The following is a 266298-nucleotide window of genomic DNA, read 5'->3' as shown; positions in this document are numbered from 1 at the left end:
ATGGAAGAGAACTTAAACATGGATGAGGGATAGTTAACCCCATTGAATGCTGTTCTCTCACACTTAATAGGGTTAGGTTCTAATTTGGACGGCATTATTTAAATATAACATGGGTCTAGTTAAGTGATTGATGCTGGTTGCATAAACTCCGTTACTAGAATAGGCCTTGCACCACCGAACCGGCCATAGTGATTGACACTGGCCCATAGAGATTTCAAATTCTTAAAGATTTACCATGCAAAAAATTTTTTGGGTGAGATTATAGAGTCTACTGGCATAAGGAGAGTTCCTTTATCGAGAAGGTTGTAAGATAATTGTATAGTAGATAGTATATAAGAGGTTGTTCCAAAATGTGTTGTAATAAATCCAATGCAGGAATAGTCCTTTCCGTGAGCGCTGCAATGGAGGTGGCTGAATATGGTCTCCAGGAAGTGGCCTAAAACTCAACCTAACCCTTTCCATTTCTCACACTCGTCGGTCCAGTTGTATAATAGTACACCAAGCCTTGTGTAGCTTACAAATATAATAGATCGCATTAAACCACTGTATTTGCATATAATGACACAATGTCCTTATAGCACTCAAGTTCTGTAGTATAATTTGCCTTTTAACCATGAACATACTAAACATAAACAAAACCCTTTTTGATTGCCATCTGGAGAAAAAGGACTACACAAAGATGGCGCTGTAGGAGATTTTATATTCATTCACAATGAGAAATGTGGAAAAAGAGCTTGATGCAAATTCAACGCTATGTGGTAGAGGATAAATTGCCATTTTGAGAAAATGGAGTGTTCTAGAAGGGAAGATTATATTGCATTTGATCACTGCCTCGGGAAATTGAAGTTTCTTATTTCATTGCCTTTATGATCGCACAAATGAGTTTGTCAGTGTGCTAAGCAAATTCAGTGTCTGCATTGGTGATATTTTTTAATGGATAATTGTAATTGACTGGTAGTCCCTGTTTGTATTACATATGATTCAACTGAACATCTAATATGTCCAAAGGACCAGTAGGAATTAGGGCTAAACAAAAAACTATTGGTCTTTAGGATTTTTCATTGTTGGTAGAAGAAAAAATAACACAAAAAAAATTGGGGGTTGTTGACGGTTATCGAACAGGAATTTCTATGGATAAGAAATTAATTAAGATTTGGTCACTTTTTATTTTTCTTAGAAATAATCAAGCTTTCTAATCGCAATAAACAAATTAGCCCTTACTCATTCTATTTCCTCAAAAATAGTCCATTTGCCTTTTGATGTCCTTATGGAAAAAATCATTCCTAAAAAAACAATGAATAAGTCACCATGGAAAGCTTATCACCAATCAGTCTGCATGGTGTTGCCAATTAAAATCTGACATAGGTTATCACCCAGTGTAATTACTTGAGAATTGTCTTAAGATTTAAATACTGTAGATTTAAAAAAAAATAAAAAAAATTCAATGTATATTTTATTTTTTGTATGAAGAAAGTCAAATTGTTTAACTATATGTTAGAAGCAAATCAGTGGGACACTTTCTTTTAACATATATTATATATATGTAGTATTTTTGTAACATGTTCCTTAATTTGATGCATGGTGTTAATAAATGTGCATTTAAGAAGGTAATAAGTTCCTATTGTTTTTTTTATACTGAAATATGTTCTTTAGTGAGTCTTTGTTGTATACACACAAAGTACATATGTAGTTTATTGTATATAGTATCAGTGACATTTTTGACATATGAAATCTTAACATTCTAGAATGTTCTGGAATACACCAGACATGACTTATTAAAGCTATACCCCCTGTCTATTATATCAATAAATCACGTTTTATACTTATATGTAGTAAAGCATCTTAGATAACAATAACCTTACATAACCAATACCAAGTCCCCTCTGTGAGGCACAAATGGAAAATTGTCATCAAAATGTTTATAGTGTAAAAAAAAGCAGGAGTACCTTATTTCTGAGCGACAATATCATACTAACCCAGAAAATAATAATAGAAGATGTATATGCCAACAAGATGTTTACAAGCAAAGCACTCACTACATAGCAACAATTTATATTAAATCTAACCCAACAAGTTGTGATATAGTAGGTAATTAAAACTGTGGTTCATGCTGAGACTTCAACTTCTAACTGTACTCGATATATAGTATATTAAATTACATTGACAATATGAGGAAGTACCTGTTTAAGGACTGGCTATGAATATTAGTTGCTTATCCCATTCACTACTAGAAATTAGATAAGTATATCTTACTAATTAAACATTTAATAAACTACTGAACATTAGATAATACAGGATTCATATCATCCAATTGTGCCATGCAAACTCAACATTACGGCACTTCAAGGTTTGGTTTGCCAAATAGGTGATATTAGTGAAAACTGGTACACAGGAAACAGTTACTGTAATTCATAGCAACCAATCAGATATTTGTTTTTATTTTGTAACCTATATTAAAATAAAATACAGCTAGAACCGAATTGGCTACAACAAATGACAGAATTTACTTTTGCAGTTACCCATTTACCATTTTGCTTAAATGCAACCCATTTTAGCTGATAAGTAAAAGATCATAACATGTATATGATCTAGTAAATTTTTTTTTTCATGGGTAGAGATTTATCAAAGCTTGGAGAGAGATAAAGTGGAGATAGATAAAATACCAACCAATCAGCTCCTAACTGTCATTTTTCAAACAGTCTGTAAAATGACAGTTAGAAGCTGAATGGTTGGTACTTTGTCTCCAAGCTTTAATAAATATCCCCCTTGAACCCCATATCTTTTTATTTTTAAAGACATACCTTTAGACATCAGTAGAGCTGTTAGAATGCTATGTACAAATATCTTCCTCTTGCCAATACTCTTCCAACTGACGGTTAACGTTACGTTTGTTTTCCTCTCTATGGCCATATGGATGCTATATGTATTACCCAGTTACACTAGTTGTGCTATGTCTGTAACAATACCAATTGCTTTTGTCGGTTGCAGAAAATCTAATAAATACACTTAAAAAAAAAAAGACATACCTTCATTTTTTTTCTACATTTGTAGAGGTAGAATTAAATATGTTGTTTAGACATAAAGGATACACTCTATAATGAATTAATTAAAATTAAATACAAATTATTACAGCTAGGTAAATTAAATTTAACTCACCATATGTAAATCTAATGTGGACCTATGTGAGTAAAAAATGTACTACTTTCTGTTTGGTTGGTTGGTTTGGGGAGTAGATCTGAAGCTATGTATTATTTTAATTTGCCAAAGAGAAGATTTCTGTTATTGGAAAATATTTATTTTTTCAAATCCTACAAGAAATATTCACATACACACACACAAATACTTCTCTTTTGTGCACAAGTAGTTTAACTATTTGTATGCTATCCTACCTACACTAAAATATTTATTTGACATATATACTTTGTGAGCTGGGTTTTGCCACAGTGATTTACATCTCTGATTCTGCCTAGGTTGTGTCTAAAAAAATCCCGTGACAGACCCATTCGTGCATACTGTATTGTAATTATTTTAAGGGAAAAAAAATAATTGCATTACATCAAACATCTGCCTATTGATTTTGCCTTGAAAGATGATAGAAAACCACCTAGCCGGGCTTGTTTGTAATTTTCTCTTCCATTTTTGATTCAGTGGTTTGTATTTTTTTTTTAATACTAATCTTTCATTTGCTAATTCAGCCATTTGAAAGGCAACAGGGGGAGATAAAAAACAATCCTGTAATCAGAAACAGGATATAAAAAAACAAGGATTATATAAAGGAATCTACCATAAAAGTGTCCACAAATGACCCAGTTTCGAATATGCAGAGGTTAAATTCAGATTACTGGCAGTAGAATTGGCCCAGTAGTAATAAATGAGCAGGAACTTTTGAATGAACCGTGGTGTTTAGGAAGCAATGGGTGAAAATAAGTACAGTTAAGGATATTTTAACCTCTCGCTTTCTGACAGGGTTGGGGGAGAGCAATGTTTGGCAACTCACTAGATGTGCGAGTTTAAAAAATAATATTTACCCTCAAGGTGATAGACATTAATTTGGTCTTCTGCTGCAATCAACCAGAATCAAGTTATTTTACACAATCTTATTTCCATGTCTTAATTATTTGCAGTGGTTAGAGTGTGTGTGGTGTCAGGAAGGTGGCAACCATCATACTAAAGGGCCTGTTTCTGCACAAGAACAAACGCTGGAGTTGCAAGCATTTGGCCCAACTAAGGGCCACAAATATTAATATCGGCCTTAAACCACACAAGTCAGTGCAGTCATGACAGGAGTCTTTATTAATGGGTGATCAATTTCGGACCACGTACTGTATGAGGATATTTTGAACCAATGTGGCAGAAGTCTTTGTGAGCGTATCTATTTTTAATATACCTCCTGAACAGGAATTAGGTAATAGAGAGCTCATGTCAAATGATTCCTTTTTAAAAGCAAGCCCATGGGAGACGTTGTCTCTCTTTTGACTTTGGAACCATAAAAAGTTAAGAACGCGGAACAACTTGAATCCTTGAATGCTAGCAACAGATCGTATTTTTAGAATAGTACCAATTAATCATAGACACCAGTGAAGAGGAAGCGTTTTCATTGTCTATCCCACCACTTATTAAGGGGTTTGAAACCCAATCTGACTGAAAGTCTGCAGTTATGTAATGCTTGGAGTACTGAAAATAGCTGATTGGTAAGAAAGAAATAGTAAATAATCAATCTGTTATTTATAAGTGAACAATGAAACATTTCAGATTGCAAACAAAATAATACTTTTTGACCATCTAATGCAAATAATAGTATGGAGTACCAAACACAGAATAAATTGTAAAACATATACAGATTATTTTCTTTTTCATATTCCTGTAATACATATTATTACATTATTAGGAAACTTAATCAGTTACATAAAAATTGTATATTACAAAACATCTATCACATCACTATGGGTCTCAGACAACATATTAACAAACCATTAAATCCTATATCATTAATCATAGATACGTACAACTTGTAAATTCAATTGTCACTACAGTTACTTTTTTAAAGAAAATTATATCATTCAGATATGTATAGACAAATAAAATAATACAATTTTCACAAGACTTGAAAGGGTTTAAAAAAAAAAACAATGCTGAAGGACGGCCAATCTCATGAGACACAATCAATCATTGGCTTTTAAAGTTCAGTTCTCAGACACTGGGGTCTGCCACCTGTTCAGTGCTTTGTTCAGTGGGGTCCAAGGAAGAACTAATGGCTGGCATAAACAATGACAAAAATGTCTAACTTTACCATGCTGGAAAAATAGAATTTAGATGACATAAAAATCAACATTTTGACATGGAATGAGTTAGGAAGGACACTACACAAAGAAGGGCAGAGCCACCCTCCGCCCCCCCCCCCCCCAAAAAAAATTTGACTACTAAAATAACTGAATACATGTAAAAAGACCATTAAATAAGTAGTGTTTCTTAGACAAGCAAAACATTTATTTTATTATATACTAAGATGTTATCGGATGACTTAAAATTTCAACATAGCTATACTTGTGATATTTCTCTGGAGATCTTAATAACAAACCATTAAAAGTTCTTACTGATCTCTTAATCTTACTTGAATGTTAATGAATGAATCAAAAAAATTGTTCTTCAGTCACTAAATGTCATGCACTGTCACTGTTTTTTTCTGCCACACTTTCACAAACATGAGCTGCAATATTAATTATTTTCCTTAAGTCCTATAGAGAAGTGCCAGTGATTTTTCCTATTAATAATGTATGTCATACTGAGGGAAACAAAACAGAATATTATTGGTAATTTGAGTTGCATGATTTGAGTCATGTTATAGTCGTTTGCTGTTTGTAATTATGTATAAAACCAGGAGATTGGTTCAATATAGGCCATGTCCCTTTTACCCTTCAACTTGACTCTGTATACAACAATTTGACTGAAAGCATCACATATTAAGCAAACTTAGCCCCTATTCTTGAAACATATATAGTACTTTGTAGAAATTCTATCTGGTATGAATTGTGTTGCTTTATGTTGACTTGCGTGTCCCAGAATTCCTCTATCCTAGAGGGGTCTTCAACGTAAAGGACACTTAATGACACATTCTCTCAATGTGGGCAATCAGCAAAACGATAAAGGGGTCAATTCAATCCGCAGAAAATTCGACAGGTAAAATGAGTGTACTAACCAACAGCTATTGATTTCAAATCAGTTACTTTTATCAGGTTAAATCAATATTCCCTGACTTCCTCTGCAGGAAAGTTCTGAACTTAATGAAAAGTCACAGGAAGCAGTCATGTCAAGGCATGGTCAAGGTACCCATTGCTGTTATTTGCCTTTGTTTGTTTATAATGCTGATACATTGCAAATCACTGAATGCATGTTGCTAGTTGAATGGAATATTTTTATAAGTTTAATTGATGTGGCAACACACTATGTTGCTTATTTAACCATTCATTTTTTTAGCTACCAGCGAAATCCCAAACATAGGACTGAAGCAACAGAAGTCGGATTCTTTCATGCTGGTGAATGCCAAGTCTTGTCGGAAACAAGCCTATGTCCTGTTAACATAGACCCACCCCTACCTCCCCCTTCACTTTTGCAGATTCAGTCCCAACCCCTCTGGTGAGCTCTTAGCTCCAATAATCCCACAATAAGAGGTTTGTGCGCTTGTTATGACACCCTGCGAAAGCTGTGGAGAGCAATCTTTTCTTTCGCCTTGTCCTCCACGGCCAGCCGGTGGCCTGAATGCAAGGCTTTTTTTGTGACTGTGTGTGCCTAACTAATTGAGCTGGAGGGTTTCAGTCTGGGTGACTTTCAATAGACCTTTTGTTGGTGTTTGCTTTCCGCGGCGATGATGGTGTGCCTCATTTTCTTAACCCTCTGCCTGTAAAGAAGTCTCCAGGCAGAAGGTTAGAACAGAAATGAAAAACATACAAAACAACAACAACAGCAATTACAAATATAGACCATACACAACATCATGTAAAATGGTAAAAACACAAAACAATAAAGACCAAACAAAAAGCAAAATTCTGTAAAATTTAGAGACAGCATATTGACAACAGATGTAGGCCAACCACCAAGGATATCCATGTTAATTTCCAGGATAGATTTGGTTTGTCCTCCAACAAAGTTTTAATTATTTCACAGTTGATGTTTTACTGTAAGATCTCTATGAAGTCTTTGTGGTGTACTAAGAATTCCGTAACGCTAGAAAGAGGTCTTACACTTACGAATGTCAGAGAAGGTCTACAGATGTAACACTACACAACATGTAAGTAGAGAGAATATTTGTGAAGTGCTCCTATCTTGCAAGTTCTAATGATGCATACACACTCAGTGATATATTGTTCGTTCTATTGACACACGATATATCGCGAGTACATCAGTGGTGTGTGTACACCCGATATGTCTCTGAACGTCGTTCAGACATATCAGGTCGGCCATTCATCATAGCTCATACAGATTTATCTGAGAGATATATGGGTGCATCAGGCCGTGTGTATGAGCGACCCACCGACCGCCCGTAAAATGGCTCAGGGATAGCCAACACTGACATCAGTGGCGTAACTATAAATTTTGCTCCCCCATGCCAAAAAAGTTTCAGGCGCCCCACCCCACCCAAAGATCAAACACACCCAAAGACTACGTTTAAGATGTGTGGTTACATGATACAGCAACGTGCCTTACACATTATGACACACTAAGTAATGCCACTTATAACACAGTGTGCCACACCGGAATGCCCCTTACAACACATTATGCCACACCGGAGTGCCCCTTACAACACATTATGCCACGCAGCAATGCCCCTTACACATCCCACACAATAATACCACATATAACACAGAATGACATACAGTAAAGCACTTATAACAAATTTATGCCATGCTGTAATGCCCCTATTTCACATTATGCCACACTGTAATGCCACATACAACACATTATACCACACAGTAATGCCCCTTACACATTATGCCACACAGTAATGCCCCTAATAGCACATTGTGCACACAGTAATGCCAAATACACATTATGCCAAACAGTAATGCCCATTACATCCCACCCTGACAGATCTACTTCACCAACCCTCCTTTCTGCTCCTGCCAGTCCGTCACCTCAGCTCAAGACAGGTTGCACAGTTTTTATGTCTGTGTAGAACCAGATTATTGGGAACATAGTTTATGACCTGTAAACTGTGTATCAAATTAGTGCCCCTTAGACAGTGCCCCCTGTAGTTGTGCTCCAAAATGCAATGCCCCTATACTAGTGCCCCTTATGCAATGCCCCCTGTAGTAGTGCCCCTTATGCAATGCCCCCTGTAGTAGTGCCCCTTATGCAATGCCCCCTGTAGTAGTGCCCCTTTAGCAATGTCCCCTGTAGTAGTGCCCCTTATGCAATGTCCCCTGTAGTAGTGCCCATTATGCAATGCCCCCTGTAGAAATGCCCCTTATGCAATGCCCCCTGTAGTAGTGCCCCTTATGCAATGCCCCCTGTAGTAGTGCCCCTTATGCAGGGTCCCCTGTAGTAGTGCCCATTATGCAGGGCCCCCTGTAGTAGTGCCCATTAAAGTAGTGCCCCCTGTAGTAGTGCCCATTATGCAGGGCCCCCTGTAGTGTCCCTTCTAGTAGTTAGCCCCCTGTAGTGCCCCTTCTAGTAGTTAGCCGCCTGTAGTTAGCCCCCTGTAGTTAGCCTCCTGTAGTTAGCCGCACCCCCTGCACCCTCCGTAGTTGCTACTACTGCCCCCATCGCCCCCAAGCTACCCAGCGCCTCCAAGCCACCGCGGGGGCTGCGGGGGCAGTAGTTACGCCACTGACTGACATCTCAACTGGGCGAGCAAATAGTTGTGATGTCAGGGCAGAAATATTGAGCAGCCGATCAGTAAGTGTTCATAGCTTACCAAACGGCTGCTAGGTCGGCGGATCAGTCTGTCGACCTAGTTTGTAACCACTATAAGACTATACTGTATTTAGGAGTAATCTGCCAAAATAAAAAAAAATAACTGGAATAAATACTTCTAAACTGTCATTTGATGTTTGGAGGGAGATTTATCAAATCTGGGAGAGAGATAAAGTTGCCCATATAACCAATCAGCTTCATTTTAGGCTGTGCTAGAAAAATTACAGAAGCTGACAGTTGCCTGGAGCAACTTCTCTATTTTATCTCTTTCCAAGGGGGCAATTCAATTCAGCGCACAGTTAATAGCCCTGAGAAGGAGGGTGTGAGCAGAAAAAGTAGGCTGTGAGGCTGTTTGCAGGCTTAGCACGGTGCTAACAGCCTTGCGGCGGCACTTTAGTCGGAGAATGCCGGTTCTCCCAACCAAACACCCAGGTTAAGTCGCGAGAAACTGTATTCTCCGACTTAAGTTGTTTTAGTTAGACTAAACAGCGCGTTGAATTGAATAGCTCCGGGACCAACTTCCTGGTGCTATTCACCTCGTGTTTAATCGATTCGCTCCCCAAGAAATGATAAATCTCACCCTTAGTGTAGATAGAAACAAACATATACAAAATTTAGTTGTGACAGATCAAACACATTATCACAAATGTACACAAAAATAAACATTTTTGATAGATTGGATTGATCAAGTTCAAGTTGGACAACACAAGCAAATGTCTGATTGGTTTATATAAGTTTATTCACTTTGTTACTAAATAACATCAAATTGGCTGTACATGCCCACATAAATATGCTTTTCGATAACACAGTGCCTAAATAGAGGCTAAAAAGCACCTCAAGAAGGGTCCAATTTAATATCCCTCGCATTTCCCCAGATAACTACTATTTCTTATCAACACATATCACAGTAAAATAAATAGTTTTTCAGGGCAATTAACCACTATTCTCTATAGGTTACAATGGTACTACCATCTAAAGCTGGCATCAGCTATCAGTGCCATGTTATGAAAAGCTAGGCTTGGAGCTTGGTAAACAGTCAATTTTCGCAGTCCCCATAGAAAGATATGGGGGGACTACTTCAGGGATCACAAACAGAGGGATTGCCACATGTATCTCTGATCTGCACTGCAGTACCTTCAAAATAAATAGCCCCCATATTTAAATATTGAGCAAATTCTCCAAAATTGGCCGCAAAACACTTAATAACTAGGCCCCTAAAAGTACAGTCTGTTGTTAACATGGTTATCTCCTTCCATCAGGCATAGCTTTTTTTTGCTTCCAATAGTTACCAGCGTCCTGACATGTTCTCCCAGGTATGTACATGGATCAAGAGGGAAATTGTCAAACACCAGTGCATTAGGTCACATAAAATGAACATACAGCATTGGTGCTGCCTTTTAACAATTTTTTTGAACTCATAAATTTCCCTTAGTGTTTTTCGCAATGCTGTGAACAAGCTTAGAGATGAAAGGAACCACATCCAATTTCAGTTCCAGATAATATATTGACCAAAACCGTTCAACATAGGCAGATACTGATGTGTGGCCTAAGGCCCCAGCGAGGGTCTTCTATTCAACTTGGCTACACATAGGTGTGATACTGTATCTCAATAAGTTTTGTAGCCTGGTGTTTTCTAACATTGTTGCAGCTTGCGAAAATTAGTCTGTTCTTAATTCACACAACTTTTTTTTTTTAATAGTAACATTTACTAAAATCTAAAAACATAAGAGGTCCATCCAAATTATTATATATCCTTGACCCAATTAGAATAAACCTTTAAAAAAAACCTGTTTGCATTTGTAATCATTTTATTTATTCTTTTAAAAAAGGTGTATGGCTTATATTGGCATTGTCCAGTTTTTGCATTGTTCAGAATTTTTTCGTATTCTTGCATATACGTGTGGCCCCCAAAAAAAGAAAAACATTGAAGTATGCAATATATATCTAAAAAGTGAAGTGCAATATACTGACAGAAAGGACAAGGTGATATATTTACTAAAGCGTCTAAAAAAAATGGAAAAGTGAAGGTGTTTTCCTTAGCAACCAATCAGATTGCAGCTATTATATCCTAGACTGAACTTTAAAAAAAGATAACTATAATGTGATTGACTAGAGTTTTTGAAAAAGACAAATGGAACCAATCTACTCCATAGTGTCTGGACAAGTTGTTGTAACCTACTGAAACCAATCAGATTCAAACAATAATTTTCCATATCATTAATAAAAATGAAAGCAAACATCCGATTGCTTATGATGGATTTCATCAACACTCATCTGTATTTTTTTTAATGGAGATTAGTCATATAGAAAACATTTCCAAAGGGTGGCTGGATGAACAAAATCAATTTGTGCAGTCCAGTATTTGGCCCCATATATTTCCCTCCCCCCTCACAAAAAATATATAAACAAATATTCTGATTTGTAGTATGGGCATAATTAACCTATGGTCATCTTCCAGAAAAAATCCTTTTGTTTTATGTCTACATTTGGTTTAGTATTTATGCAGCATCCGGACTGGAGCTCGGGCAGTATGTCACATCCATCTTTTGCAGAACAAATAAGCTTTGTACAACTGGCAGATGCAGGGAGACTCGACCTTAGCATATACCGGCATTTGCTGTTTATAGACTCGTAAAAAGACCAATACATTTCCGTCTATGTGAAATAAGAACAATACAGACAGCCAAAGTGGATCTTTTATATATATTTTTTTAAAATTTAACATTGGCCTGCGTTAAGATTTATTTAAATGTAAAATATAATTGAGTAATTATTTTTGCTTTGCCATTCATGTTAGTATTATATATATGTCAATGACTGTATGTTATAATAGCTCTGGCCTGTAAATAAATTAGAAATAAACTATTGCATAATATATATTTTTATAAGAATTAGGGATTCAGAATGTAATTGTTTAACAAATTGATGAGTTTTGAGATGACAATTATTGATAGGTGTTTTCAATGTTCTAAAATAAGTGAAAAGATCAAATGCGTTATACAGTACATATACTGCAACAAGCTCCTATGAATCAGTTGGGCAGAAGTACACTTCTCACTGAAAAAAGCAGGAACATAGGTGACATTGTTAAAAATAATGAGCTTAAACAAGCCTCATTTTTAAAAATAAATAAAAATGTATTGTTACTTTATAGTTATATATATTATATAGTTTTGTAGCAAAACAGGTTATTTCGCAAAGGTGTCAGGTTCTGACAATAAAATCCTTGAATTTCGCAACCACAGACTGGACTTAGTCTTGAAACGGCTATGAAAGTAATCGTTGTCATTTTTGTTTATCCAAAAGATATTTTTTCTTTTTTTTTTATATTTAACATGGAACAAGTATAGTTGACTTAATAGTTTGAACTCCTGCAATAACGTAAGAAAATTTTCCTCAATTTCATAGGCAAATGCTGTATATCAAAGTCTAGATGGCATATCTTGGCGACCAGCGTAATTTGCCAAGCCGTGTATATTCTTAAATTTTGATTCCTAATTGAACTTCTATACTGATAACTCATTTGCAGTAATCAGTACTAAAATGTAAAAAAAATGTAAAAAAATAAAAAATACAATGAAAAATTAAAAAAAAAATGTAGAATTAAGAAGTAGTACTTTAATTGTTGGAACTATGCAGACAGTGATGGCTGCCTTTTTTAATGTGATATTTCAAGTTTTCACATGGAATACGGGTGTTATCGGGGGATGTAGCAGATTGCAGAAGAAAGACGTTGTAGTCACTTGGCAACAATTAACAACCCTACCCCCTTCTTATATAATGGGGATGGATAATTTGCATGTGAGAAAAAGGCGAACCAGAGGCACACACGCACATTCTGCGTTTTACTAGCATGCCTCTCACTGTGTTACAAAGAGTTAAACCATTAGGAAAATTGAGTCCTTCATTCAATAGTTAAATCTGATTTGCATACATCTGCATAATGAATGTAATTTGCATTACTAGAGGTTGGCTTCTTCCCTGGGAGAAGTAAAGGGGGGGGATCTTGTTTTGCAAAAGAATGCATGTGTGTCTGTGCTTCTGTCCCCAAAAAATAAAGGATACTCTTCCCTTTTATTTCCTCTTCCTTCCTATCGCACATCACAGAGGGACTAGGCAGTGTCCATCTTACAGCAATAAATGTGTCCCAGTTTTCCTCAGCCCTTCAGAATACCCCATTCCTCTGCCTCCTCATGAGAAGCTGTGCAGCACCTACGGACATTCCACCATCTTAAGCTGGTGAAACGCTACAAAATGGCAGACCTCACACAGGTGAAATCTGTTTAGCGGCATACCCCTTTCATGCCCATATCATGTTGCTAGGAAGCTGAGGTGTAGATTGGCGCAGTATTACATGGTTATCAAGCTGAATGATATCCTACCCTCTCTGGCTGATCTTGGCATCCATCCGATAATTCATTTGCATGTAACAGTCTGCAGAGAAAATTCTACAGTCTTAATTGTCAGGCATCAATTAGTTGAAAAGATTATGCATGTGTGAGATTATGATTTTTTTTCTACCACGTTCTCTTCTTTAAATAAAAAAAGCGCACAAGCAAATTAAGTCTTAGATTTATGAGGTAAACAAAAATTATAGAAGAGAGTCTTTATCTTTGATTATATTTTATGACTCGACAATAGATTATTTACAAATTTCTTATGCCTGTGTGATTTGGGAAGATTAGGACGCATGAACAGGATTTGCTTAAAGGGGAATCAGACCAAACCTTGTTTATTTATTTATATTCGTGCAAATGGGGAAAGTATTTGATCCCAATTATTAGAAGGGTTATCTGGCCAGCTACCCTGATGTTTGTGCTTTTTAAATTTTAAAGTCTTGTCAGCTTTACCCAGTTGTTCTAATGCAAATATTCATGTAGGTGAAATGCACTTTAAACTCTCTGTAGTTCTACAGAAAGTGAAAGACGACAATGGGGATCAAGAAAACATTCTCAAAGAAGATCTAAAATAAATGTATCTGGCTATAATTTGACTTCTATCAAACAAAAGAATGAAATGTGTGAAACATGTATGAAACTAAATGTATTACTTAAGAGGTTAAACAATTAACAAGTAGCACTTAGAACCTAGGCTACATTTAAAAAAGTTTGTCCAAATGACATTGACCCACAAAAAGTATTAATATCTCACTGTGATAGTTAACACTTTAGTCTCACCTCAGGGAAGCGGGTGGGAGGGGGTGGGAGTGAGACAAACTTCTTTTCTGACCCCAAAAACTTCAGTCAGACAAATTACTTGTTTCATTAATACCTATACTGACCTCGACTAATTACTGCTACAGATATAATATCTTGTGCGAATCATTGTTAAATTCTGTCAGTGAATTCGCCATCATGAACGCATGGTGTAAGCAATTCCAAGGTTCTTACAGTGGAGAACTCCTATGCTCAAGGTAAACCATAACACTTCCAGCCGATGGCACTTTTCCTCTGTGATCTTATGCTGGGTACACACTATGTGATGTTGTTAAATCAGCTGACGAACGACATGTTGCATAGTGCATTGGCGAGTGTGTACACACAATATGTCTGTAAACAATGAGGTTCAGAAACATATTGCATCGGCCCTTCAGCACAGCAAATGCCACTATATATATCAGCGCATCTGGCTGGCTGCACGGGTGACCTGCCGACCGCCCATACATTTGCTGCAGGGACCCATTGGTGACTGACATCTCAGCTAGGTCAGCAAATTTAAATGCCCACCCAGTTGTGATGTCAGTGCACACACATCAAGCGGCCGATTGGCAAGTATGTTTTGGCTTACCAATTGGTCGCTCGGTCTGCGGATTCCTGGGTTAGCAGAGAAGTCACCCAGGTGTGTACCCAGCATGAGATAAGAAAAGGTTTTTTTTAGATGTATCTCAGATATATTCGTACATATGAGTTAGGTCACATCAACTGTGCCATTTTTCCGAAGTCATCAAGCCTGAATTTTCTTTACTGTCTTTTTAACTTAACTCTTCCAGTCCCTTTATTATTTGAGAGTGCCCCACCTCTGAACTCTGTTGAGTGAAAGGATAAGCTGCATTCTATTGAATGTTGGGTGAGGGTACAAAATGGCTGCCTCCGCTGTGAGTGGGTGACAGGCACATATTCTCTCTGTTTCTTGGTAGCAAGAGCATAGAGAGAGAAAAAAATCATCAAGGGTCATCTGCTGTGTTTATAATTAGTGTGGACTAAATTTACCGTTTCCCACTTATCTCCAGCTCCAGGAACAATCTTTCTTGGTGGGTTTCACTGCACTTTGGATAGCTGTGGCTGATCTAGGATATCATAATAGCAGAATCAAGCTTTTACTTAGGGTAATAGGGATACACTGACCTCTAAATGCAGCATACATTATTTGTTAAGATTAAATTACTGAAAGAAGATAGATGGGTAAGCAGTCAGGCAATACATTGACATAAACATATTACAGAACTACGAGACAATGTAAGCTAACACCCATTATTAAAGGTCACACTTATCACTTGTAGTAGAATAAAAAAATAAAGCAAGAGTTATTCATAATGCTTTGGACATAAGCCCGATTCAGGTCTCCCCCCATGCATGTAATGAACCTAATGACATTACCTGAATATCATAACAATTTGTTAAATTGCAGAGTACTTGAAGGATTGTGGATCTCCGATCAATTTTGCCATTTTATGAGACAGAAGAGTGAAAAACATTTTAAAGGATTAAAAATAAAAAAAAGTTTTTTTATGATTTCACTTGAGAATTTCAACATTAATATGAGTATAACAGATGTGCAATTTATTTTTTTTAAAGAGACGGACAAGTTAAAAGCAGTTTCATTGATAAATCAAGGGTGCATCAATTTATTGATTAGGGAGGGGAAATTTAAATATTTTAAAAGTGGAATGGCAATAATTAAATAAAAATTCAAAATACCGAATTGCAAATTATTATTATTATTAATAATAAGATCTTGTAAAATGAATACATGATAACATAGAATATGAATATTAATACAATCCAAAATAGGATATGTAACTGCCAATGTCAGTTTCATTAATTGTTTAAGGCACATGTAAGTGAATTGGTGGCCTCTATGCATGTAGATGTGTCTACGTATGTCTTTCTGATGTGCATTTGTGCCAATGGTGGGAAAGAGACAGGGTGGAAAATGATTATCTCCCCTGATAGACAGCACCATTATTAATGAGACACAGCTGAGACAGACCTTTGCAGTGGTCTGGCAGTCTCACAAACTCCTAATTGTTTTGGTTTTTTTGACTTTCTTTCCTCTCCAGCCCTTTGTTACATACAAAGATGACCATTGTGCATTAAATTTGGTGGCAGTGGGCTTATCTGAGCTAGAGAAACAGGAGAGGGGCACAAATCTAATATTAAGAAGAAAAAACAAGGTAGAGAGATTTTTTTTTTAAACAGATTAAACTGAACGCCAATTTAACATGGCCGGATTATCCCACTGATCAGTAAATATAGGCAGCCTCTGTGGCTTTCCAGTATGTAAGACGGTCGAAGTGATCCTGTCCTTTGCTTATAGTGAGCCATTCATTCTGAACACCCGTGAAATTGTAATCCTCCTCCTGACCGATGTCTCATGCAGAGTCCCCAGGCCGATACATACAGTCTTCCCTCAATCATTGAGCACTGTAATGCAATCCACCAAAGTCAACTGGCGATAGTTAATGAACCATATATATATATATATATATATATATTATATATATATATATAGAAACATGCATAAAGATGGGCACTCTCAGTACTGAAAAAGTGAAAACGTTTTTATTGAAGCTCACATATTCTTCAAGTGATAATCAGGTCGACGTTTCGGTCCTCCTGGACCTTCGTCAAGACATAGAAAATAAAAACTGCACAAACACCACCAAAGACAGGTGGCGTCTTTGGTGGTGTTTGTGCAGTTTGGATTTTCTATGTCTTGACAAAGGTCCAGGAGGACCGAAACGTCGACCTGATTATCGCTTGAAGAATATGTGAGCTTCAATAAAAACGTTTTCACTTTTTCAGTACTGAGAGTGCCCATCTTTATGCATGTTTCTATATTTTGGGCCACTTAGCTGGCCTCTAATGGAGCACCTCATTATTATCTAATATGCTGGATGTGCTGTTTCCCATTTGGATTATATATATATATATATATATATATATATAATATGTAATGATAATAAGTTCCTACCATTGGCTTCGGAAGAGGAGGGGCAAGAGAGCGGTTAATTCCCCCCAAAATACATTTCTAATGCGCCATTGCAGCAGCGGTGATGGAGCCTATTGCTATAATGCACAGCCCCTGCACTGCACGGAGAAGGGGGAGGTGTAATGTGCGGACAATGCAGTGGCTGTGCAGCCTATTGCTATAACGCACAGCCCTTGCCTCCTTCTCCCTGGTGGTCCCACCCTCCCCTTCCTCCATGGTGCCGGCCACTTCCTCATCGGAGCTACTGACCCGTCTCCATCCAGGAACAGGTAAGTTGGAGGGAGGGGTGCCAATAATGAATTATATCTCGACCCCCCCATATAAATTCGTTCTGAAGCCCCTGGTTTCTACTATATATTAATATAGATTACATAACGTATTGCTTTATTCAACATTTTTTAAACATTCTCATTTTCTGGCAGCCTAAACTCCAAGTCATCTTCTCCCACTATGAAATAAACCGAAGAGGAAATCGCATTGTTGAAATGTAGATGTAAAGAGCAGTTGAGGTCGCATGACACTTTTATTAGGTTAGGGTTACGCAGGGCGGTACATTGATAGGGTCATGATAAAAGCAACTTGCACACAATGACATGAAACAGAAGGTACAACCCAAAACAATAATTCAAACAAAACAAGACTGGAGAATACCACCTTGCATTCTGCTAGCAAGGAGTCTATTGACCACATGCATTTCATTGTTTTTTTCAATCACAACATTAAAACATTCACTAGGCTAGATCCAACCAGTAGACCAGTGGTTTCTAAACTTTTTTGGATCAAGGCACCCTATAGTATTAACATTGTTTTCACGGTATCCCTAAGCCAAAGGTTTGTTAGTGAGAAATTCAGAGAAAAATGATTAAGTAAATTATGCTTACCTGTCATCCTTAAGTTCAGTTATGTGGTGGTGGATAGGGTTGCGCTTTTGTTTGTCCACATATTTTATGTTTTTGCCTCTTACATTGACCATAAATAGTTTGATTTGGTGCTGGACCACCAACCTGAGGTGCCCCTGAGATTGTCCCAAGGCACCCGGTTTGGGAACCACTGCAGTAGACTGACTGCTTCATCTCCCTGTAGTAAATGTAACCGACGTAAGAAGATTCACAGAGAAAGACAATGCGTAGCCAATCAGACCATTAGAATGTTCACAGAACAGATACTGTAAGTTAAATGGATTCTCACAAAATGTACCCCAGTGTGTATGTGTCTATGCGTCCATATATTTATGTGTATATAATCTATTCAATAACATTGAAAATGTCTCAATAACTTTTTATAAACTATCCAGAACTACACTGATGTTGTGCATTTATGATCTTCTTAAGCTGGTTTGATGGACACCATTGCTGATGATGGATCACTGCTAGTAGAAGCTGACCACTTTGCCACCTCTGCTGAATGGCTACGCCATATAACCACCTACTAAACCTGCTGCAATTCAGACAAAAACAGGGGTCTATTTACTAAGCAGTGTTAGGAGACATAGTGAAAAGTGATAAGTCTGTGATAAGGTGCCAGCCAATCAGCTCCTAACTGTCATATCACAGACTTTGTTTAAACGATTCCCTGAATAATGCATTTCACCGTGCCATGACACACAGCTGAGCGGCTGACCTCAGCAGCACCTGAGTCCCTTAAGCATTACATCCTTTCCGCGATGCATAAGGGAGCCAAAAGCTGCTCGGTCTGCTCTTTGCATACTGCAGAAGCAGCGTCGTCCGGACCTCAGAGGAATTCCACCTCAACAAAGTCTTGAGGAACCCACCAGGGCTCACAGGTGAGTATCAGTAGTGGGCAAAACAGGGAACACTGCAGCATATGGGGGGCACTGTGTTGAGTATGAGGGGGTACTGTGTGGCATATGGGTGAAACTGTATGGTGTAATGGGGGACACTGTCGGGCCTATGGGGAACACTGTGTGGCATAATATTGGGGTACTGTGTGGCATATATGAGGACAGTATTGCATAATAAAGGTACTGTGGCATAATAGGGGGACACAGAGTGGCATAATAGGAGAACACTGTGTGGTATAATGGGGAGTCACTGTGTGGCATAATGGGGGAAACAGTGTAGCATAGGGGACAATGTGGCATATGGGGGCACTATGTAGCATAATCTAATTTTATTGGTTGGGGCCCCCAACAAATCCTTAATTCGGCCCTGCCAGCTCATATAAGCAGGTAATTATTTTCATCCTGCACCAGTATTTATGCACTATTACCAGAAAAAAAACATGTCATATCACAGTATCAAACATCCCGCAATTTATCGCATGCACAGCGGCGTATATTAATGCCATATGCAAGAATAAAAATGCAAAGGACATCTCTATGACCCGGAAGTCCTTCTGCGCATTCACAGCCGTCGGGGAACTCTGCGTTAAGAAGCCCGTAGGCTTCTGTAGCAAAGCCTTGTATAGATGGCGTTGCCTATCAGCAGGCCCGCTGAGAGCCGCGGCGGGCCCGGGTAATAGGGGGCATGGCCTAATCGCGGGAGGCGTGACCACACCCCCTTCCTGGCAAAAAAAAGCTCTGAGCCCCCTCAGCCCTCCTCAAAGCCAGGGGGGGAGCGATCAGTGTGATCGCTCCCCCCCCCACAGGCATAGGAAACTGCTGTGTGCTGGGCTGCTGTGAGGGGGGGGGCGGACCCGGGCCCCCGCCAGGCCCCTATGGAAGCCCGGGTAATCTGTACCCGCTCCCCTCCCTCTCTGCGCCCCTGCCTATCAGGAACAAGCTCCCGAAATGCTCACTTTCCAAAGCTTGATGCATACCGGCACATCGCAGCCCCATGGCATTTTATCTCAGATATTCACTGTGAACCACATTTATGCATATGGGGTTTGCAGCAAAATTGTCGTTTTTGGAGATTTGGCTGCATTTTTAGGGTTGTTACATCCCACCCACTGGGGGATTTAAAAATAAAATATCTATCTCGCGTGGATTTACAAACCTGGTTATAGCGCAATGCTGCAATATGTTACATGTTTAAATAGATAAGCAGGACAATTGTGTAACAAGCTGCTATATACTGTATAGGTGACTACACCTATACCCATGAAGGAAAGTTAGTGACAGCAAGCGTTAGATACACTGTATTAGAGAGTGTATCTGACAAAAGAATAGACATTGGACATAGGGCCTGATTCAGAGCCGGTCGCTATTTGCGGTCGTTCGTTCCAAAAAAAGGGGCTGGCTATTCAAATGAACTGTTCGCTCTTTGCGGTCTGTTCACGCCTCTAGGTCTGAACGAGCGAACAAAACTTGCAGTCGTTTTTTTGAAAAATATGCCCCCTGGCCGCTCGCATCCTACGTCATGTCCGCTATTTATTAGATTAATCGAGTACATCGACCAGAGTATGAACTGCTCGCTATTCTTATGGTTGGTTTTTGTTACCACAATCTTGCGAGCAGTTTTGGCTATAAAATAACCCAGTGACGTGGTCAATGACGCTGCTGTTTTAAATATGCACACTCATAAAACGTCCGTTCGCCTGCGTTCGGATCTCCACTCCCCGTTTTCAAGCACCTTCCCCTGTTACCACCCACATACGCCTCTTTCTGTCACTCAAATTTTCAGGCATTCGCTATTTTGCGAGCAGATGAATTTCGACCGCACTGACTGGTTCGCGCATGCGTATAACGATCCGTACGCATGCGCAGTTGGGCAAACATCGCTCGGAGCGAACGAGCGTCCGCTTACGAGCGGCTCTGAATCAGGCCCATAGGGTGATCCTTGCAAATGATTTTTTGGGGGGCCTATTTGGCATTAAAACCCCTCGAGAAAATGTCCAATGCTTAAAGCAAACATGTGTATGATTTAAATATCAAATAGAAAATATAAATGTGTCTACTTATTTTGCTTTTTCTATGTTTGTTAAAGTAAACACATATCTATCCTGCACAGAAGAATTATTAATTTATTAATATGAACGGAAGCTGCAATTTTGTTGGCTCTGCACTTGCTACCATGGCATGGCCCCTAGTGGTACAATCGTCATGACAAAATTATGTAATGGTTATTTTGGCTTGAAAACATTTTTGGATGAGGAGCTCTCTGCCTCCATCCAGTTATATGGACCGTTGCTGCTCAGAGGGCCTGACCATCAACATGGATGTGCCCGAGACTCTCTGCGACATAAGTTCCATTAAGGCCCCCACAGTGTGCCCCCAATCTCTGTGCCACCACCACATAGCGCTAAGAAGCATAGGTGCTGTCATCACCTGGTGCACTACAACATCCAACTCAGCCTTATCGCTCCAGGCTGCATCCAGTGCAGAAACTGCCTTGTACAATACGTTTAACCCTGTGTCCAAGCCGACTGGTAATTTACTTGGTTAAAACACCTAAGACCTGGTTCAGTTGCCTCCAATGTGGACACACCTGCTGCGCAACCCAGCACGCAACACTAGTAACTCCCTAGGCCCATGGTACTATTAGGGGCAAACTTTACTAAACTCTTAACAGTTTATGGGCCCAGAGTGCTGTCCCAGCCAACTCTGCTAATATATATGACAAATGGGACTATCTATTAAGCCGTTCTGTCCTTGCAATCATGCTGAAATAGCAGTTTCCGCACAAAGGGCCTGATTCAGACCCACTCGCTAGGCTGCGGACGCACGCTATGGGCGATAGTCGCCCGTCTGCGCATGCGTATGCGGCAAAACACGCATGCGCGAACCAGTCACTGCGATCGGGAATTGTGCGCTCGTAGTACACAGACTGGACGCTGCTTTGAGTGACAGATAGTGCCGTTTGTGGGTAGTAACAGGGGGAAGGTGCTTGTGAACGGGGGAGTGGTGCTGTGAACGCAGGCGTGTCTGGCCGTCATAACAGAGTTTTATGGGTGTGCATAATTAGCAAAGATGCGTTATTGTACACGTCACTTGGTTGTATCTTACACTGAAGTGCTCGCAGTGCTTGCGGTAGGGTAGAGTCAACCACAAGTGCTGCGTTCGCTTCCGATGGTACTTGATGTACCGATGGTTGCATACACTTCCTGGAGATGATGTGCGCTAGTGGGCTTCTTAAGACAGGCTGGTGGGCGTCAACATACACAAAGCGATTGCACGGCAGATATAGTGGGCGTGCTTATGCCTTGCAGTGCAATGCCGTCATTTTGCCGAATTTGCATATGCTGGGAGCGAACGTACGCATCTAGCAAACGGGTCTGAATGAGCTCCAAAGATCAGTAAAATAAATAAAATCACTATTATCAAGCCTATAACACAGGAACTATCGCAGATATCTCCTTCATTTAAATCCATCCGCCTCCAACAGCTACCACGATGCACATCCACTGTAACGCTGTCAGGACCTGGCCCCATAGTGTAACCTCTCAGTGGCGAAGGTGTGGCTTTTAGGCTTTGATGGGACAAATGCTTACTGGAGCAGCTGCCCCAAGTCAAATGATAAATAGCCCCGAAAACCGATCGCCACAAATAGCAGCAATAAGGTGCATTTATCACAATCTGGTAGAACAATGTATCTATCAGACATGGAAGTACAATCTTCTTGCATAGTAAACGATACATAGACTTTGCACCCTCTGTCCGACCGCAGTTACCAAAGAGAGTATACCCAAGGTTGCGTAGTGAGGTCTCACTACGGGATGGGGGGGAGGGAACGGGGGGTTTGGGATGACAGAGGAAGACAGAGCTGGGCTTGTTAGCTGGCGGGCCTTAAGGTTGGAAACAGTGGGGATTTCAACAATGCAGCACCTGGGTTCCGACTTCAGAGGGCAAGACACCGTTGCCAATTTGGCAGGCCTCCCACACTGAGGTATCCTGACATTGGATAGATGCCCAGAAATGATACCCTCTCTCTGGTGTCTGACATGAGAGGAAAAAGCCATGAATACTGCATCTGCCTACAGCATGCTAGAAGGAACTGCCTGCCCTCCTTACATGATACACACCATCAATGCTTCTCTTAGCCACCTCAATATCACAGGGCAGCACCTCGGGACACATTAGTCGGAGGGGGATACGTTCAGCCAACATGAATAAAATCTATCCATTTTATAGCTGAAATAATAGTGTTGAGTTTGCAGACTATTTATTAACAGCTTACTAGGCCTCAGTAAGGTGACTAACTCCAAGTGAAGTGATAAGAAGCATTGTCACAAAATGGCTGCCTCATCTGCAGATATGCTATATACTCAGGCCTAAACCTAGAACCTCCTCACAAGTTGGGGTTGAAACATGCTCTATATTGCTTGAAAGGATTTATTTTTCCATTAGTAAGTCCCAAATCAGTGACAGACTCTTTACATTGCATACCTCCCAACTGTGCTGATTGAGACAGCACAGCTCTGTTTCTAACGAACGGAACCATCGCCCCGCCATCCCACAAGTTGGACTGTTGACAGTTATGTCCTGCTCGCTGCTCTGTTGGCATGCTCTGTAGGTGAGGCCTAGCACATCAGAATCACTAGGTGCGTTGCAGGAGTTTGGTGAACACCTACACTGTGCAGCCCACTTTTGGGTAATCAAGACAACAGGTGCTCAAAGCCGCAAATCGCAGGAAGGGGACATGGTCAAGCATCATGGAGCATGTTCAGCTATGTTCAGGCTCACTGGTTCGATTTCCCTGGGCAAATCTAATATCTCTAGGTTGGCATAATCTAGACTGGTTTTAAATACATCCCAGCTCAGATTCTCCCTTAATAACAATGTTAACTGAAAATACAGAGGTGTCCTCATACATCTAGCCTCTTTGCACATTAAACAGCCCTTCTACTCGTGCCATGGCGTGACTCGGCGGCGTCTTTTTGTGCAACTTTTTCCTTCAAATGTGTCTTATTCACACAGTGATGCGAATAGCTGGCACAAGCAGCTTCTGCTGATTAAAATGATATGCGGCATGCCTATGTTCTCTGTGCATCTGCGGGGTGTATCTGCATGCGAAACACTGTAACGTAGATACACCCGCAGATGCACAGAGAACATAGGCATGCCGCATATCATTTTAATCAGCAGAAGCTGCGTGTGCCAGCTATTCGCATCACTGTGTGAAGATGCATCTATAGGTGAAAAGTCGCACGAAAGATGTTCGGCGCTACCAAGGCACACGGAGCTCCAAATTAACTAAATTGGGAATGAGAAAGCAAGCCTCATTCTTTACCCATAGGCTGGAAATAAAACAGCGTCACATAAACAGGTTTTAGGGGCATATTTATCACGATCCTCATTTTTAATGCGGATGTGATCATTTTTGTGTAAATTCACAAAGTGAAAATTAAAATTTTCACGCAAATTTAATAACCATCTCTTGCCAGGAGACAGGCTCTGACAAGCTTGTCCTGGTATGGAGCTGGAAGCAGTGTAATAGCTTAACGCTATCACACTGCTTACTGGTACGGGACCCTGGTGCACACTACACATGTGCGGAAGTCGGTCATCTAATGCATCACCGTGGGGCGACGGAGCGGGAGCCAGAGGCAAATTAGCAGCCCATAAGCTGCTATAGGAGAACGCCATCTGGAGATGGTATTACCTACCGAGGGCCAAATTTTGTAAATCTGCCAGCTTTGCAGCCCCCATAGAAACCTGTGGGGGCTGCGGCTACTGTCGAAAATGGGGTGACCACAGCAGATATCTCTAATATCTGCTTCGGTCCCTCCATGGTTCATCCAGGGTGTCATGTTAAGGGTTTTTAGACCCGACTCAGGACCCGTGGATTGGGCTAACGGGCTATAGCAGAATAGTGGTGGTATAATCAGAAGTCCACTCATGGGTGAGACCCATGTGGTAATGCCTGGGGCCATCGGAGACGTCAGTGACACCTGCAAGGCTCCCAGTCTGCACCTGGAAACAATTGAGTGGAACTCAACTCCTCACCCTGAATATAGATAAGGGGCTGAAAACAGTGTTTGAGAACTCAGAAAGCAGTACAGCGAGTAATTCAGGTAATTGGTAGCCCGCCGGATTCTGCAGACCAATTATCAGAGCTGGGTCACTGGAGACTAAATCCTCAAAAAGGAACCTAAAGCCAGCACCCAGTCACCAACAACCAGAATGAACATTTGTTGCAGAGACTCAGCACTAACCCCAAAACTCCAGGAGAGGACCCTCAGGGCAACAACCACCATTGATAGAGGTGCCGATGGAATGGTGAGTAGTGAGTCCCAGAGTAGGTCAGAAGCTGCAATGTTGAGTAAAAGCAATATGAAGCAGGACAGGAGTGAGGTTAAAGTCCATGCGAACCTGCAATGAGATCTACTCATGGGACTTGCTAGTAGATGAGGACACTGTGGAAGAAGACTTGGCACTGGAAGCATTAGGCGAGTCTTTAGGAGACTTCAGAATAAAAGCAGTCTGGAATTGCAGAATAACTTGCAGACTTGGACAATAGATGAACTGGATAAGAACTGAAGGTTGCAGACGTGGAACCAGATGTTTGAACCGGACTGAGACCAGAGGGAACTGCAGAGTAGCTGAAGTGAACCGGATTCGGACCGGAGGTAACTGCAGAGTAGCCGGAGTGGAACTGGAGGTAATTGCAGAGTAGCCGGAGTTGAACCAGAGTCTTGAACCGGACTGGGACTACTGGTAGAGCAGCAGAGTAACTGGAGTGGATCTGTAGAGTGAGAGCAATAGTCAGCCGTGGTGGAACCGCAGGCTTGTACCAGAGTAGGACCAGAGAGAGCAGTAGCCAGTTGGTGTGGAACCGCAGGTAGCAGCCAGAGTGGGACCGCAGGCTTGGACCTGTGTGAAACCGGTGAGAGTATCAGTAGTAGAGCCAGACTGGAACCGGTACTTAAACACAGGCTGGTAGGTGCAGGCTTCGAAGCAGCATACAGAGCAGGACTGCAGAGTTATAGTAGTAACTCAGAGGCAGCAGCTTGCAGGAAGCCAGCAGCGCAGGGTCCGGCAGTGGATCGGAGGTAGCACTTACTCACTGGCGAGTGAGATCACTGGTAGGAAAAGAACCGCATTGTTACGACAAGGTGCTTGTGTCAGGTGCAGGCTTAAATGGGGTGCTGTTATCAGAGATAAGCTGAAACGGTCATGTGAGCGCAGGAGACAGGTAAAGACTGGACACTGGTGCTCGTCTGATCAGAGCCAACATGGCTGCGCCCATGAACTTCAGGAAATGGAATGACAGCACTCTAGTACAGGATAGGCCACCTTGGTAAAGCATCGCAGGGCAGGGTACAGGGCCGGCCGGCCCATTACGCCAAGTACGCAGCCGCGTACGGCGCTTAGCTGTAAGGGCGCCATCTCCCGCCGCTGTCCCCCACAGGAGCCGGCATTACAATAAGTCACAATGACTTATTATTCTGCCTGCCGACAGTGCTGCAGCCGCGGCATGAACACACAGTACAGGCACGCATGGAGAGGGAGGAGGGACTGCCCTCTTTGCTCCTCCCCTCTCCTCAGCTCTTTTACCCCAGACTGACATTACCCATCTTACTGGAGTCCGTGCCTGCAGAGGAGGAGGAGGAGGGGCTGTGCGCTTCAGCTCCTCCCCTTTCCACCTTATGTTCCCCTGCTTCCTCCCCTTTCTGATGGCTGTGCTTGGGCGCCGGGGATCTGATGTCGCGATCTCGTGACCGTACCCGGCGTTACATCCAACAAGGAGCCACGTAACTGATGACGTCAGGGCCCGCTTGGATCTAGTAACAACCTGAAGGGGCATCTAGATGCTGCTAAGGAGGCTGCCATCCACGTGCTGCACTGTAGTTGGGCACAGGTAAGATAATTGAAATACTGTATAATTGTCACCCACTGCTGTCACCCTCTCCCTGTCACCCAGTGCTGTCACCCTCTCCCTGTTGTCACCCATCTCCCTGTCACCCAGTGCTGTCGCCCTCTCCCTGTCATCACCCATCTCTCCGTCACCCACTGCTGTCACCCTCTTCCTGTCGTCACCCTCTCCGTCACCCTCTTCCTGTCATCACCCTATCCGTCACCCACTGCTGTCACCCTCTCCCTGTCACCCAGTGCTGTCACTCACTGCTGTCACCCACTGCTGTCACCCATCTCTCCGTCACCCACTGCTGTCACCCTCGCCGTCACCCAGTGCTATCACTCTCTGTCACCCACTGCAGTCACTCTGTCACCCATTGCTGTCACCCTCTTCCTGTCATCACCCTCTCTGTCACCCACTAATGTCATCCTCTCCCTGTCACTCAGTGCTGTCACCCTCTCTCTGAGTATGGATCTTTGAGTATAGCACCTAGGGTGGTCCCAATGTCCCTATAACACTTCATACATTTTCACTGGTGGGGGCCTATGTGTGTGTATTTTCTTTTCATGTGGGGGCCTATGTATGTGTGTATAATTATTTCATGTGGGGGCCTGTGTGTGTATAATTATTTTCATGTGGGGGGCCTATGTGTGCGTATAATTATTTTCATGTTCGGGGCCTATGTGTGCGTATAATTATTTTCATGTGTGTGTTGTTTTTTTCTGCAAAGCGATATGCGTTTTATTTTCACATGGAGGCTAATGCGTTTTATTTTCACATGGAGGGTAATGCGTTTTATTTTCACATGGAGGCTAATGCGTTTTATTTTTTTCATGCAGTGGCTATGGGCAAAATTTACTAGACATCGGGTTCTAAACCCCGGCGGTTTGATGGTGCGTTCTAAATGACAGCCCTGTTCTATTCTAAAATTTGTTTTGACAACGGTTTTGCAGCGGTTTCGGCCTTAGTAAATCTGTAGATAGCAAAAAAGCCACCAAACTGCCAGTGTTTAAAACCTTGTACCTGTCTGTGTGTGTGTGTTTGTTTTATCATGTTGGGCCCCCCACAGTGTCTCTTTTTTCCCCTTTTGGGGCCATTGTTATTATTACCAAGGATTCTGTATGGTCAGATGCTGGAAAAAGGCCATGTGGGGTGACAACATGAGTTACTGCACTCGGTTACACCAGGCTTGCCGACTATCTGGCTGCCTCTCCCGCAAGAGGCAGACCGCTCGACACAGCTGGAGGGCGTGTCAGTTTTGAGGGTGGGCCGGGGGGGCGTGACCTCGCGATCGCATCATTGCGACCCTGCCCCTGGCAACATAATGCCTGTAATCTCGGCATTGTGTTGCCGGGGCCACGATGACACATTTTAGCATGAATCACATCATCAAGCCCCAGCTGCAGGTATATTTTTTCTAGTATATCGGGCGGACGGGATGGAGGGAGGATTACCGGGACAAGTGCCTACTTTTCCGGGAGGTCGGGAGCGGCACCCGATTTTCGGGAGGCTCCCGGCCAAACCGGGAAAGTAGGCATGTATGGGTTACACCAACCCTAGTGACGCCACTGAGTATAGTATTGAATTATAACCATTTGTAGGTCTTTTGCGCTACAGATTAACTTTTGTAATTGTTACATCATTACAGGTACTCCTGATATTTCACACACTGATATATGAGGTTTATTTCACCAAGGGGCGCCAAAATCTATGTTTGCTTACCAAAAATTTCAGGCTTGGGCCGGCCCTGGCAGGGTGAGAGTGACTAAGACCTGGTTTTGTGACACAGGGGATACTTAATATATGTGGTTATCTCCCGAAAATGGCTGTTTTCTGGAAATATTATTTGATAAATAGGTCCCTAAGAGAAGACTTGCACCTTAATACGTTGAAATTGCACAAGCATGAAAATTCCGATGCTAAAATTCAGAATCCGATTTAATTACCAACCTTTATTATAATAACAAACATCAGAGATGATTTCTGTCTAAATATTACTCCAGCCACCATATATTAAGAGACTAATGCTCACAATCCACTCATCAATGCAGGGTACGAAATACACAGAGATAAGTTATCTTTAGTTTTGTTAGAGAGCAGTGCGTTCCGGCACTGTCCCCTCTCTCTACTATACATGCGGACTACTAGGACATACTGTTTAAGGACTATCTGTATGGCCTAACAGTTTCACATTCTGCCTGACATGTATTGTGACCACCACCCCAATAGGCTATATCAATAAAGAGAAGCAGTAGGAAACCATGGGGGGAGATGTATGAAGATGTTTTACATGCAATTTCTGTAACTGCACAAGTTATGTGCTGCAGTAACCACTTCCCTGCATGACATAACGCAGGGAAGTGATCGTATACCTAGATAGGGTGCGATATGGTTTGGCCCATTATGAACGGTCTGACAGCTGCAGCTATCTAACAGCTGTTGTCGTTGGCGCACCACAGCACTGTTCCTGGCTGTGGAACATGCAGCCAGGGACGGCACTGTACAAAAAATAAGAAAGTTTTTCTTTCAATAAAGCCGCGGGTGCCACTGGGAAGTAATGGCCAACGCACTCGCTGGTTCACTGCAAGCGCCAGTCAGATGCCGAAAGAGGGAGGGTGCCATTCGCTGGAGAGTGAGTTAACACTCTCCCTTTTCAGCCAAAGGTTTTTCGTATATGCCGCCTGTAAACTGCGTGAACATCATGACCGGGAAACTCACGCTGCTGAAACCAATGAATGGTCTTAGCACGCCCTTTTACAGAAGGAGCCTAGTCGTATCCGAATTATTTTTTTTAAATTTATGTATCTATACTTATATATATTGTGACACAGTCAGATTAGGGGTCCCTCTCCTGGGTAGAGGTCTCCTTCCTTACACACACACAGCAGCAAGAAAGCAGCACACCAGTCTGGATGCGAGTACAAGCTGGTCGGTGCCAATCTTTATTGTACAGTGTCAGAAATAACATAAAGAAAACATAAACATAAATCCTAGCCCTGTCGGGGCACTAACTTCACAGGTGGTTTCCTCACTACCAGAACCTGGCAGGGCCTAATGCCCTCACCAGCAACAAAAGCACAGCACAGTACTCACAGATAGGTTTTCAAGTGTCTCTGAGCAAACTCCCTGCCTGCTCTCCCAGGTGAGACACTCAGCCCTAAACACACTAGGCTTATATTGGCCACTCTCAGGTGGAAACCCTAACAAGCCTGTTACCAGGCTGCGAGAACCAAAACCTGGAGTGGCCGTGGGTGGAGCCCTCCCTCTCCTCTCACCCACAACCCCCAGGTCCCAAACCGGCTTTTCAAAAAGCCGAAACTCAAGCCTGCTACACTGCAGACTTTCTCCTGGGGGTTTAAAACACATAAGACAGGAATCTGGGACAAATGTACCTGCCACAGACCACTTTACCAGTGATCCTATCACAATATATATATATATATATAATATGTATATATTATATATATATATATATATATATATATATACACACACACAAACACACTGTATATATATATATATATATATATATATGCCAACCAATGGCGGCACTCCGGATAACAAACAATACGGACACTTAGCTGGTTTCAGCGACGTTTCAGCGCCTTTAATCAGCGCTTTTATCAAGCATATACAGTAATACAAATGTGAATAACAGACTTAAATAGCTCACCACCCAGCAGGCCAAACCTCCGATGTAGCACACGTGCGCTGCCAGACAGCAGTCGCACAGGACATGACGTCATGGTCAGCCGCTGGTGTAACCATAGTGATGTGAATGCACACTAATACTCACTGTGACTGCTCATCGAATGATCATAAGATAAAAGCAAACTCTGTGTCAAAACCGCTAAGCGGCCTGAAACAGAATATGCACCATTAAGTGAAAATGAATGAAAACACCAATACTCTAAAACTTACTCTCTGCAGACTGCCGTAATTATGCTAAAAGCACCATGACCACTACCTACACCTATACATACATGACCGACAACATCAACACGACGTACCTTGACATATATGACATTGCACACATAAAACGATGTCAATTTACAATGTACAACAAAATATTAATGCACACAATAAACAAACGAACAGCAACAGATATGTACCCACCTAGTATAAACCCACAAAAAACTTATTATGACTATAATCAGGCCCAAAAATTGACAAAGACTACACTAAGATGTAAAATAGTGTCCGAACATATCAAACAGCCCCCTTGGAAGCAATAATCTATTGACCGCTACGGCAAGCACCACTAACTGTTATTACGGCAGTCTGCAGAGAGTAAGTTTTTAGAGTATTGGTGTTTTCATTCATTTTCACTTAATGGTGCATATTCTGTTTCAGGCCGCTTAGCGGTTTTGACACAGAGTTTGCTTTTATCTTATGATCATTCGATGAGCAGTCACAGTGAGTATTAGTGTGCATTCACATCACTATGGTTACACCAGCGGCTGACCATGACGTCATGTCCTGTGCGACTGCTGTCTGGCAGCGCACGTGTGCTACATCGGAGGTTTGGCCTGCTGGGTGGTGAGCTATTTAAGTCTGTTATTCACATTTGTATTACTGTATATGCTTGATAAAAGCGCTGATTAAAGGCGCTGAAACGTCGCTGAAAACCAGCTAAGTGTCCGTATTGTTTGTTATCCGGAGTGCCGCCATTGGTTGGAGTATGTGTCAGTGTATCCCCGTTTGGAGGTCACAGTGAGGAGGGCACCCGGTCCAGTTATACAATATACCTTTGAGTGCCGGATCTTGGAGAGTTATATATATATATGTATATATTATTACATTTTATTTGTAGGGCGCCACAAGTGGTCCGCGGCGCCGTACATACAGTAAAGGGTACACAGAACAATACATTACAATACAGTAAATAAATTATAAACAGAACACAAATAACAGTTAGCAACACAATTCTCCATACACAATACATCTCTGAAGGTGAAGGCTGTCACAGAAGTGCTAGAGAAGAAGGCTGTGAGACAGTGGGAAGGAGGACCCTGCTCCTAGGAGCTTACAATCTATACATATATATAAAATGTAAATGTATACAGTATGTATACTTACTGTATATTTGTATACAGTGCGTGTGCGTGCAAATAAAGGATGAGAATGTCACTAGGCAACTGTAGAACATGTATTTTAATGTGGTATTTTGGGACCTTATTCAGATATACCAAATATATTGTTAATATACTGAATAATGCATTGTCATATATTTACAAGGTGGTTTTTTTTTTGTTTAAAATAAACTATTATTATTGTCAAAGCGTTTGTTTCATTTCCCAGAACCCCGCTGTGGTGTTTCTACTGTACGGTTGCTATGTGACACTCTCAGTATGCCGTCGCTATGCAGAGGGTGTGGAAATCCTGACTAGGCCCATCTGGAGCAGAGCCGTAGGGCTAGTCCCAGAAGGCTAGGCCGAACTTGGCCTCCCTGATGGAAGCAGGGCCTGGGAACCTCTCTCCCGGCTTGCTCTGGTTCACAGGCACCTGACAAAATAAAAGTCTCGGGGTATTTTACTCAATTCTCTGTTCTACCCGGAGCTTTCAGATGGGCCGGCATCCTCTCTGCATACTGATCTGCCTCCCATTCTGTGCTTGACAAGTGCACATATAAATAAATTACCCCCAACCTGCGACTCTGAAACAATCCGTCCACTAAACTCCATTCATCTCTAGACAGCCACTATTATCCCGACGATTAAAGCTTCTGGAGGAGCTTGTAAAGGATACTGTTTCTCTGTCAAACTGTAAATAAGACACTAAAAAAAAAAAAGTGGCTACCCTGGCTACAGACACCGAATGAATCGCTTATGACCGCTGTGTATAAACTCGATAAGAAAAGAGAAAGGCGTTTTTGGGACCCAGACACAAGGAAACAAGTCCGCATCTGTTTTTTTTTTTTTCTTTTTCCTGGGGTTAAATTAGTATTCAATTGAGTAGCGAGACAACAATGAAGAGGAACGTCCTTCTCACGCAGACAGGATTGTTCAAACTCAGCGCAACCGGAAACCGCGCGCTGCTGTCTCCATTTTCCCGCCTCGGAATTACTTTACATTTGTGGGCGTGTGCTTTTTTTTTTTTTTTTTTATTGCCTTCAGGGAAGAATTTAGTCATGCTCCATCAATATGTTAATTAAACCAAAAAGGAATAACAAGTGTAACGCAAAGCGACTCGAAGCTGCAGTTTTCAGCCACTGGCGAAAAATAAAAATAAGCATTCTACAGATATCGTATTTGGGAGGAATGTTTAAAATGCAAAAAGTGCACTGTTATCACGAGTATGCCATAATCGGTCTTTCAGTTCTCCAGGGTATTTTACTTTACAGACCTCTCCAGATATCCGCAGAACATTGCTCTGCACCGCCCACAGCCTTAGAAATACATAATTCAGTATTTGCAGAGAATCTTGTAATAACGCTGTTCAGTCATTTTTATCTTCCGGATTTTCTTATTTATGCTGACCTTGGATGTGACGGTATGCAGTCGGGAAGCCGACGGACTTAGGACCTCATTCAGAGTCGGTCGTTGCGGCTGCACGGTCGTAAGGTAAAGGGGGCCGGATATGCAAATGAAGCGCTCGCAAGTTGCGTCGTTAAGATGGGATCGTTAGCTGGACGAGTAAGGGGAGGATGCGGCCATAAGACTAAAAAATACGCCCCCTTCTCGTTCCCATTACACGTCATCTCCGGGCATATAAGGATTAATCGAGACCATCGGGAACCATCGGAGCTGGTCCTAGACCTTAAAGTTGACCATACCCTCTCTTAAGCACTACAATCAAGTCAGTGTAAAAACCTCCCATGTCACGTGTACCATGACACTACTTAGTTAATTATGCACTTCCATAAAACGCCATTTGCATAGTCAGGCACGCCTGCGTTCGGATCTCCACTCCCCCGTTCACAAGCACCTTCCCCTGTTACCACCCACAAACGCCTCATCCTGTCACTCAAACTAACGACCTGGCCAAGTTGAAGGAGAGCAATTTCTGATCGTAATAGCTAGTTTGCGCACGCGCATCGCGAATTTTACGCATGCGCAGTTTAGCAAACATCGGTGGCGTACGACCGTGCGGCCGCAACGACCGACTCTGAATGAGGTCCTTAATCCCGACAGCCGGCTTCCCGACTGCTTTATCCCGGCAAGGGTTAAATCTAGACGCCTGTCATTTTACAGATGCCGGGAGACCGGCGCCCGGCATCCTGATCGTAGTGATGCCGGGTGCCGAGCGCGGACAGCCGTGGGGGTTGGGGAGGGTTAGGGCTCCCGGGGGGCACTTAGGGTTAGGCACCCCCCCGGGAGGTTAGGGTTAGGCCAGGGGGAGGGAGGGTTAGGGTTATGCACCCCAGGGGGGGACTTAGGGTAAGGCATCCCCCGAGGGACTTAGGTATAGGCGGCGGGAAAGGGGGGATTAGGGTTAAACACTGGGGGGAAGGTTAGGGTTAGGCACCCCTAAGGAGGGTTAGGGTTAGTGGGGGGAGGTTAGTGAATACTTACCTGGGTACGATCGGGATTTTCACCCATGTCGGGCACCCGCTGTCGGGATTTCAACCGCCGGTAAATCATACCGATTCCGATGTGACAGATCAGCTCAGGTCTAAAGGTGCGTACACACTAGACGATGTGCTCACGATGCGATAACGTGATCTATTCCCTTTGAGCTCTCCCCGGCACTCCAGGACACGATACGGTGCTAAAAAGTCTCCAATCTGACTTAAGCTCTATCGTGCACAAAATCTTGCTTACAGTAGGCATGATCTGAAGATGCGATGTATGACCAGCGGGTAAGCGCATCGGCATCACGATTTGGACATATGTTACACGATTTGTCGTTCAGAGATGGACACTATTGCGATTCTCACGCAGATCGAGCGATTGTTTGCCATTGCGCGTGCGTATAAGCTGCACTGCGAGTGCACAGCGATCGCGGACGCACATAGAAATCCATTGCAGAGTGAGTGACAGGTTGTCAGTGTTTCGGCGGTGGTCATACGGTAGAAACCCAGGCGTGCCTGTCCATTTGAACACCGTTACATGGCCGTGCATAAATTAGCCACTGCGAGTGATTACGCAGCTCTGCGTGTCTGAAGAGCTCCCAAGGCCGCAGTGGGCGTCCTTATGCTCGGGTGACCTTTGCTAACATTAGCATATTTTCGCTGCTGAGTTGCGTGCGAAATCGCAGCTGCGAACGCATTAGCGTCCGTCTCTGAATCAGGCCCCGAATCAAAAGCAAAAATTTCTGTACAATTCAATTCTGGCGATGGGAACATCCTGAATTTTGCAGCTGGTTGGACTTCACCCGTGGATGACCATATTGGACAGATCCGAACACTTGGTGCTCAGCTCATGTGACCAGATCCATGTTCTGCTGCTAGGGCGGTTATCAAATAGCAGCTGCAGTTATTTTAGATAATTCCGATCCACATTTCAATGATTCCAGTCAGATGTTGATGGGTTATGTGTTTTCGTTTGCTGAATGAGCATGGCTGCAGAAATAAGCCACTTGTTTAAAAAACTAGGGATTTCTTTCCCCTTAAACATCAGATTGAGTCTCTAATCTGATCACATGCCTGCGATTTCAGCCTCTCCGTACCAAGCTCCCGGCGGCCCACTCCTATCCACAAGAGGGAGGGTGGTTAAAAAAAAAAAAATCCTTTGAAAAAAAGATTTAACGTGACTGGTTTGAAAATCTTCTACATGTGGCAAAGCTAACCAAGAGGTAGTAAAGGTTCGCTGTGAACGCGCCGAGGTTCCCTGCGTTATCCGAGCAAAGCTTTTATACAGACCTCACTGTGCTATGAAAACCCTCCTGCGGTCTATCAGTCCATCAGATTAACTCTTTCCTGTCCGAATGACACCTGCCCTGCAGCGATATTTACTGGTGTGTTTAGTCCCATAAACTAAAAAGAAAAAGCATATATTGTGGCAGGGAGGCAACGGTGACACAAGACAGAGGAAATACTCACCACTTGATTACCTGGTTGTAGGCTGGTTGTCAGGTCCAGTCCAGGTTTTGCAGTGTGCTGGGGTTCCCAACCAAGCAATCAGCACCACCTGTGAGCTGGGCTTAAGGCTATGCTGGAAGCAGGGCACAGGGCTCCTGACGCCGGTCAAACTGGCCAGACGATAGGCTGGGGGTGGTGGTTAGCATTAGGGTGCATGCTGTCTGTAAGCCAGAGTGGCAAACCGGTACTGTTACTGCTTCATCTTGTATGAAGAGGAACGTCCTTCTCACGCAGAGCGGTAATACAAGACTTGATGTTTGTTGTGCAGTGGCTGCGAAGCTGAAGTGAATAAATGATCCCCCGTACTGCTAACCGTGATTCTTCCCGCCTTTGTGACATTATATATATATTAAAAAAAAAATCTGTAGAAAATGATGTAATTGGTACCTTAACCAACTTTCATTAAGGTTTATGTGGATTTCTGATGTTTATGCAATTGCCCTATTTGTCTTAAGACTGGCCCTACTAAGTGGTCCCACTAGACTGCAGGCAGTGAAAGGCGCCGAGGGTGCCGGCAGGGAGCATCTGCGCATAGCGAAGGAGCTCCTGACCAACCAGGGAGGAGCATGTCCTTATGACACGCCTCCAATTTGTCACACTTGGGGCCGTGCCCAGGAATTACGGAGGTGCTGGGCTTCCCCCAAGCTCTCCCCTCATGGTGAATAGATGCTGTGCGCATGGCGTCCATTCACCCAGCGGTGATCGGTCACCGCAGCTTTTCTCATCCCTGGGACACTGCAGCCTGCGGGTGGGGATGGCTCAGTGCGGTCTGTTTTAGCGCTAAAACAGCCTAGCGGGAACACTACTTCTGAATCATGCTGGGAATAGTAGTTTAGCATTAAGAAACACTAGTGACACTGTATTCTCCAATGGAGTTCAAAGTGTTAGAACGGGTGTGTGTTATTGGCGGTGAAGTGCAGGTTATATTAGTAAACAGCGGAGTCCAGATGTCCAAGTATTTAACCAGGTTTGAGGTTTAATGAAGTGTAGTAATAGTTGCTTGTACTCACAGTTATACACTTAAGCTGGCCACACACTAGACCAACTTTCATCCAACCATCCAACTTGTTGATTGGTTGGAATGAAAATCTGGTAAGGAATGGGAGTAACTGATGATCAGCAATTTGCTCCTAAATGCCAGAAAACAGATGAAAATGGTCGTCAGACAAGTTTGTTAAATGTTTGATCTAAACCACAGGTTCTCAAACTCGATCCTCAGGACCCCAAACAGTGCATGTTTTCCAGGTCTCCTCACAGATCACAAGTGAAATAATTAGCTCCACCTGTGGATCTTTTAAAATGTATCAGTGAGTAATTAATACACCTGTGCACCTGTTGAGTAACCTGCAAAACATGAACTGTGTGGGGTCTTGAGGACCGAGTTTGAGAACCACTGATCTAAACAATTTGTCCAAACAACAGTTTTGGTCCATTTTCCAGCGATGGGAGCAAATTGCTGATTGTCATTTGCTTTCATCCCTTACCAGATTTTCATTCCAACCAATCAACTAGTTGGCTGGTTGGACAGATAATCTTTAGATGTGTGGCCAGCTTTAGGGGTCTATTTACTAAGCCTTGGATGGCGATAAAGTGGGCGGAGTTAAAGTACCAACCAACCACTCCTAACTGTAACTTTTCAAACACAGCCTGTGACATGGCAGTTAGGAGCTGATTGGCTGGTACTTTATCCCCGTTCAATTTATCTCCATCCAAGGCTTAGTAACAGACCCCTTAATCTGAACTGAACGGAGCTTGAGAACATACAGAGCACCAGCCGGTCATGTATGAAGGTGGCGGTGTAGGTGCACGCAGGGTATATGCACAATACTCAGCATGGTCTCTGGAGCTAAGTGGAACACGTCCATGTTTTACACAGTGACAAGATACACAGTGACAAGATGGCTACATGCATGCGCAGAAGACCAGACGGCAGCCATCTTGGTAATGGAGAATGCTTCATGTAAGGAGCATTCAGAGGAAGGGCAGTAGTACACTCGGCATTTCAGCACAAAGTGGGTATGATTTTTGGCCCCAGTGGGTAAGAAGTTAAAGGGGATTATTTTTTAAGCAATATCTGTGGGATATCCCCTGAAAGCACTAGTTTTCAGGGGTTACCTGCAAATATTAATTATGGATGTATCTATTGGGGCCCACAGCAGATATTGCAGATATCTGCTGCAAACCCACATTTTTGATCGCAAAAAGCAGCCCCCATAGGTTTCCATGGTGACCGTTAATTGCAGAACAGACGAACTTGGGCCCAGTAGCGGGTGCCATCTACAGATGGCGTTAGCCATTGCAGCATACGGTCTGTCTATTACCAGATCCCTCCGCGGCACCCTCGGCTCACATATGCATGGTCAGCAGACCACGCATCCGCAGAACGGTGCTGGCATCCCGAAGGAGATGTAAAGTGCTCGCATTAGTGATTATTAGTGCATCTCAGCGTTACTGTACTAAGTGGTCTGTTCAGCAAATGAATGGCTTCCCATTTCAAAATTGGCGCTGCGGCGCCATTTTTGAAATTCAAGATGTCCATGAGGAGCCAGTCACGGCTCGCCATGTCATCGCCCCACCCCCTTGTGCCAGCTAATATTAGCCAGCACGAGGCGGCGGGAGTCAGTGCGGTGGCGGAGGAGGAGCGAGGAAGAGCTCCTGGAGGGATGAAGACGCCAGGAAGCCCTGGTTGGGCGGCGGCTATGCAGAAGAGCTTAAAGGCCGTCGCCCCCCAGATGAAGGTGCAGTGAAATAAACTATTAAAATATTCAGTGCTGTGTAGTGTTTTTATTTTAATATTTATTTTACAGGGGTACTATAGGTACCAACGGGCCCTTAATGCTCCAACTGCTGGTACTTGTGGTTTTCCAAGTACCAAAATGCGGGGGAGGCTTGCTGGAACCTGTAAAAGACAATATTAGTCTCTTACTAATGGACTATCAACTCGGCACCCACAGCCCCGGGCTTCAACCCTGGCCTTGGGTGCCCTGGAGAGGGGGGACCCCCTTACTGGGAGGTCATACTTCCCCAGGAATTCCCTGCCTGAGCTGACTATTTAAGGGTGATGAATTCTTTGGTCAGAGGACCCTGTCACGTGTGTCCCCTGGCTGTAGTATTACCCTCCCCCCTTCCCCGCTAGTGGAGCCCGATGCGGTTCTGAAAATATGGGGGACCCCTACTTGTGTTTTTCCTCATACTTTTTAGAACCAGTACCAGCTCCAAGAGCCTGGTGCTGGTTCATCAAATATGGGCGACCCCTACACATTTTGTTCCCTGTATTTTTTGAACCACCAGGGCAAGCTTAAAGAGACCCCACGCTGTTGTATTTTTTTTTTTTTGGAAATCTGAAATCCTGTCTCCATCCAATAATCAGGTTATTAATTCTCAACCTCCCCCTCTTCACCATTATAATTAAATTCCTCATTAATAAATCCCCATTCCTGCGCAGCCAAACATATTTTTCAGCACACTGCTTCAGTAGACACAGATTGGAGGTCTGTTGAAAAATTGGACAAGTGAATAGGATTGGATGTAGAATCTTGTGAGCAGGTCTGCAGTAGGATTGTATAAACAGTCTGATCTGGGGTCTGGTCTGCCGTGAATTGGACAATTGTGTGAGGGCTGTATCCAACTAAACTCAAACATTATTCGGGCACTAATGGATCCCCTGGGGCTATCCAATTAACTCCGAAAGCCATCCCGACGCCGGCACTTATCTGCGATTTTTTGGGGGGGACCTGATGTGCCCCAAAAAATAATTCCCAAAAAGTGCTGAGTTTTCGCCACTGCGATGGCGAAAACATTATAGGTCAGTGAACTTATCATGGATCCGAAGTGTTTTTGGCTGAAAATTCCTATTTCTTCAGCCGAACAAATAGTATACAGGGATAAAAAAAAAATCTGCAAAAAAATGGGATCACTGATGAAAAATCCCTGTTTTTCGTCCCCGAAAATATATCGGGGCTAATCGTATACCCCTACATATCTGCATTTTCTATTACGTGAACAAGATCATTCTTAAGGGCCACATGGACCTAGGGCTAAAAATGATCAAGGGCCTATTTTGAGAAGAGAAAGTGTGGTGCTGTGCTGTGTGGATGTGGCCAGAGCCATATAGGCGTGTGGCCAGTGCCGTGTGAGTGTGACCAGTGCCGTTTGGGTGTGTACAGCCCCTACACTATTAGCCCCAAAGTCTCCACAAATATGTAAAAATAGAAAACATTGCATAATTTTGTGAGGAACATTTTTAATGCCAATCATTTATGGCCGACATTGTGGGCAGCTGGGTGGCTGGTCATCATTACGCTGTCAAGATCATGGGCCTACTATTATGTGAAGGCCTGGAGCTGTAGTCCCATCCCTCCTATTGTTAATCTGGCCCTGTTGGGCAATCACAAAGTGCTTAATCTCAGCTCACATTCCATGGACCTACTGAAAAATGCTGCCCAACAAATGACCCAATGCAGTGGTTCCCAAACTGTGTGCCGTGACATCCTGGGGTGCCTCAGGGCACTTTCAGGGGTGCCTCCGGTTAGTGGTCCAGTACCGAATAAAAATATTTTTAGTCAGTGTGATTGGCAGTCATTGGCACTTACTTTGCCTATCAAAAAATATGTGGACAAAGAGAAGCGCAGCCTGTCAACCACCATATAAGTGAACCTAAGGGTGACATATAAGCACAATTTACTTAATGAGATATTTTCTGAACTTCAAAATAAGAAACTTTTGGCCCAGGGGTGCCGTGGAAAAAATGTTGATACTCTATGGTGCTGTGATTAGAAAAAGTTTGGGAACCACTGACCCAATGAATAACTTGCAGTTTCAAAACTACTCCTTTAGTTTTTTTTCTGATACCCCAATGCATTCTTGTTGCATTCTATACCTTATAAGAGGACATCAAACGATTGATTATCAGAAGAGAATGTCCCTTGCTAAATGTCTAGGAGCTTGGAGGAGTTCTATTCACACAATGGTTCCCTTAAATTGCTGTTCCATGAACAAGAAGACAAACATCTCATCGAACGTCAAGTAGAAAATGTTGTTAGGACGTACAAGGAGACTAATTTTTAGATAATAAACACCCGTTAATTACTCCCAGGACAATGTTTTCTAAAGATGTGACACGTGACAGCACGGTTCACCGACTTCATTCTCATTGTGGAAACTGTCTTTGGACATGAGAATGAGTCAAGGGATAGACAACTGATTAGAAAACATGGCCCTAAATACTTTTGTTGCCTGTTATCATTGTCCCACTGCAAGCCTTGGAGATAACCCCTGCATTGTGAGGAGGGCCAGTACCACACAAAGTTAGCCTAGGCTTCTCAGACGCTGAGTGAGTGAGCTTATGTGGACAATAATAAAACATGTGAAAGAGGAGGTCATCTTGTTGACAGGTGTCTAGGAGACAACTAGCAGATGGACATCTATAGGAAAAGAGCCACTATGTCATATATATTATATATATATACAACCACAGCAGAAGCATTCTCTCATGTAATTACACACAGAAATCTCACAGCTTGACGCTAACACACAATGGCGACTATGACTGTCTCTCGTCCTGATGTCGACACCACTGGAAGTCCGTTTGATTGATAGCTCCTGGTGTTTGTTAACCACCCAATGTGGTAGGACAGCAGAGACAGCTCAGGAGGATATGGCTAGACATTTAAAGGGAGAAACTGCTGGTCTGGCTCTGGCCAAGTTCATGATGGAGAAGGGACACAGTAGTCTTTTTCAAAAAAACATGTGTATTGCAACGCACAGCAACCAATCAGAAATTCACTTTAATCATTCTAGCCCAAGTTAAAGTAAAGAAAACAAGTGTCTGATTGGTTGCCATGGGTATATGTTATTTAAAAGATGTATTTTCCAGGATATACAAGTATGGCTTGATCTTCATATACATATATATATTAAATATACTAAACAGCATGTATGGGTGTGCAACCTCTTATCAGGGAAAGTTGTCCAGCAAGTTTACATTTTGGTTTATTTTAGAGATTGGTCATATTAATAGACATGTGGCCAGAGTTGGGCAGAGCTCGGTTTGTGGACACAAATGGCGAGTACGCATATGCCTCACACACTATCTTAACTCACACAACTTATTGTACCCACTTCAGTACGGCTTTCGTTCCCAACACTCCACAGAGACAGCACTGACTAAGGTAGTAAATGATCTTGTCACTGCCAAGGCTAAAGGCCATTACTCACTCCTAATTCTTCTAGATCTCTCTGCTGCTTTTGACACTGTTGACCACTCTCTTCTCATACAAACACTACAGTCCCTAGGTCTTAAGGACACAGCTCTTTCTTGGTTTTCTTCCTACCTATCTGATCGCTCTTTTACTGTTCGTTTTTCTGATTCTCCTACCATCAGTTGGAGTACCGCAAGGCTCTGTCTTAGGTCCTCTGCTATTCTCAATCTATACCACCTCTCTTGGCAAACTAATCAGCTCTTTTGGATTTCAGTACCATCTGTATGCGGATGATACTCAAATCTACCTATCCTCTCCAGATTTATCTCCATCTGTATTGGTCCGTGCCACTGAATGTCTTTCTGCCATTTCATCTTGGATGTCATCTCGCCACCTGACACTTAATATTTCTAAAACAGAATGAATTATGGCCCTCATTCAGACCCACTCGCGAGCGGCTGTCCGCTCGCAAGTGGGTCGATGGTCCGCACTGCGCATGCGCACGACGGAGGGAGCTCCATAGTAATGGAGGTGGGCCCTGATTCAGAGCGAGCGCTCTGGTCAGAGCGTCCGGCTCTGAATCAGGGCCAATATTTCCACCGGCCAATAATAGTTACCAACCTGATCTCTCTATCACTGTTGATACCTCGACCATCGACCCCGCCCCACAAGCTCGCTGCCTTGGTGTCAGCTTTGACTCTGAACTGTCCTTTGTTCCCCACATTCAATCTGTCTCAAAATCATGTTACATACATTTAAAAAACATATTCAAAATTCGACCATATCTCACAAAGACACTGCAAAAACTCTAATCCATGCACTTATTATTTCCCGCCTTGACTATTGCAATAGCCTCTTCACTGGTCTTCCCAAAAACAGGCTATCACCATTACAATCCATTATGAATGCAGCTGCAAGGCTTATCTTCCTTGCGAAACGTTCATCGTCTGCTGCCCCGCTCTGTCAGTCCCTCCATTGGTTGCCGGTTTACTACCGTATTCAATACAAAATACTTTCACTTACACATAAGGCTATTAAACAAACCACACCAACATACATCTCTTCACTCATCTCAAAATATCTCCCAACCCGACCTCTCCGCTCAGCACAAGATCTGCGTCTCTCATCCCCATGCATTACTTGCTCCCATTCATGGTTCCAGGACTTTCTTCGCGCTGCACCCACTCTATGGAATGAACTACCTCACACAATAAGACTTTCCTCTAGTCTCCAATCCTTCAAGCGATCCCTGAAAACTCACCTCTGCAGGCAAGCTTATCAAATTCCAGAACCTCCCACATAACCTTCATAGCTTCCATATCTAATTACATCCCCTTTTTACAGTCCACACACAATCTCACACATCGTCTTCCTCTCACATCCTTATGACATTTGGTCGACATTCCTGTGTGACTGGATCATGCAGCCAACCAAGAAACTGTGCATTCTGGCTGGACCAAAATGCAATATATAGCACCTATCCTTGTGTATCAATGCCTATTTCCCTATAGATTGCAAGCTTGCGAGCAGGGCCTTCCTACCTATAGATCTGTCTGTTATTACCCAGTTTTGTTCTATTAATGTTTACAATTGTAAAGCGCAACGGAATATGTTGCGCTATATAAGAAACTGTTAATAAATAAATACATTTATGCATTAGCTATCCTGCGTTGGAAGGAACTGGCTGGATCATTGGACAGCAACTGGGCTATGACAGTGTCACCCTGTCATGTGAGAGTGTTATGGGGGTGCCGTAGGCAGCGGTGGCTCCTGCGATGGTCAGCTAGGGGTGTCTGTAAATGTGCGCGCGCACAGGATCACGATCAAACGCATTTGCACAAACTAACAAGTCAGTCGACTTCAATGGACTGTATCGGAATGGGATAGAAATGCCGGTGGCTGTTCAAATCCCGACAGCGGCTGCCCGACAGGATCAAGATGTCGACAGTGGCAGGTAAGTACCCTAACCTCCCCTATCCCCCCACTAACCCTCCCTTAGTGGTGCCTAACCCTAACCTCCCCCCCAGGTGCCTAACCCTAATCTATACCCGGGGGGTGCCTAGCCCTAACCCCCCCTTACCGCTCCCTAAACCTAACCCTCCCAGGGGGGTGCCTAACCCTAACTCTCCCCCCTAAGGGATGCCTAACCCTAAGCTCCTCCCCCAAAACTTAACCCCGCTAGACAACCTAATCCTAACCCTCCTCCCCGCGGCTAACGCTAAGGTCGCCCCAGACCTTCTTTCGGGATGTCTTCCTCGGCGTTGGGATTATGATAGGCATGGGTATTTTGACGCCTATCATAACTCCCTAGCCGTCATGCTGCAGTCGGGATTGTGATCAGCTGCAGCCCCTACCAGCCAGGAAGGACTGCCGCAAGAGGAGGGAATTGGCTTTCCATGGGAAGAGCCCTCTGCTGTCACTGTCTGGACAGGCAATCCCAGGGGGAGAAATCTCCAACGTTTTTAGACGGATCTTTTGCACCCAGGTATAGGGCTGTTGCAAATGTGCACTGATAGTGATGACAGCTGCTCCCACAAGCGGATGTATAGGAGCCACCTAGCCTCATAGTTTCCGCCATCTAAATAAGTGCGGAAATTTCCGCACCTATTGCGGCCACTTGTGCGCGCCTCTGAATCACTGTTTGCAGACTTTGCGCTAATAACGATAAAGCATCTCTGAGATCCTGATAAATAACTTGCTCCATGTGTGATACACACTCTGTCACCCTGGGCGCTGTGATTATCCCCAGGAAGGAGCTCCCGGAACTATGAAATTCAGTGCGCTAAGTCCAATAAGTCTGACTTAAGTCGCAGAATGGTGGTTAGCGTGACTAAAGCAGGGTGCTTAGCTGCGAGAACCGTCATTCTCCAACTAAAGTGCCGGCCACGAGGCTGTTAGTGCCGAGCTAAGCCAGAAACAGCCTCGTGGCTGGCACTTACGTGGGATTTATGCTCACCACCTCAGGACGGTGAGAAGAAATCCTTTAGTCGGCGCTGATTTGAATAGCTCTGGGGGCTCCTTCCGGTGCTGATAACAGTGCGCCGTATTGACACTACCCCCCCCCTCCCCTTGTGCTCCTCAGATGCCAATTAAACACATATGTGAGGGATTCTCTGCTCGATAATTGTGGAGAATAAGGGACACCCTGGGAGAGAATGTTTACTTGGTGTGGGAGACTAATAAAGATTCTCTTGTTCCAGAGTTTTGGGTGACAGCTGGAACAATCGAAATTAAAAAATAGTTAATGCATTAGGTGCCAAGACCATTAGGCGTGATCATGGGGAACTGAGGCACCCCCAACGTGATAGCAGGGTAAACTCTGCACGTTATTACATTACATATATGCTTATAAATGCACGGGTGTCCCATTCAGAATGTGGCAATTAAACTGATATCCGCCCCTCTTGGTTATCGTTCATTAATCGTGCAGAAAAATGTTGGCAACGACCAGCGATGCACGTTCCAGCTGGTCGCTGTCGGCATTTGTCATCGCTTGAACATCCAGGCCAACCTGTTGATATGGACAGGTTTTGCATGTTTGGGAATGAGGGAGGGTGCCTGCACTGAACGACATATCGTTCAGTGTGGGCACATTATCCACTGCACAGGATGATGAGCGGTTGCACGATTACAATGTTGTAATCGTACAGTCGTTCCACTCTCGTTTAGTGGATACGCACCTTTAGGAAATATGCAAGAACCAAATGATCTACAAGGAGAAACATGCTCCACAAGCAGAAAACATGTTCTACAAAAAGGTTTTAAAGCCTATTTATCATTGGTAGCAGTGAGGGCATCAAAAAGTATCATTCCTTATCACTGCACAGGAATTATTATTAGGAGAGCCTATTTATCAACATGTCTAAAGCCGCACGTCCACTAGGCGACTAGGTAAAGACAGTACGATTACAACATTGTAATTGTACTGTCGTTCCCCATCCCCTGCAGTGCCTACACTGAACGATTAGTCGCTCAGTGTAGGCACCCTCCCTCATCCCCGAACATCTAACGTTATCGACAGATGGACCGGCATGTTCGGGCGATGACTGATGTCGGAAACGACCAGCGGGAGCACGCATCACTGGTTGTTTCCGACATTGTAGTGCACTATAATGAGCGATGGCACGGTTACGATGTCGTAATCGTGCAATCGCTCATTAATATCGCCTAGTGGATGTGCGCCATAACTGAGACAGTGGCTCCAATAAGAGCCTGACCTAATGTAGAGTATACAGTGAAGTTCTAGCTTATGTTATCAGTTTATGGCTGAGTGCGGACCCAGCTTGCTACTGCGCATGTGCAGCAAAGAGATTGTGATACTGTAGCCTACAGCCTGTAATAGCCGACGCCATGTAAAGGGCTGATAAGTGTGATAAATAAGCCCCTTAGCATCCAGTGAAAGCTGATTTTTGTATGTGTGCTCAATATGAGGCACGGTAGTCTGACTGGCATGTTTTTAACATGTAATGGCCTGCTTCCTCTCTTATCAGAAGACGCAATCATCTGTACCCCTAGCAAATTATGCCATTTCGAAGCACAAATCTGTGTGCCTCCGTCATTTGCGCCAGGTGGGTCCCATATAAAAATATGAACCCTGATACAGAGACGTACATTAACTTGATGCACATCACCGATGGTTTGAGATCTGCGCAAGTGCAGATGCCGCGCTGTGCAGATCTCGTTCTGTCACATCGCTCGCAGTGTGCTGGACGTCTGGGAGCAGGGCGGTAGGGAGCGCGTCAATCCAGTTCTGTAGACGTGCCGAGGCCGGGGTTTTCCCATGCAGATTTCCTGGCCTATGCAGCGTGATTAGACTGGACACCCTGAGGGTTACCCGGATGTCCAATTGTCTGATGCTGCGGGTCACTTGCAGGACTTTTTACACAAGGCGCCTCTTGCGGAATCTCCATAATGTTGCGCAGCCGCTGCATACAAAGACGCAGCAGCCGTGGGAATAGCGTACAGTATATATCTCTGAATCAGGCCCTTAGTTACCACTGGACTTACAAGGTTTGAGAATCAATTCAGGCAAACACCTCTCTTTATTGTCAATGTGTATATTGCATTGTTCATGGGAACACAATTGGCTGTATTTATAGAAACGGCCCAAAAGAAAATGGTGGTGTTGGTCACAGAACCAAATCGGGTGTTTTCCTTCATTCCTTAACCTGACGAATACAAAATACAGACTATCCCTAGTTGCTATGGGCAACACCACCTATTCCTTGGTGACAGTGATAGATAGTAAATGCATAGTCTATATTTTCACACTGACTGATGCATATTAAATAATTGGGTAAGCAATTCCAGAGTGAGGTCTGACCTGCCTTAACTGTACGTATGGGCCCGATGTTACAGATTGTTTCACTATGAATATACGGATGTAAGGGGAAGTGGGCGACCTAATGTTAGGCTGAGATCGCAATGCGAATGCAAACATTTACATATCACCGCTGATATTAGCAACTGCGTTGCGTGCGTATGAGCAGAATAGCGATCCGTAGTGAATCAGGCCCATAACACCATCTTATGTCCATGTAGCGTTCCCGCTAGGCTGTTTTAGCGGGGTGCGGCGCGGCGCCCTGCCCTCCTTCTGGAAGGCACAAAGCGCCCTGCCCTCCAGAAGGAGGGCAAAAAGCGCCCTGCCCTAACAGCCTGCGGGAGCCGTCTTCACCCGCGGGTCGCAGTGTCCTGCGGGTGAAGAAATGTGCGGTGACCCGGTCACCGCCGGAGAATAGACGCCGGGCGCATGCGCCCGGCATCCATTCTCACTGTCTGCAGGGCTTGGGGGCTGCCCGGCGTTTCCGTAAGTGCCGGGCACGCCCCCAAGAGTGCCGAAAAGGGGACGCGTCTTATAGACACGCCCCCCTTTCAATGACCACGCCCCCTTCTCGGTCGTGCGCGCGCAAGATCGTGCCCTCTCTAGCTTTGGTGCCCTGCCTCGCGCTGGAGCTAGAATGAACACTATCCATGTAAGGAAGAGATATCTTTTCTTTGTCTTTTAAAATTAATAGAAAAAAAAAAGAAAAATACATTAAAAGGGGGCGGCTGTCAGTGCTGGACACCCAACGGAGCAATTCAATTATTGCTCTGTTCAGATGCGATAGCTGCTGGCGCCTGAATTTCTGCCCTCCTGAGGTGGCAAGCAGAGATGTGCGATAAGTTTGAGGTTTGGGCGCCCTAACCAGGACTTTAGACGAGTTTAGCTGTTTGACGCGGTTTAGCTCAGTCTAATTAGGCGCGACAAGCGCGATAATTAATGGGCGCCCACAAACAAATGGATTTGCAACACTGGGCGTCCATTAATTAGTGCACTTTAAAAAACAGTTGAATCACCCCCAAACAGTTTACTGGGGCAAACGATTTATTCCTAAAACAAGAACAGAAAACATCAGAGAAATATTGGATTTGCATGTCATTTTTACCTCACAAATAACATTATTACACTTCCCAAAGTGCTGAAATTCTTCCTCCGGGTATTTAATATAAAAGAGATTGCCTCTAATATGTATATCTTTGTTCTTCATCTTTTTAAGACGCCAAGCCTGTTTATAGAGCCTCACATATAAACATGGCTGAATAAAGTGATACACAAACACGCCCTATACAAAAAAAAGATCAACATAAATTATCTCCACACAATGCTGACTGTTTTCTCTTCAAAAATGTAATAAAAATGAAAAACAAAAAGTGGCACCAGAAGAATAATTCAGCAAATAAAGCGCCAACCAAAATGACTAAAACGTCAACGGCGGTCATCGAATCTCAATTTTGCTGGGCAATTACAACGCAATTTGACAGGATCCGACTATTTGCTTTCGTAGCCTTTTATTTGACTCTATACATATGGCTAATCCTTATTATTCTCCTAAGGCAACATTCATTTTCTCATGCCTCCGAACAAGGCCTGAGACTCCCTCGGGTTCCTGTAATGTATGTTGGGTGGATGTCTGTGTTCTGTGGCGAAGGAAAGGTCTGCGTCCTAGTGGTGGAGATAGCTAATTAAGACAATAGTGGACTTAGGACAATCACGGGCCGACTGGTGAATAATAGTCTAGACAGCAACTCCAGTCCTCCGTCGGAATTTTAACTTGCCCAAGCTTCCCTGCCTTTCCCCTAAATCGATCGCTCACCCTCTGTCGGCCCCTAACATCTCATTCCCCAGCTTCTCTTTTTATTCACATTTTATTTGTGTCTGACCTTAAACAATTCATCTTTTCACAGACTTGTCGAGGCTGACAGCCCGGTTTTATTATTGAAAGTCTAGTGGCTGGGCCATTATGAATCCTTTCTACTAACCATGACGACGTCATGATCATGGAATTTCTTTCTTTTTATTTTATTTTATGTTAAGCACTTCATCATGTTTTCAACACTTTTTAACTTATTTATTCTCGAGAAATTATGTTTACATGAGCTATCGAGTACCCAACATTCATTGCTCGGAATCGCCGTCTTACTGTAGGTGCAAAAATGTAGCTGTGTAGGTCATTTTCCTCTGGGACTTATTTTCATGAGATAGAGATATCTCAACTATAGTAGGTTATATAGCTGTCTTACTGGATGTGTGCAGTGTCATTCACTCGAAAATATTATATATATATATTATTTTTTATATATATATATATATATATGTGTGTGTGTGTGTGTGTGTGTGTGTTTAGTGGCAAAATAGATGTTTGCTTTAATTTTTTTATTTTGTTTGGTGAAACTGTTCGAGATTAAGAAAATCACTTCATGACACTAAGGAATGAGTGTAAAACATAATAGAACGTCAGCAGTTGTATCTGTGAAATAAAATCAAAAAATTCTTACAATGTGCCCAAATATGTCTCCTATTGTATCTGTGAAATAAAATCAAAAAATTCTTACAATGTGCCCAAATATGTCTCCTATTGTATCTGTGAAATAAAATCAAAAAATTCTTACAATGTGCCCAAATATGTCTCCTATTGTATCTGTGAAATAAAATCAAAAAATTCTTACAATGTGCCCAAATATGTCTCCTATTGTATCTGTGAAATAAAATCAAAAAATTCTTACAATGTGCCCAAATATGTTTCCTATTGTATCTGTGAAATAAAATCAAAAAATTCTTACAATGTGCCCAAATATGTCTCCTATTAATCTATAAATTTTAGAAATACACATAAATAGTCTTGGATATTTTAAAATTTACTTGAGAAATGCACGCATTTCAGCCATCAGGCATATTGGGCGATTGAGTATTAAAAATAAAATAACCAAGCAGACGGTATAACTAGAATTTGATACTCTCTTCAGCAATGCTCTAAAATATACTAACGTACTTGTAAAAAAACATATATATATATAGTTATACTGTTAGGTAAAATAGAAAAATAAATTTAAATAATAAAAGAAAAAAAAAAAAAGAGAAAATAACCAGAATTCAGCTTAACAGCAAACAAGAAATAGCAAAATACAATTTTAGAAATGATTTTATATATTAGAAGAACGGTGAAAGATACAGACCACTTTTATTTTACCAGGTGCACTTATATTATATGTTAAATGCATCGCAACCTGAGTTCCTTAAGATACACCACCATCTAATCACCCTGAGTTCATAGGTCTATATAATAAAACCATATTGATCTGGAACAAGGAAGCTGAAGGTGCACCCACTTTTCAAACGTGCACTCATTATCCTGTTCCTAGGAGGCGCCAAATACAGAATATCCTGCAGTAGAATTATCCACCCTTGGATGACTTTAATGTACTGCCTTCTAGATTACATTTTTGCAACTTTTACTAAAAAGGCAACATTACTAATTTTGGTTTTATTCTGTGCCTTTCATCCTTTCTGTTATATCATCTGACAGAGTTGTTTACTTTGTTGCCTTGGTATCCGACTCTAAGCTGCGTTCTGGATTAGACTGTTGTAACCACGTGCCAACGTAGAAACAGCTTTACTGATTGTATAAATGCATGGCTGCGAAGCACTCCAAGAGTAAAAGCTGCAAGAAAGCATGCATAGGTCAATACTGTAAATGAAAGTAATTTGCAGGGGAAAATATTATTTAATTCCACTTTAAACTACACGAAAACAGCAAAAAATAAAGTTAGAGGGTGCACTGCCAACCCTCCGAAATAGGTGATCGACAGCTCTGAGAGGAAACGACAGCAGCTGAGACAGTTTCTTTCCTTATGTCACCTACAATTTTCCACTTGTCTTGAACGAGAGTTTTTTTTTTCTTTTTTAGACCTTTTTTTAGACCTTCGAGGGTTAGTGGTGGCTTGATAGCTGAGCTCCTAACAATCAGCTGCCCCCCAAGTCAAAAAGCTGTTAGCTTGTCCCTCACTGAAATACATTCACTTAGGTTGCAGAACACAGAACGCACAAGTGAAAAGCCGGTGATTAAGCCACTGAACTACACAATTAACATGAGTAGGAAATTGTGGCAGAGTTTCCATGACAATAAACCAAAATTATATAAAAGAATCAGTAATTATGGGTAAGTAAACATTAAGGGCTTGATTCACAGAGGACTTGGGAAATACATCGGGACGATTTCAATGCTAATTTCCACGGCTTGAATGTAACAAACAAAAGTTCCTTTTTTTCTGCTCTTATAGCTCCTGACCAGCTATAGTTCGGTCTTTCTAAATAGAAACGATCTTTTAATGGCGATCTCTGAGGTAAAATAGTCCTTTTATTTCTTCTTCTCCCAGATTTTTTTTTTTTTTTAGTAATAATATGACTTGAAAATTGAGGTATTTTGACACTTGGTTTGAACGGTCAGCAGCAATTTGAGGTTGAATTCATAGGCAAAAACACAACGTTATCATTCCTTATTGTGTTCTGCCACTCTTGAAACAAATCAACAATTCTGGAGTCAAATCACAATTGGACAGTTTAATTTGTCATTGGCCTATTGGCGCGCAATCATGTGATAATAGAATTCATTTCTTGTTTGTTATGTTTTTGTTTTTCTTGCAACGTAAATGCCAAGGCTATAATAGCAGGAGTAAAATTATGACCCACAATCCTCTGCTTCCGTGCCTGCTGCAATAACTTACCAGGAGACTCTTCTGCTGAAAATAGTGTTCAAAATTGTCTGTTTTTCACTTTGGCCTATTACTTTATGAACCAAGCTTTTGAATAACCGTTGAGTAAGCTGATGAGGTAAACTATTTATAAAGACCAAGACGAAATTGTGGTTGGCGTAGGGCTTCAAACACTTTCTCAAGCAGCGCACTAAACTCCACAAAGCCACAGAGTGAATAGCACAGAAAAGAGATCTACTGAACCCTAGCTATGCCACCATATATTCGTGGTCTGCACGGACCACCATGATATCCATGGCTGCAAGTTTACACTAGTACCCCTTTCACACTGCCATCAAGTAACCCGAGTTATTGTACATGAACGCGCAGCAACCCAGGTTACTGCGCAGTGTGAAAGGGCCCGGTTGAAATATCCCGGCATATCAACCTGGGTGACGAGGAGTTCATCCGGCTCGCGGAGTGGTGTGAACAGGTAACCCGGGTCGAGGCGACCCGGGTCCAGTTCACTGCATAGGGAGAGCCGGCGCCGGCTAAGCAGCAATGGTGGTGGCGTCATCGACCCGGCATTATTGCCAGGTCGGGCCGCCAGACTGAAAGGGGTCTCAGGCAGGCCGCACCTGGGATGGTCTCGTGCACAAATCCATGGCTTCAAATAATGTCAGCAGGGAGCGAGCGTGCCTTTAGACTTCGACTTTGTTAAATTTTAAGTAGTTAGCATTTGGTTTGTATAACCTTAGGGGAAATAAAAAAAATATTTATGGGCGCCCGACAGAACTTTTCAATTCTTGTTTTGATCGGGCTTGAGTGCCGCAAACGCCCAGATTTCTGGTCGCACTGTCCTGAGGTGGCAAACAGAAATCCGTGAAAAAGCATCTGTTTGGGCACCCAACTGCTGTTTAGGTGCACTACGTGGCACTTAGACGAGTTTACCTGCATTATGCGGCTAAACCCAATGCATTGGGTGTGACGAGTGCAATAACCATGCCACTTGCTCCCGATTGGAGCAATAATTGAATAGATCCATTGGGCACCCAAAAAACAATTGAATTCCCCCTATATTATTATCATGTGATTCATTTTATGCGTCCTGTGAGAACACCCCCCCCCCCCCCCCATTCTCAGGTTTCTATACTTCAAACTTTAGAAATTATTATGGCCACCACAGATGGTGTAATGGTTAGCATTTCTGCCTCACAGTACTGAGGTGGTGGGTTTGATTCCCAGTACGGCCCTGTGTGGAGTTTGTACGGCCCTGTGTGGCGTTTGTACGGCCCTGTGTGGAGTTGTAAGAACCCTGTGCTTGCTTGGGTTCCCTGTGGGTGCTCTGGGTTCCTTCCACACTCTCAAAAATATATTGTTAGGTTAACGGGCCCCCAACAAAAATTAACCCTAGTGTGTATGTTTGTGACCATGACACAGGGAATATAGATCGTATGCTCCACTGGGGCAGGGACTGATGTGAATGGCTAAATACTCTCTGTAAAGCGTTGTGGAATATGTGTGCGCAATATAAATAAATGGTAATAAATAAATGTGTTAAAAATGGAATGGCCTATACAATTCATTAACCCTTTCCTCTCGCGACTCTCTGGGGATAAAGAGATTCCACCCGGAGTGTGAAACTGTAATCCAAGAACATCCCATTGTTTTTTTTTCTCTTCAAATCCTAAGAAGCTTTCTCTGGAAAGTGCTGATTAGGGACAGACCCCATAGTGCATGAGGCTGAGGTTTACATAAAACAGCCAGATAAATACATGGGAATTTCAGCACACGGCCCAGATAATGGAATATATTATTGTGGGTGATACAGGAAAAGAACAAGAAAGTCTCGAAGGGTGGAAAAAAAAAAGGGGGAATCCCTACCAGAAATAAGAGGTTACCATAGTAATTTTAAAACGTCCCCTTGCTCTATCACTTGTGTCTTATATTCATAATTAGAGCGTCTCACGGTTAGAATCTTGGGATCAATCCAACAATTTCTCTTAACCCCTTCCATTCTGGGTCAACACTTTGGGGCGCCGCTATGGGCCATGGTTGGTCTATTAAAATATATTGAACTAGAGTAATGATTTACACAGATCAGGCTTTAATTTATGTTAAGGGTCTCATGACATCACCTATACCACGGAGGAACGGCCGACAATAAAGACATCTGTGTGTGGGAAAATACCTTATGATCCTTTCTCAGCAGCTTTACGACTGCAGTAAATAACTAATCTATTAAATGTCACTTTCAATATTAGCTCAGCAAAGATTTTTTATTATATCTTTTTTCATATATTATGTCATAATGACAGGTGCAGATATTTAGCCCATCACAGATAAATCAGCAAACGGCTAAGAATACATAGAGGTGGCATCACGGTCCCGCAACGGAACGTTGACGATTGCTGGATCAGGCAGCTGGGGCAATGGTGATCCACTCCCTCAGAGTGCAGGAGTCTCCCGGACATCGGCCCTGATTTGTAGTTGTACAGTACTGCGCAGACGCTGCGTCTTGTATATATCATATAGCTAATATGCTAATGCAGGTGGCGTCAAAGGACAAAAGATGCCTCCTGTCGGTATCGCAAATCACCATCGCAGCCATCGTCCATCTGAGTGACCCCAAGCTTACTCAGAATGGCCGCCGGAACTCCTCTGCCAGGGGCCGGTGAAACGCCCTAGTTTTGTAAAACGTACCTCGTCGCCACCGCCAAATGGCTGCGGCATGTCAATCAAGCTACGGCACTGGGGCACTGCAAGTGATCTCACAGACACTGAGCATGCACAGTACAGATCCTGCCAATCAGAAACCATCGGAGATTTACACAAACTAACTGAATCAGGCCCTTTAAGGGTGATACATATTCATTTGGCTGAAATATATTTTGCCTGTGACCAGGCTAAGTTTATTTAGGAGGAGGCTTCTAATATCCATAATAATAAATTACGGGTGCTTTTTTTCCTACATATATGTTTTTCTAATAATAATAATCGCAATGATTTAGGGCCTGATTCAGAGCCGGACGCAGTTAGCGCTCGCTCGTCCTGATAATAGGGGTGGCTATTCAAATGAACCGTTCGCTGTGCGGTCTGTTCACGCCTCTAGGTCTGAACGAGCGAACAAAACTTGCGGTCGTTTTTTGGGAAACTACGCCCCCTGGCCGCTCGCATCCTACATCATGTCCGCTATTTATTAGATTAATCGAGTACATCGACCAGGGTATGAACTGCTCGCTATTCTTGTGGTTGGTTTTTGCTACCACAATTTTGCGAGCAGTTCTGGCTATTAAATAACCCAGTGACGTGGTCAATGACGCTGATGTTTTAAATATGCACACCCATAAAACGCCCGTTTTGACCTTTAAGCACGCCTGCGTTCGGATTTCCACTCCCCGTTTTCAAGCACCTTCCCCTGTTCCCACCCACATACGCCTCATTCTGTCACTCAAATTAGCAGGCATTCGCTATTTTGCGAGCACATGAATTTCGACCGCACTGACTGGTTCGCGCATGCGTATAACGATCCGTACGCATGCGCAGTTGGGCAAACATCGCTCGGAGCGAACGAGCTGCCGCTTACGAGTGGCTCTGAATCAGGCCCTTAGTCAGAATTCACTGATTAGAACTTACCAATTATACTGTACAGTTAGATTCAGGAGTTTATATATATATATATATATATATATATATATATATATAATTACCATCATTTCTGTATTATAAACATCTTATATAGTAACTTAGGGCCTCATTCAGAAGCGGTCGGGGGATGCAAGCGGTCGCTCAGAAACTGGGCGGCCACTTGCATCCTGACCGCCCGCCTCTGTTGCGGTCATTAGGCTGTGGGTTAACACCCACAGCTCTAACGGCCGCTCCGCTGATGGTCGCGATGGTCAGAGACCATCGCGACCATCGGGGCTTACGACGAGACCCTAGGGTAGGGTCTCACTTGTCGTAAGCCCCGGAGAGCTTCTGGCTCTGTCAGAGCCGGAAGCTCTCCACTGACATCACTAGTGATGTCAGTGGGGCCGCCCCCAAATGGTAGGCGTTCCCATGGGAACGCCTCCGTTTGGGCTGCCACACCCCCGGCCCGCCTTGCAAACGGGGCGAGCTGTCAATCAACATCGACAGCTCCCCCTCTTTGGATCCAGACCCGCTACGACTGGCGCTGCCGGTCGTAGCGGGTCTCACGCATGCGCACGACGGCGCCGTCGTGCGCATGCTCTGTGGGGGGCCATCGACCTGGTCCGAGCGCATCGGCGCTAACGACCGGGTCTGAATGACCCCCTTAGTGTGTATGATTAACTAATATAGCACAATATTACATGTAGCCTATCACTACTGCCTCTTACTGGTGAATCCCCCGGTATGCAGTCAGAAAATCGACTTTCAGAACTGTAAAACCAATGTCCACATGGTTGAAATGTCAACACTTAACATTCACAATGTAGACACTGACATAATGTTGACAGACAATTTTAGGGCTAGGCATACTTGCCTACTCTCCTGGCCTACTCTCCTGGAACAGCCGGAGGCTCCCAAAAATCGGGTGGCGCTCACACACACCCCGGCAGCAGGGGAGGGCGATCATGCGATTCCCGCTGAATTGCGTCACTGTGGCACCGTTTTCTGCTTCACAATGTTGGTTATCTCAGCATTATCAAGCAGGGGCGTGGCCACGATGACACGTTAACATCCCCAATGCAGCCTCATGTCACTGCCACGCCCCCCTGCTGTGACGACCTAGCTGCCCCTCAGAATGTCGGCAAGTATGGGGTTAGGCTGCGGATAGGGTTAGGCTTACATTCAAAGTGCATATAAAATCGCATTGTCGACATGCTGACTGTTGACATTCACAATATCGGGTTTCTGTCAGTGTCGACATTTGACATGTCTGTCCATGTCGACATTCTGGTGCCAACATTCTGAATGTTATACCACAACCTTCATAACATGTGCTGTATTGTAAACATGCACCAAAAACATGATATGAGCACCATAGTAAAATTCTATAGTATTTTAGATATTAACATAATAAAATCCAAACATAAACTACAGAAAACAGATACCCAGATGCACTTCTCCATGACAGAACGAAAATAGATACACAGAATTCAAGCAATACTCATATTTGCTTATATAATAAAAACAGATACCAAGGGGTACATTTACTAAAGTGAGAGTTTTTAGAAGTGGAGCTGTTGCCCATAGCAACCAATCAGATTCTAGCTATTATCTTCTAGAATGTGCTAGTTAGATAAAAAGTAAAATCTGATTGGTTGCTATGGGCAACATCTCCACTTTAAAAACTCTCACTTTAGTAAATATACCCCCAATACTTGAATGCCAAACAGAGATGCACTCCCACATTTACTAAGACACGACTTGCATTGGTTTTGAGCCTAAAATTTTAAACCACAATACACGCCTGTTTTTTTTAATTTGATATTATGGTCGTTTTAAATTTCACTTTCAAAACCACAGAGACGTGGCAACTTGCAAGAGTCACCATTTAGTAAATCTGGCCGTGCGTTTCTATTTGTATCCTGTAGGTATGGCAATTACACTGTATATACTGTAATACATTTCAAACGCTCAACTGCACAGTACTACTACTACTTTTCAGATTGCTCAATATACCAGGAATTTTTAATCCATATTAATAGACAACTGCACAGTACCACTTCTATTGCTCTATATATTAAGAGTAAAGCTGCATACACACACAACGATTTATGAAACGATTATCGTTAACGATATCGTTTATCGTTGAAAAAATCGTTCACTTTCTAAGTTAAAACGATGAATGATTATCGTTCATGATCGTTCACGTTTGTAGTTCAGTCAGACTGGCCAACTCAACGATTTTCATTAAGGGAATATGCAAAAATCGTTTGTAGTTAAAAAAAAAAAATCGTTCATTACACTTTAAAAAATCGTCCATAAAAAATCGTTGGTAACAAAATCGTTGTGTGTGTATGCACCTTAATTATCAGTGTATTTTCTTGTTCCATATTTATGGACAACTGCACAGTACCACTTCTACTGTTCTATATATTAGAGTAATTATAAGTGTATTTCCTTATTCCGTATTTATGGACAACTGCACAGTACAACTTCTATTGCTCTATATACTAGGGGTAATTATCAGTGTATGTTCTTATTCCGTATTTATGGACAACTGCATAGTACCACTGCTCTTGATATAAATTTAACTGCATAGTATATGTACAACCTTAGAGAAGTAGTCCTGTGGACTGGAAAACAAAGAGAATAAGCAGATCCTGTATACTGAGAATTGTGACTGGTACACTATACAGAACAATAGAAATGTATGGTACAGTAGCCCACTCTTAAACTAAACAAGAGATTATGAGAAATACACAGCGAGTAGTGGTACTGTGCAGATACTAAAGAAGCACTTATAGTGTTCATCCTAGCACCCTGCACCTGTCACAACCCGTGCAGTTTCTGTTTCCTGCCTGGGGTGTCTCTCTGTGCATATTAGCATATTTTCGCAGCAGTTCCTCGTGCGTAATCGCAGCTGCAACCGCAATAGTGTTCTGTAGTAAATCAGGCTCCAAGTGCACGAGAGACAATCCCATCCTGTTGGTTTTGTGCACTTCTGTGAGTGGCTTCGGCACACAGCGTGAACACTTTTTCTTGTACCCAAGTTGCTCATGGAACGATGTTCTGCACAGCACCCACTGATATGTTCAGTTCATCAGCGATATCACTAACTAGAATGCGTCTGTCCTCCTGAATCAGACTTTCAATGCAGCACAAATTGCCATCTGTGGTGGACGTGCTTGGCCGGCCAGATCGCTGCTCATTTGAACGTCTGTCCTGCCGCTATCAAAGGCAGTGCGCCAAACCCAAACCTGTTTCTGTGACATGACATTATCACCGTACATCACAAGTTGGCGATGAATTTCAGCTGCTGATGTGCCCTTTAGACATAGAAATCAGATCACACTACGCACCTCCTCAATGTGTTCCCATGTTTCCGCCAGCCTCGCCATCTTATAGCTGATGTTGGGACAGTATGACTGATATGAGGCGCAGTCTAATGGCCGAGAGGGGAAGCAGGGGTCTACCTACTCTGGCCTGGCGGGAAATTAGAATGAAATAGAGAACATTACAGACGAGAGAGGTCTTGTTACCTTACTTATTGAACCACCCTCGTAGTTTCAGAACCAGATGTGAAAGGACAGCACCATTGGTTTGATCAGGTGGATTTATAAAACTGGCTTTTCCTCACTTTGCCGTATAGATGAAAGGGTTACCACCGCTATTGCTTGCCATAACAGCCGCAGGTGGTATGATTTTAACCCTTTATAAACAATTAGTTTAACTTAATTAATTTACTTCCCTGAGCTATCGGACCTGTTGTGCATGTACAAGACAGCTCACGTATCTGCAATTATGCAAAGACTGGAGAATCGCTGGAGAGTGGTAAATAGGCCATTATGCCTTGGTATAACTGCATGCCGAATTAAACATAGTTACGCTGCCATACATAAAGGCTGCTCCATATCCCCCATTTTTAGACAGCATTCAGACTAAAAATAGTATATAGTTTTGCAGTTTAGAAACGCAAGCAGTGGTGTGATGTGACGCTTTAAGACAATTGGATCTCTCTCCTTTGCAGATGAAGGCCGCAGCAGAGCATGGAAGAGTGCTGGCAGGCACGGCAACACTGGTCTTGCCATCTTTCCCGTAAACTGTGCTGACTTCTGTTGTTATGGAAACGTCTCTAGGTGGATCTGAAAGATTCTTTTTCCCAGTGATGAACTAAATAAAGGAGAAAGCACACAAGGCTGATGGCCCTAATCTTCAGCAGAGATGTTAGTAAGTCCCCAACAACTCTCCAGCCCTTAAGCAGCGCTATGCCGCCGAGGAAAGGCAATGAAATAGCGCTTTTGATCATTTACAGACTGCAGGAAATGCAGACCTGCCCTGCTTTTACATTTGTGCAAGAGCCTATTAGTCTACACTGCGTAATTCATGGCGCAAGTCAGCGAACTACCCTCAGTCGGTAAATCTGCAACTGGCCTTGCAGGTGTACCTGAAAATGTGCAGGATGGGATGGGGGGAAATATAGGACCAGCCCCGTCATTTTCTTTCCAACGTTTAATATTTCTCACACTATACTGATTGGGTGGTTTAGCTTACAGTATTTCAGGTCTGAAATGAATCATGACATCGAGGTGACATCGGGACTACAGCTATTACGGTCTCGTTTTTGTGTAAAGAGTGTTTTCATTACATTGGGTGAATTGGGGGCAAACCCATTTCCTACAAAATTGGAACAAGCTGAAATGGTGACACCGGCAACTATCGTGCTGAAATGGAGCAACAATTTAATTGCTCAGTCGGGCGCCCACTAGGCAGAGCTGCTGGCGAAAACATTTGAATTCCTCCCTTTAAGTGCTATAGTTAAGTACAGTGCAGCCACATCTGACCAGTATTCATTGCACAGGGCCATCTGATGACCAGTATACAAAGCATGGCCCATTCTGATGACCAGTATACTAAGCATGTCCCATTTTGATGACCAGTATACTAAGCATAGCCATTCTGATGACCAGTATACTAAGCATGGCCCATTCTGATGACCAGTATACTAAGCATGGCCCATTCTGATGACCAGTATACTAAGCATGGCCCATTCTGATGACCAGTATACTAAGCATGGCCCATTCTGATGACCAGTATAATAAGCATGGCCATTCTGATGACCAGTATACTAAGCATGACCCATTCTGATGACCAGTATACTAAGCATAGCCCATTGTGATGACCAGTATACAAAGCATGGCCCATTCTGATGACCAGTATACTAAGCATGGCCCATTCTGATGACCAGTATACTAAGCATGGCCCATTCTGATGACCAGTATACTAAGCATGGCCCATTCTGATGACCAGTATACTAAGCATGGCCCATTCTGATGACCAGTATACTAAGCATGGCCCATTCTGGTGACCAGTAGCCTAAGCATGGCCCATTCTGATGACCAGTAGCCTAAGCATGGCCCATTCTGATGACCAGTATACTAAAAAGAGCCCATTCTGATCACCAGTATACTAAGTAAAGGCCAGCGGTCCATGTGCAGTCTCTGTGCGGGCTCTGCCTCTCTCTCAGTGATTACAGCAGCACGAGTTGAAAGATAAGTATTGGCTATGGGTGCAGGGTGTGTGGTTTGGTGTGTCCATTTAATTTTTGGGTGTACATGCACATCTTTTAGCACTGCACGTATGTTTTCAGTGTGAATTGTGACTGTGTACGACTAATGGACTGAGGATAAAATAGGAATGTAGAAGCAGGAGTGGGCAGGCAGACGCAGCCAAAGTACAATAATGGTGTGGTGTGTAGTTGCGGATTACAGCTAAAATAGATGCTGAACAGCCACAGACCAGTTTGCCTGGAGTGGCCTGGCTTGCAGGTGCTAACACCTTGCTGCACACTGATGATGATAATGATGCAGCCTGTGTTTGATTGGACAAAAACGTCTCAAGCACACCCATTTATGTAAATATATTAAAATGCTGCAACACTGTTTAAAAAGTCAAAATACAAAACATTTTACACAAATAAAGTATACTGCATACTCTGGGCTCGATTCACTTCTGTGCAATGCTGAACAGCCCCAGGAGGGAGCTCTCGTAGCTATTCAATTCACTGCGCTGATCGGTCCGACTAAAGGATTTGTTCTCGCACCCTCCCTGAGGGTGCGAGGAGAAATTCGGCTAAAATTCCGGCCACACGGCTGTTTTTCTGCTTAGCGCGGCACTAACAGCTGCGCACCCGACACTTTAGTCAGAGAATGCCAGTACTCGCGACTAAACACCCATGTTAAGTCGCGAGAACTGCCATTCTCAGATTTAACTGGCAAATGTCGGACCAAACAGAGCGGTGAATTGAATAGCTCCGGGCGCTCCCTCCCGGGAGGGGGAATGGAGGGGGCAATTCAGCATCGCGCTGAATTGAATCGAGCCATCTGTTGTTGAAAGTGAGGCTGCCCATGTTTATCAGTGATGTCATAGAAAAAAAAAAGATACTTGCGTCTGGTTTATGTAGCAATTTATATACTCCAAGCCATTTGTATCCTTATAATCTGAAGTTTGCAGCCATAACATGACATATTCACTGTATGCAACAATTTTTAGCTATTGTGGTACTCACAGTGACGTCTCCAGGTGCACTCCAGCTGGCTCTGACACAGGTACATGAAGTTCAGGGATCCAAAGCAGCAAGCCTTGCGTATGCCTCAAACTCTGAATAGTTTGAGGTTTTTTTTTTCCGCAGATGCATTTTGTGATTCTGTTTGCGTCCATCTCTGAACAAGGCCCTCTGTGCTGATACAGCTTGAATGATGGCAGGTAGAGGGTGGCGTAGCTAATGGAGGAAGTCGTTTGACCCTCCAAGTCTCCATATGGGCTACACAATCCCTTACATTCGGCAGTAATGGGCGACAAGTGGTCATAGGTTTGCACGCGGCCTCGGAGCCCTCAGCTTTGGCCTCCAACTCGTTCTTGCTTTATCGTCCTATTTGTTTGTTATAGTGGCTAACAGGGCCGTAACTAGGGTAGTGCCACCAGTGCCATGGCACAGGGCACTGCAGGGCAAGGGGCACTGTTGGGGCATGTCAATTCTCTGTTTATCATTCTCACTTGTAGCTTCTTCTTTTATCCCCAGCATCTCCTGGCCACCCCGATCTCTTCCCTGGCCCTTCTCCTTGAGGCCATGGCCCTTTTTTGGGTGCATGTCTTATGTCTACATTTGAAAAATAGGGAGCGCGGGGCGCCAATGCTCTTTCTAGCACAGGGCACCAAAAAGTCTAGTTACGGCTCTGGCGCCTAACACTATTGTGCTGATGTTATTACACATAGGGGGTGTCCTTCTTTGGTGGAACATACTGTTTGATATATTGCCATGATTAAGGGTAATGTGTGGCTCTGCTCATGGTCAGAGGGGCGCCAAGAGCAGCTCCTCATGTGTATCAGGTCTGCCCATCGCTCAGTTACAGAGGGCCTGATTCAGTAAGGAACGCAGTTACTAATACGCACGCAATCGGACCATTGTTGCGTACTGCGCATACGTATGGATCTCAGTACGCGTACTAGCCATTGCAATCGCAGAGACTATGCAGACCCCTCACAGTGTGATTGATAGGAAGAGCCGCTTGTGGGTGATCGGGGGGGGGGGAAGTAGGCGTGCCAGTGCGTTTCAACACCGTTGCACAGGCGTGCATAAATTATCCACTGCGACGCCCTACGCAGGTCTCATAGCGTGCAAAGAAGTTAGCAATTTCTGAGTAAGGTCAGGGCTTGTGCAAGTGTGCGTGAGGCTACGATGGTGCTCGATTGTACCGATGTTTTACGGATGTGGGGTAAGTAAAGGGGGTGTCCTTGCGTAGTGCTGCAAGGGCATTGCGTTTGCAATGGATTAGCATACTATCACAATTTAACTGCGTGCGTAATCGCGATTGCATTCCGAAGTGAATCAGGCCCTGAGTCACTTAAACCATGGTTATTATTACTGACCACTTCATGACAAGAAGGATCTACTCCTGACCGCAACCCAGGTAACCGGCTCCGGCCGGGGGTGGCTGTTGGGGGCTGCTCTCTAGGCTGATGGCCGGCCCATGCAGCAGTGTTACGGCCTGGCGACAGGGGGAGAGGGATACAACAGGGACATGTGTACCGAACTCCCGGTCACTGTCGGCCAGCCCCTCGCCCGGCCCGTGAGTTTATATCCCAGCAGTGTCAGCGCCGCAGATATTCCCCCCGATCGGCGTAGCGTGCGTGCGTGCGTGACGACATGACGTCGTGCGCCTGGAGATCGGCCGGCGGGAAGCAGAGCAGAGCAGCGCAGCTGAGGTGAGGAACCTCGGCGCAAAGCGAAGAGGAGCAACGGGCCAGAGAGAAGCCCAGGATGGTAATTTGCGCAGGGGCTGGATTGATATGAATCGGACTGGAGATACTTGGGGGAGGAGAAGGAGTGACACTGGAAGGGGATGGAGTGACACTGGGGAAGGGAAGTTGGACTGAGGGGGAGCTGGAGTGACACATTGGGGAGCTGGTGTGACTGGGAAGGAAGCTGGAGTGACACAGGGGGAGCTGGGGTGACACAGGGGGAGCTGGAGTGACTCTGGGGAGGGGAGCTGGAGTGACATTTTAAGATAGCTTGAGTGACTCGGGTGGGAGAGTTGGAGTGACACGGGGAAGCTAGAGTGATATGGGAGGGGGAGCTGAAGTAACACAGGTGGAGCCGAGAGACATGGGAGAGGGGGATGTGGCCTCCTGGAGAAATGCATGGGCGGTGCAGGGTGGAATGAGTCTGTTGGAAAGCCACAATGGGGATGAGGCTGCTGTATAAAGCCACTATGGGCGTATAGCTGCTGGGGAGAGGATCGGATGAGATCGCTGGAGAGACAGGGAATAAAGCGGCTGGAGAGACACATGGGGATAAAGCTGCTGGAGTTACACAAGGGGCGTTAGCTGGGGAGACATTGGTTGATGAGGCTACTGAAGAGACATTGTTAGCGGATGAGGCTGGAGAGACAGAGGAAAGGATTGGAGATTATGAACAACTTTCAGGGGCACAGTAATCTGCTGTAAGACACCAGTACTAAGTAAAATAACATATTACTGATAGAAATGGTACCAAACTGTAAAATACAATTTAATAATGTAAAGTTGTTTGATCAGATAAACTCCCATTTTGCTCTGCCCCAAAACTTCTGTTACTATAAGTTATCTTGTTTAATCTTTGTTGCATGATGATGAAATTGTCATTATTCCTACGCAAACAGGCGGCTTCCAGACCATGTGATCTCCTACATGAAAAGTGAATACCAACTCAAGACACTGCCTGTCCAGGGAGGATCAGTTTCTTCAGAGTTCCCCATTGCAAAGAAATCATATAGGTAAAAAAAAAGACTCATTCACAGGGGATACATATGGTTTGCAAAAAAAAAAAAATAAAGGGGACATATTTACTAATTATTGTGTTTTAGAGCTGATAATTATAATTTCTTATCGCTGCTGTTCGCAGCAATAAGGAATTATAAATGTACTATTAATCACCCACAGAGACAGGGGCTCCGAAAGGAGTCCGTCCCTGCAATGTGTATGAAGTGAAATTTCACTTCTCCTTTGGGAACCAGGGCTGTACCATGCATGCTTGTGCTGCAGAGATTGCCAGGGAGGGTTCCTCCGAAGTTCTTTCTCTGTAATTTTGCAGGATTTTCACTTTAGATTTCCAGTGTTTGTGCGTATATGGTATTCATCTTTGTCAAGTTAATGTTTTGCCTTGCTCTTACATCTCTTTAATATTATTTCCCGTGTGTGTATGAGTACCAATATAAGTATTCAGCCAGAATTTTAAAGAACATATTTCAAGGGGTGCCATTTTCCTTTATTTACACTGGGCTCCATCATCTCCCGAGGCACAGGGAGTAGTTGAGGTAGCCATCTTGTGGGTGGAACAAATAGCTGTGAGAATACAGACTATCACTTCAGAAGGAACCAATGAACATCACTGAGCAAAGTGCAAGTAGTGGGCAGACAACAGACACTTTATTGCACGCCGGTACTGTAAACTTATATTGGTCTCCTGTTGATGGAAAGCTAGTTTTCGCAACCTACCTCGATTCCTGAAACATTGGACCTCATTGAGAGTCGGTCGTTGCGGCCGCACGGTCATAAGGGAAAAGGAGCCGGATATGCAAATGATGCACTCGCACGTTGCGTCGTTAAGATGGGATCGTTAGCTGGACGACCAAGGGGAGGATGCGGCCGTAAGACTAAAAATACGCCCCCTTCTTGTTCGCATTACACGTCATCTCCGGGCATATAAGGATTAATCGAGACCATCGGGAACCATCGGAGCTGGTCGTAGAGCTTAAGGTTGATCATATCCTCTCTTAAGCTCTACGATCAAGTCAGTGTAAAATCCTCCCATGTCACATGTGCCATGACACTACTTAGTTAATTATGCACTCCCATAAAACGCCGTTTGCATAGTCAGGCACGCCTGCGTTCGGATCTCCACTCCCCCGTTCACAAGCACCTTCCCCTGTTACCACCCACAAACGCCTCATCCTGTCACTCAAACTAACGACCTGGCCAAGTTCAAGGAGAGAGATATTTCCGATCGTAACAGCTAGTTTGCGCACTGCGAATTTTACGCATGCGCAGTTTAGCGAACATCGATGGCGTACGACCGTGCGGCCGCAACGACCGACTCTGAATGAGGTCCATTGTGTCTAGGTCAAGGACTACAGCACTCTGCAAAGGGCTATCAATTAGATTTGAATACTACATGATAATAGAAATAAAGAGATCTCAGTTCGCATATATTTGCAAAGATATGTTTAAGCCATTAGGTAGCGTCAAGGCTTCTCTGTAACGCTACGTGATAATAGCACCCACTTTGTTTCCTATTAATTGCATACTGAGAGCTCTGTATTTCTTTTATCATGTAGTATTCAAACCTCATTGTTGGTCCTTTGCAGAGTGCTAGGGGAACATTTTTCCTTTTTCTTGTCTAGATTAACCCCTCCCTTTTCCTACCCCTATAGTGTTCATTCTAGCACCCTGCACCCGTCACAACCCGTGCAGTTCCTCCTTCCTGCCTAAGGTGTCGCTGTCTGCTCTGGTGCTCCTAGCACAATCTGGTCTGTATCTTAGCAGTTTGTTGCATCAGCTGAGTGTGCTAGAAGCACCAGAGCAGTGAGCGACACCCCAGACAGGAGAGAGGAACTGCACGGGTTGTGGCAGGTGCAGGGTGCTAAAATGAACACCTGTAAAGGGCCATTAAGTTGGCTTGAGCAACTACCATTTAATATTACTGTTCTGAGAGGCATGGATAGGATTTGGGGGTTTCTCCAGGTGAGTTGGCTCTCAATTTAGATATATTAATTTATGTGCTATTATCATGTAGATTGTAGACTAACAGTATGCAATTATATGACCCAAAGTGGGTGCTATTATTAAGTAGCGTTTTGGACCCCCAGAACAGAGAAGCCTTGATGTGGCCTGGTGGCTTAAACATATCTTTGCAAATATATGGGAACCGAGATCTCTGTATTTTTAGTATAATGTAGTATTCAAATCTCATTGACAGATCCCCAGTAAAAGGTCACGCTGGCATTTGTAGGTCCTCAGTCACAGACACAGGTTGTTTGTATAAAGATTGTGTGACAGCCACACGTGCTTATTCCTCTCAGCATGCTACCTCCTTATGCCATGTAGGTGCTGGGTTACATCACATATTATAGAGCGACACGCCTGTTACATGACATGACATGAGATTGCATCATGCTGCCCCTCCTCCCACAGGTTGAGTCACATCCCTGTCAGTTTGCAACATAGAAAACTGCACACATAATATTCTGTCAGTGTGAAATGGGAATCTACATGCATGTAATATCTTAATGTGACATAGGAAGCTGCACACATGTAATATTTTGAATATTACATGTGTGTAGTTTTCTATGTCACCGACAGAACATTACATAGCTTCTTATATCTTATATATTATAACAGAATATTATGTCAGTGTGACATATGATGCTGCACACGTAATATTTTGTCACTGTGACAGGAAGCTACACACGTAATATTTTGTCAGTGTGACATAGAAAGCTGCACACATGTAATATTCTGTGACATAGAAAGTTACACACATGTAATATTCTGTCAGTGTGACATTGAAAGCTGCACACATGTCACTTTCTGCCAGTGTGACATAGGAAGCTACACATGTAATATTCTGACACTGTGACATAGGAAGTTACACATGTAATATTCTGTCACTGTGACATAGGAAGCTACACATGTAATATTCTTTTAGAATGAAATTGGAAGCTGCACACGTGTAATATTCTGTCAGAATGACATTGGAAGCTGCACACATAATAATCTTTCAGTGTGACATAGGAAACTGCACATGTGTAATATTCTATCCGTATGACATAGAAAGCTACACATATGTAATATTCTGTAGGTGTGACATAGGAAGCTACACACGTAATATTCTGTTAGTGTGACATTGGAAGCTGCACACATGTAATATTCTGTTAGTGTGACATAGGAAGCTGCACACATGTGTAATATTCTGTCCGTGTGACATAGGAAGCTACACACGTGTAATATTCTGTCAGTGTGACATAGGAAGCTACACACGTAATATTCTGTCCATGTGACATAGAAAGCTGCACATATGTAATATTCTGTAAGTGTGACATAGGAAGCTACACACATGTCATATTCTGTTAGTGTGACATAGGAAGCTATACACGTAATATTCTGTCCATGTGACATAGAAAGCTGCACATATGTAATATTCTGTTAGTGTGGCATTGGAAGCTACACACATGTAATATTCTGTTAGTGTGCCATAGGAAGCTGCACATGTGTAATATTCTGTCCGTGTGACATAGGAAGCTACACACATAATATTCTGTCCGTGTGACATAGGAAGCTGCACATATGTAATATTCTGTCAGTGTGACATTGAAAGCTGCACACATGTCACTTTCTGCCAGTGTGACATAGGAAGCTACACATGTAATATTCTGTCACTGTGACATAGGAAGCTACACATGTAATATTCTTTTAGAATGAAATTGGAAGCTGCACACGTGTAATATTCTGTCAGAATGACATTGGAAGCTGCACACATAATAATCTTTCAGTGTGACATAGGAAACTGCACATGTGTAATATTCTATCCGTGTGACATAGAAAGCTACACATATGTAATATTCTGTAAGTGTGACGTAGGAAGCTACACACGTAATATTCTGTCAGTGTGACATAGGAAGCTGCACACATGCACATGTAATATTCTGTCACTGTGACATAGGAAGCTGCACACATGTAATATTCTATCCGTGTGACATAGAAAGCTACACATATGTAATATTCTGTAAGTGTGACATAGGAAGCTACACACGTAATATTCTGTTAGTGTGACATTGGAAGCTGCACACATGTAATATTCCTTCAGTGTGACATAGGAAGCTACACATATGTAATATTCTGTAAGTGTGACATAGGAAGCTACACACGTAATATTCTGTCCATGTGACATAGAAAGCTGCACATATGTAATATTCTGTAAGTGTGACATAGGAAGCTACACATATGTAATATTCTGTCCATGTGACATAGAAAGCTACACATATGTAATATTCTGTAAGTGTGACATAGGAAGCTACACACGTAATATTCTGTCCGTGTGACATAGAAAGCTACACATATGTAATATTCTGTAAGTGTGACATAGGAAGCTACACACGTAAAATTCTGTCAGTGGGACATTGGAAGCTGCACACATGTAATATTCTGTTAGTGTGCCATAGGAAGCTGCACATGTGTAATATTCTGTCAGTGTGACATTGGAAGCTGCACACATGTAATATTCTGTTAGTGTGCCATAGGAAGCTGCACATGTGTAATATTCTGTCCGTGTGACATAGGAAGCTACACACGTAATATTCTGTTAGTGTGACATAGAAAGCTGCACATATGTAATATTCTGTAAGTGTGACATAGGAAGCTACACACATGTAATATTCTGTAAGTGTGACATAGGAAGCTACACACGTAATATTCTGTTAGTGTGACATAGGAAGCTACACATATGTAATATTCTGTTCGTGTGACATAGAAAGCTACACACATAATATTCTGTCCGTGTGACATAGGAAGCTGCACATATGTAATATTCTGTTAGTGTGCCGTAGGAAGCTGCACATGTGTAATATTCTGTCCGTGTGACATAGGAAGCTACACACATAATATTCTGTCCGTGTGACATAGGAAGCTGCACATATGTAATATTCTGTAAATGTGACATAGGAAGCTACACATATGTAATATTCTGTCCGTGTGACATAGAAAGCTACACATATGTAATATTCTGTTAGTGTGACATAGGAAGCTGCACACATGTGTAATATTCTGTCCGTGTGACATAGGAAGCTACACACGTAATATTCTGTCCATGTGACATAGAAAGCTGCACATATGTAATATTCTGTAAGTGTGACATAGGAAGCTACACACATGTAATATTCTGTAAGTGTGACATAGGAGCTACACACGTAATATTCTGTCCATGTGACATAGAAAGCTACACATATGTAATATTCTGTAAGTGTGACATAGGAAGCTACACACGTAATATTCTGTCCGTGTGACATAGAAAGCTACACATATGTAATATTCTGTAAGTGTGACATTGGAAGCTGCACACATGTAATATTCTGTCCGTGTGATATAGGAAGCTGCGCACATAATATTCTGTCCATGTGACATAGAAAGCTGCACATATGTAATATTCTGTCAGTGTGACATAGGAAGCTGCACATATGTAATATTCTGTAAGTGTGACATAGGAAGCTACACACGTAATATTCTGTCCGTGTGACATAGGAAGCTGCACATATGTAATATTCTGTCAGTGTGACATAGGAAGCTGCACATATGTAATATTCTGTCAGTGTGACATAGAAAGCTACACACATGTAATATTCTGTTAGTGTGACGTAGCAAGCTGCACACATGTAATATTCTGTTAGTGTGATGTTGGAAGCTACACACATGTAATATTCTGTTAATGTGACATAGGAATCTACACACATGTAATATTCTGTTAGTGTGACATAGGAAGCTACACACATGTAATATTCTGTTAGTGTGACATAGGAAGCTACACACATGTAATATTCTGTTAGTGTGACATAGGAAGCTACACACATGTAATATTCTGTTAGTGTGACATAGGAAGCTACACACATGTAATATTCTGTTAGTGTGACATAGGAAGCTACACACATGTAATATTCTGTTAGTGTGACATAGGAAGCTACACACACGTAATATTCTGTTAGTGTGACATAGGAAGCTACACACGTAATATCCTGTTAGTGTGACATAGGAAGCTACACACATGTAATATTCTGTTAGTGTGACATAGGAAGCTACACACACGTAATATTCTGTTAGTGTGACATAGGAAGCTACACACATGTCATATTCTGTTAGTGTGACATAGGAAGCTACACACATGTCATATTCTGTTAGTGTGACATAGGAAGCTGCACACGTAATATTCTGTTAGTGTGACATAGGAATCTACACACATGTAATATTCTGTTAGTGTGACATAGGAATCTACACACATGTAATATTCTGTTAGTGTGACATAGGAAGCTACACGCATGTAATATTCTGTTAGTGTGACATAGGAAGCTACACACGTAATATTCTGTTAGTGTGACATAGGAAGCTACATAGTGTTCACTCTAGCTCCGGCAGCAGGCAGGGCGCCGGAGCTAGAGAGGGCACCTTTGTGCGCGCCCGTGTGTCCGAAAAGGGGGCGTGGCCATAAAAGGGGGCTTATCTATAAGACGCGTCCCCTTTTTCGTCATACTTGGGGGCGTGCCCGGCACTTACGGACACGCCTAGCAGCCCCCAAGCGCTGCAGACAGGGAGAATAGTTGCCGGGCGTATGCGTCCGTCGTCTATTCTCCGGCGGTGACCAGGTCACCGCACATCTCTCCACCCGCGGGACACTGTATCCCGCGGGTGAAGACGGCACCCGCAGGCTGTGAGGGCAGGGTGCTTTTTGCCCTCCAGAAGGAGGGCAGGGCGCCGCGCCCCTCTAAAACAGCCTAGCGGGAACGCTGGCTACACACATGTAATATTCTGTCAGTGTGACATTGGAAGCTACTAACGTAATATTCTGTTAGTGTGACATAGGAAGCTGCACTCATGTAATATTCTGTTAGTGTAACATAGGAAGCTGCACTCATGTAATATTCTGTTAGTGTGACATAGGAAGCTGCACACATATAATATTCTGTTAGTGTGACATAGGAAGCTGCACACATGTAATACTCTAGTCATTGGGCTCTATTTCTGCAAGCTGTCAGAGCACATAGGAAAGAATCTTACAAATTGTGCAGTGTTGGTATCACAGTGGTTGTGGCTTTTTGTATGTATATGGATGATATTATTATTTTATGTTTTATTAAATATCTTGTAGTGTTAACTCTAAGTCCGGCGGCAGGCAGGGCGCCGGACCTAGAGCAAGGGCACTTCTGCATGCGCCGTAGCCATGCGTGCGCCCAAAATGGGGGCGTGACCAATGAAAAGGAGGCGTGTCTTTATGACGCGTCCCCTTTTCGCCAGTCTTGGGGTCGTGCCCAGCATACGGACATGCTGGGCAGCCCCCAACGCCGCGGTAACTGTGAATGGATAGCGGGCACATGCGTCCGGCATCCATTCACCGGTGGTGACCGCTGCTCTGCAGTTTTCCCCTTCCATGGTACACTGCGGCCCAACGGGTGGAGGACAGAACCCATAGCCTGAAACAGCGTAGCGGTAACACTATCTTGGGTTACAGATCTTATCTGGGTTACAGTCTTGAGTTTTTAATTATTGTGTCGGTATATTTGGACAGAACAATAGTAAAGTATATTAAAGTGATTGCAAAATACGCACTATATCGTGTTTTTACGTGCTGCAGGCAGTGAGTGACTGCTGCCTGCCCTCATACCCCATAATCATAGGCGTGCGCAGATGCTGGCACAGGGGGTGCCGCTTCAGCACTTCTCCCTCTGCCGGGTCATGGACCCCGTCCCCCTTCCCTCCGGGTCATACACTTCTCACCTGGCCGTCCAGGGGAGTAGTCTTATGTTCCGTTGGGAGGTGTCGACGGGGTTGTCCATGACCCGGCGGAGGGGGAAGTGCCGATGCGGAATCCCCTGTGCCAGCATCTGCGCACGCCTATGCCCATAATATGTGATGAGACCCAGAAACAGTGTAGGACCCCAGTTTTGTAAATCAAGGGGCCATTAAGTTGATTTAATTTTAAATAAAATTCAATAATGACATGAACTGTAGAACACTAACACAGATCAATCTATCTTGCTATTTACTTGATAAATTGCAAAGGAGGAGAAAACTAAATATATTTTTAAGTTGAAAGAAAGTTAACTACAACTAATACAGACAGACTATTTTTGGGAAGTCTAGGCTTCCGACGAAAGGAGAAAAATAGATAAAGCAAATAAAAAGGGGACAGAAAGTAATGAATCATAGTTTGTTTCGTTAACAGCCCTGGGCTTGTTTTGCAGAGAATAAGGGAATTCCGATTTTGCCCCCCCCCCTATTCGCCCTTATTTCCTCCCTGGTTTAGATGAAAAAAAAGTGCAGGTGCGAAAAAAAAACCCACACAAATAAAATAGATAGAAGCTTTAGAAAGAGAGGGTTTGTGTCAGGATTCCGGAATGGGAAGACTCTGAATGAGGACTCGTCTGTGACACCGACTTGAGAGATTAAGAATGTATTCATGCAGGAATCAGACTGACACGACAGTGTGTCCCGGACTGGAGCAATTCACTAGTCAAATCGTGGAGGTCAGGAGGTCACTCAAGTTCACAGGGGCTGGCGTTTTGTGATGTAAATTCGCAAAACCAGTCACTACTGTTCTGGCGGAGGCCGGGCACGCCGAGGGAAGGAAAAAAAAAAAAAAGAGGGGAAAATGCCAAGGACAGAAGAAGGAGGAGGGATGGGGTTAAAAATTCTGCATGTAGAAAAAAAAAAGAAAAGAGAAAATAAATAACAGGTTCTTTGTACGTTTATCCTTCTCTTAATTACGAGTACAAAGAGCCAAATAGGATGGGAAAATGAAAGGATGAAAAGGATATATGTTTGATTTATAGAGCTGTGCCATTGATGTGAGGCACGGCGGACGTATCTGCGTGGCGTTTTTATTGTCTTATACCCATTCCGGTAACACAAATGTCTGCAGCCAGACGGGTCACTGGCAGCATGCCATGATAGACCCCCCCAATCCCCATTTAATTTTTTTCTGGGGGGGCCAGAGAAGCAGATTATTCTTCGCTCTCTCCCTCGCCACCAGACCCTCTTCGTCTCTCATTGGTTTGCACTGGCAAAGGTAACCATGGTAACCAAACCAGTCTACGAAACTTCATTTGTAGGTGCAATCTGTGATGCCAGATGAGGAAAAATTATGTGTGTGTGGTGTGTGTATGTATGTATACATATATGTATACACATATATATATATATATATATATATATATAGAGAGAGAGCGAGTGTGTGCGTATATATGTATATGTAATTATATATACACACACATGTTTTCTATATATATAAATACATCTCTAGGCTACATATATATATATATATATATATATATATATATATATATATATATATATATATATATATGTATGTATGTATATGTATGCATCCTAGAGATGCAGATGTAGGTTTGATTATTATTATTTTTTATATTTAATGCACTTCCCATTCATTTGTGAATCTTTAGCAGCTATGACTTACGTCACAGGGTGTCCTTGCTGTATACAGATGTGCCCACATACATCTATCCACCGTGCACTACAAGTCACGCCACACATAACGCGGGAGCTCCGTGTGACTCGCTAGCGCCGAGCGTCTTTTCGATGCGTCCTTTTACCTTCAAATGCATCTTTATCGCACACCTATGCTAATAGATAGCGCAAGCAGCTTCTGCTGAGTTAAATGATATGCACCATGCCTATGTTCTGTGAGCGAGTGCGGGCGTAACAGTGTTACAGCCGCTGACACTGTAACGTAGCATTTCGCATGCAGATACACCCACAGATGCACAGAGAACATAGACATGCTGCATATCACTTTAATCGGCAGAAGCTGCTTGTGCTAAATATTCACATTTGTGCGAATAAGACGCATTTGAAGGTAAAAAGACGCACGAAAAAAGACGCTCTGCACTACCGAGTCACACCACAGCATGGCACGACTAGAAGGGCTGTTTAACGTGCCAGGAGGCATAGATGTATGTGGACCCATCTGTATAACATGTTTTACATTATCACAGGTATGGAACTCTCTAATTTAGCATCCGCAGTCAAGTTCCTTCCGCACATTTGTTAAAAGATGAAAGTGAAAACAGAGATTTATCTGACAAAGTCGGGAGTGAAATATTTCTCACAGATGGGGAAGACATTAAATACAGCACGATGGACTCAAAATGAGTGGTTGGGCGAAGACACTTGGTGACCAGTAACATTGCTAATCTTCCCTTGTATCCCAAAGAGGTGCAATGGAAAATTAGTAATGTTTGGCTACCGTAATATTCAGCCATGTGCGCAGCAGAGCATTGTAGTGGCACATTGTGTAATCTTATAAAGCCATTGCAGAGTCTCTAAAGCTGGACCAGTTATAGAAAGGGCACGATGGCTACCATTACTGTGGTCAGGGCCGCAACTAGGGGCAGTGGCGGATCCAGGGGGGGGGCGATTGGAGCGATCGCCCCCCCTAGCACAGTTTGTCTGACCATTATCATCTCTCTCCTCTGCATCATTAAGTTCAGAGGAGAGAGATGATAATGGCTGGGCTGTGCAGTGATCGGAGCTCCTGTCTCCCAGTTATGGGAATGTGTCAGTGACAGGCTGTCACCTGACCCGGGAGCCGGGGAGGAAGCAATCACAGCCGGCTCCTCACACCCTGTGATCAGCTGTGTGGTCTAAATAGACCACACGCTGATCACTGCTAAAAAAACAAAACAAAAACAACTTACCTCTGTCCAGGGATGCAAGATCAGGCTCCGGTGATGTCCTCCCTCCAGTCAGCTGGTCTCCCGGCTCCTGCACTGTGACCCTGGTCAGCTGCTGCATTAAACAGCTGACTGGGTCACAGTGCAGGATGGGAGAGCAGCTGACCGAAGCCCGGAGTGAGAACATCACCGGAGCAGCGGCGGTAAGTGAAAGTAAAAGGGGAGGGGGGTTGCCGCGAGGGGGGGGGTCGCGGGGTGGGAGGGGGGTTTGCGCGAGGGGGGGCGGAATTAATCATTAACTCCCCCCCCCTAATACAACAGTCTAGATCCGCCCCTGACTAGGGGGGGTTAAGGGGGCACGTTACCCTGGTGCCGGACTTGAGGGGATGATGGGGAAAGGCTGCTGGGAGACTAGGTTGCTGCTCTTGTGGGTTTGGAGGCGCATCCCGGCATTGAGAGGCACAGAGACACCGTCAGTCTAATGTGGTGCCGGTCGCAAGCCAATCAGTCTGTGAGCTCCAATCAGTCTGTGAGGTCCAATTGGTTTGCGAGCAGCACCACAATGACGGCATTGCTGAAAATTCCCCAGTGTGTGGCAGCCCCGACCCGCGCCACCCCGAGCTCACCCACCACATGGCCCTGGCAGGTAAGAGAAGGGAGATGGGGCCTTACTGTGGCTTAATGTAAAAGAGGCCTTACTGTAGCATAATGTGAAAGGAGCCTTACTGTGGTATAATGTATAAGGGGCCTTACTGTGGCATAATGTGTAATGGGCCTTACTGTGGTATAATGTGTAAGGGGCCTTACTGTGGCATAATGTGTAATGGGCCTTACTGTGGTATAATGTGTAAGGAGCCTTACTGTAGCATAATGTGTAAGGGGCATTACTGTGGTATAATGTGTAAGGGGCATTACTGTGGCATAATGTGTAAGGGGCTTACTGTAGCATAATGTGTAAGGAGCCTTACTGTGGCATAATGTGTAAGGGGCCTTACTGTGGCATAATGTGTAAGGAGCATTACTGTGGTATAATGTGTAAGAAGTCTTACTGGTATAATGTGTAAGGAGCCTTACTGTGGCATAATGTGTAAGGAGCCTTACTGTGGCATAATGTATATAGGGCATTACTGTGGCATAATGTGTAAGGGGCCTTACTGTGGCATAATGTGTAAGGAGCTTTACTGTGGCATAATGTGTAAGGGGCCTTACTGTGGCATAATGCGTATGGGGCATTACTGTGGCATAAATGTATAAGGGGCATTACTGTGGCTTAATGTATAAGGGACATTACTGTGGAATATTGTGTTGTAAGGGTCATTACTGTGGCAGAATGTGTTGTAAGGGCCATTACTGTATGGCATAATTTGTTGTAAGGGACATTACTGTGGCATAATGTGTTATAAGGGACATTGCTGTGGCATTATGTCTTAAAAGGGTCATTACTGTGTCACAAAACCACTCACCCTTTTTGTCCTCTGTTGTATTTTTTTGGGGGGACACAAAATTATGGCCTTGCCCTGGGTGACAAAAATCCTAGTTTCGGCCCTGCTGTGGTGAGACTTCACGGGCCTGACTCTGAGTTGGGAGTAAAGCAAAATGAAAACAGGTAACTTTGCACCCTGATAAAATCATGATGCACTGCAGGGGGGGCAGATGTAAAATGTGCAGAGGAATTTCGATTTTGGGATTTGTGCATTGTACACTGGTTTGCCTAGGTGCCAGAGGGGCAGCGTGGAGCCATGGCACCAGGAGCATGCCTACTCTACGGCTTCTCTCCAGATTCTGAATTTTGCCTGGGCATTAACATCCAAATCATGAGGTGCAGTTATTATCTATATTATAAGGGCGACCTTACCCAGCACCTGTCCACCCTGTGCCGCCCTTGCTCCAACCCTATCCGCCCTATGATTCCTTTAACCCGCCACTCTCCTCCCTGTGACTTTGTTATTACAGTTTTTTGTAATGGACCTACAGATATAGTATGTCACTGTCAAAACACACCGGCCCACCCTAGTAGCTGCCTGTCTCTCTGCCTGCTGCCCTCTGCAGCAGGATGCCCCAGGCCCCCTTTCTGCTGGCAAGCCCCACCCCCAGCATCCAGCCATGGATCATGACACATCACTCACACACTGACTACTTGTCTCAGTCTGTGTCACTTCTATGAAAAGTAGCACGACTCCCACCGTTGCGATCTCGGCGGGTGGCAGCGCTTCAGAGACGCTGGAGCCGCCCGCCGTGATCACCCTGACACTAGTGGCGCGACTTTTCAGCTACACGCACACACACTTTTAGAGCAAAATAAATACCAATTCTTCAAATATAGTAACCCATGGGTTTCACACTAAACATGTATCAACACCCCCAGACCAGAAATACAGATGAACTACCACCACCACCAGTATAGCATAGTAAATACGCATAATACAAATACATCCATTTGCTTAAAATCATACAGCACCCCCACCCCACGCCTTCTGTGTAGCGTAATCAGTACGTATGCCTCAAATTCCGAAATCCACACAATACATGCAACAGCACTCCAATCACACAAATAATAAATACCCATACTACAAATACAGTGATTAGTTTCAGACCCTACCAATAATGTGTTAAATATGTATAATAGCGTTCCCGCTAGGAGGGCAGGGCGCGGCGCCCTGCCCTCCTTCTGGAGGGCAAAAAGCACCCTGCCCTCCAGGAGGAGGGCAAAAAGCGCCCTGCCCTAACAGCCTGCGGGAGCCGTTCTCACCCGCGGGACGCAGTGTCCCGCGGGTGGACAAACATGCGGTGACCCGGTCACCGACGGAGAATAGACGCCGGACGCATGCGCCCGGCATCTATTCTCCCTTTCTGCAGCGCTTGGGGGCTGCCCGGCATGTCCGTAAGCGCCGGGCACGCCCCCAAGTATGACGAAAAAGGGACGCGTCTTATAGACATGCCCCCTTTTCATAACCACGCCCCCTTTTCGGGCGCGCGCGCACAAGATTGCCCTCTCTAGCTCCGGCGCCCTGCCTGCCGCCGGAGCTAGAGGGAACACTATATAACACACAACAGTCCCTCTCCCCTCAACACAAAGTGGCTATAGGAGGTTTTCTGCCACCTGCAGGTTGGCTCCTTTGTCAGTGTCACAGTTGCAGTACAGCAGAGAGGAGAATACTACTATGAATGCGGAAGCAATGGTGGAGGTGGGCTGCAGGACTGTCAGAGGTGGGCTGCCTGGCATGCAGAGGCAGACTGCTGGTGGAGGTGAGTTGCCGGGCATACGAAGGCGAGCTGCAGGGCAGGAAGTGACGGCTTGCGGGCAGGCAGAGGCGTGCTGCAGTACAGGCTGAGCCGCTGCCTTGAGGAATCCTGGACGGCGCCCTCCGTTGGTAACTGTGCCTGGAGCAACTGCTCCAGGTGCTCCATCCTCCCTATTTTCCTACCAGGTGCATAATTACTTGCTCTTTTTTTGCTTTACTTCCAACTCAGAATCAGGCCCCATGTGTCCAAGATGGTCTTTTATGATCTACTTCAGTGATTCCCAAACTGTGCGCCATGGCACCCTGGGGTGCCTCAGGACACTTGCAGGGGTGCCTCAGGTTGGTGGTCCAGCACCAAATTAAATTATTTATGGTCAATGTAATGTAAATATGTGGACAAACAGATGCTCAAACCTGTCCCCACCACATGACTGACCCTAAGGATGACAGGTACCACAATTTACTTCACTTTACTACATTTTTCTCCTTCATCCACTAGGCGACACTGGAGGACTTCAAGACAGTGGGGTATAGACGGTGCTGAGAGGAGCTGGCGCTTTAAATTTAAATGAAGTGTGACTAGCTCCTCCCCTCTATACCCCCCTATAGGCCAGTATTAGTTTCTTCCCAAGTGGGAGCGGGTCACAAAAAAGATCTCTCCTGCTCTTAGGGCAAGGAAAGAAGATTTTCCTACAAGAACACTGAGGACAGACAGGCAGTAGCTGCATCTGCCTGTCTGCTACGCGGGACACTGCCGGGGGGGACCCACTCGCAAGTGCATGCACTTAGCCTGGGGACCCCAACACCTGAGACCTCAGTCTCCGGGGGGGCCACATGCCGCTTCTTGCAGCGTGCGTCGCGGACCCCCCACAGTCAGATCCGTGCCGACAGCAGCACAGCCACCACCAGCGCATCTCACTGCGAGTACAGCTGGCTCCCTGATTAATAGGGAAGCCAGCTTAGCGCTATCAGGCGGCTTCCTATGTGCTCCTGCTCCCTGCATTAGGCGGTGTAGTCCCTGCATTAGGCAGTTCATCATAATACTGCACAAAGGCAGTATATATATATATATATAATACGTAAAGAATGTAAGCGTTTTGGAGCATAATAATTAATCCTTTGCCTGGCATTCTGGCACTGCTAGGAGCGCTGTTTTGGGGCAAGTGTGACTGTCTCCAAACTCTCTGTACCCCAGTATATTCTGTTTTTGCTTACCCTTTCACTTAACCTCTTGTGGTTGGTGTGGGGTTTGTATGTAGCATGACTGGCAGGTCTAAGGCTTCGCAAAAGTTATTTACCTGCAAAAAGTGTGGAAAAAAAATGTTACACAGATCAACAATCTGCAGAGATGTCAGAACCACCGTCTTGGACGCAGGTTACATCTGTTATGTCCTCTCTCTCGGCTGAACTTGAGGCTTCTTGCAGAGAAATAGAGGCTTACAAGTCAGCTACTACAGAGGAACCAGCTTGGGTGAGATCCCTAGCTGTTTCTGTGGAGGGGATTTCCAAAGCCATGACAATGGCGTCCGCTCCGCAGGTCTCTAAAAAGAGATTGTTACCCTCAGTCCTCCATTCGGATGACCCAGAGGAAGAGGATATGCTGGAATTAGAAGAGGCTGAGTATGCCCCAGATTAACTTAAAGAGCCTCTAGAGTCTGATCCTGAACCGGTATCAGAGGAAATAGAAGCCTTGATTGCTGCAATACGACAGGTATTGCAAATACAGGAAGAAGACTCAGGTCCTGCAAAACAGTCTTTCTTTCTTACGAAAAAAAGACAAGCTATGGCTTCCCCTATATCGGAAGAGCTGGATTCCCTTCTAACGACAGCCTGGGAACATCCAGATAAAAAGTTTCAGATGTCCCGGCGTTTATCTTTTTACCCCTTTCCAGCAGATAATAGAAAGGCTTGTGAAACTTCCCCTACAGTACATTAATCTGTATCGCTACTGTCAAAAAAGACTACGCTCCCTGTTCCTGGAGTCACGTCTTTAAAGGATATGTCCGATCGGAGACTGGAGAGCACTCTTAAGTCCATTTTCACTCCTGCAGGGGTGACTCTTCGTCCAGCGATAGTTAGCTGCTGGACTAACAAGGCTATCGAAATTTGGGCTAAGCAGTTGGCAGACAGAATGAAAGATCAGCTGCCAATGTAGGAACTCATTTCGTTAGCAGAACATATAGGTGAAGCGGCGGCTTACCTTGGAGAAGCGTCTAAGGATGTTTGTTCTATTGCCTCCAGAACTTCAGCTCTGGCAATTTGAACACGGCGGGCGCTGTGGCTCAAAACTTGGCAGGTTGACGCAGAATCCAAAAAGGCTGTGGAAGCACTCCCTTTCACTAGAAATGTTCTATTTGGGGCAGAACTAGATAAGTGGATATCTCAGACTACTGGAGGTAAATCCACTTTTCTACCGACTGCAGCTCCTCCACCTAGACGATCTTACTCAGGACTTACGGGCCCCGGATCGTTCACGTGGTCGTTACAAAGGAGGATCATCAACGTCCCGTGGTACCAGAGGTCGGGGTAGAACCGCAGCCACCACAGGCTCGAATCTACAGGCGGTTAAGTCCACTTCTAAACCCAGTGCATGACAGGCTTCCCTCTCAGTTGGGGGACCCCAGAGTGGGAGCGCGTCTTCGGGACTTCAGCGAGGTCTGGACGGAAACCTGTGCGGACGCTCGGGTCCGTAATCTAATAATTTGGGGCTACAAGCTCGATTTCCAACTTCAAACCCCGATTCGTTTTTTTACCACAGGTTTGCCAGTTTCTAACGACAGAGGTGTGGTCTTACAGAAAGCAATAGACAGGCTTCTGTCCATGAAAGTGGTAATCCAAGTCCCCAGTCATCAGAAGGGAAAAGGATTTTACTCCAGTCTTTTTGTTGTTCCGAAGCCTGACGGCTCGGTCAGACCCATTCTAAACTTAAAGAATCTCTATCCATATTTACGGATTTTCAGGTTCAAGATGGAATCTCTTCAGCCGGTAATTGCAGGCTTGGAGGAGGGCGAGTTCATGGTAACTCTAGATATCAAGGACGCCTACCTGCACATTCCCATTTGGCCACCTCACCAGGCTTTCCTGAGATTCGCAGTTTGGAATTCACATTTCCAGTTTCAGGCCTTGCCCTTCGGCTTATCTTCGGCCCCACGGGTATTCACAATGGTTATGGCTGTGATGATGAGTCTCCTTCTGAAACAAGGGATCATTATTATTCCGTACCTGGACGACCTACTGCTGAAGGCGACTTCCAAGTATAAACTATTACAGGACATCACCGTGACGCACAACCTCCTCATACGTCATGGATGGTTCCGGAATTTTCCCAAGTCGCATCTGCAACCGACACAGAGATTGCAGTTTCTAGGAATGATCATGGACACAATGTCTCAACGTGTGTTCCTTCCCCAGGACAAGATAACTGCCATTCAGGAGATGGTGAGGTTGGTCCTTCGACATTCGGCAGGTTTCGGTTCATGCATGTATCCGACTTCTGGGGAAGATGGTGGCAGCCTTCGAGGCTGTTCCGTACGGTCGTTTTCATTCCAGACCTTTTCAGCTAGATCACCTATCACAATGGTCTGGATCTCAACTGTTTCTTCACAAAAGAGTCAGGTTACAACCCAACACTCCGATATCCCTACTGTGGTGGTTAAACTCAGTCACCTTACGGAGGGAAAGAGATTCGGAGAGTGGGTTTGGATGCTTCTTACCACGGATGCGAGTCTTAAGAGGCTGGGGGGGGCAGTAATTCTAGAGCATCACTTCCAGGGACTCTGGACAGCACAGGAATCAAGTCTTCCAATCAACATATTGGAATTAAGAGCAGTTTTCTATGCATTACAGACAGCAGGTCACCTTCTGATGGGCCGAGCAATCACGGTCCAGTCCGACAACGCCACAGCAGTGGCATACATAAATAAGGAGGCACCAGAAGTCCTGCTTCCATGAAGTAAGTCAGCCGGATTCTTATCTGGGCGGAAAGCTATGCAAGGTCGATTTCAGCAATCTTCATACCGGGCATCGAAAATTGGGAGGCAGATTACCTCAGTCGTCAGGATGTACTTACAGGAGAATGGGCTTTACATCCACAGGTGTTTCAGCAGCTGGTCCAACAGTGGGGTCTTCCGCAGGTCGACCTCATGGCATCCAGGCAGAACCATCAACTGCCCCTTTACTGCTTTCGAACAAGGGATCCACAAGCGGTGGCTGTGGATGCACTGTCAACACCATTGCGGTTACAATTCATTTATCTGTTTCCTCCATTTCCCCTTCTCCCTCGAATCCTTCAACACATCAAGAGGGAACAGGCCAAGGTCCTGCTGATAGCTCTGGACTGGCCTCACAGAGCTTTGTACTCCAACATTCAGCTCCTGTTGGTAGACAATCCGTGGCCCTTACCACTCAGAGAGGATCTACTCCTACAGGGTCCTTTAGTCTATCCAAACTTAAAGGAGCTACGTTTGACGGCGTGGTTGTTGAAAGGACCATCTTAAGACGTAAAGGGATACCTTCCAAGGTGATTCCTATGATACTTAGGGCCAGGAAGGAAGTTACTTCCAAGCATTACCATCGTATTGGAAGGCATATGTATCCTGGTGCGAACGTACAGTTTTGCCTCCTACGGAGTTCAGTCTTCCCAGATTTCTTCTTTTTCTGCAAGCAGGTCTCTCAGCGGGCCTTTGGTTGGGATCTCTGAAGGTACAAATTTCAGCGCTCTCGGTTTTCTTCCTAAAGAAATTGGCCTTATTACCGGACGTGCAGACGTTTCTGCAGGGTGTGGTTAGATTGCAACCACCCTTTGGGTCTGATTCAGACCCGGTCGCAAGCGCTGTGCACTCACAAACGGGTCGATGGTGGGCCAGTGCGCACGCGAGCCCCGGAGTGAGCGCAAAAAGCGCTCGCTCCGGGACCCACTACAAAAGGGACGGCTGTCGATGTTGATCGACAGCTCAACCCCTTTTGTAGGCGTGGCAGGGGGTGGCTTCATAACCTGAGGCATTCCCAGCATTAGCCTTCAGTAGCATACTCAGAGGCGTATCTGTAACAGGTGCAGTAGGCACCCTGCCGTAAGCTGATAATGCAAGCTTTGCTATATGCTTTTGTTTGGGTGGCCTCTTATTGGAGACACTGTCCCAGCAGTAGAGGTTGATAAATAGCACCCCCCGAAAAAAATCTCCTTATTGTCACGTTGTGCAGGGTGCGTGGTGCGCACAGACCCCTGAGTCCAGGGGGGCACAACCTGTACCCTTTAAACTTACCTATTGCGGTGGCTGTCTACAACTCAAAATAAATCTCTCGGAAAATGGAGCCGGTGTCATTATTCCAGAAATCTGCGCATGGGCAATTGCGACATCATTGGTGCCATTTTCCTGGGGATATGTGCATGCCAGGTAGCCTCGGGCACTGTGCCAGACAGAGTCCACACTTCACATGCGCAGCACAAGGTGGGAGCCCCGCTTGGACACTGCACACGGACCCCTTCCCCCTCGTAAAACGTCCCTGAGCATATATATCTTTCTCCCTATTGGATGATTAGGGGATTCTTATGTTGTCCCATGCATACCCACCAACATCCCTGATTTTCTCAGTACCATTCCAGTTGCTGCTGTCCAAATGAGGCCAGCCCCAATGAGTAAGGGGTAATGTTTTGCTGAAAATGTTATGGCCTGTATGGATCATTGGGTGTTACCTAATTTCTCAATACCAGAATTTTGGGGGTCCTCTGATGAACCTTCAGAAGTGAAGGGAAACGCGTTAGGCCTGTGGGACTGTTTGCATTTGAGCCCCTGGCTGTTACAGGCTCCCGGTTTCCATCTGAACAAGGACTCTCTTAATACACGTGGTAAGCCACAATTGATTGCCGGAGACCTGACGGCCTGTCGTTATAGCCGTATAGCGGTCCTTACCTACTTGTGTTCGCTCACTCCCTATCCCTCCTGGTCACACAGGGCTGCCTTCCCGGTTATTGTCCGGATGGAGTGAGGCACAGAAAGAGCAGCCGGTTTGGTATGTTGCCGGGACGGAGTGAGACATAGAGAGAGGTGCCTGTTTGGTGCATTACCTGGACGGAGTGAGACACTGAAAGGTAACCTCACTCGGTCATTGATTACCTGTTCCGACACACCGTCGGTCGTGGCAGACAGATTCGAGGTAAAGACAGTTTCCCCTAAACCTCCGGTGCTGGAAATTGTTACAGTATACACTGTGGTGCTGTTACCCATTCGGGACTCCCATTGCTTATTAGCGCCGCTTAGGCCTGTGCACAGCCGATGGCTTGGATTTTGAAACACAGTGGGGAAAAGGCAACATATTGCATGATTAACTAGTCCGCTCTTTGCAACAGTGTGTCTCTAAATTATTTGATACACTGATGGGATATCCTGATCTATATATAGAGTCGTATTTGACATAACACCACTTTTTGGATGAATATCAGCGGGTATAGTGGAATATCCTATTTATACTGAAGATATTCCGCTTTCAAAGGATTATACATTTGTTTGGGCCAAATGCTATTGGAGTCTATGTTTACCCACTTAATGTATTAATTTATACATACTATTTACTAATGTTTTATTGGTCATCTGATAAAGATTTACATGTATATGTACTAGGGATGAGCGGGTTCGGTTACCTGAGAACCGAACCCACCCGAACTTCGGGGATCCGGGGCGATCCGAGCCCAAGCTCGGATCTCCCTGTCTGCCCCGGATCCCTCTCCCGAGGCAAAACCTCGAGATCTGCTGTCGGATCTTGAGGTTTTGCCTCGAGCGGCCATTTAAAAAAAATGCCTTTGCCTTTATTGGGCAAAGTGCTGATTGGCTGACTGAGCCGTCTGTCAGCCAATCAGCATTATGGTGCTCGTTTGCATGTAGCATGGACTCGTGAGATCCGTGCTACATGCATCTGTGTGATTGACAGTGACACAATGACACAGATGCACGCACGGACCAGGAGATCCGTGCTACTTGCATCTGTGTCATTGACACAGAGCACTGACGGGTCTGTGAGACCCGTCTGTGCTGCTGTGGTAAAAAAAAAAAAACCTGTGTAAAAAAAGAAAAAAATGGCGTGCACCCCCCCAAAAAAGAGCAACCAGCCCCGGGCATTAGTGACCCAGTGCTGGGTGTGCTTAAATACAGGGAACAAACGACGTAGGGGTCCCCTGTACTTAAGCACAACCAGCACCGGGCTAGTCAGAACCAGCGCTGGTTGCCAAAATACGGGAGACAAACGATGTAGGGGTCCCCCATATTCTGCGCAACCAGCTCTGGACTCTGATCTGGAAATACAGGGGAAAAAAATGAGTAGGGTTCTCCTGTATGTTCCAGAACCAGCACTGGACTTTTTCTAGCGGGGGGCTGATGCCACAGCCAGGGGAGCCCTTTCACCGGGCCCCCCAGCCGCAGCATCAGCCCTGACCGCTAGTCAGCCCAGGCCGGGGATCCCTGGAGAGCTGGGGACCCCCCCAATAAAGGGGTCACCCTCTCCAGGGCACCCCAGGCCCAGGCTGATGCCCGGGGCTATTCCCGCCACCCCTGGTGGCGGTGGGTGGCGGGTTGATAGTGTGGTGTGGTGTAAATAAAGAATATCAAACATTGTCTTTACAAGTAGAACTGCAAGTCCCAGCAAGCCTGCCCCGCATGCTGGTACTTGGAGAACCACAAGTACTAGCATGCAGGGCATTAAGGGCCCACTAATACCTGTAGTTCACCTGTAAAAAAATGTTTAAAAAAAACACAGGACACACACACCGTGACAATATAAGTTTATTAAACATACATACACACACATGTACACATACTCACCTATGTAACCCTGTAGCATCGGTCCACTTGTCCGGTAAAGTATCCAGAGGGGACTTGTGAAAAAAGAACATACTCACCATCTCCTATGCGAGGTTCTGTCCTCTTCGTTCCAAAGTAGGCATCCCCGGACTTGGCAGAAAAAAAAACGAATACCCGATCCACGAACTTAGTACCGTTCTATAGAGCGGTACTTCCCGAATGAGAGCTTAGCGGCGGGGTATCACCATGGAAACCCCGCTGCTAAGCGTTCATTGGCTGAGAGAGGTCATCTCCCGTCTCTCAGCCAATGGACGGCTCCCTCCATTGTAGTCAATGGTGGGAACCGCAGGGTAAACTTTAATAACCTAGCGGCTCCACCATTGACTACAATGGATGGAGCCGTTCATTGGCTGAGAGACGGGAGATGACCTCTCTCAGCCAATGAACGCTTAGCAGCGGGGTTTCCATGGTGATACCCCGCCGCTAAGCTCTCATTCGGGAAGTACCGTTCTATAGAACGGTACTAAGTTCGTGGATCGGGTTTTCGTTTTTTTTTTTTTGCCAAGGCCGGGGATGCCTACTTTGGAACGAAGAGGACAGAACCTCGCATAGGAGATGGTGAGTATGTTTTTTGTCACAGGTCCCCTATGGATACTTTACCGGACAAGTGGACCGATGCTACAGGGTTACATAGGTGAGTATGTGTACGTGTGTGTGTGTGTGTGTGTGTGTATGTTTAATAAACTTATACTGTCACAGTGTGTGTCTCCTGTGTTTTTTTTAAACATTTTTTTACAGGTGAACTACAGGTACTAGTGGGCCCTTAATGCCCTGCATGCTGGTACTTGTGGTTCTCCAAGTACCAGCATGCGGGGCAGGCTTGCTGGGACTTGCAGTTCTACTTGTAAAGACAATGTTTGATATTCTTTATTTACACCACACCACACCATCAACCCGCCACCAGGGGTGGCGGGGATAGCCCCGGGCTATCAGCCTGGGCCTGGGATGCCCTGGAGAGGGTGACCCCTTTATTGGGGGGGTCCCCAGCTCTCCAGGGATCCCCGACCTGGGCTGACTAGCGGTCAGGGCTGATGCTGCGGCTGGGGGGCCCGGTGAAAGGGCTCCCCTGGCTGTGGCATCAGCCCCCCCGCTAGAAAAAGTCCAGTGCTGGTTCTGGAACATACAGGGGAACCCTACACATTTTTTTTCCCCTGTATTTCCAGAACCAGGACCGGATCAGAGCCCAGAGCTGGTTGCGCAGAATACGGGGGACCCCTACGTTGTTTGTCCCCCGTATTTTGGCAACCAGTGCTGGTTCTGACTAGCCCGGTGCTGATTGTGCTTAAGTACAGGGGACCCCTACGTCGTTTGTCCCCTGTATTTAAGCACACCCAGCACTGGGTCACTAATGCCCGGGACTGGTTGCTCTTTTTTGGGGGTGGGCACGCCATTTTTTTATTTTTTTACACAGGTTTTTTTTTTTTTTTACCACAGCAGCACAGAGGGGTCTCACGGAACTGTCATTGCTCTGTGCCAATCACACAGATGCATGTAGCACGGATCTCCCGGGTCCGTGCTACATGCAAATGGGCACCATAACGCTGATTGGCTTCCTGTCTGCCACTGCAGTACCACTCCTAGATGGGCCACGTGTTTGTGCCGCCCACTTGTGTCGCTTAGCATAGTCATCCAGCTACCTCGGTGCAACCTTTTGGCCTAAAAACAATATTGTGAGGTGTTCAGAATAGAGTGGAAATGAGTGGAAATTAATGTTATTGGGGTTATTAATAGCGTAGGAACAAAAAAAGGCCAATTTTATGTGATTTTAGCGTTTTCTTTTATTTTTTAAGAAAAAATCCAGATCCAAAACACGGAAGGGTGGTTTTGGCAAAACCAATCCAGATCCAAAACACGAAGAAAGATCCAGATCCAAAACCAAAACACGAAAAGTGGCTGGTGCACACCCCTAATATGTACATATTTTAATTTCTTTTGCAATTTTTGATAGAATGTGTTTTTTTTAATTTAAGAATAAATGTGTGTATTATATAAACCAGACTTCACTTATTGATCAGTAGCTTGGTATAGCGCAATTGAGTTTAAGGTATTTATGGTTTTGGGGGTATGCCAGTATACAAAATTAAGCATCTGCTGTCACACAACCTCTAAAACAGTAATTTCTAACTATGTTACATTCCTGATAGATCCATAGATACCGGTCACACAAGTGTCTTCAGGGGTAAAATTGTGGCGTTCTCTAATTCTGCAACACCAACCTTAACGAGGGAATATACTGGGCATTTGGATATTAATGGAAAAACGGTTACATTTCCAGGGACAACAAATTCAAGCATTCACACCAGTGCGATTGCAATGCCGTTTGTATGCTTGTAAACGGAATAACAATAAGGGGTCTGTTTATTAAGTTGAGAAAAGTCCTTTCTCCAGTGTTTTCTCAACTCTTCTCAATTTAAAAAGATAGTGCTCAGCTGCTTCCCTCCATCCCCATAGATGTCTATAGGGATTGAGGCATACCTCAGCTTAGTAAGTAACTAAAAGCTGTCCTCTTCCGTTATAGAGTAACATACCATCTTGTGATGGAGTTACTCCTATATCCATCTATGGGGACTTTGGAAGCCATGAGGCTTCGTAAGAACCCCCTTCGGGTCAAAGCTCAACACGTATGCTGCAGAAACTCCTTGCTGACTGAGGCCCTCATTCAGAGCCGCTCGTAAGCGGCCGTATGCTCGTAGCGGTCCGATGTTGTCAAACCACGCATGCGTCGGTGTAACAGTGCGCATGTGCGTACGGCTGATTGCGATAATTTTTCCAGTCGTTTGTCGAATAGCGAACAGGAAGTGACATATCAAATGTGATTGACAGAACAGTCCGTTTTGGGGCGGTGACGGGGGTGGAGATGGGAAAACGCAGGCGTGTCGAGGCATTTTTTGGGCGTACATAAATTATCTCATGCGAACGGCCGATGTGAACGGAAAAAATCATACGTCACTGGCTGATCCACTTTCCATTAAAACTGCTCGCTCAGCTTGTGGTCTGGTATTCTCTACCACAATGGCGATGGTCTCTTCGTCCCTCCCGAGTCTCATCGATGGTTTTCCGATTTATCAATTGAGAACACAAAAACAATCAACTTAGAATTGCAAACCAGCTTGTAATGTGTTTAGCAAATCGTTTTTTTTTCTAGCACAAAACCGTACACAGGTGAACTACTCAGCAGCTAATTTCTGGATTAGACAATCAATTAGCTTACCAATTTTTGTGGTAAATATGTTTTTTTTTTTTTTTTAATTTTTTATGCAACAATATTGTCAGCATGTTTAGGTTATTGCTTCATTTTTAAGGGGCCAAGAAAAATGTGTTTTTTTTTAGGTTTGCAAAGTGTTCTTTAAAACTCCTAAATAGATTTTAACCCTTTGGTTTCGAAATCCAGCATAATGTTTAGATTTCCCTTCTATTGTTTTTGAATTTTTATGCAGGATTACCTATTAACCAGTTTAGGCAAAATTTCACAATACAATTGAGCCGATTTTTACAGATGTTTTATTTTTGATACACATTTTTTTTTTAATGTGTAATTTGCATATTTTACATCTGAATAACGTAAATAAAGATAAAAAATAATAATAAAACACACAAACACAAATAGTGGCTGTTGGCCAACACAAAATAACACAAATTAAAAACAATTCACAAGAAAGGAGAGGGAAGTTTTGGCCCTTAAGGAATATGGGGCAAGCACAGAAGGATTGTGGGAAAATTAGCCAGTGCTGTCAGCACCTTTTGCCACGCTTGGCCGGGGAAGGGAGGGAGCCTGACCGTGTCCGGGAGGTCCTTCGGCTGGCCTGTCCAGAGGCAGATGTTGTGGCCTCTGGACTAGGCATAGGGCTAGGCACATTTGGGGGGATGGCTGTTGTTGTGCCCGAGGGGGAGGGTCCTGATGTTCCAGCAGGAAGGGAGGCCGGCTCCAACATGTGCTGGCGAACGAGCTGCTCCAGGGCATTTGCAATCCTGATGTTAGCCCCAGCATTGTCGGCCAGGGCCTGAGCAATGGTCACGTTGGCCACAGCATTTTGCTCCATGGCCTCCGACACCCGTAGCAGACTGGCGTCCATCCTCTGCAGAATCTCCGTGTGGTGATCCGATTTAAAATTGAGATCCGTGAGGAGGGCCACTGCCTGCGAAGGGGATTGCCCTGGACTGGCTTCTGCAGGGTCCCCAGCCGGATCTACTGCTTCCTCCCCTGCAGAGCCAGCAGAAATTCTGCGGCCAACGCTCCCCTCTGGAGCAGACTCATACGCCTGTGTCTCTGTTGGAAAAATGAGAAAAGAGTAACATTACAATCTACATAGTGTCACAAACACATTTCTGAGTTGTTAACATTTACAACATTTACCTGGGACAACATGAGGAGCCGCAAAGTCTGGCATGTCCGTATCCATGTTGGACACGTCAAACACCTCCTCAGCCTGCACACACCCCTGTGCCAGCTCCTCCAAATCATTAAGCTCCAGTGACACAGGGGTGGGACCCCCACCTGTCCCCCTTGCATGCCTAGCCCTATGAGACAGTTTTTGCTTCAGCCGATATTTGAAGTCGCTCCATCTGTGGGTGACAAAGTTGCCGTTATTCCTGCAGTATTTGGCCCTGTAACCACTCTTTTTTTTAATGTCGTTTTTACGTACCGGCGTTTGACCTCCGGGGTTGTACGGACCAACTCACCCACCCTATTGACAGCACTGGCTATATCATCCCACATTTTCCACTTTTGGCTTGCACCCATATTCCTATCGGCCTGTGGCAGGATGTCAGTGCACCTTTGGACTAAAACCTCCATCTCCTTTCTTGTGAATTGAGGCTGCCTTTTTTTTTTGGTAGCTTTTGTTGGCCTACTAGGCCCAGCAGCCTCTGACATGGCATCCTCCACTCCTTGTGTATAAAACATATTTTAATTTGTGATGTAAAACGTTCACAAAAGTAAGGTTCAAATAATCCTTTTACCCCAAAAAACCAAATACTTACTGTGCGCCTCTTGGCCCGTGCTTTGCTGCTCATTAGACATTTTTGTTTTTCAAGTCTCACTACAGCAGACCGTTGTGGGATTTCCGTGACGTATTTATACCTGCGTCCGCATTACTCGTCCGCATCATTGATTGTGCGCTCCTATTGTCCGTCCTTAATTTGAGCGGGAAAATAAACACTATTTATGGCTTTGGGTGACTCGAGTCGTGGTGGCGGGTGGCGAATGGTGGATTGTGGTTGTGGATTTCTGAGGATTGGGCGTTATTTGGAGTTTGTTGGCGAAGTATTGGAGTTTTTTTTTGTTTCTTTTGGGACAGGTTATTTTTCTTTCCATACGCTTTTTTGCTTTTTGGATTTTCATTTTTGTTTCTTATTTGAGTAAGTATTTTCTATAAACTCCTTTAAAACTCATCGTATTTTTTTTGGAAATGTTAGTACTTAAGTTTTTTTTTTCTTTTACCAGTTATTTTGGCATTGCCCCCGTGAAGTTTTTGGACTTTGGGTTATTTGTCAGTTTTTGGTAAGTCATTTTTAATGCCTGAAGTTACAGTTTCGATGTGTTGGTGTTCGCATATGTTTGGCTAAGTAATTTGTAATTGTTTCTTTAACCAATCCTGTGTTAACACGAAATATAGCGTACTCTTTGGCGTAATATTGCTTGAGTGGTATGTAATTTTGATCTCCTTAAAAAATGAACGCACTAATGTCTCCTTATTCCCCATGCAAAAATGCGAACTATTTAGCGCACTAATGTCTCCTTATTCCCCATGCAAAAATGAGAACTATTTAGCGCACTAATGTCTCCTTATTCCCCATGCAAAAATGCGAACTATTTAGCGCACTAATGTGTATTTTGCTTAAAAATTGGACAGTCTTGTTTGTCCACTAAATGTAGCGTGCATTTCTTAACTAATGTGTGCTCCCTTCTATCTTTTAACGCATTTAAAAAAGTGTTTGGATTCAAATCTGACAAACATAATTTCTAAAACGAATTTCTATTTTTGAAATGTAGGTTGTTGGACTCATGACAATACCCCGGCCTGTAAGCATCTTTGGTTTTTTGGCAAAAGATAAGTAGATTTTTTGATTACCATTTGACTCAAACATTAACTACCTGGCTTACCATTTCAGGTTTATGTTGGTCGTATTATCTTGGCCATGCTTCCGGAACCCGACCAACCTCAACCTCATCCCAGGCGTAGGCATCGTAGGCGTGCAAGGCCCCAGATATATAGAACACGTGTCACCCTTTTTGGGCTGCCCGATGATGAGGTTTTAAGACGATACCGTCTTCCTCCACAAATCATCATAGACACTCTCTCATTAATAGAGAGTGATCTTGAACGCCAAATTGATAGTCCTACAGCAATACCACCACTTACGCAATTAATGTTGGTGTTACATTTCTGTGCCTCAGGATCCTTTCAAACCACGGTGGGAATAGTTGCCGGAATATCCCAATCCTCCTTTTCAAGGATCCTGAGGGCAGTGATGGAGGCCCTTTTCAAACACCTCCATCATTTTATTAAAATGCCATTGGATATGGGTTCCCTTAGTGTGGCGAAGGCCAATTTTTACCAAATAGCTGGCTTCCCACACATCATAGGGGTTGTGGATGGCACTCACATACCACTTCAGCCTCCAGCAAGGCTGGAGGCTATATTTAGGAACCGCAAGCACTATCATTCACTGAATGTAATGGTGGTATGTGATGCCTCCCTCCAGATCCTGTCCCTGAATGCCAAGTTCCCCGGGAGTGCACATGATTCCTTCGTCATCCGGCAATCAGGGATTTGGCCTAAATTAGACAACCTACAAGCTGGTGATGCGTGGCTTCTGGGTAAGTGGACACCTTTAGTTGAAACCAATGCAAAGCTTGATACACAATAATCCTGATCGTTGTATTTGTTTTTTCACAGGAGACAGTGGTTACCCTTGCACGCCCTGGCTGCTCACTCCTTATTTGGCTCCCACACCAGGGCCACAAAGTGAGTATAATTCCGCACTTACAGCCACCAGGCAGGTGGTGGAGCGCTGTATCGGCCTTTTAAAAGGCCGATTCAGATGCCTCCACCGCTCTGGTGGCGAACTCATGTATTTGCCGGATATGGTTTCGAAAATAGTAGTCCTGTGTGGGATATTTCACAACATCGCCATAAGGAGTGGTGTCCCAATGCAGCCAGAGGATGCCTTGCCTGAGGATGGCCCCCCCGAGGTTGGTCGGAGGTCAGTATGTGGGGGGCCATACTCGATGATGTGGTGGCCAGATATTTCAGGTAATTATTGACAAACATTTACTTAATTGACACAATGTCGACATGTTCGATTGTAATGTGCCTTTTTAATATTTTGTAACTTTTTATTTTCTTGTCTTCCTTTAAAAACCACCAAAAACCGATGCCTAATACCTGCTCCACTAAATTGTGTACATGTGGCCACATTGGATCAAACTTTGGGAACACTTATTTCCTCGCCTCATTTGTGGATTTATGTTGGCCTGCTACTTATTTCAACAGTTCTTGATTGTTTCTTTTGTTGTTTGCTTTTGGTGTTGGTTGTTTTTTGTAGTGTCTTTTCACTGTGTGAATTGCTTGTCACAATTCACTTTCTGTATGTGTTTGGTGTGTATTAAATTTTTTTTTGCCGTTAAAAAGACTTTTTTTAAAAAAATTACAAGCACGTGTAACCTGGCACAAAAAATGCCACCTTTCGTAATGCCTAATCCTGTAATGTGTGAAATGGTTAAGTCTTTGAACATGCTTTGTGTCTTTCAAAAAACAACAAAGGTATTATGTTGAATCAGTAGGTTTTCTAAACTAGGCCTATGCAGGTTTCATTGTCTATTTACATTACCCCCCCAAAGAAAAACAACAAAATGTTTGAATTTCTACAAAACTATTGGTATGGTGAGGTGTTTAATGTGGCAGCTTACATACTTACTAGCGCTTTGTACAATCTAATTTACTTTACTTTAACGAACATGATCAAATAGTCGACTTAGGGAAGGTTAAACAATGTAATATTTTCAGACAAGGAATGGGACTCGATAAAATACAACGCAATTTTAATTTCAAAAAACAGTTTGCCCATAATACAAAATTATAAAAAAAATCAGCTCCGAAGGGCCGCCGCCATGTGGTCAAGGACCACTAGCATCCCGATGACGTGGCCACGCAAGGTGGCCAATCCCTCCTGCATAGAATGCAGCCGCCTCTGGTCCTCTCTTGGCAAAAAAAAGGGATCCTTAATAAAATGACACCTTACATTAGAAGTTTACAAAGCAAACTAAACAAAAAAATCTAGTTTAAACAGAGATCCAGTTGTGCTGAAAAAAACAAAGTACTGGCAAATGCAAAGATGGGATAAATACTAAATTAAAAATGAACATACAAAAAGGCGAACACAAAAAGGACGAAGTACCCTTGGTAGGGTAAACAATAAATATTCAAGTATGAGTGTTTGGACATGTGTGATATGTATCAGTGGAAAATAACCAAGACATTGTCTATCAAAATAAAAATGTCTCCAAAAAAAAAACTTTTAAAGGGAAACATACCGGTCATTGCGATTGCGGGTCTTTGAGGCCCTCCATCCTCCTCCTCCTCGGAGGTGGGCCAATGCTGGTGATTAGACGGAGGGGACATTTCCGTTATGGTGGACAGTGATGAAAAGCGCCAGGGGGGGAGGGGAGGATGAAGAAAAGAGAGGGGGGGTGGAATGGAGGGTGAATTTTGGGGGTAGTGCAAACTGGGAGAGGGAGGGGCCTCAGGTAGTGGCCGGTCAGGGGTGGAGGGGGAATTGGGGGAAGGGTGGGGAGATTCGTGTGTGCTTGGAGTCGGCATCAGGGGACTAGCCCGGCGTCGTCTTCGGCGGCGAGCCAGGATTCTGCGTTCAGCCCCTAAATGATGTTGGAAAAATGTTTAGTCTTTTTGTGGGGGGGAGGGTTTGGCCACAAATTTAGAACTCCAAAAATGTTAAAACATTCCAAAAAAGGAAAACATGCACACGCAGATAGGGCAACAATAAACAAACAGGGCTAGACTGAAAACATGCACACTCAGATAGGGCCACAATAAACAAACAGGGCTAGACTGAAAACAAGCACACACAGATAGGGCCGCAAAAACCCCCCAGAAAATACCACAAAAAAAACTTACTTGCAGCGACCCGCTGCCGCAAACAGGCCAGCAAGCGCGGCGTGCGGCGGCGCAGATCCGACCACCTCTAGCTGCCCGATATTTCGGCGTGAGCCGAAGGAGCGCAGGCGGCGGCGAACCTCCGCATAGGCCGTTCGCTTCTGGCGGTTGCTGATGGGGGGAGGCTGGCTGGTGATCCGCCGGTCCATCACCTCCGTTAGGACCAAAAGCTCCCGCCTGGTAAACGCGGAGGCTCTCATGATGGCAATGATTTATTTTACACCAAACAGTTTTAATAAAGGCCAGAGAAAAAATTTGATTGGCTAATGTACTTGGTAAATTAACAGGAACCATTCTATTGGTTATTGTATGAGTCATGTATCCTCCAGCCTCAAAAATATAATGTGAGTTATGATAGGCTTGATGCAGTGACATGCGTAAGCTAATTAAAATAAAGAAATTAAAAAACTAAAATATGCCTATCACAAACACAGGAAACCAATAGGATCATTGGTTAAAACATGTAATTTTGATAAAGTAAACCATTGGTGAAACCGTACGTATTCTGCGGGAAAAATGACACACACGGACAAGAATAAAGTTTATTGAAAATTAAAAAAAACGGATTGCAAACATGTGAAGAGCAATTAAGCTAATTAATATATTGATTGGCATGAAAAGATTAAAGTATGTATGCAGAATGAACGAGCAGGTAATCGAAATCTGACAGGTCCACTTCCGGAATTGACTTGTGCGAGCGTCCAAAGCAACCAAAGAGGAGACGAACGGTCGCTATTTTGAACGGACGCAAGCTAGAGGAGGGGTTGGGAGAATATGGGGTGGAAGGTTAGCTACGAGCAAACATACGAGCGAGCGCTTAAATTTAAATTTTTTCGCTCGTACGGCGGACGAGCGAACGGCCACTTGCGTCCGGGTCTGAATCAGGCCCTGTGTTTGCCGGTGATTAGGAGAAAGCTCATGCACAGCAACAGGATTTTCACCAGGTTACCAAAACAAGCCATGGATTGCTAAATAGCAGCACAACTTAAATCTGTATTGCCACAAAAAAAAAAAATGGAGATAGAGAATTGCATTTTTCACAGGGTCGACACAAATAAACTCCTTAAAAGCCATTATTCTTAATGAGGTTGTTCATATCAATGCACTGGAAATCAGAAGATCTGCTGTTGTATGCTACGGTTTTCATCCACTTATGACCGTGTTTCTATTCATACGACCCTGATCAAAGTATCAGAAGTGAATGTGCTTTTTAAGACTCCATTTTGTCGAAGCCCATAACGCACTTTAGTGAATGAGCATGAAAACCCTGAGCATTTATGGACAGTTGTAAAGGTATGCAATCGGGAAGCCGACTGCTTAAATACCGGCAGCCGGCTTCCCGACTGTCATATCTCGGTAAGGGTGAAATGCTGGACGTCTAGATGTAGACGCCCGGCATTTCCCCCGACGCCGGGAGACCGGCGCCAGGCATCCCGATCGTAGTGATGCCGGGTACCGCGAGCGGAGAGCCGCGGGGGGGGGACGGTTTGGTTTAGGGCTCCCGGGGGGGACTTAGGGTTAGGTACCCCCCCGGGAGGGTTAGGGTTAGGCTAGGGGGAGGGAGGGTTAGGGTTAGGCACCCCCCACGGGGGACTTAGGTTTAGGCAGCGGGGAAGGGGGTGGTTAGGGTTAGGCACTTAGAGGGGGGATTAGGGTTAGGCACTTAGGGGGGAGGTTAGGGTTAGGCATCCCTAAGGAGGGTTAGGGGGGTTAGGTTAGACCAGGGGTTCCCAACTACAGTCCTCAAGGCACACTAACAGTCCAGGTTTTGAGGATAGCCATACAGGAACACAGGTGACTTAATTAGTACTTCAGTTATTTTGATTTAACCATTTGTGCTCAATCCTGGATATCACCAAAACCAGGACTGTTAGTGTGCCTTGAGGACCGAGGTTGGGAATCACTGCGTTAGACAATACTTACCTATCCACGATCGGGATTTCCAGCGCTGTCGGGCTTCCGCTGCCGGGATCTCTGCTGATGTCGGGCTGCCGCTGCCGGGAATGGAACCGCCGGCCGTATTTCATACCAATTCCATTGTAAAGAATGTATAACCAATAAGAAAGTGCCACTTAAAGTGTATTTGCACCCAGAAAGTATATTTTATTAATAAGAGTGTTGGGAACAGTTGTGTATAGGCTTATCAAAGGGAAGAGGAAGTGGGATGCTGCTGGAGAAATATGTCAGTATTTTAGTTGTCACTAATAGTAACAACGAAAGTTTGCACTGCTGGGTTCCGTACCAAAAAGGGTTACTGTACATGCGCCACCTTGGGTCGTACATGCACACGAGAGAGCTGCAGGGGGTCGAGAGATCTAAAGTACGTAGATCCCTCATTGCGTTCCTAGGGCGCTTTCTGTAGGAAAGAGTGAGCTAATGACTTCTGAAAATGGAGTTAGCTACCAGAGTCAAGCTCCGAAAACGTTTTGTTTGTCAGAGATGGATAAATAGTACAACCGTAACTTCCATGTACATTGTATGGAGACTGATTCGTGCTCTAATTCTTACAGTAATTCATGTAATGAGATTTCTCCTGCATTAGAGGCTTTATTAATAGCCTTTTCTCTTCTTTAGTGTTGTTTCTGCATGATTACTGGGTCCAAAGGGCTTGATAAATAGACCTGTAAATAATAAAATATACTTTTTGGGTAGAGATACCCTTCAATAATCCTTAAATTACAGAGCTGCAGGCTGTGGAAGAGCTTGTGAAGCTAATTTATCAAAAGTGAAAAGTTTGAGAGTTTTGCCCTAAACATGAAAGCATGGGGAAGCTCATTTAACAAATATTACAGCCGTACATGTAACTCCACAACACCGGTTGTGATTTTGTCTTCTCAGGATGTCAATAACCGATTCAAAATCAATAAAAAGTATTCTTTGTTCTTTTTAGGATTTTAAAAATAATTTTCAAAATATAATATAAATATATAATATTGTGGCAAAGAGGGTTCTTTGCTATGTTCTGCTATAAAGAACATTACTCACTCCCTAGGTAGAGATGTTGTTCACTTCTGGATAGCTTTAACACACAGCTGCTCCACATGGGTATGATTGGTGTGTGTCTGTGTGCAGCATAAAGCATTCCTAGTGTTCACTCTAGCTCCGGCGGCAGGCAGGGCGCCGGAGCTAGAAAGGGCAACCTTGTGCGCGCGCCCGAAAAGGGGCGTGGCCATGAAAAGGGGGCGTGTCTATAAGATGCTTCCCCTTTTCGTCATACGTGGGGGCGTGCCCGGCACTTACAGACATGCCGGGCAGCGTCCAAGCGCTGCAGACAGTGAGAATAGATGCCGGGCGCATGCGCCCAGTGTCTATTCTCCGGTGGTGACTGGGTCACCGCACATTTCTCCACCCGTGGGACACTGCGTCCCGCGGGTGAGGACGAGACCCGCAGACTGTGAGTGCAGGGTGCTTTTTGCCCTCCACAAGGAGGGCAGGGCGCCACACCCCGCTAAAACAGCCTAGCGGGAACGCTACATTCTGGGATTCAGGGGGAAGGTGCTCCTGAAACTGAATTAGCTTAGTGTCGGGGAGCCACATGCTGGATGTAAATGTGTTATAACATTTGCATCAGTAAAAAGCCATCTGACAAGTTCAACTGCTATCAAGTATGTTTTTTGTAAGGACAATCTTACAATATATATATATATATATATATATATATATATATATATATACACAGTCGAGTCACATTATTATGACCACCTCCTACATTTGACGTCGGCAGCGTGTAGCCCATGAAGAACGTCTCGTGCCGTGCGCTGGCTTGGTGGGTATATAGGGCTTTATTCAGAGGCGGCCTTACGGTCTACGACCGCACGGCCGCCTCGATGTTTGTCCTGTGCGCATGCGCACAAGGGAGCCGGCTCCTTCGTGCGCATGCATGAGACCCGCTACGACCGACAGCGCCGGTCGTAGCGGGTCTCTTTCCAAAGGGGGCGAGCTGTCGATGTTGATTGACAGCTCGCCCCGTTTGAAAGGCGGGCCGGGGGGGTGGCAGCCCAAACGGAGGCGTTCCCATGGGAACACCTGCCGTTTGGGGGAGGCCCCACTGACATCACTAGTGATGTCAGTGGAGAGCTTCCGGCTCTGACAGAGCCAGAAGCTCTCCGGGGCTTACCACAAGTGAGATCCTACCCTAGAGTCTCGTCTTAAGCCCCGTTGGTCGCGATGGTCAGAGACCATCGCGACCATCACCCTAGCGGTCGTTAGAGCCTAACGACCGAAAAAGAGGCGGCCGGTCAGGATGCAAGCGGCCGCCAAGTTTCTGAGCGACCGCTTGCATCCTCCGACCGCCTCTGAATCAGGCCCATAATGTGTGCGATAGGCCGTCTGCACACATATCACCCGTTGCCGTCATGGTAAAAGGGGCGATTTATCCGAGTTGCAAAAAGGGATGATTATTGGCCTTCGGGCCAAGGATGGCAGTATTTCTGAAATAGGTCAGTTTGTGCTGCTGTGGTGAAGATGTTTCGTGACTGGACAAATGGCAACATTGCAAATAACCAACATGGAAACTGCGGAGCACCACTTGCCATAGATGTGAGAGGTGAACATCGGCTACGAAGATGCGTGAGAGCCGACGATACGCTACAGCAGCTCACCATCAAAATGAACCTGGGGGCCACCAGACGTGTGTCTAAAATGACAGTTTGGCGAACCCTGCTGCGTATGGGGCTCCGTAGCAAACGGATGGTCACCTCACCTATGCTAACGAAGGTGCATCAGCAGAAAAGGCTTAAATTTTCACTCCTGTATCGGAATTGGACCTCCGCTGATTGGGGAAGGGTTGCCGTCTCCGACGACTCCCGTTTTCTGCTTCATCGAACGGATGGACATTAGCGTGTCAGGCGAGAAACATTGGAGAACAAACATCCTGCAACTATTGCTGGAAGAACACAAGCTGGTGGTGGCAGCGTTATGGTCTGAGGAATGTTTTCATGGCACTCTGGGCCCACTCATCCATGTGGAAGTCACCCTCAACCGATTTGGTTATGAATCCATCCTTGCAGAGCACATACACCCATACATGCTGATTGTCTTCCCTGAGGCGGATAGGATCTTCCAGCAAGACAATGCGACATGTCACACAGCTAGAAATGTCCGACAGTGGTTGGACGAGCACGACCAACACTTCTAAGTACTTCCCTGGTGCCCTAATTCCCCGGACTCGAACCCAATTGAGCATCTGTGGGACCACTTAGATTGTTGTGTTCGCTCTATGGATACTCCACCATGCACCCTCCAGTATCTGTGGGATGCACTGCAGCCATCATGGCTCCAGATACCTGTTCCAACCTACCAGCACCTTATAGAGGGCCTGATTCACTACGGATCGAAATTCTGCTTATACGCACGCACCGCACTTGCTAATATCAGCGGTGCTATTTAAATGTTTGCATTCACATTGTGATCGCAGGCAGACATAAGCATGCCCACTTCCCCTTACATCCATATACATGGGCAACATAGCGAAACAATCGGTAACATCGAATAACATCGGACCCATATGTACACTTGCACAAGCCCTTACCTTACTCGGAAATTGCTAACAGCTATGCACGCTATCAGTGCTATGGCCACGCAGTGGATAATATATGCACACCCCTGCAATGGTGTTGCAATGCACTGGCACGCCTGTCATTCATGCTGCAGCTAAGAGGGGACTGTGAGGACCCGTCTTGTGGACTCTCAAATGTAATGGCCGCCTATATCAGCAAAATAATTGTTCACCCCATATTGTACGAGTGCCACGTGCACGCTCAGAAGCACCAGGTTTAGCCGTGCTAAACGGCTAAACCCATCTGAAGTACTTCTGTGGGGGTGCCCTAACTCCCATTTGGGTGCCCAAAATGTCAACTTGTCAAACAGTTCTGACATTTTCACGATGTTGATCAGTGCATGTCGACATATTGAACTATGGACCTCATTCAGAGCCGGACGCTATTTGCGCTCGCTCGTTCAGAAAAAAAGGGTGGCTATTCAAATGAACCGTTCGCTCTTTGCGGTCTGTTCACGCCTCTAGGTCTGAACGAGCGAACCAAACATGCGGTCGTTTTTTGGAAAACTACGCCCCCTGGCCGCTCGCATCCTACGTCATCTCCGCTATTTATTAGATTAATCGAGTACATCGACCAGGGTATGAACTGCTCGCTATTCTTGTGGTTGGTTTTTCCTACCGCAATCTTGCGAGCAGTTCTGACTATAAAATAACCCAGTGACGTGGTCAATGACGCTGCTGTATTAATTATGCACACCCATAAAACGCCCGTTTTGACCTTTAAGCACGCCTGCGTTCGGATCTCCACTCCCCGTTTTCAAGCACCTTCCCCTGTTACCACCCACATACGCCTCCTCCTGTCACTTAAATTATCAGGCATTCGCTATTTAGTGAACAAACGATTTTCGGCCGCACTGACTGGTTCGCGCATGCGTATTACGATCCGTACGCATGCGCAGTTGGGCAAACATCGCTCAGAACGAACGAGCGGCCGCTTACGAGCGGCTCTGAATCAGGCCCTATATCGCCACTGATGTCGACATTGTGGTGTCTATATTATGCATGTCACATGGTGACTGCCGACATTGTAACTGGATCCCGAACTCACGAGCTTAGGGCTGTGAGATAGAGATGCTAACCACTATGCCAACCATGCCACCTGATGCAAAAGTTACATTAAAGCATAACACCAATCAGGCATGTGCTTTAAATGTCTAATTTGAACTAGACAGATGAAAGATGATTGTTGATTGACTGTTGTGTTAAAGTGCAAATCTTGCTCATCAGTATGTGATCCCTATTTTATACTGTGGATTATATTCATAAATGAAAAAAAAAAACTACACACATATTATATGTTAAATGTCCAATACATTTTCCTTACTGACAGCTTTATAATGATAACAAAATGTAGACATGTCAAAAATCCATAGCATTGTTTTTAAAAAAATACATTACAGGTTGAGTCTCCCATATCCAAAATGCTTGGGACCAGGGGTATTTTGGATAACGGAATATTCCGCATTTTGGAATAATTGCATATCATAATGAAATATCTTGGGAATGGGACACCAATATACACACAGAATGTATATATGTGTTATATGCACCTTATACACACAGCCTGCAGGTCATTTTATACAATATTTTCAATAATTTTGTGGCTCAAGCAAAGTTTGTGTACATACATGAAATAAATTTATGTTTAATTTACACCCTATACACACAGCCTGAAGGTAATTTTATACCATATTTTTAATAATTTGTGCCTTAGACAAAGTTTGTGTACATTGAACCATCAAAAAGCAAAGATTTTATTATCTCAGTCATGCCAAAATTATTCCGTAATTCGGAATATTCCGTATTTCGGAATATTTGGATATGGGAGACTCAACCTGTATTAATATAATAGAGATACCAGCATACCTATTATATTAATCATGGGGGGGGTCGGGAAATAAAAATAAAAATATGCCTTTTTACATGTTGTTTGGACAGACCTATAAATTTCTTTTACGTTTAAGTTGTTTTACATTTTAAGCTTTTAGATCTCCTTCGTGGCATCACTGTTTGTTTCTTGGAACGTCCTTTTTGTATACACAGTTTGGCTATCACTCACATTTACAAAGAGGCTTGTTTCTTGGTATGTCAAAAGCATATTCCTCTGTGAAGGCACAAAACTCATTTAGTCTATCATTTAAAAGTGACCCAGGAAAATGCTCCTAATACCACAATGTCAATCTTCTAATAGAATGGTTCAAACAGTCGGCGTCATTCCTGAGACAGACGAGGCAGCCTGACAGCAGGGCACGCTGAGAGGGATGTTTTACGAGGAACCTGTAAAGCCATATAGTCATCTGGCTGGTACAACATTTTTGACCCAAAGAGTAGCCTTAATAGAAACCTACTGAAAGTCCCACTGCATGGGGTGTCTTCTATGGCTGTGACCTTGGACCTAGCTCTACTCATTTACATAATAATGTGGGAAACGTTTGCCAATATTAAGCAAATGCTGTCAGCCTTATTGTCAGTTAAGGCAAAACCATCCATAGTCTGGACTTCTATCCCCAAATAACAAAACCCACCACAGTTTGGATTATTAGCCTTGAACAACAAGACCCAGCATAGCCTGGACTTAAATCCTCCAACAATATGACCCTCCATAGCCTGAACTCTTGCTCGAACAACAAGACCCACCATAATCTGGAATCATAGCCTCGAACAACAACACCCACCCTAACCTGGGACACATATTCTCATAGAAGATCCGCCATTGTCTGGGATTCATATCCTCGAACAAGACCCACCATAGTCTGCGACTCATATGTTTGAACAAAACCCACCATCATCTTGGACTCATATCCTCGAACAACAACATCCACCATCGTCTTGGACTCATATCCTCAAACAACAAGACCTACCATAGTCTGGGACTGGGACATATCTTCAAACATCTACCAGCTGACATTACTATTGGGAGTATTATGAGTAAAGACAGCCAATAGTAATGGTATCTGCCGATGACTCTCTTCCCATTAACTATTGCCAAGAAACAGAATAGATATAAAATTAAACCATAATTATTTAGGTTTTTAACTATTTAACTGACTAATATTTTTTCCAAAAACCGCTCAGAAATTGTCGTGTTTTTTTATTATCGAATTAGGGCCCTCATTCAGAACCGTACGCTCTGAGCAGAGCGCACACTCTGAATGAGGGCCGCCCTCCATGAAAATGGAGCGTCCTCCTGGACGCTCGTATAGCTGTGGGTCACCACCCACAGTCTATACGAGCGTGCATTTTGATGGCCGCGATGGTCGTGACCATCGCGACCATCGAAACTGCGAGCCGGAGCCTGCGGTTGAGGTTTTCAACCGCAAGCTCCAGAGTGATTTTGGCTCTATCAGAGCCAAAATCACTCCCACTGACATCACTAGTGATGTCAGTGGGCCGGCTTCTGACGGGAGGCGTTCCCGTGGGAACGCCCCCGTCAGGGAGGCACGCCCCCGGCACGCCCACCAAAGGGGGTGTGCTGTCAATCAACATCGACAGCACGCCCCCTTTGATCAGACACAACGAGCGAAGGACTTTCCTTCGCTCGTCGCGTCTGGCGCATGCGCACGACGGAGCTCCCTCCGTCGTGCGCATGCTCAGTCCAGAACATCGACCCACTTGCGAGCGGACAGCCGCTCGCGAGTGGGTCTGAATCAGGCCCTAGGTCCAGAACATTTATTTAAACACTTATCCAAGACAATTTTATAAATGACAAAGATATGGAAGAGCAACAATATCAGCAGCGCAACAAAAGCACGGTTGGTCAATGCAATTGTTTTTCCGATCTTTATGTATGCATGCGAAACCTGGACACTCAAGAAGGTAGATCGCAAGAGAATTGATGCTTTTGAATTGTGGTGCTGGAGGCGAATGCTGCACATACTATGGACAGCAATGAATGCGAACAAGGCCGTCCTAGAGCAGGTCAAACCAAAAGTATCATTAGAAGGCAAGATCACCAAACAACGACTCTCGTATTTTGGACATGTCATGCGGGCTACTTCCCTAGAAACAGCGCTAATGCTTGGATTCGTCAGCGGGTCCAGAAGAAGAGGACGCCAAAGAACTCGTTGGTTGGACACAATAAAGGCTGACACGAACATGCCCATAAATTACCTGAAGGAAGCGGTCAGAGAAAGATAAGCGTGGCGTTCACTGATCCATACAGTGTCCAAAAGTCGATGCCGACTAAACGGATAATCATCATCATACCATAAAAATAGCTATTTTTGGGTCTTGGATCTTGAACTTGAACTTTCAACTATCTAACCATTCCGAATTGTTGGTCCTATATCGATATTCTTGATCGACATTCTTGATCGATGTTCTTGATCGACACGGGTTCACCATAATCTAAGGATTAACGGTACCATCGATACTAATATCGATTTATAAAAAAAATCTAATTCAAAATGACTTGAGGCTGTAATTGTTGCCAAAGGTTCATCAAAAGGCTGTGAATACTTATGTACATGTGATTTCTTAGTTGTTTTTTTTTTAAATTACATTTGCAAAAATCTCAAAAAACTTTTTACACGTTGTCATTATGGGGTATTGTGTGTAGAATTTTGAGGACAAAAATGAATTTATTCCATTTTGGAATAAGGCTGTAACATAACAAAATGTGGAAAAAGTGAAGCGCTGTGAATACTTTCCAGATGCACTGTTTAAAGGCATGTTAATGAGGACAAGGAAATGAGCAATAGTCTCATCAGTCTAAATACCTTTTGCAACAGGTATGTTTAATTGTTGTTAAAAACTATTGTATGTACTCAGGACAGACCTGTAGTGATAAGACAAGCCCTACAGCATTTTTAATATAAAATACTATGTTAATAAAATTAGGGAAAAGTCCATCTTTTGGGTCAAAATATCTCACCCTTCCGAAACTTCCTCTTTTCCTTCTCTATGGGGCTTATTCTGAGTTGGTCAAAAATAAATTTTTCTCCTTTTTTTTTTTTTTTTTAGCCGCAACTTGCACTTTTATCCACTGCGCTTGTGCACCAGAAATCCACACTCACGCCGACTTATGAGTCGTATTTTGTGCTTACAACCCCTCACGCTATAGAGACCAGGACGAGTGTGGGAGGTGACGAGTAAGCACAGCAATAGTCAAATGTGTTTCAGGATGAGCACTAAACAGATGCATACAGATGTGTCCTTAAACAGCTTTGCTGCAGTCGCTCTAAAAGCTCGTCTCGACTCGTCAGGTCTCGTGAGACTGTGCTAGCGCCGGGCGTCTTTTGTTGCCGAAAATACATTGAAGTCGCAATGCGACGCGACTAGGACGCACCAGCTGACTGTGCTGATTCATTTTATATGGACTGAGGGCCTAATTCAGACATGCTCGCGAGCGCTGAGCGCTCGCAAGCGGGTCGATGTTAGGCCCAGTGCGCATGCGCGAGACCCGGATAGCGGCGGGCAAGCCGTCGCTATGGGTCTCGCTACAAAGGGGGCGTGCTGTCGATGGTGAGTGACAGCACGCCCCCTTTGGTGGGCGTGCCGGGGGCGTGGCTGGCCAGACGGAGGCGTTCCCATGGGAACGCCTACCGTCTGGGGCCGGCCCCACTGTCGGAGTGCTTTCGACTCTGATAGAGCCGAAAGCACTCCAGGGCTTGCGGCAACGAGACCCTACCACAAGGGTCTCCTCGCAAGCCCGATGGTCGCGATGGTCTTGACCATCGCGACCATCTTTTTGGCCGCTCGCTATAGCTGTGGGTGGTCAACTACAGCTATGCGAGTGGCCAGGAGGCCGCTCTAAAATTCAGAGGGACGGCCCTGATTCAGAGCGAGCGCTCTGTCAGAGCGTCCGGCTCTGAATCAGGGCCTGAGTCTCTGGGGTATATTTACTAAAGTGAGAGTTTTTAAAAGTGGCAACATCTACACTCCTAAAAACTCTCACTTTAGTAAATATACCCCTCTGAATCTGTATACAAAGTGATACAGTGTAGCTGCCACAGCTTTTTTTCATTCCTGATATATAAGTGTTGCATATCAATGTATGACGCCTGTCACTAGCAGAGTAGCACGGGACCTGGCGGCTCACTCACGCCAGGCATGTCGCGCTGCATAGTGTTTTGAGAATAGATGTATGCAGGCCCGCCAAGAGCCGCACCGGGCCTGAGTAAATGGGGTGTGGCCTAATTGCGGGTCACGGCCTAATTGCGGGTCACGCCCCCTTAGGTTAAAAATAAAGCTTTGCAGTGAGCCCTCTCAGCCCAGCACATAACCAGTGGGGGGCGCGATCAGCTTGATCGCTGCCCCCACAGGCATAGGAGACTGCTGTGGCTGCAACCCAGCACACAGCAGCATGTGCTGGGCTGCTGTGATGTAAGAGGGGGGGAGCGGTGCCACACCCCTCCAGCAAGCCCGGGTAACTAGTACCCGCTTCCCCCCACCTCTCGGCGCCGTTGGATGTATGAGGACACATCTGTATGTTTCCAGATTTCAGGTGCTTGACATCCAGTGCAATATATGCCTGGATAATGATGATGATGTCCAAATCTGATTGGAAGACTTTTGTTTGAATCCCTCCCATGTCTAATCTATTTACATTATTAGAGTGATATTAGCACTTGGTCCACACCAATAGAGCATATTTCCATGTTCTCTGTTAGAAGGTGCTGATCTGAACTCAAACACTGGCATCTTTTATGTGTATCTTTATTGTTTTTGGCTATTACATGGTAAATACAAATTTATTAGTTATTAATATCACTGTCTAGGCATGTATTATATTAAATATTAATTGTATATTTTTTGTATTTTTTATGATCAGTAGAAAGCCACATATCCTGGTATAAACCTGGATCATATACTGTTGTTCTCACCTGTCCTAATGTATACCAGACGCATATACTATTGTTCTATCCACTAATAACCCAGGCGCATACACTACCCTTTAGAATGTAAGCTCTCACGAGCAGGACCCTCATCCCTCATGTGCTTTTCCTCCCTTGCTTATAGTATCATGTACTCCTAACTCCCCAATTGGAACCTAACACTTGGTTGCTTATGTCCTGCTGCTTGTGGCATGCAGCAATGTTTATAAACTATGTCCTTGTCCTGCATTGTTTTGTACTACTATTACTGTTTTTTCTTGTGTGCTCATTTATGTACTGTGTAAGGCGCTGCGGAACCTCTGTGGTGCCATATAAATAAAGGATAATAATAATAATACTGTTCTCCACTAATAACCCAGGCGCATATACTACTGTTCTCCACTAATAACCCAGGCACATATACTACTGTTCTCCACTAATAACCCAGGCGCATACACTACTGTTCTCTCCTGGTGTAACCCAGGCGCATATACTACTGTTCTCCACTAATAACCCAGGTGCATATACTACTGTTCTCTCCTGGTGTAACCCAGACGCATATACTACTGTTCTCCACTAATAACCCAGGCGCATACACTACTGCTCTCTCCTGGTGTATCCCAGGTGCATATGCTACTGTTCTCCACTAATAACCCAGGTGCATATACTACTGTTCTCCACTAATAACCCAGGTGCATATACTACTGTTCTCTCCTGGTGTAACCCAGGCGCATATACTACTGTTCTCCACTAATAACCCAGGCGCATATACTACAGTTCTCTCCTGGTGTAACCCAGGCGCATATACTACTGTTCTCCACTAATAACCCAGGTGCATATACTACTGTTCTCTCCTGGTGTATCCCAGGTGCATATACTACTGTTCTCCACTAATAACCCAGGCGCATATACTACTGTTCTCTCCTGGTGTAACCCAGGCGCATATACTACTGCTCTCTCCTGGTGTATCCCAGGTGCATATGCTACTGTTCTCCACTAATAACCCAGGCGCATATACTACAGTTCTCTCCTGGTGTAACCCAGGCGCATATACTACTGTTCTCCACTAATAACCCAGGTGCATATACTACTGTTCTCTCCTGGTGTATCCCAGGTGCATATACTACTGTTCTCCACTAATAACCCAGGCGCATATACTACTGTTCTCTCCTGGTGTAACCCAGGCGCATATAATACTGATCTCCCCTAATAACCCAGGCGCATATACTACTGTTCTCTCCTGATGTAACACAGGCGCATATACTACTGTCCTCTCCTGGTGTAACCTAGGCGCATATACTACTGTTCTGCACTAATAACCCAGGTGCATATGCTACTGTTCTCCACTAATAACTCAGGTGCATATACTACTGTTCTCTCCTGATGTAACACAGGTGCATATACTACTGTTCTCCACTAATAACCCAGGCGCATATACTACTGTTCTCTCCTGATGTAACACAGGCGCATATACTACTGTCCTCTCCTGGTGTAACCTAGGCGCATATACTACTGTTCTGCACTAATAACCCAGGTGCATATGCTACTGTTCTCCACTAATAACTCAGGTGCATATACTACTGTTCTCTTCTGGTGTAACCCAGGCGCATATACTACTGTTCTGCACTAATAACCCAGGTGCATATACTACTGTTCTCTCCTGGTGTAACCCAGGTGCATATACTACTGTTCTCCACTAATAACCCAGACGCATATACTGCTGTTCTCCACTAATAACCCAGGTGCATATATTATTGTTCTCCACTAATAACCCAGTCGCATACACTACTGTTCTCTCCTGGTGTATCCCAGGTGCATATGCTACATTTCTCCACTAATAACACAGGCGCATATACTACTGTTCTCCACTAATAACCCAGGTGCATATACTACTGTTCTCTCCTGGTGTAACCCAGGTGCATATACTACTGTTCTCCACTAATAACCCAGACGCATATACTGCTGTTCTCCACTAATAACCCAGGTGCATATATTATTGTTCTCCACTAATAACCCAGGCGCATATACTACTGTTCTCCACTAATAACCCAGTCGCATACACTACTGTTCTCTCCTGGTGTATCCCAGGTGCATATGCTACATTTCTCCACTAATAAGACAGGCGCATATACTACTGTTCTCCACTAATAACCCAGATGCATATACTACTGTTCTCTCCTGGTGTAACCCAGGCGCATATACTACTGTTCTCCACTAATAACCCAGGCGCATATACTGCTGTTCTCCACTATTAACCCAGGCGCATAAACCTCTGATCTCCACTAATAACCCAGGTGCATATATTATTGTTCTCCACTAATAACCCAGATGCATATACTACTGTTCTCTCCTGGTGTAACCCAGGTGCATATACTACTGTTCTCTCCTGATGTAACACAGGTGCATATACTACTGTCCTCTCCTGGTGTAACCCAGGCGCATATACAGTACTACTGTTCTCCACTAATAACCCAGGTGCATTTGCTATTGTTCTCCACTAATAACCTAGGTGCATATACTACTGTTCTCTCCTGGTGTAACCCAGGCGCATATACTACTGTTCTCCACTAATAACCCAGGCTCATATATTACTGTTCTCTCCTGGTGTATCCCAGGTGCAAATACTACTGTTCTCCACTAATAACCCAGGCGCATACACTACTGTTCTCTCCTGGTGTAACCCAGGTGCATATACTACTGTTCTCCACTAATAACCCAGGTGCATATACTACTGTTCTCTCCTGGTGTAACCCAGACGCATATACTACTGTTCTCCACTAATAACCCAGGCGCATACACTACTGCTCTCTCCTGGTGTATCCCAGGTGCATATGCTACTGTTCTCCACTAATAACCCAGGTGCATATACTACTGTTCTCCACTAATAACCCAGGTGCATATACTACTGTTCTCTCCTGGTGTAACCCAGGCGCATATACTACTGTTCTCCACTAATAACCCAGGCGCATACACTACTGCTCTCTCCTGGTGTATCCCAGGTGCATATGCTACTGTTCTCCACTAATAACCCAGGCGCATATACTACAGTTCTCTCCTGGTGTAACCCAGGCGCATATACTACTGTTCTCCACTAATAACCCAGGTGCATATACTACTGTTCTCTCCTGGTGTATCCCAGGTGCATATACTACTGTTCTCCACTAATAACCCAGGCGCATATACTACTGTTCTCTCCTGGTGTAACCCAGGCGCATATAATACTGATCTCCCCTAATAACCCAGGCGCATATACTACTGTTCTCTCCTGATGTAACACAGGCGCATATACTACTGTCCTCTCCTGGTGTAACCTAGGCGCATATACTACTGTTCTGCACTAATAACCCAGGTGCATATGCTACTGTTCTCCACTAATAACCCAGGTGCATATACTACTGTTCTCTCCTGGTGTAACCCAGGCGCATATACTACTGTTCTCCACTAATAACCCAGGCGCATACACTACTGCTCTCTCCTGGTGTATCCCAGGTGCATATGCTACTGTTCTCCACTAATAACCCAGGCGCATATACTACAGTTCTCTCCTGGTGTAACCCAGGCGCATATACTACTGTTCTCCACTAATAACCCAGGTGCATATACTACTGTTCTCTCCTGGTGTATCCCAGGTGCATATACTACTGTTCTCCACTAATAACCCAGGCGCATATACTACTGTTCTCTCCTGGTGTAACCCAGGCGCATATAATACTGATCTCCCCTAATAACCCAGGCGCATATACTACTGTTCTCTCCTGATGTAACACAGGCGCATATACTACTGTCCTCTCCTGGTGTAACCTAGGCGCATATACTACTGTTCTGCACTAATAACCCAGGTGCATATGCTACTGTTCTCCACTAATAACTCAGGTGCATATACTACTGTTCTCTCCTGGTGTAACCCAGGCGCATATACTACTGTTCTCCACTAATAACCCAGGCGCATATACTGCTGTTCTCCACTATTAACCCAGGCGCATAAACCTCTGATCTCCACTAATAACCCAGGTGCATATATTATTGTTCTCCACTAATAACCCAGATGCATATACTACTGTTCTCTCCTGGTGTAACCCAGGTGCATATACTACTGTTCTCTCCTGGTGTAACCCAGACGCATATACTACTGTTCTCCACTAATAACCCAGGCGCATACACTACTGCTCTCTCCTGGTGTATCCCAGGTGCATATGCTACTGTTCTCCACTAATAACCCAGGCGCATATACTACAGTTCTCTCCTGGTGTAACCCAGGCGCATATACTACTGTTCTCCACTAATAACCCAGGTGCATATACTACTGTTCTCCACTAATAACCCAGGTGCATATACTACTGTTCTCTCCTGGTGTAACCCAGGCGCATATACTACTGTTCTCCACTAATAACCCAGGCGCATACACTACTGCTCTCTCCTGGTGTATCCCAGGTGCATATGCTACTGTTCTCCACTAATAACCCAGGCGCATATACTACAGTTCTCTCCTGGTGTAACCCAGGCGCATATACTACTGTTCTCCACTAATAACCCAGGTGCATATACTACTGTTCTCTCCTGGTGTATCCCAGGTGCATATACTACTGTTCTCCACTAATAACCCAGGCGCATATACTACTGTTCTCTCCTGGTGTAACCCAGGCGCATATAATACTGATCTCCCCTAATAACCCAGGCGCATATACTACTGTTCTCTCCTGATGTAACACAGGCGCATATACTACTGTCCTCTCCTGGTGTAACCTAGGCGCATATACTACTGTTCTGCACTAATAACCCAGGTGCATATGCTACTGTTCTCCACTAATAACCCAGGTGCATATACTACTGTTCTCTCCTGGTGTAACCCAGGCGCATATACTACTGTTCTCCACTAATAACCCAGGCGCATACACTACTGCTCTCTCCTGGTGTATCCCAGGTGCATATGCTACTGTTCTCCACTAATAACCCAGGCGCATATACTACAGTTCTCTCCTGGTGTAACCCAGGCGCATATACTACTGTTCTCCACTAATAACCCAGGTGCATATACTACTGTTCTCTCCTGGTGTATCCCAGGTGCATATACTACTGTTCTCCACTAATAACCCAGGCGCATATACTACTGTTCTCTCCTGGTGTAACCCAGGCGCATATAATACTGATCTCCCCTAATAACCCAGGCGCATATACTACTGTTCTCTCCTGATGTAACACAGGCGCATATACTACTGTCCTCTCCTGGTGTAACCTAGGCGCATATACTACTGTTCTGCACTAATAACCCAGGTGCATATGCTACTGTTCTCCACTAATAACTCAGGTGCATATACTACTGTTCTCTCCTGGTGTAACCCAGGCGCATATACTACTGTTCTCCACTAATGACCCAGGCGCATATACTGCTGTTCTCCACTATTAACCCAGGCGCATAAACCTCTGATCTCCACTAATAACCCAGGTGCATATATTATTGTTCTCCACTAATAACCCAGATGCATATACTACTGTTCTCTCCTGGTGTAACCCAGGTGCATATACTACTGTTCTCTCCTGGTGTAACCCAGACGCATATACTACTGTTCTCCACTAATAACCCAGGCGCATACACTACTGCTCTCTCCTGGTGTATCCCAGGTGCATATGCTACTGTTCTCCACTAATAACCCAGGTGCATATACTACTGTTCTCCACTAATAACCCAGGTGCATATACTACTGTTCTCTCCTGGTGTAACCCAGGCGCATATACTACTGTTCTCCACTAATAACCCAGGCGCATACACTACTGCTCTCTCCTGGTGTATCCCAGGTGCATATGCTACTGTTCTCCACTAATAACCCAGGCGCATATACTACAGTTCTCTCCTGGTGTAACCCAGGCGCATATACTACTGTTCTCCACTAATAACCCAGGTGCATATACTACTGTTCTCTCCTGGTGTATCCCAGGTGCATATACTACTGTTCTCCACTAATAACCCAGGCGCATATACTACTGTTCTCTCCTGGTGTAACCCAGGCGCATATAATACTGATCTCCCCTAATAACCCAGGCGCATATACTACTGTTCTCTCCTGATGTAACACAGGCGCATATACTACTGTCCTCTCCTGGTGTAACCTAGGCGCATATACTACTGTTCTGCACTAATAACCCAGGTGCATATGCTACTGTTCTCCACTAATAACCCAGGTGCATATACTACTGTTCTCTCCTGGTGTAACCCAGGCGCATATACTACTGTTCTCCACTAATAACCCAGGCGCATACACTACTGCTCTCTCCTGGTGTATCCCAGGTGCATATGCTACTGTTCTCCACTAATAACCCAGGCGCATATACTACAGTTCTCTCCTGGTGTAACCCAGGCGCATATACTACTGTTCTCCACTAATAACCCAGGTGCATATACTACTGTTCTCTCCTGGTGTATCCCAGGTGCATATACTACTGTTCTCCACTAATAACCCAGGCGCATATACTACTGTTCTCTCCTGGTGTAACCCAGGCGCATATAATACTGATCTCCCCTAATAACCCAGGCGCATATACTACTGTTCTCTCCTGATGTAACACAGGCGCATATACTACTGTCCTCTCCTGGTGTAACCTAGGCGCATATACTACTGTTCTGCACTAATAACCCAGGTGCATATGCTACTGTTCTCCACTAATAACTCAGGTGCATATACTACTGTTCTCTCCTGGTGTAACCCAGGCGCATATACTACTGTTCTCCACTAATGACCCAGGCGCATATACTGCTGTTCTCCACTATTAACCCAGGCGCATAAACCTCTGATCTCCACTAATAACCCAGGTGCATATATTATTGTTCTCCACTAATAACCCAGATGCATATACTACTGTTCTCTCCTGGTGTAACCCAGGTGCATATACTACTGTTCTCTCCTGATGTAACACAGGTGCATATACTACTGTCCTCTCCTGGTGTAACCCAGGCGCATATACAGTACTACTGTTCTCCACTAATAACCCAGGTGCATTTGCTATTGTTCTCCACTAATAACCTAGGTGCATATACTACTGTTCTCTCCTGGTGTAACCCAGGCGCATATACTACTGTTCTCCACTAATAACCCAGGCTCATATATTACTGTTCTCTCCTGGTGTATCCCAGGTGCAAATACTACTGTTCTCCACTAATAACCCAGGCGCATACACTACTGTTCTCTCCTGGTGTAACCCAGGTGCATATACTACTGTTCTCCACTAATAACCCAGGTGCATATACTACTGTTCTCTCCTGGTGTAACCCAGACGCATATACTACTGTTCTCCACTAATAACCCAGGCGCATACACTACTGCTCTCTCCTGGTGTATCCCAGGTGCATATGCTACTGTTCTCCACTAATAACCCAGGTGCATATACTACTGTTCTCCACTAATAACCCAGGTGCATATACTACTGTTCTCTCCTGGTGTAACCCAGGCGCATATACTACTGTTCTCCACTAATAACCCAGGCGCATACACTACTGCTCTCTCCTGGTGTATCCCAGGTGCATATGCTACTGTTCTCCACTAATAACCCAGGCGCATATACTACAGTTCTCTCCTGGTGTAACCCAGGCGCATATACTACTGTTCTCCACTAATAACCCAGGTGCATATACTACTGTTCTCTCCTGGTGTATCCCAGGTGCATATACTACTGTTCTCCACTAATAACCCAGGCGCATATACTACTGTTCTCTCCTGGTGTAACCCAGGCGCATATAATACTGATCTCCCCTAATAACCCAGGCGCATATACTACTGTTCTCTCCTGATGTAACACAGGCGCATATACTACTGTCCTCTCCTGGTGTAACCTAGGCGCATATACTACTGTTCTGCACTAATAACCCAGGTGCATATGCTACTGTTCTCCACTAATAACCCAGGTGCATATACTACTGTTCTCTCCTGGTGTAACCCAGGCGCATATACTACTGTTCTCCACTAATAACCCAGGCGCATACACTACTGCTCTCTCCTGGTGTATCCCAGGTGCATATGCTACTGTTCTCCACTAATAACCCAGGCGCATATACTACAGTTCTCTCCTGGTGTAACCCAGGCGCATATACTACTGTTCTCCACTAATAACCCAGGTGCATATACTACTGTTCTCTCCTGGTGTATCCCAGGTGCATATACTACTGTTCTCCACTAATAACCCAGGCGCATATACTACTGTTCTCTCCTGGTGTAACCCAGGCGCATATAATACTGATCTCCCCTAATAACCCAGGCGCATATACTACTGTTCTCTCCTGATGTAACACAGGCGCATATACTACTGTCCTCTCCTGGTGTAACCTAGGCGCATATACTACTGTTCTGCACTAATAACCCAGGTGCATATGCTACTGTTCTCCACTAATAACTCAGGTGCATATACTACTGTTCTCTCCTGATGTAACACAGGTGCATATACTACTGTTCTCCACTAATAACCCAGGCGCATATACTACTGTTCTCTCCTGATGTAACACAGGCGCATATACTACTGTCCTCTCCTGGTGTAACCTAGGCGCATATACTACTGTTCTGCACTAATAACCCATGTGCATATGCTACTGTTCTCCACTAATAACTCAGGTGCATATACTACTGTTCTCTTCTGGTGTAACCCAGGCGCATATACTACTGTTCTGCACTAATAACCCAGGTGCATATACTACTGTTCTCTCCTGGTGTAACCCAGGTGCATATACTACTGTTCTCCACTAATAACCCAGACGCATATACTGCTGTTCTCCACTAATAACCCAGGTGCATATATTATTGTTCTCCACTAATAACCCAGTCGCATACACTACTGTTCTCTCCTGGTGTATCCCAGGTGCATATGCTACATTTCTCCACTAATAACACAGGCGCATATACTACTGTTCTCCACTAATAACCCAGGTGCATATACTACTGTTCTCTCCTGGTGTAACCCAGGTGCATATACTACTGTTCTCCACTAATAACCCAGACGCATATACTGCTGTTCTCCACTAATAACCCAGGTGCATATATTATTGTTCTCCACTAATAACCCAGGCGCATATACTACTGTTCTCCACTAATAACCCAGTCGCATACACTACTGTTCTCTCCTGGTGTATCCCAGGTGCATATGCTACATTTCTCCACTAATAAGACAGGCGCATATACTACTGTTCTCCACTAATAACCCAGATGCATATACTACTGTTCTCTCCTGGTGTAACCCAGGCGCATATACTACTGTTCTCCACTAATAACCCAGGCGCATATACTGCTGTTCTCCACTATTAACCCAGGCGCATAAACCTCTGATCTCCACTAATAACCCAGGTGCATATATTATTGTTCTCCACTAATAACCCAGATGCATATACTACTGTTCTCTCCTGGTGTAACCCAGGTGCATATACTACTGTTCTCTCCTGATGTAACACAGGTGCATATACTACTGTCCTCTCCTGGTGTAACCCAGGCGCATATACAGTACTACTGTTCTCCACTAATAACCCAGGCGCATATACTACTGTTCTCCACTAATAACCCAGGTGCATTTGCTATTGTTCTCCACTAATAACCTAGGTGCATATACTACTGTTCTCTCCTGGTGTAACCCAGGCGCATATACTACTGTTCTCCACTAATAACCCAGGCTCATATATTACTGTTCTCTCCTGGTGTATCCCAGGTGCAAATACTACTGTTCTCCACTAATAACCCAGGCGCATATACTGCTGTTCTCTCCTGGTGTAACCCAGGCGCATATACTACTGTTCTCCACTAATAACCCAGGCGCATATACTACTGTTCTCCACTACTAACCCAGGTGCATATATTATTGTTCTCCACTAATAACCCAGGCTCATATATTACTGTTCTCTCCTGGTGTAACCCAGGTGCAAATACTACTGTTCTCCACTAATAACCCAGGCGCATATACTGCTGTTCTCTCCTGGTGTAACCCAGGCGCATATACTACTGTTCTCCACTACTAACCCAGGTGCATATATTATTGTTCTTCACTAATAACCCAGGCACATATACTACTGTTCTCTCCTGGTGTAACCCAAGTGCATATACTACTGTTCTCCACTAATAACCCAGGCACATATACTGCTGTTCTCTCCTGGTGTAACCCAGGCGCATATACTACTTTTCTCCACTATTAACCCAGACGCATATACTACTGTTCTCCACTATTAACCCAGGCGCATATACTACTGTTCTCCACTATTAACCCAGGTGCATATACTACTGTTCTCCACTACTAACCCAGGTGCATATATTATTGTTCTCCACTAATAACCCAGGCTCATATATTACTGTTCTCTCCTGGTGTAACCCAGGTGCAAATACTACTGTTATCCACTAATAACCCAGGCGCATATACTGCTGTTCTCTCCTGGTGTAACCCAGGCGCATATACTACTGTTCTCCACTAATAACCCAGGCGCATATACTACTGTTCTCCACTACTAACCCAGGTGCATATATTATTGTTCTCCACTAATAACCCAGGCACATATACTACTGTTCTCTCCTGGTGTAACCCAAGTGCATATACTACTGTTCTCCACTAATAACCCAGGCACATATACTGCTGTTCTCTCCTGGTGTAACCCAGGCGCATATACTACTGTTCTCCACTATTAACCCAGACGCATATACTACTGTTCTCCACTATTAACCCAGGCGCATATACTACTGTTCTCCACTATTAACCCAGGTGCATATACTACTGATCTCCACTAATAACCCAGGCGCATATACTACTGTTCTCCACTAATAACCCCATTGCATATACTACTGTTTTCTCTTGGTGTAACCCAGACACATATACTACTGTTCTCTCCTGGTGTAACCCAGGCACATATACTACTGTTCTCTCCTGGAGTAACCCAAGCACATGTACTACTGTACTCTCCTGGTGTAACCCAGACACATACACTACTGTTCTCTCCTGGTGTAACCCAGGTACATATACTACTGTTCTCTCCTGGTGTAACCCAGGCACATGTACTACTGTTCTCTCCTAGTGTAACCCAGGCACATATACTGCTGTTCTCTCCTGGTGTAACCCAGGCGTATATACTACTGTTCTCCACTATTAACCCAGACGCATATACTACTGTTCTCCACTATTAACCCAGGCGCATATACTACTGTTCTCCACTATTAACCCAGGTGCATATACTACTGTTCTCCACTACTAACCCAGGTGCATATATTATTGTTCTCCACTAATAACCCAGGCTCATATATTACTGTTCTCTCCTGGTGTAACCCAGGTGCAAATACTACTGTTATCCACTAATAACCCAGGCGCATATACTGCTGTTCTCTCCTGGTGTAACCCAGGCGCATATACTACTGTTCTCCACTAATAACCCAGGCGCATATACTACTGTTCTCTCCTGGTGTAACCCAAGTGCATATACTACTGTTCTCCACTAATAACCCAGGCGCATATACTACTGTTCTCCACTATTAACCCAGACGCATATACTACTGTTCTCCACTATTAACCCAGGCGCATATACTACTGTTCTCCACTATTAACCCAGGTGCATATACTACTGATCTCCACTAATAACCCAGGCGCATATACTACTGTTCTCCACTAATAACCCCATTGCATATACTACTGTTTTCTCTTGGTGTAACCCAGACACATATACTACTGTTCTCTCCTGGTGTAACCCAGGCACATATACTACTGTTCTCTCCTGGAGTAACCCAAGCACATGTACTACTGTACTCTCCTGGTGTAACCTAGACACATACACTACTGTACTCTCCTGGTGTAACCCAGACACATACACTACTGTTCTCTCCTGGTGTAACCCAGGTACATGTACTACTGTTCTCTCCTAGTGTAACCCAGGCACATATATTACTGTTCTCTCCTGGTGTAACCCAGACACATATACTACTGTTCTCTCCTAGTGTAACCCAGGCACATACACTACTGTTCTCTCCTGGTGTAACCCAAGTACATATACTACTGTTCCCTCCTGGTGTAACCCAGGTGCATGTACTACTGTTCTCTCTTGGAATAAACCAGGTGCATATACTACTTTTCTATCCTGGTGTTTCAATGGTGCATCTAAAGACACACCAATTGGTATTTCAGCGCCTATGGATGCTGGCAATAGGCGTCTCAGTTCGTGCACACGGATATACACAAGATTAAGCAAACCTTCTAAAGGGGACAAGTGAAGGTGTTTCCCATAGCAACCAATCAGATTTCACCACCTCCACTTCTCCTATTTAGAAGGTTTGATAAATCCCCCTAAATGTGTTTTAATGACTCACATGCTACACAGCTCTCCAAGTGTGTTGTTCTGCGCAATACTGCGTGAACGAGGGAAGCGCGGTGACATTAGTAGATTCTCCGTTCTGTGCTCATTTTTTTTATTTCTCTTTCTCTCACTAATGCCGTTATTTGCATCACGTTACCACAGCCACCTAGAGACTTAAGCCAGTCGCTCGCATTTACCTCACATGATTCTGTAAAGGGAGATTATCCTGAGAGGAGGAGAGAAAAAAAAGGAAACACTTGAAATCTATTCTGAATGAAGGGATCATTTTTAAATGGAGAGACTTCCCTTTGTGGACTGGCTTCCCAGCTGCCATAAAATCACAAGCCGGTTATTATATTTCTTTACGCTCTCTTCCCCCCTCGTGCTAGAGTGGTGTAGAGAGGGTGGTCCACTGCACGCGCGCTGTATGTGAATCTCTATACAAAGGTCACTTTTTTGCCTGCTCACTTCACGGCTCACACCTGCCACATACTGATGGCGAATGAAGAGCTTCTGTAAGTCTTTTGAATCCCTTAATGCTAAGGATAAAAAGTCTTTACGGGTGCACAGATAACTGATCAACTAATCAAACTGCAGTTGTGCATACACCAGCAATGGGCGACAGAAGGCCCTGGGGCCGAAGATGGCCCACTGACCATTCAAATGCGGCCCGCCCAACAGATCCAGGTCACCCATTAGACAACCTAGTCCAGCCCTGTAACAGGGCTTTATTGCACCCAGTGCCGGCCACGGGAAGCATGGGCGAAATCCTGACCGCCGGCTTCCCAACTGTCTAATCCCGGCAAGGTACTAATGACAGACGTCGAAATCCCGATGCCTGTCATTAGATCTACGCCGGGAGCTTGACGCCCGGCCTACCATTCGAAGGTAAGCCGGGCGCGGACAGCCGCGGGGGGGAGGGTTAGGTTAGGGGCTCCCGGCGGAGATTTAGAGTTAGGCACCCCCCCGGGAGGGATAGGGTTAGGTTAGGGAAAGGGGGGGGGTAGGGTTAGGCACCCCCACCCCCGGGAGACTTAGGTTTAGGCTGCAGGGAAGGGGGAGTAAGATTTAGGCATTTAGAGGGGGGATAGGGTTAGGCACTTGGGGGGGGGGCTTAGAGTTAGGCACTCCTAAAGGAGGGTTAGAGTTAGGGGGTAAAAAAAGGTTAGCAATACTTACCTTTTGAAGCTTCGGGATTTTCACCCCTGCCGGGCTTCAGCTGTCGGGATTTGAACCATGCGGCCGGTGGTAAATCATACTGATTCCGCCGGCCACATCCCATCAGCGCATGAGGCTATGCCGAGGTGGCGGGACTGCCAGCTCCTGGAATTACAGCACTGCCCGGGGCATCCTCAAGATGTTCCGGGAGGCTGGAGACGCCTGCTGTGTGCATGCAGCACACTGCAGCAGCAATTTTGGCTGCAGGGTGCCGTTCCTGGCACCCTGCTGGCTATATGCCGGTGCCATGGGGCAGTGACGGTACCCTCCACAGGGCTCTGCACATGTGCGGTGGCACCACTGACACACCCCTAGTGTGTGTGACCTAGGCTTCTGCTTAGGGCCCAGTGTGTGCTGAAAGCTTTGGATGTGCTGAAAGCTTCGGATTACTCTAACTAGTATTATGTTCGTTTTTTCTTACAGAGTGGGTTGAAGAGACCACAAACCCGTATTCTCCCTAGGGCCTTATTCATGCTCTGAAAGCTAGCTACTTCTTTATTGTCAGATTTGTAATATGGCTTGTAATGCCTATTTATAAAAAATTCTGCTGCTATGTTACTTCAGATATGTCTCTATCTTTGATCAAACATACAGTATTTTATTACGGAAATGAAGGGCGATGTGCAGCTCTGAGAGCCGACTGTGGCCCCTGAAGTGTATTAGGTTGCCTGTCTTTAACGTAGACAACTACAGTGAATGTCTGATGGGTTGCTATGGGCAACAGTAGCTATTAATTGTGCACCAGCACACACAAATGTTTCATGTTCCCTGGTAAGAAAAATGCATAAATCCCAGTGTAAAAGCTAGAAAACACCAGCCTACCTACGCCCCGTTGTTAAGGACCACCACGGGGGTTTCACTCCACATTTACTGCAAGTATAATTTGGACTTATTAGTCAGGTAAATGGATTGTTTACTCTGCTATAACAATAACTTTTTGGGGGCAATTCTGTTAGTTGCGATGGTCATGCAGGAAAATTGACTCTGTTGGGGTACCATATTCTACCGCGATCTACTGTATACAACCAAACAACGTGGCCGTATATCGCAGACTGTTGAATGCCAGTCTTAGAAATGTGAAATGCCAACCCAAGTCTTGCAGAAGATAATTAAAATATTTAGTAAAAAGTCTAATTATGTGCCTTGTTTTATAACTTTATATAATGTAATAGTGATAAGTTATTATTCCCTTATATACTTGGGTGTTACTAGGAAGTTTATTTTTTTACGTAACTGAAAGGCATCACAAATGCACCAAAAACAGGGCTCGCCAGAATAACTTGATTTCACAAAGAGATGTGAGTTATTACTAGCAGGGGCACTTCGTTGGTGGGGGGTAGGGAGCAAGTGTCCCAAAATGACTTTAGAGTGACAACCACTTCCCTCCTGATGTTGAATGAATTGATGACCTTAATTTATCGCCTATGCTTATCCCAAGTGCCTGTACAAGAGGTCTGTCTCCTGGTACTAAGTGTCATTTGGAGAGACTTGGCCTTCGCTCCACACAAGAAAGGGGGGAGAGGTCATGTCTGCAGTGAGAATCCTGTAGGGTAGACGTCCCCCAGATAGAGCAATGAGGGCAGTGACAGGCCGTGAAATCCAAATGAATAGTCCTCATCCAGCCGAATCCACGGGAAGTGTCTGAGAAATAACTAAATTAGCCGGCCCCCATCCCTATCAAGCGAGTCTGGTAGCATGGGATATTGTTTAAAATATTCAAGACGGGAGTCCAGCCAGAGTCTGGGGAAACATCAAAGGCCTTATCTAGTTCTACAGGGCGAAGCTGGTATCATGCCCCCTGTATATTGTATTTAAACTTTCGTTGCGATTTAGGATCTCCCATTGCCCCCTAGATACAAAAAGAAAATTTCAAAAAGGTTTGGTCTGTCTTTTATTATCATCCAATTCCGATTGTCCTGTTTGGCATCACTACCAAATGAAATGTTTGTCTTTTTGGGGGAGGCAGAAACTTCAAAAGTTACCCGAAATTCCTAGGGGACAGCCTTACGCTCCTGTCATTGGGATTGGTGGGATCTGGCAGGTGTAGATTTTGGAAAAACAAGGTGGACTTCATGCTCCGGAGCATTATCCCGCGGTTTTATTTCTTTGCTCACAGATAATGAAAACATATATTTTAGGACGTTACAAATCCATCCCGGGCCTGAGGATGGGGCCTTTTTATCAAGTTAGCAGTTAAAGGAGCAGGTTACTGTACATGGCTATAGGCACTAGCAGTGAGAAGTGTTATCCATCCCATATTTCCAATTTGTGAAGCTTTGGGGTATATTTACTAAAGTGCGGGTTTATAGAAGTGCAGATGTTGCCCATGGCAACCAATCAGGTTCTAGCTATTATGTTCTAGAAGGTGCTAGATATGTGATAGCTAGAATCTGATTGGTTGCTATGGACAACACCTCCACTTCTATAAACCCACACTTTAGTAAATATACCCCTTTGTCCTCTAGATCAGTGATGATTTGTATTTTGTAAACATTTTTATATTATCTAAATAATGTCAGCATAAATTGGTGGTTGTCAGTAAATTGTCATACGGTTGTTAACAGAGATGATTTCCAGCAGTAATGTTCTTTTTTTTCATACTAATACCCAGGTGTTCTTGATATATTCCTTTAGTAATTCTTTATTACATCATAAAGACCCATTGAACGCTGTACTGCTCTTCCTGCTAGTGTCCTGAGTGCGCCCCGGCTCAGGCACCCTTCCCCTTGCCATGTTCCTGGCAGCGTCATAATATGGGCTGCGTCCAAGGCTGGATTAAGAAGGGGACTGATCCAGCTCCTATAAAAAAAACAAAAACAAAAAAAAAAAATGATCGTTAAAAAAGATAACTAGACAGAGAGAAACAGATTGCAATCTCTCTCCCTATTCATTTACTGCCGCTGATTGTAAAAAAAATAAAAACTGATGTTCATGTACTAGATCAATCTGTTGTAAGTGATGGAGGACTCCACGACAAAAGAGACCAGGGAAACGACTGCAATGCTCAGAATGGGCCTTCGGTGCAGCAGATACATAGGGTTGCTGCAACCCTAAGAAAGATAATTTAGGTAGGGAGATGTATTTCAAACAGTGCTGCGTCTGAAGTTGGGAACGGACCCCCGGTTCTGCGCTATAAGCACTTCTATTAGACTCTGGCACAACACTATCTGAACCTCCCCTTCTGCCAGTTGTCAACACCTTGACAAGACGCTTTACAGTGTTGATGGGTGTAAGTTCCCTCTAACTGCGTATGTGAAGCTGGCACATGCAGCTACTGTCAGTAAGAGAGGAGAGTGGGAAGGGGGGGGGGGGGGGGGTTTGCTGTATAAAAAAAGAATATAACTTTTAGGTGGAGCTGCACTTCAAATGGGAAACCATAATGCGAAAAATAAATGTCAAAACATAAAAGATTACTCTTCCCAATAAGCTTGCACTCCTAAGAGCTTCGAAAACAAATTTATTTTTGTCCGTCGAAAATCTCTTAACGCCACCTGATCCCATGGCAGGATGCCCAAACTCATCCAGCATCAACTGGAATCCATCCAAGAGGTCTGTGACATGCAATGTATTAGCAGATATCAGCCCAAAGCAGCTGGGTATTTTGTAGACAAAGGTAAAGATCTTACCACTTCCACTGGAGAAAGGGAAATAAAAGAATCTCTTTTTGTCTGATAGGCCACAAAAATAAACCCAGCTCTGAAATTCCTCTCAGTCAAGGATTTTAAAGGGTAGCCAGAAGCAAGGATGTGAAGGATAAAAATGATTATAAACACCACATTCAAGTACTAGTGTTCGTGAACTGGTATGTGGTGTGTTACTGCCCCTAGTGGTCACATTGTTGGACTGCAGGTGTGCAGCACATTGGGGAAAACAAAGTATTCCAACAAGACGCTTTCTCTATCCAAGGCTGTGCTCTCTCCTGTTATCTGTCTGATTATGGACTCTTCTGTTTTACGTAGAAAGCTTTGCTAGAGTTAACTGCGGAAATACAATGCAACATTTACCATTATGCACTTACATTCTTGTGTGATTGTCAGTTCATCTTAATGAAAGGTGTATTGTATCTGCCTATAGAATGACATCCAGAAACAAATGACAGGTGAACCAGTGGGTTATATGACAAAATAAAAAAAGATGTAAACAAAGGCATCATATAAATTACTTAAGTGTCATTTAATAAGACTACAGTGTCTCCTATTTAAGGTGATCATTTGTGTCTTATGCAATGAGTATTAAGACAGATTGAATGGGACACCTAATTTATTTCTATAAATAGTTTTCATGGAAATAATCATTATTATATCTATTTTATTGTATTTGGTGCTTAAATGAGGGGGGGAATTTTATGGTGCACAGGTCATATTAATGTGCCAATAGTTTTTACGGGGGGCTTTGTAGATGCTTTAATGAGATGACCCATGCTTTGCACACACACTGCACTAGGGGTGGGCAGTAAGCGTCCCCCAGCTGTTGTAGATTTACTCATGCCAGCATGCCCTGCCAAAGTTTTGCTATTTGAACATGCTAAAACTGTTGCAAGGCATGCTGGGATGTGTAGTTCAACAACAGCTGGATGGATGCTTTTTGCCCATCCCTGCAAGCCATTTTCTTACATAGAGATCCTCTAACAATGAAAATGATCAGTTCACAAGTTAATAAACAAGTTGCATCTTCTACAGTGAAACCCTTTTGAATGTTATTGTTTGTCATTGTTATTGCATTTCTTAACTCTTCTTTATATGTGCACAGGTTTAGGCATAAGTTTAGGCACCTGTAGGAAATTTGTATGTTTCACTGAAGCTCCCAGGAATGAACACGGCCCCTAAACACAATATTAACCTGCGCATTTTATCGCTCCATGAGTTTGCTAAATTTAACGCATTGAAAAAAAAAAGGGGTGCCCAAATGTTTGCACAACGCACGCATCAGCATTGTGTAAAATTTTGGGCACCCTGTTAGTCAGTGCTGGGTAACCCCTCCTTTGCCTTATCGAACAGCTTCCAAAGGTTTCTTGTAGCCAGTTAAGAGTATTTTTTTTTTTCTTTCTGCTTCTTACAAGATTCTTCTAGAGTATTCCATAATGCTAAATCATTGGGACCTTGAAGGCCTTCCTGTAAGTATTTTAAGATTGAGTTTCAGGTGTGTTTTGGATCGTAGCCTTGCCGAAAAATCCATCCTCTATACCAGGCCTGGCCAACCTGTGGCTCTCCAGCTGTTGTGGTAACTATATGTCCCACCGTGTCCTGCCACAGTTTTAACATTCCCTAATAGCAAAACTGCGGCAGAGCATGCTGGGACTTTTAGTTTCACAGCAGCTGGGGTGCCACATGTTGGCCAGGCCTGCTTGATACATATTTGATTTCTTGACTGACATCTTTTAGGCTTTGTTGATTTTCAGTTGAACCCAATCTTCTTTCCACCCAGATAATATTCCATGTGACGCCTGCTGCCACGCATCTCTGAATTACAATAGGCTCTATTGCTAAAACTGCTTCAAATGCTTTACCTGTTATTCTCTAAACATATCTACCGTGGTTGTGGCCAAAACTGTACGTTCTTTCTTTCAGCAATAGCCGTAGACCTGCGGTCCACTACACCGGTGTCGGCGGAACCTCTCACAGGTCTTCTGCAGTGAGATGTGGGTTTAAAGCTGGCCACACACATAGCGATTTTTTTACCCGATTTGGCCAATTTCGACAAAATATGGCAAAATCACGAATTTCCACTCATGCTCACGATGCGATTACGCGTCCCCACTCGTCGTACCTCGCATCTTCAGATCTGCCGTGTTGTAGGGCAGATTTGCCAATCTGGGACACAGTGCACTGGATGCACGATAGATATTAAGTCAGATTGGACATTTTTACTCCAAATCGTGACCACGACTTCCGGGGAGCTGCCTGGGGAGAGTCCAGGGAAAACCATACACATCGTGGGATTGAGAACACATCGCTATGTGATCTGACCAATTTAACAGCAGATTTCCAACAGGTTTTCCTTAGATCTACAGATATCTCCTTAACTTCAACAATTCCCCCAACTTCAATGCAAATTCATCATTTCAACATCTTTCTGTCATCCTCTGATAGAGCCCTGTAAAATACGTTTGATCCTTTAATAAATGTACTATGTGTAAATTTTGTCCGTGAAATCCTATAACCGTCTGCAAATATTTTTTACTTATATTCTGGGTATTTTACATTTACCGCCCCAGAAATGAATTTTTGTTATGGAAACATGCCCAACAGTTAAACATAGAATAAATGCCACAAAGACAATCTATATGGGTTTTCTTAGAGGCAAACAATATATTTTCTCTATGTCAGCAGAGTTGTCTTACAGCCACAGCACACACTTGGATGATCATTTTGAATTTCAACTAATTGTCATTTTGTTTGCACGTTAACTTGCCGGATTAATCCTGGCACCTAAAATAAGACAAGAATGAAAGGCCTTTGTTTAAATGCAATAACAAACTCCGTGTGTACAGTCTTAATGCTCCACGGACGACAAAGGCGGACAGCGCCACCACAAATGGGAAAAGCTGTGAGAAAAAATTGCACCTTTTCACTCCTAAAATCATTCTCGGGGTGTAAAACGTTTGCAGAGTCTTTCATTATTGACAAACGAGATCACACAGCAGATCAAAGAATAAAAATAATATATTTTATTTAAGTGCAGAATAGCTGTCCAGTTTCTGAGGGTAGCCACATTTCCTTAGGGAGCAGTGCAAGCAAAAAGCTCGAACAGGAACAGGTACTGTAAAAGAAATGCTAAAGAGGAGATATTTATATATCAAGTAACCTAAACTTCCATTAGCCTCAACCACTTTCTAATCATTATCCAAAGGACATAACGTGACTCTCCAGCTGTTGCTGAACTGTGAATTTGACCAGAAACTGTCAGCACTGCTGCAATTTGTAGTTCCACAATATCAGGAAATTGCATATCTCTGGCCTCGGGCTGGTAACCTACCATTGGGCTAAAAGTGCAATTTTTTTTAAAATCGCTTGTTATTTTTATTTCATTTTTAATTGCATTTTCGTATACAAAATCCGAGTTTCTGTAACTTCTGCCTGGAGAGTTTTCTGATGCCTATCTCATCTCACACCGCACCTCATACTGTTTAAAACATAAAATTGTTTGTTTATTATTATGGTATGGAAAAATCTTCCTTTAGGGGAAATGCACAAGACGTTAGATAGGGGGTTTGATTTTCATAATAAAAATTATGGTTTTGAAGTCTGTGGGGAACATTTGTCAAAAGTGCTACGTACGGGAAAAATGAAACAAACTGCTGTGACCATTAACAGCCAATTATAATCTAAATGTCATTTTTCAGTTGCGGATTAGAAAGTGAAAGGTAACGTCTAATTGGTTGGTTAATAGCATCATTTTCCTGTAAACGATGCCTGCAAATAGGAAGTTCTGAGAGTGAATATGTGACTGTATACAAATCATGTTCTAATAATTATACTGGCGCTAATGACTGCGTAGCATTTTCTGATATGTGAGGCAAATATGCATAACTGCGTCTAACAATGTCTTAATTAGCGGTATATGTATACCTTGTCTACTCTTTGGGCTCGATTCAGACCCGCTCTCTAGATGCGCTCGCACGCAGCCAAAGTATGCAAATCCCGTGATCGCACGGCAAGGCATTAGCACGCCTACTATGTGTTAGCGTGCGATCACGGTGTGTATTTAGACGCCCACCAGCCTGTTATAAGACGCCCACTGTCCCACGTCATCTCCAAGAAGTGTATGCAACAATCGGTAACAACGAGTACAATCAGAAGCAAACGCAGCACTTGTGGTCAACCATACCCCACCGCAAGCACTGCGAGTGCTTCAGTGTGTACAACAACCATGTGACATGTTCTATGACGCAGCGTCTTAATTATGCACGCCTCTGAAACGGCGTTAAGAAGCTCAGACACGCCTGCGATCGCACCACCACACCTCCGTTTTCAACGACAATCTGCTGTCACCTCCCATAAACTGCTTGTGCTGTCACTCATTCTAGCGAGCTAGCTATGCGCAGCGAGCGGACGCTTCCTGATCGCATGGACTAGTTTGCGCATGCGCACATTGCGGAACATCGGCAGCTACGTGTGAACGCAGCCTAGCGAGCGGGTCTGAATCGGGCCCTTAGTTCCTTCCCCCCCTCCACTAATGTGCCACCAGGTTTGAACTATGCAGTGTGAATAATTCTTGTGCTGCACTGTTTAGACTTCTGACATCATCTTAACGATGCTCCCCAACAAAGAGGAGAGTGTGTATTAAAGTTGAGTGCTAGATACACTCTGCTATAGAGTGTATCTAGCAAATTATTATACATAGCACAGGGGTTATACTTGCAAGCTAGGCCCTCAGAGTATGTTTTGCACATTTAACACTTAAAAAGATTCCAAAATGCAGGAACTTTGCTGTACAAAATAAACATGTTTGGCCATTGATCCGTTCCCTCAATATCCCTTTCACCCAAGGCATCTGCTTCTTCTGCCTAACTACCTCTTACACTATAAAAACCCACTCTTCAATCATGCCATTGTCACATTTGACTGAAGTATCTGAATCTCAATGTAGGCTTTCATATTGGTGAGTTGTCCTTACATTTATTCTTAAAGAAACCTATGAGCCATAACTTCAGGAGAACCTCATTCCCTACTATATGCTCACCTGTGTTTTATGTTTTTGTTTATTCCTGTTAGATGAAAAGATTGAGTGAAGCCCACATCAACAAAATATGATATATATATATATGTGTGTATATATGAGATATATATATTATATATATAAAATATGTTTCTGAGGGCACAAGTAGAACCAAACGCTGGTCATCAGTTCTACGCTTTCAAATGAGCTATTACTACTCTTCTTTTCACTCAAGGAGCAGCAACTATCAGACTTTCATTATCGATTTAGAGTTTGTTTTGTCTCCGCTGGCGCTACCAGACAGGGCCTATATCATGTATTTACCCGGGCAGAGGACAAATTGGTAATTTAGCAAAACTCTCGCTCCAGTCCAAAATAGAACCACCAGCATGGGTGCCCACCAGCCTCTCTGAGTCTTACTGCTTTGAAGTCCAACATGGTCTTCTGTGACCCAACAAAATGATGGATTGCAACAGAGCGATCTGCTATTGATCTACAGAACCCAGCTGTTTGCTGGAGTTGGTTCTGCAATACTACTTTTCTGACGGCAATGCGGTAGTAAACAAGGTTCGTGTCAGGCATACTAATAATAAGGGACATTATAGGCATATTGGCACCTTCAGTGAACCTTGAATGGGTGCTTAACCTCCCCCCCTCTATCCTCCCACACTCTCCCAGCACTTTGGCATAGTCTAGTCTCTTAGCAGTCTATAGTCTTGAGTGTGGATTGACAAATCCACAAAAAAAAAGCTCCAAAGTCATCTGTGTGATAAAAGTGAGGAGCAACGATCTGCAGTTCCCATTCACCCAACTTATCACAGCCAAATCATCCCTCACTTGCATTCCTACATCAATAGGCCCTGTATATTGCCTTTGTTCCCCAGCTAATCAGTACCAATCACACTTAAAAGAAGATTAATTATGCAGCTGCTAGCAGAACTGTTTCACTATACTGGGCCCCCACTCCTTCTAAATAAGACACAAGAAGAGGATTTTGGATCTCGACGCCCATACGTTGTCTTTTTAGTATGGTCTAAAAGATGATAATACGAGTTTCAATGACATTTTTCAGCTATTGTTGGGCACTATATTGATGTCTGTCTTGGTACACGCGAGCCCAGCACACAACCACGCAAACGGATGCACATAGGCGTCGGCTTGACATTTAGACGGACGGACGCCTACTGTGACAATGATTTGTTGATGTGTTCCTCATTATCAAATTTGCTCTCTATGCATCAGACATTTTAAAAGCAAATTCTATTCACAGACATCCCCCTGTTGCTCTTGTTCAACTACATTGAGATTTCATGGGAAGAATTAAACAATACATTTTTTTTTTCTGCAGGTATTGTATGATCTTTTTGGTTGGGAGACACTTTCTCATTTTAGAGGAACACGATAGCCTAAAAACCCAGCAACAATAACTTAAATGAGAAGGAAAAAAAAAACAGATTATGCAACTGAGGTTCCCAAGATACTCCTATCGCTATCTTTATATAGAGAATTAACAAGCCAGACGATTACACCCCATTAACGCTTCAGAACTTATTTCCATGCCATAAAATAAATAAAAAGGATTGAGAGCCAGATTCATAATAATCTACAAGCTGGCACATGCACTAAATAAACTAACGTAAGTATATCTAATAGATTGGAGGGTAAGATTTTAGGGCACTTTATTTAGATGTTAGTTTATGTGCGTTTATTTTTTTTGCAGCTTTATCAAGTTATGTTGACAGTGTACAAGGAAACATAATTATACAGATAAATTAAAGTCAGATGTACAACTATAGGTAGCGCCTCTACATAATAATAATAATGCTGGGACTGTCAATCTTGCCTTTTGTAAGGTACAGTAGCACTGTCGATGACCAACAAACTTACCATGAAAGTTGACTTGGGTCAGGGTTATATGGCTGTACATCGGATCCAGGATTCAGATCTTTAAGTCTATTAGTAGGTAGCCTTTCCGAACCTAAAGATGGTTGACCACAAAGGATAGTAGCTTCATTTAGCTATATAACAATGACCTATAGGATTTAAAACATTTCAAGCACTGCAACAGTATAGGAACATTAAATATGTTAAATTAACACTTTCAATTAGTATTTAAAAAAATTAACAATGGGAACCGTTGTGACCCCAAATAGAAAGTAAAATAATCAACAACACTGCAACTTCACTTTTACAATCATGAGATCACGGGCATTAAAACAGTTCTCTCTCTCTCTCTTTTTCTCTCTCTCTCTCTCTCTCCCCCCCTCTTCCTCTCTCTATCTCTCTCCCTCTCTCCACAGGGAGTGACCGGTTCAGCATTTACCATGCACCCTCCCCAGGTGACCCTGTGCTAGCCTGTATTGTCATTTGACATCTTGAGCTAATTTAAACAATAAATGCAACTGAGAATGATCTTTTAAGTGCAGTAAAGTGTTATGCCCCAATACCAAAATTACTTCAAGGTCAGCAGCTATTATACATAGAAGACATTTTAAGGCATATCATCTAATTAAAACTAAAGCCAATATCTTTCTCAGTGCCTTGTTGCAGACCTGCTGCCATGATCATCTATTATCCAGGGGTGTTTTTACAAATTTGCATATAAAAAAATAAATCTAAAACCCCACTAATTGCACAGACTTTTAAAACTATTAAAGGCATATATTCCTGGCCAATTTGAAGCTTCAATTGCATTACATTGAATAATATACAGTATATATATATATATATATATATATATATACCTGTAACTTTGATTACCTGTCCCTGTAATTTTGATGATGTCTTGATAAATGAGGGTCAACCGCAGACACATTGACTTCCACTGCTGTGTGGTCTGCATTATTTATTGTCATCCAATTTATTATTTATTGCTATCCAAGTTGTGTCATATATATATATATAATAGAAGCAAACTCACCAGGCTAGTTTAGAAATCGTAGAAAAAATTCCAACACTTTATTTTTTCATAGGAATACCCAAAGTAGCCATAGGACCTATGGCTACTTTGGGTATTCCTATGAAAAAATAAAGTGTTGGAATTTTTTCTACGATTTCTAAACTAGTCTGGTGAGTGCGCTTCTTTAAATCTAACTATTATGGACTGGGTCTTATGGACAAAGCCTGAAGAGCAACCCAGCTGTTGCAGACTTCTAAAAGTGAGTGCTACTCCAAGATCTAAATACAGGTTGAGTCTCCCATATCCAAAATGCTTGGGACCAGGGGTATTTTGGATATCGGAATATTCCGTATTTTGGAATAATTGCATATTATAATGAAATGTCTTGAAAATGGGACCCAAATATACACACAGAATGCATTTATCTGTTATACACCTTATACACACAGCCTGCAGGTAATTTTAGACAATATTTTTTATAATTTTGTGCATCAAAAAAAGTTTGTGTATATACATGAAATTCATTTATGTTTCATATACACCTTATACACACAGCCTGAAGGTTATTTTATACAATCTTTTTAATAATGTGTGCCTTAGACAAAGTTTATGTACATTAAACCATCAAAAATCAAAGGTTTCATTATCTCAGTCATGCTGAAAATATTCCATATTTCGGAATATTTGGATATGGGAGACTCAACCTGTGTATGTGTATGTATATATATAGGTATTTGTTTCTTGTATTAATATTTGCCCTTTCTTGGCTCCCAAAATAGTCAAGTTATTCGAATGATTTAAACCAATATTCATAATTTCTGCATTTTTTGGAAATCTCTTCATTCATAATGAAACAATTATGTTAATTCTTCTATTTAGATATATTAATATATTAATAACAATCCAATGCTTGAATCTATTGCAAAAATATTTGAAAAAGTTATTTTTTTTACTCTGTTTGGTGAAGGAAAATAAAATCTGAATTTGACATAAATTTGATTCTCTCACTAATAATAAGCTATAGTTTTTAACTAAAACTTTAACTGACAATTTTAAATGTACTGCCTGGGGATACACTGTAAATTAAGCCTAATAGGATTAATCATTTTAAGAGATTTTTTTTGTTAATTTTAATGATAACAGATGGAAAGTAGGGCGTTCAGGTTAGTACATTAAAAATTATTATAATTTTATGTGTATTATTCATAGTGAAGGACTAGATCCAACATTAAAAAATGAAGATAGTGTAATTGCCTTTTATAATTATGTAATGCATATACAAATGTTTAATATAAATTATATATATGTATATACATAAAATATATATTCTATTGTGCGTGCGTGTATGTATATATATATAATATATATTTATATACAGTTATGATAGATATGATGTATTTGTCAAGTTTCAACTGTATCAATTTTCTCTCGCTCGCTCTCTTTATATGTAAAAAGAGAGAATAAACTTGATGCCAATGTACCTGATTCACCTCTTACAAGTGGAAACATGTGAAATAAATCTAGCAGAAAATACACTCCATATTCTGATAGGTGGCAGCTGGACCTTAGTAAAGGGCAATGATGAGTCACACTAAAGGGGGATTTCAATTAGCCCCGATAATCTATTGGGGGTGAAAAAGGGTGATAGCCTCGGGCTTTAGCACCTGATGCTATTCAATTACATCCCCCTTTTCACCTGTGCCCATTGCCAACACACATTAAATGGAAGTGTTAACGGGCGTTAACACATAAAGTCCATAATAACTTCACGCACTTAAGTGTTAACTGCATGTTTTCACCCGTTAAACATCTCATTATTGGGGAATTATTTTTGGGTCTGCACCCGGAAAAAAATTCCCTGTTCAGTGAAATCCCTCCTAAATTGTGATATTCAAATAGTGAAGACTACAAGCGCCTAATAGTGCTTAAAAATAATGTTATGATTATTTCTCTCTTTATTTTTAGCCTAGAACTCCATGGACCCATGGGTGGTCTAAAGATAAGGAAGCTTGAAGATAATTATAATATATATGTTGAGTGCACTTTATGTGTAACCACTAGTAGGCACTAGTAATTTTCTCTATTTGTCTATGTATATTTGTGTGCGTGTGTGTATATAGAGTTAAATGATGAAAAAAAAATCCCAAAACATGATGACACAATTTTTGAGCATCAATTTAAGCCAAATAATGTTCAAATTAGGCCACTATGCCACTGCCTCAGTTTATATTGCTTGAAACATAATATGCATCAATTAACTGTGTAGTTATTAGAGATAATTGGAAACATTTAACTAAAGTAACATGTATACATAAAAATGGTTTTATTTAAAACATCTATAAAATCCCAGGACTCTGTAAACATTACCTGTTTTACAAATGTAATTATTTGTGTGCTGCAAAGAGCATGCCCTATGTTTTCATTTTTTTATTCTCTAAATCAGACAAAATTTTGCCATACTTAATATTTACAAGTGAAACAATCAGATTGTTTCTATAATCTGTTAAATAAAAGCAGACATGGAATGTTATTAATATGTAATGTATGAAATAGCATTTACACACTTTTAGCCTTCATAGCACCACAATTTGTTCGCTGTAAATAAGGTTTTTTAAAAGAAGGGGAGAAAATTGTATCAATATCTGCAGTAAACCACAGCAAAACAGTTAAGCAGGCAACAGACTGATAATGCTAATAACTGATGACTTAACTGTATGCTATAGCAATTGATTTGTTAGAACTTTATTGACTAAGCTGTAACGTATTGCAACAATGACCTCTATATGTTACATAGTTCATAGCAGAATGGCAGTGTCTGGCAATAATATATATATAGTGTGTGTGTGTGTGTGTATATATATATATATATATATATATATATATGCATGTACATACATCTAAAGACCAACATTTAAAAACTAGAGATTTGCTCATATTTATGTTTAAAATAAACAAAATGTGTATTAAAGGCATACTTAAAACATTTCATTTCCCTCTTAATCAATTAATAATGGTAAAAAGTAATTTAAAATTATAGTAATTGTTAATCCATATATTAGAATAGCTTGCTAAAATGTATTTGTAATCACCCAATAAGATTTAAATTACTTAAAAGAAATTGTTTACCCTTTACATTTTATTTATGAAGATAAGGTGGCTCTTAAAAAACGGCAATATTTAAAAACCACCAAGTATAAGATAGACCTTTTTTATTTTATATGGAATGTAGCTTCAATATAGTACATGTAACAGTAGTTTTTAAAAATCAGGATAATATATAAAAAAAGTAAAAAAAATGAATTCAGTATTTTAAAGGAAACACCATTTTATGAAGTTATGTAGTTACCTTGTTATGCGTGTACTAAAATCTGGTTGTTTGATGTGTCAAATAAAAGACAGATCAATTTTATTTGAAATATTTTGAGTCCAAAGAAAATAATGTAGTTCATTGACACATTTGGTTATTATTCTATTTTATTTTATATAGCTACAAGAATCTGTTATTACAAAAGAAATCATACAGTATTTAATTTTAAAAAATCAACAGTTTACATACTAAATAGCATGAACCATATGTTATTCAACATTAAAAAAATACATGAACAGTTTTATAAGTAGTTAACATGAACCACTGAAATTAATTAAAAAAATAAGGATTTATTTCAATTACACGAATAGTATATATATATATATATATTATGGATGTGCAGGCTCGGTTTTACTCGAATTTACTCAGTTCTTATCACCACTTTACCGTATGTTCGGATTTATTATATTGGCTATCCAAAACACATGATAAGCGATAGCCACTAAAATGCCGTTTTGAGATCCGAGTAAATCCGAGCCTGCACATCCCTAATATAAATATATATATATATATGTATATATATATGTATATATATATATTGAACAATGAGAAAAAAATAGTGACTAGCAAAACTTTTGGTAAGAACAGATACATTTCTAATTTTTTTGTAGCCAGGGTTTTTTAATATATGAAATGATTTTGTTATTTACTAATGCTTGCAAGCAATGTTTTTTTAATGTAAATGTTTAGATAGAAAAGAAAACTACCAAGGCAAACAGATTTGTTGTTGTTTTTTTTAATTAATTGGACAGCCTTTATTTTTTTAAACTTTTTTACAGTCAAATTTTGGATACACATAATTATATCTACAAATAATGAAATATAAACTATGATATATTATATTTTCATTAGCAATCTTTCATTTGTTCTTCTGTGAGATTAAAACATGAATTAAATAATAAATAATGAAAAACACTAACATATTTAACATATATATGTTTATATCACTAATTATTCTGTAGACTATAATTATTTGTAGTCAATATTTGTATAATTTTGAGTTAAAAAAGGTAAATAAACAATTTCCCAATTTGTAATAATATAATAAAGTAAGTTAAAACAAGAATAAATATATCATTCTCAATTAAATTATATCTTCTTAAGGTGTACGTTTTGATGATCTTATTTGTATGGAGGGACTTTGAGAATAATGTTCAGCCACATGTAAGAATATTAAACAGTAGTAGACAGAGAGTTTTGATTAAACCAAGTTTAGATAATATCCTTCAACAAATTAAAGGGTTGCGAGATGAAGTTCAAGTTTTTTTCTCAACAACCTATGAACTTGTATCACCTTAAACCCCAACATTTCAGACATATCGCCCTACTAAATGAAATTTCAACCACATTCTTCAATAAATTAAATGGTTGTGAGATCAGTTTTCACAAGAGTTTGATATGGGATTTTTATTCAGCCCATGAACTTGCATCACCTAGAACCCCAAAGTTTACCTTTTTTGGGAAACATTATTTTTTACTATTTCTGTTTATCTGCAGTAAAGGTTGCTCACCTCTCAAGAGATTCATGAAACTCTGGTCTGTTCCTGATACTGATTTACCGAAAACTGTTGAAATAATGCAGGTAATGTTATCGTAAAAACTAAATGGAAATAATGAAAAAAATTTAAGTTTTAATTTCTGTACATATTTTCTTTTAAAGTGAATACTGTTGGTTCAAGTACGTTTTTATCTGATTAATATTCTAAATGTACCATTTATTATTACAATTCATATCCATATTACCAGAAAAACATTGTATGTATAAAACTTGCTTCAATTCTAAGTAGTTGGTATTGTTATAGCAGAGAAATTCAACTTTATTAACTTATTTCTTTCTTGACCTGTCATATTTAATAATTCTCAAAATATTTTTTAATATTGCACAATGGAAATTATGCAAATTTTGGCATTACATATTACCTGTAGGACAGAGCTTAGTAATGTCGCCATTTATTAGTTTTCAGTTACAATGTATAATTTATTTACAATTAATATGGCAGGTGTATATTACAAGAACAAAGACATCCACTACCATACTCTATATATAATGGGGATATTTTTTAGTCATCTGTAACGTAGAATACCTAGGTGACTTTGAAAAACACTAACTCATTTTAAAAACACATGTATAAACAGAGTATGTATGTGTGTTTATATATATATATATATATATTACATGCAGTATATATACATATATTCTTATATAACTTATGCCTAGTACAACAACTATCTTAATTCAGTTGGTAGATACAGTAAGATGACCCTTGCTTCCCCAGCTAGAGACTCTGCTTGAAAAAGACTTGATTTACAAAGGAGTTTGTTGGTCTTTGTGTTCTCCTGAGTGCATTTAATTTACTATTTACGTATAGTGCTTTCCCTGACAATTTTACAATAGAGAGTGGATACATGCATGACATTAGCATTTGTAGGCAGTTCTCATACTCCAGGACATATACATTTATTCCAATTACACAGAACCGTCTCATCTCCCTAATACAGAGATATCAGGGTTTACTGACCTCTTCCCTCCTGATAAGCAGACATCAGGGCACATATCTTTCTCATCCTAATACACAGACATGAAGGACAAAGGCCTGTCCACTCCTACTACACAGACCTGCCCTCTTAATACACTGGCATCTTGTTTCTTCCTATTACACAGACATCAGGACATAGGCCTATTCCCTCCTCCTATTACACAGACATCAGAACAAATACCTCTCTCATACTCCTAACACACCTCTCCCCTCTTCCTAATACACAGATATCATGACACAAACCTCTCCCCCACCTCCAAATATACAGATATCATGACATACTGACCACTCCCCTCCTCCTACTACACAGACATTATGACAGACATTTCCTCTCTTCCTAATAACACAGATATCATGACACAAACCTCTCCCCTCCTCCTAATACACAGACAACTGGACACAGACCTCTCCCCCATCTCCTAATACACAGATATCAAGACACACAGACTGCTCCCCTCCTTCTAATAAACAGACATGAGGACACAGAGCTCTCCCCTCCTTCTACTACAAAGACAACAGGTCATAGACCTCTCCCTGCTTCCTAATACACAGACAACAGGTCACAGACCTCTCCCCTCCTCCTAATACACAGATATCAGGGCACACAGACTGCTTCCCTCCTTCTAATAAACAGACATGAGGACACGGACCTCTCCCCTCCTTTTAATACAAAGACAACAGGTCATAGATCTCTCTCCGCCTCCTTATACACAGACTATAGGTCACAGGCCTCTCCCCTCCTCCTAATACACATACATCAGTGTACAGATCTCCCCCTCCTTTTAATACACAGACAACAGGTCACAGACCCCTCACCTTTCCTAATGCACAGACATCAGGGCACAAACTTCTCTCCCTCCTAATACACAGACATCACGACACAGACCCTCCAAGTAATAATACACAAACAGGATACAGACCTTTTTAATAATACACATACATCAGGGAAACACTGACCTCTCTCCTCCTCCTAATACACAGACAACAGGTACATACCTCTCCCCTCCTCCTAATACACAGACATCACGGCACTGACCTCTCCCCTTCTCCTAATACACAGATATTAGGTCACACTGATCTCTCCCCTCTTTCTAGTACATGGATATCACAGAACTCTCCTTTCCTTCTAATACACAAACATCAGTACAGAGAGTTTTCTCCTCCTGCTATAACACAGACATCAGGGCACAGACCTCTCCCCTCTTCCTAATACACTGACATCAGGACACAGACCTCTCCCTTCCAAATAATACACAAATATCAGTACAGAGAATTTTCTCCTCCTACTAATACACAGACATCAGGGCACAGACCCCTCCCTTCTTCCTAATACACTGACATCAGGGCACAGACCTCTCCCCTCCAAATAATAAACAAACATCAGGGTACAAACCTTTTCCCTCTTCCTAATACACAGACATCGAGGAAACACTGACCTCACGCCTTCTCCTAATACACAGATATCAGGGCACAAACCTTTCCCCTCATCCTATTACACAGCCTTCATGTCCAAATTACCTCTCCCCTTCTAATACACAGTTATCAGGGCACAAACCTTTCCCCTCCTAATACACAGACATCAGATCACACTGACTTCTCCCCTCCTAAAACACAGAAATCATGACACAGAACTCTCCTTTCCATCTAATACACAGACATCACTACAGAGAATTTTCTCCTCCTACTAATACACAGACATCAGGGCACAGACCTCTCCCCTCTTCCTAATACACTGCCTTTAGGGCACAGACCTATCCCTTCCAAATAATACACAAACATCAGGGTACAGACCTTTTCCCTCCTCCTAATACACAGACATCAGGGAAACACTGACCTCTCCCTTTCGCCTAATACATAGACATAAGGGAAACACTGACCTCTCCCTTTCTCCTAATACACAAATATCAGGGCACAAACCTTTCCCCTCCTAATACACAGACTTCAGGTCGCAATCACCTCTTTCCTTCTAATACACATATACAGGGCACAGACCTCACCCCTCCTTCTAATACACAGACATCGCCACAGAGAATTTCCTCCTCCTACTAATACGCAGACATCTGGGCACAACCCTTTACCCACTTTCTAACATACAGACATCAAAACATACTAACCTCTCCCCTCCTCCTACTATACAGACATCAGGTCACATTGACATCTTTCCTCCTTCTAATACACAGACATCAGGGGTGCACTGACCTATCCCCTCCTCCTAATACACAGGCATTCATACCCACTGATCTCTCCCCTCCTAATACACAGACATCAATGGTGAACTGACCTCTCCCATCCTCCTAATGCACAGACATCCATACCCACTGACCTTTCCCCTCCTAATACACAGATATCAGGGGTGCACTGACCTCTCCCATCCACCTAATGCACAGACATCCATACCCACTGTCCCCTCTCCTCCTAATACACAGACAACAGGACACACTGTCCTCTCCCCCACCTAATACACAGACATCAGTGACACAGACCTCTCCCCCCTCCTAATACACAGACATCAATCTTTGGGTTTTGTCGCCCTGCTGCTTATTTGAGCATTTTGGCTGCTGATGCAGCAATGTTTATAAACACTGTCCATGTTCTGCAATGTTCTGTATTTTGTATGTCCCTTTCATCCTATTTTTGTGCAAACTGTTTCTGTTTTTGTACTTTGCAAGGAACTGTAGACATCAGGGCACAGACCTCTCCCCTCCCCCTAATATACAGATATAAGTGCACAGACCTCTGTCCCCTTCTAATACACAGACATAAGGACATAAACCTCTCCCTTGCCCCTAATACACAGATATCAGGACACAAACCTCTCCCCTGCCCTTAATACACAGATATCAGGACACAAACTACTCCCACTCTCTCATTGCACAGACAAATTATCGGAGTCACTCCTATTTATCACTCGATCAGGGCCGGTGCAAGGTTTCTTGGCACCCTAGGCATTTCTTTAGCCTTACGCCCCCACCCTCGATAGCTACACAAGCCCTAATACAGTGCCCCCAATAGTGGCCCCCCTATACAGTGACCCCAGTAGTGGTCCCCCCATGCAGTGCCCCCAATATAGTACCCTTTACACAGTGCCCTCAGTAGTGCCCCTTATACAGTGCCCCCAGTAGTAGTCCCCCCACCTATGCAGTGCCCCTTATATAGTGACCCCAGTAGTAACCATCCCTATGCAGTGCCCCCAGTAGTTGTCCCCCTTATGCAGTGCTCCCAGTAGTAGTCTCCCCCTCAGCAGTGCCCCCAGTAGTAATCCCCCCAGTAGCAGCCCTCCCCCAACAGTGCCCCTAGTAGTAGTCCCCCCCAGCAGTAATCCCTCCCTATGCAGTGGCCCCAGTAGTGGTCCCACTAGTGCAGTGCCACTAGTAGTAACCCCCCCAGCAATAATCCCTCCTATGTAGTGCCCCCAGTACTAGTCCCCCCAGCAGTGCCCCAGTAGCAGTCTGCCCCAGCAGTGCCCCCAGTAGTAGTCCCCCACCAACAGTAGTCCTCCCAGCAGTATCCCTGAGTAGTAATCACCCTCTATGCAGTGTCCCCCAGTAGTGGTCCCACCAGTGTGCAGTGGACTCAGTAGTACCTATGTTCAAGAGAAAAAAGGTTGATTACTGCACTAGTAATAGTGTGATCTTCACAATTTTCGAAATACAAACCCCATATCAATACATAATTATTGTACTTATAATTTTGTCAATGATGTAATCTTTGGGGGTGCTGCCATTTTTGTCAATGATGTAATCTTTGGGGGTGCTGCCATTCTTTTTTTTCTCTTGAACATATGTGCCCCCAGTAGTACCCCCAGCAGTGTCCCTAGTAGTACCCCCAGCAGTGCTCCTAGTAGTACCCCCAGCAGTGCCCCTAGTAGTACCCCCATCAGTGCCCCCAACAGTGCCTCTAGTAGTACCCCCAACAGTACCCCTAGTAGTACCCCCAACAGTGCCCCTAGTAGTAGTCCGGTCCCCCCCACCCAGCCCAGACACACACACACACGAAGAAAAAAAAAACACCTCCACTTACCTTAATCCCCGCTCCGGCATGCTCCTCCGTCATGACGTCTCTCCCATCAGCCACTGCGGGAGCCGGAAGATGGCCCGGCTCCAGCAGTGGGCGCAGCAGCCGTTGACAGTCTGTCTGACTCTCATTGGCTGCTAAAACAAACACACAGCTGCCGGCGCCGGCGGGTGTGTGTTTGTTCCAAGTAGTGTAGTGCGGAATGCACTTATGTGCTGTCCACACTACCACCCTGCAGTGGCCGGCGCTCTTAGGCATTACCGCCCTGCACTCGATCTGCAGATATATCTTTAGATGATGGTTGTTCATACACACTGAACGTCCATCATCTATCTGACAGCCGCAGGTCCCGCTGGCAGGGAGGCGTGTCGGGGGTGGAGCCTCCCCCCTCCCCGCGGCTGCCACTGTGAGTGTACGGGCGGTCTGCAGACATATCTGTCCATCGGCTGTGCAGCAGAGCCAATGCGATATGTCTGTGAACGACACGGGCAGACGGCCAGCAGATATATTGGCCGAACAATTGATCGGCTAGTGTGTACACAGCATAACAGCTATGGTAGAAAATGAAGTGGTCTATTTATCAATATAGCTTTGACAGTGGTGATAAGGCTGATTTTTTTAATTGCATGATATTCAGTTACTGCTGTAATTATGTGACAGCTGAGAGATAAGTGATATCCACTGCCTCAGTGACATCGGCACAAAGTAGTTAGGTTTTTCACCCTGTTATAAATCTGCCCCTAAGTAATGATGCATTGGAGGTTTGTGGTGTTTTTAGAACTGTAGGTTTAATTAAAACAGGTAGACAGAACAAGACCTTTAACGTACACACACAAGCTGCATGCTTACGCACTGCAGTACAGTAGGGTCTGGGCTTCTTTTAGGCAGTGTGAAAAGCTGGGGAATAATATCCACTGATTAAAAAACAAAAATAAACAGCTCCCCTGGCTGGCTCTTCTACATAGCAGCCCATTGTGTATATCTGTGCGAATAGAACTCGTCTGGCATCATTTCAGCTTGGCTCTCTGTGCCAAGAGGAGACTCTTCTTATTCAGTCATGTCTTGTCCGCAGGAAATCCCACCACACAGGAGGATGGTTGCAGCTGTTATGTGTATGTGTGTGTGTGTGTGTATATATATATATATATATATATATATATATATATATATACTCTATATACATACTCTATATACACTATATATAAACAGTATGTATAAACCTTGCCGGGATCCAACTGGACCACCTCACGTTGGTTTCTTCCCAGTCAGTGCAGGGGTGTACGAATGCATAACCGGACAGATAAACAAACAAACAGACCAATGAATTCTATATATAAGATTAGTCGTGATGTCGCTATTTATTCTTTTTTGATACTAAATAGCTATGTAAGATTTGTTAGCTTCACCTTGAGAGCAGTGGAAGATAATCTCAAACAAAGAAACAAACTTCTTTTGTATATATATATATATATATATATATATATATATATATATATATATATTAGGGGTGTGCACCGGCCACTTTTCGTGTTTTGGTTTTGGATCTGGATCTTTCTTCGTGTTTTGGATCTGGGTTTTGTGTTTTGGATCTGTATTTTTTTGTTTAAAAAAAGCATAAAAACAGCTAAAATCACAGAATTTGTGGGTTTTTCTGCTCCTATGCTATTATTAACCTCAATAACCTTAATTTCCACTCATTTCCAGTCTATTCTGAACACTTCACACCTCACAATAGTATTTTTATGTCCAAAAGGTTGCACCGAGGTAGCTGGATGACTATGCTAAGCGACACAAGTGGGCGGCACAAACACGTGGCCCATCTAGGAGTGACACTGCAGTGGCAGACAGGATGGCAGTTTGAAAAACTAGGCCCCAAACACTACATAATGCAAAGAAAAAAAAGAGGTGCAAGATGGAATTGTCCTTGGGCCCTCCCACCCATCCTTATGCTGTATAAACATTACATGCACACTTTAACAAACCAATCATTTCAGCGCCAGGGTCTGCCACACGACTGTGGCTGAAATGATTGGTTCGTTTGGGCCCCCACAAAACAAGCTGGCAATTAATCTGTCCCTGCACAAACTGGCTCTACGGAGGCAAGATGTCGTCCTCATCCACCGATTCCTCAGTGTTGTGTACATCCTCATCCTCACAGAGTATTAATTCGTCCCCGCTGGAATCCACAACCACAGGTCCCTCTGTACGTTCTGGAGGCTGGTCTCCCTGGAAGAGTTGATAATTAATTTTTATGAACATCATCTTCTCCACATTTTGTGGAAGCAACCTCCTACGCCTTTCGCTGACAAGGTTCTCGGCTGCACTAAACACTCTTTCGGAGTACACACTGGAGGGGGGGCAACTCAGGTAAAATATAGCCAGTTTGTACAGGGGCCTCCAAATTGCCTCTTTTTCCTGCCAGTACAGGTACGGACTGTCTGACCTTCCTACTTGGATGCTGTCACCGATGTAATCCTTTAACAGACAGACGCATGCTTGTCGCTGCTGCTTTGAGGATGCAGGTGCGGCTACAGCCCACACATTTCACAAAGACAGAAAAAAAAAGAAGAATTTTTTATTTTGTTTGGAGTGCAGTTTGGGGGTTACAGCACCCTTTAACGGACAAGCCAGCCGGCCCTTTACTTATGACACAGGCGCACGCAGTCGCTGAATGGCAAAAGTGGCCAGAAATTTTTCGGGCCACCCAAAGCATCTCCTGCACGCCCCCGCTTTACAGAAAATTCTGCACCACCAAGTTTATTGTGTGAGCAAAACATGGGATGTGCTGGAATTTGCCCAGATGTAATGCCCGCACAATATTGGTGGCGTTGTCAGATATCACAAATCCCCAGGAGAGTCTTAAGTGGGGTAAGCCACTGGGCGATGATTTCCCTCAGTTTCTCTAAGAGGTTGTCGGCGATGTGCCTCTTACTGAAACCGGTGATACACAGCGTAGTCTGCCTTGGAACAAGCTGGCGTTTCTGAGATGCTGCTACTGGTGACGCTGCTGTTGTTGCTGCGTAAGGTGATACATTTACCCAGTGGGCTGTCACAGTCATATAGTCCTTAGTCTGCCCTGTTCCACTTGTCCACATGTCCGTGGTTAAGTGGACATTGGGTACAACCGCATTTTTCAGGACACTGAGGACACTTTTTCTGACGTTTCTGTACAGTCTCGGTATCGCCTGCCTAGTGAAGTGGAATCTAGACGGGATTTGGAACCGGGGACACACTACCTCCATCAATTGTCTAAATCCCACTGCACTAATGGCGGATACTGGACGCACGTCTAACACCAACATAGCAGTCAAGGCCTCAGTTATATGTTTTGCTTGAGGATGATTGCTGTTGTACTTCATCCTCCTCGCTAAGGACTGTTGGAGGGTCAATTGTTTAGTAAAAGTAGTGGTGTTCCTACTTCATCTCTGGGATGATGAACAACTCCCAGCAGCAGCAACAGCACTAGGAGGAAGTGGTTCTTGATCTTTCCCTATTTTATTTTTATCTGAGAAAGTTTGGTCCTCCATTTATGTTATATTGATATATACGTGCGGCTAAGGCGCACACAAACACAGAAAATAATTTTTTTATTTTTGTTGGAGACTAGTGCACTTTGTGGGTTACACCACCCTTTAAGAAATGAGCCAGCCGGCCCTTTACTAATGGGACACAGGCGCACGCTTGGCGCTGCTCCTTTGTTGATGCACGTGCAGCCACAGTGCACACAATTCACAAACACAGAAAAAATATAAAAAATTTTTGTACTTGGGGGGAGCACCCCTGATGGACAGAGCACCCCCTGGACAACACTACAGCACCCCTTTAGGACTGGGACACTGCACAGGACTTTGGAGTGGACACAGCCCCTATGGACAACTGACTGCACAACACAGTCCAGCCAGCCCCTATGGACTTTGGAGGAGTGGACACAGCCCCTATGGACAACAGCAGCACAACACTACACTGCACTACACTACACAGCCCAGCCAGCCCTAACTCCCACCCTCCCTCTTCACTGTCCACAGCTGAGTGAGAAAATGGCGCCGACGCGGGTACCTTATATGGGATCCAAAACCCGCGAGACCTGGAAGGCAGGATGATGACGTTTTGCCTCGATTTCAGATCCGAGTCAGGCGGGAAAAGTCGAGCCTGACTCGGATCGGGGGGGTTCGGTTTTCAGCAATCCGAACCCGCTCACCCCTAATATATATATATATATATATATATATATATATATATATATATTAGATGTCCACACTGACTGATGATCTTAAAACTGCTTTTAAATGAGATACGGCAGATGCCTTTCTTAGTATGTAGCTAATGAATTATCATGATTACAAATACTAATAGTGGATAATTCTCCAATTTGTTTGGTAGTCCTTACTTCAAATACCTCAATATACTTTTCCTAACCAATAAATTGTCCGCCTTCATAACAAAAAAGGGCCCTGGCTAACAGAGAAATACGTCTGGTAACTAATGAACCACACGTGCAGTAAAGCCTGGTCACTTAACAGTATGGTACAGTATGACCCAACTTGGCACCTGCGCACTTTATATACCAGTAAGTAGCAGTAGTTCAGTGAACGATAATTGACTAAAATCAGTAGGGTTATACATAGACGATTTTCAGGACACCCCTCTACAATCCCCTGACGAAGTCCAAGCTGGAATTAAACGCGGAAGGTTTTGACAATACACCTGCTTCTTTGATGCTGGTTTAACATAATTTGGACTATACTGTCTGGATTACTATATCTAAGGAACTTCCAAATTAAAGGCTATCAAGTGCAGGACTGCACTTCCTAACCTATACAGCTCTTGATCCAACTTTTACTTGTATGTTTTTCATTTTGTCTTTTAATACATTTATTTCTATTTCAGGGTCCATAGGGTATCCACAGGATACCTTGGGGTATAGGCAATGGCGGCAGACATCAGGCACCTCAGAGTTAATTTTTCAGCCTCCCAGGATGCACTGGGGTCCCTCTCCTATACCCCGCCACCGAGCCAAGGCAAATCAGTTTCGTAGGTGCCCAGCTCGGAGTCGAATCACCTCTTCAGAGGGGGGCTGTTGGACAGCCCCTGAAGTTTCTTCCAGCAGCTTTTGCTGCGATGATATGAGCGGGCAGCATGGACAAGCTAATTAGAGGTCCATACTGCCGCTCCTTCACCCCACCGGGCCAGAACACCAGTACTGATCTGGGGATGCTGGCGGATACCAGGGTCTCAGCTAGCGGGGACCCCGGTATTCCAGACTGTTGACAGATTCACAGGGATTCAGGTAAGCAGTGGGAACCCGCGGTGGGTTACCGCCGATTCACAGTCTTATTAGTTCCTAGGCAGGGGGCTCCCTGGGACAGGCTGCACGTGGAGCAAGGTACTGATCCTCCGCTTCCACTAGACCACCAGGGACAGCGGGCTGCAGCAGTATGGAAAATGCTCCACCAGCGTCCCGGGGTTAATAGCATGCCAGGGGTGTGTGCTTTCCCTGTCTCACAGGCGGCGCCTCCCCCGCTGCACAGTGCCTTTCCACAGCGGTCTGGCGGTCTGTGGCAGCGTTCCTCCCCCGGGCCTGTCTTCTATCAGATCCTCGGCGGCCATTTTATAAAAGTGGCGAACACTGCTGGATTCTGGATACAGGGGGCATCGCGGTCTGGGTCCCCCGCATACCTGGTGGCGCTCATGGAGAGCTGATGCAGACTCCAAGAAAGGGTTGGAATTCTTACCCTTTAATGGTGAGGTCCTCTTTGGCCCTGATCTGGGAAAAAATTGTGAGCACTTTGGCAGCAGCTAAATCCGCATGTCTGCCATTGGCCCAAGTTCCTTCAGGGTCTGGGACTTTGGCCCTCATTCAGAGGCGGTCGGAGGATGCAAGCGGTCGCTCAGAAACTGGGCGGCCGCTTGCATCCTGACCGGCCGCCTCTGTTTCGGTCGTTAGGCTGTGGGTTTACACCCACAGCTCTAACGACCGCTAGGGTGATGGTCATAGACCATCGCGACCATCGGGGCTTACGACGAGACCCTAGGGTAGGGTCTCACTTGTCGTAAGCCCCGGAGAGCTTCTGGCTCTGTCAGAGCCGGAAGCTCTCCACTGACATCACTAGTGATGTCAGTGAGGCCTCCCCCAAACGGCAGGCGTTCCCATGGGAACGCCTCCGTTTGGGCTGCCACCCCCCGGCCCGCCTTCCAAACGGGGCGAGCTGTCAATCAACATGGACAGCTCGCCTCCTTTGGAAATAGACCTGCTACAACCGGCGCTGTCGGTCGTAGCGGGTCTCACGCATGCGCACGAAGGAGCCGGCTCCCTCATGCGCATGCGCACTGGACAAACATCGAGGCGGCCGTGCGGTCGTAGACCGTACGGCCGCCTCTGAATGAAGCCCTTTGTCTTTTTGGCCCTGTTGGCCCTGTTGACAATGGTGCTTTCTCCAGAGGTACAGCTGTCTCTGGCCTGGTGGCTACAGACGTCCCACCTCAACAAGGGATACTCCTTTGGGATCTCGGACTGGGTCCTCCTGACGACGGACGCCAGTCTCCGAGGTTGGGGGGCTGTGACTGGTCCACACTTCTTTAGGGAAGGTGGCCGACAGCAGAATCTGCTCTTCCAATCAACATATTGGTACTTCGAGCGGTATTCAGAGCTCTTCAGCAAGCTAGACTAGTTCTTCACGGAAATCCCGTGCAAGTCCAGTCAGACTACGACACCACAGTGGCTTACATAAACTGCCAAGGAGGAACCAGAAGTCAGGCGGCTCTGACACAGGTGTCCCGCATTCTGGCTTGGGCGGATGGCAATCTCCCAGCCATCTCGGCAGTGTTCATACCAGGAGTCCTCAACTGGGAAGCAGACTTCCTCAGCCGTCAGGACGTGCATCCAGGGGAATGGTCTCTTCACCAGGAGGTGTTTTAATTCCTAGTTAACAAGTTGGGCCTTCCAGAGATAAACCTCATGGTCTCCTGACTGTGTACGGGGCAACAACAAGAGATGAGGAGGCTCTTTTGGTAGACGCTCTGTCGTTCCGGTGGACCTTCCAGTTTGAGTACCTCTTCCCTCCATTCTCCCTTCTTCCTCAAGTACTTCGGAAGTTCAAGTTCACGCTCCTGTTGATAGCTCCAGCGTGGCCCAGACATCACTGGTTCTCAGATCTTCGGAGTCTCTCCATAGACACTCCGATGCTGTTGCCTCAACGTCCGGACCTATTGTCTCAAGGTCCTTGCCATTACCCAGACCTGGGTCCTCTGTCTTTGACAGCGTGGCTGAGACAGGTCCAGGGGTTTTTCTAGTTCTAGTTAACACCATGCTCAGAGCTCGGAAGCCTGCTTTTGCAAGAATTTACCACCTAGTGTGGCATACTTTCTTTGAATGGTGTCACCCTAGAGGCTATGATCCTCAGGTGTTTGGGATATCCAGGGTTTTGGCTTTCCCACAGGCGGTTTTAGATCACGGTCTTCACCTTGCTTCACTGTAGGTGCAAGTTCCTTCCCTGTCAATGTGGTTTCAGCGTAGAATTGCTAGTCTTCCCGATGTCCGCACCTTTATGCAAGGTGTACTTCCTATTCAGCCTCCCTTTGTTCCACCAGTGGCTCCTTGGGATTTGGCTGTGGTCCTGAGGGCTCTCCAAGGAACTCCATTTGAACCACTGGGCTCAGTGGATTTCAAATGGCTTACAGGTAAGACTGTGTTTCTTCTGGCCATTGCTTCGGCCAGAAGGGTGTCAGATTTGGGAGCTTTCTCATGTCGCCCTCCCTTTCTGATTTTTCATAGTGACAGGGCAGTGCTTCGCACTCGCGCTGGTTTCCTACCTAAGGTGGTATCTAGTTTCCACATTAATGAGGAAATTATAGTGCCGGTCTTTAATTCCCCAGACCTCTCAGCTGGTGAGGCCTCTTTGGATGTGGTACCTGCTCTAAGGATTTATGTTGACCGTACCAATTCATTTTCGTATGTCGGACTCTTTTTTGTCCTCTATGGTTTCCGTAAGAAGGGTTGGCCTGCCACTAAGCAGACTTTGGCAGGGTGGATTCTCATGGCGATTTCTGAGGCTTACATTCATGAGGGCCTTCCTGTACCATCCTCTGTTAAAGCTCATTCTACTCGGTCTGTGGGTCCTTCGTGGGCAGCTCGTCATGGTGCCTCTGCTGTTCAGCCATGCAAGGCAGCCACGTGGTCTTCTGCTCATACCTTTGTGAGGTATTATGCATTTGATACCTTCGCCTCTCAGGATGCTTCCTTCGGGCGTCGGATTCTCCTTTCAGCACAGGAACGTCCCCACCCTTAAAGGATACTGCTTTGGGGCATCCCCAAGGTATCCTGTGGATACCCTATGGACCCTGAAGTATAAAATTTGAGAACTTACCCTTTGTATCTCTATTTCTACGAAGTCCATAGGGTTCCACAGGACTCCCGCCCTGTCGCACCTGTACTGCAGATGGGCTTTGTTCTGGTCACCGTTTTTTCCGTCTCCTTCTGGTGACAAAGTGATTCCTGTGTGTTTCAGATTTTCTTCTCTTTCTTTCTTCTCCTCCTCAGGCCTATGGCTTGTTATGTAACTGATTTGCCTTGGTTCGGGGGCGGGGTATAGGAGAGGCGCCCCAGTGCATCCTGGGAGGCTGAAAAATTAACTCTGAGGTGCCCGATGTCTGCCGACTTCGCCTATACCCCAAGGTATCCTGTGGAACCCTATGGACTTCGTAGAAATAGAGATAACAAGGGTAAGTTCTTACCATATCTCATATTTTTTTATACATAAAATATTAGACTACAGATGTGTCCTCACTACAGATATTAGCGCTGGGCATCTTTTTTTGCCGAAAATGCGTCTAAGTCACCATGCAATGCAACTAGGATGCACCAGAAACTGTGCTGATTTATTTGATATGTGACACTTCTATGCAAAGTGCTATGATGCAACGGCTACAGATTTTTTTGCACATAAAGTACCACACTCACGCCATGCATATCGCACTGCATGGCATATTGAAGCTAGATGAGCATATGCATATTCCAGAGCCAAGCTGGCTATTCTAATTTGTACACCTACCATTCACAGTTCCACTTGCGGCTGAATGGGTGATAATGGAGTGTTTGCATGTAGTCTAATTTACAGAGTGCGTTCCGAGGGTGTGTAGACGTATTTGCGGGCTATGCAGAGTTACATTTACACAGGGATCTGTTGGTTTACAGATTGAGCAGATTGGGGGTGGATTGAGCCACCAGGAGCACGGGATAATTCCCACTGCGCTGGGCCTTGCTCTCCTCTCAGTGGTCTCCCACAGCCCGATCACAGGTTGGTACAAGGGGGACATGTGTACCACAGCTCCGATCTGGCAACGTTAAGAGTTTCTGTACATTCTCCTCACACGGTTCCAGCAGCAGTTCCTCCCACGACTGCAGGAGCAACTCCTCCCATAACTCCAACAGCAACCAGCAACACAGGAAGTAAGGAGCGGCTGTCTCGTATAATATTTAACGTACCGTGTTTCCCCGATAATAAGACACTGTCTTATTTTTTTTTTTTTCAAAAAAACACCATAGGGCTTATTTTCGGGGTAGGTCTTATTTTAATTAACATTGACAGCAGTGCCCCTTATGCAGGCCTCCTTGTAGAAGTGCGCCTTATGCAGGTCCCCTTGTAGCAGTGCCCCTTATGCAGGCCCCCCCCTGTAGCAGTGCCCCTTATGCAGCCTCCCTTGTGTAGAAGTGCCCCTTATGCAGGCCCCACCCTGTAGCAGTGCCCCTTATGCAGCCTCCCTTGTGTAGAAGTGCCCCTTATGCAGGCCCCACCCTGTAGCAGTGTCCCTTATGCAGCCTCCCTTATTGCAGTGCAAGCCCCCCTGTAATTGATGCCCCACCCACCAGTACAGTACGGCACTTACCTGACTCACCGCCGGCCGGGATGTCCCTCTCACTTGCGCGCTGACTGGATCTAACATGATCCAGCAGGCACGGCCGCACAGGATCCTCAGCGCCCGGGTGACGTCATGACGTCACCCGCGCACTGCATGACTGGGAACGCTGGCCTCTGAAGTGTTCCTAGCTCAAAATTGGATTTTGGTAGGTCTTATTTTCGGGGTAGGGCTTATTTTGGACCGGGTTACAAAAGTAAGGGTAGGGCTTATTTTCGGGGTAGGTCTTATTATCGGGGAAACATGGTATATATAAAAGGTATATACACACAATTCAACACTGCTAGCACTCAAACTGTATAAATGCAACTGCCCCATGTGCCTAATATCAAAGTAGATAACAAAAGCCCCAAAACGACACTCTGGCCCTGATTCAGAGCTGGACGCTCTGACAGAGCGCTCGCTCTGAATCAGGGCCGTCCTTCTTCATTTTTAGAGCGGCCTCTTGGCCACTCGTATAGCTGTGGGTGACCACCCACAGCTATAGCGAGCGGCCAGGAAGATGGTCGCGATGGTCAAGATCATCGCGACCATCGGGCTTGCGACGAGACCCTTGTGGTAGGGTCTCGTTGCCGCAAGCCCTGGAGTGCTTTCGTCTCTATCAGAGAGTCACTCACCATCGACAGCACGCCCCCTTTGGTACGAGACCCATAGCGACGGCTTGGCCCTCGCTATCCGGGTTTTGCGCATGCGCACGACGGAGCTGGGTCCGTCATGCGCATGCGCTCTGGGACAACATCAACCCGCTTGCGAGATCTCGCGAGCGGGTCTGAATTAGGCCCTCTGTCCATATACCAATAAAAGCCAAAGAAAGTATATTTAGACCAACGTTTCAAAGCTTTTTTGGCAGGGTTCCATTGATCTAAAAATACTTTTTTGGGCTTTTTTCATATGGACCCTGCGTGCTGTTTATTTTTCTTTTTTATTATTTAGGTAATTTGGTTATTCTTTTTCTTGTACTTTCATTTTCATCCGTTAGGATCAATTTGTCGTATTCCAAGATATACGTGGACCTATTACACATCTGTAATTGAATCTGGTCATGTGTAGTTTAGTGCATTATGTTATTTGTTGCTACCATATTTGTCGTTACCATATTTTAAGGCTTATTTTTAGGTTATTATAGAATGTTTGAATATATTTACATTCATTTGTATACATTATGAATTTGTGATTGCTTAACAACCATCTTTGATGCTCATATTTATAGATACAACTAGCGACCCGCCCCGGCTTTATACAGGAGCAATTCATCTTGCCACAGCCCCTTGCATCTCATAACAACCTACGCCATGTCACCACAGTCCCCTTCATCTCACCACAGCCCCCTGTATCACACAACAGCCTCCTGCTTCTTACTCCTGCCCCCTGCAAATCACCATAGAATCCTATACTTCTCCCCAGCCCCTTACATCTCACCACAGGCACCTGCTTCTCACTCATGCTACTCACCACAGTCCCCTGCTTCTCACTCCTGCCCTCTGCATCTCACCCCTGCCCTCTGCATCTCACCAATGTCACTCCCTACAGCTGGTTGGGGCCCGGCCACTTGGATGTGCTGGGATGGGCAGGAGGATCATGTATGAGAGATTTGTACTGCAGCTACAGTAAGCATTATCAGGAGCATGTCCCTCGGGAAACTGTATATTTCCGCAGTCTCCTTGCGCACCTCTCCCAGGCTGCAGAACATGGTTATGAGCAATGTATCCTGTATTTCCTGGGCTCAGTGTTGAGCTTCCTGTCCAAGAACAGCGCTGACTTCCATGGAAGGTGCCTCCTGTTCATCGAGGGCATGTGGCTGAGCGGGAACATGACGCTGGAGAGGGAGCACTTCATGGTGGAGGAGTAGTAGCTGGAGTCCGCCTGTAGGTTCAGCGTAGGGATGGACATCAGAATCCGATGGTTGCAAGCCATCAATGTTTTGTTCTGATGGTAGTGTTTTTACCATTTGGAGCCTCCCCTGGCTCCTTCCTGGGTGCTTTGTCTGCATCAGGGCCTCTTCATGGGTTCATTACAGGCTGTCTTTCACTCTCTGTCTGCCTCAGACATGACCCTGTTCAGTCCCTGACTCCCTCCCCTTTCTAGGCTGCTGCTAAGCAACAAGGCTCATTGCTATCTATGATTGGCTCTTACTGTTTCAGAAAGCCAATCAGAGCGCAGCCTAAGGCCCTGAACTATCAGTCAGTCACTCACACAGCACAACAGTTTTTTCTGTGACTTCATTCGCAGCTTCAGTTTCAGATGCTGTCTTGCTGTTTCAGTACCCTGGTCAGCTCCTATACAACCGATCGCAACTGCGATTACATATGCAATGGACCGATTGTTGCGTATATATTGCACCGCGTGAACTGATCGGGACTGCGATCGCAGTGACTACGCAGACCCATCGCACAGTGATTGACAGAAAGTGCAGATTGTGGGAGGTGACAGGTGGTTGGGGAAACGTAGGCATGCCAGGGAGTTTGAACGCCGTTGCATGGGCGTGGATAAATTATCCACTGCGATGCCATACGCAGCTTAAGAACTCATGGCGTGCGATGAGGTTAGCAATTTCTGAGTAAGGTCAGACCTTGTGCAAGTTTGCGTGAGGCTGCGATGGTACTCGATTGTACCGATGGTTTCACAGTCTTGTTAAACATTCAGATGTGTGTAAGGTAAAGTGGGCGTCCTTATGTAGTGCTGCTACGGCCTAGCGATTGCAATGGATTAGCATACTATCGCAGTTGAACTGCGAGCGTAATTGCTATTGCAATCGCATTTGCTATCGGTAGTGAATCAGGACCTCTGTCGCTTTTTTCACTACTATCGTCACTGCTCGGCTCTCTTTTGTCACAGATGAATGGTTTTAATGCCTAAACCTTCCTTGACCAATGCTGTTTAGAATAGTGAAAACCCCATCAAAATCCGTCCAGTGGTTAAAGACACTAGCCCAAACACACAGGCAGACCCCTAAACCAGGGGCTTTATTTTATATATAGAGATACTGTATTTCTGACAAGCCAGTACTGGGTAGTGGTAGATACATGTGTGTTACTCTTATTTTATATGTTCAGTTTTTTATTTATAGTGGTTATTTTTTATTTTTTTACATCTCCCATGCCACCATGTAATTTATGCTACATCAGAACCTTTGTGCTGTCCTCCTTTGAGGATCCCTCACTATTGTGTCCGGCTAGCGGATGTCCCGTCTTCCCCGCTTGCATTCTAAGATCTGGGAAGTCTCCTCTGGTGTCGGAGGCTGCTTCCGGGTTCCTGCTGACAGCGGAATCGTGGCGGAAATGGGAGACATGTTAGTATTGGTTGAGCGTTAAATTGTTACTTTATAAGACCCCCCATCCCACTGTATTTGTATACCCTTGATAAAGGTTGATGCATCACCAAAATGGCCATTGAGCGGGTGAGCGGCTTGCTTCCTGTATTGCATAGCCTGGTGCTAAGATAAATACCATGCTTGTATGGATTTTGCTGACTTTCTTTCCTTTAATACATATTGTTGATGTCTTCTATGGTGGTGTGCCGGTCTTTTTTGAGCTTTTTAAAGCTGAAGTGAATTGTCTTTTATATATTAATTTGGACCTTGCACCCTGATATACCCTACTGCTGCAGAAGTGTGTGTAGTTTTCCTTTGTTTTGTAATTATATGTGTGTGTGAGCCTAATTCAGCTGATTGCAGATTTCCTATAATTGGGAACGTGCGCAGGACGCAGTATGGGTCCAGCGTGATCGCACGCAGGCCCCTGTATATCTCTGCCTGATTGACAGGCAGCAGTGTTTAAGGAGCACGGCGGGGACGGCCTGCATTCCCTGAAACGGGGGGGTCGTCTATGGATGCAGTTTCCTGGTCTGGCTTGCCGACCGGCCTGCGTAAGCCGATGGTCGCGATGGTGACCCCAGGCTGCAACCTCGGTCTCAGTGCATTGATCGCTGATGCTGCAGGAGGTGTCAGACACCGTGGTGCTCACTCCAAGGGACAAGTAGTAAGGCAGGGCAGTGTCACTCTCCGGACTTAGAAAAAAGGCATCACACTCTCGTCACATGAGTCAACGTTTCGAGTTTTAATCACAACTCGTCATCAGGACATACATAATTATACAGTAAGTTCTTACCTTTTATATCCCTCCCTCACCGCGTGTGCGTCAGACAGGTCCGCTTCCAGCTCACTCGCAAAGCTCGGCAACTGCCGATGACGTCAGCGTGAGTCAGAGCGTCGTCAGGGCAACCACACACACAATACATGTAACACCACGTAACAATTAAACAAACACACGGACCAAATCTATAAACATCAAAAACATTATAAGGTACAAATTGCAATATTAACTACTTCAAGTACTCTATCAAATATATAACTGCAGGTAGCAAAACGACACACAACACTGAATACGATGTACAATCATAAGCCAGATATATTCACTACATGGACACTGTCTACTGTATGTTACAGTAGACCGCTATGTATGATAAAATCAATCATACATTAGAAGATGTTACATCAAAAGAATAAATAATAACGAGTACATCAAAAGCAATAGGCAGACAATTACTAGGACACTAGAGGGCAATGATTCTATAGGGGACCCACATTACAAAAGGACTACATAGGTATCCATTATAGTATAATTCGACCTATATGGTGCAACATTACTATGCAGATATTTCAGAGACACAGATAGTTATGTATGCACAGACAAAAAGAGTAGTCTATCCCCTCAGATATCGTACCTATTATTTGGCCATAGCACATTATCATAATCGTAGGAATCACACATATGCTGAAATAGACAGGTGATCATTTAGACCTGTAGGTTTGACAGTATCTAATACGTGTATCCACCTAGTTTCTAAACGTAATAGGTCCTTATGTAAATAGAAAGCACTTGTGTAAATGATCCCTCCCTGGTTTCCTCTGGTATAATGCCAGCCTGTTGTGCCCAGCAGCTGTGACTTTGGACATAGCTGCTGTGCAAAAATATACTTACGTATGCAGGAGGCGTCTGAAGGAAAAAGATACCTCCTGCCGGGATCTGTACCGATGCCTGGATCCAAAGACGTAGGAACGGATCAACATCGAGACCACAAGAACACACATAAATATAAATATACGTAAACACATAGATGTGTCCACATACATCTAACCTCCGTGCGCTACAAGTCGCGTTACACATTAACACGGTAGCGCCTAACGTCTTGACGTGTACTTTTTCTAACGTGTCTTATTTGCACAGGTGTACGAATAGGACGCACAAGCTTCTACTGATTAAAAAGATATGCGGCATGCCTATAATCTGTGCGCAACTGCAGGTATATCTGCATGCAAAACGCTACGTTACAGTGTCAGCGGCTGTGACAGTGTAACGTAGCATTTGGCCTGCAGATACAGCCGCAGTGGCACATAGAATATAGGCATGCCGCATATCTTTTTAATCAGCAAAAGCTGCTTGTGTGTTCTATTCACAACGCTGTGCAAATGAGACACATTGGAAAATAAAAACGGCATGGCGCATTTAGATATATATATGGTAGTAAGGCATTTAATTATTCAGTATAGTATATAATATATTTATATTTATCATATATTTAGTAGTAAGGCATAAGTAGTATTTGCTACTGCACATGGGCGAAAAGTACTGAAAATCCCAACGGCGCATGCACAGCGGGAAAGTTGAAGCTAACATTTGCATATTGCTGCCGCCGCGACTCCGCAAAATATCACGATCGCGCCTACATTAGAGTCTACCTCTGAATCAGGTGTCCTCATTGATCCCCATGGCAACAACATGGTAGTGCTCACACAAGCTGCGTTGGAGAATTGTGCACAGATGGATCCTGGGAGAAAGTGCCTGCACAAGCGCAGAGAAGCTGGCACAGGGTTGGCATAGTTTACGACTGGAGGAAGATGCAAAAGTGTGCCTTTGCCCATATCGCAGAGATTGGGATTGCTTTTCAGTCGACGAAAATATGCATATGGTTTATGCCAGGTACACGTAACAGAGTGGTACACAATGGAAACGCTGAAACTAACATTTGCTTATTTATCACCGTTGCAAACCCATAAAAAAATTGCAACCACACAAGCATTAGCGTACACCTCTTGAGATTTCGCCGTGGCTTAACAAGTAGAACTTGTTTGCCGTAGTTTGACTGTTGCCGTGCATTTACACAGCCAGCTTGGTGCAACAGTCTGTGCAAATCAGTACACAATGGACGGACTATCCTTTGGGGGCATAGCCGTGCCTGTTGGGGACGTGACCTTGTCACCTGGGGCGTGCCTATAGTTTCTGAAGTGTTAGGTCACCCCCATCTGACCTCCTTACCCCTAAGAATCGTCCCTGGTGGGGTGGGGCTCACCTTTCAACCGCAGTTGGGATAAAGGTCATAGCTATTGGTATGGACATATGGTTCTGTGAAACTGGCACGGCACCAACTAAAACGGCACAATTAGGAGGTATGCCGGAGCACTTACTGCGTGCGCTGCCCGCAGAAATAATACGGATAAACTATTACTTCTGAGAGCAAGAGGAAAACAGCGTCACTTGGAGAAGGGTTTTGTTTACTAAATGGCAGCGTTTCAAAGCCAGTGATTGTCGGCAGGGTTTGCCCGCAGGTTTTAAAACGGCAATAATAATAAACTCAAGATTAGGCGTGTTTTGCATTTAAATATTTTTGCTTTAAATTATGCGGGCAAACCCGCCGTCAGTCGGCGTTGCTTGGTCAAATATACCCCAAAGTCTTTTTTTCTAAACACTGAACCATTTGGTCCAGCCAGAATCCCCAGCTTTATTGTAGCCCTGTAGTTTTTGAGGGGGCAAGCTAATTGGTTCTGCGTAACACTTTGGGGCTGTGTAAGTGAAGAATACTGATAGCAGCTGAATCTAGGCCTTTACCCTATTATACATTACATTTGTATATAACTGTCCAAAAGTGAAATCAGTAGGCTTAGAGAAACATAATTTGCTGTGCCCTGATGTAACGAGCTGCGGAGAGCGATCCAGAAATAGCGATGAGATTGTGACTGATATCTGGACATGTAGATATGAATATTCATAGGCGCTGATCGTTAGAACGAGCCGCATTCCTCCTCTGAAGTGACACATCAGCACCTTACAATAACATAATTGCAATACACAAACAGAGCAGGCCTCTCCCATGCTCGGCCGCGGTGTCGGCATTAAATCTGTCTGTGGGAATTGCTTTGGGGCCTTGGTTGCAGGGTAGCACCATCTGGCTTCCCCTCTCTTCTCTCCCCTCTTAATCTCTCTTCACGTTAACCCACTGCTCCACTTATCTGTGCCCCTTTGCTCCACCTATACAATGCTGCTGCTCTCTTCCTTTCCTCTTCTCAGTCCCTGGAATTGGTCCCTTTGTCTCCTCTAGAAGTCCTTTCTGTGGACAGACCCACTTCAGCCTTTCCCATTCTCCGATCAACTACTGAACCGGAGGGTCCGCGACGCTACCCCTGGATGGCTCTTTCTCAGGTCCATTTAAAGGGCGGCTTAATGCTGTTGACTCTTTAAATTAATGGGCTCCTCTGCCTCCTTTTTCTATGCCCCTTCCTTAGGAAAGTGAAATGCAAATTTTGCATCGTGGGGAGAAAAAAAAGAATCCAAAGTCCCAATATTTTTTAATTAATAATTATAAATCACTTTGGACATTTGACTAAATCCCACCCCATCAGTAGAGCTCCTGATATTTAATATGGTTCTATAGTCAGGACGGGATGTATCTTGTATGGCAATTAGATTGTGATACTCCCCTCCCCCTTATTTGCATGCATATTGGCGTTTTTTGTACGTTAGTATGTATGTTTACTTGCCTGCTGGGAGAGATCCTCTGATATAGAGATGTGCCGGCAAAGTACTGACTTACAGGTTTATGACCTGGAAGTCCTGTGGCACATGTGCTGTCTTCGAACAGTGCATGTACATGCTGCAGTGGGGCAGAGAAGGATCACTCAGATCCCTCTCCTGGGACTTGCTACAAAAAGAAGCCTATGAGCTTTTATAGGGAACACCATCTTTGTTTGTGAAAAATAACCACATAAAGTAGGTTAGAATAATCAACGCCACTCAGTTGTCACTGGGCTCTATGCAGGAACCTATGCTGTCAAATGGATGTTTCAACTCTGAGAGTCACGTAGGAAAAATCTTTCAGAAGGTGGTGGTAGAGGACCTAATTCAGAGTCTCTCGCAAGATGCGATCGCTCGCTTGCAAAAAGGGGCCGGGTACGCAAATCAAGCGATCGCTCTTTGCGCTGTAAGGACGCCCTCTATGTCTTAGTGAGCGACTGGCGTTAGCGTACGCTGGACTATAAAACCTCCCACCTGTCACTCGCAGCACACGTCATCTCCGGGAAGAGTTGATTAATCGTGAACATCGAGGGCCTTCGGAGCTGCTCGCAGCGCTTGGGGTTGACCTAACCTACCCCAAGCACTGCGAGCAGTTCAGGCTAAACAACCAAGTCACATGTGCAATGACGCTACTTTGCTAATTATGCACACCCATTAAACGCCGTTCTGACGGTCAGACACGCCTGTGTTCACATATCCACACCCCCATTCACAAGCACCTTCCCCTGTTACCACCCACAAATGGCACTATCTGTCACTCAAAGCAGCGACCTGAAAGTGGCTTGCGAGCCTTTTGTGCCTGAGCACAGACTGTAATTACAATTATGTTACTGGTATATAAGTTTGTGGGCACATGGGCCCATTACAGGCTGGTGTAATCATTTTGTGGATGCACATATAGAGATGTGCGCACATACATCTATCCTCCATGTGCTAGAAAGTTGTGCCACACATAACGCGGGAGCTCAGTGTGACTCGGTACTGCAGAACATCTTTTCGTGCGTCTTTTTACCTTAAAATACGTCTTATTCGCACAAAGATGCGAATAGGTAGCACAAACAGCTTCTGCTGATTAAAATGATATGCAGCATGTCTATGTTCTCTGTGCGAGTGCGGGTGTATCTGCATGTGAAATGCTACGTTACAGAGTCAGCGGCTGTAACACTAACGTAGTGTTTAGCATGCAGATGTACAGCAAATGTATTCCATAATTCATGAAAAAATTACGTGTATAGCCCTGCAGGCAGCGTATACAGATAAAGGTCTGATGAGAAGGATAAACCTGAGGCGTACACTGTATGGTAACAAACTGACTGCATGCAGAGACACTTCAGCTGCTATCCAGAATGGATTACATCATTGAGCACTTGTGACCACATATCTGTCAGAGGGATCGGAGGCAAAGTCCTTTAACCCAACAAAGTCAGGACAGTCACGGTACACCTAAGAATTAAAGATGAAACTGTTGCCACAGACATCCAAGATGTGTTACTTATACCAGATTTGGGAACCAGTCTATGGGGCTGTGGCATAGACGACTAGATCTCCTAGGTTCTCAAACTCGGTCCTCAGGACCCCACACAGTGCATGTTTTCCAGATCTCCTCACAATCACAAGTGAAATAATTAGCTTCCCCTGTGGATCTTTCAAACTGTGTCAGTGAGTAATGAGTACACCTGTGCACCTGCTGGGTGACCTGCAAAACGTGACCTGTGTGGGGTCCTGAGGACCGAGTTTGAGAACCACTGTCCTAGGGTATGACAATGTCCAGAAACTCCTTGATGGTTTGGTGACAGGAATAGCCATAAACAATCCAGAGAGACCGGCACATGAGAACTATTTAAACAGTTAGCAAACCCGTTGTCCCTTTCCAATGTCAGCAACCAGAGCTGATGCACAGTTGTCCCTGGTGCATTTAGACGTGTGTGGTCTGATGGAGGTAGAACCGCTAAGCGGATTCCGCGATTTTTTAAGATTCATCAATGACATCACGCAAATTACACACGTTTACTTCATTAAACCCAAAACTGAAGTAGTAAACAAAATTGCAGAATACAAGAGTTTGGTGGAGCTCAAACCAGTCAATAACTGAAAATATTGACATCTGATAATAGTGGGCAATATGAGAACAAAAGTCTAGCCATCTTAATGAATAATATATGGCATAGATCACATACATGTCAGAACAAAATTGTGCCAGCGAGCTGGCCACCAATTGTAGAGAGTGTGCACAGGCCTAGAAAAGAGTTTTTGGGCAGAAGCAGTGTCCACCCGCAGTATATTTGAAAAAACCTACTGTAATGAATCCTAGGGAGATTCTCTTCAGAAAGATATTGCAGTTATTACCCAGGGCTGTAGATGCTAGACAAAGGTGGAGATCTGGTGGTCACATAGCAGCCTTGAGGGCTGGAGGTGCTTGGCAAGATTGTGACCTGATGGTCATGTAGCAGCCTTGAAGGCTGGAGGTGCTTGGCAAGATGGTGACCTGATGGTCACGGAGCAGCCTTGAGGGCTGGAGGTGCTTGGCAAGATGGTGACCTGATTGTCACAGAGCAGCCTTGAGGGCTTGGAGATACTTGGCAAGATGGTGACCTTATGGTCACGGTGCAGCCTTGAAGGCTGGAGGTGCTTGGCAAGATGGTGACCTGATGGTCACGGAGCAGCCTTGAGGGCTGGAGGTATCCTGAGAGGCAGGGCAGCGGAGATATCCTTGGTAAACAATATAGTCCTCTTCAGACGCTGCACTGCGGTAAATGCCGCTGGGATGATGGGGCAATTGTGATGACTGAAGATGCTGTACTGCGGTTAATGCCGCCGGGATGGTGCGGCAGAGGAGAGATGAGGTGTACACACACTGCAGAGGTGGTTGCAGTGTAAGGCTGGAGACCCTCGGACACAGCAGTGACGCCGGAATATGACACAGCACTTGGAAGGCTGGAAGCACTCTGCAGCGGAGATAGCCACAATGTTATGCTGGAACCTCACACGCTGCAGTGCGGTTAATGCTGCTGAGATGTTATTCGACAGGAGACACGACAGACTCATGACTGGAAACGCTGACAATCACAATGAGAGATACCAACTCTATGGAACCGGAAACACGTGTAAGACGTTATCAGCGGCATCCGAGCAACACGCCAGCAGGACAGCAAAAAGGAGGAATACAGTCCTGGCAGGGATGACGTACAGCCGGATGGGGGGACTTCATGAGTTGACAGCATGGCGTCTCTGTCTCCCGTCAACAGGCCTAAGAGAATTGCCAGGAGCACCGTTGTCCAACAAGACGCTGCGGCAGCTTGTGACACCTACACTAGCTGTGGAAGGTAAGACTAGAGGCATGTTCTGAAAGAAAGCCAAGCTTCAAATATCTCCGAATCTTTGGGTGCAGAGCATATGCACACATCCTAAGTAGAAAAGGCTTAAACTGGATCCCAAGTCTATCATGTTTATTATGCTTGGATACTGCCAAAAAAGTTAAGGGTGCAGACTATGGGACATTACAAATAAAAGGCTTGTAAAATGAGGGATGTGGAACTGGAACGAGAATCTCAGCAAAAGTTATTTATCATGGATATGCTGGCAATTGGAAACGTGTTTGAGTTTGATACAGCTAACCTGGATATCCAGTCACAGAGCAGGAGTTCTCTGAGAAGTTACAAAGGAATATCCCCATGCAGATATTATGAGGAGTTTGCAAATATCGCTTTCTGTGAACCGCAAAACATCCAAGAGGCAAAGTCAGGCAACGACTGGGAGGAATGGAAATCAGCAATAGATAAAGTGCTGACATCATTGGATGATAGTGATGTCAGGCCGTGCTACCCTAAGATTGTCAAAAACAAGGTGTTTTTTTGTAAAAAGATAAATTCAGACTGAATTATTGCACATTATAAAGCTTGTCTTGGTAGCTAGATGCTTTACTTCTAGAGATGGAGTTTGTACGTTCAGAGACTGATCACTGTCACAAGCCACCGCACTGCGAACGCAGGGCGAGGCGAACGCCGGGCGATCGTTCGCTGAAATCCTTTCCATCAGTTGTCCATCATCCCTGGTCTGTTATGGATTGGCTCCTGTGGCTATTTCCTGCTGGTGCGAAGGCTGCTCCTATGCCGTTGATAGCGTTGTTTCGTGTTTCCGGTTCTGGCTTAGTCTCCTGTTTGTTCAGTTGAGTACCCAGTCCCCCTGTCAGCTCTTTTTATCCTGCCGTTTGTGTTATCCAGGCGGCACGGTCCGCATACATACCACCTGTCGTTTTGTGTCATCCCGGTGGCACGGTCCGCATACCAACTTCCTGCCGTACGTGTCATCCAGACGGCACGGACCGCACTCCTGTATCCAGAGTGCGCAATCTAATGCGCAGCTGCTTGTGTCAACCCAGCGGCACAGGCCGCAGTGTCCAAAGTACGCAACTCAGTGTACTGTCGCTTGTGTCAACCCGGCGGCACAGGCCGCACTCAAGCGTTCCGAGTACGCCATCCAGTATACTGCCGCTTGTGTCAACCCGGCGGCACAAGTTGCACTCCAGCGTCCAAAGTATGCAATCCTGTGAACTGCTTGTGTCAACCCGGCGGCACAAGTTACACCTCAGGGCTACTAGCCAAGGTTTACCAGTCCACAAGGCTGCCTCACAGCCCAAAGCGCGCAACTTGTTCTTTGGCCCACAGGCCACTTCTAGCCAAAGCTTACTAGCCCACAAGGCTGCTTCACAGCCCAAAGGCCGCATCTTGTTTTACCAGCCCACAAGGCTGCTACATGGCCCAAAGGCCGCATCTTGTTCTATGGCCCACAGGCCACTACTAGCCAAGGCTTACCAGCCCACAAGGCTGCTACACGACCCAAAGGCCGCATCTTGTTCTACGGCCCACAGGCCACTTCTAGCCAAGGCTTACCAGCCCACAAGGCTGCTTCACAGCCCAAAGGCCGCATCCTGTTCTTCGGTCCACAGCCGCTACCAGTCAAGACCTTCCAGCCCTCAAGGCTTCCCTGCGGCCCAAAGGCTGCATCGTGTTCTCTGGCCCACTGGCCACGACAAGTCAAGATTTACCAGCCGTCATGGCTGCTACACGGCCGCAGCTAGCCAAGTTATCCAGCCCTCAAGGCTGTTGCTGGACTGATTTGTGGAGGTATCTCTATCCTTAACAATCACTGTCTATACCATAAGACAATACAGCAAAAATTGTTCATCATAGTCTTAAATGGAGTAGCTGTTTGTACTAGCAGGTGCAGATGTAGCTGGGCAAACAAATGGCAATCCAATGTTGCCCTATCCACCTCTGAGACGAAGTACGTGGCACTTACAGAAGCAGCCAACAAAACTTTATGGTTAAGAGAGAGGGAGTTAAGTATTTTGACAACAAGGGTGCGATTCACTTGTCCTCTAGTACCAAGCACAATGGACGGTCCAAGCACATTGATTTTAGATGCCACATCATCCGTGAATTAGTGGAGAAAAGGTCTATCAGCGTAACCTACGTAGCAAGCGAAGATAATTCCGCTGACATAGAAACGAAGGGACCGATGTCACATTGCTAAATACGTTCCTGAGAAAATGTTGATTGGCATATATTGTTAATATGGTTCACTGTCTATCGTTTAGTTAACCCAGAGGTTACCAAATCCACCATTACAGTGCAGGTTTTAAAGATATCCATGCCTAAGTCCAGATGGTTAAATAAAATTGACTGAGGTACTAATTAAGTCATCTGTTCTCGTGCATGGATATCTTTAAAATGGCACAGTTTGGGAACCTCTGGGTTAACCCCATGTTTTTTGTGACAGGAGGACTGTACTGAGACACGTCTAGGTAAAGTGTGTTATATTTTCCTGAATGGGGGGGAGGGGGGATTGATAAAACCTGCACCATCCTGAGGGGCCCCTGTAGGCGTGAGACAACTGCTACTGGCAACAACGAGCACTCTGAAGATGGCTAGGAGGGAATTCTCTAAGGAGCATATTTGAAATCCCGGTGGTCTGGTGGAGATTTTCTGACAGGTTTGCATCTGCCAACTGAGCTAAAACCCACCGTAAAAATATGCCACAAAATCACTTTTTTTTTCTTCTTTTGTCCGTAAAATGATATTCAGTTTTTTCCCCATTAGAAGTACGCAAACCACCAGCTTTACCACGTTTTACCAAGTGGTGGGTTTGAAACCCACTGCAAAAGTGCCATAGACACACTCAAAACCATAAGTTGCCTCTGACAGTCATGTTTATGTAAAGAGCTGTGCAAATGCCTTGTTTTGTTTATTTATTTATTTATTTAAATAGTGAAATGCAAAAAAAACCTCCCAAACTGTGGAGTTCCCCCACAAAATTGTAACCAGCGCTAGGCCTTTAAGCCAATCCCCTTAGGGCAGGGGTGGGGAACCTTTTTTCTGCCGAGGGCCATTTTGATTAATATAACATTATTTGCGGGCCTGGTGCAGGCCACGCCCCCTCTGTGTGATGTCACACGTGGGCGGGGTCACAATCGCCAGTGGTTATAGCAATGCCTGGATCATCCTGAGGATTCTTCGGGGAGCTGTAAGAACACCTGTGTAACCGACTGAAATGTCCACAGGACGTTCCAGGCAGCACCGCTGCATAGATTCTGGCTGCAGGGTGACATTATAGGCACCCAGCTATCCAGATGAGGCTAGCAGAAAAAGCTCAGAGGGCCAGACCAAATGATTCTGGGGGACTTGTATGGCCCCCGGGCCTGAGGTTCCCCATCCCTGCCTTAGGGAATACAGCCCCGTGCTTACTGCCCATGGACTGGTTGTCATTTTGCTGGGGGGGCTGCACACTGTGGACCTCATTCAGAGGCGCTTGCAAAATGCGAGCGCTCGCTCTGAATGAGGGCGGCTGCATCTATTTTCTGAGCTGGCCTCCTGGCCGCCCGCTAGGCTGTGGGTGGGTAACCCACAGCTTTAGCGAGCGGCCAGGTTGATGGTCGCGATGGTCAAGACCATCGTGACCATCGGGGCTTGCGACGAGACCCTTGTGGTAGGGTCTTGTCTGCCACAAGCCCCAGTGAGCTTTCGGCTCTATTAGAGCCGGAAGCTCACCACTGACATAACGAGTGATCTCAGTGGGGCTGCCCCCGAACGGCAGGCGTTCCGTCGGGAACGCCTCTGTTTGGCAAGCCACCCCCCCGCCCCGCCTACAAAATGGGGCGAGCTGTCGATCACCATCGACAGCCGCCCCTTTTGTAGTAAGCCCCGGAGAGAGAGAATTTCTCTCTCGCTCCGGAGCTTGCGCACGCGCAGTGCGGCTGCTGCGTATGCGCAGGGCCTCTATACCGACCCGCTTGTGAGCGAGTCTGAATAAGACCCTGTGTGTCCCTCCTGCTTTAGTGCCCCCTCCGACTAATAATATCTACTGCAGAAAAGCTCTTTGTCTTCCAGATTCTTTCCACTACCACCTCATGTAGATTTTTTTTACATGTACAGTTCCTACTTTTGGAGATATATGGGTTGAACTGCACTTCATACGTGTGGTGACATATTTAATGGGTTAGTATGTGCAGGGCATGGGGAGGGGAGATAGAGAAGGGGGGTAGGAGGAGAGCGGGGGGCAGGTGGGATATGATTGGGTGGTAGGAGGGGCTGTATGATCGACCAATGCAGCACTGTGAAGCAGGGGTGTCTGGTCCTACTTTAGGTAAATACAGATATGGGTTAACACTTGCGCTCTGGTCTATAGTCAGTGTGGGGTAACTGGTGTGTTGCAGTCGGGTCTTTTTTAAAAAAAAAAAAAATACAATACAAGGCTGCACGGATCCTGGAGATCCATGCAGCTCACCAAAGTGGATCGGTAGCGGGATTCGTTTCTAAGTTCACAGTGACTGATTAGGAACATCATGGCCCTGCCCCCGCTTTATAGTGGCAGGATTCAGGGCTTGGTGCAGTGGGAGCGGAGGGGGGACGATAACATGATTTGCTGCAGCTTGGGGAAGAGCACAGGACCTGGGAGAGTATTCTGCACTCCTTTTGAGAACTCACCGAGATTTGGGAGTCTGCCAGACATTTTGGGAGAGTAGACAAGTATGCACCTAGCAGGAGCGACGACCGATGGTTGCTTTTAAAGACATACCAAGTGGTGTTTCATCATCTACAGACACTGAGGGGTATATTTAGTAAAGTGAGAGTTTTTAGAAGTGGAGATGTTGCCCATAGCAACCAATCAGATTCTACTTAACATTTATCTTGCACCTTCTAGAAGATAATAGCTAGAATCTGATTGATTGCCAATGGGTAACATCTCCACTTCTAAAAATCCGCACTTTAGTATATATACCCCTGAACTTGGTCGTATCAGTCCTTGCACAGGCAGAAGCATGGCAGCACACCGGGGAGGGGCTTGTAGCGACACGAACATAAAGTAATTTGGGTGCACTTACAGTAGCTCAAAAGACATGTCCATGGGAAAAAACTTTGTGCAGAGTGGAAAGCATCTCCAGATGTGCCTGCATCTGCGTGTGTCATTTATACGCCTGGTTAGGTGCAAGTCGTCATCATCATCATTGTGTAATTCCACCGGCCCTATACTAAGTGCAAAGGATACACCACCAATAAGGTGTATTCTCACTTGGGCCCAGATCTGCATAGGCCGCATTTGCAGGAACCCGTCCTGACTGATCTTTGTCTATGTTAGAAGGCACATTTCATCCCCTATTCTGCCTCTCCTGTCGTGAGTGTCAATGCGATCAAAATGCCCATGACTCTGCATTTCCATCCAGTGCTGTTTGTTAAGGAGGCTACCAAGAGTCCTAAGAAAACCCCCGAGGAACAATCTTCCATGAAATGACCATCGTAAATCCATGCTTTTTGGGAGGGTGACAAAATTAAATTTATTGTTGAAGAAAACGCATAAGGTATCTCCACAAAGCCTAAGTGATACCCACAAACTGAAGGGAGGAAGAGTCTAGTGTGCCCGACACCTTTAGCGATGGGACCCGGCGGGGGACACACACACTTGCCGATTGCGGCAGTGACAGAGTGACAGCGGAGCCATGCTACATTCGGCAGCATGGACCTCGCTAACGAGTTCCATGCAGGTCCGACGGAGGATGTTGCATCGTCAGCGACATAGCGGGTTCACACTAGATGATGTGCGAGATATGTCGCTCCGATCCGCCGGATCGGACGACCTATCGTCTATTGTGTACCCAGCATAACATCTGATGGGAGCATGACTGAATTTTTTTTTGCTTGGACGCTAGGTGCAACATTTTGCGGGTAAGCCCTGCCATCTTCCCAGAAATGATCACAGAGCATGGTGACTGAACATAATGCTATGCAGAGGCTTCTCCTTCAGGGACTGGAACAATTGCGATAGCAATAGCGATTACGCACGCAGTCTCACTGCGAAGATATGCTAATCCTCTGCGATCGCCATGCCGTTGCAGCACAACATAAGAATGCCCACCTTACCTTACACACATCCGTAATACTTATGCTGGGCATACACTCTACAATTATCTGTCAGATATCTGTCCAATCTGTCTGGGATGAAAATCTGGTAATGTATGGGAGCCAATGACAATCGACCATATGGTTTTAAATACTGGAAAATGGGCAAAAATGATTTCGTCAAATTGGTTAAATTCATTTAATTTAACCAATTTGTCTGGATGACAATTTTTGTCTGTTTTTCAGTGTTTATGAGCAAATAGTCGACTGTCATTTGGACAGATATCTGACAGATAATTGTATAGTGTATGCCCAGCATTAGCAAGACTGCGATGGTAACATCTCCATTTCTAAGCACTCTCACTTTAGTAAATATACCCCTTATGCTGGGCATACACTATACAATTATCTGTCAGATATCTGTCCAATCTGGCTGGTTGGAAAGAAAACCTGGTAATGTATGGGAGCAAATGACAGTCGAACATATGGTTTTAAACACTGGACAACGGACATAAAACAATTGTTCAAATTGGTTGAAATCGTGTTCGTGTGTTTTAACCAATTTGTCTGAACTACCGTTTTTGTCTATTTTCCAGTGTTTGGGACCATATGGTCGACTGTCATTTGCTCCCATACATTACTAGATTTTCATTACAACCAGCCAGATTGGACAAATATCTGACAGATAATTGTATAGTGTATGCTCAGCAATTAATGTCTTGAGTAACACTGTAAAATCTCAACAAAATTACAGCATCTTACGGTACTGAGGACAGTAGCTCCTACCCATCTACCCACACTCAACGTGCATAGACAAACGCAGTGGGGGGTTCCAGTTGCCTGGAAACCCCTTTCCCCGAGCCCACACCATGACCACAGTAGAACTAGTAATATAATAGAATGTTACTGGTGCTGCATGTTCTTGTCAGTATCACAAATGAAATAATCAGCACCACCTGTGGATTTTTTAACATGCGTCAGCCAGTAATAAATACACCTGTGCACCAATTAGGAGATCTGGAAAACATGCACTGTAAGGGGTGCACTGCTATAGACCATCAATAGGGTTAATTATTAATAGTTTTTATAATAATAGACTATCCAGTGCATAAGGAGACCAGTGGCAAATGCAGGATTCTCAGGGAGGGGTTTCCATTATATATGTCTACACACACTCACAGTATATTTGGCGTAACTAGGGTATTTGGAGCCCAGGACAGGTTAAAAAACAGAGCACCCCCCCCCCCAAGTTGGTGGACTCGACAGAGGCCCCCAGTAGTAGTCCTCCCTATGCAGTGCCCCTTATATAGTCCCCTATAGTGCCCCTTATATTGTGCCCCCAGTAGTAGTCCCCTCCTATGCAGTGCCCTTAAATAGTCCCCCATACAGTGCCCCAAGTGGTGGCCCCCCTATGCAGTGCCCCTTATATTGTGCCCCCAGTAGTAGTCCACCCTATGCAGTGCCCTCAGTAGTAGTCCCCCCTATACAGTGCCCCTTATATAGTGCCAGTGCTCCCAGTAGTGGTCCCCCCTTATATAGTGCCCCCCCAGCAGTGCCAGTGCCCCCAGTAGTTGTCCCCATTATATAATGCCCCCCCCCCAGCAGTGCCAGTGCCCCCAGTAGTGGTCCACCCTTGCAGTGCCCCTTTTATAGTGCCCCCAGTAGTGCCTCCCCCCAGCAGTGCCCCTTACATATATAACGACAAAGACACACACACACAAACAAAAACACTTACCTGTAGAGGGAGCTATGCAGAAGGAAACACTGCCGGAGCCCGGCTCCGGCACTGTGGACCTCATTCAGAGTCGGTCGTTGCAGCCGCACGGTCGTACGCCACCGGTGTTCGCTAAACTGCGCATGCGTAAAGTTCGCAATGCGCGTGCGCAAACTAGCTGCTACGATCAGAAATTTCTCTCTCCTTGAACACAGCCAGGTCTGTAGTTTGAGTTACACAATGAGGCGTTTGTGGGTGGTAACAGGGTTAGGTGCTTGGAAACGGGGGAGTGGAGATCCGAACGCAGGCGTGCCTAATTATGCGAACGGCGTTTTATAGGAGTGCATAATTAACAAAGTAGTATCATAGCACACGTGACATGGGAGGTTTTTACACAGACCTGATCGTAGTGCTTATGAGGGGGTATGGTCAACCTTAAGCTCTACGACCAGTTCCGATGGTCTCGATCAATCATATGCCCGGAGATGACGTGTAATACGTATGAGAAGGGGGCGTATTTTTTTGTCTTACGGCCGCATCTTCCCCTTGGTCGTCCAGCTACCGATCCGATATTAAGGACACAACTTGCGAGTGCATCATTTGCATATCCGGCCCCTTTTCCCTTACGACCGTGCGGCCGCAACGACCGACTCTGAATGAGGTCCAATCTCCCTCTGTCTAGCTCACTCTGGGATGGCCGTGACCATGGCGCACTGCCGATTCAGCTGGCAGCGCTTCCGCGTCAGGTGGTATGAAAGCCACCTGACGCGGAAGCGCTGACATCTGAAAAGGCAGCAGCCGGGCAGCACCGATCGTGGGTTGTGCCCGAGGATGGTGCAGAGATGGCGACAAGGCTGTCTCCATCTCTGAAAAAAATTAAAATTGATAGGTCAGGGGTGGTTTCTGTGTACTTAGAAACCCCCCCTGCGTGCGCTAGTGGAGACCAATATGTACATACAGTCAGGTGCATAAATATTGGGACATTGACAGAATTTTCATATTTTGGCCTCTATTCACCACCACAATGGATTTGAAATGAAACAAACAAGATGTGCTTTAACTGCAGACTTTCAGATTTAATTTGAGGGTAATTACATCCAAATCAGGTGAACGGTGTAGGAATTACAACGGTTTCTATATGTGCCTCCCACTTTTTAAGGGGCCAAAAGTAGTGGGACTATCAACTCAAAAGCTATTTCATGGACAGGTGTGGGCTATTCCCTCGTTATTTCATTATTAATTAAGCAGGTAAAAGGTCTGGAGTTGATTCTAGGTGTGACATTTGCATTTGGAATCAGTTGCTGTCGACTCTCAATATGAGATCCAAAGAGCTGTCACTATCAGTGAAGCAAGCCATCATTAGGCTGAAAAATCAAAACAACCCCATCAGAGAGATAGCAAAAACATTAGGTGTGGCCAAATCAACTGTTTGGAACATTCTTAAAAAGAAAGAACGCACAGGAGAGCTCAGCAACACCAAAAGACCCGGAAGACCACGGAAAACAACTGTGGTGGATGACAGAAGAATTATTTCCCTGGTGAAGAAAAACCCCTTCACAACAGTTGGCCAAATCAAGAACACTCTCCAGGAGGTAGGTGTATATGTGTCAAAGTCAACAATCAAGATAAGACTTCACAAGAGTGAATATAGAGGGTTCACCACAAGATGTAAACCATTGTGAACCACAAAAACAGGAAGACCAGATTAGAGTTTGCCAAAAACATCTAAAAAAGCCATTACAGTTCTGGAACAACATCCTATGGATAGATGAGCCAAAGATCAACTTGTACCAGAGTGATGGGAAGAGAAGAGTATGGAGAAGGAAAGGAACTGCTCATGATCCAAAACATACCACCTCATCAGTGAAGCATGGTGGTGATAGTGTCATGGCGTGGGCATGTACGGCTGCCAATGGAACTGGTTCCCTTGTATTTATTGATGATGTGACTGCTGACAAAAGCAGCAGAATTAATTCTGAAGTGTTTCGGGCAATATTATATGCTCATATTCAGTCAAATGCTTCAGAACTCATTGGACGGCGCTTCACAGTGCAGATGGACAATGACCCAAAGCATACTGCAAAAGCAACCAAAGAGTTTTTTAAGGCTAAAAAGTGGAATGTTATGCAATGGCCAAGTCAATCCCCTGACCTGAATCCGATTGAGCATGCATTTCACTTGATGAAGACAAAACTGAAGGGAAAATGCCCCAAGAACAAGCAGGAACTGAAGACATTTGCAGTAGAGGCCTGGCAGAGCATCACCAGGGATGAAACCCAGCGTCTGGTGATGTCTATGCGTTCCAGACTTCAGGCTGTAATTGCCTGCAAAGGATTTGCAACAAAGTATTAAAAAGTGAAAGTTAGATTTAGGATTGTTTAGTTTGTCCCATTACTTTTGGCCCCTTAAAAAGTGGGAGGCACATATAGAAACCATTGTAATTCCTACACCGTTCACCTGATTTGGATGTAATTACCCTCAAATTAAATCTGAAAGTCTGCAGTTAAAGCACATCTGGTTTGTTTCATTTCAAGGCCATTGTGGTGGTGAATAGAGGCCAAAATATGAAAATTCTGTCAGTGTCCCAATATTTATGCACCTGACTGTATATGTCCAGGCCAGTGCTAGGTTCTTCTGCTGCTCCCCCAGACTCCTGGACTTGCTCCCATGTTCTGGACTGGTGCCCACATCTAAAATAAAAACATCCAGCTCGGACAGGATGGCCTTCCCCTCCGCATCTAATGATCGCTGGTCCTGTATATGCTGGAATTATGACACACAATACATTTTGTATAACGCTTATTAAAGCTGGTTAAGTGCTAATTTTGCCCTCTTCATGGACTGACAACACTCACTCCAAAATCAAGCATTTGGAAACCCCCCCTCTAGGAATTCTGCATTTGCCACTGACGTGGGGTTATCTTTGTCATTGAGAATGTTGTGAGGGGTTTCTGTTTAATAATTGTTTGTTCCTTTAAAATGGTGTGAAATTTTGTATAGATTCCTGTATATGTTTTGCATGAAGCCTTTTTGCTCCTGAGCAGAATATTATACTGGGATTAGCAGCATGACCACAGGCTCCTAGAGAACAACTGGGATACAGTGGAGGCGAGAGGTGGTTGACCACCCCCTCCTCCGCTATATCCTGGTGCCAGCTGTAGTCCTCCGCACCCTCCACCAACCCTGCCCCCATTGTTGGCAACTTGCAGTGGTAACATTTTCGATTTTCTCAGAAGGATTAAAGCCACATAATGTCTATTTTTCCCCCTCACTGACTAAGAACAGCAAACATAGACCCGGAGACTAATTGACTTGCAAATTAATCGTTCGTTCTTGTGCCTAATAATTAGTGCTAACAGTTTTATTTTCCTACTTCTTTTGCCTTTTTCATTTCTCCTGTTTTTTTTTTTCCTTTTTTTTGTTTTTATTGACCCATGCTATCTGTCTCTTTCTAATGGCCTGATCCAGAGCCCTCACGGCTGACCCAAATAGCCACATTTTTTAAAGTCCTATACGGGCGACAATCAGCCCATTAGGACGGAGGGTGATCAGAGGTAATATGTGCATCATTACGATACACAGCTGTTCGCTCAATTCCCACGATTCGGTGCCAGCTCCTGGTTTCTCGTCTGAGAAAAGAATCCAACAGAGGAACTGGAGATGGGTTGAAGGGTTACCAGTCCCTGTCTTTTTCAATTAAGTGTCCATGATTGAGCAGAGAGAGAGGAGCTAAACCCAGGAAGGAACGGGTGACTGAAGTGAACCGTGGAATTCGCTGTCACAGTAAAGGGTTGAGAACTGGCCCAGGAAAAGGGGAGCCTTTGTTTTAAACCAAGGGCCGAGCTAAGTGCTTCTAAGTAGAGCACAGAGCGCGGATGTCGGAAGTAGAGCCCTTATTTATTTTTCTGTAGGCACCATTCATCTGTGGTCACAGGACACTGAATATACCGCTCAGCCTCTGCTTTATTGCTGCAAATCGCCCCTTGTTACCAGTTTGCCATCATCATTTTTTTTCCCTTTGCAGGGCACAATTAAAAGAACATACAGTCCCTTTTATCAGTGTTTGCCGGTTTTCTGCATGCAGACTAGCAACTGTGTCCGAGGGGGGGGACAAAAAAAAAAAAACAAGATTGTTTTCCGAATGGATGGAGAGATATTCTTTTTTTTTTGTGTGTGTGAAAGCAGGACCCCCACTGAGACATTCTCACGCCTCAAACACGGCAAAGGCTTCAGCGGGACGGCCAGAGAATGGAGACAGCAGGCATGGCATGGGCACTGATTAAGCTCGGGAGGGCACTAGGCACCTTGCCATTGATACAATTCATGTCTGAATGGAATTAGCTAATGACTAGGTGCTGGGAAAAGCAAGCTTTGGCATAGCAGAGGATTTGGGCAATTTGCTACAAATCACTAAGAGAAATGTAATTCTCTCTCTGAATAGGCGGATTTCAGCTCTCATTTTATATGTAATAGAGGAAGAATATACCAAGATATTACCTCATTTATTTCTCTGTTCTGTAATGGTCCCTGGTGCCCCCTGTAAAATTAGACTTCCGGGGGAAAATAAAATCTGAATTCCCTCTATCGTCCACTCTGGGATTGGGCAATGGGAGCTGAATTAAGTAGACCCCATTGCTCAGAGGCACCACGTTTGCCAGACACATTGCTCAGAGATCACATGATTTCCAGCACATACAGTAGCACAGGGCTCCCACCTATTTCCTGCTTACATGTTATCCCTGGTAGAGGTGACGCGTCCCCCACTCTATGCAGATCGGAACGATATATCGTACACATCCAATAGTGTGTACGCACGTTTCCGTAGTTAATAACAGTCATTCTTCACTTAGTCTCATCTGCTGTGCTGCACAGCAGTTGAGATGATGTAATGAACAACACGGTTCTGTTACATGCAGAATGTAACGACACATTCCGCCGTCGTACACCGGATCGTGTAGTGTGTATTGTGTGCATGATGTTTCATTACATTGCATCGCACCGTCACTGGGTACACACATAGTTTAGTGTGTACCCAACTTAATTCTCATTCTGTTATCACCATCTCAGGTTGCCAGTAGCACATTCAAGGATAAAATTATTTATTCTTTGAGTAAAACATTTTTCAATAATACCTTTTTTTTTATAGATACTTTTATCTATCTTTTTAACAATTATTATTCTTCTGAGTGGTACTGAAAGTGGAAGACTGTATGTGCCTGCACAGGCTACAATGGTTACGCATGCACATATAACTTCAGCTATTTGGGTGGATCTTATCAGGGACTTATGTTGTCCAATTTAGATTTAAAAGAAAACTAATTTTGGGAGTTATTAGTCTATAAAGTCACTAGGAAGTGAGCTGCTAGTAATTTACTGTGCTATCACTATCATTTGCATTTTTTTATTTTTTCGTAAATATTTTTATTAAAGCAATGGGTGTTACATAGGAAAATATAAGACATGTAGATAAAGCGTGTAGTAATCATCAATGGATACATTTTTGTTTTGAAGATTGATGATAGAACAAAATATCTTTGTATGTATTTATACGTCTTTGTAAACAATTTATTTTTTCATACATTACATTAACAAAGTTTTAACACGTCAAAAGAGATGAGCCCGCTCGCCTCAACCCTCTCCCCCAACTCAAAGTAATTCCCCACATCTGTATAAAGATGGATTTTTTTGTAAAATAAAATTACATAGCTATTGGAGGGTCATTGTCCACCATGCGAAGCATATACAGCCGTGGCCAAAAGTTTTGAGAATGACACAATTATTGGTTTTCGCAAAGTTTGCTGCTTCAGTGTGTTTAGACTAGGGGTGGGGATGTGCACCGGCCACTTTTCGTGTTTTGGTTTTGGATCTGGATCTTTCTTCGTGTTTTGGATCTGGATTGGTTTTGCCAAAACCACCCTTCCGTGTTTTGGGTTCTGGGTTTTGTGTTTTGGATCTGTATTTTTTTTTAAAAAACAGCTAAAATCACAGAATTTGTGGGTTTTTCTGCTCCTATGCTATTATTAACCTCAATAACCTCAATTTCCACTCATGTCCAGTCTATTCTGAACACCTCACACCTCACAATAGTGTTTTTATGTCCAAAAGGTTGCACCGAGGTAGCTGGATGACTATGCTAAGCGACACGAGTGGGCGGCACAAACACGTGGCCCATCTAGGAGTGACACTGCAGTTGCAGACAGATGGCAGTTTGAAAAACTAGGCCCCAAACAGTACATAATGCAAAGAAAAAAAAGAGGTGCAAGATGGAATTGTCCTTGGGCCCTCCCACCCATCCTTATGCTGTATTAACAGGACATGTACACTTTAACAAACCAAACGTTTCAGCGCCAGGGTCTGCCACACGACTGTGGCTGATATGATTGGTTCGTTTGGGCCCCCACAAAACAAGCTGGCAATTAATCTGTCCCTGCACAAACTGCCTCTACGGAGGCAAGATGTCGTCCTCATCCTCCTCATCCACCGATTCCTCACCCTCTTCAGTGTTGTGTACATTCTCATCCTCACAGAGTATTAATTCGTCCCCGCTGGAATCCACCACCACAGGTCCCTCTGTACGTTCTGGAGGCTGGTCTCCCTGGAAGAGTTGATAATTAATTTTTATGAACATCATCTTCTCCACATTTTGTGGAAGCAACCTCCTACGCCTTTCGCTGACAAAGTTCCCGGCTGCACTAAACACTCTTTCGGAGTACACACTGGAGGGGGGGCAACTCAGGTAAAATATAGCCAGTTTGTACAGGGGCCTCCAAATTGCCTCTTTTTCCTGCCAGTACAGGTACGGACTGTCTGACATGCCTACTTGGATGCTGTCACCGATGTAATCCTCCACTATTCTGTCAATGGTGACAGTATCATATGTTGTGACAGTAGACATGTCAGAAATTGTTGCCATGTCCTTCAGTCCAGACCAGATGTCCAAACTTGGTCCTGCCTGCCCCTGCATTACCGCCAGCGGGTTGCTTAGGATACTTAAGTTTTTTCCTGGCAGCCCCAGTTGCGGGAGAAAATGAAGAAGGAGCTGTTGACGTGTCACGTTCCGCTTCAGCTGACAGTGTTTTCACCAGCAGGTCTTTGCACCTCTGCAGGCTTGTGTCGGCCGGAAAGAGAGACACCACATAGGCTTAAAACCTAGGATCGATTACGGTAGCCAAAATGTAGTGGTCTGATTTCAACAGATTGACCACCCTGGAATCCTGGCGAAGCGAATGAAGGGCTTCATCCACAAGTCCCACATGCCGAGCGGAATCGCTCCGTCTTAGCTCCTCCTTCACTTTCTCCAGCTGCTTCTGCAAAAGCCTGATGAGGGGAATGACCTGACTCAAGCTGGCAGTGTCTCAACTGACTTCACGTGTGGCAAGTTCGAAGGGCTGGAGAACCTTGCACAACACGGAAATCATTCTCCACTGCGCTTGAGTCAGGTGCATGCCCCCTCCTTTGCCTATGGGTTGAGTTCCACCGCGTCACAACCTCTTGCTTCAGGTGATGGCGGGGCAGGTTCAAGAGTGTTTGCTGGCGCTCCAGTCTTCGGCACGCAGTCGCTGAATGGCGAAAGTGGTCAGAAATTTTCAGGCCACCCAAAGCGTCTCCTGCATGCCCCTGTCGCTTTTCAGAAAATTCTGCACCACCAAGTTTATTGTGTGAGCAAAACATGGGACGTGGTGGAATTTGCCCAGATGTAATGTCCGCACAATATTGGTGGCGTTGTCAGATGTCACAAATCCCCAGGAGAGTCTAAGTGAGGTAAGCCACTGGGCGATGATTTCTCTCAGTTTCTCTAAGAGGTTGTCGGCGGTGTGCCTTTTACTGAAACCGGTGATACACAGCGTAGCCTGCCTTGGAATGAGCTGGCGTTTCTGAGATGCTGCTACTGGTGACGCTGCTGTTGTTGCTGCGTAAGGTGATACATCTACCCAGTGGGCTGTCACAGTCATATAGTCCTTAGTCTGCCCTGTTTCTCTTGTCCACATGTCCGTGGTTAAGTGGACATTGGGTACAACCGCATTTTTCAGGACACTGAGGACACTTTTTCTGACATTTCTGTACAGTCTCGGTATCGCCTGCCTAGTAAAGTGGAATCTAGACGGGATTTGGAACCGGGGACACACTACCTCCATCAATTGTCTAAATCCCACTGCACTAATGGCGGATACCGGACGCACGTCTAACACCAACATAGCAGTCAAGGCCTCAGTTATCCGTTTTGCTTCAGGATGACCGCTGTCGTACTTCATCCTCCTCGCTAAGGACTGTTGGAGGGTCAATTGTTTAGTAAAAGTAGTGGTGTTCCTACTTCCTCTCTGGGATGATGAACGACTCCCAGTAGCAACAGCAGCGGCAGCAGTAGGTGTAGCAATGCAGGATTCTCCAGAGGAATCCCTTATAGGAGAGTAAATCATGCCAGTGACAAGGCCTGCAGGACTACTTCCGATCCTGACTAAGGAAATTGACGAGGAGGGAGTTGACGGTGTGGTTTGCAGGAGCTTGGATACAACAGGACAAAGGGATTAAGGTGTCCCTGGACTGCTTACGGCAGGGGTTCCCAACCACGGTCCTCAAGACACACTAACAGTCCAGGTTTTAAGGATAACCATACTTGAACACAGCTGACTTAATTAGTACCTCAGTTATTTTGACTTTACTATCCATGCTTAACCATGGATATCACTAAAACCAGGACTGTTAGTGTGCCTTGAGGACCGAGGTTGGGAATCACTGGCTTACGGTCTTAGCCAAAGTTTCTGAACTTGACAGTAACTTTTTATGAACGCGCTGCAGGTGCCGTATAAGGGAGGATGTTCCTAGGTGTTTAACGTCCCTACCCCTACTTATTTCACCTTTACTTATGGTACATATGGCAAGACAGTTGTCCGGATTTGGATAGAAATATTGCCAGACCAAAGAGGTGGAATGTTTGGTCTTCTGCCCAGGCATGACCGTGATGGGCTCTTTCATCCCACGGACAACAACTGTCTCCCCCGGAGCCTGATTTAAACAAACCACATCACCATCAGAATCCTCCTTGCCAACTTCCTCCTCAGCGCCAGCTACACCAGTATCCTCATCCTGTTGTACTTAAACAGTGACATCTTCAATTTGCATATCAGCAAGTGGACTGTGGGTGCTCCTTTCAGCACTTGCAGAGGGTGTGCAAATGGTGGAAAGAGCCACCTCTTCCCGTCCAGTGCTGGGAAGGTCAGGCATCGCAACCGCCACCACACTTTGACTCTCCCTGGGGATTTGTGATATCTTAGAACGCACAGTTCTTCGCTGTGCTTTTGCCAGCTTAACTCGTTTGATTTTTTTTTAGCGGGAGGAGGGCTTCCATCATCATGTGAAGCTGAACCACTAGTCATGAACATAGGGAAAGACCTTAGCCGTTCCTTGTCACTCCGTGTCGTAAATGGCATATTGGCAAGTTTACGTTTCTCCTCAGATGATTTAAATGTTTTTTTTTAAGGTCATTTTCCTGAACTTTGTCATTTGGGATTGTATATGCCCTCTACTATGACATTGGGCATCGGCCTTGGCAGACGACGTTGATGGCAAGTTGATGGCAAGTTATTGTCTATGTCATGACTAGTGGCAGCAGCTTCAGCACTAGGAGGAAGTGGTTCTTGATCTTTCCCTATTTTATCTTTATCGGAGAAAGTTTGGTCCTCCATTTATGTTATATTGATAATACGTGCGGCTAAGGCGCACACAAGCACAGAAAATAATATTTTTATTTTTGTTGGAGACTAGTGCACTTTGTGGGTTACACCACCCTTTAAGAAATGAGCCAGCCGGCTCTTTACTTATGGGACACAGGCGCACTTTGGGGGTTACACCACCCTTTAACAGATAGACGCACGCTTGGCGCTGCTGCTTTGAGGATGCACGTACAGTACAGACAATTCACAAACACAGAAGAAAATGTTTTTATTTTTGTTGGAGTGCACTTTGGGGGTTACACCACCCTTTAACAGACAGATGCACGCTTGGCACTACAAACTCCAAGCATTGATTAGGCAAGAATGGGCGGCCATCAGTCAGTATGTGGCCCAGAAGTTGATTGACAGCATGCCAGGGCGAATTGCAGAGATCTTGAAAAAGAAGGGTCAACACTGCAAATATTGACAACTTGCATAAACTTAATATAGTTGTCAATAAAAGCCTTTGACACTTATGAAATGCTTGTAATGTTACTTCATTATACCACAGTAACATCTGACAAATAGGTCTAAAAACACTGATGCAGCAAACTGTGTGAAAACCAATACTTGTGTCATTCGCCAAACTTTTGGGTTCGGCTGTACTATGTGGTATTTGAAAAAGAGCTGTGAATTTGGGATTTAAGTGCTGCAGAGAATGTCGCTATATTGCTGTCCCATACTGCAAAAAAGTGTTCGACCTTTGATTCCCTCTCCAACGTAGTTCCCGCCCACTCCATCCTCAAAAGAATAAGTTGCATTTTTATAAATATCCGTTCACCCCACAAAATGGCCGCCTAAATATTGAGGCAATTTAGGGGAATCCTGGTTAGAATAGATGTTCTCACCTCCCTTGGCATAGGGAGTCATAAGTGCAACTTAATACCAGCTCACCATGGTAAAATGGTGTTCATCGCAAAAATATGCACATGTGCACTAATAAACCAGTGCAAGCTGTGACCAGACCAAGCTGCAACTCGCGATTACGTCTAACTTTTGAATAAGGTCCCCAGAGAAAATGCAGACTTATCTACAGTCAGTAATAGTTTGTCAAAGTTGTGTTGTGGATGATCAGTGAGACAAGTTTAGGGTTCATCAGCATTTTGGGGTTTCTACCAAAAGGTGAGGCAAGCACTACACCTCGGGCGGAGGAACTTCAGCGACGGTCAGGGGCGGCAGGGGATAAAAATATTCAAGTTATTTCTATTCAAAAAATGTTCTTTACATTGTTAGCCAGACGCTTTTTGTGACTGGCATACATAGTGCCCCTTCTCATACACACAGCAAGTCAGGGGCTATGCTTCTCACTGACTGCAGGAGGAAGAGCGCAGTGATTGGACTTCAGGGCCTGATTCAGACCCGCCCGCTCGCGCTGATGTTGCCCAAGTGCGCATGCGCGCGATGGAAGCGGCTTCGTCGTGCACATGCGCGAGACCCGAGTAACGACGGCCAAGCCGTCGTTATGGGTCTCGCACCAAAGGGGGCGTGCTGTCGATGGTGACTGACAGCACGCCCCCTTTGGTGGGGGTGCCGGGGGCGTGGCTGCCAGATGGAGGCGTTCCCATGGGAACGCCTACCGTCTGAGTCCGGCCCCACTGACATCACTATTGATGTCAGTGGGAGTGATTTTGGCTCTGATAGAGCCAAAAGCACTCCAGGGCTTGCGGCAGCGAGACCCTACCGCAGGGTTTCGTCGCAAGCCCGATGGTTGCGATGGTCTTGACCAACGCGACCATCATTTTGGCCGCTCGCTATAGCTGCGGGTGGTCACCCACAGCTATGCGAGCGGCCAGGAGGCCGCTCCAAAAAGGAGGAGGGACGGCCCTGATTCAGAGCGAGCACTCTGTCAGAGCATCCGGCTCTGAATCAGGGCCTCAGTCAGAATCTGCACAGAGGAGGGGGCTGTAACTGTGGCTGTGAAAGCCCCTGGTTGTATAACTGACATAACTTGCTATAGCTCTAAATGAGTAGAGCAGATAGAAAGAAGCATGTTACCTTCACTTTAAATCAGTGAGAAAATTAAGGGTGTTGCAGAGGCGCTACTGCAGCCGCTTCCTACTGAAAGGCTGAAAACAGCTCTAAGTGACAGATGTCAGCTGGTTCTATGCCTCACCGTGTGAGGGAAGGTGAGTGAGACAGATTTCACTGCATATTAATGTGAAGTCAGAGTGACAGAGCTTTAAACAGCACATTCTCACACATGGATAATCGTACAGCAGCAGCAGCTATGGATGAGAAATATTCCTTATGAAGAAAAGGAACCCTGCTCCACAACATTACAAATCATACTGGTGTCCCTGCAAAGACTAGACTGCAATGTAATTGGACACTTTGTGTTTGGACAGATACAGGGCCTTGGGATGAGCGGTGGAAGGGCAAGCGGGCGGCAGGCATAGGACACTGCACCACCCAGTGCTACCTGACCATTGCACATAATCACAACCAACAACTTGACATCTTAGCTCCCTAGGCTAGAGTAAGCGCCGACACCCCATTCTCCTGGCGTGAGAATAACAATATAGTTTTAATACTATGGGGGACAAGTATCAAACTATGGAGAGAGAGAAAGTGGAGAGTGATAAAATACCAACCAATCAGCTTCTAACTGCCATTCTTCAAACAGCCTGTAAAAAGGCAGATAGACGCTGATTGGTTGGTACTTTTTCTCTCTTCACTTTATCTCTCTACAAGCGTTGATACATCTCCCCCTAAAAATTGTAAACATAATTTTTTATAATAATCTGTCTGAGGGTCTAACAAATAAATGAGTGGTCTGTCCATGGGACAGATCGAGTAGTGGCTTTATTTCTTCCAAGCTGGATTTCAATATGGGGGTTTATAAAAGGATAAATACTCTGTGTCTTATAATATGTGTTAATGCTCAAACTGTCACCCACACTAGAACAAATTTATACACCAGGGGATTCAAGCAAAGCTTCTTTTAAAGGGGCATTTGGTGGCATTTGGTGGGGACTGATGGCACATGAGTGGCATCTGGAGGGATATGATGGTATATAGGAAGCATGTAGAGGGGTCTAAGGGTACATAAGGGGCATCTGGAGGGAACTGATGGCAAGTAAGGGGCAATTAGGGGTGTCAGAGGAGGAGCATGTGGAAAGATACTGTAAATTCTGAAGTAACCCAGAGAAAGTGAGGTAGGACCCCACATATGAGTGTGGTATGATTTGTGAATAGTCATTAGAAATGTTAATATGCAGCATATTGACAGTAACCACATTTACATTCATCATGTCTACACAGATGATATGTTGACATGATGCACTGCGACCAAACTGCCCCTGGTGGTCTAGTGGTGTCTTATTTTCTCCCGGAGGCTGCAGCTGCTCCAGTGTCTTTTTTCGGGTTCCAGAGCCGGTCCTAGCCAATTTGGTGCACTAGGCAAAATTTTGACTGGTGCCCCCTAGCAGATAATCCCACCACCAATCTTATATAATATATATATATATGCACACAAAAAGCTTCAATGCCGGCACTCACTTAGTCGAAGTAGTTACTGCATCGGTGCCTTCCTCGGTCGATACACCCAAAGGTGGAGGGACACAGCATACACAAACAAGTAGGTGGCACTCGTGGTGGCTAACATACAGACAGGTACAGGACCCCGGAGTTTATATCAACGTTTCAGAACCTTTAATCTCGCTCTTTTGTCAGGATACAAATAACAATACATTAAAAACATACCTTTATAGCAACACCTCGTGTGAATGCCCGTCTGCCGCCCGGAAGCGGAAGATGACGCATGAGTGAATAGTCATGTGAATAGAATTAAAGTGAGCCATCACCATGACAACATCCTAAGCAGATACAACAAAGACACAAATACATTTGGACACATTGAAACAAACAGATAACATTGAAAATTAGTGTTAATATTAGAGCTGAATATCATAACAGCATTCTAATAAAATAATAACAAACACAAGAAAATAATCATAGGCAGTGAAGTAAACTGGCAAAAAAATTCTACGAAGTAATGCCTCTGATAACAAATAACAAATATAGCTCCCGGAAAGGTAACATGCATAGATGTAATAAGCAAGCATAAACAAACAGCCAAGATCATAAACAGGCATAAAGAGGCATCATGGACCCAGAGAGAGTCCAAAACTAACTGGTCAGCATATATGGCAATAGAAAGTAGACAGAAGAGATCATAAGAAACATTGGAGACCCAAATGTTCATTCAAGCCCAATGGAGCCAGAGTATTTAATCTGTAAATCCATTGTGACTCGAGTTGATGTAAGCGCTTGGCTCTATCACCACCCCTCCGCATTGGGGGGACATGGTCAATAATTTTATAGCGCAGTGTCGCCAAGCTATGGTTAGCTTGGGCAAAGTGCCGGGGCCACCGGCTGCACACTACTGCCTTTTGCTAAGGCAGATCGGATGGCTCTCCGATGCAGTGCATCCGTGCGGCAGACGGGCGTTCACAAAAGGCGTTGCTATAAAGGTATGTTTTTAATGTATTGTTATTTGTATCCTGACGAAAGAACGAGATTAAAGGTTCTGAAACATTGATATAAACGCCGAGGTCCTGTACCTGTCTGGATGTTAGCCACCACGAGTGCCACCTACTTGTTTGTGTGTATATATATATCTATATCCATATGTTTTTACACATATATATATTCATATACACACACACATATATACACACATATATATATATATATGTGTGTGTGTGTATATCTATATATATATATAGATAGATATATATAAACATATATATACGGAATGGGAATGAAATGCCGGCGACTGTTTAGCCGCTGGTTCAAATCCCGGCAGCAGATGGCCGACGGAGGAGATCCCGACAGAGGTAAGTATGTTCCCTATTGCTAACCCTCTCCCTTGAGGGTGCCTGACCCTAACCTCCCCCCTAGTGCCTAACCCTAACCTCCCCCTAGGGGTGCCTAAACCTAACACCCCCTCCCCGCACCCTATACCTAACCCTCCTGGGGGGGTGCCTAACCCTAACCTCCCCACCTACTGCCTAACTCCCCCCTTCCCCTAGCCTAACCTTCCCCGGGGGGTGCCTAACCCTAGTACCCCTTATACACATTATGCCACACAATATTAGAGCCCCTTATAACACATTATGCCACACTGTAATGCCCCTTATACATAATATGTCACACACAGTAATGCCCTTTACAAGTGATGCCACACAGTAATACCCTCTCCAAAATTTGCAGCACAAATTATTCCACCCAATATGCCAGCCCCTTACACATTATGCCACATAGTAATGTCCATTATAACAGTAAAGCCCCCCTGCAGCCTCTTACCTTCCCATTGTGTCCCTTTAGCAGCCTCAGTCACATGATAAGAGATGAGAGGAGATACACAGGAGATGAATTTGGTGCCCTGCCTGGCAGACATCCATGCAGAGGCAGCGGCACTGCGCAGCCATTTCAAATCTGTTGCTGTCCGTGAACCAAACAGGAGCTGCCCCATCACTAACAAATCCCCCCACTACTCCCAGCATCATTGAAACCCCCTCACTACTCCCAGCATCACTAATCAACCCCCAGCTGCTCCCAACATCACTAACCAAACCCCCCACTACTCTCAGCATCACTAACCAACCCCCCACTACTCTCAGCATCACTAACCAACCCCCCACTACTCTCAACATCACTAACCAACCCCCCCCACTACTCTCAGCATCACTAACCCCCCCACTACTCCCAGCATCACTAACCAGACCCCCCCACTACTCCCAGTATCACTAACCAGCCGCCCCCTCCACTACTCCCAGCATCACTAACAACCCGTCCCCACTACTCCCAGCATCACTAACCAGCCCATCCACTTCTCCCAGCATCACTAACCAACCCCCCACTGCTCCCTGCATCACTAACCCACCCCCCCACTAATTCCAAAATCACTAATCAACCTCCCACTACTCCCAGCATCACTAACCAGCCCCCCCACCACTTCCAGCATCACTAAACCAGCCCCACCACTACTCCCAGCATCACTAACTAACCCCCACTTCTCCCAGCATCACTAACCAACCCCCACTACTCCCTGCATCACTAACCAACCCCCCACTACTCTCAGCATCACTAACCAACCCCCCACTACTCTCAGCATCACTAACCAACCCCCCACTACTCCGAGCATCACTAACCAGCCCCCCCACTACCAGCATAACTAACAACCCGCCCCCACTACTCCCAGCATCACTAACCAGCCCCCCACTACTCCCAACATCACTAACCAACCCCCCCACTACTCCCTGCATCACTAACCAGCCCCACCACTACTTCCAGCATCACTAATCAACCCGCCACTACTCCCTGAATCAATAACCAACCCCCTCTACAACCCTGCATCACTAACCACCCCCCACTACTTCCAGCATCACTAACCAGCCCCCCACTACTCCCAGAATCACTAACCAACACCCCACTTCTCCCAGCATCACTAACCAACCTCCCACTACTCCCTGCATCACTAACCAGCCCCCCTACTACTCCCAGCATCACTAACCACCCCCCCACTACTCCCAGTATCACTACCAGCCACCTCCCCACTACTCCCAGCATCACTAACCACCCCCCCTACTACTCCCAGCATCACTAACCAACCCCCTACTACTCTTAAGGTGCCCACACACATGCCGACTTGCTCCCAATCAGCCGATGTACACGATTTCCCCTGAACTCTCCCCAGGCAGTCGTGATCACGATTTGGAGTTAAAAATGTCCAATCTGACTTGAGATCTATCGTGCAGCCAGTGCATTGTATCCCAGATTGGCTAATCTTCCCTACAGCATGGCAGATCTGAAGATGCGAGGTACGTCGAGCAGGGACGAGCATCGGCATCGTGATCAAGAGTAGAAACTCACGATTTGGCCATTTTTTACATGATCTGTCGTCACGATTTGTCGAAATCGGCCAAATTGGATGAAAAGTCGGTATGTGTGTGGGCACCTTCAGCATCACTAACCAACTCCCCCACTACTCCCAGCATCACTACCCAGCCCTCCCCCCACTACTCCCAGCATCACTAACCAGCCCTCCACCCACTACTCCCAGTATCACTAACCAGCCCCCCCATTACTTCTAGCATCACTAGCTTGCCCCCCACTACGCCCAGGATCACTAACCAACCCCCCCTCTACTCCATGTATCACTAACCAGCCCCCCACCACTGCTCCCAGCATCACTAACCAGCCCCCTCACTACTCCCAGCATCACTAACTAGCCCCCCACTACTCCCAGCATCACTAACTAGCCCCCCACTGCTCCCAGCATCACTAACCAGCCCCCCCCACTACTCCCAGTATCACTAACCAGCCGCTTCCCCACTACTCCCAGCATCACTTACAACCCGCACCCACTACTCCCAGCATCACTATCAACCCGCACCCACTACTCCCAGCATCACTAACCAACCCCCCACTACTCCCTGCATCACTAACCAGCCCCCCCACTACTTCTAGCATCACTAACTAGCCCCCCACTACTCCCAGCATCACTAACCAGCCACCCCACTACTCCCAGTATCACTAACCAGCCGCTTCCCCACTACTCCCAGCATCACTAACAACCCGCTCCCACTACTCCCAGCATCACTAACCAACCCCCCACTACTCCCTGCATCACTAACTAGCCCCCCACTACTTCTAGCATCACTAACTAGCCCCCCACTACTCCCAGCATCACTAACTAGCCCCCCACTACTCCCAGCATCACTAACCAACCCCCCACTACTCCCTGCATCACTAAGCAGCTCCCCCCACTACTCCCAGTATCACTAACCAGCCACTTCCCCACTACTCCCAGCATCACTAACAACCCACTACTCCCAGCATCACTAACCAACCTCCCACTACTTGCATCACTAACCAGCCCCCCCACTACTTCTAGCATCACTAACCAGCCCCCCACTACTCCCAGCATCACTAACCAACCCCCCACTACTCTCAGCATCACTAACCAACCCACCACTACTCCCTGCATCATTAACCAGCCCCCTCTACTACTTCCAGCATCACTAACCAACCCCACACTACTATAAGCATCACTAACCAGCCCCCCCACTACTCCCAGTATCACTAACAACCCGCCCCCACTACTCCCAACATCACTAACCAGCCCCCTCACTTCTCCCAGCATCACTAACTAACCCCCCACTACTCCCTGCATCACTAACCAGCCCCCCACTACTTCCAGCATCACTAATCAACCCCCCACTACTTCCAGCATCACTAACCAGCCCCCCACTACTTCCAGCATCACTAATCAACCCCCACTACTTCCAGCATCACTAACCAACCCCCCACTACTCTCAGCATCACTAACCAACCCCCCCACTACTCCCAGCATCACTAACCAGCCCCCCTCACTACTCCCAGTATCACTAACAACCCGCCCCCACTACTCCCAGCATCACTAACCAGCACCCCCACTTCTCCCAGCATCACTAACTAACTAACCCCCCACTACTCCCTGCATCACTAACCAGCCCTCCACTACTTCCAGCATCACTAATCAACCCCCCACTACTTCCAACATCACTAACCAGCCCCCCACTACTTCCAGCATCACTAATCAACCCCCACTACTTCCAGCATCACTAACCAACCCCCCACTACTCTCAGCATCACTAACCAACCCCCCCACTACTCCCAGCATCACTAACCAGCACCCCCACTTCTCCCAGCATCACTAACTAACCCCCCACTACTCCCTGCATCACTAACCAGCCCCCCACTACTTCCAGCATCACTAATCAACCCCCCACTACTTCCAGCATCACTAACCAGCCCCCCACTACTTCCAGCATCACTAATCAACCCCCCACTACTTCCAGCATCACTAACATACCTCCCCAGTGGAGTAACTATAAATTTTGCTCGCCCCCTGCCAAAAATATTTCTGATGCCCCCGCCCATGGCATTTTGGTAAAATAATTACAGGGCCACTTATACACAATTTGGCTCCCAGTGCAAAAGTTAAAAATGTGCCCCTCCCCCCTAGACAGTTTGCAGTATTTTTCCTCCTTGTAGTAAGGCCCCTTACACATTATACCACACTCCGAAATGCCCCTTACACATTATTCTACACACCATAATGCCCATTACACATTATGCCGCACACTGTAATGCCTATTACCAAAGTGCCACTTACATATTTGCCCCCTGACACCATTTTATACCCTACAGTAAGGCTTCTAATTACTCTTAAATTACCTGCTCATTGTCAGGGGTCTTATACAGTGCCCCCAGTAGTGGCCCCCCTATGCAGTGCCCCTTATATAGTGCCCCAGGTAGTGGTCCCCCTATGCAGTGCCCCTTATATGATTCCGCCAGTAGTAGTCCCACCAGTGCAGTGCCCCCAGTAGTAGTCCCACCAGTGCAGTACCCCCAGTAGTAGCCCCCTCAGCAATGCCCCCAGTAGTAGTCCCCTCCCCCTCAGCAATGCCCCCAGTAGTAGTCCCCCCCAGCAATGCCCCCAAGAGCAGTGCACCCAGTAGTAGTCCCCCCAGCAGTACCCCTAGTAGCATTCCCACCCAGCAGTGCACCCAGTAGTAGTCCCCCCCAGCAGTGCCCCCCAGTTGTAATCCTCCCAGCAGTACCAGTAGTAGTAACCCCCCCAGCAATGCCCCCAGTAGTCCCCCCCAGCAGTATCAGTAGTAGTAACCCTCACAGCAATGTCCCCAGTAGTCCCCCCCAGCAGTACCAGTAGTAGTAACCCCCCCAGTAGTCCCCCCCCAGCAGTACCAGTAGTAGTAACCCCCCAGCAATGCCCCCCAAGCAGTACCAGTAGTAGTAACCCCCCCAGTAGTCCCCCCCAGCAATGCCCCCCAGTAGTCCCCCCAAGCAGTACCAGTAGTAGTAACCCCCACAGCAATGCCCCCAGTAGTCCCCCCCAGCAGTACCAGTAGTAGTAACCCCCACAGCAATGCCCCCAGTAGTTCCCCCCCAGCAGTACCAGTAGTAGTAACCCCCCCAGTAGTCCCCCCCAGCAGTACCAGTAGTAGTAACCCCCCCAGCAATGCCCCCCAGTAGTAGTCCCTCCCCCAGCAGTACCAGTAGTTAACCCCCCCAGCAATGCCCCCCAGTAGTAGTAACCCCCCCCCCCGGCCAGTCAGACACACACAAAAAAAAAAAGACCTCCACTTACCTTTTCCCCGCTCCGGCATCAGCTCCTCCATCTGTCGTCCTCCCGGGCCGGCCCACTCTGCATGTTGGGAGAGCTCTCCCATCAGCCACTGCGGGAGCCAGAAAATGCCTAGCTCCGACAGTGGGCACAGCAGCAGCCGATGAGAGTCTGTTTGACTCTCATCGGCTGCTAAAACAAACACACAGCAGCCGGTGCCGGCGGCTGTGTGTTTGTTATGCTAATAGTGTAGTGCTGTCCGCACTACCGCCCTATCTGGGTGACTAACAGATGCTAGAGGTCCAGTAGGACCTCTAGCATCTGTCTCCTCCGAGGAGGCGGACATTTTTGGAGGGCCTTTTTCTGCAGATTCCATGCGGACGGCTAGTCCGCATGGAATCTGCAGCCACAGTGCCCCACAAGGCCCCGCACCCCCAAGCCACCGCTGGGTCTGCGGGGGCTGTAGTTACGCCACTGTGCCTCCCTCCATTACTCTCTGCACCACTAACCAACCCCCATTCACGACTCCATGCACCACTATCAACCTCCCCCCCCCCAATCCCTGCATCACTTACAAAATCCCTCCCAAAAATATTCCTACCTTTGAGTAAACAGCCTCCGTCGCTGTTTCTTTTGAGCAGGAGGCAGGAGCCAATGAGGACGCAAGACATGTACTGTGCACAAAACCCCCAGGCTCCTCTTCGCGCCTGCCGTCGGAGCGTGATGTGACATCATGAAGTCATCTTCACGCTCCTAACATGACCGACCATCCGCTGCGCTGCCCTAACGGAGAGCTCCAATCGAGGCAGCGCGCTGGGAGAGAGGGAGGGTAGCAGCGCCGGTGTTGACAGTGCGGTAGGTGGGGGCAGAGGCTGGCAGGGGGGGAGGCAGTGGCAGAGCCATGGAATGCCCTTAGGGCATTCCGGTCGCCCCTAGGCATTTGCTTATAATGCCTATGCCTAGGACCGGCTCTGCCGGGTTCCGTCGGTCACGTTCGGAGCAGTTCCCAGGTCAGAACTCCAATGCTCAAGTGTTCTGGTGAGTATTAAGCCTCTAAGTCCTAACTCTCCCCCTAGTGCCTAGCCCTAACCTACTCCTCCCCCCCCTCAGCCTAGCCCTAACCTCCTCCCGCAGCCTAACCCTCAGGCAATGCCTTAATCCTGATCTTTCTCCGAATGTCAACATTTCACATGGCGACAGTTCAGTTGTCGACATTGTAAACCTGTCGACATACTAAGCATGTCGACATGGTGCTTGACATGTTGACATTCTAATGGGGCTCTGCTCCCTCCCTCAGGAGAGCATTGTCGATCGATAGGTTTAAATGTTTTCAACAAAAAGACTTCGGAATAATAAATTTAAAAAAGACGATATGATCGAAAATGATTGAGCTATTTTTCACTCTACCAGAGGCGCTCTACCGGATGAGGGAGCCCTATTGCAGCCGGCCTCACCGCCCCATATCTGTGACGTTAGTCAGTGTCAGTGCAGGAGAACCGTCTCTATTCGGAACCATGACGCATGCGCAGAAGAGAGCAAAGACTCTAGCAAAGTGTCCGTGCTGTCTGCTGGGCCAGCACAATCTTTCTGAATACATTAAGGAAAGATGGCGCCGCTGGCTTCACTCACAGCGGCGTCTGCCGCATGTATTATCTCATGGGTGCAGGGTGATAGGCATGGGTCCCCCCTGGTCCTATGGGCCCATGTGCACCACATGGATATGCCACTGCACGGTACAAAAATCCTACATAAAGGTGCAAATTCTGATCGACCAGGTTCACAACAGACTGATGAAATATGCAATAGGTTGCTATGAATTATTGTACATATGCTGTAGCTCTAATGTGCATCATGTTGTCGGGTGGTTGCTCAAGTCCCAGTAGACACTTTTTCATATTAAACAATTTTCACTACACTTTCTGTCATAGTCCTGTTACTATGGGCTCCGTTTATCAATTATACTAAATATATATTTAGTTTAGTATCACTGTGATACTTACGTATACTTAGGTATATGCCGCTGGTATTTAAGATAACTTACCTGTCCGGTGGCACTGTCTTCCTCCTCAGCAGTGTCCTCTGACGGTTTGTCTTATGATCATGGCCAGTGGTTCGGTCATGTTGAGGGATTAGTGTCCTGTGTCTGTATAGAGCAGGGGTGGGTAATAAGCGGCCCTCCAGCTGTTGTTGAACTACAAATCCCAGCATGCTTTGCAACAGTTTTAACATGGCCAAGTAACAGCTGGGAGGGCCGCTAATTGCCCACCCCTAGTATAGAGTGTAATTGAATTGTATTGTGATCATGGCCACTGGTCAGGTTATGTTGGAGTTACAGGGTCTGATTCAGAGCCGGACGCTCTGACCAGAGCGCTCGCTCTGAATCAGGGCCGGCCTACCTTAAATTGGAGCGGCCTCCTGGCCGCTCGCATAGCTGTGGGTGACCACCCACAGCTTATGCGAGCGGCCACAAAGATGGTCTCGTCCTCCGCAAGCCCGGAGTGCTTTTGGCTCTATCAGAGCCAAAAACACTCCCACTGACATCACTAGTGATGTCAGTGGGGCCGGACCCAGACGGTAGGCGTTCCCATGCCCACCAAAGGGCAGCCTCCGTCGTGCGCATGCGCATTTGGGAAACATCGACCCGCTTGCGAGCATACAGCGCTCGCGAGCGAGTCTGAATGAGACCCACAGTGTCCTATGGGCCTGATTCAGCAAGGATCGCTATTCTGCTTAAACGCACGCAACGCAGTTGCTAATTTGAACAGTGATATGTAAATGTTTGCATTCGCATTGCGATTGCAGCCTAACATAAGGACGCCCTCTTCCCCTTACTAACATCCCTATACTAGGGCAACATAGCAAAATAATCGGTAACATCGGACCCCTACGCACAGTTAAGGAAAGTCAGACCTCACTCAGGAATTGCTTATTTCAGCGCACACTATGAGGCCTCAGGCTGTGTCTGGTATCGCAGTGGCTAATTTATGCACGCTCCTGCAACGGCGTTGAAATGCACTGACACGCCTGCGTTCGCCCGACCATCCCCCGTCACCACCCACAAAGGCACTTCCTGTCAATCACTCTGCAATGGGTCTGCTTTGCCATTGTGATCGTAGTTCCGATTCGCAGCGTCTGGTTTGCGCACTGCGATGCGTACGCATGCGCAGTGCAAAATAAGCGCCCGATTGCGTGCGTATAAGCAACTACGACCCTTGCTGAATCAGGCCCTATGTCTGTATAGAGTGTGACAGAACTGGATTACATTTCTGCTGCGGTTCCTCCACTTCTGACTGCAGCTGCGAAGCTGTCAGGTTCAGTATAACATGTATGCGTAGTAGCGCCGCGGAGGCACAACACATAAGTGAAGTAACCGCTAATGCGATCACTTCTAACAGGGACAGGCTACTTTCGGAGTCTCTATCCCTGCATGAAATCAGGTCTAAACCCCATTTATTGATACACATACCCCAGTGTGTGTTAACCGGACCCTAGGTAAGTAATGATGGAATTTTGTTTCATTGTTACAGATCAGTCCGCTTCGGCACTGTCTCATGCATACATCCAGCACTAGGACCTGAGAGTCACCGGGAGGTCCAACCTGAAGACATCACTGCCGGTCTACTGCTCATGTGCAGCCAATGCCATCTTAACTTTGTAGACTGTCACAGTACTGGGTGGAAGCACAGTCACTTTCACATTCCACCTGACACCTATTGTGACCACCACCCCAATAGGTGATATCAATATTAATGAGTGTGCTGTGACTGGGATCACTCAGCTAGGATCCCACAGTTAACAATATATAGGCTGATACCACATGAGTATCAGTGGCGCACGCAAGGGGGGTTTCTGAGTACACTGAAAATCTCCCCATCACACTATTTCTTCTCAGTGTAGACGGCTATGCCTTTGTCTCTCTACACTGCTACCTTCTAACTCATCAGAACGGACCACTTTCATAGCAGTTGCACATGCGAGGCAGCTCCTCTACAGCGTTGAGCATACCAAAGCACAGTAGCTCCGCCCATGGGTCTTTGCGCAGAATTCACTGATGGCGCTAGCATGTGATGCTGCTGGCTGGTTGTGTCACTGCCAGGGGGCCAGATTGGGGGGCGGGGAGTGGATGATTCAAGAGTCCACACTGAAGGACCTGTCTGGGACAGTGGGCCTGATTCAGAGGCGCTCGCAAAAAGCGAGCGCTCGCTCTGAATCAGGGCGGACGCTTGTTTTTTTAGATGCGGCCTCTTGGCCGCTCGCATAGCTGTGGGTTACCAGCCACAGATATTGTGAGCGGCCATGATGATGGTCAAGACCATCACGACCATCAGGCTTGCGACGAGACCCTTGTGGTAGGGTCTCGTGGCCGGAAGCCCCAGAGAGCTTCTGGCTCAAATAGAGCCGGAAGCTCTCCCACTGACATCACTGGTGATGTCAGTGGGGCCGCCCACAAACGGCAGGCGTTCGCATGGGAACGCCTCCGTTTGTGAAGTCGTCCCCCCCGCCACGCCTACAAAATGGGGCGAGCTGTCGATCAACATCGACAGCCGCCCCTTTTGTAGTGAGTCCCGGAGCGAGCGCTTTTTGCACTCGCTCGTGCGCACTGGGCAACCATCGACCCACTTGCGAGCGGGTCTGAATCAGGCCCAGTTTACTTTCGGGTGCAACACACACTCTGGCTTTAGCTAAGTAACAGGGCTAAATGATTCTATGCCCATCCAAGGTATCTGTATGGGCACAGCACAGGGGGTATCTTGCCGGGCATGTTAGCTGACATGCAACATTGTGATTTCTTTACATTGCTTATGTATTGTTTAGCATGTTATATCTGTTTTTTGGTATATTTTATGCATATTGCTTGACATTAGATATTCTGCGGATATTCTGGGGATTAATACTTCTCTTTGTCTTTGTTGGAATTACTGCTATAATGTTATGGGGGCTGTGTATTTTGGGCATAGAATTGTAGATTGTGAGTTTTAGCATTTTATATAAGTGTCTTTTTTTATCCATGTTACATCATACCTGCCTACCCTCCCGGAATGGCTGGGAGACTCCCGAAAATCGTGAGGCAATCCTGGCCATTCAGAAAGTCTACAGGGGGCTGGGGCCATCCGGCCACGACTGCTCACTTCCGAAGACGCGATTTGCGTTAAATAGCATAATCGTGGGTCCGCCCTCTCCACCGAGACTCGCACATTGCTGCCCCCAGATCCACCCTCCTCCGCCGAGCGCCGCCCACCGCAGTGCCAACCTGATTGCCTCCTCTAGGAGTTGGCAGCCAAAAGGTCGACAACTATGTGTTACATAGCACACTAACAAGTCCAGTAACGAGCTCTGGCCCTGATTCAGAGCCGGACGCTCTGACCAGAGCGCTCGCTCTGAATCAGGGCCCACCTCCGTAAATATGGAGTGTCCTCCTGGACGCTCGTATAGCTGTGGGTCACCACCCACAGCATATACGAGTGTACAGGATGATGGTTGTGATGGTCTTGACCATCGCGAGCAGAAGCCTGCGGTTGAGTTTCTCAACCGCAAGGCCAGGAGTAATTTTGGCTCTATCAGAGCCAAAATCACTCCCACTGACATCACTAGTGATGTCAGTGGGGCCGGCTTCTGACGGTAGGCGTTCCCTTGGGAACGCCTCCGTCTGGCAGGCACGCCTACCAAAGGGGGCGTGCTGTCAATCAACATCGACAGCACGCCCCCTTTGATCAGACACTACGAACGAAGGAAAGTCCTTCGCTCGTTGCGTCTCGCGCATGCGCAGTGCAGACCATCGACCCACTTGCGAGCGGACAGCCGCTCGCGAGTGGGTCTGAATCAGGGCCACTGTCTTCTCTCAGGAGAGCTCCAGGTCATCATTGACAGAACTCCAGTTCTGTTCTGGTTCCCTGTGCAGCCACTGTTCTCTGTTATCAGCTTCAGTGATGTAGTGAAGAAGGCTTATCTTCTCTTTGTTTTTCCACATAACAGCAAGTGAGATTATTTATCCCTAAAATGAATACCCCACCTTATCTGCCTCTGAAACACTCAGGAGCTCATTCAGACCCACACGCTAGATGCGTTCTTTCACAGCCAGCGTATGCAAATCCGGCATACACCCAGCAAGGCAGGCGATCGCACAGCAAGGCCTAAGCATGCCCGTGCGATCACTTGGAGTATGCAGATGCCCACCAGCCTGTCTTAAGACGCCCACTTGTGCACGTCATCTCCAGGAAGTGCATGAAACCACTGGTACATCGTTGTTGTGAAACCGCCGTTGGACATATCACTACAAATCCCGGCAGCTGCGACATGTGCAGATTTTATCACAGGCGCTGCGTACAATGGCCCTATATGCAGGAGGCGAGAGTGGGGTGGAAATAGCGAATGATGATGATAATGGGCCCCAGCACAGGGAGCTGTGGCCCTGATTCAGAGCCGGACGCTCTGACCAGAGCGCTCGCTCTGAATCAGGGCCCACCTCCATAATTATGGAGCATACTCCTGGACGCTCGTATAGCTGTGGGTCACCACCCACAGCATATACGAGCGTGCAGGTTGATGGTCACGATGGTCTTGACCATCGCGACCATCGCCACTGCGAGCCGAAGCCTGCGGTTGAGTTTCTCAACCGCAAGGCCCGGAGTGATTTTGGCTCTATCAGAGCCAAAATCACTCCCACTGACATCACTAGTGATGTCAGTGGGGCCGGCTTCTGACGGTAGGCATTCCTTTGGGAACGCCCCCGTCTGGGAGGCACGTCCACCAAAGGGGGCGTGCTGTCAATCAACATCGACAGCACGCCCCCTTTGATCAGACACAACGAGCGAAGGAAAGTCCTTCGCTCGTCGCGTCTCGCGCATGCGCACGACGGAGCTCCCTCCGTCGTGCGCATGCGCAGTGCACACCATCGACCCACTTGCGAGCGGACAGCCGCTCATGAGTGGGTCTGAATCAGGCCCTGTGTCTGCTGTACTAAAGCATTCAGTAGTCTTTCTGAAATCATGGGCGCAAGGGGGATGCAGGTGTAGGAGACATTTGCCAGGCTAATATGTTACTATTGCTACTATTTCTGTGTTTGTGCAAAGGACAAATCACGCTTTTATTTGGTAGCATATTTGAATCACAGGTTTCCAATTTAGGGGCTTTATGACGGGATGTAGTTCTAAATCTCGGACGGGGGAAGCCCAACAAGAGACTTAAGATAGGCTTCGAAATACCGACGCCTATCTTAATCCTGACGCCGGAATACAGAAGGACGCCAGTCCGAACGAGCTAAGTCCGAGGCCCCCTTTCTGTTAGCCACGGGTTGATTAGGCTTAGGCAGCGTAGCGGGGTTAGTGTTAGATTTTTCGGGGAGGAGGGGAGGTTAGGGTTAGGCACCACTGTGGGGGGTTAGGGTTAGGCACGAAGGGGGGAGACTTAGGTTTAGGCACTAACGGGGAGGGTTAGGGTGCGGGGTGGGGAGGGTTAGGCTACAAAAAGGGAGGTTTAGGGGGAGAAGGCGGGAGGGTAAGTATACTTACCCTACCCCTGTCGGGATACCAACCATCAGGATGCTGCTGTCGGTATTGTGACAGGAGGCATCCCGACTGCCGGCATTACATACCCGTTCCTTTATTACATATAATGAAAGTTTTACACCATTCTTCCAATAAATTTTTAGGCAATTAGAGTCGTTTCCTCGAGGATACAGATACCGGATAATTACAGTATACCTTGTACAAAATGTATGGCCCAGAAATAAATGTAAACATTTTTTTTTTTCCATTCAAGGTTTATTGTAGCTTTATATTCAGCTCTATCACTTCTGGGTTACTATAGCACACTTATGATCTTCGTCCACATTGCATTCTTATGGAAACGCTAAGGACTAAAGAGGGCAGCACGGTAGCAAATTGGCTAGTATTGCTGCCACACAGCAATAGGCTCGTGGGTTTGAATCTTGGCCAGGCCCTAACGGTGTGCAATTTGTATGTTCTTCTTTTGTTAGCATGCGTTTCCTCCAGGTATTGCAGTTACTTCCCACACCCCAAAAGTTGGCAGATTAATTGGCTACTGGCTAGAAAATAAAATCTACCCATGCGTGCTTGTGTGCTAGGGAATTTAGGAGCTCATTCAGACCCTCTCGCTAGGAGGCGAACGCTCGTAGCTGACAGATAGTTGCGATCTGCGCATGCGTACGCATCGTAATGCGCGAACCACTGCGAGAGATCAGAATGCGTTCGCTTGTTGCGCATAGACAGCCCAGCAGAGTGACTGAGAGGGGAGGGGCCGTTTGTGGGTGGTGACAGGGGCAGACCACTAGAAACGGGGGAGTGGAGGTGCGAACGGAGGCGTGCCAGAGTGTCGCAACGCCGTTTCAGAGGCGTGCATTATTAAAAGGCAGCGTCATAGTACACGTCACTTGGTAGGATTTCACAGTGAACTGATCGCAGTGCTTGCGGAAGGGTATAGTCAACCTCAAGCGATGCGATTGCATCAGATGGTGGTCGATGTACCAATGTTTTCATGCACTTCCTGGGGATGACGTGCACAAGTGGGCGTCTTATGAATGGTGTATGGGCGTCTGCATAACACTAGGTGATCGCACGGCAAGACATAGTGGGCGTGCTAATGCCTTGCCGTGTGATCGCCTGCCTTGCTGGGCGTGCGCTGGATTTGCACACGCAGGGTGCGAGCGAACGCATCTAGAGGGTCTGAATGAGCTCCTTAGAGTGTAAGCTCTGTAGAACACTGTGCATTTGTTTATATAAATAAACAATAATTCTGATCATGTTTATGAGAATCACCGGTAAACAATTACTCAGTTACCTCCTATTTATTCACAAAAAAGAGCACCGAGGATGTAAAAGAATTTAATTAGGTGTAGGATTGTTTCGAAAATGTATTTCAGGGTTGTTGTTTTTTTTTTTTTTTAAACATTTTGTGTCCCTTCTGTTACATGGCAGCAGTGCCGTCCTCCCCGCTGTATCCAGACTTCAATATAAGAAGTGACGGCCTCAGGCTACATCTCAATAGAGACAAGGTCAGACTCATCGCTGGCAGATCCAATTATTGTTAATCATTTTATTCCCACAGCTAAGAATTCCTTGATCTCTCTAGATTATATAGGGTGGGCAAGCAGGGGATTGGGTATGCCACTCAAAGGCATCTAAACTGATTTACTGGTAGTGAAATACAGGCTAGGGGGAGGGAGGTATAATGTTATTTGTAGTTTCGTAGCACCAGCCTCTGCCAGCTACTCTCTCACGGCCCCTGAGTGGCATGCAGATCACGCTCGCAGTCAGACTGGCAAATCCTTTAATGGTGTCCTCAGTCTGCTGTGCCAGTTTGCCCCGTTGTTTGTGACTCTCGTGGGGCACTGGACTCCTTACCCTTGCATTGTTCCCCCAGCTGCTGTGTGCGGCAGGCTCAGTAGTGGCAGAGCAGCTGGGCAGACAAAGGAGTGGCACAGTCCAGCATGAAAAGACTGGTGGGAATCAGGAGACAAAGCCCATTCTGGGAAGCCAAGGTGCCGTCTAAATAGGGCAAGGGTGGCGAGTTGCCCGCTGCTAAATATGCATTGTTTGCAAAATAAGTGATTTGTTGTAAGAAAAGGCCGGCTCTCCTGTGGCATAGCCCGTGTTTAACAGCCCATGAGCGGACAGAAACAAACAGCGCTGTACAGTACACGGAGCAGATGTCATTCTATATGATACCCACAGATACATCACCAGCTCTAGCTTACAGGCTCTGTGACACAATATGGACGCCACCTTGCTTATTGCAAGCCAAAAACACACATCACTGTAGATCATAAAGAAGACGTAAAATCATGTTAATCTTCATTATGTTCGCTTTCTTTTCTTTTTTTCCTAAACCCACTCACTTATAAATCCTCTGCCATTTACCTGGTTTCCATTATACAGCAGAGGGTTACTATCAGCCTACAGTACCACATCATTAAGGAACAGTTCATCCTGATCCCAGTCTAAAAGTGCTAGAGTATTAGATCCGCCGTGCCAAGTCCTGGTGCCAGGTACATGAACAGATGCAATCAGAGCAGCCAATAGAAATGTTTGGCCTCGGAATGCAGAGGGAACATGGCCACCGAGTTTGGGTGTAGGCATGTTACAATGGGACTTTTGGGCCTCATCCATAGATTCTACGGTGCTGGGGCCTGAGGGCCTGATTCAGAGCCGGACGCTCTTTCAGAGCGCTCGCTCTGAATCAGTGCCCGCCTATTGTATTTGTAGAGCGGCCTCCTGGCATCTGACATAGCTGTCGGTGACCACCCACAGCTAGTGCGAGCGGCCAGGATGATGGTCGCGATGGTCAAGACCATCGCGAGCATCGGACTTGCGACGAGACCCTTGTGGTAGGGTCTCGTTGCCGCAACTCCCAGCGGACTTCTTGCTCTTACAGAGCAAGAAGTCCACCCACTGACATCACTTGTGATGTCAGTGGGGCCGGCCCTAGACGGTAAGCATTCCCATGGGAACGCCTCTGGGCAGCCACGCCCCCGGCCCGCCCACCAAAGGGGGCGTGCTGTCACTCAACACCGACAGCATGCCCCCTTTGTAGCGAGACCCGGAGTGACGGCTTGCCAACGCTCGCGAGTGGGTCTAAATCAGGCCCTGTGTGCGAGGTATGGCTATGCCTCTTTTGTAGACCTAGCCCTGGTGTTTTGTACGCGACCCATGCTCTACTTAGTTGTATTTTATATCTTCCATCTTTATAAACAGATCTTAACACATTCCAGCATTTATAGAGCCTGAGAGCAGAATTGTGGACATATCCTATTAGAGTAGAACAACAGGCACCAGCGGAACTGTAAAGTGGCAGGACAGTTTCTCCTCAACCAGGCTTGCAGCTTTATTAGGGAACAGCAGGTACAGTGTACCCAGTGGTATATGCAGGGGTTAACACACAGTGGTATCTCATAACCACAGTAGTGGTGCAGTGTCAGTCTGGATCAAGCATGGGGTTGCTGGGCATTGTGGTGCACCTGGTGCACGCCCGGAAATGGAAAACTAATATATTCCTTACAGAACTAGCATTATATATAGCTGAGTCTTTTCCATTTGCTAAGGATTTAACTTCAGCAGTTGACAATTGGATCTACGCACCATTCCTCTCCTACCATGTGAAAGGAGATCCTTCTGCTGTGAGATTTTGGTAGATATCCCCTGCTAAACAGTGTTTCTAACCTCTGAAAGCTAGGCAGGGATTTATATTTGCCAAATTAAGTATTGCAAGTTTAGTTTCAAATTATTGCAAAATCTGTTAAAATGCGTACCGTAGTCATCGACGTCTCCCTGCCCGACTTCCCCCTTGCAATCAGCAATGTCACTGGTCCCTAGTAACCTGATAGAGTGATTTCTGGAAGATTTTGGTTCAGGTCACAGAAAGGCGTGAACCACTACACACTAAAATGTGTTGTAACCTGTAAGAACCAGTCTGGTGTCAGCTAGTCAGGCTGGTGAAAGCTTGCGTGTGATTGTTTTTTCTTGTCTGATAAAGGGCAAAATAATATGTACTATGGAGCCTTGGAAATTAAAAAAATAAAATAATTGATTCATAATACTATAGCACAACAGTTCGTATCTAGTGACATCACTGACAAAGACAGTGCCTCAGTGATGTCATCATCCCTCAATGATATCACTAATTCCAATTAATGTTTTCTCAGCCAGTAGTAACATGGCTGCTTCCACAGGGGCGCCGTGAGGGGGGGGGGGGGAGTGAGTACTACTTACCAGGGCCCGGCTTGCTGGAGGGGTCCGGATCCAATGCCGCCCCCCCCCCTCCCTTTTCCTTGTCAGCTGAGCAACTGCTGGGCTGCAAAGGGAGACTGCTTGCTGCCTGTGTGGGGGGTAGCGATCATCCTGATCACGCCCCCTCCCCTGGATTTGCGTTGGGCTGAGGGTCTCACAGCGCCCCCCTCCCCAGCGCATGGAGCTGCAACTACTTCCCCCCCCCCCCGAGGGGGACGTGACCACGCCTCCTGTGATTAGGCCACGCCCCCTTCACGTGCCAGCTCTTGGCAGCCCTGGCCTCAACTCCGTGCAGGCAAAAAGCACAATTTAATTTTGTGGCGCTCTCTGTCAAACATTGACCCTGACTCACATATGTACGTAAGCCCGATGGTTTAGGTACATATCCGATGGTTCTGGGTCTGCACAGGGCCCCGTTCTGCGACTGTGCTTTCCTGCTGCTGTGCAATACCGTACATTATCTGAATCGGGCCCTTTGCACGTTTGGATAGGGACCACTGATCCCTCTGCTCATTACGTCAGTACAGAGAGAGGCAGGTTAATATGTGCAGAAAAACTCTTGTCTGGACAAAGAATAAATTGTTCATTTTAAAAAAAGATTGATTTTAGAGCAGTAGGGATGAACCTGTAGAATATTTTGTGGCTATGTGTATGTGCATGATGTGCAGCCTTTTGTCCTATTGCCAGTTGGCATGTACACGGCATGGTAAAATGGCGGCTGGGTATTTTATGACACTGGTGCCGTAGGTGTCAGGAGAAGATGCCTATTAGCATCAGGGTGATACCGTGTTGAACAGATCGGTGTGTTCGCTGTTTATTTTTCTACTTTAACGTCTACCTTGGATAGGTTTCAATCTCTTAACACCTTAATTGCCACTTAGCATGCATGGTTGTACGCCCAGCCAGCACATGTCTGAATGTGGGAAGCTGACCAAGGTTGGTAATGGGCACTGGACACCTCCTAGTGGCGGATTCAGGAAGTACGCAGACTGGTGACTGAACACGTTATCACTGCAGGTTCAGCGGCATTCAGGAAAAGTGCTTGCTCCTTTTTACATGTTCATAATAAAAATGGACTTTGTGGAACGCAGGCACGCTGTTGGGTTACAGATAAGTTTGCACTTAACTAATATTCAGTTAAGAAATCAGGTGGGTACTAAAGTATTTCACCAAGATTCCCGACTGGCTGAAAGTGAAAGATAAGATTTTATCATGAGGGCACTGCCTACTTCAATTTAAAATGCAAATTAGGAGTAGATTAATTTACATATTCATCTTCATCTGCATCTTTTATAAAAAAATATTTCCTATTCATCTGAATCGTAATGTATGCATTCTAAGGATTGTTAATTGCAATGCATTGCTGACCCAGGTATGGGGTATGCTCCAAGCAGCGTTGGATAATACATGCATGGTAAAATACACATATTAAAGTGCACTACAGAAAATGAGAGGCAAGACTTTACAAAGCATAGAAAGGGCAAAATAGCAGTGACCGGCTATTATATTTAGTGTAATAATGTTTAGTCATTAGGGTTTAAACTACATGTCTACTGATACCATTTTTTTCGGCACCAGGTTTGTCTGGATTCCTAAAATTACCATTCATGACTAAGGGCTGCAGCCACTCTAGCAATAGCGGTAGCGGGAATATGTAAATGGTAATCTCAGCCTTCTCTTTGCGCTCAATGGTGCAATGGATTCTACTAACGGTGAGACGCCCACTTTCAGGCTGCGTGATCTGTGCATTTGCGATGGAGTTTGTAAACACTCCAACATCAGTTTGCTCCATCAGCATTTGCGGTAGTCTAGAGTCTACTCTATCTACTCTACTCTAATCTAACATGGCCTCTGAAGCGGTGGATTTGCGATTGGGAATGCAGCCGCGTCCAGACACGTCCCTGACACTCTCCTTACAATGCCCATGAAATAACCCCTTTCTGCGATCTCTTTAGGTCACCTCCCAATCTCCACCCTGATACGCCCAGGGATCGCAAAACCTCTTCTCAAGTGTTAGCAATTCCGTACGCAATTGCGAATGGCATAGGACACTTGGGTTGGTACATGCGCAGTAAGGGATTTCTGGACTTTTTGCACATGCGCACTAAAACATCGTTCAACTGAAGGAACATCGGAATAACGTCCATCTCTGAATCAGGCCATACATTGCCAGAATGTGCCAGAGACAGAGGGCCTGATTCAGCAAGGATCGCAAGTGATAAGACGCACGCAGTCGGCCGATTTTCAAGATCTGAGCATGCATCGCATGGGACAGCATTGCAGGGGCGTGCATATATTATCCACTACGATACCATACGCAGCCTGAGGCCTCATAGCGTGCGCTGAAGTAAGCGATTCCTGAGTGAGGTCTGACCTGCCTTAACTGTTCATATGGGTCCGATGTTACTGATTGTTTCGATATGTTGCCAAAGTGTACAGATGTAAGTAAGGGGAAGTGGGCGTCCTTATGTTAAACATTTGCATATCCCCGCTGATATTAGCAACTGCGTTGCGTGCATATAAGCAGAATAGTGCAATCAGTGTGTTACATTGATGTTAGTAAACCATTGATGGTGAACCATCAATGGCCATCACACACAGTGCAGGCAGCACTCTGATCTAGTAAGAGGTGAGACCCTTTGGTTGGTAGCCAATCAGTGAAGAAAGGTGGGGCTATGTGGCATGCCAGGGGCGGGACTAAGCTCTATACCACCTGCGCAGGAGCTAGGAAAAAATAATCATTGCTGCGCTCTGTGCCATCGATGGCGAGACCCATTGGTTCTCTGCGATTGATGGCAAAACCATAGACCATCAGTGGCTATCCAACAATGGTTGATCGATATCCCAACCCAGTGAGTCTTCTGCACATGTGTATATTTCCAGCATTATCTTTGTAAATATGGTGCCATATATCTAGTGACTACTTCAGAAATATGATGCCGGCACTATATTTCAGAAGATAATGTCAGAAGAACATGCAGCGATCAAGGAACTAATGACAAATAGGCCATGTTGTTCTAACTCAGGTTGGTTGGAATAATTTCACCGGTAGTTTAGTCTCACCTATTGCAGATGCTGACGGTCTCAGGAACCCTGCACGTTGTTGAAGGAGAAATGGGCTTCTGCACAGACTGCTGTCTTCCTGTTTATCCAGGGGGGCCTCATGCCCGGTTCCAAGACAGCCGCTGAGGTTACTACTGAGCATGTACAGGGGCCATCCTGTCTGTCACTATGTAGAGTGGCCTGGTGGGACACAGACATCTCCTACTTAACTCATGAGGGAGACCAGTTATTAGCTGCTATAAGGCTGCTCCAGCATGACTGCACCACTTCCCGCAAACAGAATTTACTCACCTGCTGATGAGCAGATCTGCTCAAGCTCCACTCCATCACCAGTGTGTATGTAACAGTGAGTACGGCTGAACCTGCTATCTGCGTTCCCGTCACGCCCCCTTTTTCTGGGGGTGCCAAGGCCAAGGTCTGCATCTGAAGGTGCAGATTGCCTGACCTCAGCTGTGAAGGTAAGACGGCCATTCAGCGTAGCCGTTGGCTTTATCTGATGGCGGCCATGGTGATCCAATGCTCTTTGGATGAAGCACTACGATCTCCTCAGACGCCTCCTGCTACTTTAGCGTATTTTCACTTTGCTGCTTGGTTCAAAGACGCAGCAACGATGTGAACTGCGTCCATCTCTGAATCGGGCCCTCTGCACAAAACTGGAACAGTTGTTTGCAGATCCGGACGTGCTAGGGATTGGACCTGGACTCCCTTCGGACCTCTGTATTGGATCTAGACTATGTCATAACCTCTGTATTTGATCAACGATTCGTCTGGATTGAACCTTGACTCAATCTGGATTGGACCTGGACTCTTTCTGGACCTCTACAATGGAACTGGACTTACTACAGATCTTTTTCAGATTGTACTCCCCTCCTCTGACAGATTTCTCACACAGAGGGCCTGATTCAGAGCCGGACGCTATTTGCGGACGGTCGTTCTAAAAAAGGGTCTGGATATTTAAATTGAGCGCTCGCTCTTTGCGGTGTGTTGACACCTCTATGTCTGAGCGAGCGTTCGAAAAATGCGCTCGCTATTTTGTAAAGACTCCCCTTTGCCGTTCGCATCACACGTCATCTCCGTTATGTATTAGATTAATCGGGAACATCGAAAGGCATCTGAATTGCTCTCAGTGGTTGTGGTAGGTTTTTCTTACCGCTATCACTGCGAGCAGGTCAGGCTAAAAGACAACCAAGTGACGTGGTCGATGACGCTCCTTTACTAATTATGCAACGCCCTTTTGACCGTTAGGCACGCCTGCGTTCGGATCTCCACTCCCGTTTTCAAGCACCTTCCCCTGTTACCACCCACAAATGGTAAATTCTCTCAATCAAATTAGCAGCCCTTCGCTGTTTTACGAGCGCAAGATTTCCGACCGCAATGACTGGTTTGCGCATGCGCATTACGACCCATGCGCATGCGCAGTTGTGCGAACATCGCTCAGAGCGGCTGCTTACGAGCGGCTCTGAATCAGGCCCTTACTCCCTTCTGGGAATAGCACTTTTAGCACTGGCGGTGCTCTCTTTGCTCTTAAGTAACCTGGCTGCTCTAACTGTAAGATTTGCAGCTCTCTTGGTTTGACTTGCAGCTTTTTGTAAAGGATTATTATTCCATTCAATGGCATCTTTCGCCTCATGCGCAGTGGCTAACAATCGCTCCATCTAGGGAACAGATTGGCATCTGAATCAGGCCTTTAGAGTGTTGATAAATAAGCCCCTATGTCATGTACTGATAGTCAAAATGACTGACAGTCCCTTCCCCTTCTTTCCAGGCACCAATGTCTTTGCAGAGTAGCCTGTTCTCCATTTGCTCAGAGCTCTATATTTCCCATCATTAATTAATTACCCAGTCTATATATATATATATACTGTATGTATGTATATATATATATATATATAATGTGTGTATAGATTGAAGAAACAGATAAAATGCAGCATGTTAATCAGCTGCTTCACACGAATAAACCGCAAAACAAATTAGAAACCTCATCTGGGGAAATATTCCCTGTGTTTTTTTATCTTTACCCAGCCGCCACTTTCTCTGCAATCTCCTTTACTGCACACTCGTTAGGCTATTTACAGGGCTCCCGGCTGCCGATGCTCGCTGGACCATGCACATAATGCAAAGCAAATCTGACCCAGGGTTTAATCAGGGTGCATTGTGCACCAAACCACATGTCACCTTTTCATGGATTTAAACCCAATCAGCACAGCAATGCGTCCAATGTTGTATTTCAAATTATCAGCTCCCAAACTGCAATTACAGCTTGTAATGGAAAGAAAAAAAACACACACACACACACAGGGCTCTGTCCTTACACTGCAGATGTAAAGGCTATTACATTGCTGTTTTATACGGTGTTGGAATGTCACCAAGCTTTGCCAGCTACTGAACATGAAAAATAACGCTGATATTGGCTAATAACTGGAGCATCTACTGTTACAAGAATAAATTATATACCATCAACTCCCTGCAATTGTTAATGAGGACCAGCACACAGCGCAGAGTTCAAGTTTTACTAAGCCGGCTCTGCGTAGGAGGGAACACAGAAAACCGGTGCATAGGGCGTACGCATGCGCGAGCCCCGCCGAGCGACTGAACTTCAGTCGCTACGGGGCTCGCTACAAGACGGGGCGGCTGTCGATGGTGATTGACAGCTCGCCCCATTTTGTGGGCGGGTAGGGGGGGTGGCTGGACAAATGCAGGCGTTCCCTAAGGAACGCCTGACGTTTGTTGGGAGGTCTAACTGACTTTACTAGTGATGTCAGTAGTGCACTTCCTGCTCTATCAGAGCAGGGAGTCCACTCAGGCTTGCGGCAGCAGAGACCCTACCCCAGGGTCTCGTCGCAAGCCCGATGGTCGCAATAATCGCGACGGTCTCCAGCCCGCTCTCACAAGCTGTGGGTGGACGCCTACGGCAGCGAGCGGGTCTCAATCAGGGCCATAGTGTATACAAATCTGCAGGACCCGGCAGGAAAGCTCTCACATCAGTGGTGGAGCTCCCAGGTATTGCTGAGGTTGCACCGTCTTGAGATGAATCAATTTTCCAAGCCCCCCTCTCTTCTGAACATGTTACTTCACTGGCAAATATTTAATAAAAAACACAGCTATATAAACAGGCATAACATCACAGTTACATGCCACAAACTCAGCAGCTCAGATCACATTAAAGTTAGTAGACGGGATAAATATAAAAAACCAAAACAGTAAACAAAAGCTTTTTGAGCAGAAAGGACTGCTACAGATCAGAAATACAAAATAAAAATTAAACTCAAATATGATTTGGAAGCAGTGGCGTCCATGTGTGGGTTTTACGCCGGTCACCCATCTCCGGCTTTCTGCAAATGCCACTATAAGCTCTTCCCTGGTGTACGAGCGTGCATCTGACTGTGCAAGGACCGAGATGCCCACTGTCGGTGTCTTTAGACGCCAGCATCGGGCGCAGCATCAAAACTTGCACCAGCCCTATGCTAGGTGCAGGATCTCGATCTGAGTACGGCCTCCGATTTGACCGATCAAGCATCTGTGTACGCAACCACTTCTGAGATACTCCCATAACACGCAAATAAGAAGGACCGTGCATCTGAATAGCCACCTCCCTTCACCGCCCAGGAAATGTCCAATATATTGTCAATACACTGCTGAAATTGCTACTGCGACTCTGTACAAGCACAGTCGGGATACATTCGCGGTGCGACATTGACACATGTGCAGTAAAAATATCGCTCAAATGCGTCCCACATCGACATAGAATCCGACTCAGAATCATGCCCTTAATGCAGTCTAGGGCCACCATGTACATCCAGTACGGCCTGCATGTGCAATGCATTGAGGACCTCATTCAGAGTCGGTCGTTGCGGCCGCACGGTCGTAAGGGAAAAGTGGCCGGATATGCAAATGATGCACTCGCAAGTTGCGTCCTTAAGATCGGATCGGTAGCTGGACGACCAAGGGAAGGATGCGGCCGTAAGACAAAAAAAGAAAGCCCCCTTCTCGTACGCATTACACGTCATCTCCGGGCATATAAGGATTAATTGAGACCATCGGGAACCATCGGAGCTGGTCGTAGAGCTTAAGGTTGACCATACCCTCTCTTAAGCACTACGATCAAGTCAGTGTAAAATCCTCCCATGTCACATGTACCATGACACTACTTAGTTAATTATGCACTCCCATAAAACGCTGTTTGCTTAGTCAGGCACGCCTGCGTTCGGATCTCCACTCCCCCGTTCACAAGCACCTTCCCCTGTTACCACCCACAAATGCCTCATCCTGTCACTCAAACTAACGACCTGGCCAAGTTCAAGGAGAGAGATATTTCCGATCATAACAGCTAGTTTGCGCATGCGCATTGCGAATTTTACGCATGCGCAGTTTAGCGAACATCGGTGGCGTACGACCGTGTGGCCGCAACGACCGACTCTGAATGAGTCCTGAGTCTTCCAATGTCTTGAATTGCGCAGGAGGAATACAGCACCATTCTCCCTTATGCTTCTGCATTCCGTAATCCACACATTGCGTTGTCCAGCAATGCCCGTCCCAGTGAACACTAAAGGGTAGATGTATGCAGCCTTGGAGGAGTTGCCCAGAGCAACCAATGAGCTTCAAACTGTTATGTCAAAGACTGTGCTAGATAAATGACAGCTTGAAACTGATTGGCGGCTTTGGGAATTTCATCTTTCTCCAAGGCTCGATACATGATACATAACGCCACTAGCGTCATCAAACACGTTGCCTCGCTCACATAAAGAGGGGAGTGGCGTCAGCTATTCACTCCCTCCCCGAGGAGGGGTATGAAATATAGACAAAGATAAAGTGTTAGCAAGACACCTGGAGTTCTCCCCCCCAGCCCCCACAAGTCAGGAGACTTTCAGCATGATATGTTGGTACACCTCCAGTGTGCCCCGATAACCGACTTATCTTGTACTATATCTATTTTCTGGCGATTCATGCTGAGAAGAGGCATCTCTATATAATTTCAGCCTGGACGCGGCCATGATGATGCTTCAAAGCGGGGAATTGCATGGATTGCACACGTCAAAGTGCTTAGACAATCGCTCTGATTTGATTGTAATGCCTATCGATAACCAATGCTGGGGCACTGATTACGGCCACCGGGTTCAGCGAACAGTCTCCATTTTGGTTTTTATGAGAGAGAGACGGACGGTTGCCAAATCGCGCAAACGTGTCACATGAGCAGACACAGCATGTCGTTATTTACGTAGCAACCAAAAAGGGTCCAAGATTTTATTTTTTTTGCCTTATGCCTTATTTTTTATCCACAACATTCTCTTATTATAATTCCAAAAAGAACAAGCCTTCTCATCTCTGTCGCCACGTGCTGCGTTGCTGGATCCGACCGGGCAGCAAATTTGGCTCCTACTCATCTCACAAACTCGCCCAGAGGACTCCATTAATAGACCAGCTCGTGAGCCTCGGCCTATTCGGTTTCTCCAGAGTTAATTGGGCGCAAACCCCCTCACCAGGGAGTACTCACGTCCCTTTGTAAAAGAAAGAATCACTTGACCTCACTCTTTGTGCCTGTGACCCTTACCTCCCGGGTCAGGCCTTCTACAAGGACGTCAAAGGAATATCTAGTGACCCTGTAACAGGGTGGGAAAAAAGAACTACAACCTGTTCTTGTTGTCAGGACGACTGGCCCGCAGGGAAAGCAAGAAGTCATTAAAGTCTTTGAAAACGAGGAGTAGGGGGGTGGTGGGGAGGGGGGGCACAAAGAGTGATACAACAATTAGCAAATCATTATCTGCCGTCAAGGATGGGCTGGAAAGAGCTTTTAGCCACAGATTAGCTGCGAGGAACCTCAGATCATACAGCGGCTTCCTGGATTAAGTCACATTTTAATGGCCTATAAGATTAGGGCCTTTCACTAGATAGTGACTCGTGTATTATTTCCTGGTTGCTGTACCTCGAACGTGTCTGTCCAATGATGCCAGCTGGCTAGGATGACAACTAAGGGAGAGGGGCTTTAAGGGTGTAAAAAATAAAGTTTCTCTGAGATGAAAAGTATCCAAACTATGATACAGCATAGTATATAGCACATCGTAAATATAGTAGGGAACGATTATGGAAACTCTAGTGCACGGGATAACGGTGCTTTAAGCCTAGCAGACATTTAATTTTTTTTTTGCACTTGGATAATGCATTACCATCCAATGACTTTTCTGCTACCTTTATTTAGGGATGGAAATAATTTTTTACTTTCAAGCCAATAATAAGCAAAAAAAAAAAAACTACAACACCTTAATGGTGCTCAAAATAAAATAAAATAAATCTGAAATTAATGAAAGAATAAGGGCCTGATTTAGAGTGGCACGACATTCCGCCAGCGTATAAACATCACGATTTCTGCAGGACTGCCCATGCCCGGTGCCTTCATGTGCATCCTAGTGTAATTCCAGGAGATTCATGAATCATGAGGATCTCAGTTGCATCTCCACTTGCGACTGAGTGGGTGTTACCGTGCGGCATTCTCATGTGAGCGGACGGGGGTGAGCATATGTAGATATCCGGCCACTCTCAGTTGGGGATGGGGCTGGTGTACATGCCCACAGATAGTCAGAAAGACTGCTTGTGCCAGTGGATGGATGGGGGAGGTGCCGTCGCATAGTGAGGGCTACTCTGAATGCAAGAGGGCATTCACATTTGCTTCCAGACGAGTAAAGCAGATGGAATTGCAATCACTTTACGTCCCACTCTTACTCAGACCCTTAATCAATAGTAGGGTTCCCCCGTAAGTTAGGAACCAGCACCTGGCTGCTGGTTTTAAATATAGGGTGGAAAAATTGCGTAGGGGTCCCCCTATATTTAAAACCAACACCGGACCCAAACCGCCCGGGATGTAATGCCACACTCAGGAGAACCTATTACCGGGTCTCCATGGCCAAAGCATTCTCTCCCACAGCTGGTCAGGCAAAGCCGGGGATCTCAGGGGAGGTGGGGACCCCACAAGAAGGGGTCCCCCCTCTCCCGAAAGCCTAGGCTTGGTCTGATGTGCGGGACTCTTCGCCGCGCCCCTGGGCTGTGGGTGAGGGGGTAATAAAGTGTAAAATAGTAGAAAACTATTGTATTTTACAGTGAAACTACAGGTGCCAGCATGCCTGCCCTTTGGCACTTGTGGAACGGCACCCGTACTCCCACTGTAAAATAAATAGTTAAAAAACCACAGTACACACACACCGTATCTAGTAAAACATTACTACATACACCTAACCCACTCACACATACCTACCTGTGCCCAGCTAGTCTGTCCACTTCTCTATGTAGATTCCAGGAATGTACCTTGAAAAAATATCCCATACTCCCCTCTATCCTGGCACCGCACTCCGTAGCATCCATGTTCTTGGCAAAAAAAAAAACGACTTACGCGATCCATACGAACACGTGCAAGTATATGTTGTCACATATACTTGCACCTCACGAAATAACAGATGATCGTAATCATCTGTTATTTCCCACGGGCCGCTAGCCAATCAGCAGCCTCCTTACATGTAGAGGCCACTCATTGGCTGGGACCCACGTGTAACCATTTTTTAGTTCTTAGGTACCAGCACCTGCTACATTTATTATATGCTTCTGGGGTGTCTTCTCTTTTAAATGGATCTTGCAGGCTCCACTGTCTCAAGACTCAAATATAACGCTGCGTGTACTACACTACCTAACCCACCATAGAGCATCACAGTGACTGTGTCACGACCAGGGTTCCTCGGCATAGGGGATGACAGGTATTACCTTCGAGGGCGCTGTGGCGTGGTCCTTCCAGCGGAGGGGCTGGTGTCCGGCGGCAGGCGTTGGCTGTGCAAAGTGTTCCGCAGGCACTGTGTCATTCTGGCCGGGGTAGGCCTGGTGGTGTTCCATTCCGCTCTGGTATGAGCGCCGCCATCTTGCCTCTTGTCATGTGACTTAGCTGCTCCAGTCCTGGCGTGTCACATGCTCTCTCTATCACGATTCTGCACTGGGTACTTAAGGGAGTTCAGAGCTTCCGATGGTTGCCAGTGCAACGTGTTTCACAACGTATGCTGTGAGAGAGTTCCTGTGCTCCTGTATACCTGCCTGTTTGAGTGCCGCCTGTGCTCCTGCTGGATCCCAGCTTCCAAGTCACCTGCATCGCTCTGCTTGCTCCCAGTCTCCTGCTGGAACAATCCTGCACCTTCTATTTACCCTTTCCCTGCCAAAGGAGCTGTGTGTACAGTTAACCCTGAACCTACACTTCCTCCATTTACCTAGCTCTCTGGTTCTACACTGAGCCATCTCAGTATAACTCTCCACTTAGTTTCATCAGCTGCTGATATTCTAATTACTCCATTACCTCTCCAGATTTCACCTCACCAGTTTCAATCAGTACTGTTTTCCTGTCTGCAACCTTGCAGTGACCATTTGGATTACAAAGACTTTTATTTGTTCTGCCACTACCTGGACATTACCTATACATACTTCACTACAGTTTATAATCATCACCCTCCTCTTAATATTCTGGACTTTGATTTATTATCCTTGTACATGTCTGCAAGTTCACCCATTAAAAGACCCACTTTTCAATTTAAATCTGTTCAGGTGTCTGCTCCTATTTCCACCCCAGGTCCACAACAAACTCAGATCCTAACAGTCTGCCATGCAATACACATCATCAGCGACTGCTATACACTACAGGGAGCATTGGTGACTACAATATTGCAGAGAGCATCAGTGATCCTTGTATAATACAGAGAGCATCACAGTGACCACCATATAATACAGAGAGCATAAGTGACTGCCATATAATACAGTGAGCATCAGTGAATGCCATATAATAAAGAGAGTATCAGTGACTACCATACTATATAGAGAACATTAGTGACTATCATTAATACAGAAAGCATTATTGACCACCATATAATACATAGAGCACATACAATACAGAGAACATTAATGACCGCAATATAAAACAGAGCATCACTGACTGCCATATAATAGATGGCAAGAGTAACCATCATATATTACAGAGCATCACCTTGACTGTTAAATAATACAGAGAACATCAGTGACCGCCATATAATACAGAGAGCATCAGTGACCTCCATGCCATACATTATATGACTGCCGTATAATGCTGAGAGTATCAGTGACCATCATACAATACAGCGAGCATCAGTGTTCGCCATATAATAGATCATCAATTAGTACCAGATAATATAGAAAGCAACAGTAACAGCCATATGAAACACAGAACATCAGTGACTACCATACAATACAGAGAGTAGTTGTGAATTAGACCCCTAAGGTGCTTTACAGATGACTACATAACTTTGCTGAGTGTCCCTACTTACACTCATGCCATATATGCCTTGGGTCCTTGTATGGTTTACCACCCACAGTGCAACCTTCGTAGTGTGCCCACCATGGCTGCCTCACCTGGTACACTCGTGGATGGCATGAAAAATACATGGACCTGATTATTATGTTGGGACCCTACTCCTAGCATCAGGATGCTGCATCCACTCACTTTGTGTCATCTCTTCTAGGCGTAACCTATTCCTCCCAGGGTAATCCTACGTAGTGCGCCCAAGACGGCTGCCTCATGTGGTACCTTTGTGGGTGGAATATATAACCCATGGAAGTTATTTCCCAAAATGTCTGCACCAACCCCGCAATACAGTATGCTTATTGTGCTCTCTAGGTTTCGGTTGATTTTAATTATCTCGGTGTGGTTGTCTATTTTTTTGCAACACCAAATCCTTGTACAATGTACCATCTTTTCTGATGTTTGTAAAGCGACTTTGAGTCCTATGGGAGAAAAGCGCTATGTAAATAAAATTATTATTATTATTATACCAGATGCCTTCTCTCTAAACTGAAGAAAGTAACAAACCATGGGTACCAATGCCGGTATTTTAATTTCAGGGCCAGCCATCAATCTCTCACTGTCTGAAACTCACTCTCAGGCTAGGCAGCGGAACAGACAAACTGCCTGTGCAGTATAAAGCCACAGCGCTGCTGACCTGAAGCGTGATGCTGGATTATTATTCTTCATTTGCTCCCCTCTGGCGCGGTGCTGACAGATCCCGCTCCTCCACTGGTGCCTCCTTCCTCTGTCCCTTGTCATACAACCCAGCCTGCACATCCCATAGCTGCTCCCGATTCATAGTATTAGTTTGTGTTGCATTAGCAAGTTAAATGTGATTGCAAATATGTAGCAGTGGTTTCCAAACTGTGCACCACGGCATCCTGGGGTGCCGCGGTACTGTCACCGGGGTGCTGTGGCATTGTCACCAGGGGTGCCATGGTGCTAGGTGGCCTTGTTTTTGCACGGGTGGGAGAGGGGTTGGTGGGGCAGAATAGAGTAGAGCAACTGGGCGGTTTGTGATGAGCGGGGGAGGGGATCTGTCACTGTAAAGCAACAGGCAGTGAATCCTGAGGCTGCCTGTTGCTGAATGGTGCCCTACAATGCAGATTGTTGTGGGAGATCAACCAGAAAGTGTCAGAGGAGAGATGCTGCAGAACGGCCCTGACGATCACAACTAAAGGGAAGTAAGGGATGGACATGGAGAGGGGAAAATGAAGAGAGGGCAAAGGGAGAGACATGGAGTGCAATTGTAGTAAATAAAAGGGAGAGACATGGAGGAACAAAGGGCCTGATTCAGAGCCGGACGCTATTTGCGCTCGCTCGGTCAGAAAAAGTGGCCGGCTATTTAAATTGAGCGCTCGCTCTTTGTGATCTGTTGACGCCTCTATGTCTGAGCGAGCGAACGAAACATGCGCTCGCTATTTTGTAAAGACGCCTCCTGGCCGCTCGCATCCTACGTCATCTCCGCTATTTATTCGATTAATCGAGTACATCGAAAGGCGTCTGAACTGCTCGCAGTGCTTGTGGTAACATTTTCCTACCGCATTCATGCGAACAGTTCAGGCTAAAAGACAACCAAGTGACGTGGCCGATGACGCTGCTTTGTTAATTATGCACACCCTTAAAACGCCCATTTTGACCGTTTGGCACGCCTGCGTTCGGATCACCACTCCCCGTTTTCAAGCACCTTCCCCTGTTACCACCCACAAACGCCTCATTCTGTTACTCAAATTAGCAGGCATTCGCTATTTTGCGAGCACACGATTTCCGACTGCAATGAATGGTTCGCGCATGTGCATTACAACCCATGCGCAGATGTGCGAACATCGCTCTGAGCGAACGAACGGCTGCTTACGATCGGCTCTGAATCAGGCCCACAGTTTTCTTTTTTCTCTTTCTTTTTAAATACTTATTACGTTATTTTGACCCAACTATCTAAAAAACTGGACTGCTCTTTAATTATTATGGCTTAGGGATGCCTTAAAAAATATGGATACCCTAAGGGTGCCTTGAACTGAGAAAGTTTAAGAAGCACTAGTATATAGTATCATCTGTCTATATTTAATACCAAGTAGGTTAATTAGGCAAATAGTAAGTGTTATAATTGTTTAGTAGTAATAGTGTGTAGAGTTAAGGTGCCTTGGCGATGTGCTCACGATGTACGATTTCCCTTGAGCTCTCCCCCGGCAGCTCCCGGAAGTCCTACACACGATTTGGAGTTAAAAATGTCCAATCTGACATAAGATCTATTGTGCATCCAGTGCATTGTGTCCTACAGCACGGCAGATCTGAAGATGCGATGTGCGACCAGCGGGGGCCGTGCATCGCACCGTGATCGTGAGTGGGGACTCACGATTTGGGTATCTTTTACACGATCTGTCGTTCCAATGAGTCGGAATCGGCCAGATCGTGTAAAAAATCGCCAAGTGTGTTGGCACCTTTAGTGAGCTGCAAAATAACAAGTGCCATTTTTGTGAATAATGCAATTCTGTGTTAATCTACTTTACCTTGTGCAAAGTAACTTTGCAAGACATGTGCCTCACTTTGCCCTGATTGATGATTACTTCAGTATTTTGACATAACTACTAATCTGATTACTGTCTGTCTCTAGGGGAGAAATCCTTCCCCTTCTGGTGTAAAAGGGAGAAGTAAAGAGAGAACTGCCGAAGTGGAGATTTAGGACAAGAGCCACTCCTTCCACGTGCATCATCAATGATGATCAATGTTGTGATTGTATGCATATGCAAAAGGCAGCCCCTTATTGAATTCTCCTCACCAAGCTCTACTCACCAACTACTGTAAGTACTCTATTATGACAATGCTTCCGATCGTTTTGGCTGACTCTTGGCTCCTAACCTGTGTGCAGGTGTTTCTAATCCTCATGACCAAAATGGCCATTGACATGCAGGCTCTTGCTGAAGTTTCCAGCTGATCCCTGTGGGCAAAACACACCTGTCTTCCTAACCTGTTCCTAATGTACCTTAGTTGATACTGGTCCTCATTCAGGGCCACTCGCTAGCGGCAGTACGCTCGTTCCGAGCGATGTTCGCACATCTGCGCATGCGTACGGATCGTTATACGCATGCGCGAACCAGTCAGTGCGGCGGAAATTCATGTGCTCGCAATATAGCGAATGCCTGCTATTTTGAGTGACAGAATGAGGCGTATGTGGGTGGTAACAGGGGAAGGTGCTTGAAAATGGGGAGTGGAGATCCGAACGCAGGCGGCGTGCTTAAAGGTCAAAACGGGCGTTTTAAGGGAGTGCATAATTAATCCAGCAGCGTCATTGACCACGTCACTTGGTTTTTTTTAACTCAGAACTGCTCGCAAAATACTGGTTGAAAAAACCAACCTCAAGAATAGCGAGCAGTTCATACGCTGGTCGATGTACTCGATTAATCTAATAAATAGCGGACATGACGTATGGTGCGAGCGGCCAGGGGGCGTTTTTATCAAATAAACGAGCGTATGTTTTGCTCGCTCGTTCAGACTTAGAGGTGTGAACAGACCGCAATTTGCGAACGGATCATTTGAATAGCCACCCCTTGTTTTTGAACGAACGACCGCAAATAGCGAACGGGTCTGAATCAGGCCCACTGTCAGCAACTGTGATACTTTCAACAACTGCTTGTGCATGGGTTTATTATGCTGAGCAAGCGATATGATACAATGTACAACAGGAATGAACAACAATACGCGGTAGGCACAATACAGTACGGTAAAATGATATACAATATTCATAGAAGCGTTGGGACTGGTGGCGGTGTACCTAGGTAATGGCGCTTACCAAGTACACTTCATTCATTACATTAAATGTATCAGTGTTTCTCGGTTTAGACACATTAATGGCTTATAACAATCATGGCATTCAGGGGACCTTGTCCATGGTATTATTACATGGGTTTAAATGTTTTCACTACACTGGGCAACTAGAAAATTGCTTCCCAAAAGTGTAAAATGAGTCCCATTAAGTGTATAGACATGATGATTTCTGGCAACAATGACCAACTTGAGAAAGGTTATGTGGGTACCCGAAATACAGGGGTAATCCCTGTGACTGCTTCTCCACCCGCCAGCTCATCACATCCTGGAAAAATAAATCATATTTTACCAGTGCGAAACTATATATGCTAAGGATCCTCCACCAAACTCTCATCAGGTTGGGCTGAATTTTTCACCCCTGTGCATCTGGGTATAAATAGGCATCTGGTACCACAAAAGAGCACTTTGCATCTTTACTAAATTGCCCTGTTGCTATTAGATGCCCTTTTCTTTTGTAACCCCCACTGCTTCCCTGGCAGCTAGAGATACAATGCCAGGGATGACATGCAGAGGAAGAGAGGCGGGAATTTCGGGGCATCAGTGATTGTCTACAGACACTACATCCCCCAGCATTCTGTGCTCTGGTTGGGGGATGTGAAACGCGGAGCAAGAAGATATGGTAGAACTGGAGGTCAGTGAAGCATGGCAGCACAGGAGAGTATCTTGGCCCCGGCAGAGAGACGTTTCCTGCAGGTGCCTCTGTGTTACAGTGTCTGGCGGGTGACCTGTTCCAGTGTCTGGTGGGTGTGCTGTTATAGTGTAAAGTGAGTGTCCTGTTCCAGTGTTCCAGAGGTTGTGCTGTTCCATCGTCCAGAGGTTGTGCTGTTCCAGTGTCCAGAAAGTGTCCTTTTCCAGTGTCCAGATGGTGTACAGTTCCAGTGTCCAGATGGTGTACAGTTCCAGTGTCCAGATGGTGTACAGTTCCAGTGTCCAGATGGTGTACAGTTCCAGTGTCCAGATGGTGTCCTGTTCCAGTGACCAGAAGGTGTGCTATACCAGTGTCTAGAGGGTGTCCTATTCCAGTGTCCAGAGCGTGTCCTGTTCCAGTATCCAGTGGGTGTCCTATTCCAGTGTCCAGATCGTGTCCTGTTCCAGTATCCAGTGGGTGTCCTGTTCCAGTGTCCAGAGGGTATCTTGTTCTATTTTCAAGAGGTTGTCCTGTGCCAGTGTCCAGTGGGTGTCCTGTTCCAGTATCATGAGGCTGCCCTTGGCCAGTGTCCAGTTTCAGCAGTCATAGGGGATCGAAGCGTCCAGGGAATGCCAGATGTCCATACCAACTACACACTAACTCTAGCCGCAGCCTAACACTAACGCTGATATGTTTATAATTTATACAAGCATAATGTCAACATTTTGAACATATCAACATTTTGTCAGTTGAAATGTTGCATGGACATGTCGGCATTCTGAAAGAAGCTGTCGACATTCAGAACCATGCAACATTACAGCGTTGACCTTGTGACTGTCAACAATGATTGAATACAGTACCTATACGCCTATTATGACTGCATATTTAGGAGTTAATTTGGAGTGCCATGCCAGGTGGCCACAATTGCTCTCACACTTTTTGGAACTAAGGTCCTGATTCAGCTTTGGGAATAGAGTAAATATATAGCAAGTAACTGTGATCCTGGACAAACCATGTTGCAATGCAGGGGGTGCAAATACATTATTATTATTTTTTTTGCATATTGGGTAAATACTGGCTGCTTTTGCATATAGCCCATAAATACTGCACAGCTTTATTTTGACACTGCAATTTAGATTTCACCCCTCCCAAATCTAAATCTCTCTGCACATTTTACATCTGCCCCACCTGCAGTGCAGCGTGGTGTTACCAAGAATTTAGTGTTCACTCTAGCTCCGGCGGCAGGCAGGGCGCCGGAGCTAGAGAGGGCAACCTTATGCGCGCATCGAAGGCGCGCGCGCGCCCGACAAGGGGGCGTGGTCATGAAAAGGGGGCGTATCTATAAGACGCGTCCCCTTTTCGTCATACTTGGGGGCGTGCCCGGCGCTTACGGACATGCCGGGCAGCCCCCAAGCGCTGCAGAATGGGAGAATAGATGCCGGGCGCATGCGCCCGTCGTCTATTCTCCAGCGGTGACCGGGACACCGCATGTTTCTCCACCCGCGGGAACGGCACCCGCAGGCTGTGAGGGCAGGGCGCTTTTTGCCCTCCTCCTGAAGGGCAGGGTGCTTTTTGCCCTCCAGAAGGGCAGGGCGCCGCGCCCCGCTAAAACAGCCTAGCGGGAACGCTAAAGATGCAGTTACTTGCTTTATCTTACTCTATTCCCAAAGCTGAATCAGGCCCTAAATGTGGGTATTTGCCCATGTCCAGAATTGTACCCATCAATGAAACTGCATTGCCCCCTATCTATCCATTCGTTCAAAGCAGTCATCCATTATCAGACCTAAACCTGGTGCAAGAGATTTGCCTGATATCAAAAGAATCTCAGCATATGCACATTCTGCATAGGCCACAATTACACTTACAACCCAATGGACGCCCTCAGTTAAAGTAACCTGCGTGCGACCACCCCCTCACTTACCCAGTTTTGCCTAGTAAGTCTCAGCCAGAGTTAAGACCAAGAGCCTGATTCCAAGTTGGATGCAAAAGCCGCTGTGACTGAGATTCCGTATGCTGCAGCTGTGTGAATATATGCAAATGTCGCAGCTGCTGGGATTTGTATTGAGACGTCCACTGGCTGCTTAGCAAATCCAGGCAATTGCGTCAGACGCAGATCAGTCAACAGTTTTCTTAGCAACGATATGGTCGCGCAGGACGGCTGCGGGAACTGAGACACCAGAGATACTTTTACTGCTTACATGAACACTCCCCAAGAACGGTCACGACACTCCTGCGTTTGAGTCACCACCTCCCCGTTGCCACCCACAAATGGTCCCTGCCTTTCTGTCACTTTGCAAATAAATGCTCGCTGTGAGCGAAAACGGTAATAACACGTGATTCATGCGCAGTGTGACTCAGACTCGTGAGCAGGCCACCGATAATCGCTCAACTGCGTAAACATTGTCACTGCGCCCATCTCGGAATGAAGCCCCAAGTTGCGTACGACTCCCTTAGTGATGTATATGTACGGCTTTAGAGTATGCACAGTGCAAAGTAATCGCTAGATCTGTACGTAAAACAGACTTGTGTTAGACTCTTCTTCCTCATATTTTTGTATCACTGCACCCACTCTATGGAATGCCTTACCACGTACAATAAGATTTTCCTCTAGCCTCCTATCCTTCAAGCGTTCCCTGAAAACTCACCTCTTCAGGCAAGCTTATATTCCAGAACCACCCACATAACCTTCATAGCTTCCATATCTAATTACATCCCCTTTCACAGTCCACACATAACCTCACACATTGTCTTTCTTTCACATCCTCCTGACATTTGGCTGACATTCTTGTGTGACTAGTTCATGCAGCCAACCTAGAAACTCTGCATTCTGGCCGTACCAAATTGCAATATATAGCACCTATCCTTGTGTATCATATATAGCACCTATCCTTGTGTATCATATATAGCACCTATCCTTGTGTATCATATATAGCACCTATCCTTGTGTATCATATATAGCACCTATCCTTGTGTATCATATATAGCACCTATCCTTGTGTATCATATATAGCACCTATCCTTGTGTATCATATATAGCACCTATCCTTGTGTATCATATATAGCACCTATCCTTGGGTATCATATATAGCACCTATCCTTGGGTATCATATATAGCACCTATCCTTGTGTATCATATATAGCACCTATCCTTGTGTATCATATATAGCACCTATCCTTGTGTATCATATATAGCACCTATCCTTGTGTATCATATATAGCACCTATCCTTGTGTATCATATATAGCACCTATCCTTGTGTATCATATATAGCACCTATCCTTGGGTATCATATATAGCACCTATCCTTGGGTATCATATATAGCACCTATCCTTGTGTATCATATATAGCACCTATCCTTGTGTATCATATATAGCACCTATCCTTGTGTATCATATATAGCACCTATCCTTGTGTATCATATATAGCACCTATCCTTGTGTATCATATATAGCACCTATCCTTGTGTATCATATATAGCACCTATCCTTGTGTATCATATATAGCACCTATCCTTGTGTATCATATATAGCACCTATCCTTGGGTATCATATATAGCACCTATCCTTGGGTATCATATATAGCACCTATCCTTGTGTATCATATATAGCACCTATCCTTGTGTATCATATATAGCACCTATCCTTGTGTATCATATATAGCACCTATCCTTGTGTATCATATATAGCACCTATCCTTGGGTATCATATATAGCACCTATCCTTGGGTATCATATATAGCACCTATCCTTGTGTATCATATATAGCACCTATCCTTGTGTATCATATATAGCACCTATCCTTGTGTATCATATATAGCACCTATCCTTGTGTATCATATATAGCACCTATCCTTGTGTATCATATATAGCACCTATCCTTGTGTATCATATATAGCACCTATCCTTGGGTATCATATATAGCACCTATCCTTGGGTATCATATATAGCACCTATCCTTGTGTATCATATATAGCACCTATCCTTGTGTATCATATATAGCACCTATCCTTGTGTATCATATATAGCACCTATCCTTGTGTATCATATATAGCACCTATCCTTGGGTATCATATATAGCACCTATCCTTGGGTATCATATATAGCACCTATCCTTGTGTATCATATATAGCACCTATCCTTGTGTATCATATATAGCACCTATCCTTGTGTATCATATATAGCACCTATCCTTGTGTATCATATATAGCACCTATCCTTGTGTATCAATGCCTATTTCCCTATAGATTGTAAGCTTGTGAGCAGGGCCTTCCTACCGATATATCTGTTTGTTATTAGCCAGTTTTGTTCTATTAATGTTTACGATTGTAAAGCGCAACGGAATATGTCGCGCTATATAAGAAACTGTTAATAAATAAATAATAATAATCACTACCACGAAGCATTTTACCTCATCTCAGCTTATTAAAGCCTGAGTCTCCTAACATATTTATTGCTGCATGTATTATGCAATTTAGTCTGATCAATTGACTATGTTATTATATACTGTATGCAGACATATATGTATAGGCACATAAGTATTTTATGTTATTTTATGTTAATTCATATATATTTATTTCCACACGATGTGACGTACAGTGCTGATTTATGATCTAATTTAGATCTCTACTGCTGAGTCTGTCATTGCAGTATGTGTTTTATTATATCAAATACCTGCATGTTACAATATTATATAGCCTTGCACAGCAGTAGCGTGCATTTTATGATGCTTTGCCAAGCAATCTTACTGTATTTTAATTTATATTTGGCTGCTAATTTATCAGATGATAAAAAGCTTCACCTTGACATGTTTAGGAGACATCAAGGTCATAAATTCTGTTTTCCTAGGTCCATTCTCTGGGAAACTCAGTAGCATGTCGCTCTGTAATAAGGCACTCTTTAGTATGTATCAAGCTAATAGCTGGATATTAATGCCTGTTAAATGTACTGTATTTTGAAATGTCAAAACAACCATCTGCAACCTGCTTCTAACCATTATCTAAATAAGATCCGTATTCTTTGCATTTTTCCCAGCGTACAGATGCTGGCCATAAATACAGCATTGTTAACGTAATTCCCAGACTTTGCATGTATTACAGTCATTGTGAAGAAAACAAGGTGCAACGTCTGCTATCTATTAATTCAAAGCACTAAAAACAAAACAAAAAGGAGTAAATCTGTAGCGCCATCTTCTGCTTTTATGGAAGGACTGCACCTTGGGCTGGGTCTCGCTGCATTGATTCATGGGAGCCAAGGACTTTTTTTTTCTCCTATCCCTCCCTTTCCAAGTGGCCCCAGGATACATTGCATCGAAGCCTTATCACTCAGATGCCATCGACACATACGTAGGAGTAAATGAAGATGACCGCCCCCCCCCCCCCACCACCACCACCTCCACCACCACCTCATCCCCTTGCTGAATATGTGAAGAGTGCATTTTTTTTTTCATGGCATTTCATTGGCCTGTGAATCAGACGGCCTCAAACAAAGGCGTTCTGTCAGGAGAGGCTTACAAGTCCATTGTTTTTCTTCTCATCCGTATGCAAAACAGGAGGCCGCAGATTTGTGCGCGCCATGGTAACGAAGGTGGAAGGACACGAGTGTATGATTCTGGCTGGGAAATGTCTCATACACTTGGCTCATTTAAATAATGCAACTTTCCCAAAGCCAGACAGTAATGTGCATTGTTGAGAAAGCAGGAGGACTCGTTATTATTTTCGGAGGAGGCGCCCTAATTTGTAGAGAGACGTGTGGTCACAGCACATCCGTCCTCAATGTCACCTTCTTGTAGAGGCCGCTTAACAATTATACATGGACAAAGAGCATCTGTTATTTAATTTTTTTTCCCTGACACGTAATTTTATGTTGCTTATCTTCCCACATTCCATAGGCACAGATTGTATGTAGATGAGAGATGAACCCATAACTCCAGTAACATAACCCTGCAAATGGGACATATCTGCAAGGACCTTTTTACTGGACTGCAGTAAAGCCTGAGGGCCTTGACACACACACACATAAAATAAAAGCTAATTGCGTATGAGTTTGGCACCACGGACTGGATTTAAAAAAACATCTAATATCACCGAAAGAGATATTTTTTTATTATTTGAAAAAATGGTTAGGGGTTTAAAGCCAATCGCTACACATAAAAAAAACAAATTTACCTGAAATAAATGTAAACAGAGACGACTGTTCCATTAAAGTTTCCGAAGCAATCAAAATGGGGCAATTGCATGGTATTAAAAATGTGCGGACATATGTTGCCTGTGGGCCTTATCCAGCAGTGCACGCTGAACGCAGTTTCCCGATGATCGGGAATTTGTCCAAGCACAGTACGCTTCCTGTGTGTTCGCACGGAGTCCGGCAGCAGACTGTCAGTTTGCGGGCGGTAGGGGGCGGCGACGGCCTTCGTTTCCTGAAAAGGAGGCGTGTTGAGGTCATGATCTTTGTCGGCTGACGGATATTTCCTGGTCTCTTTGTTGTGTCTGCGATGTTATCGCAGATTATCCGATGGTGCGTCCTTGGACACAGCTCGGATAAGTAATGCCAGCAAGCAGTAAAGCTGCTTGCGTGCAGCTTTGCATTTCCGTCCTGTGCTGAATCAGGCCCTGTGTTCGCATTGCACGTACTCCACAGCCAAGTGTACATAAGTACAAGCCGCGCTGAGTTGTGCGCAAAACAGTTGTGTCTCCACTTGTGGCTGAATGAACGTAACCATGAGGCAATGGGGCGCTCGCACATAAATTCAGTGTGGAGGGGATTTTGATTGCATGCAATGCTAAATTGTGTATTTACACATTTGCAGATGGATCTTTTGCACCAGGCCGCTCTTACAGTTACATGTGTAATAGTATTAAAGGATGACAGTCACCCTAATGATGTCACTTTGTATTCTTCCTCGGTAAACATAACGGTGCTTGGTACCTGTGGAGAGTGATGCCAGTGATAAGAGACGGATAAAGGCTTCAGCTTGAGCGAGCAGTGTGCAATGGAAAGACAGAGATAAAGAATGGTTTTATTTACTAAAAGCAATGCCATGTTTGAGATTTCACGCCTTAGAATGCAAATAACAGGTGTCTCCATCACTTAATGCACAGCTGATTCCTCTCGTGAAAATAGAACAATTACAGACTGCTCCTAGTGGGCGACTGCCTTGTCACCATGCTCGGGGATGCTAAAAATATCCGTTCGCCTTGATGGGCAATAGTGATATAAAAGATGGACAGCAAAACAGTATTTCTGTGCAGAGGAACATACAAGTATCTAATGTTGAATTTGCAAAAACAAATACCATGCTCTTAGATTTATAGTGTCAGAGACCCATAGCCTCCGTGATAAGAAGTATTTATGACACATTACAGTGGTGCCAGGCAGGGGTGTAATTAGAGGTTTACAGGCCTCACGGTAACATTTTGAAGGGGACCACAAAGTTTTATAGGGAGGGCAGCTAGACCCCACGGCCTTTGCTCCAATATTTTATCAGCACAATTTTTTTTGCCTGTGTTCCGGTCAGTGTGAAGAAAAGCAATCATGAGTTTATATAGACTTCTTTGCCTGAAGCACTTTATGTTGTTCTCTGATCTAATAATAAAAGTCGATGCCCCTCGTAATGGCAGGTATTTGTTGTGTGCATGTTTTTTTGCCTAAAAATGTTGGGATTCTGGGCCTGATTCAGAGGCGCTCGCAAAAAGCGAGCGCTCGCTCTGAATCAGGACGGGCACTTGTTTTTTTAGATTCGGCCTCTTGGCCGCTTGCATAGCTGTGGGTTACCACCCACAGCTTATGCAAGCGGCCAGGGTGATGGTCGCGATGGTCAAGACCATCGCGACCATCGTACTTGCGACGAGACCCTTGTGGTAGGGTCTCGTGGCCGCAAGCCTCAGAGAGCTTCTGGCTCTAATAGAGCCGGAAGCTCTCCCACTGACATCACTAGTGATGTCAGTGGGGCCGCCCACAAACGGCAAGCGTTCGCATGGGAATGCCTCCGTTTGTGAAGCCACCCCCACGTCACACCTACAAAATGGGGCGAGCTGTCGATCAACATCGACAGCCGCCCCTTTTGTAGTGAGCCACAGAGCGAGTGCTTTTTGCGCTCGCTCCGGTGCTCGCGCACGCGGCGTGCGCACTGGGCCACCATCGACCCGCTTGCGAGCGGGTCTGAATCATGCCCTCTGTTTCCGATTCAAAGGTGCACGCAGTGCTGACGTTCCGCAATTGTTTGCTATTGTGCATGTGCAAAATAATCAAAGAAATCACTAGGGCACATGTGTTACCAAGTGCGTACGCACAAACGTGCTCAGGGCCGTAACTAGGTATGTACGACCGTTGTCCTCGCACAGAGCGCAGGGCTCTGAGCGAGACACCATCGCCGCCCCACAGCCTCTGGCTTCGGACTATCAGTGTGTCTGGAAAGGCACCCTGCAGCCAAGGTCACTGCCGCGGTACCATCTGAGCGTCCTTTAGGTACTACAGACAGGCAGTCTGTGCAGCTGATCTGGAGCATCCTTGGGATGCTCCAAGTCAGTGGTTCACTTACCGGTGCTTCCAGCCCACTCTGCGCAACGGCATGTGCCCAGTGACATGACGTTGGTTGCCAAGGGGGGCAACGCAGTGCACATTTTAGCCATGTTACGGCCCTGTTGTTGCTTATGGTACTGATGTCATTAGAACCGGAGAGGCAGGACCATGGGCATTTTTGGGTAGTGACGGGGAGGTGGCCTAAAGTGAATGCAAGAAAAGTCCTTTTTATGAGAGTGTCAGACCGTGTCTGCCATAGGCTGGTGCAAGTGTTGATGGCGAACGCAAAAGGTGCGACGATAGTGGGGTGTTCAGAACCACTGGCTGTTTTGCAGCGTGCCTTAGGACGTGCACATTCTACGCACGCTAGTACACAAGTGGAGGGCTGCAACTAGCATTTGCATGTTGTCCACGCTGCCACTCTGCCAAATGACGCTGACGCTGCTGCCTCTGCATGCGCCTCTGAATCAGGCCCTCTGCCTAAAAAATCCCCCAAATTGTAGAGGGGAAATAAAAAAGTTGAAAGGGGAGACTATATTTAAGTTTGTGCAAAAGAAAAAAAAAACCTTTGCTTAAGTAGGAGGGAAGCAACTTAATGTTGTAGGGACCAAAATGCAAAATTCGTCATCACAGCAAATGATAAATTGCTTTTCACGGCCAAGTATCAAAAATCTCTTGCAGTGACACAGGCTCTGCAAAGAAAGAAAAAAGAAAATGGATCACTTACTGACTTTACTTTCGGGTGTTGTGCATCAAAAGATGTTGTTCCCTATAAGGAGGAAGCTTGGGATATCCAAGGTTTTCTCAGCTTGATACACTTTCCATTTTCGTAGTCCCCATGGAGTCCTATAGGAATTGCATTTGCGATTGAAACCCGAGGGACTGCATGGTGCAGTATTTTTTTTATACATTTCCATGATCCTTTATGGGTATGTTTTAAGGGATATAGGGCCTGATTCAGACCCACTCGCGAGCGGCTGTCCGCTCGCAAGTGGGTCGATGGTCTGCACTGAGCATGCGCACGACGGAGGGAGCTCCGTCGTGCGCATGCGCCAGACACGACGAGCGAAGGACTTTCCTTCGCTCGTTGTGTCCGATCAAAGGGGGCGTGCTGTCAATGTTGATTGACAGCACGCCCCCTTTGGTGGGCGTGCCGGGGGCGTGCCTCCCTGACGGGTGCGTTCCCACAGGAACGCCTCCCGTCAGAAGCCGGCCCACTGACATCACTAGTGATGTCAGTGGGAGTGATTTTGGCTCTGATAGAGCCAAAATCACTCCGGAGCTTGCGGTTGAAAACCTCAACCGCAGGCTCCGGCTCGCAATTTCGATGGTCGCGATGGTCACGACCATCGCGGCCATCAAAATGCACGCTCGTATAGCCTGTGGGTGGTGACCCACAGCTATACGAGCGTCCAGGAGTACGCTCCATGAAAATGGAGCCCGGCCCTCATTCAGAGCGTGCGCTCTGCTCAGAGCGTACGGCTCTGAATGAGGGCCATATTCATCAATGTGCCCCTTAAGTAGCCCAATACTTTGGTTTTCGACTCGTCACGACTTGTGCCGCCGAATACCATATTACCAGAGCAGTTAAAGGTTGCACTGGTGCGGGGACAGCTGTTCCGAAAAGTAAAAAAATAATGATTTTTATATTTCTGGAAAGTGCATATTAGCACTAGCTTATACCATGCCATTACTGAGCTTAGCCCACTACAGCCAGCTGTATGCATGGAAAGTTGTGGCATACGACATGTACCGAAATCTACTGGTGGTTCAGGAGATCATTAGAAATATTTTTTAAAACAATGAGACAGATGTACTTGTCTGAAACTTAAACTGGCTAAGATGATAACTGGCTGAGCAAACTTGGGGGCATTTATTTAATATATGCGAGTTATCAAAGTTTTCACAAGAGCAAATAGGCAAATGCAGGAGGGGGGGGTTCCAGTTGCCGGGAGACCCCTTCCACCCCAGCCAGCACCTTGAATCAGCACCTCAATAGCAGAAGTATGTAATACAATTTTATTAGTGCTGTGGCTAAAACATGCAGTATTACGGACGGAACGCAGTGGTAGCATCTTCTCCTACCAAGTCTGCTGTGTGTGTGCGGATCTGAGCACTCAGTCAGCACACTGGAATAGAGAGATCAGAGAGCAGTTGCCAACAAGAAGAGTCAGGTGTCCTAACAAGAGGTGGAAGAATGTGTGCTTAGGAAGCTCAGGGCCTGATTCAGACCCGCTCGCGAGCGCTGAGCGCTCGCAAGCGGGTCGATGGTGCCCTAGTGCGCATGCGCACGACGGAGGGAGCTCCGTCGTGCGCATGCACAAGACCCGAATAACGATGGGGTAGCCGTCGTTATGGGTCTCGCATCAAAGGGGGCGTGCTGTCGATGGTGAGTGACAGCACGCCCCCTTTGGTGGGCGTGTCGGGGGCGTGGCTGCCAGACGGAGGCGTTCCCATGGGAACGCCTACCGTCTGGGTCCGGCCCCACTGACATCACTAGTGATGTCAGTGGGAGTGATTTTGGCTCTGATAGAGCCAAAATCACTCCAGGGCTTGCGGTCACCGAGACCCTACCGCAGGGTCTCATCGCAAGCCCGATGGTCTTGACCATCACGACCATCATCATGGACGCTCGCATAAGCTGTGGGTGGTAACCCATAGCTATGCGAGCGTCCAAAAGGCCGGACGGAAGGAAAAAACCACGCCCTGATTCAGAGCGGGCGCTCGTTCAGAGCGTCCGGCTCTGAATCAGGCCCTCAGTTCTGTCTCCTATATGTATATATATTTATTGTGGCATTTTTAACTTTTTCCTGACCACTTATGCTATTTACGGGAAGGCACGTTTTCTATCCGTAGAGACTGTATCCAAATGTGTCACAGGAACATTAAAAGGCTCTTTCTTTTTTTAATTTGCGTAACCCATTCATCTGAAGAAAAAAACACCTGTGTATACTTAATAAACAAATATGTTGGTCTTATTATGGTCCCAAGGGTCAAATGAGAAATTAAATGCTATGCTTTTGTGTGCCGCGTTCACAAAGTGATTCCCAAGCATCCCAGAGAATACAGCTTGTGGGAAATGTCCTTTGTGGTCAGTAAAAAGGTCACTTGCTAACAAGAAAAATGTTCATTGAATGGCTAATTAACAAAAAAGGGAACGCGCTGCATTATCTGACACCTCACAATACAAGAAGTGTGAATTATGCTAGCTTATACCAACTAACAACCTATAGTGCAGACATCTCCTGTCTCCCACCCAAGAATCATCGGGCAGCGTTATCACAAGAACAATCGGTGTTTGGGCCTGATTCAGAGTTGTAGCCTATGCTGATGTTTTCGCAGTTAAGCGATAATCGGAAATGTTCACATGTGTCTAAGTCATCCGGCGCAAGCGTCCAGTTACATTACCGGAGTCCTTCGCATCGACTATTTACTGGCAGTGTGATTTACAGTCAGGGAGTGTTTGGGGGAGGTTACGGTGGCAAAGAACGCAGGCGCGTTTTGACCCCTTCGGGGACGTGTCACACCCTGCGACTTGCGATCCCGCACGCTAGGAATATGGTTCCAGGGTCTCACTTCCCACAGTCATTCTGTGGGATCATAAACTCACTCAGGCCTGCAACAGTTGAATGATCTTCGACCAGTGCTGCGTCATTGTACACAGGTGCTGGGTCTTTTTACACAGATGCTTGGATTTGCAAAGCCACAGGTGAGTGCTTTATTACCTCTCCCGGTGGTTGCGACATTTGCATGTTTTTGCATAGCGGCTGCACACACATTCACAACAGCGGCAGCATTATTGCACAACTCTAAATCAGGCCCATTGTACATAGTTACTCCCATGTCTGTCAGTGCACTGTGCGACTTCCCTGTCTGTCAGTGTACTGTGCGACTTCCCTGTCTGTCAGTGTACTGTGAGACTTCCCTGTCTGTCAGTGTACTGTGCGACTTCCCTGTCTGTCAGTGTACTGTGAGACTTCCCTGTCTGTCAGTGTACTGTGAGACTTCCCTGTCTGTCAGTGTACTGTGAGACTTCCCTGTCTGTCAGTGTACTGTGCGACTTCCCTGTCTGTCAGTGTACTGTGAGACTTCCCTGTCTGTCAGTGTACTGTGAGACTTCCATGTCTGTCAGTGTACTGTGCGACTTCCCTGTCTGTCAGTGTACTGTGCGACTTCCCTGTCTGTCAGTGTACTGTGAGACTTCCCTGTCTGTCAGTGTACTGTGCGACTTCCGTGTCTGTCAGTGTAATGTGCGACTTCCGTGTCTGTCAGTGTACTGTGAGACTTCCCTGTCTGTCAGTGTACTGTGCGACTTCCCTGTCTCTCAATGTACTGTGAGACTTCCCTGTCTGTCAGTGTAATGTGCGACTTCCCTGTCTGTCAGTGTAATGTGCGACTTCCCCGTCTGTCAGTGTACTGTGAGACTTCCCCGTCTGTCAGTGTACTGTGAGACTTCCCTGTCTGTCAGTGTACTGTGCGACTTCCCTGTCTGTCTGTGTAATGTGCGACTTCCCCGTCTGTCAGTGTACTGTGAGACTTCCCCGTCTGTCAGTGTACTGTGAGACTTCCCTGTCGGGTCAGTGTACTGTGCGACTTCCCTGTCTGTCAGTGTAATGTGCAACTTCCATGTCTGTCAGTGTACTGTGAGACTTCCCTGTCTCTCAGTGTACTGTGAGACTTCCCTGTCTCTCAGTGTAATGTGCGACTTCCCTGTCTGTCAGTGTAATGTGCGACTTCCCTGTCTGTCAGTGTACTGTGAGACTTCCCCGTCTGTCAGTGTACTGTGAGACTTCCCTGTCTGTCAGTGTACTGTGCGTCTTCCCTGTCTGTCAGTGTACTGTGCGACTTCCCTGTCTGTCAGTGTACTGTGAGACTTCCCTGTCTGTCAGTGTACTGTGCGACTTCCCTATCTGTCAGTGTACTGTGCTACTTCCCTGTCTGTCAGTGTACTGTGAGACTTCCCTGTCTGTCAGTGTACTGTGCGACTTCCCTGTCTGTCAGTGTACTGTGCGACTTCCCTGTCTGTCAGTGTACTGTGCGACTTCCCTGTCTGTCAGTGTACTGTGAGACTTCCCTGTCTGTCAGTGTACTGTGCGACTTCCCTGTCTGTCAGTGTACTGTGAGACTTTCATGTCTGTCAGTGTACTGTGCGACTTCCCTGTCTGTCAGTGTACTGTGCGACTTCCCTGTCTGTCAGTGTACTGTGAGACTTTCATGTCTGTCAGTGTACTGTGCGACTTCCCTGTCTGTCAGTGTACTGTGAGACTTTCATGTCTGTTTGTCAGTTGTTACAAGTCGCCGGCGCAATTTGTCACACTCCCAACACTTCGGTGATCTTTTCTACTACTTCTGCCTGCCGTGCGGGAACTGCACCAACTGTTGCTAGGCAATCTGGACGCCGGATGATTGTTCGTGGTTCTGATTGGTTCCTCACCTTTTTTATGCCTAGCAGCGTACTCACAGCCTTGCTGGCTATACCGTCTCCGAACGTGCCTTCCGGTTCCTGCTGTGTGGATTCTGTTTCTGCATTGTTGTTCTTCACCACGGTAACTCCTGGCTACATCACTACCACCGGCTGTACCAGCCGCACCATGGTCACTCCGGGCCACTTCAATGGCTAACTTAGCCGCACCACGGTCACTCTAGACCGCATGATTACCACCGGCTGTACCAGCCGCATCATAGCTAACTTAGCTGCATTACGGTCACACCAGGCCACATCAATTACCACCAGCTATACCAGCTGCATCACGGTTTATTTAGCCGCACCACGGTCACTCCGGGCCACATCAATACCATTGGCTGTACCAGTCGCATCACGCCAGACAAAGCCGCATAACGGCATTAGACGCACTTCGGCTCTTATAAGCCATTTCCTGACTCTTCAGCACCAGAGCCTTAACCAGCAGATTCTGTTCTCCAGTCACTCCTCTTGTAGGTGTCACGTATACAGACACTGATTCAGAGCCGGACGCTCTTTCAGAGCGCTCGCTCTGAATAAGGGCGTTTTTTGTTTTTATGGTGCCGGCCTCCTGGCCGCTTGCTAAGCTGTGAGTGACCACTCACAGCTTTTGCGAGCAGACAGGTGATGGTCAATCACAATCGACAGCCGCCCCATTTTGTTGCGAGACCCGTAGCGACGGAGCACCCGTCGCTGGCCGGGTCTCACGCATGCACACCCCGGAGGCGGCTCATGCGCAGGGGGCAAACATCGACCCGCTTGCGAGCATATAGCGCTTGCGAGCGGGTCTGAATCAGCCCCACAGTACCTTGGTCTTCCTAGGATATCTGTGTAAACCGCTACTACCTCGAGTTTAAGTCCAGGCGGCCACCCTCATACCGGTGAACGTATTCAGTTCTAAGGGAACAGTGGGTGGCTGTTATTGGCAGAAGACCTCGCCTTGTGGTTCTGGGGGTTTACACAGTGAGTCCTGGGAGACCGTAACATCAATGTACTGTGCGACTTCCATGTCTGTAAGTGTAATGTGCCACTTCGGTGTCTGTCAGTGTAATGTGCTACATCCCTGTCTGTCATTGTACTGTGAGACTTCCGTGTCTGTCAGTGTACTGTGCGACTTCCATATCTGTAAGTGTAATGTGCCACTTCGGTGTCTGTCAGTGTACTGTGCGACTTCCATGTCTGTAAGTGTAATGTGCCACTTCGGTGTCTGTCAGTGTAATGTGCTACATCCCTGTCTGTCAGTGTACTGTGAGACTTCCGTGTCTGTCAGTGTACTGTGAGACTTCCGTGTCTGTCAGTGTACTGTGAGACTTCCATATCTGTAAGTGTAATGTGCCACTTCGGTGTCTGTCAGTGTAATGTGCTACATCCCTGTCTGTCATTGTACTGTGAGACTTCCGTGTCTGTCAGTGTACTGTGAGACTTCCGTGTCTGTCAGTGTACTGTGAGACTTCCGTGTCTGTCAGTGTACTGTGAGACTTCCGTGTCTGTCAGTGTACTGTGAGACTTCCGTGTCTGTCAGTGTACTGTGAGACTTCCGTGTCTGTCAGTGTACTGTGCGACTTCCATGTCTGTCAGTGTAATGTGCCACTTCGGTGTCTGTCAGTGTAATGTGCTACATCCCTGTCTGTCATTGTACTGTGAAACTTCCGTGTCTGTCAGTGTACTGTGCGACTTCCATATCTGTAAGTGTAATGTGCCACTTCGGTGTCTGTCAGTGTACTGTGCAACTTCCATGTCTGTAAGTGTAATGTGCCACTTCGGTGTCTGTCAGTGTAATGTGCTACATCCCTGTCTGTCAGTGTACTGTGAGATTTCCGTGTCTGTCAGTGTACTGTGAGACTTCCATATCTGTAAGTGTAATGTGCCACTTCGGTGTCTGTCAGTGTAATGTGCTACATCCCTGTCTGTCATTGTACTGTGAGACTTCCGTGTCTGTCAGTGTACTGTGAGACTTCCGTGTCTGTCAGTGTACTGTGAGACTTCCGTGTCTGTCAGTGTACTGTGAGACTTCCGTGTCTGTCAGTGTACTGTGAGACTTCCGTGTCTGTCAGTGTACTGTGAGACTTCCATATCTGTAAGTGTAATGTGCCACTTCCGTGTCTGTCAGTGTAATGTGCTACATCCCTGTCTGTCATTGTACTGTGAGACTTCCGTGTCTGTCAGTGTATTTTGCAACATCCATGTCTGTCCTACTCACAGCTACACACTTGTTAATCTGGAAGGAGCGGATCATACAGAACACCAGCCAGTGATGTATGTTGGCAGCGGAGCAAGTATACGCAGTATATACAGGCCAATATGCAGGATAATGTAGCAGGGTCTCTGGTGCTAAGTGGAACACGTCTGTGTCCAACTATGGCATTCATACTCAGAGACAAGATGGCACCACCCATGTGCAGAAGACCAAACAGTGGCCATCTTAGGTAAAATGCTTCATGTAAAGAGCATTAATGGAGGCAGCACAGTAGCTCACTCCATATTTCAACGGATTCGGTATGATTTACCCACAAATCCCGGCAGCGGCAGCCCGACACAGGTGGAAATCCCGAACATTGGAAGGTAAGTATAAAATAACCTATTCTACCCCCTAACCCTCCCTTCGGGGTGCCTAACCCCCCACCAAGTGCCTAACCCTAATTCCCCTTCCCGGCCGCCTAATCCTAAATCCCCCGGGGGGTTGCCTAACCCTAACCTCCCCCCGGGGGTGCCTAACTCCCATTCCCCTAGCCTGACCCTAACCTCCCGGGGGGTGCCTAACCCTAAGTCCCCCCCGGGTGCCCTAAACCTAATAACCCCACCACCCCCCGCGCGGCTGTCCGCGCTGGCATCCATCCGATTGGGATTCCGGGCGCCGGTCTCCCGGCGTAGGTAAAATGACAGGCGTCGAGAGTTCGACGCCTGTCATTTAACCCTTGCCTGGATTTAGCAGTCGGGAACTGGCGGTCGGTATTGCGTCTGCCGGCTTCCTGACTGTTTCCCATTTCAACATACTGTGCTCCTTCTGTGTCTGTCAGTGTACTGGGCGAGTTTCACTCCTAAATCTATATGACGTTTGATCCTTTCCCCATGCCTGTGTGCACCCCGTAATTTCTGGCAGCAGATACTTGTACTGGTGTGCTACTAATTAGCTGCTGTGTGCAAGTGCCTCCATCTACCCCAGGAGACAGTATCCTTACCCTGATCTTGCCACAATATGTAAACGTTCCCTGATACATGCTTTATTATTTAGCTGGATGCTGCAGCTGTCTTCAGTCTTCACTGATTGCAGCTCCCTATAGTGTTATTCACTAGACATACATGACAGTAATTCTTGTGTGCATAGGATACAGTATAAATCCTCTGTATGATCACAGAATTATCTCAAATATCTTTCATTTTGACTATCAAAAGTTGTACAGTCATTGTCCTGTGTATGTTTAGATTTGGAATATGTTGGGAAGTCACACAGCCAGCACCGTAGCAGAGCTCAGAGGTACAGTACCCTGTGTGTGCCCCATGACGTCATGATGTCACACAATGAGTGCAGGGTGCGGGCCCTGCACCTTTTTATGTAGTGGGGTAACTGGGGAGTCTGTATATGGGTGTCATCAGGTTAGCAACCATACCGCCCCCCTCAGCCTGGTGCCCAGTGGTCGCACACCCCTTGTTACTGTACTGCACACAGCTATCAGATATAGGTGGGAAAGATAGAAGACGGACATAGGGAGAGTCTTATATTAAACAGACATGTTGGTTCATACAGGTCACAAACATATGTGTTGTGCACTATAGGGGTCCATATATAGGGGGTACTCTTGCATGCATAGGGGGCTGACAGTACAGTCCCAGTACACCCAGGGCCATGGGGAGCAGTGACAGGCCCCAGTACTGGTGAAGGGGCATAGCCAGACTTCTCTGATTTGGCCACCCCCCAACACAAACCCCCCACAAACACACAAACATTTTTTTTTTAATAAGTACTATACGTGGACCTCCACCACTGATACTGACCATTGGTTGGCCCCCATCACTGGTTAAATGGTCTAACATCACCATCAAACCCTTGATGGTCAATAGCCAACCTTATATTTTTTGATCCATTTACAAGTTATTTCATATATTGGTGATTACCAATATAGTCTCTGCTCTGGGCTCAGTAATGTCTTAAAGAAGCGCTACCTGCAACTTGTGGCTGAGATTCCCTCCTGCACTGGGGGCTTCTTCTGACCATGAGTGGATCCAGAGCGTGCACAGTAAGCCCCTAACAGAGCAAGGGTCTCAGGTGAACAGGTACTGCTGGGCAGAGCCGTAACTAGACTTTTTGGTGCCCTGTGCCAGAAAGAGCATTGGCGCCCCCCTCATTTTTCAAAGGGACATAATGCACCCAAAAAACGGCCATGGTTACATGGGTAAAGGCCAGGGAAGAGATAGGGGAGGCCAGGAGATGCTGGGGATGAAATAAGAGGAAGCTACAAGCAAGAATGATAATAAACAGAAATTTGACAGGCCCAAACAGCGCCCCCTGACCTGTGGTGCCCTGTGCGATGGCACCGACCGCGCTACCCTAGCTACGACCCTGCTGCTGGGTCCTTTCCATCCACTCAGTTCATATTCATATGGATTCACAGGGAGACTAACAACCAAGATAGGAATTTGGAAAAAGCCTGTTTATGCAGAAGAGAACCTTCCCATTAGAAGTGTTGTGTGACCTGGCAGCTTGGCTGAGTTTTCATTTTTTAATTATCCTTTAGAGCAACTTTGGGAAGGAGTTCTTTATGTATTAGTAGTTACTTACATAGCACATAAATATTCCACAACACTTTACAGAGAATAATTGGCCATTCACATCAGTCTCTGCACCAGTGGAGCTTACATTCTATAATCCCTACCACGTGTACACATACACAATTGGATTAACCATTTAGCCTACCAGTTCTTGGTGGGTGGGAGGAGACCAAAGTACCTGGAGAAAACCCATGTAAGCACGGGAAGAATATACAAACTCCACACTGAATAAGCTTTGGTGGGAATTGAACACAAGACCTTGGTGTTCTGAGGCAGCTATGCTAACCACTATGCAACCATTCTGCCCAATAGGATCATAATAAAGTGTTGTTTTGCCCTAAATAACCTTCAAATGCAGATTTTATTCTGAGGGGACACAATTAACTTGCACATCAGTATAGCAGAGCTATAAACTGTACAGCCTGTATTGAATGTTTTATGTATTGTAATCTGTGCCACAGTCACTTGTGACGTTTGTAATCCGAGACCAGAGCCTGCTGCAGGCGTGTGGCGATCCGTCTAGGGTCTGATCCTGGACAACTGCTTTACACAAATTCCCTGAGGAGCTTCCCATAAGTACAATGCTCATGTTATTTAAGTATTTATGACCCTGTTCCCCAACCACACCAATTTGTCAGCAAGCTGTGGTTTACACAGTACAACAATAGGGACACAGCAGCCTGCATAAACACCAGGACAATGCAGGGGTCGCAAGCCTTGTGGTGTGTCATTCAGGCCATTAGTAAGGACTGCCATGTCCCAACTGACCCCTGACTGATCGGAATAATTGTTCCCTTGGGTTGTAGAGAGTCAATAAAATTGACCACTCGATTTGTCGATCTTTATTCTGTGTGCTGTCTCCATCTATAACAATCAGTGCTTACTGCGACCTCAATGTCAAGGTGACCTTAGTGCCGCTGTTGTAAGAAAAAAAAAGACTTAAGTTACTAAAATATTCCATAGCTGGATAAACACTTTGCTTTAAAGGGGCTTTTAATTTCAGGATCACTTATTGGCCTGTACATGCGCCTTCATGTAACTTTAAGTAAATACGTTGCATAAACTTTTTAGCTTTCTTCTATGATTTAGTTTAAAGGCCCTCATACACGTTGCGATATGCACCTTTCCACGCGACGGCCGATCCGATGGCCTACAAAACACGGAGGGAGGATAGTAAATGAAATTAGAGGACCGAATTTAGAAAGTGCACTGGTTACATACCAAAAATCACATTGGCTGTGTACTGTTTGGGTGAACTTGAAGGTGCAGCACAGCAAGGAACATCCAGGGTTGGACTGGCACACAGGCATACAGGAGAAATCCCTAGTGGGCCCCACTGCCTGCGGGCCCACCCCCTATTCTAGGGGTCAGGTTCCAGACTGTGCATATGTACAATTATACTGCAGTCCCAGGATTATTTTGTATCAACTAAAATGCATTTTAGTATCAATCTGGTACATTATCATGCATGCACTGTCAGTATTTATTATGTATATTTATAAAGGGACCCAGACCATGCACTCTCTAACGGTTAGCCAAGCCTCTGTGGTGGCTGGTCACACCCCCTCTGGAGATTGGTCACACCCTTTAAGCATGGGCTCCTATCACTGTATTCCCCCAGTGGGTCCTTAAGCCCCAGTCCGACACTGGGAACGTCCTTAAAATTGCACGTTATAGACCCCATTATCTAATTTCTATAATCTTGCTTCACTTTTGCACTTATTCAGTACTCTGCTCAACTCTTCCTGCAGCCTCCAATGTCTTTAAAGCAATAATGGCATGAAAAGATATAAGCAGAATTCTGATGTTTACCAATTATTCTTGTATGTTTGCTTCAGACTGCTAATAATGAATGATAATTGTACAAATTTCCTAGTTATGTCACTGCTGTGGCAACCACATGGCATATGATAGTGAGCAGAGAAGCTTTGTAATGCACTTTTGAGCTCTATTTTCACTGTGACATACTCCCCCTTCTTTTCACTCATCTGCCATCACGCAATACTGTATGCTGATTATAGAGATTTATCATAAAGGAGATCATGATTTGTAGGGGTATAGGTAAGAAAAATGACGGTCTGATGAAGTCTTAAAGGTATTTAACCTGCTATTTACTGAAAACAAAAAAAGACTTTGTGGGATTGCTGCTTTAACACCTTGTGCCTAAAGCTTTTCTCACCCCTGTCCTGAGTCTACTTTTGGGCTCATTCCATCCTAACTTAAATATCAGTAATTTCTGTAAGCACTACCCACACAAATAGTACCTTGTCTTTTAGAGAAGACTTTTTATTTTCAGAAAATATCATTAGTGTATCTAGGGGCCTATACATCAACACTAAAATAAAGTTTTTAAGGACATTTTCCTTAAATAACGTTATTTTGGTATTCATGTAGCCACTTAGCACAGGAGATATCACAGATATCTCCTTGCTAAGTTCCCCTGTGTTAATTTCCACACTCCCCGTACATTGGTATGGGGATGTGGAAATTGTGGTATTCATCAAATTCCGAAAATTATCAATTTTCGGAATTTGATGCAGTTACTATTCGCCACTGTGAGGTGGCGAATAACAGGTGAAACTTACCTGTATCCGTGTGTGCAGGTCCCCCGACGAGTCCCTCCGGCTCTCTGCTCCGTCCTCATGTGTGCTCCCCAGCAGAGCACAGGAAAGTTTAGACAAAAAAAATAAAGGTTTTTTTTTTTTTTTTCCTAATCTGTCATGTGGTCTGCTGGGAAACCACATGACAGACCAGCAGTACGAAACTGGAGGCAGCTGCGCGCACAGGTAAGTCGGGGGGGGGGGGGGGAGGTGAGCGGAGGGGGGTCAGGGGGGGTACACAAACTTAACGCATCTGTAGGCAGTGCTGCGCATGCGCTGGTTCTACAGATGTAACAGCGCATGCGCAGCACTGTTTCCAGATGCGATAAGGTAGTGTAGGCAGGAAAAAGTATCTATTTCCTGAAAAGCTGTCATCGCAAAAATGACAGCTTTTCGGAATAGATACTTATGGAGAGGTGGAATGATGTTTTCCACCTATAATTAGCTAGAACTCCATGAGAGTTCTTAAGCTAATTATCTCCAGAGAATTTTTAGGTTTAATGAATAGGCTCCTCAGAACTCAACACTAAAATTCATAGCAGTACATTAGCAGAAAAAAGGTGCAGTCCTCTGCCTGCCACAGTATACTCTAAGCAGCTGCAAGGAGCCCATCCTGATGCCCGCATGTGCCCAGCCTGCCCATCAAGTGCACAGTTAATTGGTATGCTAGCTTCTCTCATACCCAGCAGATGACTCCTAGCGCTGGCGTGATGATCGGCTGAAATTTTTCACCAATCACATTACTGTAAGCTATCTAATGGGTACAGGCTCCCAGCATAGCCTGTTTGACAGTGTGGGCCACAGGCATGGTATGCAATTTTCTTGGGTCACCACAAAAGATCTGGGGTCTGCATTGTGTCTCCAGCAGAGATCAGGCATTATTAATCCAACAAAGCTAAATTCGCCATAGGTCTGTGACCCAAGACCTGTGGTCATACTTGCCCAGTGCCAGATTAAGGTCCAAATGGGCCTGGAGCTGACATTTATTTAGGGCCTATTGTGTGCTGCTACCGGGGGGGTGACCCGCACTGTGCAGTGTGACTATTGATGTTGGTGCATAACTAGAGGTGTGGTTTGTGTTTAGGGGCCTATTCATTATCCCTTATAGACCTTTTACACATGTGGAAACGCTAGTTTCTGCATGTTTTCTGTAGCAAGCCCATTATTATTAGGACGCCTAGTATTCAGAAAACTTTAGTTTATGTGTGGGAAGCAACAACCTCTTCCGATGGCGTTGGTTCCTGGAGGCCCGATCCTTCCTATGGGAAGGAAGTCCGCCTCTGCACTGTAAGACCTCAGGTCACAGCTGAAGTCAGCTGGGTTGGCAGGGGTAGTGTAAAGGTGGGTACTACACACTAGACCAGAGGTTTCCAAACTTTTTTGAATCATGGCACCCTAGAGTATCAGAAATGTTTTCGTGGCACCCCTAACATTAAGTCTGTTATTCAGAAATTCAGAAAATAATTAAGTAAAGTGAAGTAAATTGTACTTACCTGTCATCCAGGCTCAGTTATGTGGTGGGGGAAAGGTATGCACTTCTGTTTGTCCACATATTTACATTACTTTGACCATAAATAATATGATATGGTGGTGGACCACTAACCTGAGGCACCACTGCAAGCGTCTTGAGGCACCCCAGGGTGCCACGGCGCACAGTTTGGGAACCGCTGCACTAGACGATATGCCTGCCCAATCCCATGGATTGGGCAGACATATTGAGCACATTGTTTAGTATGTACCCACTTTGCGCACTTCCGTTGTCCATGCATGCAGGGACGGTGAAGCGACCCAGCTGCCGATGCCTGCAAGGTCAATGGTGCCGGTGAACGACATACTGTATCGGGTGGTCAGTCACCAGATTATGCAGTGTGTAAAGGCCCACATACACGGCACGATATATGTGCCAATCCGACAGAACGGCACGTTATAGGTGCTATATCGTGCCATGTATGGGCACGATATCGTACCTGATATCGTTCTGCGCGCTCCCGTGGGGTCGTACATCGCATCCCCAGGTCTTCCTGCAAAACCATCTGACCTGGGATGCGATGTACGATCCCATTCAAATGGTGGAGGGGGGAGCCGGCATACCGTGCGGTCAGCAGGGACCGCACGATTGCCGGCAGTGACAGCACGACCCGTCTGCTGACAGATCGGCAGTCACACTACACGGTGCATCGCACCGTGTATGGCCAGCATTAGTGTCACTTTATAGAAATGAGTAGCCCCGTACCAGAGTGCCAGTCCATCATAACCTATAACCCTGCGTCCCGTGCCACTTCACCAGGTAACTAGGGTGCTGCTTGGGGTGTCCTAAGGACACTCTGAGCAGCAGTACATATCCCACGGTTCCAATACAGTGGGGGAGACGGGAATACAGAGACGGGCACGGGCTGTGGTGGCAGGTGAGTATGGCTGGTTCTGTCCCCTGGGCACCCCGTCCTATGCAAAGGCACCGACCGCACTGCCCTCCTTATGGCCCTGGAATGGGTGTAGTCCACACACAGTATATACACATATATATAATATACACACACAGTGATATATATATATATATATATATATATATAAAAACACACACAGTATAAATACACACACACACACACACATTGTATATATATATTCATACATACATACATACACATATATATATTTTAATATTCAATAAAATTCTATTATGTATATGATTGATATACATACATATCAATACATATAGTACTACAACAACAGCAGCAGTTTGGCCAGAAAAATGAAAAGCGGGCAGCTCACCTTTTGGGGGATCACACCCAGTGCTGCTGCTATCACGGAGTCACCAGCCGCCCTAAACGGAGGAGCTGAGAGCATGTGACGGTGGTGGTGCCGGTGGTCAGTGCACTGCCTGGGACGGGCTGCACGAAGACGCGGTGTGGTGGCAGTGGCGGGCAGCAGCTATGTGACGTCACACGCAGTGACGTCACATGACGTGAAGGCTCCGCTGCTGCCAATTACTAGCGCTGGGAGGGCATTAGAAAGCACAGTCCTCCATAGTGCTCCAGTCCATTATGGTTAGCTTCTTCACCGGTGGTCCAGTGTTGCAGCGGTGCTGGAGGAGAGGGGGGGTTGGGTGGTTTGCATTATGCGAGGCCGAAGGGGGGGCGTGGTCGGCCCTCAGGCTGCTGCAGAATGAAAGAAAAAATCCTTTCTGCAGCAGCACACACACACATCAGAAGGCATTGGGCCTATTCTGATGCTGGGCCTGGAGCTGTAGCTCCATCAGCCCCATTATTAATCCGGCCCTGGCTTCTACTAATGTGACCGATAATGATAAGAAGGAAGGATTACTATTGGCCACAGATACTCCAATATTGCATAAGGTAAGTGTTGCCATCTCGGGCACTAGAATGAGCAGGTCCTCCCCTGCCAATATAATATTCACATATATGTAGGGTAACTGCTAGGAGCAAAGAAGATGTGTGAAAAGAAACCAGGAAAAGAAATGTCTATTCTATTAGCGATAATTAGCAAAAACGTCTTAGAAAGAGCAGAAGGCAACTCTAATTCATCCATAGATAAATCTTATTGTCCTGCGGGTCCTTCAAAACACATTCACTCTGTAAATAAATGTGACTTCACAGCTTTTGGGACCTGGATGCTTTTTCTGTCTGGTGACAAAGCCTGATTTCATTGTCAATTCTAGTCAGAAAACTCGGAGCGAGCACCCGTCCTTGGATTTCTATTCTAATGGCTGGATTCAAAAGTAGCAAAGGAGAGATGCTGAAACAGTGTCATAATGACAACTATTGTGTCTTTTGTTAAATGGAAGCATTTACATATTGTTCAGGTGAATAATTGTAATATAATGGTGGTTGCAAGAGTGTCTTGGAGAAAACAACACTGTAGATGTTTTATTTGGAGAAGGTCAAGATCATAACCCCAGTGACATCAATGTCTCCACCTCGAGTCTGAGCAACAGCCTGCGGCTGGCACCTAACCTCTCTATCTCTTTTATTACCAACTTCTAGATCTAGGAGTTGACAATGGGTTTCTGAGCCCCAAAGCAAAATTTGGGGGTGACACAGAAATGTTGTCCAAACAGTCAAGAGGCTTACTCTCTCCCCTTCTGCCCTGCTGAGAATACATAGAATGCGCAGTGAAGCCCAGTTATGTAATTCAGTTCTGGAACTTGAGGTCGAAACGGGGGTTTCGCTGTACATCTTCCAGGCCCCTGGCCATTTCCAGGTCACTCTTACCATCGAGTCGATGTGCAACTGCTTGGGTTGCTCCAGCAGTAGTTCCACCACTGTCTGTGTCCATCAATAACTTAAATTGACTCCTGGCTAGGACATCATTATTTCCAGAACCATCAACGTCCTGGCAACCCATATAACCTGCCTCCTCCACCGGAACCATAACTTCAGTTCAGTGAGAACAGAACATTGATTGTACAAGGGGCAGCTATTGAGACATCTCTATGGCCCACACTCGTAGCGCTTTCAGCTCCTACTGTGGCTCAAACTTCTCTAAGGATGCCACCTGGGGTACTGGTGACATATTTTTTAGAGTGAATGAGACAGAGAGAGTGACGATCTCCGATGTTGATTTAATAATGTCATTGTGCAAAAATGAGATCTCCATACAGATTAGCGGGCACTTATACGTCCAGACTGCTGCACGATATCCAGATGTGTCCTCTTGCTGTCTGCAAAATGAGGCATGGACCCCTCTGGTGAACAAGACAGTTATTGACACTTGTCATCTGTACCTTACCTCAACAAACGGCAATAGATGCCACACCCGTTGGGTGGCAAATGTGCTGCTGTTATTTTGTACCATGCTATCAATCTTGGGTCCATATGAGCAATTTGAGAAGAGTGTTGGTAATGATTTTACTATGAGATGTGTTTTTTGTTTTAATTAATAATTCTATGCCAACCATAAAATTGACCTCACTATAAAGTTTCAGGTGACTCTCTGTATATGATGAGTCAGGGGTGTAAGTGATTCTTTTCACCTTGACCCAGGCACCATAGAGTAGACTGCCAGATCCAGTACAAGCTGCCAGAGATACACTGGTAGTCTAGGTCCAGTCTGAATGTCCAGGGAGAGTTTGATCCAGCTCAGAAGGAGTCCAGAATTGTTCCAGCTGTCTGCAGACTATCCTGTTCCATTTCAATAGGTCCAGCTGCCTGCTGTTGCTTCTACTACTACTACATCAGAGCCTATAGAGTAGGGTCACTGGGGAACCATCCAGACCTTTCCTACATGTTCAAAGAACCTTCTAGGTTCCTTGAACAGGTCAGTGTCCACAGCAAGCATGATTAACCTGCTACATACCGCAGTACACTGTACATGATGACAAACACCACTTCATCAGCTGCTCAGAGGTGTGGCTCTGAATTCTCCTTACCCATTACACGTATCTCTGCTCACTCTTGTCCAGCGTGTTACTACCCTCATTACTGTCTGTCTACCAAGCATTACATATGCTGGGAATGCTACCACATCATTGTTTTCATCCTCTCTATTGTTGTTGGATCTTCAACGTCCCAATCTTCATCATTAACTTCAACACCATAGGTGTGAAGAAGACTTCCAGCACTGCAAGTTGCTGCCTGCCCTTGTTATAAGTCAGAGAGAGAGTTAAGCTAGGAGTGTGAAACTCAACATGGTTCCGCTACAGTTACACAGTCATATTCTGGAGCGCTAGAGGAATGGTCACAGGTTAGTGAATAGGGTTATATATTGTCTTTGATGAATGTGCGACTTCATCTGTGCTATGTAACTGCCATATGCAGTCATCATTGACGTCATTGAATCAATAAACTTTATGTTACAGTGCGCTACCATGTAGCAGCCGGTAAGGGATTGTCAGTCCCTGGGGTAAATAACCAATGGTGATGTATATAGAAAGAACCAGAGCTAATTAAGCAATAATTTAAAAATATCATATCAGAGAAACTGATGTGACATAGGTATATCAATACAGTTTTATTTAATATATAATTTTAATAAAATAGAGCTATTGGAAAATCAATAAAACATCCTGTTAACGGTGATTGACCCTCCTATTACGGTGATACTATTAGGACTTGCTCCCAAATGACTGAGTTCATATACAGCAATAATTACGAAGCAGTTTGATGGAATGGTAAACAGTAGATCGGAAATGCCGGGGCTGTCAAAAAAGCCAATTGCAGCTGTGAATCCAAAGTCCAAATGGGGCCTTTTATAAGTCCAAACGATACTGGGTCACTTTCCAAACCGTGCTGGTGTTGTTTGAAAATGGCTTAACGCATTTCGCTGGATCAATAAGCATTTTTTTATTTTTTTTTTAAAGTTACACAATCATTTAATAAACACACAAGTTGTCTTATCCCCCTTCCTGATATGTGTGTCTATGATTCCTGGAGGGAATCTGGTATAAATGTAGAGCCAACTGATGACAGCCTTGAGGGCTGGAATGTATAGTACTAGTCGTGGCCTTTATAGTCGTGGCCAAGGGACTGATGGTGTGAAGCAGTCTTTGGGCTGTTGGAGCAGCCTTGGGGGCTAATTGTGGCCTTTATAGTCGTGGCCAAGGGACTAATGGTGTGAAGCAGCTTTTGGGCTGATGACACTCAGGTGAGGTATGCAGCAGGAACGTGGGGCTGCTACCAGTGCCGCCGGGATGACACTGGCGACGGTGTGCTTAACAGCGCACCTGGAACGCAGAGTTGCTACCATTGCCACCGGGATGACACTGGCGACTGTGTGCTAATTTGCGCACCTGGAACGCAGAGTTGCTACCAGTGCCACCGGGATGACACTGGTGACGGTGTGCTAATTTGCGCACCTGGAACGCAGAGTGGCTACCAGTGTCGCCGGGATGACTGGCAACGGTGTGCTAGTTTGCGCACCTGGAACGCAGAGTTGCTACCAGTGCCACCGGGATGACACTGGTGACGGTGTGCTAATTTGCGCACCTGGAACGCAGAGTGGCTACCAGTGTCGCCGGGATGACTGGCAACGGTGTGCTAGTTTGCGCACCTGGAATGTAGAGCTGCTACCAGTGCCGCCGGGATGACACTGGTGACGGTGTGCGAGGTTGTGCACCTGGAACGCAGAGCTGCTACCAGTGCCGCCGGGATGACACTGGTGACGGTGTGCGAGGTTGTGCACCTGGAACGCAGAGCTGCTACCAGTGCCGCCGGGATGACACTGGTGACGGTGTGCGAGGTTGTGCACCTGGAACGCAGAGCTGCTACCAGTGCCGCCGGGATGACACCGGCCACTGGATGGTGACAGACATTTCTGGGATAGGAAGTGCCCTGTGCTGCCCAGATGGTACAAGCAGCACATGTGGATGGGATGCAGGTGGAGCCGCCTGGATGGAGTAAACGGCACACACAAAACAGCTAGACTGACTCAGGAACTCGACTGACATGCAGGAGACAGGAACCGGAAGTACGAAAAAACTTCTATCACCGGCATGGAGTGATGGACTGGCTGGAATTTAACAGGAACAAGGCCCAAACAGAGCAAGTCTCCCTTAATGATAGACCAGTGTGCAGCTGTGCACAGACAGGGGAATTAATTAGCATGCACCTGACACTGCACACAGACAGGCAGTAATTAGTGCAGTGCTTTAGGCTGGAAGCTGCAGATCCTGATAGAGTCATGACCAGTCATTTACAGACAGTTGTACAGGGATTTCCAGACCTCTGCCAAGATCTGCAACCATGAAGACAGGGCTTGAGTGGAGTCTCTGCTTTTGTGAAATTGGCGACCTTACCCTAACCCAGTACCCAAACTGTGCGCCGTGGCACCCTGGGGTGCCTCTGGTTCGTGGTCTAGCACCAAATAAAAATTATTTATAGTCAATGTAATGTAAATATGTGTGCAAACACAAGCTCAAACCTGTCCACCACGACATAACTTAACCTAAGGATGACAGACAGGTAAGCACAATTTGCTTCACTTTACTAAATGTTTTCTGAATTTCTCAATAACAAACTTTTGGCTTAGGGGTGCTGTGAAAACAATGCTGATACTACAGGGCGACGTGATTGAAAAAAGTTTGGGAACCACTGCCCTAACCGTTGGATTTGACTTATTTTCATATTTTTTCTTCAATTGTAGCCTTTTAAAAATTCTATAAAGCTGCCAATATAACATATTAGTAATGATTTGAGTTTAAACCTAGGCGATTATTGTAGATAAAGTATGTGCTCTTTTAATTATCCCCCATGGTTCCTTATGACATAAAATGTGTGAAAATAACTCTGAACGTCGAATAATGTGATATTCCAAGTCTCCATGAGCATAGGTGTCAGTGACTGCCTGAAAGTCCAAAAGTGGTGGCCTCCCTCAGTATATGGGATTAATGTGTTTAATGGGCAGTTAACAATTCCCTGTGCTAAAGTGGATTACCAGGAAAGAGAGAGCAGAATGTGACAGGAGTCGGGGAATCATTTTAGTAGCTCTCAGTTTTAAAAGGCGCCTTATCCAGTGCAGTATGATTAGAGGACCCCAGACCACCATTAGCAATATATGTTTAAAGGTGCATACACACACACACAAGGATTTTTTGAACGATTATCGTTAACGATATCGTTCAATCGTTGAAAAAAATCGTTCACTTTCTAAGTTAAAACGATGAACGGTGATCGTTCATGTGCGTTCACGTTTGCTGTTCAGTCAGACTGACCAACTCAACGATTTTCATTAAGTGAATATGCAAAAATCGTTTATAGTTCAAAAAAATCGTTCATTACATGTAGTAAATGAATGATTTTAGTAAACTATTTTTGTAAATTTTTCCCTTGAAAAAATGAACGAAAATCGTTTACTAAAATCGTTCATTTACAAAATCGTTGTGTGTGTGTGCAGCTTAAGAGTTTGTCCAAAGCAACTCACCACTGGCTAAATTAATCACATCCTACGCACTTTTATTTCGGCCAATAAAGTTTGGACAAATTGGTCTTATTGGATAAAAAAAATACTGCCCTCTCAGTTGGTGTTATAGTAAGTTACTGAGCCACCGCAGATGTGAAGAATTCTCTCCTCCACTTCAGGCCAGGCTAACATAAGAGCACATACTGAACATTTATGGCCTAGGCTTCTGCATGGGCTGTAATGTAAGATCATATATGGAATGTCCGTATCCACATTTCGCTAATGCAGAAAGGATGAAAATGGACAGACTGGGAGGTACGTTTTTGCAGGACCTCAACGCTGGGAGTCACATTGGTAAATTCCGATGGTTGCACATTTTTGCATGGCTGCTCTAAACCGCAATGCAAAATGAAAGTTATCACTGCTAAATCATGATCATTAAATAGTTTACGTAATGTATTTGTCGACAATTACAATGTCGACCATCAGCATTATTTAGGCACCATGTCGACGACAGGTACAAAATGTCAACAAGCACAATGTCGGCACCCAATTTTAAGCCTAACGCAAACATGTCTATTGTCGACATTTCAACTGTGGGCCTCATTCAGAGATCTACAGAACTTTGATGTGTCCGTAGATCTCCGATGGTTTGAGACATGCGCATGTGCAGACCTGTGTCGCCGCTCGCAGTGCCCTGGACGCCTGCAGCCTGTTTGATAGGCTGCAGGCGTCCAGGGCAGCACAGACGGTGTAATGGTTAGCATTACTGCCTCACAGAACTGATTTCATGGGTTCAATTCCCACTACGGCCCTAACTGTGCGGAGTTCTCCCTGTGTTTGCGTGGGTTTCCTCCGGGTACTCCGGTTTCCTCCCACACTCCAAAAATATACTGGTAGGTTAATTGGCTGCCCACAAAATTGACCATAGTGTGTATGTGCATGTGGTAGGGAATATAGATTGTAAGCTCCACTGGGGCAGGGACAGATGTGAATGATAAGATATTCTCTGTAAAGCGCTGCGGAATATGTGTGCGCTATATAAATAACTGGTAATAAATAATAAAGAAATAGGCTGCAGGCATTCCTAGGTGGTGCAGCGGACCGCTTCCCAAAACAGTGGCGTGTCGCCTCCATTTTGTGGGAGTGGCGAGGACAGTGACTGCACTTCCAACGCGGATTTACTGGCTTCGGCAGCGTATATGAGGGGGCCATTCTGAGTAAAGCTGCGACCAATGGTCATCTGATGAAGATCCCGACGGTAGGCGTCTTTTTATACTAGACTCCTGCGGCAATTTTGTGCAGGAGCTGCGTACAAAGACACAGTGGCTGTTGCTAAAGTGTCTATCATGCACCGTGTTGGGTGTTGACATTTTAATTATGTCGACAATGTGATATTCGACATTAATATATATAATTATTAAAAGTCCATATTATTTTGTTGTGAACACATAAATTTAATATTAATTAAATCCTGATCATGTTGTATTGAGGGTGGCAGCGATCGTTCTTTAGGATAATATCCCACGATATAAATCATTTACAGGCAACTTGGTGCGTGACCTTCCCCCTCCCCCCCCCCCCCCCCCCCCACAGTCACCATTTACATGATGATGGTGAGGAAGGAATGTCGCCGTTAGGGGGAGGGGAACGTTATCTTCTTGCATATTTTTTTTTCTTTTCCTTCTGTTACCTACATGATAATTATGATTCGGAATCTGCTGACTGGCTCTGCTCTGTGTAATTAAATGGGAAGTAAGCTCCATTATCTCTTACCGTCTGCTTCTTCTCTATTCACGCACATGTCTCGGTAAACAAAAGGCCGCATGTTGGAGTGGGGTAAGGAAGGAGAGGGGGGGGGAGGGCGACAATTCTCACGCTGTCACTTGCAATACCCGGCCGCAGATGATGAGAAGCCATGAGAGAGATGGTTACATCAGAGGCCAGTTAAGAGTAGGCCCACTCTGGGATAATTAACTATTATGGGACTTTATGGAAGCTACATATGGGTCAGGTCGCAATTTCATATAATTCAGTGATAATTCTGCTGTTGCCATGCTATACCCTGGTATTTTGTCTGTAAGAACCTCTATGGAGCTAAAAGGTCCTTAATTCTCTGGGTTTTATATATATTTTTTTTTGAGAATTACCACAAAATGCTGCCACATTCTATTATATCATTAGTTTGGGGTTCTAACGTTTATGAATGGAATTAAAAATGTGTTTTAATACTCAGATTAGATCTGTCTCACAAAATGCTTAAGATTAGTGGAACAAAATGAAAAGATATATAGGCAGTACCAGCACAGTAAATTAATAATTATGCTCCTAGTATCCAGGGCCGTAGAGAGCCGTCCCATCCCCGTTACAATCAGGGGGTTTGGCCTAAAGCGCCCCCCCCCTTGGAAAAAATGTGCCGAAGAGAGGGTGCTGGGAGCCCCTCAGGCAGGGGCAAATCCAGGGTGGAGACGCGATCAGTGTGATCGCTCCCCCCCCCCCCCCCCCTTGCAGAGGAGACTGCTGCTGTTCAGCTGCAGCAGTCTCCTTGGTGCCACTGCTGGGCTGCTGACGGGTAAGAGGGAGGGGAAGAAGGCGGCGGCCGACCCAGGCCTCTCCAATATGCCCGGGCCTGGGTATCTAGTACCCGCTCCCTCCACGCTCTCGCCAACCCTGCTAGTATCCAACACTTCCTCCTTTATTATTTTGTTAGGAAACATGCGATTGGTGTAGACAAGTACCAAAAAAATACATGACAAATGCAATTTTAATTAAAATGAATATTAAACAATTTCCGGTGCCCCTGTGAGGAGTCCTGCCCCAAGCATGTTCAGTGTGCCTATTTCACTAGGTATAGAAAGTTTTAGGAACAGTAAAAGACTTAATGATTGACAGTAGTAACGACAGTGACACCTGTTGGTTGTAAAAATAAAACAAACTAATAGCAAACAATGAAGCACTATGGCACCAAGAATAAACAAAGAAATTAATTTATATTCAATGATACTTAAGGGTTTATTCATTAATCTTATGCATAGCAAAAAAAATCTTTTGTGACCGCATTTTATTATCATGTTTTAAAAAAAATAAATAAATTAAGCAAAACTCAGCTGGAGTGGCAATGCTGGGTGGTAAGGGTTAACTAACGCTTTTCCATGCCAGTCACCATGAATACGCACATGTGTGATTCCAAATTTGGGCTTTCAGTTTCTGTAATAAAAAAAAGTACAAAATAGATAAAATTAATAAAAAATAAATTGAAAAACCATTATGTTGATATGTGTGTACTATTTTGTGTGTATTGTTGTAGACACACCAGCCGGAAAGCCTTACCCTGGAGCGTGGGTTCATTGCAGTGAACAGATTTTGTTCAGCCGTACTCACAGTTACATGCACATGCACCGGAGATGGAGATGAGCTTAAGTTACAGCGAGCCGTCCGGTCATGTATGTAGGCAGTATTAGCAGGATATACAGCATGTCCCGCACGGAGCTAAGTACATATAGTGGCCCTAAAACATAGTGACCCAAGATGGCGCCGCGAAGGCGCAGTCTAACGGTTGCCATCTTGGTAAAGGAAAGATGCTTCAAATATGGAGCATCATGCATCAAATATGGAGCATCAAAAGGTTGACATTGAAAAAGTTGACAATGATTTGTTAAGACACCAAAAGGTTGACATGTTCAAAAGGTCGACACAGAAATGGTCAACACATGCTTTTTTATTTATAGGGTTAGGCACTTACCGGAGGGTCAGGGGTAGTCACTAGGAGGGACGGTTAGGGTTAGGCACTTACTCCCGACGGTTAGGCACTAGGAGGGACGGTGTTAGGGTTAGGCAATTACTCCGACGGTTAGGGTTAGTCACTAGGAGGGACGGTTAGGGTTAGTCACTAGGAGGGATGGTTAGGATTAGGCACTTACTCCGACGGTTGGGGTTAGGACGATTAGGGTTAGGCACTTACTGGAGGGTCAGGAGTAGTCACTAGGAGGGACGGTTAGGGTTAGGCACTAGGAGGGATGGTTAGGATTAGGCACTTACTCCGACGGTTAGGGTTAGGCACTAGGAGGGACGGTTAGGGTTAGGCACTTACTGGAGGGTCAGGGGTAGTCACTAGGAGGGTCGGTTAGGGTTAGGCACTAGGAGGGATGGTTAGGATTAGGCACTTACTCAGACGGTTAGGGTTAGGCACTAGGAGGGACGGTTAGGGTTAGGCACTTACTGGAGGGTCAGGGGTAGTCACTCGGAGGGACGGTTAGGGTTAGGCACTAGGAGGGACGGTTAGGGTTAGGCACTTACTGGAGCGTCGGGTCGTCACTAGGAGGGACGATTAGGGTTAGGCACTAGGAGGGACGATTAGGGTTAGGCACTAGGAGGGATGGTTAGGATTAGGCACTTACTCCGATGGTTAGGGTTAAGCACTAGGAGGGACGATTAGGGTTAGGCACCGAGAGGAGTGTTAGGGTGAAGATTAGGGTTAGAAAAAAAACCTTGTCAACCATTTCTGTGAACACCATTTTCTTGTCGACCTTTTGCACTAATTTTTGTCATGTCGACCTTTTGGTGTCAACCAAATTATTGTCAACCTTTTTATTGTTGACCTTTTGTATCACACGCCATGGAGGTAGGACAGTAGAGCACTTCATATAACAACACATTAAACACTTTAAAAAAATGCTCTATTGAAATATTAATGCTTTATTTCCCACAATTTTCACCCGTTACTGCTATATTCAGATCCTGAGAAGACGATAAGGAAACTAGTTTCGGGGCAGTACACACCAAGGCATGGTAACGCTACCACTGGTGAAAATCTTACCACTAATGGGGGTTACCGCTGGTAATAGCAGTGTCCGGGTCGCCATCAGTGGGGTACGGAATGTACCAATGTACTAACACGGGGGTGGGGGCAGGGTGCCTGCCGATGATCCCTCTCCAGAACTAATTCACGTGTAGACGTCTGCTGCCGGGATGATCTGCGTGGCTGCGCCCCACCATCAGACAGTGATGGGTACAGAGCCAGGTGTAGATGGTGACAAATGGCAAGGGTGGGCTGGACCCCTATTTTGTCATTTGGGGAGAGATGTATCAAAGTTTGGAGACAGATAAAGGGGAGTTGGGTAAAGTACTAACAAATCAGCTCCTAACTGTCATTGTACAGGCTGTGTTTGAAAAATGACAGAAGCTGATTGGTTGGTACTTATCTCTCCATGCTTTGATACATCTCTCCCTTGGACCAACAACTGTCAGCAGGTGACCTATATAGCTACACTGCAGTTAGTGATGCAGCAATCAGGTCCATGTATAAAGGAGGCGGGCGGGCTCCGCTGTGCTGCTGCTGCATGCTGGCCGGCTCCAGCCAGGCAGCCACCAATAGGCTGCCGCTACTGTCGGTTCCTTCTCATTCTCTCACTGCCTGAGCTCTCGTTCCATCCTGGGTCCCCGCCCATTTCCGCGTTCCCGCCTCTTTCCTCTGCTGCTGAGGCGGCATCCTCCCTGCCCGCTCCTCTTCCACAGCTCCCTGGTGTGAGGAGACCAAGCAGAGCCTCTTCCTGCTAGCTGAGGTAAGTACCTGGGGAGCAGGGGCGGATCTAGACTGTTCTTTTAGGGGGGGCGATTAATGACTATGACTCCTCCTCTTCCTGTATTGGCACCTCCCCTTTCTGTTCCCAATGCCTCCCCTTTACAGGTTTTTTTTTGTGGCCACATTTATTATTACAATGTATATATTTATGTATTCACTCTGTGTGAATACAGTTTGAGCACCAGCAGCCATCTCTCTGCTCCCCCCTCCCCCAGCTCCCCACACCTTCCCTGCTCTCCCCTTCCCCAGCCATCTCTCTGTGCCTCTCTTCCCCATGCCCCTGTAGTAATGCCCATAAAGTAATGTCCCCATAGTAATGCACCTGTGCCCATATGGTAATACCCCTGTAGTAATCCCCATATGGAAATGACCCCATAGTAATGCCCCTGCAGTGCCCATATGGTAGTGCCCTTGTAGTGCCCATATAGTAATACCCTATTAATAATGCCCCCTGTAGTGCCCTTATAGTAATGCCCCCTGTAGTGCCCTTATAGTAATGCCCCCTGTAGTGCCCTTATAGTAATGCCCCCTGTAGTGCCCTTATAGTAATGCCCCCTGTAGTGCCCTTATAGTAATGCCCCTGTAGTGCCCTTATAGTAATTCCCCCTGTAGTGCCCTTATAGTAATTCCCCCTGTAGTGCCCTTATAGTAATTCCCCCTGTAGTGCCCTTATAGTAATTCCCCCTGTAGTGCCCTTATAGTAATTCCCCCTGTAGTGCCCTTATAGTAATTCCCCCTGTAGTGCCCTTATAGTAATTCCCCCTGTAGTGCCCTTATAGTAATTCCCCCTGTAGTGCCCTTATAGTAATTCCCCCTGTAGTGCCCATATATATATATATATATAGTAATTGCCCCTGTAGTGCCCTTATAGTAATGCCCCTGTAGTGCCCTTATAGTAATGCCCCCTGTAGTGCCCTTATAGTAATTCCCCCTGTAGTGCCCTTATAGTAATTCCCCCTGTAGTGCCCTTATAGTAATTCCCCCTGTTGTGCCCTTATAGTAATGCCTCCTGTAGTGCCCATTATATATATATATATAGTAATGCCCCCTGTAGTGCCTTATAGTAATGCCCCCTGTAGTGCCTTATAGTAATGCCCCCTGTAGTGCGCTTATATATAGTAATGCCCCCTGTAGTGCCCTTATATATAGTAATGCCCACTGTAGTGCCCATATATGTGTGTATATATATATTATAGTAATGCCCCCCGTAGTGCCTATATATATATATATATATATATATATATATATATATATACATATTGAGTAATGCCCCCTGTAGTGCCTTATAGTAATGCCCCCTGTAGTGCCTATATATATTGGGAGACGCCTCTCCCATAGTGCCCGTGGGGAGAGCCGGAAGCTGGAATTCAGGGGAGAGCTCCAGCCTCTGGCTACCGCACAGTCCGCATCGTGCACTGAGCTGAGCAGTCTATGTTCAGCCAGTGCTGTGATCAGAGCCTGTGTAATGCGCTCTCTGCTCTCCGCGCATTGCACAGGCTCCGATCACAGCACTGGCTGAACACAGACTGCTCAGCTCAGTGCATGATGCGGTCTGTCTGTGCTAGGGGGGGGCGATTGCTCCAATCACCCCCCCCCCCCTGGATCCGCCACTGCTGGGGAGGAGGGGTGGCTGCTAGAGCGGGGTTGGTTTGTATATTAGTATCAGTGGGGTGAGAGGGTATTAATATTTTCTCTTGTCCCGGAATGGGATTGAATTACCGGCGACTGTTTACAGCCACTGGTTCAAATCCCGTCATCCGTCAGGATGAAGATTCCGACTGGGGCAGGTAAGTACCCTAACCCTCCCCTGTCCCCCCCCCTAACCCTCCCTTAGTGGTGCCTAACCTCCCTCCGGGGCTGCCTAACCCCCCCTTACCGCTCCCTAAACCTAACCCTCCTGCCTAACCCTAATCTCTCCCTATGGGGGGGACAGATAATGGAAGGGTGCATTGTTTTGCATATACATACAAAGAGGGGTAAAGCTAAGAACATGGGGTACACTAAGTTAGCGTAAGTAAACTCATACCTTTATCCCTTTACCTGACTGACCGACTGAACAACTGACTGAGAGACGACCACCCCCCAAGGTTCTGCGCAGCTTCTTTCACTTACCCGCTGACCTGGAGCTGGGTCAGGGTACCACTGAGCCACGCTGTGTGAAGGCGGGTGCTGCGAGTAGGAGGACGAGGCCTACGAGTCTGAATTACCAGCTAGCGCAGTGCCAATGGCTGGTGGCGCTGACAGTCCCAGTCAGCCGGTTGTGAGTTCTACAAGGAGGATGAGGAAGGGGTCAGGAGTGATGCCTCTTGGTAAGCCAGTGTACCCCATCTTCTGAACTTTAACTCATAAAGAGTATTGGGACTTGTTTTATAATAGGGGCCTGGTGTCAGTGACAGCGGACATGTGGTGAGGTGTTATGTTATCAGTCTCGTTACCTGCCGGAATATGGACATCTGCAGTTTGTTTCTGAGTATATTGGATTTGCCTATACACTATTTAATTGATGTACTGGCATATATATGTGGTTCACAGTAGAGTTGAGCACTCCAAATAACCACGTAATGGGTGCCGGCATGTAGCGTTGCCGCTAGGCTGTTTTTGTGGGGTGCCGACTTCAAAATGGCAGAATGCGCCATGCCCTTATTGCTGCTCCCTGTCGGCGCCCCGCTCAAAACAACCTGAAGTGGGGGGGGGGGATTGCGGTACAGCGCTCGCCGCCGGTGAATAGATGCTTGCGCATGGGATCTATTTACAGTGAGGGGAGAGCTTAGCGGCAGCCCAGCATGTCCGTAAGTGCTGGGCACGCCCCCCAACAGTGGTGAAGTATGACCCCCCCCCCCAATTCTCATGACCACGCCCCCTTTTTGGCCACGCCTGAGGCATGCGCAATAGTGTCCTTTCTACGGTCCGGCGCCCTGCCCCATGCCAAACCTAGAATGAACACTAGGTATGGTTGATATAGTTGGTACAAATGTACGGCACTCCAGGTTGTCGTTAACACTACTGTGTTTATTGAACATCAAACAAAATCATACGTTTTCTGATTGATGTTCAACATAGATATACATACATACCTCCCAACCATCTGCTTGAGAAACTATCACTATGCACTATAGGCATAATCGTGTCAGCTAAGTGACCAGCGATGGATGTGTATACAAGCAGGCCTAGCTAGCCCGCCCTGGGGGGTGTGTGCAGCCGGATTGGGGTGCCACCCCATTGGGGTCGCAGTTTTGAGTGAGCAGCACCCTTCCTCCCTTGCTCCCTCTCTATCTGCATGAACAGTACACACTGTACTGGGCTCTTGCTGGCTCAGTCGCTTCTCGGGCAATTGGTGATGCAACAGCGTGACGTCATAGGTCACGTTGCCACATGTCATCCCCGCCTGTGCTGAGGCTGGCTGCGGTGGTGGGGGGCTGGGTGAGGAAGGTGATGGCTGAACTGGGAAAGGTTACGTCACGCGCGCTGAAGAACATTGTGTGAGGAGCCTGCCACTTGCTTTACCTTAATGAGGAGGCAGGAGAAGAATCTGGTATGGGAAGTGGAGGGGGGCATAGACTGCTGTAGAGACAATTGGGGATGGGTGCCAAATTACTGCCTTTCCCCGAATGACACCATGTGGTCACATGCTTTGTATGCATGCGTACCGTATCTCCTTCGTCTGGTAGGATAAATAAGTTCTATATCAAATATATATAATATTAAACCCATTTTTCACTGATAGGCCGCAGCTAATGGGCAAGTGATGTATGCGCGCCCTCCAGGCCAAAATTTGCCAGCCAGTCCCTAGGAAGAGGGTTGCAAGTCAGTCCTGAGCCCCTCGTTCTTAAGAGGCATCAGTCTGAACCACCTCTACCTCATCCTATAGTATACACATGTTTCCCCAAACCTGCATGATTCATCTGTACTGAATCTCACCATGTATAACGACAGTTACTGGGCAATGTTATTGCCTGGTGTAACCCTTCAATTTATAGGGGCCTATTTATTAACAATAGTATAAAGTTTACTCCATTACATACAGTGCCTTGCAAAAGTATTTACCCCCCTTTGCATTTTTCATGTTTTGTTGCCTCACAACCTGGAATTAAAATGGATTGTGTGAAGGTGTGCATCATTTCATTCACAGAACATGCCTACACCTGTGAAGTTGTGTTTATTTTTATATTGTGAATCAAAAAACATTTAGGAAAATATAACAGAAAACTTCAGCGTGCATAACTATTCACCCCCCTGAAGTCAGTACTTTGTCGAGCCACCTTTTGCGGCAATTACAGCTGCAAGTCGCTTTGGATAAGTCTCTATGAGCTTGCCACATCTTGCCCCTGCGATTTTTGCCCATTCCTCAAGGCAAAACTGCTCCAGCTCCTTCATGTTGGATGGTTTCCGCTTGTGAACAGCAATCTTCAAGTCTGACCTCAGATTCTCAATTGGATTGAGAGCTGGGCTTTGACTAGGCCATTCCTACACATTTACATTTTTCCCCTTAAACCACTGGAGTGTTGCTTTAGCAGTATGCTTCGGGTCATTGTCCTGCTGGAAGGTGAACCTCCGTGCCAGTCTCAAGTCACAGGCAGACTGAAACAGGTTTTGCTCAAGAATATGTAATAGTAGGTGAACCAGCGCTAAGTGCTCACAGTGATGAGTAAATGTAAATAATATGCTGAGATGGACAGTTAGAATTAAAAAACAATGATATAAATTTAGTTCAACATAGATATAAAAATACACTAAAAATATTGCACGGGATACTGCAGTAAATTCAATACAAATCACCAGTTGGCATACAAATTATACAACTGTTAATAATTCTCACGATAAAATATCAAAATCATCAATTGAAATGCAAACAATACAACTGTTAGTAATTCTCAGATGATGAATGCTGGGATTAGGACTCCCTCCTTATTGTCCAAAAGGATAATAATAAGCAGCGCAAGATATTACCAGTCTGTGGCATGTAATCCAAAAGTTCCTTTTAGCACCCTCGGTGCCGCTCATAGGTAAGGTGAATTGGAAACATCCAGGTCTCTTGTGGTGCCACAATCCTTGCCAGGGGGGTTGTGATAAAGTCCAAAAATCATCCAGTGGAATGGGAACGCAAAGATAGCCCTATCAACGTGTTTCGCTGGTGTATTAGCTACCAGCTTCCTCAGGGATATAGGCAGAATATGCTTGTATTTAGCACCATCCATCTTTCCCTCGACTCAAATCAGTTTCCCAGTCCCTGCTGCTGAAAAACATCCCCACAGCATGATGCTGCCACCACCATGTTTCACTGTGGGGATGGTGTTCTTGGGGTGATGGGATGTGTTGGGTTTGCACCAGACATAGCGTTTTCCTTGGTGGCCGAAATGTTCAATTTTAGTCTCATCTGATCAGAGCACCTTCCTCCATACATTTGAGGAGTCGCGCACCTGCCTTTTGGCAAACTCAAATTGTGTAGTCTTATTTTTATCACTAAGTAATGGCTTTTTTCTGGCCACTCTTCCATAAAGCCCAGCTCTATGGAGTGTACGGCTTATTGTGGTCACATGCACAGATACACCAGCTCCTTCAGGGTTACCTTTGGTCTCTGTGCTGCCTCTCTGATTAATGCCCTCCTTTTGCGGTCTGTGAGTTTTGGCGGGCGGCCCTCTCTTGGCAGGTTTGTTGCGGTACCATGTTCTTTCCATTTGGTGATGATGGATTTGATGGTGCTCCGGGGGATCATCAAAGATTTGGATATTTTTTTATAACCCAACCCAGAATTGTACTTCTCAACAACTTTGTCCCTGACTTGTTTGGAGAGCTCCTTGGTCTTCATGGTGTGATGCCTCTTGCTTAGCCTCTGGGGCCTTGCTTAGCCTCTGGGGCCTTTCAGAAAAGGTGTGTTTATACTGACCGATCATGTGACACTTAGATGTCACACAGGTGGACTTCATTTCACTAATTATGTGACTTCTGAAGGTAATTGGTTGCACCAGAACTTTTGAGGGGCTTCATAGGAAAGGGGGTGATTACATATGCACATGCCAATTTTCAGAATTTTATTTATAAAGATTCTTTTTTATATATATTTCTACTTCAGGGTCCATAGGGTATCCACAGGATACCTTGGGGTATAGGTGTGACGTCAGTTATCGGGCACCATAGAGTTAAGCTTTCAGCCTCCCAGGATGCACTAGGGTCCCCCTCCTATACTCCGCCCCCGAGCCAAGGCACCTCAGTTTAGTTTGGTGCCCGGCCGGAGTCGGGTGCACCTGTTGGAGTGGGGGCTAAGAAGAGCCCCTGAAGCTTTCCTGCATGCAGCTGTGGCTACACATCTGGATGTACAGCATGGACAGTCAGTCCTGACGTCCATGCTGTCTTCCCTACACCCCCGCCGGTACCAGAATGCCGGTACCGATCCGGGGATGCTGGTGAGCATCTGGGGTCACAGCTAGCGGACCATGGCCGGATTCAAGGGGGACAGCAAGGTAAGCAGCGGGGTCCCGCGGTGGGTCCCCGCTGTTACATGGTCCAGAGTCCCCAGGCAGGGGGCTCCCCGGGGACTGGCTGCAGCGTGGAGCCAGGTAAGAACCTGCGTTTCCACTACCCCCCTGGGACAACGGACCGCAGCAGAGCGGTAGCGCTGCGGCATCCCGGGGGTTAAATGCATGCCAGGGGAGCGCGCCTTCCCTGTCTCACAGCCGGCGCCTCCCCCGCTGCACACAGCCCTCTCTGCACTCTGCCGACTGGCCCTGTGGCAGCGCTCCTCCCCCAGGCCAGCCTCCTCTCTGCTCCTCGGCGGCCATCTTCCTGAACGCATGGTGAACGCTGCTGGAAGCCTGGAAGGAAGCATCTTGGTCTGGGTCCCCCCGCATACCTCTCCTCCGCTGTGGTCAGGTCTGTGTATGCAGCGCTGTGTCCTACCAGACCATGTGTCTGCGTAGTTGAGTGATCAGCGCTGGTTAGTGCAGGAATTGATTTTCTTTGCATTGTATGTGACTGTGCTAGCGCTGCTGCCTGTATCTTCTATTCTGACTGTCAGCTTTATTACTGTCCCTGTTCTTTCTGCTAAGCCCTTGCGGTGCGGTGCTGCAGGGTGGTCTCTCACCTCTTTAAAATACAATTGGTAAGAGGGGTCACATACTTAGTACCATCATGTCTGAAAGTGATTTTCCTCTCTGGCTACAGTGTACTACGTGTAAAGTACCTTTAGCGGAGGGGGAGGGTAGTGCGGAGGGCCTCTGCCGGCAGTGTTTGTCAATGGCGCGGCCTATTACGGTTACAGCATCGGTACAGGAGCCGCCCTGGGCTTGTTTCGCTCAGGCGCTTACAACCTTAGTGGGCCAGTTAGCTCCGCAGCCCGCGTTTACACAGATGGGTTTGTCCCAGCAGTCAGTGGTGTCGTCACCCGTGCAGGGTTTCCCAAGACAATTGGTGGTACCCCGCAGGCTCTCTATTTCCCCTCCCAGTTTCTCAGGAGCCGGCGTGGGTTAACTCCCTGACGAGTTCTGTACAGCACTTGTCGGATGTGTTGCAGGGGGAGACTGTGATGCGGCCAAATAAACGGCCGGTGGCGTCTCTGTCGGCTCCTTATGAGGATGACGAAGGGACGTCTGATGATGGGGAGATTCTGGATCCTTACAATCAGGAACCTCTCCAAGCTAAGGACGCTGACGCTAGGTCCAAGGTATATATTCCTGGACTTATTCGGGCAGTCCGCACAGCCTTGGTGATTGAGGACGAAGTTCCCCCAGCTGCTAAATCCAAGTATGCCTTTTTTAAGGATGTGAAGGGTGACGCCACAGTCTTTCCTCTTTCGGGTCAGTTAATGGACCATTTAGAGGAGGCGTGGAAACAGCCTGGCAAGCGATACCAGCCGCAGAGGCGCCTGGCAGTGGCTTATCCGTTCGCGGATAATTATTTTGCTAAGTGGGAATCCCCTCCACAGGTGGATTCTCATGTGACACGTCTTGTCCGTAGTGCCACATTGCCGATGCCATCCATGTCCTCCCTTAAGGATGCTACGGACCGCAAGGTGGAGATCTGCCTGAAGTCCGCTTATTCCCTCGCGGGGGGGGGGGCAGTGCGGCCGGCTATGGCCATTTGCTGGGTTGCCAGAGCGATGGAGCGCTGGGAAGATTCATTGGAGACGTCCTTTAATTCCGACTGTCCGGCCGAACAAACGGAGTTGATTGTTAATCTCCGTGATTCGGCCACATATATCAACGAGGCGGCCTTAGACATTAGTACACTGGTGTCTCGAATTTCTTCAGCAGCGGTGGCTGCTCGTCGCACCTTGTGGTTGCGATCCTGGAAGGCGGACGCTGACTCCAAAAAGGGTTTGTAGGCGTTGCCCTTTAACGGAGAAGTTCTCTTCGGTCCAGATCTGGACAAGATTGTGGCCACGCTGGCGGCAGCCAAATCGGCATGTCTCCCGTCGGCCGCGGCTCCTTCTGGTTCAGGGCCATTGTCCTTTCGGTCTTATAGGGCCCAGGGCAGGCCCAAACCACAGTCTTTTCCCCGACAGGCTGGTCCCAAAAAATCGGCCAAGCCCCGGAAGCAGGCATGGAGTACCAGACGTCCGGCCCGTTGGGGGATCCCAAAGTGGGAGGCCGTCTGCTGCAGTTCGCCCGGTGTTGGTCGGTCACCACAACAGACACTTGGGTTCTCGAGGTGGTCTCCCACGGGTACGCCCTCTCTTTCCGGCACAGACCCCCGGCTCGGTTCTTCACCACGGGTCTACCATCAGACCGGAACAAGGCCACGGAGCTGCGGAAGGTCTTGCACACTATGCTCCAGGCTGGAGTTATAGTGCCTGTTCCATTCTCCCAGAGGGGCCAGGGTTTCTATTCATATCTTTTTTTGGTGCAGAAACCCAATGGGTCGTATCGTCCGATTCTCAACCTCAAAGCTCTCAACAAGTCTTTGCGGGTGCCGAAGTTTCGGATGGAGACCCTACGGTCCATCATTCTGGCGCTGGAACCTGGGGACTACATGGTGTCATTGGACATACAGGACACTTACCTGCATGTCCCTATTCTTATGCGCCATCAACAGTTCCTCAGGTTTGCAATCCGCAGCGACCACTTTCAGTTTCGGGCGTTACCTTTTGGCCTGGCGACAGCACCGTGTGTGTTCACCAAGGTGATGGCGGTCATGGCGGCTGCAGGGAGTCCGCATGTTGCCGTACTTGGACGACCTGTTATTAGTGGCAGGATCTCCAGAGCTCCTTCTACGCCACTTGGACCTGACCATTGCGCTGCTGCAACGGCACGGCTGGTTAATCAACTGGCAGAAGTCCACTCTAATCCCGTCTCGGCAGATTCTGCACCTCGGAGCCTTATTAGACTCGGGACAGCAAAGGATCTTTGTGACGGAGGAAAATATCTCTGCTTTACAGTCGAGGGTGCGCAGTTGTCTGCACAGCCGCCGGGTGTCTCTACACTCGGCGATGAGGTTACTGGGCTCCATGGTGTCGGTGTTCGACATGGTGGAATATGCCCAGTTTCACTCCAGACCTCTGCAGCACCTGATCCTGTCCAAGTGGAACGGGCTGCCTCAGTCTCTGAAGTCCCAGACGATAGTGCTCACCCCGGAGGTTCGCCTGTCCCTTGCCTGGTGGTTGCAGACGACCCATCTCAGCAAGGGACGTCCGTTCTGGGTACCATATTGGGTCCTGTTGACAACGGATGCCAGTCTTCGGGGCTGGGGCGCAGTTTCGGGTCCACACTTGTTCCAGGGCAGGTGGACCCCGACAGAAGCAGAGTTTCCAATAAATATCTTGGAACTCCGTGCGGTCTTCAATGCTCTCCAGCAGGCACATCGGGTTCTCCAGGGTCGTCCGGTGCAGGTCCAGTCGGACAACGCTACCACCGTGGCCTACATAAACAGGCAAGGAGGAACCCGAAGTCGGGCGGCTCTCGTAGAGGTGTCTCGGATCCTGGTATGGGCGGAGCGCAATCT

General features: G+C 45.5%; 1 protein-coding gene across 1 annotated transcript; it reads right to left on the bottom strand.

Annotated features, from left to right (window-relative positions):
* Positions 1–124233: 124233 nt before the first annotated feature.
* On the bottom strand, positions 124234–252612 carry LOC148502580 (uncharacterized). The gene is made up of 4 exons (XM_088449684.1): positions 252561–252612; positions 138250–138303; positions 132360–132450; positions 124234–124613 (listed from the first exon to the last, which is right to left on the bottom strand). The coding sequence occupies exons 1-4, from the start codon at positions 252610–252612 to the stop codon at positions 124445–124447; spliced, it is 366 nt and encodes a 121-aa protein (XP_088305810.1). The 3' UTR covers positions 124234–124444.
* Positions 252613–266298: the final 13686 nt, after the last annotated feature.

This window comes from Taudactylus pleione, unplaced genomic scaffold (assembly GCF_031769625.1).
Source record: "Taudactylus pleione unplaced genomic scaffold, aTauple2 ptg000490l, whole genome shotgun sequence".
NCBI lineage: Eukaryota > Metazoa > Chordata > Amphibia > Anura > Myobatrachidae > Taudactylus > Taudactylus pleione.
Note: the sequence above shows the minus strand (reverse complement) of the source record. Positions and strands in the feature narration are given on the sequence as shown.

Coding starts and splice junctions, on each gene's coding strand:
- LOC148502580 (XM_088449684.1), bottom strand. CDS start 252,612: ATGCGGCCTTTTGTTTACCGAGACATGTGCGTGAATAGAGAAGAAGCA. Junction 138,304..252,560: donor GAATAGAGAAGAAGCAGACG/GTAAGAGATAAT, acceptor TTATTTCAACAG/TTTTCGGTAAATCAGTATCA. Junction 124,614..132,359: donor GACCCAAGTCAACTTTCATG/GTAAGTTTGTTG, acceptor TTTTTTTTATAG/GAGCTGGATCAGTCCCCTTC.